Here is a 288,358-nt window from a genome sequence, read left to right on the forward strand (position 1 = left end):
GTATCTTACCTTCCTCCAGAGGCTGCTTTGAAGCCAGGGCCTCGCCTGTGTTCCATCCGGGACTTGCTCCAGGGCCTGAGAGGCCTAGCTGTTCCTGTGGCGTCGTGCCTGTGTTTGGACTTCCTGCTTCCAGCCATGCCCGTTTCTCTAGGGGCTGGCCCGCAGCTCTCTTCCCCAGTTATAGGGCCAGCAAGGGGCAGTCCTGTCTAACTCCTCCCAGGGAGTTGCCTACAACCTCCAGTATATAAGGACTTGCTTGTTAGTTCCTGTTTGCCTTTGGATTGGGTTACACAGTTGTCTGTGGCCTCTCCCGATCCAGGTCCTCCGTGGTCTGCCGTGTCTAGATGGTACCTTGTCTTGATGTCTGTTTCTGACCGTGCCTAGATGTCTGTTCCTGTTCCTGCCAGCCGTAAGGACTTCGGATGTCAGTATCCCAGCATCGGAGTTCCTGTTCGCCTGGAGTTTTCCTGCACCCTCCTTTCCTCAGCGTGGTCCGCGACGAGCCTTCCTGGGCTGTGTAGGGCGCGTCTGGGACGGGGTGGTCTGTGACCAGTCTAGCTGTGCTGGCTGAGTAGGGCGCCCTGTTGGACAGTGCCATGTTTCCGTCCAGCCTTGTCTACAATGTCTTGCTTCAGCCCTTGTCCTGATGTCTTCGTGTCTCTGCCTTGACCTATGTCCTCGTCTGATTCCTGAGCCTTCTGTCCTGTTGGGCCCTGGAGTGGCCAACAGGAAGGATTCGTCCCACAGGCTCTTGAGCTTCTGCCAGCCGAAGGGGCTTCGTATGTTAGTATCCCAGCATCGGAGTTCCTGCTCGCCTGGATCTTTCCTATGTCTCGCTTCAGCCCTTGCCCTGATGTCTCCAACGTCTTGCTTTAGCCTGTCTTGGATGTCTGCTTCAGCCCCCGACTGATGTCTTCTGTAAAGGACTCTGTCTGCCCTCGCCTCTGTCTGGCCTGCTGCCCATTGCCGTTCCCAGCGGCAGGTCCGAAAGGGCCGGGAACAGTAGGAGGACCGTTCATTAGTCGACTTCCCCGTGTTGGCTACCATGGGCATGCAGGTCCGGCTGAGGGTCGGACTCCCTGCTTCTGTTCCTGCCTGCCTGGCTCACCATGCCTGCTCAGCTCACCTCCCACGGTGTGGCTTGGGGCTCCTCCTTGAGTCCTGCCGTGGCCCAAGGGCTCACCACCCGCTTACGACGACCGCGCCCGCGTGCGCTCGTAACACTTCAAGTCTGGCCAAACTATGGCCGGCTTAAATTTATCAGGGATTTTGCCCTTGAATAGAAAGCCAACTTAGTGAAAATGTCTAAAAAATCATCTTTAAGGGAATATAAAATAGAAAAGGGACACGTGTGTAAAGAACATACTAAATTATTAAACTTACATATCAGTGATTCCTTTTTGCTCACTCTAATCAGTTCAAAACAATCTCATCATTCTTCAAGGGGGGGGGGGCAATATCCTCCATCTTCTCCCCCAAAACAATGCTATTAGGAGCTGAACTCAACATCATGGTTATTTTGCCAACTACCATAAAAACCTTTTTGGAACTAAATTCTTCAAATTCCCAGGAGCTAACTTTTAGATCAGAGGGAACATCTGATGAGCCATTTACTAACTTATCATCAGTGAAAAGAAAAACCTCATGTGGACTATTGAGCAAATTCCGTAAATGACTTGAAATCAAATTCTATTATAGTGACTTAATAAAGAGCTTTATATTCAGAATGGGATCCATCTTCCTGGGACTTAGTTAAATCAGGAACAGCAGAGAGTTTGTTTCCTAAGCCTAAGTTCATTACTCAACCAAGGAACTTTGGTTTTGGACTAGGTGCATGGCTTCCATGACATAGGGGCTATCCTCTGGCCAATAGTGCAAAGATTCTGAGTCAGGTAATCTAGTAAAGTATTAGCTGATTCACAATTCAAAGCTAGTCCCACTTGGCTTTCAAAATTAGATGGTCAATCCTACCACAAGAAAGATGAATTGCAGGAGGATCTTGCATGAATGGAAGGTTGGGCTTCCAAATGGCAAATTAATTTTAATGTGGACAAGTGCAAAGTGATGCATATAGAGAAAAATAACCCTTGCTGTAGTTACACAATGTTAGGTTCTATCCTAGGAGTTACCACCCAGGGAAGAGATCTAGGTGTCATAGTGGATAATACATTGAAATTGTTGGCCCAGTGTGCTGTGGCAATCAAAAAAGCAAACAGAATGCTAGAAATTATTAAGAAAGGAATAGAAAATAAAACGGAGGATGTTATAAAGCCTATGTATCACTCCATGATGAGACCGCACTTTGAATACTATGTGCAGTTCTAGTCACCGCATCTCTGTAGCCCAAAATTTGATTTTGCACTGGAGGAAGTGCAGAGAAGGGCAACCAAAATGATAAGGGGCATGGAACGGCTGCCCTATGAGGAAAGGCTAAAGAAGTTAGGGCTGTTCAGTTTGGAGAAGAAAAGACTGAGGGGGGGATATGATAGAGGTCTACAAAATCATGAAAAGGCTTGAGCAAGTTAATGTAAATTGGTTATTTACTCTCTCTCAGATAGAAGGACTAGGGGGCACTCCATGAAGTCAGCAAGTAGCTCATTTAAAATAAATCAAAGAAAATTATTTTTCACTTAGCACAGAGTTACGCTCTGGAATTCATTGCCAGAGGATGTGGTTATGGCAGTAAGTGTAACTGGGTTTAAAAAAGGTTTGGATAAGTTCCTAGAGGAAAAATCCATAAACTGCTATTAATCAATAAGGAATAATAGCTTGAGATCTATTTAATGTTTGGGTTCTTACCAGGTACTTGTGACTTGGGTTGCCACTGTTGGAAACAGGATGCTGGGTTTGATAGACCCTTGGTCTGACCCAGTATAGCATATCTTATGTCCTTATGTTCTTATCTGGTTAACTTAACTGGATGTTTGACTATCGCTACTTATCTGTCTAAGTTAACAGGATAAGTAGCTCCTCCCCAAAACTCCTATTTCCTGCTCACCACTTAGCCGGTTAAGTACTTATCTGGCTAAGTGGCGCTGAATTTCAGCCTCATATTCTCATTTTCCATTGCTCATGTTTTCACTATATGAATTGAATTTTGAAAAGGCTTTGACCATTGATCCAAAATAAGAGGACACATTTGACAGTACAGCCTTAAACTGAACACCTGCAAGGTTTGGTTTCAACCCTTGGCCCTGAAGGAGTGGGGCGGCACAGAGAGCTATTTTGACTTGGTAAAAATGTGAAAGCAGTAGCACTGTTAGCGTTCCCAGGTATGGTGAGCGGAGTTACACCCAGCCAGGAAGCTGTTTACCTAGCTGTTTTTAAATTCTAGCCAGCAGGGCCTCCTCTGCTGGCACAAAGTCTCTCTGGTATGAAGTGTGGGTCTGAGGAAAGCCTCGCTGGAGCACCCTGAACTGTACTGGATCTCTATCTGTTGGTTCCCCGGTAAGGGAAAGCACCTTTTTCGGATTATCTTGCTTTCTTTCTTCTGCTGCAGTTTGCAAGTCAGAGAACATATATTATTGTTGGATTTTTTGTTTCCTTATTCAACATCACTGAAAAGAATGGCTGCTGCCTTGCAATTAATTTAGACCCTGACAGCGCCTTACAGTGCTTGCTCATTTGTTGTTTTAAGTATTCCTATTGGTCCTAAATTAAATCAGCTGCTTTCAATTGCAATAAACAGAATTAGACCATGTATCTGTCTGACATATAGAAATATACTAGATGCAGTGTCTTAATGTAAGACAAAACAGATTGTTCTCTTCTTACTTTTTAATCTTCTAAACCCCTCCCCCCAAAAAGCCTACTTATCCTTGTAAACTTAATATAGGTTATATCTATTTTTATTTTTATATTTCACATCATAGATTTCCAGGTCAGCATCCCACCCCATTGTGCATAATTTTAATTACAGAAAGTAAGGCTACAATGTTCCTCAGACAGATCTGTGCATTTTAACAACTGTGCTAATGTGGGAAACAACTTAAGCAGAATAAATGTGCTCTCTAATTAGTGGTATGTCGACATTTGTCATGCTTGCTTTCCATATAAATAAACCCATGCCAATGACTTTGTTCCAAAGAGACTTTTTTAAATCTCTGTAGCCCAAAATTTGATTTGCCAAAAGATTGTTTGTCAGCACCACAATTATCATAATAAGTTTAAGAAACAATTTTAGTTTTACATTGATCATTTTCTTGCATCTGTCTAGCTCTAGGCTGGGCCTGCAGTCCAGATATTGTCTGTGTGATTAAGAACTGCCCAGTCATTGCTACAGCTCAGACAAAGCCTTTCATTTGACTGAGGCTGACAGGAGGTTACTGGACAGAGCAGTTTCACCTGAGGGTGGCCTGGGTCATAGGTCACTTGTAATAGTGTCTTCATGCATCTCCAGACCTGTAAATGAGACCAGAGCCTGCTACGCTCCACTCCACTTCCTTTGTCTTAGACGGATGCTCTAATCAAACAAATTACCTAGCCCGCGATCGCAGTCACTGATCCAGATATGCTTGTGCAGACAGTTGTCTGGAATGTTCCAAATCCTGTCAACCATACAGAGCTGTTTAAAAGAAAAGCTAATGTGCTCAAGCAAAAGCAATAAAGGTGTGTATTTATTAGGTCAAACCAACCTCAAAGAATTCCCCAGAGACAGTGCACAGTGCATTTGACACATAGTCAAGTGTATTCAAGTCTGAATGGCATATAAATGATTTAAATGTTTGTATGTACAAACTTACATAGAGAGACAGAGAGAGAGAGAGAGAGACAGAGAGACAGAGAGAGAGAGAGAGGGAGAGAGTAATCATGACTTTGTGATTCTAAATAATGAAGTCAATATACTAGGCTGCACTGAAATTGTGCAGAAGTTGAAATCTTGCATGTGTAACTTCCCTCTCTCATGCAAATGAACCAGTAGAAATGTTACACTTATTCTTTTCTTGTCGATAATTTTGCAGGTGAAGTTGTCTTTTTGTGAGCACTGGCCTGTGCATATATTTTAGCATTGTGAACATAGTTAATGAGCTGCTTTGCATGATTTTGTATCACAGAGGCTCACTAACTTTGAACTTGCATGAGATTTCACAAAAGTAAACTTACATGTATAAGTTTACTATATGCGAGAGGGCCATTTTGTTAATATTTTTGTAAATAGGACCTATTCACAAATGAATAAAACTCAAAACAATGGCATTTCTGCATATTTCAGGGCATTTACATGTATTTATGCTCATAGTCCCCAATCTGCAAATATAGTTATATCTTAGAACATCAACCTGTTGTGTTTGAGGCATTGTGGACCCTTGGTCACAATGGAGATGACTCTGCCCACGAGGAGGAACCACTGTGATAGGCTGACACAGTTAGCAGCCACAGAATGGATAGAGTCTTTATTGTACTGCTGTAAATAGATGGTAAAGCAGGAAGGTAAGGCACTGATCCACGAGGTGCCAATATGCTCAACAGACTCAGAAGTATAGTCTCACCCAGATGTTCACGATAGGCAGGAGCCCGCAGTGCGGGTAACGCCGCGGCTGGTGGGTGGAGTTGGAGCGCCGGTTCATAGAGGTTCTCACAGAGTGAAGGCGTCTTCGTCATGGTAGAATGGTGGGACCGAAGGTCCCTGGTGCAGGATGTAAAGAAGATAGGCCCTCGAGAAGCGAGTACCCAATGGTCCAATATCCTGGAAATGAATAAGAGAAAAGACCCCCGAGGAGCAGTTGTCTAGGTTAGTGAGGACCCCGAAGGGAAGTCTGAAGCGAGAGACCCCCGAGGAGCGGGTGTCTAGAGCTTCTGCTGGAGCGAGGCCCTTTGCGAAAGAAGCGTCTAAGCTGGCAGCTTAGAGCAGGCAGAGTTGCGAAGCAAAGTCTTTGCTAACTCGATTTGGTAGCAGAAGCAGAGGCTAGATATACCTGGAGATACTGAGGTCATGCGGTGGGGCCGCCCCCGTGGTTCCCGCCATGAGCGTCAGAGATGTGCGCGCTCGCGCCCTAGGAGGCCACGGGAGTGAGCATGGCGAATGGGGACCCCCATGCTGGTCTGAGAACACTGAGGCCCACGGCACCCGGCACCGGAGACAGCCATCTTGCCCAGAGAGAGAGAAAGGGGAGAAAAAGAGGTAAAGAAGAGTGGTCGCAGCCATCTGAGACCGACGGATGCAACACAACCTCAATGAGAGAGATAAAGAAATAATTATTTCCCATTTTTTAAATGTTTTATACTTACTTATTTATACTTACTGATCCTGTTTGAGAGGAAGGGTTGTCATAACTCAAGAGTAACAAAATCCCCTCAGGAGTAAAAGGCAGCAAGAATAAAATTTATAAATTATGCATACGGGGCTAACCAATAAAACGTATGGAAAAGTTTAGATTGCAAGATGCTAAAAATGTAACATGCAAACTAAAACACCATTTAACAAGCAATACAATAATATTTGTCATCTGTGTGGAATAAAATGCTCCCCCCCCCCCCCCATTATCATTTTATTTATTTATTTGTTTGTTTGTTTGTTTGATTTGGGGTGGGAAGGGGAGACATTTTTTCATTTTTTGGCTGTTTTTCGGGGGCTCCTTCCCCACAAATCTTGTTTCAAGAAAAATTTGTTTCTTTAGTTTAAAACAGAATAAACATTGAAAAAAAACCAATAAATGAAAAAAAAAAAGAAATGGAACCTCCCAGGGCCTCCTGTGCCTCCCACCTAGCCATCCAACCTAGAAAATTGCCAGGGTCAGAATCCTCCCCGGCCCCCATTTACATAGTCTGGGGGATGGGAGGGGGCAGGACCACAGGTGAGGCTTAGGCTCTGATCCAAGCCAGAGCCATGCATGGAGCCTAAATCGAGGTTGCAGTGATCTACCATGGCCTAGGCCTATACAAGGTCAAGGCTTATGCTGGACCTAGTCATCAGGACCAGTTGGGAGGCCGGGTCACAATGCCTGGGCCTAGGCTAGGGTTTGGACTAAGCCTAATGCCATGGCCTGGCCCGGAGGATGAGTCCGAACACAAGACAAGGCCTGATGCCAGGACCTGGACTGGAGGTTGGATCCTGACGCTAAATCCTCAGCCTAGGCCAGGGCCCTGACACCATGGAGTATACCAAAGCCTGGCCTGGAGAATGGGTCCCAATGCCTGTGCCTTGGTCTTGGCCCAGGCCTGATGCTATGGCCCAGCCCAGAGGCCAAATCCCAATGCCTGGGCCTCAGCCTGGACCCAGGCCTGATGCTGGTACCTGATCTGGAGGCCAGGTTCTGACAGCTGCTGCACAGCTGAGACCTTGACAAGTGGCGGTCAAGAAACAGCCAGTATCTTCTACCTAGCTAACCACCTCCCCATTGGGTTGAGCCCTTGGGTTCTGACAGTCGGCAGGACTTATAAAATAGGTTGAATTCTGGTCCAAGGTTGAGGCTGGCTGAGAACAAGGTATGGACAGGTCTATACCAGGATTGAGGCAGGCTGAAAGTAAGGTGGGGTCAAGTCTAATCTGGGATTGAGGCAGGCTGAGGGAAAAACATGGTCAAATTCAACAATCCGGAGTCATAGCGACAAGGAGACAAAGCTGGGGCTGAGACAAGATAGAACTGACAAAGGAGCAAAAACAAGACAAAACAAGGATTCGAAAAAGAAGACCAGGAATGGAGAAGAGCAAGAGGGAGAAAAGGAAATAAGCAGGAACACAAGAATATACAGGAACATTCATGAACTCAGGAACAAGCAGGAACACTGGGCAACTAGCACTGCAGAGATCCTGGAGACCTGTTGTGAACACATTGTGTAGTAGTTCTGAGCCTCCCTATATACTAGAGAGGAAGTGATATCCTCAGGAGTTTTCTTCTGGCCCATAGCTTTTCCAAGAAATTAAGTAGTGAAGCTTTCCTCATAGTCTTTTGGCATCCAGAATTTCTTGGACTTCATATTCTGTCGGATTCCTAAGAAATTTCCATGGGAGTTGGTGATTATCTGTTTCTCCACCTGAGGACCATGCGTTTTGAAAGAGAAACATGGAAAGAGTTGTGAATATGCAAGGTAGAAGGTAGTTTTAGCTGATATGTGATAGGATCAATCTGTTGCATCCGTCGGTCTCAGATGGCTTTGACCTCTGTGCCTCACCTTTCTTCTTCCTATCTCCTCAAGCCTTGGGAAGATGGCTGCTGCCGCATCTTCATGCCGCTCTCTCCAGTGTCCCCAGATCAGCAATGGCGACGGTGTTCGCCATGATTTTCCTGAGGGCCTCCTAGGGTGCACGCGCACATGCCACCCACGTCTTTATCCACGTCATGGCGGGAACCTCGGGGGCATCCCCTCCGAGTGAGTCATCACATCCTGGTATTTAGCCTTCCCTTCGTTTGCTAACAAACTGAGTTAGCAAGGATTGGATTGCCTCCGGTCTAAGCTGCTCTGCCGCTTCCCAGCTGCCGCAGGGAGCTCTCTTTGCCCTTCGGGGTATTTCTCCAGTAATCTGGGTACCCACTCCTCGGGGGCCCTTCTGCTCTATTTGAGGTACCTATCTTGGGATACCGGGTACTCCTGCTCTTCCTAATCTGGTGCCTGCCACTGAACTACTTCTGCCTGCCAGGATCTTCAACAGTACAGTTTTCTGCTTCAGTGAGTAATAACCCTTTCAGTCTATCTCATCTTCAGCTTCAGCGCTTGGTGTCCACACCCGGGACCTGTTCCTGCTACACTGCACTGCCTATCATCTACTCGAGTATGAGACTGGTTTCTAGGGATGTGAATCGTGTGCCCGATCATTTTAACGATCGGGTTCGGCTGGGGGGGAAATCTGATCGTTACGAGATGTGACTTGGAATCGGTTCCGATTCCAATTCACATCACTAATTTTTTTTAGTGAGGCCCGCGCCGATAAAAAAACCTCACCCCGACCCTTTAAAATTACCCCCATAGCCTCCCCCACTCTCCCGACCCCCCCAAAAAACATTTTACACATACCTGGTGGTCCAGGGGGGCCGCGGGCAGCGATCTCCCGTTCCCACGCTATCAGCTGTGCTAAAAAAAATGGCTCCGATGGCCCTTTGCCCTTACCATGTGACAGGGCAAATGTAGCGCCAGTGCCATTTTGAATATTGGCAATACGGCCCGCGTGCAGGAGTTCGCTCTCGGACCCCCGCTGGACCCCCGGGGACTTTTGGCCAGCTTGGGGGGTCCTCCTGACCCCCACAAGACTTGCCAAAAGTCCAGCGGGGGTCCGGGAGCGACCTCCTGCACTCCGGCCGTATTGCCAGTACTCAAAATGACGCCGGCGCTACCTTTGCCCTCACAATGTCACAGGGGCCGACCCCCCCCCCACTGGACCCCAGGTAATTTAAAACATTTTGGGGGGGTTCGGGAGGGTGGGGGATTTGTTTTAAAGGGTCGGGGTGGGTTTTAGGGTTGTTTTGGTGTGCCGGTTTTCCCGCCCTCCCCCTCCCCAGTTTTACGATTTTTTTGACGATAAATCGGGGGAATTGTTATTGTATCACGGCTCTAATGATTTTTGATGATTTAAAATATATCTGACGATTGTTTTAAATCGTCAAATAACAATTCACATCCCTATTGCTGAAGGCAAGGAGGGTAAGGGAACAAAATGTGCCATTTTGGAAAAATGGTCCACCACAACCCAAATTGTCATACACCCATCAGACACTGGAAGGTCATTGACAAAGTCAGTGGCTATATGGGTCTAAGATTTGTCTGGAATAGGTAGAGGCTTAAGAAGCCCTAAGGTCACTGATGGGAAGTTTTGTTGTGGGTGTAGTTAGAACACAACTCTACATATGTTCAGATGTCTTGAGCCATGAGAGGCCACCAATATTGTTGGGAGATCAATCACAGAGTTTTCTTGATTCCTTGGTGCCCTCCCAGTTTGGAGTCATGACTCCATTTGAGTACTCTTTCTCGCAGGTGTGACAGATCTACTGTTTTACCAAGAGGAACAGTGAATGAGGAAGCTGTAATGAGTTTGGCTGATCTAGGCTATATTGAAGTTCAATAGAATCATCTGAAGGGTCAAATGAACCTGATATATCATAGTATTTTCCTCCACTGGCTGGAAAACTAGGTTGAAGTCAAATCTATTAAAAAATAGCAACTATCTTGTTTGCTGAGAATGTAACCTCTTGGCATGTTGCAGATAGAGGAGGTTATTGTGGTGATCATGAATGGATGTTTGGCTCCTTCTAAAAAGTGTTGCCATTCCTCAAGTGCAAGATTGATAGTGAGAAGCTCATGATCCCTGATGATATAGTTCTTTTTGGCTGGTGACAATTTCTTGGAAAAAAATGAACAGGGCCAAAGTTTGCCATCAGATGTTGCCTGGGACAGAACTGCTGTTGCTCCCATCAAGGAAGCATTTACTTCCACATGAAAAGGTTGTTCGAAATCAGAGTGTCAGAGAACAGACGCTGCCTTGAAGGATTCTTTGAGTTGTTCAAACCCCTGGATGGCTTAAGCAGGCCAATCTTTGGGAGTGGCTCCTTTACCTATGAGTGCCCTCCGCGGGGCGGTCAAGGAAGAATAGTTAGGGATGAATTGATGGTAATAATTTGCAAGGCTCAGAAAAATTTGTAAGGCCTTTAGTCCCATTGGATGAGGCCAATCCCAAATGGTAGATAGTTTGGCTAGGTCCATCTTTAATCCCTGTGCCAAAATAATGAAGCCAAGAAAAGGAAATTCAGATTGCTCAAAAGAACATTTTTCCAACTTTTCATATAACGTGTTTTCCCAGAGGCATTGAAGGACCATTTTTATTTGTATTCAGTATTGTGTGAGGTTCGGTGAAGACATCATCCAGATAAACTAAAACCAAGTTTGTAAGAGATCTCTGAAAATATCATTTACAAAAGTCTGGAACACTGTGTGAGTGTTAGAGAATCCGAAAGGCATCATCAAATATTCATAGGGGCTGATTTTAAAAGCCCTATGCGCGTACATCCAGAGGATTTACGTGTGAAGGGGGGGTTACGTGCGCTGGGCCTATTTTATAAAGGCCTGCAATGCATGTAAAGCCCCAGGACGTGTCTAAGTCCGGGGCTTTACGAAAGGGGCGGTCTGGGGGTGGGGCAGGACAGGGCCAGAGGCCTCCAGCACAGTGGCCATTTGCCACTGTGTCAGAGGATCGTGTGCCGGCAGGCTGCCGGCACGCACAACCTGCTCCTGCCTCCAGGCAGGCGCAAAAGGTAAAATAATTTGGGGGGGTTAGGTTAGGGTTAGGGGGCGGAAAGGCTAGGGGAAGGGATGGGAAGGTCAGGCTAGGGGATAGGGAACGGGAGAAGCCCGCAGGAAGTAGCGCACGCCGGGTGCACAATTGTGCACCCCCTTGCGGGCGCTGACCCACTATTTTATAACATGAGCACACCTGCACACACATGTTATAAAATTGGGTGTATATGTGTGCGCGCCAGGTAGCGCACGCACATGTATGCCTGCACGTATGTATGAAACTTTACCCCATAGTGTTCATCCCTGTTATTAAATGCAGTTTTCCACTTGTCCCCTTGCCAAATTCTAATTAGATTTTGGTAAGGGAACAAGGTACAACTTGGAAAAAATTTTGGCTCCCTAGAGATGATAAAATAGCTCAGAAAAGAGTGGTAAAGGATATTTGTTTTGATAGTGATGGAGTTCAGGCCACGGTGGTCTATACAGGGTGTCAGAGAACTGTTCTTTTCCCCACAAAAAATAATCCTGCTCTTTCAGGAGAAGAAGGACAAATGAATGCACATTATACATTTTCTTTGATGTATTCTGACATCGCCTGAGTCTCAGACACCAACAACAGGTAGATCCTTCCCCACTGTGATGTTTTCCTAGGCAGAAGGTTGATGGGTTGGTCATATTTTCTATGCGAGGGAAGTCTCTTGCTAAACATAACTTGGAAGGTGATATTGGCCTGAGAGAGCCTGGGAACAGTTTTCATATTTGATTCACCACTGGTTGCAATTCAAGTGTACTGAATCAGTGCTTAAAACAGTATGGATTCCATGACTAGATGTCTCCAGTACACTAGTTCACCTCAAATAGTGTTGCTGGAGCCAGGGTAGACACAAGACCAAAGGGTGAACAGTGTTCTGGTGGATGTGAAAAATCAATTGCTCAAAATGTAAGAATCCCACCCTGAGAGAGATGGGACAGGTGATAACGGTGATGGTCCCTGGCAGAGGCTCTTCATAGATGGAAGAGATAAGGTGTGGTCATAATAGCCTTTCCACAGGAATGGTGTGATTCTAAATCAAGCTGACCTCAATAATGTTTTATGCTGCACCTGAATCGAGCAAAGCTTCTGTGAGGACCAAACCCGAATCAGTTTGAAGATAGACTGGTAATACATTCTGGAGAGGGGAGATTTTTCAGAAGAACCTAGAGTTGCCTCCCCAATCAACCTTAGGTATTGACATTTCCCAGCCTGATGGGGCAAATTTGGACCTGATATTCTGAAGCCACACAATACAAACAGAGGTTTTGTGAATGACAACAGCATCTTTCTTCCTCTGTGAGATGTGAGTGAGCCATCTGTATGGCTTCCTCCAGAAGTTGAGGATGCTGGTTTCTTGGCTGGATGCCAGTTCCTTGGATGGAATCGAGGGACTAGGTATGGTGCAGGTCAGGAGGTCCCACATTCTCAAGCCTTTTCCTAAAAGTGTATGTCTATCTCAGTACAAAGGAAGATTAGCATATCCAGATCAAAGCAGGCTGAACCTCCCTATATACTAGGGAGGAAGTGATGTCATTGGGGCATGCTCCAAACAGAAGGGTCTATAAGAAGGTTCAGGAACAGCAGGAAGTTCAGCCATGTTCCTGAGATGCTGCATGATGCTGGAGATACTTCAGACTAGGGGTGAGGGGCTTAACCAACATACATACATTTGAGACAGTGTATATGAAGATCTGACTCACACATATTCATCAGGAATTACAGTACCTGAAAACCCAACCTGCTTGCAACCCTTAGGACTGCAATTGAGTATAGCCTTATTGCATCTGATATGAATAGGATTGATCCAATGTCTTGGTCAGATCATTTAAAGCAGAGATGTTAACAGAAACATATTTCAGTTTGGTTTATTATGTTTGTTTGCTTGCCATTTTTAATTTCTTTTATTTGTTTTGGTTCCTAAGTTCATTCTCTTATTTTGTTACATTATTTCCTTTGTTTGCATTAAAATCAATGAGGGAAACAATGAGTTTCCGATCCAAGTTTAATTAAATTTGCAGTCAGGTATCAGCAACAGAGGGAACAGCACTCTAAAGCACCAAGCGTAGGGAAGAGTGGCACAAATAGTGGCATAAACCAGTCATGACAACATGAGAGGGGAAAAACAGAGTGAGCCATGTTTTGAACAGCCCAAGTGGCACAGCATCACAAACAGTGGCGAGAACACTCCAAGGCAGAGAGGCAAAATGATACCTGCAGTGGTATGAATATCCCAAGGCACCATGAATAGGCAGAACATCACCAGCAGTGGACTTGAACATCCCATGTTACCATGAGAAGGGCAAAGCAGCCCAGAGGCATGAATTACTCAAGGTTCTAAGTGAGGGATAAAGCAGAGACAGTGGCAGGAGCAACCTCTGGCACCATGAAAGGGGAAAAGCAGAATGAAAAATGTCATGAACAGTCAAAGGCATCTTGAAAGAGGCAAAGCAGCATCAACAGTTGCAGAAACACCCCAATGCATCTGAAAGGGGTAAAGCAGCAGCAACAGTGGCAAGAGTACCCCCAAGGAAATGTAAGAGGGAGCGGGTCAAAGCAGCACCAACATTGGCATGAATACCTTAAGGCACCATGGGAGGGACAAAGCCGCAATGCCAGCATTTTTCCCAAAACATCTAGGGATAGATATTCAAACGCTACCTAGCTGGATAAGTAGGTCTTATCCAGCTAAGTGGCAGCTGCTGAATACCTGATTAGGTTTCAGCAGCCACCATTTAGCTGGATAAGGATTTATCTGGTTAAGATAGCCAGAAATCTTGGGGGCAGGCAATGGGTGGATCAAGGCAGGGACAACTTATCCGGTTATCATAACTGGATAAGTGCCTATATTCATGCCTTATCTGATTAAGTTAAGCAAATATAACTTATCCGGTTAACTAGCACTTATCCGGTTATATTCAGCAGCATAGCCATGCTACTAAATATCCATTTGAAGTTAACCAGGTAATTAATATCCAGATAACCAGATACCTTTGAATATTGGGCCCTTAAAATCTATAATAATATATGTTTAGAGTTGTTTTGGTAGAAATGTGACTTGACATTAAAAGTCATAGGCTGCTATCTTCAACCTTTCACTTTGTCGTGTTTAGCACACTTGATTGGTTATTTGGGCTTCGCAGAGGACTGTATTTCAATTGCAGACCAGCATTAAAAGATATGTAAATAATGTATGATATAATAATATTTACTGGAAGTTTATTGAATGTTTGAAATAAATATTTTGCAATGATGGCCATTTGATTTTTGAACCTATCAACAGACCTTACAGAAAGCAACACAGAGAGGTGTGGGAGTTGTCTTAGATAATAGTTTCTTTCTCACTTCTCAAAACTGAGACAAGATACAGTTAGAGTTTATGCGCTGAAGCTCTCTGGACAGAGTTCCAGTAATGCACTAAATCTCCCAGACTGTGCCCATATTAATGCTATTGATATTGACTAGGTAGCTCCCACTCTGCAGGAGTCATGTGGATGATATCAGATTGCTCTGGACAAGAGTCCTGTCAAGGAAACTGTATTTATAATAAGTACCACATCTAAAAGAACTATGAAGTCTGTATATGAATGATCTACAATATTCTGAAATTGAATGATCCCAATAAGTAAAACAGACATTATGTATCACCACATATTACATTAATTCATATCCAATAAAGTTTATGAATCCCTTTATTTGGGCATTCTTACCTATATATTTACAGTATACCATTGATTATGTGAAAGCTTCAAAATGTGTAGGTAGATAAATATGTATAGCAAGCAAGAGTCAATGCTGATATTAGGTTCTCTTTTCAAAAGACTTGCCTGTGTGTACAGAATGAAACTCTGAAAAAATGTTTTACATAGAAATAATTTCCAGAGAAAAAAAAAAGTCTTACAATGGATTAAGAAGTCTCCAAATAAGAAGCATCAAGTACTGATGAGTTATTAGTATTGTCTTCATTTAAAAACAATGTATTCAGATCATTTAAGGAAAGATGGTCAAGGCTTTCTTTTTTAAACTGGCCTTTTGTTAGTTTTTCCTATCATCAGCAGAAGCTTACTGTAATTGTCCTAAACCCAGAAATGCTTTCTCCCCTGTTCAGGTCTATGTACATGTCTTATTTGTCTAAATTTTATGTATGTTGATTTGTACACTCCTAGGGCTTTGTATAGGTAGCATATAAGTAAATAAAGAAATAGATTATCCCTTTTCCAATGATTCATGTATGCATTTGCATATTTTGAAGTGAAATTGCTTGTCTTGACAAAAACCTTTGTATTGCATCCTTGGCAGTAATGTAGAGGTTGGCGGCAGGAGTTGGAGGGTTGGAATCAGCTTGGGGCAGTGTATTCAGGAAGGGGTGGGAGGAAAGGGCACTGGAGTTTTATGAATGAGCCATGGGAGACTGGCTTGCCTCCTTGGGCATTTTGGCCACCACTATTTGTAACCATTTCAGGGGGGAGAGAACTGGGCTGTTCTGATTGCACACTTAGGTGGGGCACACAGACCCACTAGCCCAAACTTTACTTTATATCTGTCAGCCTTCTCAGAATATAGCCACATAAGCCTAAAGTTATGTGATTACGTTTATCTGGATAACTTTAAACCTAACTGAAGATTGTCAGACATGGCTAGTAAAGTTATCCGGCTAAAGTTAGACAAATAACTATTTGCAGATATTCAGTAATATGTTTAGCGCACTGAATATCCCAGATAGTTTATCTGGCTAATTTTAACTGGAGAAGTTTTCTAGGTTTCTGAAAACTGACCTTGTGAAGTTAAGAAAAGAGGATAGGTCATAGTTTTTTAGACAGGCTTGAATAGTTAATGTATGCAGGGCCAGATCTTGGGGTAAGCAAGCTGGGTGATCAAAGATGGGCCTGGTTTCCATGGCAGACCCCCATCCCGCGATGGCCAAAGAGGGGCCTGGGGAGGAGATGCCATCATGTGGAGGTGAGGGCGCTTTTTACCTAGGGCACCATTTGCCCAAAATCCTGGCTCTGATGGTTCATTTACTTCCAATAATGAAGAATTTCACTATGCTCTAAGAAAATTTTAATTATTTCAATTTATATATTCTTGGGTTGTTTCCTATTTTTTATTGCTTGTTTTGTAGATTTTATATAGTTTTATTTTATGTAGTTTCATTTTCTTATATATATAATAATATTATCATTGTCTAATATTTTGAGTTTATTGTAGCTTTATGATTTATAAAATGTAAGCAATTTTGATTTTTGGTGGGAAGATGGAATATAAAAAGAAATAAATTAAACTAAATTAACTGAATGAACTGAATTTTTTTAAGCGCACATCCCTACCTTTCAATGAAGTATCTGCTACATTCCAATCTAGTTTGGATTTCTTTCTTCTTTTCTCACAATGGGATGGTACTTCTTCACTGAAATGTCATCATGCAAGATCTTTTCTTAAGTGGCATATTTCTTTCCTTCTCCAACAATGGAGTATACCAGTTAGTGTTTGTGAATGTTCCTGCCTACTCTTTAAAACATGCAGGCTTTTATCTCCAGATGTTTGTAGCTGTAACCTTTTCTCAGACCCAGGTATCTTTCATGGTCTCTCATGCTGTTCATTATCCATAATCAAACATAAGGCTAAGGAAGCTGCCCTTGGTCATTTATTTATTTATTTATTTATTTATTTATATTTGAAGATCATTTCGATACCACAGTATTACAGAAGGTCAATGTGGTTTACAAACCAATTGGTGCATACATGAAAATTTAAAAACAACAATACTCACAAAACAAAAATTGTCATAACCATACTCTCAGGGCCGGATTTTAATAGCTACGCGCGGCATAGATTTGTGCGTGCAACCCGGCGCACACAAATCTAAGGCCAATTTTATAACATGCGAGCGCCCCTCAGTGTACTAAGTGGTTCATTAAACTCGTTTACAATTTTTGGGGTCATCTTGAAAGACTATTTTCCCAAAAATACCTTTGAAACAGCCAAGTTTTCAGTAATTTTTTTAAACATGCTGATGGTTTCCTTAGTTCTTATTTTCTGTGGCATATTATTCCACAGTATTGGACCACCAACAGAAAACGTTCAATCCCTAAAATCACCAGGGCCTGGATTCATCATTCTTTGCAGAATGATGAATCCTGTGAAAACGGGGGGAGGGGGCGAAGGGAGAGGTGGACCTGCGAAAGCCTGCAGCCTTCGCACCACAGTGGTGTGCCTGCTGCCGGCTTTCACACGGAATAGCACTACAGTGAATGGTGGCGCTATTCGGTGCACTATTGCCACTGCTGACTCTGCCCCCTCCCTGCCCTGACTCCTGCCCTCCCCCTAATTTGCATGATATTGCATGTGAAAAGGCCCTTTTCGCATGTGATATGGCCTTATCGCATGCGTTAGGGCCCTAATGCACACGATAAAGCTTTAGAAAATAACTCCCCAAGTGTGTGTAATGAAATCACTATTTGATGGGAGGAGCAATCAGATAGGTTTTAAAGATGGTGCCGGCCATCCAGTGCTCCTACCATGTGACTGGGGCCGGCCAATGGCACGGATACCCTGTCACATGGTAAGGGCAAAGGGCCATCAGCGCCATTTTTATTAGCACAGCCGATGGCCCGAGAGCAGGAGATTGCTCCCCGTGCCCCCACTGGACCACCAGGTAATTTTTAAACGTTTTTGGGGGGGTCGGGAGGGTGGGGGAAGCTAAGGGGTCAGTTTTAAAGGGTCAGAGTGGGTTTTTTGTTTATCGGATCGGGCGCAGCCGATAAACAAAAAAACAATTGGGCCAGACGATAAAAATTATAAGATTTGAATCGGAACTGGAACCGAACCAATTCCAGTTCCGATTCACATCTCTATGGCATAATGATCCAGGACCCCAACAATGATCATCTCATTGTCCTCCAGGCTGAACTTCAATGCCCTCAGATGAATGCACCCTGCTGCCTGGCTGCCTGAACGGGGTGCCACTTCTGCTTCAAGAGAGGATCCTTCCTTTCTCTCTCACTCCCACTCACACTCCTCTTTCCCCTCACTTCCTCCTCCCTCCTGCAACTGCCCTACCAAATCCTCTCCCTTCTGCCCTCTGTCTATCCCTAGCCTGTTGTCTTCCTCCCACTGGACTTGTCTGCCTATCTCTTTCCCCCTCCTGCCTCCTCCTATCCCTTCGCCCCTCCTTATCTCTACTCTTGTCTCTATACCTACTCCTACTCCTATCCCTCCTCCTTCCCCTAGCACTCCTGCCTTCCTCCTCCCTCCTCTTCCTCTCATCCATACTCCCCTCTTCTACTCATGCCTCTCCACTCTCCCCTGCCTCTCACGTTCCATCCTCTCCACTCCTCAACACCACTATGCATTCACTATGCATTCACAAAAAAGCGGGGGAGTAGCTTGCTTGTTGCCAAACCAAATAAGCCTGATACTTCACTTTCAATGCATATCCAGCGTAGCTCTCTGCTTCAACGGCAGGGGGGAATGAAGATAAGATGATTTACATTCAGACAACAACCAACAAGGACTGAATTGCATAGTCTGAGTAAACAAATAAGTGTGGGTGTAGCTTGCTTGTTATGGCAGTTACTACCTCAAATCAATTAGGCCTGATACTTCACTTGGAATACATATCCAGCACAGCTCACTGCTTCAACGGCTCGGGGGAATGAAGAAAAGAGGATTTATATTCAGACAACAACCAACAAGACTGAATTGCACAGGCTGGGTAAACAAATAAGCATGGGAGTAGTTTGTTTATTGCGGCGGTTACTACCCTTAACCAATTAAGCTTGATACTTCACTTTGATGCAGCTCCAGCACTGCTCTCTACATCAATGGTGGGGGTGGAAAGTAACTAGAACCAAAAAGTTATTAATAAGGGCCAAGAGTAACAGATAAGTATGAGAAAAAATAAGTGTGAAAGCTTGCTGGGCAGACTGGATGGGCCATTTGGTCTTCTTCTGCCATCAGTTCTATGTTTTTATGTTTCTATGCCTCACCACTCCTCCTCTCCACTCCTCCTCTGCCTCACCAGCATATCTCACCACTGTTCCTCACTACTGCTCCTCCACTTCACCACCACGCCTCACCCATCCTCCTTTGCCTCACTACTCCTCCTCTACCTCACCACCATGCCTCACCCAAACACAAAGACAAACTGATAAACTTGACAAACAAACAAAAACTTCCACACACAGATAAAGACAAGAGATAGGGGTGGATTTTAAAAGGTTAGCGCATGTAATATACGTGCGTAACCCTTTTAAAATCCTCCTGCGCACGCCGAGCCTATTTTGCATAGGCTCGGTGACGCGCGCAAGCCCCGGGATGCACGTATGTCCCTGGGCTTGAAAAAATGGGTGGGGAGTGGGCAGGCGGGGCGGGGCCAGAGCTTCCAGGCACAGCGGCCATTTTTCGCTGTGCCTGGGATCGCAGGTTGGCCGGCGCCGGAGCGCATAACCTACACCTGCCCGGAGGCAGGCGCAACTTAAAAATTAAAGGTAAGGGGGGTTTTTAGGTAGGGCTGGGGGCGGGTTAGGTAGGGGAAGGGAGAGGAAGGGAGGGGAAGGTTGGGGGGGGGGGGGTGGAAGGAAAGTTCCCTCCGAGGCCGTTCCAATTTCAGAGTAGCCTCGGAGGGAATGGAGGAAGGCTGCGTGGCTCGGCGCTCGCAAGTTGCACAATTGTGCACTCCCTTGCGCGTGCCGACCCTGGATTTTATAACATGCGCATGGCTGCACGCGCATGTTATAAAATCGGGCATAGATTTGTGCGCTCCGGGTTGCATGCACAAATCTACGCCTGTGCGTAGTTTTTAAAATCTGGCTCATAATGTTTAAGGTAAACAGATAAGAACAGAAGCAGGACAACTTACTCAGAAATCGCTATCCACTAAATCCATTAAACTCCAACCAAGAACTCACCTACTTTCCTCTCCTGTCTCCAATTGACTGACACACCCTCAAAGACGCAGTTGCAGGAAGCCGGTAAATATAAACCAGAAAAATAAGCACCGTGCACAAATCAACGTGCACCGTGTAAAATGACACATGATGTGTTGACACAATGCGCGACGCGATAATTTCCCTTGTGAAGCGTTACATAGGAAATTATCTTAACCACACCCATTTTTTTAGTGCTGGTGCTTTTTCCACTATATAGCAATTTAATTTGATAAATGTAGGCCTAAATTGGAAAATATGACTAGAAGATTAAATTTTAGATTTATAAATTTACCTAAAGTCCTAGTGGTGCCAGTTATTGATATATTTAAGAGGCATCTGCTTGAAATACTTAAAGTGCCAGCTCTATCAATTCCTCCTGTTGTCAGGATATATTATCTTCTCCCTTTTAAGATGCAAGTGGCTGAAGTTCCTCAAGATGAACAGCCTCAGATATTGCAGGACAGTTTTGACTTATCTATTTTGGAAACTTCAGTTAAGACTTAAGCAAAATCCTCAACTCTAATTGTAACACTGGCTTTGTATCCTAGCAGAGACTTACTTTTCAAGTTATTTTATAAACACCCTGAAGATTTATTTCTTCAGATGAAAGTTTGCATTTTCCCTGATGTAGTCAGGATGATTCACAAGAAGAGAAGGCAATTTTCTGTTAATAAGACCCAGGATGATTCAATTGGGTGCGCTATTCTTTTTGAAATTCCCATGAAAATGCTTAGTTAAATATAATAATTGTTCTTATATTCTTTGAACCATCTCAGTTAACATTTTTCATAAGTGATAAACCATCACAACAATTATAAACGTTGGCTTAGATAAGAGTTTCTCCTTAGAATTTTTCCATTGGCATCTATTTGTAATTATATATTGCTCCTGAAGGCTTTTTTACTTCTTCTTTTTTTTTTTTTTTTACTACTTTTGAATTGTGGATTTGATCTCCCTTCTTGTGGACTTAAAGCTAGTGTTACAATTTTGTGTTTAATCATTTGAGAAAGATATATTGTGATTTTAATTTTTCCTATTTTAACTCTTAATGTTACATCTCAAGATTTCCTGGACTTTGTATTTGAAAATAGATAAGTACAATTAAAAAAAAACAAAAAACCAATCTAGGAGCCAGGCCACAGCCTCTACCCTTCTTCCCTCTTTAGTTGTCTCCTATAAGGTCACCCCATATTTTTCCACTGGGACCTGAGGACAAATTTCTGCTTGAGGAGATAGAAGGCCTGGATGCTGTAGCATATCTTGGTACAGACACTCTGCACCATTTGCAGCCTAGGTGGCTGGCTCTGTAGAAGGAGAACTTGCTCTCATAAATATGCGGGTGCACCTCTGTAGCAGCTGTGCTAAAATAAGGCTGGCATCTGGGCTGACCTCAGGGGGCTGGTTGCTGAGGATGGCTGCCTGGCTACCATTCAGGAGCAATTAATAGCTGCTCTTGAGCTGTTAGCCCTATGGCTATTATCCTAGCACCTTGTCCCCTAAGCCTACCAGGTTTCTGGGACCATCTTCTTTTATACCACTTTTAGTTTTTAGTTTTTCCATCCCTCTCCAGTTTTAGTTTTAGTTTTTCCATCCCCCTCTCCAGTTTTAAAACATAGTTATAGTTATTTGTTTAATTTTAATTTTAAAAATGTTTTATATTTTCAAATCATTTGGGTGTGTTGGCTTTCCTTTGAATGCATTCTGCCATGTAACCCCTCAGTTAACCCAGGGTCATGGGCAACATGACCTATATCCATTCCCCTATGGTGCAGCTGATCTGCTATGCTTCAAATGGTGTTAAGCAGGCACAGCCAGAAGCAAAGAAACAGAAAACAATCTTCCCTGAATGGGCCACCTCACTGTATCCCACTCCCAGCAGAGTCTGCAAAAGGTATTAATGCTATAGCATGTTAACAACTTTACGAAGGACAAAAACATACAACACAATGTTCATAAGCATCTCAAAAGTCCCATAATCCTCATAGAATTTTAGGCTATTGCTGCTGGATAATTTTTTTAGCAATACCTTATCTGCTCCTCACACAAATCTCAGTTGGACCATTACTCTTGGATGGTAAAACCACACTCACTTGTACAACCTGATGCATGGATCTGGGGTAAATACTAGGGATGTGCAGAGTCAAAAAATGTGTTTTGGTTCATTCATTCATTTTGTTTGTCACAGTCATTCATTTGGTTCAGTTCAAATGAAAAAAAAAATGTTTATTTGTTTTATTTAGTCATATGTTTCCCATTAAAGAGCGGACTGGGAAGGAACTTCCCAACACCCTACCCTAACCTCTCTTCCCCTTCCCCTATCCTGCCCTCCCACTATCCCTATCCTAACTACCCCTAATTTTTGTTTTTTACATTTTGCTCCTGCTAAGGAGCAGGAACAAGTTGCGCGCGGAGGCACTCTGCCGGCGTGCGATCCCCAGCACAGCAGCAAATGGCCGCTGTACTGGGCACCTCTAGTCCTGCCCCACCCCACCACCCGGACCACCCCGCCCTGCCCAGAAAACGCCCCTGGCCTGCTCCTTTTAGGAAGGCCCACACTTATGCACGTACTGGCTTTTACGCGCGTGGCTAGGTGTTTTTGAAAATAGGCTCGGAGCGCGCTAGGCCCAACCACGCGCATAAAGACCAGATTTTACGCATGTGACCTTCTGAAAATCCACCCTTATATGTAACATATATATAAGCTGACACAATCCAAAACAACGGACCGGAGATATTAGAGACGAGTAGTACTCCTTCGGTATGGAGAATATCGGGCCAATGTTTTTGACTACAGTAAAAGGATATTTTCCCTGAAGAAGGCTTGAAGAGCTGAAACATAGTCCATATTGGCATTGAACAACTAGGAATTGAATAACCAGGAATTGAACAATTAAATCGGCATTGAACAACTGAATCTGCTAAGTATCTCTCTTTTTATCGAGTGATTTACTAAAGAGCTGCATGAGAGCTATATATGGAGTATAAGTAAAATAAATGGGTGCCACAAAAGAATAAAGAGGATATTTTTAAAAAGTTTTTTGGATATACAATAAATATTTTTGAAAAATTAAAAATTAAAAATTAAAATGTGTATAAGGAGACAATAAATGATTGAAAAAACAGTGCTTAAGGGCTGATACTGCCTGCAGCCCTTTGTGGGCAAGAGACAGCAGATTATATGCAAGCACAGTCATTATGATATTGTCTTCCTTATATTAAATAAATAGTAGGAGATTTTTTGGAATATTTTTGTATGAATTGGGTTTAATAAGATTTGTCCCTCTCATATGATAGTGTTTTGCTGACATATAAATAAGCTATATATTTTCACAATATCTTTTTATTATATTTTCTATTAAACATACAAAAATGTTTTTTTTAATTCCTACACAAAAATGTTTTTGCAAATTATTAATCATATACAGTGCACCCTAGAATCAGTAATTCTAAAACATGACAAAGATCCCATTGCCTATTGAACACATGCAAAAACATATTCAAAGGTATTTTAAATCATGTACAATGCATGACAAAATCCTTAATTATAAAACATAACATAAACCCTTCATCATACCACTATTACTCACAACACTCATTCCTTACTTTCATCCATACCAACACCACATTCATACCTCATCATAAATTACCCCTAAAACTCAATATTTATCCAGATCTCAATATTTATCCAGATCATCAAATGTAATTCATTTTTACCATGCTCCCAAATGCCAAATATACTCCCAAACTCTATTATACGGCAATATTATCACAATTATCAAATATCATCCGTTGTTATACTCCCAAATGTTCAACATGGGAGTACAAAAAAACATTTTTGTATGTGTTTAATAGAAAATATAATAAAAAGATATTGTGAAAATATGTAGTTTATATATATTACATATATTTGTATTATTTCCTCTGATGCATTAACTATCATAGTTTTGATAAGTTCAGAGGAGTTGCACTTATATTGTATTTACCTAAAAAGCAAGAGTGGCCAGATCACTCCAAGGCTGCAAAAGTGGGGCAAAGGGCACCAACAATAGGCTGCATGAGAGGAATAAAGTGGCATGGAGACCCCAAAACATAATTAGAGGTGCAACACAGCTACCCAGAATAGCAAAAAACACCCCAAGGCTCCAAATGAGGGGTAAAAGGCAACAAACAAATTGGTAGAAAGCCCTAGGCAGAGAAAAGCCAGAAGAAATTCCTGGAGGAAGTCTGAAGTAATTTCCATATGGCATCATTAGGTGATAGAGCTGGCTGTTTGGACTGGGAGTTGATCTTCAGTAGAGGTTAAGATGCTACTGACTAGCGGGGACAAGATGTCTGCATTTCTGTAGATGTGGAACTGCTGGGCTCTCCATTTCTTCATTTCTTCTTCCCTTTACTGCTCAAATGGCACCAAAGAGAAAAGGGAAAATCAGAGTTTTTCCTGTGGAGCCCTCCTTATTACCTGTCCAGCAGTCCAATGCTTTTTTTGTGTCTACAGCGAACCCTGGAAGCCTTGGTGGTGCTGTTCCCATTAAAGCAGCCAGCGAGGGAGTGCTGGTGCTTCTAGGGGGTGAGGTTTCCCTCAGCCCACGAGAACAGGTCCTTTCACCAGCTGTGTGATGCGCTCTCTCTGATAATGTTGCAGAGACACTGGCAGACAAACTGGCGCTAATGGCCGAGCTGGTGGGAGCCAAGGATATTTCCATGGTGTTCATTACATCTTTGCAGGCTTCTGAGGGGTTAGCATTGTTATGGTTAATGGTGTTTGGATGGATCCTTGAACACTGTGGCAGCTGACCACGCCCACGGGGGGGGCAGTCCTGTGAGGGACCACAGTGTCAGGCTAGATTCCGGACAGGCAAACAGATTTGAATCTTTTATTAGACAGTTTAAGTGACCACCAGAAGTGGCAGTAGTGAGTACTGGTTGTAGAGCCTGGCTGGGCGCATCTCACACAGAACGCTGGAACAGTGGATCATCTGTAAGGCAGTGCTGTAGTGGAAAGAGACTGAGAGTTATGAGCACACAATAAGATAAACATTCAGAGTCCCAATGTAGAGACAGGAGAAGCTCTGAGATAGGGAGAGCAGGCCCTTGAGGAGCGAGTACCTGATCCCTTAGAGCAGAGAGACTCGATAGCATTGTACTCACTTAGCAGTAACAGAGATTCCACTAGATGAGAGGTCTGGCACCGGAGCAGAGAGCAGGTCCTCGAGGAGCGAGTACCTGATTCCAGTGAAGCAGTACTATGGAGAGAGATGGTTTCTGTACTCACTGATGGTAACTGTAAGTTAGTTCTTCCAAGTAGAAGGGTAGAAGTTGCAGGCAGCGACTCAGGGAACATGGGTCCTCGAGGAGCAAGTACCGGTTTCCTGATAGCACCTGAAAGAAGCAGAAAGGTCCCCAAGGAGCGGGTACCCCATTAGAGACCCCGAAGGGTAGTAAGAGTTCCAGATAGCACTGGAGTGCAGAGTAGCTTAGGAACGGAGAGTGAATCCCGTCCGTACGAATTCCATTGCTAACTCAACGAGCTAGCAAATACTGTAGGCAGATATACCCGGAAGTCGTGATGTCAGAACAGGGGGATGCCCCTGAGGTTCGCACCAACGTAGAGTTAAAGATGAGGGCGGCATGCGCGTGCACACCCTAGAGGTACCTTGAAGGAGAATGGCGAGAGACAGCACCAAAGCCGGTCTGGAGATGCCGGAGAGAACGGCAAGCAGATGCCGTGGTGGCCATCAGTCCAAGGTGAGTGGGAGGAGCCGAGAGTAGAGAGAGGTAGGTGGGGCGAAGCCATCGAAGACCGACGGATGCAACAAGCATTGGCTGGAACCACTCTTCCTTCTTTCCTCCCTGAAGGCACAGCATCAGTAGGAGTTCAGTTTAACTCTTCTTTACTGCGGTTACTTCCTTGCCAGTTCCAATGCTGTAGGAACCCTTTCGAATGCCTCCTAAGCCAGCTGTCACAACTCTAGAATCTTTTTGGGAACTTATGGAGAATTTTGCAAATATTTTGTCCCTTTCTGTACTTAAAGTGGACTCTGTTGTTATCAAATTAGATCCTATGGTTGCTCAACATGACAATTATATTCAAGATCACTCCAGACAACTTGTTGCTCAAGATATCATTAAATTTCAAGAGGTCCAGTCTATGAACATTCATGACACTGGAGCTATTTCTCACAAACTTGATTTGCTGGAGAATTTTTCTTGTCAGCTTAATCTCAGGATTTTGAATTTTCCTAAGATTTTAGGTGAACTTCCAATGGTTACTCTAAAAAAACATTTTCTTAAGTTTTGGGTATTCCTCCTGAAGAATGCCCTTCTCTAACCAAGATAACTTTTTTGCCATCTCCTCAAGTTTCTGCTGCTAATCAATTTCCTACATCAAATCTCACAGAATTCTTAGAAACATCTAGTCTGGCAATAATAAATAGGGCCATCCTATTAGTATCAATTGTTGCTGACTCTGATTTGTCCAAAAGAATGCCCTAGTATTTTCAGAATTTAAATTCTCCTTTTCATGGTCAAAATCTGTGAATTTTTCCTGACATCTCTAGATTCACCCAGCAAAGAAGAAGGGGTTTTCTAGCTCTCAGGAAAGATGCACTTGCTTTCAGGGCTTCTTTTGTTTTATATTACCCCTGTAAATGTTTTGTAAAGTTGCACCTGAGTAGCTACAATCCTTTCTTAATGCTAGGAGAGTCGTTACTTCTTCTCCAGTTCTGACTGATTCCTGATGTTATACTGAAACCAGTGTTATAATATGGAGCTCCTTACTTGCTATAGGCCTTTCTTAATTGTTCTTTTCCTTTTTTCTCTCTCTGTATACTCTTCCCCTTTGAGCAAATTTCTGTTTCTTTACTATTGGGGATAATAACTACATTGGGAAAAGTTTCCTACATATATTATTGGTTTCAATTGTATTTATAAGTGGATATGACTATTTTCTTTTTTTTCTTGTTTCTGATAATCTCATTGTGTCAAAATAAAGTGTTGCTTTGATTTTTTAATTCAAAATTGCATAAATAAAAAGTTAAAAAAAAGATGTTACTGACTCAAAGCACCAGATACTCTTTAGCACTAGCTGTTTAATATCCTGTGATTTGAGGAATCCAGGACATGATTCTTCTTCTGAATCAGATTTTGTAAATAATGCTTTCATTACCTCAGAAGCAGTTATCAAAGAGGAGCATGGTCCTGGTTCTGGGTGATATATATCTGCAGCCCTTGCCTTTTGCTATGGCATAATTCATTAAAGGCATTTGCTATGGCATAATTCATACCAGATAAGACCAATAATTGAAAGAACTATAATGGAATGGAGTTTGAATAAAATGTCCAAGAGGACATTAAACCATTAAAGATAACTGGGTGGGTAAGGCCTGGGTAAAGCATAAGATGGGCAGAATAAGACCAAGAGTTGGCAAGTACCACAGGGGAAGGAAATTTGGAAAGCAACAAGAAGACAGCCAAAGCAGAGGAGGAAATACACTAAGGTACCAAGACTGGCTTGGAGAATCAGTGTCAACAGTGATGCTGGGATTAAAAATTTAAATGGTAGGAAAAGATCAATGAAGCAGGAAAAGTAGCTGAAAACCCCATAAGGTGTACCTTGTGTTAGGCTCTGCTCCTCCAGAGGGGAGGAGTTTAGCAATCTGATATGCTCCGTAGGCGGAACTAGCAATCTTGATATGATTTAGACTGCAGAGTTGGCAATCTGTACCAGCGGAGTGCTAGAGAGAGTACTCAGCTGGAACGGAATGTAAATAGGTGAATCCTTGGGCCGATGGCAGATGACAATGCCCCCAGGAGGATATCCTGAGAGGGACCACCGGCTAGGCTTGGGAATGGAGACAGACACAGATAGTTCTTTTATTAGATAGGTTAGTAGAACCACCAGAGGTGGCAGCAGTGAGCTGATATGCCCGGCAGGGCTGAAGTCTTTCAGATACTGGAACTGTGATCCCAGGGTTGCTGAGCTATAAAGAGACTAAAGATAGTGAATAGACAGGGTTTTCTGTATACATAGCCAGTACTTAGATGATAACTCACACAAGGTCTTGAGAAAATTCAGTAGCTGGAAAGGGTTAGGCCCTCGAGGAGTGAGTACCTGGTTCCAGGGAAAGCTCTGAGAGAGCAATGGTAACTCACAATTGTCTGTATCTGTAATAGCTTCCAGGCAGTAGAGAATCTACAGTGTGTTCAGGAACATAGGCCCTCGAGGAGCGAGTATCGGTTCCTATATGCCATCTGAAATAGTAACTCTCAAATGTCTATACCTCCGATAGCTTCAAGACAGTAGAGAATCTTCAGAGTGTTTAGTAACATGGGCCCTCAAGGAGCGAGTACCAGTTCCTATCTGTAATCTGAAATAGTAACTCACAATGTCTGTATCTGCGATTGCTTCCAGGCAATAGAGAATCTTCAGAGGGTCTAGGAACATGGACCCTCGAGGAGCGAGTTCCGGTTCCTATCTGCAATCAGAAATAAAAAATATAATTGGTATTTCTTATTTTATTTCAAACAAATGCACACACTACAAACCACGTAGAAGACTGGGAGTGGTATTCAACAAAAATGTGTACTGCAATTTAAAGAAAAAAATACATGCAAGGATGGCAAAAATCATTTTCAAGAAAAAAAATAATAATGACATTCAGTATTACTTTCTCCTTATCCATCAATGCTCTTTCTTGAAGTTTCCAAAAACGTAAACATTGCTCAAAAATGAGGTAGGAAATTGAAGGCCAAAATAATTCCTCCCCTGGAAAAAATAGGAAAAGCAAACACTTCTGACAACAAAAACCTCTTCACTCCAGATACTACTACTCCTCAATTAACTGGTAAACAGACAGGCAATCTGAATCCTACACCTTCCAAAAAGAGGGTTTCCTTCTAGGTTGGGTAGGTCATGGTCAAAGAAACCCACTCTCTGTAAATCCAAAACATTTTTTCTCTTCTCTCTGCAGAGGGAAACCCCTTCTGGTCCATGAAGGCAAAAAATATTATTTCTCCTTGATATTCCCCTTTTATAGGCCAAGGGGACAAGGGGCCAACCAGCAAACAAAACTCCAAGCTTTCACAACTCAAAACTATAACCACATTTTTTTCCCTGGTATACCACTGACCAATAGAGATGTGAATCGTGTGATTGATCATCTTAACGATCGATTTCGGCTGGGAGGGGGAGGGAATCGGATCGTCGCCGTTTGGGTTTTTTAAATATCGTGAAAATCGTGAAAATCATGAAAATCGAAAACTGGCACACTAAAACATCCCTAAAACCCACCCCGACCCTTTAAAATAAATCCCCCACCCTCCTGAACCCCCCCAAAAATGCCTTAAATTACCTGGGGTCCAGTGGGGGGGAGGGCGGGAAAACCGGCACACTAAAAAAACCCTAAAACCCACCCCGACCCTTTAAAATAAATCCCCCACCCTCCCGAACCCCCCCAAAATGCCTTAAATTACCTGGGGTCCAGAGGAAGGGTCCCGCTGTGATCTTCCACTCTCGGACCTCCGGTGCTTGTAGAAATGGCGCCGGTGCTACCTTTGGATTTTCCGTACGGAAAAACGATTCGCGGCAGGAGATCGCTCCCGGACCCCCGCTGGACCCCCAGGGACTTTTGGCCAGCTTGGGGGGGCCTCCTGACCCCCACAAGACTTGCCAAAAGTCCAGCGGGGGTCTGGAACGACCTCCTGCAGTCGAATCGTGTTGTCTACGGCCGGCGCCATTTTGCGCAAAATGGCGCCGCAAAATGGCGCAAAAATTGTCTACGGCCGGCGCCATTTTGCGCAAAATGGCGCCGGCCATAGACAACACGATTCGAATGCAGGAGGTTGTTCCGGACCCCCGCTGGACTTTTGGCAAGTCTTGTGGGGGTCAGGAGGCCCCCCCAAGCTGGCCAAAAGTCCCTGGGGGTCCAGCGGGGGTCCGGGAGCGGTCTCCTGCCGTGAATCGTTTTTCCGTACGGAAAAACCAAAGGTAGCACCGGTGCCATTTCTACAAGCACCGGAGGTCCGAGAGTGGAAGATCACAGGGGGACCCTTCCTCTGGACCCCAGGTAATTTAAGGCATTTTGGGGGGGTTCGGGAGGGTGGGGGATTTATTTTAAAGGGTCGGGGTGGGTTTTAGGGTTTTTTTAGTGTGCCGGTTTTTTCGCCCTCCCCCTTCCCCTGATTTACAATTTTTTGACGATAAATCGGGGGAATTGTTATTGTATCGCGGCTCTAACGATTTTTGACGATTTAAAATATATCGGACGATATTTTAAATCGTCAAAAAACGATTCACATCCCTACTGACCAAAGTACTACATGTTTACCAACTTGCCACATGGAAGTTCCCTATTTTCTTTATGCTATATAAATGTGATGCTTATAGTTGTGCTACCTAGTGCTATGAGCAGTAAGTATATGTGAGTCATGCTTGATAATTTAGCTGAGCAGTATTAAAAGTGTATGTGTCTTCTGATTCCTACAGATCTGAGAATACATATTTCACTGTTACACAGCACTGTTCCTTGAAAGACCTTGGCCTATCCACAAAACAATCCAGCTGACCTAACTTGGCCTAATCAGGCCTGAGCTATTGCTTCTGGGAAGTATTACACAGTCAATAAGCTCTGATCTTAAAATGATATCAATATAGACTGACTGTCTTCAGTTTAATGACCCATTTGCTGGGCATTCTTAAACTTCAAAGAACCATTTGGTTACAACTAGGTGCTAAAAGGTGTCCTGAGAGTAACAAAGTAATATCTGCTCCTGTTTCAACAGAGAATGAGAAAAAACATGCAACTGCTGACATACTGTACTTTACAGACTTTTTCCCATTTAGGAAAATTCTGTTTATTGAGCAAAAGGCTTTACAAAGTTAACAAATACAATTCTTCAATTTTAAACATTACTAACATAATACAAAGTGAAATTTCTAGCAAATGTTATGGATCTTCCTCAAAACGAACATCTCAGATCACTCTCAGCCCTTATTTATCCACTTTATTCCCCTTTTTGTTTCTTCCCACTCTAACCCCCGCCCCCCCCCCCCCAGATGATCTTCATATACTCAGTGTATTTACAATCATACTGTGGAGTCTAGTAGAAAGTAATTTTAGGTATGGAGCCCACATTTGTAGAAACATTTTATGTTTTCTTATAGTACTTTTAAGCACAGTTAATTTTTCCATAAATAATAGTCTTGGCTGATTGATGAAACAGTGAAACCATTTTGGGAAACTCACACTACATAAGAACATAAGACATGCCATACTGGATCCATCAAGCCCAGCATCCTGTTTCTGGCAGTAGCCAATCCAAGTCACAAGTACCTGGCAAGTACCCTAACATTCAATATATCTCAAGCTACTATTCCTTATTGATTAATAACAGTTTATGGATTTTTCTTCTAGGAACTTATCCAAACCTTTTTTAAACCCAGTTACACTCACTGCCATAACCACATCCTCTGGCAATAAATTCCAGAGCTTAACTATGCACTGAGTGAAAAATAATTTTCTTTGACTTGTTTTAAATGGGCTACTTGCTAGCTTCATGGAATGCCCCCTAGTCCTTCTATTATCTGAGAGAGTAAATAACCTATTTACATTAACCTGTTCAAGTCCTTTCATGATTTTGTAGACCTCTATCATATCCCCCCTCAGTCGTCTCTTCTCCAAACTGAACTGCCCTAACTTCTTTAGCCTTTCGTCATAGGGAGCTGTTGCATGCTCCTCTGCACTGGACCATCTCACATTCTTTCAGACTCTCACATACACATACACAAATATACTCATACACATGTCCTCCTCTTCTTCTGCTGATGTACTTTTCATTCACTCACATATGCACAGCATCTCCAAAGATCTGTATACTTTGTACCAGACTCATTTTGCCTTTGTGGGTATCTTATTCTTATACTACATCCACTAACTCTGTAAAGTGAAACCAGACAAACTGAATTCTTTTGAGCCTCCTGCTTCATACCTGAGCCAATGATAGATGTGTGAAGACCTCCAGTGGATCCAGACCTAGAAGTCAGCACTCAAATTACTACAACAAGGCAGAAAGTTAGTGCTCTATTATGTGTTTGAGAGATGAGAGTTCTCTAATTGGAAAATGGTTTGCATGCATGAATAAAGTATGTGGCATTAAATGTGAGTTGTGCATTGTGAGTTATGACTAAAGATGTAAATTTAAAATAATATACAGTTAGATCAGTATAATAGTGATAAGGATGAGAATAGTGCAAAGTGTTTTTTTTTTACCCTAAGGAGAGCAGTATAATCTCCAGCAGGAAAGGCAAAACTAGCTTTTTAAATGTGTTTTTTCCATGGGAAATTTTAGTCAGTGTTTAAAAATATTGGAAGGTTGTTAAAAAAAATGTAAGGTGTTTCATGATACTGACTTTCCTACTTTTCTTCAAGCACAAAAATTGTTGAATGTGCCAAAATTGCTCCAATTAGGACTATGGCAGCAGAATTTCAGCCTGGCCTTACATTAGCCTCAAGCAGGTGTAAATATATCTGGATTCCCAGAGCTGAATAAAAGTTGTGAATGTATTTAAATGAATTAATGTTTGTGGGCAGAGTGGAGGATATAAATGGATTATCTGCTTTCTCTTGCACACACTGAATATCTTTTTTCCATCCATGATAAATGTTTAATATTTTGCCAAATATCCTCCATGTTTCAGTTTTCATAACAGTTGATATTTGGGGACTTCACTCTATTTGCTCTCCCAAGAACAAACATTTTTTTCTGAATTGAACCTGATATGAATACATGCAATACTTCTAAAAGAGTTAAAATGCACAAAATTCTCTTTCTTTACAAAAAAAGAAAACTATAGCCCCACAGAACTAGTATTTATTCAAATAACCATGTACAAAATTGCAGAGGAAGCAGACTACTTCAGATTTGCCTCAATGTTTTTCAGATGTTTTTGAATGCAAGAACAAAACACAAAGATGACACAAACAGTAAATGTAAAAAATAAAAACATCTGCAGCTGATTTAATTGGATAAACAAATTGTAGGTTACTCATAACAGAAATAATTAAGTGGGAACATCTACATCCATATTCAGATGAGAAAAGCAAAGTGGTCTTTTTATATGCAATGAATATGCTTATATTTGATAATAAGCATAAAATCAAAGTAGGAAACCACTAATTAAAATTATATATTTCTTTCATGATTTCAATTTCTTTTTTTAACCACAGATATGATATGTTTATTGCTTCGGGCAAGACCTTAATATTTTTGAGTAAACAGGGCATGTAAAATGTGCTTACTGTATTTTTGCTACAAAACCTTGTATTTCCTTGCAATTAACATTCATGATTGCAAGAACTGTAGCAGAACCTTCGTGCATTTGCTTTCAAAGACTACAGAGAGCCTGGATGAAATTTATTGTCAGGTCCCAAATAAACTGAGTTTAATAGTCTTAGCTACTCCCTAGTGAATGTTCACATCAAAAGAGTGTCAGATAATTTGGCACAGCTGGGCACAACTGACAGTCTCTGTCAGGTAACATGAAAACAGCCAAAGATCGGGATTAAGGAGCATTGACAGAGATGTGGGAGCAAACGTAACCATTGTCTGTCCCCCCTATGTTTGACTTTGCAGTTAGACCTTCACAATCATGAGCGATCAGGCAACCACCACTACCTTAAAAAAAAGAATCCCCATAAAAGGGGGGGATCCAGTGTGCTAGCAAAGACAGAGTCAAATTGTTTCTGCACTTGTGCTGGGAGAAATTCAAAAACATCAAGGGATTTATCTGTGAGGCCATTAGATCTCCCTTAAATACCAAATGGCAAGAGGATTTCAGGAGAATCATCTTCAACATCATCTTTTATTTAAAATTGCTTTTCCATTTTGGTTGTGCCCAAGGCAAGTTTACAACATAATATTAAATTACCTGACAACTGAAAACATGAATATAAAGCAAATGGTATGTCACACAGCGGCAATGAATACAACTTTATTTAGCAATAATATTAAAGCATCATGGAAAAATGATAAAATGTCCTAATCACTTGCATTATTTGTTTTAATTACATCTATCCCCTACTCTGAGGAAGGGGTTGTTTCTATCTCTCTGTTCTGATGAAAGAATTTATTCCTTTGGCCCAAACTCTTTTCTTATCATATGCAAGCTAGTTTATCAAGTTTTAGCCTCTCACAGCTTCAGAAAAACTTCCTATAAGACAAATGGTCCTTAGAAAAATATATATTATATATATTTTAGGGGCCTAGTTTGATAATAGGGGCCAAGAAAAGAAAATATCCTTTTCCCTGGTGCAAGATGATCTATTAACCATTGAAGGAGGGAGTTTTAAAAACAAATCTTCAGTAGAACGAAGATGATGTGTAAATCTGTAATGAGTTACTCAGCCATTCAGGCAATTTGGGGTTGCTATATTCAAAATAAAATAAAAATGATAAAACCTTACAAGTGAATTTTAAAAGCCCGATGCAAACCACAACCGGGAGATATGCACACAAGTCAGCCGGAACAGGCCGAGCAGGTTTTAAAAGCCGCCCATGTACGCACATATTTCCCACTGCGTGCACAAATGAATAGTTCCAAAAATGGGGTGGGGTGTGGCTGTGATCTAGGAGGGGCATTTGAGTTCCTGGATTTCAACTTCAAATTAGCGAGTAAATATTTATGCACACAGGCGCATACCAGGGTCCCCTTCTCCATAACTTTACTCCCTCTATGGATAACGTGAAAGTCCTAAAATAAAAATAAATAGACAGATCAGGAGGGGTTTAAGGGTTGGAGCTAATGGCAAGAAGGGAGGCAATTAAACTAGGGGGGATTGGAAGTCCTAACCCTTAGCTGGGTGACCTGGGAACGAACTGGGAAAACTGTCAATAATGTTGGGGTGTGTGTCTATTAAAATTAATTATTTATTTATTTAATAATTTTTATATACTGACTTTTCATGCAAGCATATCAAATCAGTTTACAGTAGTTAGCAATTAATCATTTCAAATTATTTGCATTTCCAAAGAAGAAAGGAAGTAAATATATTGTTTCATAATATAAATTATTAACATAGTAAACTAAATAGTAGGCTAAATAATCAAAATTTAAACACTTAGGGGGTCATTTACCAGACGGATCGCACGCGAAAAGTCCCTTATCATGTGCGATACCAAGATGGGGGCGGAGTCGGCCCCGGAAGAGGAGGAGTTGGGGCGTCACCGGGGCCGACTCCGCGAAGACGCAGCGGACGACAAAAAGGTAAGGGCCTTTTCACGACCTATTTCGCGCCCAATAACTACACTTTCTATGGTGGTGCTATTGGGTGCGAAACCGGCAGCGATCGCACCGCGGCGGTGCGATTGCTGCCGGCTAGCGCAGGACCGCCCCCCGTTTTGGTCCCCCGCCCTCATTACCTAAAGTATCTCAGGCCTGCGATACTTTAGAAAATGAGGCCCTTAGAGAGGTAGTATAGTTAGGGTAGAGATAGTATAATAAAAATAAAAATATAAATTACCTTGGTATAAAATCAGGAGAGTGAGATAATTATGCTAACAGCTCTTGGTAGGCTTGTTTAAAAAGCCAGGTTTTAATCCCCTTTTTAAATAATTTGATGTCAACGTCTAGTCGTAATTCCTGCGGAATAGAGTTCCATAGAAGGGGTCCAGCAATAGAGATAGTTCTTTCTCTAACATTATTTAGGTGGGCAATTTTGGGGGAAGGAATTGGCAGCATCCCTGTTCCGGTTGATCTGGTGATTCTTGAGGGGGTGTGGAAGTGAAATGAAGAGGTTAGCCATTCAATGTTTTCATTGTATAGGGTTTTGTAAATTAGTGATAAGATTTTATGCTGGGCCCTGTATTTGACCGGCAGCCAGTGAAGTTCTTTTAATATTAGGGTGATATGTTCGGATCTTCTAGTACCTGTCAAGAGTCTAGCTGCAGAGTTGTCCTACAGAAAGAAACGTAATAGTAACAGGGCATAAATTATGTTTGCAAAGGCATCATCCTCCAAAATGTTCATTTTGAAACAGCCTGGATTTGCAACTCAAGTATCAGGAAAAGATCTAAGATTACCCCAAGATTGTTTTTAGTTTTACCTTTTGCTTGAAAGAGACTGCTATCCCATCCATGTGTCTATTGTCAGTCTAGTTTCCTCAAGGTTTTCATCTGCACCCCCTCCTCCCCCCCCCCCCCCCCCCCCCCCCCCCCCCCCCCCCCCCCCCCCCCCCCCCCCCCATAAAAGTCTTTATCTTAGATGGGCTATGTTTTAACTAATGGGCCTTCATCCAAAAAGCTATGTATTTCAAACAGTAATTAAGTTGCTGGATTGCTTCCTCAGAGTCCAAGATTTAGATTTGCACAGGGCTGGATATCATCCACAAATAAGTAATATTTAATTCCATGTGTTAAGATTATATCACCCAAGGATCTCAGATTTATATTAAACAACACCAACCCGCGTGGGACACCATATTTCAATTCTCAACTGGTTTATTCTACATCACCTAATATTACTGTCTGTGTGTGGCCCATTACAATTGATTAGATAAAGGTAATTAATTAAAATTACATTATCTAAGGTATCAACAGCTGCTGTGAGATCCAAGAATATCAAGATAGCAGGATGCCTCTTTTCTAAAAATGAAACGGATATAGTCTGTCAAAGCTAAGACAGTAACTTTAAAATGAGCATGTGGGTGCCCCTAGACGCACATATGGCATGCGAGCAGGTCCAGTTGCTGGCAAAGAAGAACCAATGCAGTTAGGCCGCAGTCACCTCACTTCAAAAGAGAATAAACATGCAAGAGACTGGGACTATGCATGTATTGTTGTCAAGCTGGCCATGCTTGACAACATGGCCAGCTTGACAACATGGACAGCTTGACATATAGGGCATGTGCAAACATGCCCTATATGACCGGGAAACTGGCAGACCTAAGTCCTGTGGGACGACCCTTCTTAGGTCTAACTGCACCTTCTCCTCCACTCTCTCTTCCTGTATCTTTGATCTGCGGACCTCTTGAATACCACTCTTGCCCTAGTGGACTCTGGGGCAGGAGGAAATTTCATTTTGAAGCATCTAGTGGAACACTTGCGGATTCCCACTACTACCATAAAGTCTCCACTACTTCTATCTTCTATTCATGGGGAGCCCTTACTGGGTGAAGTAATCCTGCTCACCGATCCAGTGAGCTTACGAACTGGTGTTCTTCATACAGAGACTATTTCCTTCTTTGTGCTAAAGAAGGCCATGCACCCTTTAGTACTGGGGCTACCATGGCTGCAGATGCATATGCCTCAATTCAACTGGGCCACTCTGGAACTGTCATGATGGGGTCCAGATTGCCATGGTAAATGCTAGGGATGTGCAGAGCAAAATTTTATGTTCATATTTTTTATGTCCGAAAGGGGGTCCCACTTGCGGCCAATATGGACATAAAAAAAATCCAATGAGTTGGGTATATGTACATATGTGCAAAAAAAAAATTAAACCCCCTCACCCTCCTTAATCCCCCCCCCAGACTTACCACAACTCCCTGGTGATCGAGCGAGGAGTGAGGACGTCATTTCTGCAATCCTTGGCGAGAAGCATGTGACGTCGGTGGCACGTCGAGTGACGCGGCGTCACGTGATTCCCGGCTCGTTCGCGCCGGACGGCTCGTTCGGCCCAAAAAGAACTTTTGGCCAGCTTGGGGGGGCCTCCTGACCCCCTCAAGCTGGCCAAAAGTTCTTTTTGGGCCGAACGAGCCGTCCGGCGCGAACTTGCCGGGAATCACGTGACGTCGGCGTCACGTGATTCCCGGCTTGTTCGCGCCGAACGAGCCGTCCGGCGCGAACTTGCCGGGAATCACGTGACGTCGCGTCTGAGTGACGCGGCGCCACGTGATTCCCGGCTCGTTCGCGCCGGACGGCTCGTTCGGCCCAAAAAGAACTTTTGGCCAGCTTGGGGGGGTCAGGAGGCCCCCCCAAGCTGGCCAAAAGTTCTTTTTGGGCCGAACGAGCCGTCCGGCGCGAACGAGCCGGGAATCACGTGACGCCGGCGTCACTCGACGTGCCGCCGACATCACATGCTTCTCGCCAAGGATTGCAGAAATGGCGTCCTCACTCCTCGCTCCATCACCAGGGAGTTGTGGTAAGTCGGGGGGGGGGGGATTAAGGAGGGTGAGGGGGTTTATATTTTTATTTTGGCTCAACAATCGCGATTTCCCACATATCGAACATATCTATGTTCGATATGTGGGAAATCCGATCGTTTATGTCGAATCAATTTTTTAAGTAAAAAAAAAATATGAGTTGCGTTTTACTAATGCGGTCAATCCGAATGCACACCCCTAGTAAATGCCTGATGGAGGTCTCTCCAATACCCTGCATGCCAACTACACCGTTGATGCCTGGGTTGCCGCCTCAATATGCATCTTTCTAAGATGTATTTTCCAAAGAAGCTGCAGACATTTTACCTCCACACAGATCTTATGACTGCACCATCAATTTGAAGCCTGATACTGAGCCACCCAAAAGAAGGGTTTACCCTCTCTCTGTAGTGGAAAATAAAGCTATGTCAGATTACATTCAGAATAATCTTCAGAAAGGCTTCATACGACCCTCCAAGTCTCCTCCACTAAGTCCATGCATTGATTACAGAGGTCTAAACGAGATCACCGTGAAAGACCACTATCCCTTACCACTCATCTCGTATCTATTCAATAGACTACAGGAAGCCTAGGTATTCTCCAAGTTTGATCTCAAGGGAGCCTATAATCTAGTTCACATTCGCTCTGGCAATGAATGGAAGACAACTTTTAATACCCGGGATGGACACTTTGAATACCTAGTGATGCCCTTTGGCTTGCACAATGCCCCGGCTGTCTTCCATTCAGCGCTTAAACCATAGACAGGCTAGATGGTCCCTGTTCTTTAACAGATTTGACTGTTATGAAATATTGCCCTGGTGATAAAAATGTCAGAGCAGATGCATTATCTCGCTCTTTTCTCTCAGAGGATGTACCTGATGATCCCCAACACATCATCCACCCGAAGAGAGTTATTCTCACAGCTACATATCTGGTACCCCCGGGCAAGACCATTGTACCCTGCAATCTAAGAAAGAAATTGTTAACATGGGCTCATGATTTGAAACTGGCTGGACACCCTGGTCAACGGAGAAAATTTGCTAAGCTACAGAAGTACTATTGGTGGCCCTCCATGAAGGAAGACACTCTTGTGTATGTAGCTTCTTGTGCCATTTGTGCCAGACAGAAACCACCGCCCGAACATCCTTGGGGCCTACTTCATCCCTTGCCAGTACCAGATGAGCCCTGGACTCACATCACTACAGACTTTGTGGTAGACTTACAACTCTTGGGAGGCAACAATACCATCTGGATTACAGTGGATCATTTCTTGAAGATGGCTCACTTCGCGGCTGTCCCTGGCTTGCCATCAGCCATGGAGCTTGCAAGACTTTTCATCACCCACATCTTTCACCTACACGGCATGCCAAAGCACATTGTCTCTGACAGAGGAGCGCAGTTTACAGCAAAGTTCTGGAAGGCTTTGTGCAAGAAGTTTGACATCTCTCTCGACTTTACCTCTACATACCATCCTCAGTCGAGTGGCCAAATGAAAAGAATGAATAGAACACTCAAGCAGTTCCTATGAGCCTACGTTGGCTCACGTCAGAATGACTGAGCTGAACTGTTGCCCTGGGCTGAATTCGCCATCAACTCTCATCCAGCAACATCAACTGGATCAACACCATTTGAAGTGGTCTACAGATCACTGCCTTTACTACTTCCACTTTCAGTGTCATCCCAGCAGCTCAATCTACTGCCAAAGATATCCATCTACTATGGACTAAGACTAAAGAGATGCTACAGAAAGCAGGACAAAGAGCAAAGAAAAGCTATGATTCTCACCACTGCAAGGTTCCTGAATTTCAGCCTGGTGATAAAGTCTGGCTGTCAATGAAACACTTAAGACTCAAGCTACCATCAGCTCATTTTGCTCCTCGCTTTGTTGGACATTTTCCCATCCTCCAACATCTAGGTACTCTTACGTACAGTCTAAAACTTCCACCAGCAATGAAGATTCATAGGGGTAGATTTTAAAAGAAGCGCGATCAGCCTACTTTTGCTTGCGCATCAGACTCAAGCAAAAGTACGCTGGATTTTAGTAGATACGCGCGGAGCCGCGCGTATCCACTAAAATCCTGGATCGGCGCGCGCAAGGCTATCGATTTTGTATAGCCTGCGCGCGCCGAGCCGCGCTGCCTCCCCCCGTTCCCTCCAAGGCCGCTCCGAAATCGGAGCGGCCTTGGAGGGAACTTTCCTTTGCCCTCCCCTCACCTTCCCCTCCCTTCCCCTACCTAACCCACCCCCCCGGCCCTGTCTACACCCCCCCCCTTACCTTTGTCGGGGGATTTACGCCTCCCGGAGGGAGACGTAAATCCCCGCGCGCCAGCGGGCCTGCTGCGCGCCGGGCCGCGACCTGGGGGCGGGTACGGAGGGCGCGGCCATGCCCCCGGGCCGTAGCCACGCCCCGTACCCGCCCCCAAAACGCTGCCGACACGCCCCCGGAACGCCGCGACGACCGGGCCCGCCCCCCCGACACGCCCCCCTCCGAGAACCCCGGGACTTACGCGAGTCCCGGGGCTCTGCGCGCGCCGGGAGGCCTATGTAAAATAGGCTTCCCGGCGCGCAGGGCCCTGCTCGCCTAAATCCGCCCGGTTTTGGGCGGATTTAGGCGAGCAGGGCTCTGAAAATCTACCCCATAATGCGTTCCATGTCTCGCTATTGAAACTGCTCATTCTCAGTACGTTTTCCTCTAAGACACCGGAACCAACACCTATTGAAGCAGAAGAAGACATCGAGTACAAAGGAGAGGCCATTCTTGATGTGAGAAAGAGAGGCAGAGTTTGGGAGTACCTAAGAACATAAGAACATAAGAACATAAGAAAATGCCATACTGAGTCAGACCAAGGGTCCATCAAACCCAGGATCCTGTTTCCAACAGTGGCCAATCCAGGCCATAAGAACCTGGCAAGTACCCAAAAACTAAGTCTATTCCATGTTACCATGTTACCTGAAGAAAACTCTTGGGAACATTTGGCAAATATCATAGATAAAGAGATGCTTCAGCAATACCACATAACGCATTCTCAGAAACCAAGACCAGGTAGGTCTGGAGGGGACCCTTTGAAGGGGGTACTGTTGCATCCATCAGTCTCAGACGGCTTCGACCTTTGTGCCTCACCTATCTCTCTGCTCTCTCCGCTAGCCTTGGGAAGATGGCTACCGCCGCGTCTGCAAGCCACGCTCTCTGGCATCCCCGGAATGGCTATGGCAAAGCATCATGCCATTTTTCTCCTAAGATCCTCCTAGGGTACGCGCGTGCATGCCACCCATGTCTTTATCCATGTCATGGAGGGAACCTTGGGGGCGTCCACCTCGAGTGACGTCATGCCATCTGGGTATTTAGCCTGTGCTTGTTTGCTAGCTCATTGAGTTAGCAAAGATTGGATTTGTCCAGTCTAAGCTACTCTGCCGCTTCCATGCTGCCGCTGGCTCTCTCTGCCCTTCCAGGTATTCTCTAACCTGGGTACCCGCTCCTCGGGGGCTCTTTGCTTTCTTTCAGGTGCCTTACTGGGATCAGGTACTCGCTCCTTGAGGGCCTGCTCTCCCTGCCTCGGTGCCTGTAACCATCTACTTCTGCCTATTGTAATCGCTACCACACAGCTACCATCTAGTGAGTAATCTATCAGTCTGTCTCATCTACAGCTCTGCTGCACTGGGAACCTGCAACCAGACTTCCCTAACCATCTCTGTGAGAAGGGCCTCCTCTGCCGAGGATCCCTGGACTGCTTTCTCTGGATTGCCTCACTACTGCCACTTCTGGTGGAACTCATCGGCTGTTCAATAAAAGATAATCTCTGTGTTTGTGCATCCTGAGTCTAGCCTGGTACTGTGGCTCCCCTCAGGGCTCCTCCCTGTGGGCGTGGTCACCTCAACAGTACCCCGAGAATCCACTCAAACACCTCTAACCATAATACTCATTAGTCCAACAGTTTTCCCAGTCTATCTTGAGATCATCCAGACCCCTCTGGTTCTTCAGCTTGCCCTCCCCCGAGATGACCCAGACCCCTCACCTAGTCATTTTAGGCCTAAACAGAGATTTATGCAGACTTACACCTCATCAAGAGCAGAATTATTAGAAAGGGAATGGTAAATAAAACAGAAAATGTCATAATGCCTCTGTATCGCTCCATGGTGAGACCACACCTTGAATACTGTGTACAATTCTGGTCGCTGCATCTCAAAAAAGATATAGATCCGATGGAGATGGTACAGAGAAGGGCGACCAAAATGATAAGGGGAATGGAACAGCTCCCCTATGAGGAAAGGCTAAAGAGGTTAGGAATTTTCAGCTTGGAGGGGGGATATGATAGATGTATTTAAAATCATGAGAGGTCTAGAATGGGTAGATGTGAATTGGTTATTTACTCTTTCAGATAATAGAAAGACTAGGGGGCACTCCATGAAGTTAGCATGTGGCACATTTAAAACTAATTGGAGAAAGTTCGTTTTCACTCAACACACAATTAAACTCTGGAATTTGTTGCCAGAGGATGTGGTGAGTGCAGTTAGTATAGCTGTGTTTAAAAAAGGATTGGATAAGTTCTTGGAGGAGAAGTCCATTACCTGCTTTAATATGTTGACTTAGAAAATAGCCACTGCTATTACTAGCAACAGTAACATGGAATAGACTTAGTTTTTGGGTACTTGCCAGGTTCTTATGGCCTGGATTGGCCACTGTTGGAAACAGGATGCTGGGCTTGATGGACCCTTGGTCTGACCCAGTATGGCATGCTGTTATATTTTTATGTTAGAAGTACACATGTACTGCTACAACCTGCCGTGCACTGCAACTGTTGGATTTAAAATATGGATTTATGAAATTGGACTAAAATTACAGGGATTGTCAGTCAATAAGGAGGGCTTTTACAATTGGATTTTCTGCCTTCCCAAAATATATACTAAACACCCAATGTTCACTCGGTAACTATTTATTCATTGGCTTACTGGAGACCATTTACCGCTTAACCATACAGCAACTCTAGATATTAAAGAAATCACTACTGTGCTTAATAAAATGATTAAGGATGATGGGTGATCGTTTCATATATTTCAAGACACCATCCAGGTGTCAATTTATGGTGTAATCATTAACAACCAACCACCTTCCAAATTTTACTACTAACTTTGTTATATATTGTTATACTAAACATTGGGTGTTTAGTATATAGTACTCACTTGGGAGGATCTTTTGTGATATTACTTCCCAAAATATATAGCAGCAGTAGATCTAGTACTCTAACTTAATTTTTGCCTAATCAGAGATACCTTTTACTCTTCCCATGATAGGAGAGATCTTTCATAATGAAGATATTGTGCAACTATGTGTGACAACAAACAGTACCACAATGAAAAAGATACGAAAAACAAGAGAGACTCATGATGTTACAGTGGGTCTCATTTTAATTGTATACTTCCAACATTAGCTCCTATTTATAGCCATGTTGTGTAATTGGAGAAATGCACAATAAAATAATGATTAGTTCATGATTTGTTCATTATGTATTAATCCTATCGTGCAGTTGAATCTCATCATGAGCAATCAAATGGGCCAATGTTAGAAATATAAATCCAGCTTGAGATAGCTGAATAAAACAAGGTTTTGCTCCCTCCTTCCATTATCTGTCTCAAGTATCTTAATGACCCCACAGCAAGTCGAGTTTTTTAGAATATTAACAATGAATATGCATAAGCTTTAGTGACATGCAATGGAGAGCAAATATATGCAAATTTATTTCATGCATATTGATTGCTGATATCATAAAAATCAGACTGACTAGTGGGTGAATAGGACAGATTTGGGAAGACCTGGTCTGCCTTGCATTTTCGATGAAAGCAAAGCAATACAGATATATTGTTAGTTATTACTAGATTTTAACTGCTTACACTGAAACATTTTCAGTTGGTAACTAAAATATTTGTGAAGCAAGAAACTAATATTTTGAAAACATGGAAACTTCTTCCACTAATGGTGCTAGATTTTTTAAATTAATATTGTTAAAACTTGGTTAAAGGTTATTTACCATATTGAGAGCAAAATCTTCAGCATCTGCTATGGAGGATTCTTTAACAGTAACTTTGTTTGCTCTTTTTCTGATCTCTTTTACCATCCTTTGCTCCATTCTTCCGGCATTAGAGTGATATGAACAGGTTCAATGCAGCTTCTAAAAGGGACTTTATGAGCTTCTTCAGCTTTTCAGCAGTTAGCTGTAAAGTGGGTGTATAAAATACATCATGACTCCATCTTGTCATAACTCATTAGCCAGATCAGCAAGAATCTGAACCCTGCTGGGAAGAATCAGATTTTGGAAAATCAGGTTAAGATTCAGTTTAAGCCTAACTGAGACAGCAGCTACTACAATTTTAATAACACAAATCACAAAGCATAGGCCTCACTATTTTACCTCTTCTTCTCATCTTGTATGTCCCTTTCCTGTGCAGCATTCATTGGCGTACATTTTCAAAAGACACCTAGAATGAAAAGTATGTGTGCACTTGAAAGCCCACAGAGAACAAGGTGATTTTCAAACACAAGCTACTCCCGTACTTCGAAGTGCTTAATGCACTAAAGTGTGCTAACCTTATCACAAGTATCAACATGTAAATGCTATTGCAAGTAGTTAATGCATGTAAGGAGCCCAAAATGTCAATGCACTCCATAATTCACCATTGATACATGTGGGCTTACAGATATAGTTCAGTATGCATGTATACTAGTAATAAAATTACACACATATATTGAACATTGGGAGAGAGAGAGAACCTCTTTAGCACTCAGTATGATACTTTATATATGGACCATTGTAAGGGGGCACTTTCATTCTGGGTGAGTGTTTGGGAGGTGGGTAGGGGTTAGGGGTGTGATTTATAGACACATACCCATTGTAAAATTGACAACAGTAAAGAATTGTACACCTTATAAGCAATGAAAAGGAGTTGATTTGTACAATGCACTTAGCAGAGACTGCAGTGTACAAATCAACTCCTCTTTTTAGAATTTTCATCACTTATAAGGTCAAAATTCTTTACTGATGTCAATTTTACAATGGATACCTCTGAATGTGTAACACCAGCCCCTAACCCCAATCTACCTCCCAAACACTCACCCCGAATGAAAATGCCCCATTACAATGGTCCATATATAGAGTATCAGACTCAACCCTGTAAAGAGGTTCTCTCTCTCTCTCTCTCTTCACCAGACTCCTGTACTTAACAGAGAGCTGTAGCAAACTTCCATGCATACAAATGTGCACATGAAGAGCATTTTATAACCTACACACATAGGGCCAGATTTTAGTACCTACGTGTGGGTGTAGATTTGTGTGTGCAACCCGGCGCGCACAAATATATGCCTGATTTTATAACATGCACGTGCATGTTATAAAATCCGGGGTCAGCGCGGACAAGAGGGTGCACACTTGTGCACCTTGCGAGCGCCGAGCCCTAGGGGAGCCCCGATGGCTTTCCCTGTTCCCTCCGAGGCCGCTCCGAAACCGAAGCGGCCTCAGAGGGAACTTTCCTTCTGCCCTTCCCACCTTCCCCTCCCTTCCCCTCCCTTCCCCTCCCTTCCCCTACCTAATCCGCACCCCAGTCCTACTTAATCCCCCCTGACCTTTATTTTTCAAGTTGCGCCCTCCTCTGGGCAGGCGTAGGTTGCGCACACCAGTCGAGTACCGGCGTGTGATCCCCCGGCCTAGAGGCCCTATGGAGGCCTCTGGCCATGCCCCCTCCCCACCCCGGACTGCCCACGCCCTGCCCCTTTTTTCAAGCCCTGGGACATATGCGCGTCCCGGAGCTTGGGCACGTCTCCAGGCCTATGCAAAATAGGCTCAACGCGTGTAGGGCTCTTAAAATCTGCCCCATAGGTTAAAAAATAGCACATATTTTTGTGTGCGGCAAGATATGCGTATGTAAGGGTGCACACGCGTCCCTTTTAAAATCTACCTTTTTATATGTATAATAATTACAACATAGGCATGCAATAACCCTGAGTTATTCATGAAGGCATGTATTTTATAAAGAATGCACAAATTCTGCTTCTGAAAATATTTACTTGTGTGCATACTTCCAATCACCATTTCACTGACTCTTCCCCCAGTTAACCCAGGCCTTCCCCAGTTCACCCAGTTTCCCCCAAATTCTTCCAAATCTCACCCCAGAACACATTTAAACCACCCTTTTTTCCTCCCTGTTAACATTTAAATGTGGCACTGCAAGTATGTGCGTACTTCTGATGTTTCCAAAATAGCATATATGCATGTACATTCTGCTTACACGTAAATATATATATATATATATATATATATATGCTGATTTTCAACACATAAATCACTGTTTAACTCTTCAAAAATTAGCCCCTAAAAATTCTTTCACTTGTGAGTGCCAAGAAAATGTATGCACACAAAATACTTCAAAGATGCATTAATATAAAAAAAAATTAACTACACCTCCTAGGGTATATGTGCAAAAGTGTCTGCAGTAATGTATGCCTCATTTGCATCTCATTATCATCATCCATTAATACACATGATAAACACTGTGATTACCAACATTAGCCCACTTTAGTACATCAGCCTCTGAGTTTAAAAATTGGATTGTTATTCAAGTAAATATTTGCATGTACATTTAAGAGAAGTAAAAAGGGGATGTAAAGGTTAGGTGTATTAGCATGTCATCTATGCGCACACCTTTGTATATGTAAAGTACACACGTACATCTAATACACACCCAGAAATGCTGTAAAACATCTTTTTTCATGTGGCCATGATTGTGGGAATTCTGAAAGAACATGCATAGTTGAGACAGCTGGAAATCCACTCTATTTTTACTAGCGTAGCAGGTGATAAAGTCTTTGAAAATGTACCGTATAATGTTCATCATTACTAATATCTAGGAAACAAGTAATGATCTGAGCAGGGGTATCCTAATGGAAGTATATGTACCCTATACACGGAGCCTGATTCCCCAATCTTAAATTTTCACAGAATGGGAAAAAAAAAAAAAACTTAGCAAATCAGGCCCATAGACAGATCTCAGAATCTATAATCGTAGCATAAACCATCGAGGGAAACACTTGGCCATCTAATTACTTTCCAAGCATACCAGGAAGCAAGATGTGTTTGCAATAGGTGCCTAGTTGACATGATTGCATTGTGATGTCCTGGCATACATTTTCACTGTGTTGGATTGCTGTTGTTTGACATGCATTCTTGTACTTTATTATTTAGATATAAAAAATATTGAGCAAGATTCTGCTCTCTTAATTTTCTGCTTTATTTTTCACAGTAAACTTATATATATTTATATTTTTTTTACTACTTTACTCCAACAGGGACAAGAAGAGATAGATACTCAGACCAAGCATCAGTTTTTTTACATATGACTAAAGAACAAATGTGCCAGCATTACAGATTTGACCACAAGCTATTTTGAAGCACTATGAGGATTTAAGACAGGATTTGGAGCCCAGACTCAGGAGTTATGCTGTACTTGTTGCTGCAAAAGTAACAACTGCTTTTTGATCACGTTATTTTTAGACTACCATAGGTGACACAGTGGGCATTAGTCAGTCTGTCATGCGCAAGTGTCCCAACCAATGTGATCATGCAGTTCTCAGAAGACTTAAGGCCTGGGTCATATGAGGCTTTTGTCTCGTTCCATGTCTATGGAAAAGATCTTGATGAATTTGACTCTTAATTAATCAGGTGCCACTTTGCTGCTTTGCTGCAAAGTCTGGGAGTGCTTTCTACCCACCGAGTTTTCTCCAGATTTCAAAGGGATAGCGTGTGCATTCTTTTGCTTTGAAAAGTGACCCAGTTACAAATTTCCTGCGGACCATTGCACCTGCTTTTTGTGCAGATAATGTCCACCTCCTGGGGGTAGGACAAGTACTCTTACAACCTCCCAGGTCCCCCCTCCCTACTGTGTCAATCACAGAGGCACAGTAGGGTTTTTGTTTAGGATGACACTGATGGAAATACTGGAAATCCTGATGCCCTTCCCCAGAGGTCTACACAAGGGGAGTGCTCTACCACAACTTGCACAATCCCACCCTTCTACAAGATTCCTTGAAAATTTGGGAAAACCTGACCTGTCAGCGTTAGGAGGAGAAGCTAGAATGGAAAAAATATGTTATTCTACTCCTGATAGGTTGGAAGTTCAGTAGTGTACCTGTCTCAAGAACTAGACAGTCGGTAGTAATTAACATTATTTACTTCTGTTGAAAGTATGACTCGCTGGTACAAGAAAACCATTCTAAAAAAGGTAACAAGTATTTTGAATGATATTGTGATAGGGGAGATGAAAATGGATCTTCTAGAGAAATTATATAGACAGTAAATTACCTGATTGTGATATGATGGCTGGCGAGCTGAAGGGGGCATTTCTTGCAGGCAGTCATTTGTTTTTTTTTAGACTAGAAGAAAGAAATGCTTGCTGTTCCTCCTGGTTGTGTAGGGTAGACTAGGGAGAGGAGGGAGGAACTGCAAGCAGCTGCTGCTGGGCCACGGGATTGTTTTCATTGACTCCGTGCTCCTGGCCAGGCTTCTGGACAGGTTGTCAGCTGGGGAGGGGGTGGAGCAGGTGAGAAATCACTGCTGCTGCTGCCACTGCTTTCCCAATTACAGCAGTAGCAGCAGGACAAATGCGCGTCCTCGGTTTTAATATAAAATAAGTGGCCAGAGCTCCAGGAGCCCTGGGAAAGGCCCCAGAGCTGACAAGGGATGTAAGCTTGGACCGGCAGTGACACAAAGTATGACATCACATCCGGGATTGCAGTGCTTCTGTAACTAAAATAAAAAGTTACAAAAAATGAAATATAAAGGTTTTAAATAAGAATAAACTCATGATTTCTCATTGGGAGCATCCTGATTTAAACCACAGCCGTCCTGACAATAAAAGTATAAAAAAAACCCTGCAAAAGCACATGAAAAGACACATAACTGAGCCCGGAGCACATCAGAGGGGTCCCCAGAAGATGTACTCTGACCACAAAGTTAAATTTTGTGAGTAAAACACAGAAAAATAGTGATATACTCATAGTCCAATTAAAGTGCCAAAAAGTATTAAAATAATTGAAACAGAATGTAGGGGACATCTGATTAAGATTCAAGGATCACTATTTGAATTTTAAATTCATTTAAAAGTCATCAGAAAAATGAAAAGAGTAATCTATAGGAAAGTATGAATTTTCAGACCAAGGGTCCATCAAGCCCAGCATCCTGTTTCCAACAGTGGCCAATCCAGGCCATAAGAACCTGGCAAGTACCCAAAAACTAAGTCAATCCCATGGACTTCTCCTCCAAGAACGTATCCAATCCTTTTTTAAACACAGCTACACTAACTGCACTAACCACATCCTCTTTTTCACCTGATTCCTTTTACTCTGCTTACCTTCCCTCCCTCCGAGAGACTAAATTGGGTTGGTTTCCGGCCTCTTATATTACAAGCCCAATAGGAGAGAGGGATTTCTGGGAGCACCCTTGCAAGGAACAGGGAGAGTCTCATTGTTCATTGATATCTTACCATCCGTCTTAAACAGTGGGAGGGGTTCCCTTTGAGGGCGGTTTACAATACCTTTTTCTTTTATCTTAACATTTTTACAGTTGCTAAAAACTAATTTCTCTTTGTTTCTACAGGTTCATTTAATGCTCCTGAACAAACATCTATCATTCATGTTAGTACTCTGGTTTTACTTTCCCCTTTATTACCTTTAGTTACCACAGTTTAAAGTAATAAATAGTAACTTTCTTTCTTTCTTTTACAGGTACGCAGACATTGAAGGCCAACGTTAAATGAATATTTGTTCCCCAAACCAATGTTCTCTATGACATATGCATTTCTATCCATGAATACAATTCTTTTACTGAAATCCCTTATGTTTATGTTTTTCAGGTATATAAACTTTTGGTTTTCGGCTTGCCAGAACTTTATTGTAATAATTATTTTAAATGGCTCAAGTTCTGAGCATAATTTCTGATTTGTGACAGTGTGGGGGTGAGTGATCTTGGTGAGCTGGAAAAGCTGTAGTAGGCAGTCTCCGGTTTCCCCACAGGCTGCTCAGGAAGATTGAGTGTGGGTCCCACATTGCGGCACTCTAGCTGGTGCCTGCTTCATTTACTTTAAACAAATCAATACAAAAATACTATCTGTTCTTCTGTGCCCTGTATCTGCCAGCTAAAGTCAATGTATTCCTTACCTAGACTGGATACCTTATTGGAACTGAGGAGAGCTAGCTATAGAAAAATAAATCATAAATCAATGTGCTTCCCTGGCTAACACCTTGAGCTGAAAGAAGCAAAGGAACACAGCGGTCACATATATTGTACTCTGGAAACAGAGATTCCCTTTCATGCTTAGAGTTTCTGACACCCAGTGCTATATTCAGCCCACACAAGTTTTCAATATGTTTCCTTTATTATTCCTTTTGGGTCTCCTTTCTAACACTAACATCATTCAGCCATACATAGGCAGCGGAATGGAGTGGGCCACACGGGGCTAAGGTCCTACCAACCTTTTGCCCTACATGGTATCAGCAACTAGGGTACTTGAGGGGACAGGGGTAGACATTAGTTTATTTGCCCCCTCCCAAGCAAAAAAGTGTTCCACTACCCCTGCACTTATATACCAAAGTTCAGGCTCTTTTCCCCAAAACTAATGTCCTTCTCTTCATTTATTTTGTTAATTTTATTTTATACACATGCACATGGTTCAGAGAAATTTAATAAAACTCTCTGCCCTCTTCCCTTTTCTGTTTCCTTCTCACAAAAATTCACAATTGCTGATCCTCAGCAATGCTCTCAGCAGTCACTCTTTCTCTGCTCCATTTTCTTTCTGCTTTCTGTTTCTCCTCCAAGAGCTCGTTTCCACTGGCTTTTCCCTTATCCGTGTGGACCTTTTCTTTTTGCTCCGCACAAGATGGTATCACTACTAAATCTGGGAGTAACAGGAAATAGATTTACTTCATGGAATCTACTGGGTATTTGCCACCTGGATTGACCATGGTTGGAGACAGGATGCTGGGTTTAATGGACTTTAGTCTGACCCTGCATGGCATTTCTTATTTTCTTATGTCCCAGCTGAAATCCCCAGAGGGGAACCAAACTGCTTGCTGCTATTTTCTGCCAGACCATTTTAGCAGGTGCACCACTCTCTGTTAGTAGCCACATTCAGTGTGCAAGCTCTGAATACAGCCATGGATGGCTGCCAAGGAATATAATTTCTCCTATAGGGAATGTTGTTGCTCACGATTACAGCTAAAGGAATAAAAACATGTTTTCCTCTAGATACACAAGATTTTTCATTAAAATTAACATGTATAGATTTGAAGTGTATGCACATTATTTTCAAATTCCACTCAAATCTTGCCCCATATGTAGCTAAAAGTTATGTATGTTGTAGAACTTTTAGTCAGAATCAAAATGTAGGCAGTTAGTTTACTGGTATTTGGACCAAGTCATGGATGGAAGTCTTGCTTTCACCTAGAACAAAAATGCATTGCATACTTGGCAACTCATTGCATGATATTTTTCAAATTTCATTCTACCTGTAAGGAACCCTTGGTTTCCTTACCAGAAGCCGTGAACCAATCATAATGTAGAAATACAGAGATATTAGTGAGTAGAGGTTGGGGTGAACTTCCTCATGTAGGAGAAATAGAAGATGTGTACTTAAGCCTTTATAAACCTCTGCCACCATATTAATGAGTGGATTCTTGGTTCAATTTTTCCTCACTTTCCCGTCTTTTTTTGTTTGTTTTCTGGGAAAAGAACTGAGGGCCTTAGTAACAAAAACCTGGGTAATGAAATGGAAACAGAGTGCTTAAACCTATTTTCTGGTCCAGAGCTTTGGAGACTATGTTGGAGAAGGATGGGTTTTTTCCACCTTTTCTTTCTCTCATTTGGATTCCCCATTTCATTAAAAGTTTTTTTGTCTGTGTCTTTATAGACTGAGAACTGCAGGACCTAGAGACTCAGATTTTGTTATTTAGAGGAAGAGATGTTTTTCACCTGGAAAGGACCTGAGAAGAAGTTGTGTCATCACAGAGTAATGAATTCATATCCACTGCCTGAGAGCAGGAGTTATTAAGGTACCATTTAAGAGTATTTTCATTATTGACCCAGTGTGTTTCACTTGGGAGGAGAGTGCCAGCTTGCCAGATTGAGATCTCAGAGAACACAAAAGACTTCAGAAGAGGTATGAAAATTGAGATTTTTCATTCTGTTAAGTAATTGGGACTAAAATTCTGACCATTACACAATGGGAAAGGTGAAGGAGCTAAATCATTAAGGAATTGCTCATTACAAATTCTAGAGTGCTCTTTTCTTTGTGAAGGGCAATGCGCCCTGGAATGGGTTCACCCCGAGATAGGGGCCCGAGCCTTTCAAAGCATCGCGGTACTAGTGAGCTCTTGCTGGTCCTTGAAAATCCAGGGGAGAGGGTATAAATCTCATGCCAGGCCGTACCCATATCTGCAGCAGGTCTCCAAAGTGAACAACCTCTAAAGACTTTTACTGGAAGAATAAGGTCACAAATGTTTAATTTTTCCACAATGTAAATCAAATGGATTTAACATTAAAGAGATGTAAAGATTTTTTCATCCATCTTATCAACTATCAGTAAAGTTGGAAACCATTTTGCTTCCAATGTGATTATTGCTGCTATAGACTGTTGGAGATTATCAGTGCTGTTTAGAAGGAATTTATGGGGCAGTTTAACTGTTGAACATCACAAAAGGGCCTTAAAGTTAAGCTTCTCCCCACAGGGAGCCCTAGATTCTCAGTTTTATCTAGATAACTTTGAGAGCTTTATAAATTGGGTCTAAAACAGTCATTCTTGCTGGTACTGCTAGATCTATCTTCAGCGTTCGACACGGTAAATCACTCACAACTCCTAAACCAACTATCAAACATAGGAATTAAAGGCACAGCTCTCAATTGGTTTAAATCATTCCTATCAAATAGGTTTTACAAGGTCAGAATAAACAACAAAGAATCTGACCCCATCCTATCAGATCAAGGCGTACCACAAGGCTCATCGCTCTCTCCCACCCTGTTTAACATTTACCTCCTCCCCCTCTGCCATCTGTTATCACAACTCAAGCTCACGCATTACCTCTATGCAGACGACATCCAGATCCTCATCCCCATCACAGAATCAATTCAAAAAGCCTTCGCCTACTGGGATAATTGTCTCCAACCAATTAAACAACTACTCTCCAGCCTGAACCTGATTCTAAACTCAAGCAAAACAGAGCTGCTACTGATTTCACACAACCCGAACACCCACCCAATTAGCCTCGCACAACCCACACCTTTAAACATGGAGCTCTCTGCAGACGTAAGGAATCTAGGAGCATGGCTCGACAACCAACTAAACCTAAAAAAATTCATAAACACAACCACCAGGGATTGCTTCTTTAAACTACAGGTCCTAAAGAAACTAAAGCCACTCCTTCACTTCAATGACTTTCGCCTCGTTCTCCAATCCATTATTTTTTCGAAACTTGATTACTGCAACTCAATCTTACTTGGACTCCCCGCCAACAGCATCAAACCTCTACAGATGGTACAAAACACCGCAGCCAGAATCCTAACTAACACTAATAGAAGAGACCATATTACCCCCATCTTGAGCAACCTCCACTGGCTACCCATCAAGCAGAGAATCCTATATAAAACCTTAACTATTATTCATAAAGCAATTCATAACATCGCACCTGTATCTCTACAAACTCAACTACGTCTACACTCACCCTCCAGACCCATCAGAAGCGCCTACAAAGGCACATTAGTCGCAGCTCCAACCAAATCAACTCTAAGAAAAAGAGCACTCTCAACTGCTGGACCACACCAATGGAATGCGCTCCCACCAGTCCTACGACTCGAACCTAGTCTACCAGAGTTCAAAAAACGGTTAAAAACCTGGCTCTTCAGTCAAGCCTTTCAATTCCCAGAGGGTAAATAGGCACCTCAGCATGACTCTCAGTTCCAACCACTGCAGGTTGACATTAACACCTTGCACTTAATTACATATATGTACTTGCTTATTCGTTAAGTTTATTCAACAGTCATTATTTACATACTATATAACAGTACATTTGCAGATTATCTTCACTACTAAAGTTCCTTGTAAAAAGTTGTACACACACATTCTATTCCAAAACACTAATAATGTTAATTGCCATTTGCTAAATGTTATTTTTACCTTCAATGTTCCTTGTAATAATGTTTAATGGTTGATTGTTATTGTTCAATGTTTAATGTTCTATGTACAAAACCCCGGTCTAACCTCCCAGACCAGGGCAACCTTTTCGTTACTTGTAAACCGGAATGATTTGTATTGCATACAGGAATTCCGGTATATAAAAATTAAAAATAAATAAATAAATAAATAAATAAACTTATATTATGTGACTTTGGGTCTATTATCTGGGTTTTCCCCACCCAGAGACTACATGCCAATAGTTACCAAGTTCCAATTACAAAAGCAGCAAAGAAGGGCTGGCTCCATGGTTAAGTGGCAGTGTGGACACTAGGGGTAGGAAGGGGCGAACATTTTGTTTCATTTTTTGTTTGATTTTTTTGTGAGACTTTTTTCCCATTAATTTCAGTTTGTGTAATGTTTTCTTCAATTCTTTAGTCTAAAAAATATGAAATCAATATTGAAACCCCTCCAAAACATGTAAAGAAAAGAAAAGATACAGGGCCTCCCAGGTTTCCCATGCAGTCTACCCATCCCTCCCACCTGGAAAATGTAGGGATCCTTCCTGGCCCCCATTTACCCAGTCCATGGGATCCTCAGACAAGGCCTAGCCTCTGGCCCAAGACAGGGCCTTCTGTGGAGTTTAGGTCGAGGTTGCTGCAACCTACTGTGGCCTAAGCCTACTCAAGGCCTAGGCTTCAGGGCCAGCTGGTCCCAAACCCTTGGCATTGCATAGGGCTAGGATGCAGTAGGTCACCGCAACCACAGCCTAGGATATTTTCTTGTAGGCCTGGACCCAATGCCAGGGCATTGGCCTGGACCCAGGCTTGATGCCAGAACCTGACCCAAAGGACAGGTTCTGATGCCAGGGCCTCAGCCTGGCCCGGAGGCTGGGTACCAACAGCTGGACCTTAGTCTAGGCCAGGGCCCGATCCAAGCCCAACACCTCAGTCACCTTGGAGGACAGGTCCTGCTGCCTGGACTTCAGCATGGACCCAGGCCTGACACCAGGGCTTAGCACAAAGGCTGGGTCCTGATACCTTGGCCTGGACCTAAGCCAGGGCCCGGACACATACTCAGTGCAGCAGCCCGGCCTGAAGGCTGGGTCCTGATGCCAGGCCTTAGCCCAGGGTTAGGCCCAGCCCACATCCCAGGCCTTGGAACTCCTCATTGGTGTCTTCTTTCTTCAGCTCTTCATCAATCAACTGATGCTATCCGCTGGGGTCATTGTGCTAGAGTTAATTAACTGAGGTGCATATTCCCCAGCAGAGGGCACCATTTTGACATATGGCAGCTAATGAAACTGGACACTAATTAGCTCTGGCACAACAACCGCAGTGGATGGCATCAAATGGCAAAGTAAAGCCGAAGAAAGACGGCACTAATGAGGAGTTCTGAGGCCTGGGCTCTGGGCCTGTGCCTGATCCTGGGATGAGGCCCAAGCACCAGGACCCAGCCTCTGGGCCAAGCCCCTACATTGGTCCTGAGTCTGGGCCCTGGCCTAAGCCGAGGCACAGGCGTCACGACCTCACTTCCTGGCCAAACCCCAGTATTGGGCATGGGACTGCACCAAGGACCCGGCACCAGATCCCAGCCTCTGGCCTGGAAAGTAACATTTGGTCTGGGCCCAGAACCTGGCCTAGGCTGAAGCCCAGGTGTTGGGACTTGGCCTCTGGGCCAGGACGCAGTGAAGAGCATGGGTTTGGGCCCTGCCTAGGCATCAGGACCTGTCCTCCGAGCGATGGCCCCGGGGAAAGGAATGGGCCAAAATGTGGTGTTGAATTTGGTAAGTATGAGGGTGGAGTCTTCAGGAAATTTCCTGGACCTGGGCCTTTGCTCAGGTCTCAGCCTAGGCCTTAGCATCTAGGCTGAAACCCCATCATTGCACTTGGGGGTAGGGCGCAGCCCCTTTGTTGAGTCATGGCCTATGCCTAAGCTAGGCCCAGGCTTCAGCTTAGGCCTAGGACGAGGCACCTCAGTTGCACTCCTATGTAGGTCGGGACCCCTGCTTTGCATCTCAGCCTACTCCCTGGCTTTGGGCCTAGACATAGGCTCAATCAGCAACTTTTGATTTTAAATAGGTTCTCAAAATGAAAAGGGATTCCAACGAAACTTTGTTGAAAATAGCTTGTTCCATCTTCAAAATGATCAAAAATGAAATAGGAAATTGTGTCTCTCTTTCCTATTTCATTTCTCCTGAATGCCCATGATGACGAGCTTGGTTTGATTTGAAGGCCAGGACTCAGCTCCCTGTGCTGGTTGGAACTGGGGATGAGCCTGAAGAAATATTTATAGCCCCTTGGGTGAGGAAATACCAGTCATCATGTAGCAGCAGCATCCAATAGCCAGATTTAGGGCCCTCAATTGCAAACTTCCAGGAGCCCGGTGCATAGCCCCTGGTTAAGGATCGCAGCTGCAATGATTGGTTTAAATAAGATGAGAGGGAATATAAAACAGTGGCAAACCCTTGAGCAGCTGTGAATGAAAGATCATGACACCACTGCTGAATAGAGGCCCATTCTAACTGAGCCGAAACCCAAAGATGCAGGAGGAAACTGCCAAACAAAATAAAATAAAAGCAGTAAATAATACGCCTAAGCTCATTTTTTCTCTTTATAGCTTTAAAGTTTCCTTCCTACCTCTAATCTAACTTTTCTTTAAAAGCCTGAAATTCTTTCATGTTTTCTATGTGGACTTAAGAATGCTTCCTCTTTTAATTCAATAGTTTCCAAAAATCTTGATTTTTCAAACTCTTAGGCTTTCTTAGCCTTCTGCTCTGTCTGATCTGATTCCTAACCAAACTGATTTCTTTCCAGTTATTGAGAGAATTTTTATTTGGCCAATTATTCCTGAACATTTATTGCTTTAGATAACTTCAAAATGTAGTTACCACTCTGTGTAGTAATTATAAAATATAAATCAATTAGCAAAATTATTAAGTTCTGTGTAGCCAATATGAGACATTTGAACACAATAACTGCTTGAGGTTTTTGAAGGTAAATTCTTTGAAGAAGCATTATATTACATTACATTTGGTTGCAAGTCAACATTTTGCCATTCTAATTTATTTCAATAGATTTAAATACTTGCTAAAATGAATTAGCAAATGGTTAGTCCATGGCTTGAATGTGTGTGCTAGGTTTTACTTTAAAAGTCTCATTATAAGGCCAATGTATTAATCCATCCAGTGATGCACAGGAATGTCCCAGTAAGCAGGATATTTTCTTGCAATGCCTGACCATTTGCATAATATGGGTTTGTACATTTCAATGGGTTTTTATGCTATGAAGTCCATGAAATCATGGACTTTTTCACAAAAAAACTAACTATACATTTTTGCACAAATTTTTTATCTATGAAAGCATAGATAATGAGCTGCTTTGCATTATTCTGTAGCTTATTGCCTATGTTCAACAGCTTTTGTGTTGCTCTTTGGAAAAGCTTAATAATACACCAAAAAAAAATCTCTTAGTGCAGAGTTTTGCAAATGGAATAGCACGTTATTTAGTGTTTTTTTCATGTGCTAATGCTTTTATGAAGCATCAGCCTCTGTGAAACAGTAGGTAAGCCTACTGGATCAGGGTATTACCCCTTTTCTCAGGGCACTCCCTATAGAAGGCAAAGGGCCACCTTCAGATATTGCAAAGTAGGGGAAAACAGCTGCAACTTCAGATCCATATTCTCCCGTGCAGTCAGTGAAAACTACTAGACCACTCATACAATCTCCCAATAAAAAGTCCACACAATCAGTGTTGTTCAAGAACTAAAATAACTTTTACTGAGTATTCAAGTAAAAAGTTATCAGAATTACAAAAATATAGAAAATACAGTAGTGACAAGCAACAAACCAAAAATCACAAAACACAGTTCCTTAAGCCATTTTTAAGTACTGCTGTCAGAATTTTGAGACTTTCAGTTGTTTCCCAATGATGCCCTCCCTTCTAGAAAAGCAAAGGGATACTGAAATCTTCTTTTCTAGTTCTCTGGCTGTAAATATCTGGCTGGTGCATCAGATTCCTGGATAAGTCTCCTACACATGATGGACCAATGATTGCAACTCGATTTTTTCTGGAACCCATTCCAACCAATGGAGAGAGAACCTACTCCAACCAATTAAGAGAGATTTCAGTCCCTGAAGAGAAGAAAGGCAAACTGCCTTGGAGAGCCACAGATGTTTCTGCCCCTCACTTGCTCCTTTGGATGCCATCTTCCTCCTGTGATTCATGGAGTTACCTATATAGATTTTGGACAAATGACCCATCCTGAAAGGAATGGACACTATCGTGGAACTTCCCAATACTGGGAAATTCCACATTTCATCTTACAGTGAAGCCTAGTTGACTTTACAAGCCAAAACAAAACAAACATGTTTCACCAGCAGAGTTCTCATTGAACTATCTAGTTCCAAAATTAGCTGTTGACAGCCAGTTCAGTAGATGTTATTGTGAACTGAAGACAGGTGTTGCACAAATAAACTTTCCAAAATAAAATGTAAAGCATTGGATTGGAAACGATGATATTTGTGATAAAAATTTTAAAAAACCACCATAGTGCTCAAGTGATTTCAGCAGTGGACCCCTATCAGTTTTTTGTTTCTTTCAGTGCTGATATGACATTATCAGAAGAAACAAGAAGTAGATATATGCACTTTTCTCTGGCATATCTATAATTAATAGTCACTGGAAATTCATAGAACTTTGTGACTGATGCATGCTAGCATTTGTAAAATTGCAAGTTGCAATGGATTATAGAAGTACTATTTTCATCCAGTTTCACAAGAGTTAAATTGGCTGCTAATCTTGATGTTTTTGGGGGTTTTTCAAACATTTTTTATTGTGGAGGAACTGTCATGATACAATAAACCAACTTATCACAGTACAGATTTCACAGTCTTTTTGAATTTATAATACTTTTATCTAAGCAAATTCCCCTCTCTCCCCAACCCCCACCCAAAATCCCTGCAGCGCATTGTGCATGAAGAGTCTTTCAAGTAAAGCAGCTGAATTCACTCATTCCAGTCCAGTATTCCCCATGGTTTCGCCTTCCATTTTCCAGAGCCAGTAGTGATTATGTGAAAAAGAAAAGAAAGGAAAGAAAGCATATAAGTTCTTAATCAGTGCCCAATGGGGCTATCCTGCGGGCAAAATCCGGCATGTGTTCATAAAAGGGAGTCCATACATCCTTGAACAACCATTTTTTCTTGGGAGAGAAGTGACGATACAAGGAGCCATATTCCAAGTGATAAAGTTCCATCAGCAAAGATTTCCACATATCCCCAGTCGGTGGGGATGTCTCTATCCAGTGGGTCAAAATACATTTTTGGCTATCAAACATGCTTTAAAGAAGAACCCCAAATTGTCATGATTTAAGTTACTTTCCCCTATATTATTGTTCAAAATACAGTACGAGCATGACCAACAAATTTCCATACCAAATATAATCGATAGTTGAGAGTGTATATCCTCCCAAAAATATTGAATGACCTTGCACTCCCATAAGCAGTGGATAAGAGTTGCCAATAGGGATGTGCAGAGCAAATGTTTATGTTCATAAGTCCATAAGTCGAAAGGGGGGGTCAATTTCGGTCAATATGGACATATGGAGAATTCCATAAGTTGAGTCTATGTCCATACGTGCAAATAAAAATTTAAACCCCTCACCCTCCTTAATCCCCCCCCAAGACTTACCAAAACTCCCTGGAGGTCCAGCGGGGAGTCAGGACGCCATTTCTGAACTCCTTTGCGAGGAGCACGTGATGTCGGCGTCACGTCGGAGTGACGCGGCGTCACGTGATTCCCTGCGCGTTCGCTCCGGGACCCTCGTTGCACCCAAAAGGAACTTTTGGCAGCTTGGGGGCCAGCTTGGGGGGGCCAGCTTGGGGGCCCCCCCAAGCTGGCCAAAAGTTCCTTTTGGGTGCAACGAGGGTCCCGGAGCGAACGCGCGGGGAATCATGTGACGCCGCGTCACTCCGACGTGACGCCGACGTCACGTGCTCCTCGCAAAGGAGTTCAGAAATGGCGTCCTGACTCCCTGCTGGACTACCAGGGAGTTTTGGTAAGTCTTGGGGGGGGGATTAAGGAGGGTGAGGGGTTTAAATTTTTATTTAGGATCAACAATTGCGATTTCCAACGTATTCAACATAGCTATGTTGAATAAGTTGGAAATCCGATCGTTTTCGCCTCATCACTTTTTTAAGTTAAAAAACAAAAATAAGTTGCATTTTACATTTAAGTTCAAAACGAATGCACACCCCTAGTTGCCGATGTGCCGCCACATTTAAGACACAAGTCTAAGGTTATAATATACATTTGGTAGGCTCTAGTCAGGGAAACTATAATTCTGTGAAATATTATTTGTTGAAGTTCCCTAAGGCTCACATTATTCATTAGTTTTGGTATGGCAATATAACAGTTTTTGAGCATAGGGCTAGTAATCTCTTCTTGACAATCCATAAAGTTAGAAAATACAGAATAAGGGATTACCGACATATAAAATTTATATAAATATGATAGTGTACCAAGACGTGTCTCAAAACTTGTGAACTGCCCTTTACATATGGAGTTAACAATCACTCCATCAACTGCTTTCAATACATTTTGACAGGTGTCTCTCAAATATCTGTACAATAAAAATTGTTGAGGATAAAAACCCAGTAGTGCTTGGCATTGGGTAAAGGTTTACAACTTCCCTGTAGCTGGGTCTATTAAATCTTTCAATTTCCAATTGTAGGTCACCTTAAACCCATGGGGGCAGATTTTAAAAAAGTATGCCGGATTTTAATAGATCCATCCCCAGAACGCCCCCGATGACACACCGGCCGTGACACGCCCCCCGACATGCTCCACCCCCCCCCCTCAGGAAATCCCCGGGACTTACGCGCATCCCAGGGCTTTGCACGCGCCAGCAGCCTATGCAACATAGGCTTGGTGTGCGCAGGGGGAGCTTGGGGCAGGTTTTTGGGGGGGTACGCTCGTATCTTACACGCGTACCTCTTTGAAAATCTGCCCCATGGTGTTTAGGTAGAATTGCTAAAGATTCTTTCGAGGGTCCTCACAGAGGGAAATGTGGAGAGAGTTGCATGGGCAATTGTAGCAGCTTACGAGTCACATTCCAAATCCGTCTTGTAACTTTAATTAAAGTATATTGCATATGTTTATGCTGTAGGTATCGTGAGGAAACATGTAAAACAAGACTTGGATCTAGGGGATCACAAATATCAGCCACCAAAGTCCTATCCATATATTCCGAGGTGTTGTTGCACCAATCCCCCAGAAACCTAAGATTTGCCGCCCAAGAATAGAGTCGGAAATCTGGTAGGCCATATCCTCCTTGGGATTTAGGTGTGCAGAGAGTAGCATAAGAAAGTCGAGCTTTCTTACCCTTCCATAAAAACTCCCTGATTATTTTTTGTAGTCTCAGATGGTCGTTTGCCCACAAGAAACAAGGCACCATGAGGAAAAAATATATAAGTTTCGAGGTAATCACCATTTTCACAACCACAATCCGGCCTTGTAGTGACAACGGAAGTGTTTGCCAACCACGTAATTTCTGTTTTATTTTCTCTATGATAGGGGCTATGTTCAAAAAGTACCAGTGTCTAGGATGTTTATGGATACAGATTCCTAGATATTTAATCGAATCAGTTGCCCACTTTACAGGGAAATCTGGCCAGTCAATTTGTAGTGTACCCATCAAACCCAAAGCCTCAGTTTTATCCAAATTTAGCTTGAAGCCAGAAACCTGTTGATATTGTAAAAAAATTTGTATAGGTCCTGGGAGTGAACACCGAGCCTTGGTAAGTAACAGGAGAATGTCTTCAGCGAATAGAAGAGTTTTATATTGTTGAGTTCCCACTGAGATACCAGTCACCACTGAGTCTCCCCGCAGTCTATGGACCAAAGGTTCTACTGTAAGTATAAACAGTAAAGGAGATAGAGGACAGCCTTGCCTGGCTCCTTTAGTCAATGTGAATTCCTCAGACAGTATACCATTGACCATAATTATGGTTGTCGGATTAGAATATAAAAGAGTAATATATTCAGATATTTTCCCATCAAAATCCATCCTTCATAAAACTCTTAGGAAGGGCCATGCCACTCTATCAAACGCTTTTTCCGCATTGCAGGTAACCAATAGCGATTGAGGGAGTTTATCTATGTAACAAGTTTCCAGGGCTGTTAAAACCTTATGAATATTAATCGTGGATCTTCTGCCATGCACAAAACCTACCTGGTCTGCTGATACCAGGTATGACATTATGGGTTTAAATCTATTGGCAAGGATTTTAGCATATATTTTTATATCTAAGTTTAATAAAGAAATTGGTCTATATGAAGAAGGTTGCATGGAATCTCGCCCTGTTTAGGTAAATCCACAATAGTGGCTGCTCACATGGTAGGTGGCAGAGGCCCTTCCCCAGAGATCTGTTGAAAGAGCAAAGACATAAGCGGAGCAATTTCCGATCTGAGGGATTTATAAAAGGTGGCAGTTAGGCCATCTGGTCCCCGGGTTTTATTGTCAGCAAGGGATTAGATTGCACTCATAATTTCCTCCACTCAGATCCCTTAATTGAGGGTCTCTTTCATTTCCTGGGAAAGTTCTCATAGTGGGAGACCTTCTAAAAAAATTATTCATCGCCCTGTCGTTGATTGATTCCTCTGAGTATAAGTGATGATAGTATTGCAAACAAATGTGGCCAATATCCTTGGAATCAGTTCAAATCTGCCCCTGTTGGGTTTTCAAATTAGGAATTAATTTAGAGGGTAGCTAGGAGTTTGCCAGCCTTGTTCCCATAATGAAAAAAATTAAATTGACAATGTCTTAAGAGTCGGGAAGTTCTGTTATGTAAGAGGGTATTTAAAGCCATCTGAGCTAGTTTATATTGAGCTTTATCAGTGGCCTTACCCTTTAGGGGTTTTTTGCATTTTAATACTGTCATACATTTTTCTAGGGCAACAATATCTGCATCTAATTTCTTTTTCTTATAACTCACATAACTAATAATATCTCCTCTCAGTACAGTTTTTGCTGTTTCCCATAATAGAGTAGGCTGATCCATATGTTGCGAATTAAACATCATAAACTCTTGCCATTTTTTGTGCAGGAATGGGGGGAATTCTGGATCAATAACCAAATGGCCAGGCAATCTCCACTGGCTACGCTCCGGTGCTTTCCCATTAGTAAACTCTCCTTGTACCGAGCAGTGATCGAAAACCATTAAATTTTGTATGGAGGTCGTGCGAAATTTAGAAAAAATAGATTCCAAGACCAGTATGTAGGGTGTAGGGATGTGAATCGGTTTTTGACGATTTAAAACAATCGTCAGATATATTTTAAATCGTCAAAAATTGTTAGAGCCGCGATACAATAACAATTCCCCCGATTTATCGTCAAAAAATCGTAAATCGTGGGAGGGGGGAGGGCGGGAAAACCGGCACACCAAAACAACCCAAAACCCACCCCGATCCTTTAAAACAAATCCCCCACCCTACCGAACCCCCCTAAAATGTTTTAAATTACCTGGGGTCCAGTGGGGGGGTCCCGGCGTGATCTCCCGCGATCTCCCGCTCTCGGGCCACGGCTGCGTTAATAGAAATGGCGCCGGTGGCCCTTTGCCCTTACCATATGACAAATGGCGCCGGCGCTACCTTTGCCCTCACTATGTCATACGACCTGTATACTATACTTCTACTCGACTCTGTATCCAATCTCTTGCTGCAGGTCTCATGTGACTTTTCTGTTGTGCTTTTTTTTTTTTTTTTGTTCTTGTTTATACTGCTAAATGAGACTTGTTAGCAATATGTTTACATTACAATGTTAATTTTGATCTAGTTACCCTTTTCCAAGTTCCATAACATTGTTTTATGTAATGCCTCCAGGCAAAAATTTATGTTCTGTTTCAATGTAAACCGATGTGATCTGTATTCCATACAGGAACACCGGTATAAAAAAAATCTATAAATAAATAAATAAATAAATGACATAGTGAGGGCAAAAGTAGCGCCGGCGCCATTTTGAATATTGGCAATACGGCGCGAGTGCAGGAGGTCGTTCCCGGACCCCCGCTGGACTTTTGGCAAGTCTTGTGGGGTCAGGAGGCCCCCCAAGCTGGCCAAAAGTCCCTGGGGGTCCAGCGGGGGTCCGGGAGCAATCTCCTGCACTCGTGACGTCGGGTGACAGGAACCAAAATGGCGCCGGCGCTACCTTTGCCCTGTCATATGGTAAGGGCAAAGGGCCACCGGCGCCATTTCTATTAACCAGCCGTGGCCCGAGAGCGGGAGATCGCGGGAGATCGCACCAAAGGTTCAAGTGTCGACATAAAAAAATTGGACCTTTGTTACGACTAATCTAATGGCCTGCCCTGGGGGGTTGTCTGTCTAAAATTGGATCCACCATGAAGTATAAATCTCCCCCCCCCCCCAAATAATTGGGTAATCTCCCAATTGCGTGAGTTGGGATACAGTTTGTACAAAAAATGAATGATCATAGGAGTTTGGGGCATCTACAGAGGCTAAAATGACCAGAGAGCCCATCAAGTTTCTGAGGACCAGAATGTAACGGCCATGGGCATCAAATACCGTCTTATGTGCCTGAAAGGCTGTGTTTTTGTGAATTAGTATCGCAACACCATGACTCTTGGAGGACCCTTCCACTTGAAATATTTGAGAAACCCATTTTATTTTTAACTTAAGGGATTCCCACTCCAGGTGATGGGTTTCTTGTAAAAAAATCACCTTAGCATGTAGTTTGTTTAATCTAGCCAGCACTTTCTCCTGCTTCACCGGAGTACCCAGTCCTGCAATGTTCCACGTCACTATTGCAAGAGCCATTATGGAAGACACTTATTTTCTATATTGCAGTATGTAGACACTACTCGATTGGTATTGTTATCCCGCCAGACAACATACGGGGACCATTGAAAAAATCTGTAAATCTCCAGACCTAGAACATACAATGAGTTACTGCTTCTGCCATGCACTTTAAAGATTCGCTTTAGTATACGTACAGGGTTTCCCTCCCTTCCCCCTTCTCCACCCCCCAGCCCTGATCCCCATATAAGCTGCACTGGCCAGCTAAAAAAACGTATGCATCTATATACAGTGCGCTCGGAGTCTGCCCCCCCCCCCCCCCCCTCGTGCCCCCCAAAACAGTAACATCCCTGGTATAGGGACATGGATCACTGCGGTGTTAGATATGCTCACTCACCACCTCACCTCTGCAGAATGGTATACCATGTAGCCCCCATAGGAACAAAGTGGAGTATTACGAGAAAGAAACCAATAGACCAATCTGTCAAGTTAAAGGAAGTCTGTCATTGAACATTCAAACATAACTCCCAAAGGTGAAATCTCATGTTGGTCGTAGATCCTTCGTTCCAAGGAATCTCATCCGAACAGTAAATGAAAAATACCCTTCTCAGCTGGATTCTCCCTGCTCAGTCTGCTCCATATTCGCCACAAATTCTCTTGCTGCACTAGCTTCCTCAAAGAGATGCGCTGTGCCTCGGTAGTTAAGTCGTAGTTTAGCCAGGTACATTAAAGCGAAGTGAATCCCCTTTGCCATGAGATCTGAACATACTGCTGCAAACTCCCTGCGATGAAGCAAGTCTCGGGTGGAAAAATCTTGAAATATTAAGATTTTTTTGTTTTCAAACAGTATTTCTTGGTGCTTCCGGTAATATTGTAGGACGAGGATTTTGTGCGCATAATTCACAAAATGGGCTATCACTACTCTTGGCCTCTGGGTTGAAGCACCCTCACTTTTCCTGCCCATGCAGTATGCCCTTTCAAGTAGGCCCATACTAGGCCCCGCCAGTGTTGGTATGTTGGCCGCCAGCCAGGTTTCCATGGGGTGGAGTAGCTCTTGTTAGGCGATGGACTTCGAGAAGCCTACAAATCGAAGGTTGTTGCATCTACTTCGATTTTTTAAGTAATCTATTTTATCTTCATGGATTGCCACAGTCTTCTCCAGGGCAGCCATCCTCTGTTCTAATGACCTGATGTCATCTTCTATCAGGACCACTCATCCTTCTGCATACTCAAGCCTGTTATCGAGCTCCCCCAGGGCCAATCGCACCTCCGCTATCTGTTCGGATATTTGGTGCAGCCGCATGTCTAGGGCACTCACCACAGCCTGCAAAATCTTTTCTTCCAAAGATTCCTCTGGTGAGGGTGGTATTGTATTGAGTGCGGTGGCCATTTTGGATTCTGTGCCCCTAGCCTTGTCGCTGTCTTTGCTCATGAGTCTGGAGGCCATATAGCTCATACTGCCACACCAAACCGAGCAGATAGTGTCCTCTCGCTGTTGAGTGCAATCCCAGGTCTGGGCGAGATCGGGGGAAGATTAAAAGTGGTTGTGCGAGGCAGGTGGTGAGTAGAGGTCAATAAGCGTGCTGCTTATCAAACCCACCACATCACGTGATCTCCTAATCTTGAGGTTTTAAAATGGCATGCTTCTTTGGAAGAGGAATTGTGAAACAGAACACAATTAAAGAATAGTAAAAAAAATAAATAGTATTACCTCTAGGAATATGCATTCACTTGAAACCAATGGGTAAAATGCAACAAATGACCCAATTATTGTTTCATTTGTGGCCCACCAAAACAAATGGAGGGTGCCCATGAATAAAAATGAAAATGTTTGTTTCATTTATTTATGTTTCTCATTCAATATACTATGCCCATGTAAAACTGCTGCAGAGAGACTACCTGAATCTCACTCTCCCCGTCCTTTTCCATGCTTCCCATCAGACCTCATGATGACCTCATTGCTTCCAGTTTTCCCCTCATCCCTTTTTTTCCCCAGCCTTCCCCATGCTTTCCTATCATTGTGCTATCTGCTGTCACTGACTTCAGAGCCACTTCCACAGCTTTTGGAAACAATGCAATCAGCGGGGTGGGCTGGCAGAAGATCCACTGGGAGTCTTCCATAGGAAAGGGCAAAAAGAGTGTTACGACTATGGCTGTTATTCAGCTGCCTCACCACCAGAGGTCCCCCATGAGCATGCTCTCCTGGCTGGCCCAGTCCACCCTCCTTGTCTACTCTATACTCCAGACTTCCTTTATAACCCTGCCTAGCAGATTCCTCGGTGCTTCGGCATCGAGCTCGTTTGGGTTCCCTGCTCTAGCCTCTCCACTGCCTTGTTCTGCTGCCTACGGGCTTCTGCCTTGCCCTGCTGTCTACAGGCTTCTGCCTTGCTCTGCTGCCTACGGGCTTCTGCCTTACCCTGTTGTCTTCTGGCCTCTGCCTTACCCTGTTGCCTTCGGGTCTCTGTCTTGCTCTGTGGCCTTCAGGCTCCTGCCTTGCTGCCTTTGGGCTTGTGTGTTTTATGTTCAGTGTTAGTATTGTTTGGGTTAGTCTGTCTAGTCTTTGTCAGTCTTGTTTCCCCGGGTTCCATTAGTCTTGTCACTCTTACCTATATTCAGTATCACTCTTACCCGCACGCTATCCTGTGCCCATCCTTACCAGCACCCAGTTCCAGTATTCTGATCACCTTTACCTGCATTCACTTTCACACATACCTCCATGCTCCTCCTGTGTACAAAGCTCACCCTTACCTTCACGCACCTTGTATTAGACTCCCTCCAGCCAGCTCCCACCACCACAGGCATCCTCTGCATAACCCTCAGTTTCACAAAGCTCCAGACGATATCCACACATTCCTGCCTGCACCAGCCAGTATCAGAGACACTATTGCAAACTCCTGTTTCTCTCCTCCCTGAGTCACTCCTTCAGGTGGTGTTCACTACACCTGACCAGTGCCCATTCGTAACAAAGAGTGAGGGAATGACAACTCCAAAACCTGCTAGCACATGAGGGTTTTTTTTTCCAAAAAGTGGATAGGGTAACCTGGCTCTCCCATTTGTATAAGTGTGTGTGTGTGTGTGTGGGGGGGGTGGGGGGCATAGTTTCCTGACCTCTCTGTTCCAGCACCACTGAACCTCATGAGAACTCGCAATCATTGAAAATTCGGAAAGACCTAGATGAAAAACCGGTCGCTAATGAAAGATGAAAATGAACTCGTGGGATATAAAATTAAGAAGGGTGAAGGGAAAAATGAAAGAAGAGAAAAAGAGATGAGAAAAGGAAGGAAAAGAAAAGAATTTTTGAGAAGAGATAGGTAAATGAAGAGTAAATATAGGAGCTTGAAAGGAAAGAGCTAAATAAAACAAGGAAAGGAAAGAGCTAAATAAAACAAGAAAAAACAAGGGCTACTATTTCTCTTTATTTTTTTTTCCTTCCCAGTCCTCTTCTCATCTTTCATCTTTCAAATTTCATGTTTCTTTTTTTTCTTGGCCTTGCCATTCAGAAGTAATGCCCTTCCCTGTAGCTCTTGCTGAAGTATAGCACTACATGTCCATACCTTTGTCTCTAATGAAATGTCAGCAGGCATGCTTGCTATGTCAGAATGTGTCAGAGAAATTGTACCAATGTAGTTTATAGTTAGCAAGTTATTTGTATCTAGGGCCAGAAACATTACAATGTGAATATCCTATTGACAACTAGTTAGATGTTAGCCACTGAAAGTTGAATGGCCTATATATTAGCTAAAAGTGTCACATTAACATTTCAAGGTTGGACAATGTACAAATGGTGTTACTGGAATAGGACAGGCTGACAAATAGTTTGTTGGAGTAAGCTAACAAGTAGTTTATTTCTGGGGAAGTGACATTCAATTTGAATACCCTATTTGAAGTAAACTGGATGTTAGCCAATGGAAGCTGGATGACCTAACACTAAGAGTGTCAAGTTAACATTTCCAAATTGTACTGTGTACAAATGATATTCCTGGAATGGGATGAAAATAGATGAACATGTCCTACACTAATTCAGATCCTGAAGTGATATCCAGATGACTATTAAAGATGAAAGAATTCACATTTCAAGCAGAATGGAAACAAAACACATTTTGGACATTGTGCCATCTCTCATGAATTAAGAACTAACTGATAATGGCATTTATTTTAATTACCACAGGAGGAAAGAGAACTGGGAGGGGTGCCCAGGAGGGAGCTTTTTATTCTGGGGGAGGGGGCGGGGGTCACATATTCTTTAAAGAGGGAGACTTTGAGGGGAAGAAATGCTTACTGCTAACCAACCCATTCACTTCATTTAGAAGGGGGATTTACTGGCTGCTAGCATGGACATTATAATTTTTAGTGTTAATGGACAGGTTAGTACTAAAGCCATACTGAGGGAAAGTGTTGCATGCCTTTGGTAAAAAGTATTGCACAAGTGCATTAAGTCCCATTTTAACATACACAGAAAAATTTAGCAAACAGCTTTTACTGTATTGGCCACCTAGAAAAGGCTAAACATCACTGTTTTGCTGCAGATTAAAGTACATTTTTAGTTATTTTTTATCTTCTTTCATTGACTTCTAATCTTATTACTCAGCTTCTCTATGTTCTCTGCTTCTAATTATTTCTTTCTTTCTGTACTCATTTGTTCTCTAACTCACTGAGACCCATAGTCCTATGCCTATTCATTCCTTCATCACCTTCTTGGCCCGTCTGCTATTTTATGATATTTTGTATGCTTTTCTCTTCTTTGCCTCATTTCTCTATGACTGTCTTCCTTTTATGTCTCATCATCTTTTTGCCTCTACTTTATGTGTCTATGTCACATCTGAATCCCTAAGAAAATATAAATCTCTCCTAACAAAATACCATGTACTAACCAAAAAAACAAGAGAAGATTACTATGCTAAACAGATTCATAGGGTAATATTTAATTCTAAATTGCTCTTTGATGTTGTAAAACACTTAATTAAGGACCCGTCATCTTCTATCTCGAGAAACTATAACTTCTCAAGGCCACCTGCAATGAATATGCCACATCATTTTTAAACAAAATCAATAAGTTGAAAACTCAGTTCTCTCACACAAAAGTGCCAGAAGATCCACATCACCAGGTTAATTGGTCCACATTCAACAGAGTGAACAATCTCAAAATAGATCAAATCATTGCTAAAATGAATCCTGCTATTCAACCACGTGACTCAGTTCCTTGAAACAAGTACGCAGAGTTATCACTCCGGACAATTACATCCTTAATTAATCATTCTCTCTCAGAAGGAATCATTCCACATGGGTTAAAACAACAATAAATAAAGCCAATTCAAAAAAATAAAACTGGTAAATTGGGACAACTATAGTCCATATCCAACCTGTCATACCTCTCAAAAGTACTTGAAAAAGCAGTGTTATCCCAACTTATAGATCATCTGGAAGACTAAGATATTCCTTCCCAAATCAATTTGGATTTAGAAAAAATTGGTCAAATAAAAACATTACTCCTCTCAATAACGGACTCTGTTTTATGAGGGTTGATGCTGATGATTCTTATTTTCTAGTGCTAATTGACCTAATAGCTGCCTTTGAAGCTGTGAACCATATCCTGCTGTGCCAACAGCTGAGCAACATTGGGATTGACGGCTGTGTTCTCAGATGGTTCTCCTCCTTTCTATCTAATAGAATATTCTAAGTCAAATTGGGCAACCACATTTCTGATACTTTCCATATTGATAAGGTGCCTTCAAGGCTCCACCCTCTCAGCAACACTTTTCAATATCTATATGATCCCACTGTATAAATTAGTGGTGGAATTAGGAATTACTTTCTTCTTATATGCTGATGACATACAATTTTACATTCCATTCTCTAAATCATTTGAAAATACAGTATTGACACTTTCAACATATATGAAAGCAATACAACAGGAACTAACACAACTTAAACTAACATTAAACTCCAAAATGATAGGGGTGTGCAATCGGTCCCTACGTATTGGCAATCCACAACGGATGTGGCCATATTCATTGTATTCATGGGGAAGCGAAATGTATCGTGATTCTCCACGAATATACAAATCGCTGAATATTTGGCCACCTAAGAAGCCAATTAAACAAACACCCCCCACCCTCCTGACCCCCCCAAGACTACCAAAACTCCCTGGTGGTCCAGCGGGGGGTCCGGGAGCCATCTCCTGCACTCACACCCTGGGCTGCCGGGTTTCAAAATGGCACCAATAGCCTTTGACCTACCATGTCACAGGGGCTACCAGTGCCATTGGTCAGCCCCTGTCACATGGATGGCCGGCGCTATCTTGTGCTCCTACCATGTGACAGGGGCTGACCAATGGCACCGGTTAGGGGCCGACGGTCTACCCTGTGACATAGTGTGGGCAAAGGCTATCGGCGCCATTTTGAATAATGGCAGGCGATGGCCCGAGTGCAGGAGGTCGCTCCCGGACCCCCGCTGGAGTTTTGGCAAGTCTTGTGGGGGGTCAGCAGGGTCCCCCAAGACTTGCCAAAAGTCCCTGGTGGTCCAGCGTGGTTCGGGAGCGATCTCCTGCACTCGGGCCGTCAGCTACCAGTAATCAAAATGGCACCAATACCTTTGCCCTTATTATGTCACAGGGGGCTACCGGTGTCGTTGGTCAGCCCCTGTCAATTGGTAGGAGCACAAGATGGCACCGATAGCCATGTGACAGGGGCTGACCAATGGCAACTGGTAGCCCCTGTGACATAGTAGGTCAAAGGTTATCGGCGCCATTTTGAAACCGGCAGCCAAGGGTTGTGAGTGCAGGGGATGGCTCCTGGACCCCCCGCTGGACCACCAGGGAGTTTTTGGTAAGTCTTGGGGAGTCAGGAGGGTGAGGGGTTGTAGTTAATTTAATTTTAGCGGGGAAACGAATAGAAATCGACGTATTAACGTATCGGGGTGCCATACGGCCAAATGCAACGTATCTGTCCCCTGACGAATCCGAATCCCGAATGCAACGTATGGCGTCCCTCTGCACATCCCTACAAAATGGCTGAAATCATTTGGTTAAGTAAAAACTCTTCAATAGTAAAACCACCAGCTCTAGACCTGGGCAATTTCCAAATTACTCCATCAAATCAAGTACGGGTTCTAGGTATCCAGCTTGATGAAAACCTTACGATGAAAAACCACATAAATAAATTAGTTACTACAGGTTACACCAAGTTGCGCATGTTACCCAGATTGAAACCTTTATTAAGATTTGAGGAGGTTCGTACTGTCTTGCAAACCCTAATTTTCTCAAACCTAGAGTAGTGTAACTCATTCTCGGTCTTCCAACATGTCTATTAAAACCATTGCAATTATTACAAAATGCCTCAGCAAGACTTTTGTTAGGACCTAGAAAATTTGATCACATTATACCCTCGCTGATCTCTCTGCACTGGCTGCCAGTGCAAGCTCGAAAACATTTTAAAGTATGAATGCTAATATTCAAAATCAAGAATTCCAGTAACATTGGTATAATAAGTGTGACAATACAACCATACACACTTTAGCTAAATAAAGGACTATTGACTATTCCCACAATACGGAGCACACACCTGACGCAAGTAAGAGATGTTGTGTTTTGCATAGCGGGTCCAAAGCTATGGAACTCCCTACCTGAGATGCTACAGTTAATACCAGACAGAAAGAGGTTTAAATGTGAGCTAAAAATATGGCTATTAAAAAATGCATATAAACTAACTTAAACATGTGAATGTAAAAAGAAACTATAACAAGAAGGCCAAAAGATACTAACTGAAGCACAAAGAGAATGAAAGAATCAATACACCATAATAACTAAAATATGAAATCTGTTATACAATTTTATTTTATTTTATTCTATTTGAAAATTTTTTTACCCCCTTGAACATGTCTTAAACCTTGAGTCAAATGTATCGGAACAATTCAATTGATAGATGTCAATGCCTATTTTATGAAAACTACCTTCGTTATCCATTATTACATGTTGATTATAACTATTGTTACTTTTGTAAACCGTTGGTGATCTTTACATGGAACAACGGTATATAAAATGACAATTTCCCTTTTGTGTTTATCAATTGTCCTGATTCATCAATGATTTTTTTCATTCTATGTCTATGGTAAAGCTTGATAAATCAGGTTAAACAAGGTCACTAGAAGATGTGGTATAAGCAGGCCTGGTATGACAGGGTGAGCAGACCGTGCATTTGCATGGGAGACATACCCATGGGGGTGGGGAAAGCAGGAGAGGCTGTGGGCTGCCGGCAGAGATCAACCCACTGGTGGCTGAAAATATGGAAGAGGCTGCGATATTCCTTAATCTGCAGGGGGGCAGGAAAGTAGAAGCTGTGCGCACTTGTGGGAAAATTTGTGTTCAAGCATGCACAGCTTCCGCTCCCCCCCCCCCCCCGACTCAGGAAGGCATATGAGCCGTAATGGATCTTATCCCACCATGGTGTGGTCAGGAGGAGGCCCACAAGGCCATGATGGAAACTCATCCCACCACGGCGCAAAGTCAGGAGGAGGCCGAGTGTGTGTGTGTGTGAGTCTATATGTGTGTGTGTGTAAGAACTTGTGTGTGTTTGTTCACGTGCTATGTGAGAGCCTGCATGTGTGTATGTCTGCGTAAGAGCCTGTATGTGTCTATGTGAAAGCTTGTGAAAACCTGTATGTGTCTATGTGAAAGCTGTGTGAAAACCTGTATGTGTGTCTGTGTGACAGCCTGTGTGTGTGTGTGAGTGAGAAAGCCTGTGTGTCTGTGAGAGACTGCTTATGTGTGTGTATGTGTGAGAGTCTGTATGCATGTGTGTGTATGTGAGAGCCTGTTTACGTGTATGTCTGATGAGAACCTGTGTACTTGTGTGTATGTTTGTGTCTGTGTATGTGTCTGTGTGAGAGTTTGTATGCTTGTGTGTGTGTGTGTGTGTGTGTGTGTGTGTATATGCCTGTGGGAGCCTATATGTGACACATAGGCTCCCACAGGCACACACACACACACAAACAATGTGTCCAGGAGGGAGAGAGACCCTGTGTATGTGTGAGAGAGGGAGTGTATGTGAGAATATAAGGACATATATGAGAAAGGGTGTATGTGAGAGAATGAATGTGTAATTGTATGTGTATATGTGTGTATACTTGTGTGCAAGAGAGAGAGAAGATAAAGTTTGTGTGGCTTTACCTCCCCCAATCCACAATAATCTCAGGGTGAATGGAAATCAAAAGATCCCAGGTATGGAGAACAGAAGAATTTTTAATCCTAAATATGTTTTTAATTATTGGGTGTAATTTTATGTTTTCTGTTTTTAATATTTTATGATTTAGGAAGTATTAGAGCATTTTTTAATTACTGGATTTTTTATTCATCAAATGTTTTGAAATATTTGATTAGTGTTTGGGAAATTTTTGATATTCTAATATTCATTAACTTGTTTGAAATATTCATTCTTTTTATAAATATGATTTTACTATTATGATTGATTTTTATATTTCCTTGATTTTATTATTTAATATTTTATAAAGAATGCTAATGTTTCTGTTTTTCCATTGTTATTCTGCATATAGGGGCTGGTTTGTTGTGGGTTCCAGTTCAATTCTTCTCATCATGTTTCTATTTATACTTTCTGGTCTCTTCATTCTGTGTTTGGTTAGGGTCTGTCTGTATTCTGCATATGTGACCGAGATGAGGTATTTTGCTGGCATGAAATTTCTGAGTAGGATCTTAGCAGCTTTGCTTGTTCTAGTTTCCTAATCGGAGGTGTATTGGCGTTCTAAGGCCGGGTGTACTATGTGCAGTGTTGCCTTTTCATAGATAAGGTTGTTACTGCTTGAGTGCTGGCAGTTCAGGCTGTTTTAGTATGGGAGGATTACTGTAATGGTAATGGTAATTGTATTTATTCATGGCTTTCTGAGGGCCAAGCTTATACCTGACAAAAAGTCTAATTCCATAGGAGTTCCAAGTTTCTTGTTTGCAGAGGTTTCTGGTTGGCAGCACAGCAATACATGTAAATATTATATGCATTTTGTAACTGATATTTTTGCCTCAGAAGATTGTACATTTGAATGTTCTTTTTCATGTAAAATCTGTTACACATGTTTAATTTAATTGTGTGTGTCTGCAAAGAGTGTGAGATGTGGGACGTGTGTGCAAGGCTGAAAGGTTTGCCTAGAATACCTAATACCCTCCCCTTGACCATGGGTTCTGGGGAGGGGAGGGGGCAGGTGTCAGTTTTGAAAAATATAGATTGCTGGAGAGAGCTGGACTTTTTTTTTTAACAGGCCTGGGTCAGAGAATGAATAAATCCGTGGGGGGGGGGGGGGGGGGGGGAGAACAGTAATTGTTTGCACAGGGCAGCAAAAAAGCTAGCACCAGCCCTGGGAATAAGAACTGAAAACCAGGCATCAGCTGTTATTGAAGGCATTCCAGGATAAGAAACAGTAGAGTGCCATTTCCTCATAAACAACACTGCAATGGCATGAGCAGCAATATCAGTGGTATCATCAACATTAGTGACTGCCTAAAGTCTGTAGAGTGTTGTGAAGATGGCATAGTTGATTATTTTTCTTATATAATCATATGTTTTTCAACATTTTGGCTGCAGCAACTGTGATAGTCACTGACAATTGTGCTAGTCAGCAATGCTATTAAATATTCTCTCTGAATAGGCACTAGTTGATGGATAACTTTAAGTAGTGTACATTCACCTTGTATGACCTGGCCAGATGGTACTCTTCTTCTGTCAATACACCCAGGATCTTTTTCTTCCAGCATTCTTTTGCCCAACTGTCTTTGACCAGGGTCAAAAATGCCTTGCTGTCACATGATTCCCACCAGATATTAAACATTATATGGAGAGGAATATGTTGCAACTACTACAGAAGGCAGAGTAATCAACAGAATCCAGATGAACTCAATAGCATTATCTACAGAGGATGAACTTTATTCAAGTGCCATAGTAGGCTGGTGCTGGTGATGTTACAGCTACTAATTGTGGCAGTGGCACTGGCACAGACATTTCCTTCAGGAAAATTGATTGCTTTTTATTATTTTAAAAGCTATAATCATCTATGAGGAAATCATTTTATTCATGCATACAGTGGTTGGTAAATGCCAGTGCATTCAAAGTGTGAATTTCTGATATCAATCCTAGCCACAAAATGGCATATTACTCAAGAGTATCTTAATTCAGAAAAAATAAATCTTCAAAAACCAGATAAAACTGTTTCTTGCTCTTGTATCACTGTTACTGGTGGTTTTAACCCTATCTCATCAACTGAATTGCTGTTGTTTATGGTATCTTAGCAGCTGGATGAGTTGTGCCATCACAGTCAACATCATTATCGTTATTCCCACTGTCAAAAAGTATTATAGTTACAAAAAGAAAGGACCTGATTTCTAAATCTCAAGGGGTTCCCCTAACTATAACCTTTCTTTAATTGCCCCAGCTGTACCTACAGCAATATTATTTTGCTGTTCTTCATGCTCAGTAGGCTTTGTCAACTACTGCTTAGCCCTAGGAATGTTAGATTTATGCTGACTGACCCCATACTTCTCTGCAGATTGACTAGATGACTGAAGGGATCTACTTTCTGAAGGAAGAAAATGGTTAGTATCTTGACTTCTGTGATTCTAGAAACTCTTTTGTTTCCAGTTTACCAGTAAGGGATCTGGAAACCAAAGAGCTGGCCTGCCTACTATAATTTGGTGAGGAACAGGAAGATTGATATTAACTATTCTAGTTAGTGTAAAATATGCCAACCCAGTGTTACACATCAAAGGAGAAAGGAGAATATGTAGAGTATATCCAAAACTTAATCCAAGGAACCAGAGGAGAGGATACTATTCTGCAGTGCTGCAGATTAGATCCATTGTACTTCAGGTACCAAGGAATATCCTAAAAGTAGAGGAATCTGTAGAGCCTGCCAATTAGGAAATCCTGCCAAAGAAAGCAGGGGATCCTGAGAGTGTGTGATATCTGGTGAGCAGGCAGATAACATATTCATAGAAGTAAAAGTATATCCATAATTAGTACTGCTGGGGCCAGAAACACTTCCCATCCACTCAGCAACAGAAGGTAGTTGAGAGATATCCCTTGCCTTTTAACTTCTCATCTGCCCTCAACCCCTGCCTCAGGAACTGTAACCCAAGGATTCAGATAGGGGACCCCACAAGAAGGTGCAGGAATGGAAGTGCTTTAGTGCTATGGAGGATCAGCAGTTTTTTGTGCCTTCACTGTCCAAATAGTGTAAGCAGAGAAAAGATACTGGGCCATCTTTCAAACAGTACCAAGCGAGGGTTCCGGACCCCCGCTGAACGACCTCCTGCAGTCGATCTCCTGCCGGCGCCATTTTCCGTACAGAAAACGATTCGCGGCAGGAAATCGCTCCCGGACCCCCGCTGGACCCCCAGGAACTTTTGGCCAGCTTGGGGGGGCCTCCTGACCCTCACAAGACTTGCCAAAAGTCCAGCGGGGGTACGGAACAACCTCCTGCATCGAATCGTTTTGGTCTATGGCTGCCGCCATTTTGCGGTGGCCATTTTGCAAAATGGCGCCGGCTGAAGACTACACGATTTAGTGTGCCGGTTTTCCTGCTCTCCCCCTTCCCTCGATTTAGCTATGGACTGCCGCTATGGAGGTAATTTAAGGCTACGGACCCCCAGGTAATTTAAGGCATTTGGGGGGGGGGTTCGGGAGGGTGGGGGATTTAATTTAAAGGGTCGGGGTGGGTTTTAGGGGGTTTTAGTGTGCCGTGTTTTAGTGTGCCGCTGGACCCCCAGGTAATTTAAGGCATTTGGGGGGGGTTCGGGAGTGTGGGGATTTAATTTAAAGGGTCGGGGGTGGGTTTTAGGGTGTTTTAGTGTGCCGGTTTTCCTGCCCTCCCCCTTCCCCCGATTTACGATTTTTTGACGATAAATCGGGGGAATTGGTATTGTATCATGGCCCTAACGATTTTTGACGATTTAAAATATATCGGACGATATTTTAAATCGTCAAAAAACGATTCACATCCCTAGTGGCTATTCTCTAGCAGGTATGGACTTCTCCTCCAAGAACTTATCCAATCCTTTTTTAAACACAGCTATACTAACTGCACTAACCACATCCTCTGGCAACAAATTCCAGAGTTTAATTGTGCGTTGAATAAAAAAAACTTTCTCCGATTTAGATAGATAACTGAAAAATTATCCATCTAAATGGCTTAGCAGTCATATTAAATGGTTTATCTGGCAATAATTTAGTTGGATACGTCAGGGGCATTCCTGGTGTGGGAGGCCAGCTAACTCTGGCTGTGCCATAGGGTTAGTCTAAAGTTAGCTGGATATACCTAACCGGCTAACTTTAACATATATTCAGAGAACTGCCGTGCCACTGAATATCCCAGTTAAGTTAGCTGTATAGGTGTATCCGGTAAATTAATTAGCCATTCAGTGGCTGAATATGGGCCCCATTATGTCTAGAGATATATATATATATATATATATATATATATATATATATATATATATAATATACACTATTGTGATGAAGCACAACCAGGTCTGAGGCAGGAAAACCTGGGTTGGAGTAAGGACGGGAGAACCAAGACCCGTGTTAGGCAGCAGAGGGTGCCTGAGGGTCAGAAAAGAACTACAACTCCCAGGTTTATGGAGGCACAGCTCGACCAATGGGCAAGAGAAGAGGCTGAGCAAGCAGCTGGGCTGACCTCCAGTGATTCCGTCATACCCGAACCAATGGTGATAGAGGAGGAAGGCGTGCCTGAATGGTTCAGGTGGCCTGAGAAGCTGAGCTCTTCAGAGAAAGAGGAGGAGATGGACATCGATTCCTTAACGGAGGAGCCCTCAGAATCCAGCTGGAAACAGAGTGAGTGACATTGCTGGGAAAGGGGGAACTTAATGTGTTTTGGGGAATGTTTTTACTTTAGTTAAGCTACATTATGCTTTTCTGTTTATTGGATTTGGAAGGCCGCGACCTGCTGCACAACCAAGGGGAGTTGGGGAGGGTTGTGCAAGTCCCAGACAGGGCGGTTTGTTGGTTGAAGAAGCCAGACGGTGTATTCCTGTGCAAGAGGAAGTTTTGTGGCCCGCCTGTGGTTATTAGTGGGAACTGTACAAAAGTAAATGACTGATAGGTTTTGACTACAAACTGTTTTCTTGTGTTTGTACATTGGGGGAACTTGACAGGACTGGTTGCCAGGCTGTTCCCTAGTATGAGGGCAGGACCCACAGAGGCCGAGAGGCCCATGGCGAGACCTGGCGGGGCCAAGGAGCTGCGGCAATCAGCAACAGAGAAACATGAAAAAAAGGAGAGACCAGAGGACGATGCAGCACTGGAATACCCTCCTGTGAGTGACGTCAGAGGTTACACGCAACAATATATATATATATAGGGAGAATTTTGTTCTATTAGTGTTGGTTTATAGGGAATATTCCATCGCATATCTGGGTTTTGTTTAAGTAATTTAAGAAGCCTGATGCCATTGTCATAGTCCTCCAGCACTTTCAGGATTGCAATTAGCAGGGGAGGGGGTTTAGGGAGCATCAGTACAATAGACTGCAACAAGAGGCACTGTTTACTCACAAACACTTCTGAACATAAACTGCTGGAAATACAAGTAACTTTATAAACTTTGTGCTGAATCTGTACTTGATAAACATGTGCTTGTTGGAGTAAATTTTCAAAATGCCAACTTATGGGAAAATGTCTTTAGGTACTTTTTCACCTGCAAAATTTGCATCAAATTTCAAAGAGAAATTATGAATGTGCTTGACAGGGGGCAAGAGAAGAGCGGTAGGAACTAAGAAAGAGGGGGAGGAGTTTTGGAACCATGGTGATGGGTAGTGGAACTGGGGAGGAAAAGGATTGTTGGAAAACTAGGGAGAAGGTGATAAGAGGTATGATGAGGCAGGGGAAATTAAATTGGGGTAAATGGAAGAGGGGCATCATCAGTGCCATTAACGTGTGAGGCACATGGGGCACCAGGTCAGAAGGTTCCCAACTGGTCTTCTGTGGCAGAGCACTGGGGAGTGCTGGGAAATTTGTGGGCTGTGGCAGAGAGAAGAGGGGGGTTTAGTCACAGCCACCACTCTACAGCAGCAAAGCTTGCATCAACTTCTACTCCCCTCCTCTGCCCTGGTGTGATTCTCTCCCATTGGCAGCAGGAATTGGTACTTCTTACCTGCTGCTGCAGTCTCCTCCTCTGCTGGCTTCCCTCTGGCAGGTTTTATGAGACTATGGGGCCTTGCACAGTTCTGACTTCACAGGGAAGCCGGTAGAGGTGCAGCAGCAGTCAAGAAGTGCCAATTCCTACCCAATTCCTCCTGCCATTTGGAGATGACCTTGTACCTTAAATGAAGATGAAAAGGGGAGGTGGGGGGAGGAAGGAAAGGTGGTTATGTCATGGGGATAAGGGGTGATATGGAGATATTTGAAACAATCATATCTGGCCTAGTACAATAAGAAACCTGTGGGTAGCATTTTCCACCGAATTAAAATCAAGGAGGAGGGGGAGAGAGAGAAACTACATGGGGGATAAAGAACACAGGAGGATGAAGGAAGCATCCCAGAAGGAATGGAAAGGATGTGTCAGAAGAAAAAGATGAGAAGTGAGGGAAAGTGAAAAAGAAGGAATGGTAAGAAAAACAGGAAGGATAGGAAATAGAAAAAGGGGCAAAAATCAGGAAAAGGAGTAGAAAGATATGTAGAGAGAAGGAAAAGAAAGTATTCAAATATCCACTGAAGAAACGATACAAAAAAGGAAAAGATAGAAAAGAAAAAGGAGGACATCAGGAAGGAATCAAAAAAAGGAATGAAGATAAAACCAGAGAATGAGAAAAAGAGAGAGAGAGAAAGACCAAGCTAGAGACACCAAAGGTTGGAAATGTTTTTATTGTCTGATAGAAAATATGAATAACTAATTAGTGTAGCATATCCTGGGACCCAGTTCAAAGTCTCAAAACCTGGACATATATTTCACATAGAATTTACATGTTGACAGCAACTGGATTTTGGGTTTTTTGGTGCATAATTAATTCAAATCTACACAGAACATACCTGCCAGCCCAATAGTAAGATAAGTTAGTGTATTTTAAGGTATGAGGTAATTCTATAAATAGAGAGAAAGAGAGAGAATTACCTCATATCTTAAAAGTACCCTAACTCCTACCTCCTCCCCCCCCAAGCCCCGGCAGATGATCCAGATTTGCCCAGCAATAATCTGGTAACCTTATGCTTGGCAGCCCTGTAAGTTCAGACCCACATACAACCAGTGCCATTATGTATTTCATTCATTCTTCACATTATGATCCCTATGTATAGTCTACAGTGTTGCCAGCAGGGTCATTCACAAGTCATTGGTGGAGCTGGTAGAAGGTAGGCCTGCAACATCCCATCACAGGGCAGGAGTGGGGCGCTTGGCCTTCAGGTAGCCTGGAGTGTTAGGAGAGTGCATGGAGACTTGCGCTTAGGAGGTGGGACCTCCTTCAGAATGGGATCTTGCCTTCTTTTCAGGGATGTTTTTTGAATGTTTACACTTTATGGGAATCAACAGGGGTGGTGGTGTTCAGGGAAGAGCTTCCACCTCTGGGAGAGGAGGGAAGGGGGGCTATTCTCTGTGTCGGGCTGGACTGGAATGTTCCCCGGGGATAACCAGTCTGTTCACTTTGGGACAGTTACTGCTGTACTGCTCTTTTTTTTTTTTTTTTTTTTATTATTGTTCTTGCTATCATTGTTATAGTTCTAGCCATATGTATGTTGTCCAGTGAAGAAGTGGCTTCGTGCCACTAACAGCTGCACAGTGAAAGGTTTGGAATGTTGATAGCTCATATTAGAGAAAGCTGGAAAGAAACCTTTTATATAGACAAACGTTGCAAAGTGCTAGTCTGCTTAAAATACCACTGTTGCTGAAACAGCTAAAATAAATAGCTTGCTAAAAGAATAGAAATAATCTTAGTCACTCTGCCAGTTTAGAAAGGCTAAATCTTTAGCAATTATAAAGAAAGGAGTTGGTAATAGGATTAAATCTGTCTAAACCAAAATATGCCTTCTAGTTATTAATTTTACCAGTTTAAGAATTCTTCCCACTTGCACATTCCCAAAATTACGACAAACCATAAGTAAAACAATAGTTCTTTTAAGTCTATTTGAATTTATTATATGAAAGCAACCCAATGCGCTAAATAGCTTTGAGCTGTTACATTTTATTTGCATTCCTCCAGGACTAATATCTATCTGTTCAGTCTGCATGATACATTCTTTAAATGGTGTGGAATCAAGCAGGCATGATGTTTTGGATGTTTCACATATGTCTCTGTCTGGAAAGTTCCTCAGAGCTTTTTTTTCAGGCTTTTGGAGCATAGCTGGTACAAGCTGAAGTTCCATATGTGGCCGCTTTGATTTACAATTGCTATCTAAAGAGGAAACTGCAAAAAGAAGATGGAATCTTTTACAGCGTGTTGATCATAAGTGCTTTTCCCATTTAATCTATGGGTGCATGGAGTATACACGCTTTTCACCAGGAAACCATGAATATTGTTGAATTATGATGTATTGGAATTAAAGCTCATTGTTGAGTACGTTTTAAGAAAGTTTTCATTTTGCTCTTGCTTAAGCATGTGTATGTAATCTGGAGTCTGGAAAGATTTTTACTTCAAAGGAAGCAAATATTTTTTTAGATTTTAGATTAAAAATAAATCAAATTTATCTTAACTGAGGGCAAATTGGCCCATCTTAAAATTGCCCTCCTCTGCTTGGTTAAGAGAACTTAAGGGCTTCCATAGCATGTGTACTTATGGCCAGATTTTTAAAAAATGCAATCCAGGGGGGGAGATGTTTGGTGAGAAGAGTAAAATAGCACATGTGCATGGAAAATCCAAAAGCATGTGCATCATTGTAACACCCTCCTCTTCCCACACCAACAGCAGGTGCAAAGTACATGGGTGCTTATAGCATGCATACTTTATGCTAGCTAATTTTATGTTTAAACTGGTTACTGAAATAAAATTAAAAAAAATACTTGACATTCATTGGTTTCTTATGCATATCAAGCATCAAATATGCCAACAGTTCACAATGTTCCAAAGAAATATTTTCATTTTACCCCCTCTCCCTCCCCTGGCACCTCTTATGTCTAAACCTTTAATTCAAAAAATTAATAACAACCAATCGCCTGGGACATATTGAGTTCTTATATATACCAAACAGAAAGCAGACAAAATTATTGGCTCAGACTAGCGATTTGTACTGAAACCCTATCCAAACTTCCCCGCCCCCCCCATATTCCATAACAAATTGTAAATCCCATAACCTCCACCATTAGGACCTTACAGAATTTACGGCCACACCCCCTCCTGCCCCACCCTCCCTCTCAAGGAGTCCCCAATCAGGTAACAATCCCACATTTAGAAAAGAACAGTGGGCAAGCAACAAAACAAAGATAATTAAAAGTTTAAAAACAGAACAGGCAGGCTAATATTGTAGATACCTTTCCGAAATGGCCAGAAAAGCCCTCCATTGCAGGAAATCCTTACGGCTAGCCATTTGCTATTTCCATGGTATGATGTACAAAATTACACAGGGGCCAGTAGGAAGGTTGCGAGGCCTCCCACCAAGCTGATTGAATTTTTTTTCCCTGTAGGAAAGCTTTCCTAACAAACATCTTCCTTCCTGCATCTCCAGCTTTCAAAATAAAAACATCATCAAAGAAAACTGGTGATTTTGTGCCAAAGATTTTTGAGTAATGAACACGACCAAAAAGCATGCTTAAATGAAGCCAGAGTATGGCATATTTGAAAGAGACATCAGAGCTAGCTAATTTAGTTTACAAGCTCTAATCAGTGTGATATGTACTCTACATAGGAATTTGAAATGCATTTCCCTTAGGTACATATTGCCAGTGAAACTTCTTAGTCTCTTAATGCAACCAAGGAGCTTTGCCAAAGTGAGCGGTATCATTAACTTATTATGCTAGGGATTACTAGGTTAGTGAACAAATCACTCAAAATCATCTTTTGAAATGCCTATAACTCATAAGAACATAAAAACATAAGACTTTCATACTAGTCAGACTTCATTAGTCAGACTTTCAATACTAGTCAGACCAAATGTTCATAAGCACATTATCCTTTTTCCAACAATGGCCAATTCAGATCACAACTAACTCGCAAGATCCCAAGAGGTAGAAAGATTCTATCCTACTTATCCCAGGGATAACCAATAAGTATAAAGCTATATAAAGTGGAATTTAAGGAGAATTAGAACTTGTACACAATGTTATAGAGGAAGGAGGAATAGCCTAGTAGTTAGAGCAGTGGACTACAAACCAGTAGACCAAGATTTAATTCCCACTGTTGCTCCTTGTGACCTTGGGCAAGTCACTTTTCCCTCCATTGCCTTTGGTACAAACTTAGATTATAAGCCCTCTGGGGATAGGAAAATACCAACAGTACCTAAATGTAAACCAATGTGATATCTCAGATTGAATGTTGGTATATAAAAATAAATAAATATTGACCTAGAAAACAATTGAATGAATATGACCAGGAATCCCTTTACTGATGCATTGTTGACCTAAAATATGAATTTTAACCCAAATTGTGAAAATAGAACAAGGATATTAATATTGATTTGTAAACCATTGTGATCTTCTTTTGGAACGACGGTATAAAAACACCTTAAAAAATAAATAAATAAGTAGTGGATTTTAGAGATGTGTTTTCCCATGGATCATTTTCCAGCAAAATGAAGCAGAATCCCGAAACCGAAACCAGAAAAACAAATTTAAAAAAAATCCAAATCGGAAAAGAAACCACCCCAACCCTTCAAATTTACTGTATTACAACCCCCCTCCACCATCCCAATCCCTCCCCAAGACTTAATAAAAGCCCTTTTGGTCCAGCGGGGTCCCGCGAGTGATCTCTCCCGCCGGGCCATCGGGCTGTTGGGCCTGTACCAATCAAAATGGCGCTGATGGCCCTTTGCCCTTACGATGTCACAGGGGCTACCGGTGCCATTGGTCGGCCCCTGTCACATGGTAGGAGCAATGGACGGCTGGTGCCATCTTGTGCTCCTGCCATGTGACAGGGGCTGACCAATGGCACCGGTAGCCCCTGTGACATAGTAAGGGCAAAGGCTATTGGCGCCATTTTGAATACTGGCAGGCAATGGCGCGAGTACAGGAAATCGCTCCAAGACTCCCGCTGGACCACCAGGGACTTTTGGCAAGTCTTGGGGGGGCCTTGATTGCCCATGCCAGAAATGATATTTAAAGTGACGATTCAGAGGAACAGAAACAAATCTGAGTGAACCTGGAAGATATACTAGGGCAAATTGACAAACTGAAGAGTAGCAAATCACCTGGTCCAGATGATTTGGGCCCCCCCCAAAAAAAAAAAATAAAATTGATGAACTTATAGATAGGTATAGTTTAATGGGACAAAGCCAACATGGATTGCCATGAATGATCAGGAAATGGCAACAACAAATGAGGTGATCAAATGAGGTGATTCAAAGTTGTTAAATCACAAGTGGATTGTGAGAAATTGCAAGAGGACATTGCAAAACTGAGAGATTGGACAGACAAATGGCAAATGAAATTTAATGTGGACAAGTGCAAAGTGATGCACTTAGGGAGAGTAAACCAAATTGTAGCTATACAAATTAAGGTTCCACATTTGGAGTTACCACTCAGGAAAAGGATCTAGGTGTCATCGTTGAAAATATATAGAACTCTTCTCAGTGTGCGGCAGCCAGCCAAGAAAGTAAATAGAATGCTAGGGATTATTAGGAAAGGAATGGAGAATAATACAGAATCATAATTCCTCTGTATCTTTCCATGGTGCGACCTCATCTTGAGTATTGTTGTGTGTGCTGATCACCACATCTCAAAAAGATGTAGCAGAATTAGAAAAAGTAGAGAGAAGGTCAACCAAAATAATAAAGGAAATAGAATGTTTCCACTATAAGGAAAAGCTGAAGCTTGGAGAAGAGATGGCTGAGGGGAGATATGATAGAGGTCTATAAAATAATGAGTGGAATGCAATGAGTAAATGTTAATCAGTTGTTTACTCTTTTGAAAAGTACAAAGGATAAGGGACAAACAATGAAGTTACTGGGTAATACAATTAAAACTAATAAGAAAAAATATTTTTTACTCAAGACATAACTAAGCTCTGGAATTTGTTGCCAGGGGATGTGGTGAAAGCTGTTAGTGTATCTGCATTCAAAAAAGGTTTGGACAAGTTCCTGGAGGGAAAGTCCATAAACAATTATTAAGGTGGCATTGGTGAAATCCACTAGAGATGTGCATTCGTTTATCACGAATTAGGCCTTGGAGGGAACTTTCCTTCTGCATCCCACCCCCCCACCTTCCCCTCCCTTCCCCTACCTAACCAGCCCTATCTAACCCCCCCCCCCCCCCCAACCTTTGTTTAATAAGTTGTGCCTGCCTCCGGACAGGCGTAGGTTGCGCGCGCCAGCCGAGTGCCGGTGCGCGATCCCCCGGCACGGCTGCTGTGCCAGAGGCCTCGGTCCCGCCCCACCTCTTTCACAATGCCCCGGGACATACGTGCGTCCCGGGGCTTGCGCGCATCACCGGGCCTATGAAAAATAGGCTCGGCCCACGCAGGAGCGGTTACGCGTGTAACCCTTTGGAAATCTGGCCCTTAGTGTGTTCTGTTCCTTCCAATTATTATGTCAAATTTAATAATATTGTGATCACTATTGCCAAGTGGCTCCAACACTGTTACCTCTCGCACCAAATCCTGTGTTCCACTAAGGACTAGGTCTAAAATAATTTCCCCTCTTGTTGGTTCTTGTACTAGCTGCTACATGAAGCAGTCATTTATTTCGTCTAGGAACTTTACCTCTTTCGAACGTCCTGATGTAACATTCACCCAGTCAATACTGGTGTAATTGAAAAAAATGTATTATTACTGTGCTGCTGATTTTGTTAGCTTCCCTAATTTCTTGTAGCATTTCATTGTCTGTTAGTTCATGCTGGCCACCCCCACTACTATTTTGTTCCCCTTTTCAATTGGAATTTCTATCCATAAAGATTCAATATTGCATTTTTTTTCTTGCAGAACTTTTATCCTGTTTGACTCAATACTTTCTTTAACATATAGTGCTACCCCTTCATCAAGTTGATCCATCCTATCATTTAGATATAATTTGTGCCCTGGTATTACAGTGTCCCATTGGTTATCCTCTTTCTAGGTCTCTGAGATGCCAATTACTATATATCTACCTCTTCATCCAGTGCTATACACTCTTAAATCTCCCATCTTATTTTTTAGACTTCTAGCATTTGTATACAGACATTTCAATGTATGCTTTTTGTTTGTATTAACAACTTGCTCATCATTTGACAGGGGTAATTTGGAATCTTTCTGTACTTTGCTTAAAGACACTTAGTTCACTTTGGCATTTATTGCAGCATCTCTACTGGGATGCACTATTTTCCCTGTTCTCTAACGGTCCAATTCTAAAAGGGCCACACGTGTAAAAAATGGGGGTTATGTGCATTGCCGGGCCTTGCATGTGCTGCATGCATTTTAGAACAGGCCCAGCCACGCATGTAACCCCATTACATGCTAAAGTGCCGGACCCTGCAAAAGGGGCAGGCCAGGGGTATGACCTGGGTGGGGCCAGGGTGCGCCAGGACAACGCCATTAGCCTCTGTCCCAGGGAAGCGTGAGCCAACAGCCAGCCAATGCATAGAGATTACTTCTGCTCCTGGGGGAGCAGTAAGTATTAAAAAAAAAAATTAGGGATAGGTAGGGTTAGATTAGGGGTCGGGGAGGAGAGGGGAAGAGGTGGGAAGGGTAAGGTTAGGGATAAAAAATTTCCCCCCCAGTCTGCTTCTTAATTGGAGTGGGCCGGGAGGGAACTGGAGGAGGCCCGATTGCGTCTCAGCACGTAATTTTCTAATATCTCCCTCCTTCGTGCAGTGCAGGCCACCTGGCCGCACATGCATGTGTGGACATGAAAATCCAACACGCATGTGCACAAGGGACCCATGTTTTATAACATGTGCGTGCTAACGCGCGTATGTTATAAAATTGGTGCGTCTATGTGCGTGTGCCTGGAACCACAAGCATGCTCCTTTTATAATCGACCCCTTAGTATCCTTCAAAGATGCATCATTCCAAACCATGTGCTTCTAAGCGACTGTAGGCTTTCCCCCAGCATCTAGTTTAAAAGCTGTGCTACCTCTTTTTTAAAGGTTAATACCAGCAGCCTGCTTCCATTCTGGTTAAGGTGGAGCCCATCCTTTTGGGCCCATAAATTCTAACTCTCATGTCACTACAAGAAAAAAATCCTCATTTTTCTATCCATCATGGACTCAATTATAAATAAACAAAAAATCCTTACTATCTAAGTTATAATGGACTTTCAACTGTTGAAATGACATAATCTCTTAAAGTCCCCAATAACATGCCTGATCTGATTAATCCCCAATTTGGCCTAATAATTAGAGATGTGAATCGTGTCCTCGATCGTCTTAACGATCGATTTCGGCTGGGAGGGGGAGGGAATCGTATCGTCGCCGTTTGGGTGTTTAGAGTATCGTTAAAATCTTTAAAATTGTGAACCGGCACACTAAAACCCCCTAAAACCCACCCCCGACCCTTTAAATTAAATCCCCCACCCTCCCCAAATGCCTTAAATTACCTGGGGGTCCAGCGGCACACTAAAACCCCCTAAAACCCACCCCCGGCACACTAAAACCCACCCCGACCCTTTAAATTAAATCCCCCACCCCAAATGCCTTAAATTACCTGGGGGTCCGTAGCGGCGGTCCGTAGCTTAAATTACCCCCGGGTCCGTAGCTAAATCGGGGAAGGGGGAGAGCAGGAAATCCGGCACACTAAATCGTGGTGTCTTCAGCCAGCGCCATTTTGCAAAATGGCCGCCGCAAAATGGCGGCGGCCATAGACCAATACGATTCGAAGCAGGAGGTCGTTCCGGACCCCCGCTGGACTTTTGGCAAGTCTTGTGGGGGTCAGGAGGCCCCCCCAAGCTGGCCAAAAGTTCCTGGGGGTCCAGCGGGGGCCCTGGAGCGATCTCCTGCCGCGAATCGTTTCCGTACGGAAAATGGCGCCGGCAGGAGATCGACTGCAGGAGGTCGTTCAGCGGGGGTCGGAACCCTCGCTGAATGACCTCCTGCAGTCGATCTCCTGCCGGCGCCATTTTCCGTACGGAAACGATTTGCAAAATGGCGCCAGCTGAAGACACCACGATTTAGTGTGCCGGATTTCCTGCTCTCCCCCTTCCCCCGATTTAGCTACGGACCCGGGGGTAATTTAAGCTATGGACCGCCGCTACGGACCCTCAGGTAATTTAAGGCATTTGGGGTGGGGGATTTAATTTAAAGGGTCGGGTGGGTTTTAGGGGGTTTTAGTGTGCCGCTGGACCCCCAGGTAATTTAAGGCATTTGGGGGGGGGTTCGGGAGGGTGGGGGAATTAATTTAAAGGGTCGGGGGGGTGGGTTTTAGGGGGTTTTAGTGTGCCGGTTTTCCTGCCCTCCCCCTTCCCCCGATTTACGATTTTTTGACGATAAATCGGGGGAATTGGTATTGTATCGTGGCCCTAACGATTTTTGACGATTTAAAATATATCGGACGATATTTTATATCGTCAAAAAACGATTCACATCCCTACTAATAATAAACATTTTTAACCTGATCCCCCACAATATGTTCCACATTGCTTTGTATAGGTAAAAAAGGGGAAATATGGAAAGAACCTTTGTGGACAGACATAATATGCTTCCGTGCCTAACATAAGGGAACTACTAGCCAGTGTATGAATAGTCATTGGTACTTAATTCCCTTTAGCATACAGTAAGCAGCATAATAAACATGAAGTTGATATTGCTGATTCCACTACCAAATTCACTTCAGTAGACAAATGAAATAACCAATCTCATGGTATTAAACAGTTTCAGGTCTGGTAAAGTCATATCTACATGTTCCCAGCTCAATTTCAGTTATCTTAGCTTTTTTCTGGGTTTAAAATCTTTCCATAAAAACTTCAAAAGAAGAACTTGCGGTAAATAAGATAGCAGCAGCAGGCAGCTAAGAGGTAGAGCTCCACTGAGTTGAAGTTTACCTTATATTTTATTTTTATGGGCCATAAGACGAAAGGCAGGTGGACAGCTGTCCCCATGGCTCCACATACTTTGACTCCTATTGGCCCAATTGAGGCTCATGTGCTTTGGGGTGGTGAACTGTTGATGAATGGGCCACTGGAGAATTTTAGAAGGGAAAGTTTGCTTCCTTCTTCTCCTAGCTTGATGACATCTTTAAGTCTGGCTATGTGAATGCTTCCTGCAGACCCAGCAACAGACAGACTCCTCTCTTTGTAGCCTTCAGAGTCACTTTTAGATGATGTTTCAGCAACTTTCTATGGTGCAGGAAATGCTCAGGGCAGCAGAACCTCTGTGACTTCAAGCATGCCTGCCTATTTTGTTCCTCGTGGGGACTCAGTGTTACAGCAGGAGGAAGATCAAGGAGGTACTGTTTCATCTGCTTTGGCTACAAATTCTTTGCCTTCTGAAATTTTTACTTTTACTATGATGAGACCGCCATCTTGGAAACCATCTGAGAAGCCATTGAGGGGCTTGGAAAAATGATTTCTTCCCAAGTAGGCACTTTACAATCTTATACCAACTCCAAATTGTATTATTGGAAATTTCTAAGATGAGATTTGAGCAATGTTCTCTCAACCTAGCTTGATGTTACCCAGGTAGAGAGTCCATCAAGCTAGGTTGAGAGAACCTTGCCCAAATCTCATCTTGGAGTGAGTTTCCTCACTCCGAAGGCCATCAAATCTTCACAAGAGACCACTGTTCTGTTTGTAGGTGTCATGTACAATGTCAAAGTGGCCCCTAACCCCCTACACGCTTACCTAATCCCCACCTCGAGTTACTAGGTGGGCCTACCATAGGGATACAAATACCTACCTATGGGCCATGACATTATGGCCGGCCAGCCTCTCTCTCTCTCTACCTAAAATAGGCCTTATGGGAGACATCACAAAGGGCAATGAAACCTTACCATACAGTCACAGCAGCTATCACACAGCCTAACATAATTCAAAGAGGTGTAGTTAAAATCAGCACTACAGCTGTGCAATAGCTCTTTGCAGACAGGCTAACCCAGCCCACTCTCCACCCCTAACTCCTCCTATTTTCTGAATTTGCATCGCACTATATGATATGGTGCGATCGCATGCGTTAAACACATTTTCGCATGCGGTAACGGGGCTTTTCGCATGTGATAAACCCTTAACGCATGCAAAAACGCCTTATCACATTTTGATAAATGACCCCCTTTGTTTCTAATCTCAGAAATGTGGAAGCCATAGATTTTCTTCTACTAATTGTGTAAGCAATAATATCACTCCTCATAACAACTTTTGCTTTTTCCCATAATGATATAGGATTATCAAGATTCATATGGTTATCCTTCAAGAAGGTATCCCACTTCCTTTGAAAATACCTGAGTCCCTAACAGGTTAAATTGGAAATCTCCAATTCCTCAGAATAGGCAGCCCTATAACTAAACAAGTAAAATCTAAACCATTGTATGATCAGAGCCTGCCAATGTGCCAATAACTACGTCAGTTACTCGAGAAAAACTTCCTCTTGTAATCTATCGGAGAGAGTGTAGAATGAGCCTGGACATATAGGTGAAGACATATATATGAAGGCACTCTTCAAACATCTGCCATATGAAGCACATAATTCAGAAAGGGAATCCCTCGTATTGCATTGAATTTCTCATTGGAAGGGTAATCTAAATTATGCATACATTTGATGTCACCCCCCAGTATTAATCTATCATTGTCATAATGTAACAACTTCTTCAGTAATAATGAAAAAGGATCATAATTATTTGGTGCATAGAGATTGCACAGCTTTATGGGATGACCAAATAATTTAGCTTCCAATATTAAAAGCATCCTCTGGAGTTCTTGATAGTATGTAATACCTCTAATGGCATCAATTTATATACTAAAATGGCTATACCAGCTTTCTTAGAAGATGCAGAAGTGAACCTGTCATGATCCCAGCTACTAGGCAGCCTCCTCACCAACAGAGGTCACCACACAGCCATGCTTGCTCCTACACTAACCACCCACTTGTTGATCCCATGACTCAGTAAGGTCAGACCTATTTAGCCCAGCCTTTCTCTGCACTCAGGGCCTCTTCATCAAGTCACCTTGGCCTCTTGTATTGGTCCATCTGGTTTTCCTTGTTACTGTGTGGCCATTCTGGTATTCTTGTTTCTGCCTTGCTTAGTGGCCTTCCTAGCCATCCAGCCCTGTTCTGTGGCTTCCTTGGCCTTCCAGCCCTTTCTTATGGGCTTCAGGCCTTCTAGGCTCACCTAACCCTGCCTTTCACCTACTTTGGCCTTTTGTCTATCTAGTTTTGGCTTAGAATATTGTTGTAGCTTAGTTCCTTGTTTTATGTCTTTGTGCTGCTTGATCAGTTCATGTCTAATCCTAGTCTTGTCCTATCCTGTCCTAGTCTCATCGTGTCCAGTCATAGTCTTGTTCTGTCCTTGTTGTCCCAGTCCTTGTCTCTAGTTATCATCCTGTCTTCAATACTAGGCCTTGTTTAGAAACATAGCCCTGTCTTCAGTTTTAGGCCTTGCACCCACTTCCAGCCCTTGTCTCCAGCCCTGCCTGCCTCCAAGACCCACTGTATGTCAAGCTCCAGGCCTTGTCTCTAGTTTCAGCTCTTGTCTCCAGCCCCACCTTTCATCAGTATCAGCTATATTTCCAGCTCCAGGCTGTGTCTCTAGTACCAGCTGTATTTCCAGTTCCATGCCCACTCTCCTGTTCCAGCTATGTCCTTCCCACCACCAGAACCCAAGGTCTCAACCTATGGAGGAGGTGGCTGGTCAAGGCAGAAGATCCAGTCTGGCTTTGTCCCAGAGTCTGGTCCTGATTCTGTTGGGGAAAATCCCAGACCCAGCCTGCCCACCTGTGACAGAACCATACATTTACAGCCTATTAGAGCTTCAATTTCTTATGCTCATAATCACTAATGTGTGTCTTCTGAAAAAAGACAATTTTAACTTTTTGTCTATTTAGAGAAGTAAAAATATTTTGCCGCTTCATGGCTGAATTTATGCCCCCACATATATTATGTTATTTTTATTGCTAAGCTAGGCATGCCACTGAAGTAAAGCCATCACTAAATAATATAAATGTGTATGCACCTCAATACTAGTGAAAACACCCCCGGCCTAGGTTTCCATGTTGATCCTGTCTCCTATATGTGGCCTCAGATCTCCCAATTAAATGAAATTGGGATCTCACCTCTCTAAAGCCTTTCTCATCCAACCCTTACCCCTGCTTATCTACCCTCTAGCCAAATCTTCCATCCCCCACCCACTATATGGTATAACCACATTCCCTTTTCCTCAACCAAGAAAGAAGCCACTAAAGATGTATTTGGATGCTTCCTGTGTTCCCCCTAATCCTATCCCCCTTCTTAAATTCCCTGTCCTACCTTTCCTCCCTATTCAAACCCTAAAACCCATGTCCCCAGAAAACAAAACAAAATGGGATTTTAGTAAAAAGAAAGTTGCAGAAAACTTGATTAAAAAGAGCATTCCAGTCATTTATTCAAAGCAGTCAAGCAAGACCCACTCCAGTGAGTCTTGTCATTACTCCACATCAGTAAGGACCACCGCAATATCCAGTGCCAGCTGAAACCCAAAACTGGAAAAAAAAAATCTTTCCAAGCGTTTACATTCAGGGAACAATGTTCGAATTAGAATGCTTGTCATCTAAGAAGCCACTTACCAAACTGAAGTATGCTCCAGTCAAGTTTCAAAGATCAAATAAGTGCCTGAAATGTGATTATAAGACAAATAAATAAATAATACTTGCTTAAAATCTTAGGCTCAGTATACTTAAATGATAATCTCTGATAGCAGTATAAGTACTTTTCCCCATAAAGCCTGGAGCCTCAATATCCAAATAGAGAGAAAAAAGAAACTATAATGTGAGAAAGGGCCTGTCCATCCACATCAGAAATGAAGCAATCCCAAATGAAGGACAGCTTTAATAAAAGCAGCTTTAGCTGAGGGCTCAAAGGTACTCACTGTACCAACTTAATCCATGCTCTGGGAAGCCCCCACAGCTTCTCTAAAAACACATACACGAAACGCTGAGCCTCCAAAAGTGACATGAACCATTTAGCTGCTACACATACCACTAAAGAGAGCTCTGCCGGATAGAGTAGTCTAAAACGTATCTTCATGATATACAGACTACTTCGCGGAGTAGTCCTGGAAGACCAGGATAGGTTTATTCTCATATCTCAATTCCTTACCTCCCTGAATGTCCTTCTGAATCATCACCTTTTAATGGGTGAAGATCAGTTTGCAGGCAATCACTGCCTGTGGCCTCTCTGATGACTCCCTCCTAGGGCTCAAGCTCAGCTTTGCACACGCTCGCTCGATGCGGAATCGGTCTTCTGCATCCTTCAGGCCCAGGTTATTTGGGATTCATGTCTCCAAATAGCTCTGGAGCTCCTTTTCTGCTAAGGGCTCAGGAAATTTAATGAATTGGAGGTTATTCTTCCTTACACTGGCTAATTTTAAAAGCAAAACTATTTGAGAAGTATTTTTTAATGTGCTACACAGTAAAAAGAATTAAAAGTAGCCATACATTTTGCATCTGCATGTTTTATTTGAAAATTCTTCCTACTGGGTTTATTATTGAAAGAAGAGCCAACATCAGCACTATAAGCACACAGTTCATGGCTGTCATGTTGACTGGAACAATATAATTCAAATTTTAAAAAATCATGCTAGCAACTGGGATGAATAAACATATATTTGCATCTATCTACCTATGCAGAGGTTATGAATGATTTAAAGCTAAAGTCATTTTGGGAGCATTAATTTACTTTTCAATGTTTTCTTTTCTAATTATGTAAGTAATTGGGGATCTCAAATTAGTTTTACGGTACATTAAAACCAAGTCACACACACCTCAAGATTTTAGGTTAAAATAAGCAAATCTTTATTTTGTTCTGTGTTTGTTGTTGAAGACAAAGCCAAGTTCAGACAGCACAAGTTTATGTGCAATTAAACTTTGTTCTGACCTTGTAGCAGAAGCTTTATGTAATTCAAGAATCATGCTGCTTTCTTTATTACCTTATTTATTGAGTAGGTAGAGTCTTTCAGTGTGTTGAGTTTTTATCCCTGAGATTTATTGACTATGTGGAAGATCTAAGAAAGTAATAGGTATATTGAGGGTAATTTGCAAAGATGAAAAGTCTGTGGGTACTTTTTATTCACAGACTTTCCACAAATTTTCAAAACGAAAGTATTCACATATGTTCACTTTCAAAAATTTTAAAAAGCATCCTCACGACCGCTCCTGCATACGGTTACACCTGCTCCTGGCATAGCATAACTTGTGCATGTGCATTTGCATGCATACTTTTTAAACTCAAAAGGGTGTGCACAAATCCAAACTCTGCCCCAACTCGCCTGGAATGCCTCTTTTTGCGTGCCCAAAGACATGAGAAACTGAGTTACACACATACTTTTTACATGCAGAGACTTGCATATTTTCAAATGAGCCATTTCCGTGCATAAAGCCACATTTTATGCATATAAATGCCTTTGAAAATGCTGCCCATTAATTGAATTAAACAGGAAAAAGCTTATAAATTAACTGCATAAAATTAAGGACATGAATTTTTAAGCAGTAAAATCTTAATTAGTATGTCGCAATAATCAAAGTGATTTATGTGTGTAAATTTGTGTTTGCCCACATTAAATCTTGTGCTTATTACTGTTCACACTCTGCCTCACAACACACACACACCACACACACACACCTATGGGTAAAAGTACACAGACATTCACAGTGTATATACTTTTACCCATCAGAAGAAATGGTCAGAGACAGGTTGGAGCAATGAGATTGTACTGAAAACTCACCACATGTAATTTCCAGCATGAACTGTGTGGCTCCTTCATGCAGTCAAAAAATACATTTGTACTTTGTACCTATGTTGTGCACACCTGCCAAATTTTGAAAGGAAAACTCCCCAGGGAGTTTCCTTTTGAAAATGGGCTTGCAGACCTATGGCTATTGTCATTATTGCCCTCTAAGATTGTGCTATAGAATGTATTGCTGTGGATTACAAACCTGAGAATGAGCTCCGATCACTCATTCATAGTCTCTTCATATATAAATAGATGTAAATATATGTTTGTTTATCCTAGCTGCTAAAGTCTAATTCATCCTTTTGGCAAGAAACTGTCAATATATTTTTTGAGGCTGTGACGAATATCTCTGAATACCTGCTTTATGATAATTATTCAGACTTTAGAGATGTACATCTTCCAGAGTCCAAAAATAATTTGAATTATTTATCTCTTGTGTGAATAAAGCTCAAATACTACCAGCTGGATTAGTAAATTCTGTGTTTCCCTACCAGAAGAGTCCGCTCACTGATACTGAAAATAACTGAGCTAGGAATAGGTTGTTGCTTGTGTTGAGTTATCTGATTGAAAACAATCTCTGCCCAGGTATGACCAAGATTAAATATATATCTGCATAACCTACATGGTCATTTATCATTTCACAATAGGGCCTTAATGCGCGAGATAATACCCTAATGCAAGAGATAAATAACGCAACGCAAATTCAACATTAAGTATTCCAATGGGAAGAGTTAGCACACGGGTGGGGAGAGAGAGAGAGATTTGTGATGTACAAATCTAGTCCTCTAGTTATGCTTTCATCCATTATAATGAATACAAATCTTTAGTGATGTCAATTTTATTATGAATACCTCATAATGTTTCTGTAAAACCACCCCCCACCTTCTGAAACCCAGCCCAATTCAAAGTGGCCCTCTACAGTGGTACAAAGAGTGTCAGACTAACTCTACACAGAGGTTCTTTCTCTCTCTCTTTCTTTCTCTCCTCTGGGATGTATTAATAAGTAAGCAATAGTGCAGGTGTACTTGCCAGGTTCTTGTAGCCTGGTTTGGCCTCTGTTGGAAACGGGATGCTGGGCTTGATGGACCCTTGGTCTGACCCAGCATGGCAATTTCTTATGATCTTATGTTATAAATAGTGGGAGCAAGGTAATTAGCCTAACCATTCCCCCCCCCCCCCTTTTTTTTTTTTATTGTGGGCACTATTTCTACTATATTTATAGCATTTTGATAAATCTAGGAGCTAGTTTGCAAAAATCTGAGACAATCATAACTTTACTTTTATTTATATTTTTTTAACTAATCATTGACAAGGGTGACTATTGCAAAAAATCTAAAGTAAATTGAAAAAGCCTTGAAACTGCCATTATATAGAACACCACCTGTCAATTTGAAACCACTGGATGAAAAGAAATTGCAGACAAAATAAAGGTCACCAAAGTATGAAAATGTATCAAATGTATATTTGTTGTGGAGATCCTGAAAGCCCATTTGATTGTGGGGTCACTAGGATAGGTTTGGGAAGATCTGTTCTGTAGGTTCTTCATCTATGAAGGTACAAACGAATATCCATGTTGCGCCATTTATTGCTCACCTTTTTTCTTCCTGACTCAGTTCATTTTGGAAAGATGGCTGCCTCCGCTTCTCCTCAATGTACACACCGGCGTCCCTGGTCCGGCATGGGCAATTGCGTTCGCCATATTTCTCCAGGAGTCACCTAGGGCACATGCGCGCGTGCAGCCCCGTCCTTTACGTGCATCATAGCGGGAACTGCGGGGGCGTCCCCACCACATGACATCACTAGCTCTTGTATTTAATCCCCACTCACGATTCCTTTTACGAGTTAGCAAGGAATCCTCCATGCTGATCTCTCCATGTTACCAGATGCTACCCCTCTGTGTACTTTCGCTCCAGAATGACTTAGGTACCCGCTCCATAGGGGCCTTGCCTTGCTCCTCCTTACTCTCCGGGGTTACCTCCTACCAACTAGGACACCTAAGGTACCCGATCTCGGGGACCTTGCCGTGCTCCTATCTTCCCTTCAGGGTTGCTACTCCTTACCAGGATGTCTATGGTACTTGCTCCTCGGGGGCATTGCTCGTCCGGGACCTCCACTCCTCAGGGGTTCCCTTCTACTACAGCTACCAGCATCAGAGTGAGTACTGCCGCTCCAGTTCTGTCTTTGCATTGTCTCATCTCTCTCTTCATAGATCCTTGGCCTACCCCGCACCTCGGAACACTACCAGATCTATTGGCTTCTCCATCTAAGCTTGGATTCTCGGCCAACCCCGCTTCGCGGACCACTACCGGACCCATCCCTCTTGGGACCTGGTGAGACGGTGGAACTGCCATTTCTACCCTGCAACCTACAGATGGAACATTGCCATCTGGTTCCTCATCTCCTGGCTGGAATCATCACCCTTTCCTCGGGTCACCATCTATGCTGCAGTACAATAAAGCTAATTCTCTGTGTCCATCTCTGCCTTGAGCTAGCCTATTGCTGCAAGTCCCCACAGGGCCCTGCCCTGTGGGAGGTGTCATCTCTTACAGTGACCAAGAGCCCATGCTTCAATGTCCAAATACAACAGTCCATATTTAGGTCCATGCTTTCCACCTAGGATGCATGGCTGTCTGAAGCATGGGTTCCTGTGGGTGTTGATGGTGTGAACTTGGTGAAAGTGATGGAAAAGGGGGTTATAGCCTCAAAGTCCTGACAGAGAATGAGAGTGAGGTCTGTGACAGCTGTTGTAAATCAGTACACGGCTTTACGAAGACTGGAGCTTCTACCAAAGCTCCAGTCTGAATGTTTGCCGCCATAGTTATTTCTCAAAAGTCTTTTCACACTGTATTGTCCTTCCTCTGTTGTCTCAACAGTACTAGGTGCTCATAAAGCAGGAAAGCTTCAATCCCACCCACATGTCAATGAAGTTTAATGTAGATGGCTGGTGAAGAATGCTTTAGATGACAGCAAGCCTGCTGTTGACTGGCTCTCAGTGCTCTCAGCCTTCTCCTGTCAGTTTCAGCATCTGCAGCAGTGGTCTTAGGCTTGGGGTCTCAGCCTCTTCCTCTGATTCTCCAGGGCTCCTGGCTTCATCCTCCTCTATTGTCAGGCCCAGCCAGGTTTGAAGTGGTGAACCTGAAGACTTTGAGTTGGGGTACTTAACCTGCATGTGCAAGAGAAAGCTTCCATTGGTTCAATAAGGGAACCATACACAATTGGCTAGAGTATTTAAATTTAGTCTTCTCCAGCTTCCTTGCTGATTCCTGTTCCTGTGATTTGCCGTTTTGAACTCCTGTCTAGAATTGCTTGTCTAGACTCTAGCCTAAAATCATGGCTCCCTGAATTCCTGCCTTGACCATGCTCCCCTGGACTCCAGCTTGGACCCATATGCACCCTGCCACTACAACCCAGCCAGCTTCCTATGACAGCTCACACCTCAGCACCATGACCTCTATTTTATTTATTTTGATTTGATATCTCACTTTTCTCTAAAGACATTAAAGTGAGTTACAAATACAATATAAAATATGGAACAAAAAATCCCTGAAAACCCATCCATACAACAAAAAGTCCAAAAACAACCATACATTATTGGCCCATGTCCTAGCTTCTAAAAGCTTGTTTCTAACAGCCATGCTTTTAATTTCCTGTGCAATTATAAATAATTGTTTTCCAGCCGAAGCTCAAGAGGAACACTATTTCAGAGATGGAAAGGGTAACAGATAAATGCTTTCATCCCGATAATTGTCGAATGAACAATGAAATCCTTTTTTTCCGCATAAGGATGAAGTTGGTGAGCTAGCAGAAATAGAAGATGACATTTACCGGTCTTTGGAGACCTGTATCCTAAACAGCATCCTGATGTCCCCAGGAAAAATTAACTACACCTTCAAGAAATGCAATAAAATAATATGGCTGAATTTTTTTCTAAGTCAGCCACATTATTTTATTTGCATTGAATTGCTTATGTATTAGCTGCTTTGTATGCATTAGGCAATTAATTCTTGCAAAGCAGCTAATTTCCACAGGAAGTGGAATTTTGTTTAGAAAACTCATGCAGCTTAGTAAATCTAAGTTGTATCTGAGACAATGGAGGGTAACATGACTTGCTTAATATCAACAAGGAGCAGCAGTGGGATTTGAACACTGCCTTGCAGCCTGCTGCTCTAATCACTAAGCTACTCTGCTACTCTTTTAGGACTGTACTAGATTCACCATTTAAAAAGAGATGTTAAGGTCCTCCTGGCAAGGAAGAACATATAAAAGACGTAGTGCTTACTCGTTTAAGATTTTCTTCTCTGGTTTGACATCCCATAACCTTTTCTTTGCAGTGAGTTCTAACTGCCACCTCAGGCTCCTTCTGAAAGGACTTGGCAACCCTGCTTAGCCCTATCTGGGATATAGCAGAAATCCTGCCAGATGGAAATGGCAGTCACCCATGACACCAGATCTGAGAGTCAGTGTGCACATGCACTGGGTTCTGGAAGAAGCCCTAATCTGCGGCCTGTGACTAAGGATAGTCACTGCAATGGCTAGGCTAGATGATGGGGTATGGGGAAGGAGGAAGGGGCAAAGTGTTACAAAAATGGGGAAAATCCCCTGGGTAGCTCATGATTCCATAGCTTGGTAAGGTCAAGTTCTGATTGAGTTGGAAGCTCAAGAGAGCAAGAAGAAACTTCAAGGTCAAAAAAAGAATAATATTATAAACAAACTTTAATCAGAAATATATCAGAAAATGTATGTATTTTATGATATAGAAAAAATCAGGCATAACATCATGATGCTATTCTAAAATGAAACCATTATCATAATCACAGCAGCTACTATAGGGGGTCATTTCAAAGGAACTTCTGTACTTGTGAGAGGTCTTGAACGAGTAGATGTGACTCGGTTATTTACAGTTTCGAATAATAGAAGGACTAGGGGGCATTCCCTGAGTTAGCAAGTAGCACATTTAAGACTAATTGGAGAAAAATTCTTTTTCACTCAACGCACAATAAAGTTCTGGAATTTGTTGCCAGAGGATGTGGTTAGTGTAGTTAGTGTAGCTGGGTTCAAAAAGGTTTGGATAAGTTCTTGGAGGAGAAGTCCATTAACGGCAATTAATCAAGTTTACTTAGGGGTAGATTTTCAAACCGCGCAATTTGGCCTACTTTTGCTGGCGCATCAGGCGCAAGCAAAAGTACGCTGGATTTTAGTAGATACACGCGGAGCCGCGCGTATCCGCTAAAATCCGGGATCGGCACGCGCAAGGCTATGGATTCTGTATAGCCGGCGCGCGCCGAGCCGCGCAGCCTACCTCCGTTCCCTCCGAGGCCGCTCCGAAATCGGAGCGGCCTCGGAGGGAACTTTCTTTTGCCCTCCCCTCACCTTCCCCTCCCTTCCCCTACCTAACCCACCTGCCCGGCCCTGTCTAAACCCCATCCTTACCTTTGTCGGGGGATTTACGCCTCCCAGAGGGAGGGACGCGACCTGGGGGCGGGTACGGAGGGTGCGGCCATGCCCCCGGACCGCCCCGGGCCGTAACCACGCCCCCGGACCCGCCCCCAAAACGCTGCCGACACGCCCCCTAAACGCCGCGACGACCGGGCCCACCCCCCGACACGCCCCCGACACGCCCCCCCTCGGAGAACCCCGGGACTTACGCGAGTCCCAGGATCTGCGCGCGCCGGTGAGCCTATGTAAAATAGGCTCACCGGCGCGCAGGGCCCCTGCTCGCCTAAATCCGCCCGGATTTGGGCGGATTTAGGCGAGCAGGGCTCTTAAAATCCGCCCCTTAGGGAATAGCCACTGCTATTAATTACATCAGTAGCATGGGATCTCTTAGTGTTTGGGTAATTGCCAGGTTCTTGTGGCCTGGTTTTGGCCTCTGTTGGAAACAGGATGCTGGGCTTGATGGACCCTTGGTCTGACCCAGCATGGCAATTTCTTATGTTCTTACATGTAGAAGTAGCCATTTACAAATGTACCCTCCTGGGTAAATTCATGTATGTATGTCATCTTCTCATATAAGTCTATCTGGACTGAACAGAGGCAGAGCTAAGGATGAAGCTGAGTAGAGTTTGGACTTACATGCATACTTTATAAAATTTGACCCTGGTACATAAATTGACAGAAAAATATTCTTCACATCATACAGGAGGAATAACTTGTGTGGAATAGATTTTATGGGATAATTTTCAAAGTGGTCCACTTTGAAAGCAGATGTAACTTGGGGACACATTTGCAGCATAGGTTTTGCAGGATGTTAAAAAATTATACTCACAGAATCTAATTGATAGAAAAGGATCACAAGGCCCATCCATCCTGCCTACTATATTATTATTATAATTATTATTATTATTATTATTATTAATCATTTATGTAGCACTACAGAAATCATGCAGTGCTGTATGGACATAAAAAAGAGAATAAGTGTGTGCACACTATGGAGTAGATTTTAAAATAAAAAGGGAACAATAAGGGAAAGGCCCGGCGTTGCGTGTAAAGCCCTGGGACACATCTAAGTCCCGGGGCTTCAGGAAAGGGGAGGGGGCGGAGTTGCATGATCGGGTGCCGGTGTGCGCAACCTGTGCCTGCCCCTAGGCAGGTGCATCAGCTAAAATAATTTTTTTTGGGTGGGGGGATTAGGACAGGGATAGGGGGCGGGTTGGATAGGCGAAGGGGAAGGAAGTTTAGAGTAGGGGGTTGGGAAGTTCCCTTCCAGGCCGTTCCAATTTTGGAGCGGCCTGGGAGGGAACTGGGGAAAGCTGCGGGTGTTGGCACGCACAGAGTGAACAATTGTGCATTCTCTTGCGTGCGCCGAGCCCTGATTTTATAACATGCGCATGTTATAAAATTGGGCGTCCATGTGCGCTCGCCAGGTAGCGCACGCACATGGACGCCCGCACACAACTTTATAAAATCTATCCCTATTTATTTTCATTTTAGTTGACTTAAGGAGGGGGGGTTGATATTTTTCTTTTTTTTATGCATGTAGTGGTAGACTTTAAAAGCCTTGTACATGCAAAAACAGCCACATACACAAATTTTAAATAGCTGGAAAGGTGCATGTACAGAAAAAGTAGACTCTGTATAGGGTCAGTCTAACTCTCCATAGGTAGTTACCACTATAGAGGGGCACTTTGAATCGGGGTGGGTTTTTGGGAGGTGGCTTGGGCTTAGAGTGGGTGGTGTTACAGACACATTCAGAGGTATCCATTGTAAAATTGACATCATAAAATAATTTTAGACCTTAGGAGTTGATTTGTACAATGCAGCTAGCAGAGATTGCAGTGCACAAATCAACTTCTCTTGCTAGAATTTTCATTGCTTATAAGGTCTAACATTCTTTAATGATGTCAGTTTTACAATGGATACCTCTGAATGTGTCTGTAACACCTCCCCCTAACCCCAACCCACCTCCCAAAAACCCACCGCGAATCAAAGTGCCCCCTTACAATGGTTCATATATTCAATGTCAAGGTGAACCTTATAGTCTCTCTTTCTCCCTCTCTCATATGCATGTAAAGCTATAGACATGTACTATAATGAAATTGCATTTATGGGTGCATATGCAGCCCTTTTAAAATCTACCCAAAGTGCATGTTATTTGTATTTTACGCACAGAGACGGTAATTTTAAAATGAGCACGCGGGTGCCCATACACATACCCATTCACCCCTCCCTCCTTGCTAAAATACAAAAAAAATGGTTCTACTATCACCTTTCTTCAATCCCTATTCATCCTTGTTCCTTAAAAATAAAAAATTGCTCCATTTACTGCCTTCCCCATTCCCCTCCCTCCACTTTACAAAAGAACATTTGTATGGGCCTAGGGTACCTCATTTCCTCCCTCTTCCCTCCCACAAACCAAAGAAAATTTGTAGTTGACCAGGTCCAGACCTCGCCCTCCCATCCCTCACCTAAAACTAAAACAAATGTGGCATCAAATCTCCATTCCACCATGCTCCCAAAATATTTCTGAAGCTAAATAGGATGAGGACAGGGTCTTACCTCCTCTTTTATTTATTTATTTATTTAGTGGGTTTTTTTACCGGCATTCACGATAGCCATCACATCATGCCGGTTTACATTAAACAAGGGGTGAATAAAATGAGAGAATACAATAAAACTTTGACAAGTGCGAAGCTAGAAATGCTGCAGTTACAAGAAAACAGGGATGTACACAACTCTTGCCTTGGTTGAATGCAATGTGGCAGTAGTTTAGTATTCATTTATTCACTGCACTCTCAGGGCCGTATTTTAAATCACCTTCGCGCACCGGGCCAATTTTCAAAGTCCCGACCACGCGCGTAAACCCCGGGGTAAGTCCCGGGGTTTGTGAAGGGGGTGGGGCTAGAGGCGCCCAGCACAGTGGCCATTTGCTGCTGTGCTGGGGGATCGTGTGCCGGCACCCTGCCGGCACACGCAACTTGCGTCTGCTCAAAGCAGGCACAAAAGGTAGGTTAAAGATTTGGAGGGGGTTAGGATAGAGATAGGGGAAGGGAGGTCAAGCTAGGGCAGTGATGGCAAACGCCAGTGCTTGAGTGCAAGAAACAGGCCAGGATTTCAGGATATCCACAATGAGTATGCATGAGAAAGATTTGCATGCACTGCCTCCATTGTATGCAAATCTATATCATGCATATTCATTGTGGATATCCTGAAAACCTGGCCTGTTTGTGGCACTCGAGGACTGGAGTTCACCATCACTGAGCTTGGGGGTTGGGAAGTTCCCTCTAGTCCGCTCCTTAATTGGAGTGGACTAGAAGGCAACTGGGGAAAGGCGCCGGGTAGCCTTTTAAAATCTACCCCACAGTGAATAGACCAAGCTCCATTCATTCACAACAGCAGCCCAGCGATGTCAGCAGTGGCAAAAAATGAGAAAATAAGAAATGGAAAGATAAAAAACAAATGGAAGTAATTCAATGAAAAATGAATAAATTAATATACCAAAGTGCTAAAGCATCACTTACAACATAGATGATTTAATAAAGATATAAAATGGAATAATATTAATAAATAAATAATGAAAAATAACGTTTCCCTTTGAAAATTACTCTGGCATACGCAATAAGGTTGATTTTTTAAAACCGCACAGGCATCCATGTGCGCGAGGTTCCCGGCGCACGCACATGGACGCGTCAAGTTTATAACATGCACGCAGCGACGCACGCATGTTATAAAATATGCCCGTGTGCACATGCGCGCCTGATTCATGTTAAGGAGCAGACACCCCTACTTAGCCTTCTTACTTTTTCCCCTCTTCTCTCCAACCTCTACCCTTACCTACCTAGCTATTTTCTTTTTGTTTTTAAACTTATCTGCTCCTTTGGAGCAGAAGTAATTTACGCGTGCCGGTCGGCTGCTGGCGGGCGCTTCCCCGGGACAGGGCCTAATGGCCGCTGTCCCAGCCGGCTGCCACCGCTCCCCACCCAGACCATGTCCCCATCCCGCCCCTTTCAGACAGGCTGGCACTTCTATGTGTACCGGGATATATGAGCGTGTCCAGGCCATTTAAAAAATGCACTCGGCATGTGCAGGGCCCAGCCACTCACGTATCCTCCAGTTTTAGCTCGTGCAGTGCTTTGAAAATTTATCCTAAAGAGGGTAAAAAGTACCTGCATAATTTGCACTTGCATCAAAATAAGCACAAAGTCCTCATCAGAAAGTATGCACTAAGATTCAAAAATGTAATATCCATGCAAAGTTTTCCACCCAAAATCATCTCCACCCACTTTTATGGGTGAGTAAAAGTATGTACATACTAGGAGAGGACATAATCAAAACATTATTTTGCAGAAGTAAACATGCATATACCCATGTAAAATTCTTTACATGGGTATATGCATGTTTACTTGCCCTCTTGAGCTGTATTCCAGTAATTTTGCCCTCTTGAGCTGTATTCCAGTAATTTTAAAGTAATATGCATTTGCAGATGAATAATATCTACTTTATCACTTTCATTCCTTTGTGCCCACTGCTGATTATTTGAATGTATAGCATACTGGTCAGTAATACTATTGTAGTGGGATCCTGGTTCACTGGGGTGGCTGAATCCAGGCTGCTACGTATTCCCCAGGGCCTATGTTTTGCTCTCCAGGGAAAATTACACAGCCACTGGGTTACTGGGTTCCTCTAGTGGGGAGGAGGTCTACACCTCTGTGACTCCTGGTGAGACACACACTCAATCCATTGCTCAAACAAATGGGTCAGTGGATACTCACAGCGGCTGATCTGCTTCAAGGAGCAATGCACTCTTAGAAAAACAGTTGGAGACCAGTTTTGGTGTTCAAATGAAAAAAATCTCTGCTTCATCTTAAACAAGATGATCCAAGATAGTATTGCAAAAATGATAAATAGCAAAATAAAAATCATAACTGGAAAGGTAGAGTTTTCTTTGTCCATGGTGCATCTCTTCATTATTCTCCTTCCTTCAACTGATCCATTCTTCACTATCCATTCCCCGTAGAGCTTAGAATGACTGTCTTCTTTAACAATCATGAAACTGAATGTAATTTTCCAAAAACAATCATAAAGCTGAGTAACTTTCCAAAACCTCTATCCACAATTACAAATCTCTAGGTATTCTCTTTTGCTGTTAACTGGGCGCAAAGAGGGAAGAACCCCAAGAACACAGGCCTTCCAGAGAGAAGAGTTTGCACTTTTTTTCAGGCCACTGGATAGCAATAATCATACTCTTCTCAAAATGTTTCTCCTCTCACTACTCCTACTACTCTTTACTTCTCTAACTCCCAGGTCTATCCACCAGACCCTGTTCAGACCTCTAGGCTACACTCCACAACGGAAAGACACAGACGGCCCCATCGCACATGCTCAGGGGAAAATGTACATCCTTAAGACACATCCCACAAAAAGGTGGGGGTAAAGGCTAATGGAGGTCTCCAAGCAGGCAAAATCCCTAAGATGCAGGAAAACAGGGCAGAAATAGTAGCAGGGGGCTACACTATAATGAGGTACAATATCGTTTCACTAGTACTTAAGTACCATTTATGTGCATAGCTGCGAATTTAACAACAAAAACCTGTTGTAAAATAGAAGAGCACATTTTGTTTAGGGCATTCAAAGATTTACCCCTGCTAAAGCTGGGTTTTAGCTGGGTGGATCTTACCATTCCTACCAGCTCCAGTGGAGGTGCTTTGTGTGATATAATAGGAACGGGGTTAAGATGGAGGCAATTTTTGGTGATGGGTAATGGGAGGATGTATCAAATTGGGAGAATTGTTCTAGTTTAACTTTTGGTGCTAGAAGGAAGGCCAGGAGTTAGATCATGGCTGCGGGATCTATCTTTGTTAAATATCAGGTGTCAAGAGGAAGGGCTAGAGGAACTGGAGGTTTTTATATCAGGTGCCAGGAGGGAGAGAGGGGGGATGATCACCAGGGGAACTGTATTTTTTTTTATATTTATTTATTTATTTATTCATTTATTTATTTAAAAGATTTTGTATACTGTCGTTCGTAGTTACATCACAACGGTTCACAATATAATATCTAAAACATAATTTCAAACATCATAAAGTAAAATACAATCATAATAAATACTCTAAAAACTAATAAAATAACTAAAACCTACAGTCATATAATATCAGGTTCCTGTACACAAGTACACTTGCTTTTAAGCATATGTATTCATTTGAAATGAAATGAAAAATTTTAATAGAAAATAAAATCCAATGTGATTTTGTTCTTTTCATTTAAAAAAAAAATTCACTGCCAAGAAAAAATAAATTTCTTGGGCTCCCCCTCCAATCCTCCATCCTCCCCAAACCCTCTTAACAAATGTTTCTTTATTTACAGAGTGAGAGTTGTCCTGGTTATTCCCGCCCAGCCAGAGAGGTATACTGAGCTAATTGTTTATTTATTCCATATAAAATGGTGCCAGCCAGGCCCTGACCCAGGCCAGCAATATTATGCTTAGAAGAAATTAACAATGGCACCAGCCTTAGTCTGCTGGCACCATTTCCAAGCAGATCACTGGCAGAGCAGGAGCTACCAGGGATTGTTATTGTCCACTGAAGAAAGAAAAATACAGTGAAAGAGTTCTAGGGAGTGAGAGGGATCAGACGGGAGACCTGGAAGAGTTTGGTTTTTTCCTCTAAAAGAACCCAACATTTCTTTTATTTTGTTTTTCCTAATATTTTTCCTTCATGTACAGATTTTCATTTGTTGTTTCACTGGGTTTATTTTTTTTTTTTCATTTTAATGCAATAAACAAATAAAGCAAACAAAAAATTAAACAAAAATAATGTCTGTGTACACTCTTACCTGCTTTTATATTTGTGGCACAGCCCGAGCACTCTTAGGCTTGCCAGAGGATAGAGCAGTAGAGCAGTATAGAGTCTGGCTTTCTCCACAAAAATACTTTATTGTTCAGAACAAAACAGAAAAGAAAACCTGCTCACCTTCATTAGGGATGGCAACAAAAGATTACAATTCTCAGTTAAGCAGTTCTAACAAACTCCTGCTTCTGTCTTCTCTGGCCTGGGGCCTCACTGTTCCATCTGGGCCCTGGCATCTTATCCTTCTCCCCAGGGGAAAGGCAACCAGGATTTTCTTGTGGCTGTCTTGAGCAGAATCAGGTTAAATGCTTGGTCCTGGACTTTTAGGGAGAGTCTAAAAGGTCATTCCTTTACAGTGTGCAGAAAATTTGGGGGAAAATTTAAGCTCATTTTAAAAATCTAAATGTATGCACATTGGTCGCAATCCCTTCCTAGTTCCTTCTCTGGGAAAATCTCTGCTCAATACAAGTAAACGTTTTTATAAACTGGACATTCATGCATAAATTTATCTGCATATATTATATAAAGGACATTTCCTTGGATAAACATAGCTTTACCCTCAAAAATGTCTTTGAAAATTACTCTCCCTTTGCATAGGCCCTTTTTATATATGCATTTTGTTGATATTGAGTGTTGACTGTCAATTGGAATGGAGAGTCATATTACCTGTCACAATATAGCTGTCTACTAACTATTGATAAAGAGAAACATTCCTCTAGCATCTCATCAAGTATGTTTGTAAAGATCTATATTTGAATAATTCAAAATGCATAGTGGAAACTGAATTCACAGTGAAAAAAATAATATTGAACCTGAATTCCAGGAAACTGTATTACATCTAATTTCATTTTTGACATGCTGTGTATTGATTGATAGCAGAATACATGGGGTCATATTGATGTATTTCTAGCCATGTATCTATTTCGGATGACTGTGAAGCATCGTAGCTAGCATATAAAACTATAAACCTTGAGAACATTGTTTAATTCCCCTGTACACCATTCACTTCTTGGCCTTAAGTAAGACATGTAACTTTTTTCTACACCCACTTGGATTGCTCCCACTACTACTTATCATTTCTATAACACTACTAGACAATGACATATGCAGATAGCAAGCCCTTTTGGGAAGAAATACTGAAACCATGCCTGTTACTTTGAAAGCCCTTGAGGAGGACACATTCAAAAGCCAGCTTACTACCAATTCAGCAAGGTACAAACTTGTCTTAAAACTGATCATAAGAACATAATAACATAAGAAATTGCCATGCTGGGTCAGACCAATGTTCCATCAAGCCCAGCATCCTGTTTCCAACAGAGGCCAAACCAGGCCACAAGAACCTGGCAATTATCTAAACACTAAGAAGATCCCATGCTACTGATGCAATTAATAGCAGTGGCTATTCCCTAAGTAAACTTGATTAATAGCCGTTAATGGACTTCTCCTCCAAGAACTTATCTAAACCTTTTTTGAACCCAGCTACACTAACTGCACTAATCACATCCTCTGGCAACAAATTCCAGAGCTTTATTGTGCGTTAAGTGAAAAAGAATTTTCTCCGCTTAGTCTTAAATGTGCTACTTGCTAACTTCATGCAATGCCCCCTTCTATTATTCGAAAGTGTAAATAACCGATTCACATCTACTCGTTCAAGACCTCTCATGTTCTTAAAGACCTCTATCATATCCCCCCTCAGCCATCTCTTCTCCAGGCTGAACAGCTCTAAGCTCTTCAGCCTTTCCTCATAGGGGAGCTCTTCCATCCCCTTTATCATTTTGGTTGCCCTTCTTTGTACCTTCTCCATCACAACTATATCTTTTTTGAGATGTGGTGACCAGAATTGTACACAGAATTCAAGGTGCGGTCTCACCATGGAGCGATATAGAGGCATTATGACATTTTCCATTTTATTAACCATTCCCTTCCTAATAATTCCTAACATTCTGTTTGCTTTTTTGACTGCTGCAGCACACTGAGCTGACAATTTTAAAGTATTAACCACTATGATGCCTAGATCTTTTTCCTGGGTGGTAGCTCCTAATATGGAACCTAACATTGTGTAACTACAGCAAGGATTATTTTTCCCTATGTGCAACACCTTGCACTTGTCCACATTAAATTCCATCTGCCATTTGGATGCCCAATCTTCCAGTCTTGCAAGGTCCTCCTGTAATGTATCACAATTTGCTTGTGATTTAACTACTCTGAATAGTTTTGTATCATCCGCAAATTTGATAACCTCACTTGTCGTATTCCTTTCCAGATCATTTATATATATATATATATATATATATAGAAAAGTACCAGTCTAAGTACAGATCCCTGAGGCACGCCACTGTTTACCCTTTTCCACTGAGAAAATTGACCTTTTAATCCTACTCTCTGTTTCCTGTCGTTTAACCAGTTTGTAATCCACGAAAGGACATTGCCTCCTATCCCATGACTTTTTAGTTTTCTTAGAAGCCTCTCATGAGGGACTTTGTCAAACGCCTTCTGAAAATCCAAATACACTGCATCTACCAGTTCATCTTTATCACATGTTATTAACCCCTTCAAAAAAATGAAGCAGATTTGTTAGGCAAGGGTAAATCCATGTTGACTGTGTTCCATTAAACCATGTCTTTCTATATGATCTACGATTTTGATCTTGAGAATAGTTTCCACTATTTTTCCCAGCACTGAAATCAGGCTCACTGGTCTATAGTTACCCAGATTGCCCCTGGAACCTTTTTTAAATATTGGGGTTACATTGGCCACCCTCCAGTCTTCAGGTACAATGGATGATTTTAATGATAGGTTACAAATTTTAACTAATAGATCAGAAATTTCATTTTTTAGTTCCTTCAGTACCCTAGGATGCATACCATCTGGGTCAGACCAAGGGTCCATCAAGCCCAGTATCCTGTTTCCAACAGTGACCAAACCAGGCTACAAGAATCTGGCAAGTACCCAAACACTAAGAAGATCCCATGCTACTGATGCCAGTATAAGAGAGGCCATTCCCTAAGTCAACTTGATTAATAGCAGTTAATGGACTTCTCCTCCAAGAACTTATCCAAATCTTTTTTAAACCCAGCTACACTAACTGCACTAACCACATCCTCTGGCAACAAATTTCAGAGCTTAATTGTACGTTGAGTGAAAGAATTTTCTCCAATTAGTTTTAAATGTGCTACTTGCTAACTTCATCGTCTTTAACCTGGCTACAAAAATACTTTAGTTGCATTAGGAGGAGACATTTCTAGGAGCCTGTATTGGTTATAGGAGAAAAATAATGAGGTCTATATTCAAAGGGGTTTGTCCAGCTAAGATCAAGACCTAGCTGGACAAATCCTGAGTTACGAATTTCCCATATCATCGAACAGGTATACTTTAGTTGGTTAAGTCATTTCCAGGTAAAACCTAGCCAACTAAAAAAGAGGCAGGATAAGGAACATAGCCAAAGTGTTTCTAACATTGATAATCAACGCTAGCCAGACAAAGTTACTCATCTAACTCTGGTCAGAAAACTCTCAGACTTAAGGTTAGCCAGGTAAGTTTAAAAAAACCATGCAGTCCAACAATGGCCTTATCCAGCCCACCCCCAAAATAATAAAAAATAAGTCCTAGGTTGTAGAGGCTGAATCCTCCAGACCTGCTAAAAAGTTGTAAAACAAAATCCGTATGTACTGGGCTGTAGCAACACGATCCTCCCCGTCCTCCAAGTGAGTTTTTTTTAAAACATATGTAACAACCCTGCCCTCCGCAAAGTTTAAAAAATCATGTCAAGCCCAGCACCCTGTTCCTACTTTCCCCTTCTTAAAACAATAGGACACCACCCCCAGTCTCCTGAACCTCTGGAGATTACAACCCAGTTCTTAGGACACACCTAGTTATTCTGGTTTTCAGGATATCCATAATAAATATATATGAGATAGATTTGCATACATGAAAATCTATATAACACATATTCATTATGGATTTACATACATGCAAATCTATCTTGTGCATATTTATTATGGAGATCCTGAAAAACTAAATGGCTAGGTGTGTCCCAAGAACTGGGTTGAAAAACCCTACTTTAGAGGTTTAAGGGGCTGTGGGAAGTATTCCCTTGTTTTAAGAAGTTCCTTTGCTATATCTACCCTACATATTCCATTTGTGTAATTATGTGTGGAAGGGGTGCATCTGAGGGACTCGACAGTTCAGAGGGACCCGACAGTCCAGATTCAGCTTCAGATGATTTTAATTTAGCTCTGAGGGGTTGCTTTGTGTGGCTCCTTTTCCATTATGTTTGTAGGTGAGTGAGGGGAAGAGGTAATGGTAACATCTAGGAGTCTCTGATATCTCACAGTTGGGAGCTTTAATAAAAAAAACAAAACCTTCACATACTCCTTTTCCTTACATGTCTTGTAGAAAACAAGGGCCCAAGGGGAAACTCTATGCAGATAGGCTGACCTCCATTGGCATGTGAGGCTTCTAGAGATATAAGTTTATGCATGGTGATGAAGGGATGTCCAGCTGGAAGCTGAGCGCCTTATGGAGGATAGCTGGCCCCTATGGGGGAAGAGAGCAGGTGCAAGCAGAGAGAAGGCGAGGATTGAACCTATAATTACATCAGACACCTTTTGATCTCCAGGTTGGCCTTCATCACTGTGAAGTAAGACAGACATTGTGCCCTATAACATTCACTGGCGTAACCAGCTTTTGGGAGACAAAGGTGAATGATTAGAATTTGGTGCAAACAGTTTCTGTTGAAAGGAGCTACCACCTGCACATTTAAATGACACTTCTTATCTGCTAGAAGGTTTACTGTTAGTAAATGGACCACTAAATGTTATTTCCTTGTCTCCTTGTTGTGTGATGATAGTAGTGGTGAAGAGAAAACAAGATATTTACTAGGGATGTGCATTTGTTTGGGACGAAATAGGAAATATAGACGATATTTCCTATTTTGTCGCAGTTTGGGGGGTCCCTGAAACGATAGGAAAACCCACAAAATTTTGTATGGTTTTTCTTATTGTTTTCGGTGGGGGGGAGAAAGGGTACATTAAAAAAAAAAATCAAACCACCCCAACCCTTCAGATTTAATTAAGTATAATCCCCCAACCTCCCGATCCCCCCAAAACTTGCCTAAAGTCCCTGGTGGCCCAGCGGGGGTCCCGGGAGCGATCTCCCCCTCTTGGGACCTCGGCTGCCACTAATCAAAATGGCACCAATGGCCCTTTGCCCTTACCATGTGACAGGGGCTATCGGTGCCATTGGCTAGCCCCTGTCACATGGTAGGAGCAATGGATGGCCCGTGCCATTTTTTAAGATGGTGCCAGCCGTCCATTGCTCCTACCATGTGACAGGGGCCAGCCAATGGCACCAATAGCCCCTGTCACATAGTAAGGGCAATGGGCCACCGGTGCCATTTTGTTTACTGGCAGCCAATGGCCCGAGAGCAGGAGATCACTCCCGGGACCCCCACTGGACCACCAGGGACTTTAGGCAAGTTTTCTGGGGGGATCGGGAGGGTGGGGGATTGTAATTAATTACATCTGAAGGGTATGGTGGTGGTGGTGGTTGTGGCTGTGGCCACCTGCAGCCAGCACAGTTGCTGCTCCAAAAGGAGGAGCCAGGTGCTTTCCTCCTCATCTTTCTCTTCTGAACTTGTGGATTCTGTGAGTGTGGCAAGTCATCAGCCTGTGTGCGCAAAGGTGTGATGTACACTACAGTATCATCATACAAACTGTTAGAGTTCATATCATTTATGGGAGATGTGAAAGCAATGGGAAGTGATTCTATCTATGGAACATGCATCTGCTATAGTGGGCTGCAAAGGTATACCTTGGTTCCTTGAGATTCATTGGCTTCTGTACAGCATGATACCTACCTAGGGATAAGGGCTCTGAGTTAGCCCCAGCGGCTGGGTGGTATGTGTAGGAGTGTACTTTGGATTCCAAGCTATCAGTGGCCACTAGGCAAAGAGTCATTACTGGAAATATAGCATAGACATTCCCTTATAAGGGTATCTGGAGTAGGTTCTAACACCCTACTTACTTTTATAGTTGGATTGCGAGAACATTAAAAGTTGTTCTTCATGATACGGCAGATCACAACCCAGGAATTGTGCTATGCCAGCTTACTGATGGACACCTATGAGTTTTAGAGGAAAATGTTTATATGCATAACGCATTCTTCCAAATATTGGCAGAGACTGGGGCAAGGCAATTGTGGGGCTGTGATAGAAGCACGAAATAGACAATGTTGACATCTCCCTGAAGGGCATTTAGAGAGCTTACCTCCAGCTGCCTCCTGCCTGGCATACATCTATTCCAGACAAAGAAGTGTACCAAGAATGTCCAAAGAATATTTCCTTTGCTACGAACCTCTAAAATGTATCCCTATTGTAGGCTGGATTGACCATCATAATAGGTGTCATTGTATAGCAAATTTATACGCTTTAATACTCCACCTTATATTTAATCATAGGTCACAATATTTTTCATTTTCTTTTCCTTTTCTTAAGTGATTCACCTCTATTGTGCACATTCCATCTTCTATTCGTTCAATTAAAATTCATTCTAATTTAGAATTAGAATAAATTAGAATGAATTTTAATTGAAGGAATCAAAGATGGAATGTGCACAATAGAGGTGAATCACTTAAGAAAAGGAAAATAAAAATAAAAATATTGTGACCTATGATTAAATATAAGGTGGGGTATTAAAGCGTATGAATTTGCTATACAATGACACCTATTATGATGGTCAATCCAGCCTACAATAGGGATACATTTTAGAGGTTCGTAGCAAATGAAATATTCTTTGGACATTCTTGGTACACTTTTTTGTCTGTGATTGATTGTTTACCAATCGTCCAAATAAAAAAGATTAGAAGTAGAAGGACTGTGGTATTATCACTGATACATCTATTCCAACCACTCCTCCTCCTTGTGGTTGCAGATCCTGTGCCTTCTTCTGAGGTCCTCATTTTTTACAGAAGAGAATAAGAATATAAATGCTCTTAGGTCAATGTTGTTGGTTCTCTTACTTCCTCTATGGTATGTTTCCATTTTTTATAGGTAACCCTTGATCCATTATTACAATGACTCTTCCATGTCCCTTTGCAGATCAATACATGCTGTTCAGCTTTTGGCCAAGGCCCACCCACCCCACCATTCCTCTGCTCCTCCTACACTCCACCCCATTCCCTCATCCCTACACTGCCACCCACCTCTCTATTTCTCATGAGGTACTTACCACATGGGGGTAGGAGGCTTCATGGTCAAATTCCTGCTGGAGGGTTAGCCAGGTCTCTTTTGTGGTTCTTGCATCTCTCTGAACTCCCCAGATGGGGATCAGCCACTCCTTTTCCCTCACTAACAGAGAGGCCAGACTGGCCAAGTCCCGGGTAGTGAATTTGAATTGTCTTGCCTGGGGAGGGGGGCGGCATTTTGGAATGTGCCCACTATAGCAAAACCAGAAGTGCGTACTCACATATGAAAATGCATGTGCATACTAAACTTCCTGAGTATGCATGTATTTTAAGGGTGTAGATATGCATATTTTAGAACCTGTGCAAATAGATCCATACAGATCCAAAAATACTATATCAAATCTGAACTAATCAATATTATAAACATACATATGGGGCCGTGCAGAGATGTTTGAAAGTTATCCTCTATGGACATAAATGCAAACCTCTCCCTAGCCCCCACCTCCAGGAAAGCCTACCTCTACTACAGGTAAAGGTACATGTACTTTTACCAACATGTAGGGTAGAAAATTGTCTTTAAGTCCATTTCAATAGGTAAAATAAAAATACTGTTTTACGCATTGAAATTGTTTGAAAATTACCTCTTAAAGTCTTCAAGGGACTCATTCCTACTTATTTAAGCAAATGTATTGCTTGGCATAGGCCAACTTGAGCATTAAGATTGATGAATATCTCTGAGCTTTCCACCTCCCTAGAAGAAAGACTGATGGCGATGGGACCAATCGGTTGGTTTTCTCTTGTTGGCTCCAAACTGTGGAATTCTTTGACAAAGAAACATGTTTCATAGAAACATGATTACATCAACTTTCTCTTAATTAATGAGTTGTTAATTTTATGAACATTATATTTATTTGATGTTTAACGAATGCGCATAGAATTTTTATATTGCATTTATGTTTTTTTTAATTTAAGAAAATGGAGAACTTGGTCTTATTAGGTCTCTATTTATTAGTTTTATAAATTCCTTGTGTATTTTATATCAGTTGTACATAGGTTATCTTATAGGCATCTTGGACAGTATTACACTGATATAATTTTCAATGAGAATTATCTGAATGGAACTTATGATTTCATTTATTTTGATTTATGACATTTAATTTGATTGAATGATTGATATTTGTTATGTTCTTTATGGTGGCAGGGCATTCATATGCATACAGGTTTATAAATATGAAATAGTAAATCATTATAGCATAAACTCAGTTTATGTGGAAGTATTCCCAACAGTGGCTGCTCGTTTACAAACGAAAATCGTGACATTCGTTCTTCTTTTCACATCTTCCGTCACAAGTAACTCAATACTTCCATACATTCTTAGTTCTCTTTTAATAGGCTACAAAACTTGATAGTTCAAATCAAAGCATGCTTATTTTTTGGTGTAAAATCTTATTTCTAGAGAATGTTGAAACAGCTTCTGCATTACTGATATCAATTTCATTTCTATAGATCGCTGTTGCAAGGATTACTTTTGAGGACTGATGACTGGTGCTTTACCTTCTGCCAGTAAAATTGAAATGTATCACTGTAAATCTCAACTTGTTTGTATTATAAGGAAATTGAGCATGACAGAGAAAGTGATAAACTAAGCATTTTATATTAGCTATTTGCTCTTTACTATATTTTTCCTCTTTCTGTTATATTCCTTCTCAAATGGAAAAGCAAAACTAAAAAGGCAAATAGACAGGAAGCTTGAATGACAGCATTACTGTATGTTGGCTGTCATATTTTTATGATGAGGAATACATTTTATCTAGCTTGACAAGCTCAGGTCATATTTATATTAATAATATTTGAATGGATTTGGTAATGTGACAGCTTTCTATCCTATCCCCTACAAAAGTACATGTGCTGAAAATGCAAGGTACACACACACACACACTAAATACTTTTTCAGGTGAATTTTCAAAGGAGTTATACATATAAGAACATAAGAAGTTGCCATACTGGGTCAAACCAAGGATCCATCAAGCCCAGCACAGTGGCCAATTCAGATTACAAGTACCTGGCAAGTACCAAAATATTAAATAGATCCCATGCTACTAATGCCAGTATTAATAACAGTGGCTATTCCCTTTAGGGGTCAATTTTCAAAACTGCGCGCATGTATCCATGTGTGCACAGTTCCTGGTGCGCACACATGGATGTGCCGATTTTATAACATGTGCATGCCAACGTGTGCATGTTATAAAATCTGATGTCCGCACTCACATGCACGCTGGATTTTAACATCCACACATGCGTGTGTGGGCTGACCGTAACTCGCGTGCTCAAGGGGGGATTTGAAAATGCGTGGACTGGGAGGGAAATTTCCTACTTCCCTGCATAACCTTCCTTCCCTTTCCCCTCTCCACCCCGACCCCTACCTAGCTACCTTTTTCCACTGAGAAAACTGACCATTTAATCCTAATTCCTGTTTCCTGCGTCTTAAACAGTTTGCAATCCATGAAAGAACATTGCCTCCTATCCCATGGCTTTTAATTTTCTTAGAAGTCTCTCATGAGGGACTTTGTCAAACGCCTTCTGAAAATCCAAATACACCAAATCTAGCTGTTTCCTTCATCCAAATGTTTATTAACCCCTTAAAAAAAATGAAGTAGATTTGTGTGGCAAGACTTCCCTTGGGTAGAAGATATGGTGCTGGTATCTTCTAACATGACTTTGGGGGCTCTATCAATATTAGCAAAATGCATTTACTTGATTTTGCTGAGTAGTAAAAATGGATTTAGAGGAGACATTTTGGAGCAAGTCATGGTGGGTTTCAATGTCCGCATCCCTCACTCACATGTTGTATTGTATTCTTCACATGGCAGTCTGAACACTAGAAAAAAAATTAAATGATTTTTTTCCGGATGTTCTCCCATATGTTATATTTCTTTAATAATATAAGGACATTTTGATTGCTCATAGAGAAGGGTTGGTCAGATACATGTGTCCTCCACAGACTGGGCAGGCAGATTTCCCTCCCTGGCATCAATGGGGTGAGTGTACCAGGGGTGGCTAAGGCACATTTGATGCCAGTCCTTCTATCTTTGCAGACTCCCCTGGTTGGATGTCATATGAGCGTATGGGTTGGACATCCTTGATGTGTGTGACACAGCCTTCAGAATGATGCCATCACCCGCCTGATCCACTTCCTTTACACTTTCTTCTTTTTCTCTCCTCTATCTCTTTGGCAGCTATCTGAGTCACATAACTTTGGCCTTAATTTCCCTCTCCTGAAAATTTTATTTCTTCTCTCACTTCTTCTTCTGATAAAATTGTGGAAGGGCCAGGAGCAGGACCACATAAAACAAACACAAATAGGATTAGAAGTGAGGTAAATCTCAGTTGATTTTCAGAAAAATGTATTCCTGAGGAGCTAATTAACAAAGTTGATAAAGTGATGGGGCTGGATGGAATACATCCAAGTGTATTAAGGGGAACTTAGAGAAGCTCTAGCAGTTCCACTGTCTAACCTTATCAATTATGCTTTAGAGTAGGGAGTAATTCCAGAGGTCTGGAGATGGGTGGATGTGGTTACTATTCACAAAAGTGGAAAGTAAGGAGGGCGCTGGAAAGTAAAAGCCAGTTAGTCTGACCTCTGTTGTGAGCAAATTAATGGAATCACTGCTAAAACAGAAGATAATGCAGTTTCTGGAATCTAATGGATTGCAAGATCTGAAGCAGCATGGCTTTACCACAGGTAGGTCTTGTCAGACAAATCTGATCAATTTCTTTGATTAGATGACCAGAGAGTTGGATCAGAGGAGAGAGCTAGATGTAGTGTACTTGGATTTCAGTACAGCCTTTGATATTGCTCATCATAGATGACTTCTAAATAAACTGAGCAACCTTGGCATGGGCCCTAAATTGACTGTCCAGACTAGAAACTAGTGAGTGGTAGGTGATATAGGACAGTAGTAAATGAGTTCAAGAAGGGAGCATTACTTGTGGTGTGCCTCAGGGATTGGTCCTTGGACCTATTCTTTTCATCATTTTTGTGAGCAATGTTGTGGAAGGATTGGGAGGAAAGCTTTGACTTTTTGCTGATGATTCCAACTCTGCAACGGGGTAGACAGCCAAGAAGAAGTGGATACTATGAGAAGGAATATAGTGAAGCTTGGGGAATAGTCTAGGTTCTGGCAGCTAAGATTTAATGCTAAAAAATGCAGAGTAATACATTTAAGCAACAAAACCCCAAGGACGAATGTGAAATTCTTTTAAGCATGTAAAATGACCGGGATCTGGGGAGTGATCATATCTGATGATCTTAAGATGGCCAAACAGGTGGATAAAACAATGCGAAAGAAAGAGCAGAAAAAGGGAGGTGTATAGGTCCCTGTTGAGAGATTCAGAACCAATGTCAGGAAGTATTTCTTCACGGAGAGGGTGGTGGATGCCTGGAATGCCCTTCCGGAGGAAGTGGTGAAGACCAGAACTGTGAAGGACTTCAAAGGGGAGTGGGATAAACACTGTGGATCCATAAAATCAAGAGGCCGTCAATAAAGAGTGGGTGGCTAGCCAGAATGACGGCTACTGCCTGGAGACAATACCCTTATTCAATAAACATACACATGGTTACTGTGACTCCAACATCGCTCTAAGCTACAACAGCAAGAGGAAATGTGGAAAAAAGGATTTGCACTCACAAAGTGGGGAGTAGCTGGCTTGTTACGGCGGTTACTACCCCAAACCAAATAAGCCTGATACTTCACTTTCAATGCATATCCAGCATAGCTCTCTGCTTCAACGGCAGGGGAGAAGAAAAACTGATACTTCACGCATATCCAGCATAGCTCCCTGCTTCAACGGCAGGGGAGAAGAAAACCTGATACTTCACGCATATCCAGCATAGCTCTCTGCTTCAACGGCAGGGGAGAAGAAAAACTGATACTTCACGCATATCCAGCATAGCTCTCTGCTTCAACGGCAGGGGAGAAGAAAAACTGATACTTCACGCATATCCAGCATAGCTCTCTGCTTCAACAGCAGGGGAGAAGAAAAAAGGATTCGCACTCACAAAGCGGGGAGTAGCTGGCTTGTTACGGCGGTTACTACCCCAAACCAAATAAGCCTGATACTTCACTTTCAATGCATATCCTGCTTCAACGGCAGGGGAGAAGAAAAACTGATACTTCACGCATATCCAGCATAGCTCTCTGCTTCAACGGCAGGGGAGAAGAAAAACTGATACTACAAGCATATCCAGCATAGCTCCCTGCTTCAACAGCAGGGGAGAAGAAAAACAACCAATAAGGGCTGAACAACACAGTCTGGGTAAAACAAATAAGCATGGGTGTAGCTTGCTTATTGCGGCGGTTACTTCCCCTACTACCCATAACTAATCAAGCTTGATATTTCACTTGGTTGCAGCTCCATCACTGCTCTCTACATTAATGGTGGGGGTGGAAGGGAAATAGAACCAAAGAGCTAAGAGAAACAGATAAGTATGAGAAAAAAATGTGAAGCTTGCTGGGCAGACTGGATGGGCCGTTTGGTCTTCTTCTGCCGTCATTTCTATGTTTCTATGTTTCTATGTTACTGTGTACAGTTCTGGAGACTGCACCTTCAAAAGGATATAAACTGGTTAGAATTGGTCCAGAGGGTGGCTACTAAAATGGTACTAAAATGACTGTGGACTTCATTATAAAGTATATAGGCACAGATGATTTACATAGAAACATAGAAATGATGGCAGAAGAAGACCAAATGGCCCATCCACTCTGCCCAGCAAGCTTTCATACTTATTTTTCTCGTACTTATCTGTTACTCTTGGCCCTTATTAGTAACTTTTTGGTTCTAATTACCTTCCACCCCCACCACTGATGTAGAGAGCAGTGCTGGAAATGCATCAAAGTGAAGTATCAAGCTTAATTGGTTAGAAGGTAGTAACCGCCGCAATAAGCAAGCTTATTTGTTTATCCAGACTGTGCAATTCAGTCCTTGTTGGTTATTGTCTGAATATAAATCATCTTTTCTTCATTCCCCTGCCATTGAAGCAGTGAGCTGCGCTGATATGTATTCCAAGTGAAATATCAAGCTTAATTGATTCAGGGTAGTAACCGCCGCAACAAGCAAGCTACACCCACGCTTATTTGTTTACCCAGACTATGCAATTCAGTCCTTGTTGGTTGTTGTCTGAATGTAAATCCTCTTATCTTCATCCCCCCTGCCGTTGAAGCAGAGAGCTAAGCTGGATATGGATTGAAAGTGAAGTATCAGGCTTATTTGGTTTGGGGTAGTAACCGCCGAAACAAGCAAGCTACTCCCCCGCTTATTTGTGAATGCAAATCCTTTTTCCCACATTTCCTCTTACCATTGAAGCATAGAGCAATGTTGGAGTCACATTAACCATGTGTATGTTTATTAAATAAGGGTATTAATCACCAGGTAGTAGCTGTCATTCCCGCAAGCCACCTCCATGTCTCTTCTCTTCATTCACATCCTCTAGACTTTATGGATCCACAGTGTTTATCCTACGCCCCTTTGAAATCCTTCACAGTTTTGGTCTTCACCATTTTCCCCGGAAGGGCATCCAGGCATCCACCACCCTCTCCATGAAGAAATACTTCCTGACATTGGTTCTGAGTCTTCCTCCCTGGAGTTTTAAATCGTGACCCATGGTTCTGCTGATTTTTTTTCAACGGAAAAGGTTTGTTGTTGACTTTGGATCATTAAAACCTTTCAAGTATCTGAAAGTCTGTATCATATCACCTCTGCTCCTCCTCTCCTCCAGGGTGTACATATTTAGATTCTTCAATCTCTCCTCATAAGTCATTCGATGAAGACCATCCACCTTTTTGGTTGCCCTTCTCTGGATCGCCTCCATCCTATCTCTGTCTCTTCAGAGATACGGTCTCCAGAACTGAGCACAGGACTCCAGGTGAGGCCTCACCAAAGACCTGTTCAAGGGGATAATCACTTCCCTTTTCTTATTCGATATTCCTCTCTCTATGCAGCCCAGCATTCTTCTGGCTTTAGCTATCGCCTTCTCACATTGTTTCGCTGACTTCAGATCATTAGACACTATCACCCCATGATATTAAGACAGAGGGTGCACAGAAAAGCAGTTTTTACTAGGGATGTGAATCGTGTGCCCGATCGTTTTAACGATCGGGTTCGGCTGGGGGGGGGAAATCTGATCGTTACGAGATGTGAATTGGAATCGGTTCCAATTCCAATTCACATCACAAATTATTTTAAGTGAGGCCCGCGCCGATAAAAAAAAACCCCACCCAGACCCTTTAAAATTACCCCCTTAGCCTCCCCCAGTCTCCCGACCTCCCCTCCCCCAAAACTTTTTACACATACCTGGTGGTCCAGGTGGGCCACGAGCAGCGATCTCCCGTTCCTACGCTATCAGCTGTGCTAAAATAAATGGCGCCGATGGCCCTTTGCCCTTACCATGTGACAGGGCAAAGGTAGCGCCGGCGCCATTTTGAATATTGGCAATACGGCCTACGTGCAGGAGATCGCTCCCGGACCCCTGCTGAACCCCCAGGGACTTTTGGCCAGCTTGGGGGGGCCTCCTGACCCCCACAAGACTTGCCAAAAGTCCAGCGGGGGTCCGGGAGCGACCTCCTGCACTCCGGCCGTATTGCCAGTACTCAAAATGGCGCCATTTTGAATACTGACAATACGGCCGGAGTTTTGGGGGGGTGTCGGGAGAGTGGGGGAAGCTAAGGGGGTAATTTTAAAGGGTCGGGTGGGTTGTTTTTTTATCGGGCCATCGGCGCCATTTATATTAGTGGCAGCCAAAATGTCGCCGATGGCCCGAGAGCGGGAGATCACACTGGGACAGCCCCCACTGGACCACCAGGTAATTTAAAACATTTTGGGGGGATTCGGGAGGGTGGGGGATTTGTTTTAAAGGATCGGGGTGGGTTTTAGGGTTGTTTTGGTGTGCCGGTTTTCCCGCCCTCCCCCAATTTATGATTTTTCACGATAAATCGGGGGAATTTCTATTGTATCCTGACTCTAATGATTTTTGACGATTTAAAATATATCTGACGATTTTTTTAAATCGTCAAGAAAAAAGATTCACATCCCTAGTTTTTACTGCTTTTCTGTGCACTTTCCCGGTGCCTGAAGAAATTAGCGCCTACCTTTGGCTAGGCACTAATTTCTGAAAGTAAAATGTGTGGCTTGGCTGCACATTTTACTTACTGAATCATGCGGGCATACCTAATAGGGTTATCAACATGCATTTGCATGTTGAGGGCGCTATCAGGTTTGGCGGGTTGGACACGCATTTTCCCTTACCCCTTATTCAGTAAGGGGCGGAAAACGCGCGTCCAATGACAGGTTAACAGTGCGCTCCGTTGGCGCGCACTGTACTGTATCGGCCTGTATGTGACTTATTTAGCTGACTTTTGTTATCCACTTTGCCCTTTTTCATTGCATTTGTATTTGTATTTGGGGGGTGACATTCTAATCTCCTACTGTCACCCCTGTCATCTAGTTTAAATGCCTTATGACATAAGATTTACAAATCTAAATATACTCTAGATGAAAAGTGAGATATGGTAGAGATATTTAAATATCTCCAAGATTCCCATGCACAGGAAGTGACCCTCTTTCAAAAGAAAGAAAGTTCCAGAATGAAGGATCATTGGATGAAGATGAAAGGGAGTAGACAGGAATAATCTAAGGAAATATTTCTTTACAGAGAAATAGTGGATGCATGGAACAGCCTCCCTGTGGAGGTAGTGGAGACAAGAATAGTATCTGAATTCAAGAAAGCATGGGATAGACACAGAGGACCTCTAAGGAAATTGTAGGAATTGTAAAGCTGATTAGATAGATCATATGGTCTTTTTCTGCTATCACATTTCTATGCTTCTGTGTTTCTATGGAATCCAGATGCTCTCCCACTTCTGCCCTCAGCACTGACAACATGTGCCAGGCTTGCTTTTATACAGGTTTGCAGCAAGGAAGATGAGCCATGAAGAAAAAAGAACTATGCATACCCATTTTATCTCATATGTGCCTTATTTCTATATCATTTGCACATTGCTTAGCAATGCTTAGCAGATATATATATAGCATAGAGAGCTTCTACCTTTGTGGTTAGTGTGCATCTTAATAACATACAGTACAGGCTATACTGAAGCTGATTTATAGCAGATGCACTAAAATATTTAGTGCATTACACGTTAAGTGATATTTTTATATGCACGTTAAAATGTGTTTTTATAAGTTTTAGTGCATGTAGCATATGATAGTCATATCCTCCCAAGTAAGGTAATGTTATTTTCACTAAATGGAAATTATATAAAAAGGTTCTTGGGTATTTGGAGGAGCAAAATGGCTAACACCTGGTGCATACACACTGCAAGATCTCTGAGAGCTGCAGCAGATTTTTCCCTTATCAGATGAATTCAGCAATATGGCGAAGCGAAAAGGGAAGGGTAGAGTAGGGTGAATCCAGCCAAGACCTCTGCAACTGCAGCTGGGCCCATGAATGCTTTCGTACATTGTGTGGCGGTGTTTGGTCCTTCTGAGAGTGAATCTGGGGAGCAGCTGCAAGAATCAAAGGGTTGCAGTTCCAAAGGCATGGAAGTGATTTGGAGTTTCAGCGGAAGATTCCCCCCCCACACACACACATACCCCTTTCCAATTCCCCAGCTCCCGTGTGAGTTGCCTGGTATGTATTCAGGAGTAATGCCACAGGATGATATCACTCCTGGCAGCACAGGAGATTGTAGAATTGTTTGGGAACAGGAGCCACAGCTGAAGAACTGAGGCAGGAAAGAGAAGTAGTGGCTTGGGTGAGACACCTCCAGTGCCGGGAATTTTGAGCAGTGCCCTGCTGGCCAAGATAGGAGCAAGTGATGCTAGAAGGACAAAGGTGACTGTAATTTCAGAGCAGGCTGAATTAAGATCATGTTAATGCCTTCACCTATGCTTGACCTTTGCTTAAGCCGTGCCGCAACAAGAAATGTGGGTGGTTGTTACATGGATTAAATCTTCTATAACTCTGAATAAATCAATTATGGTCTTTCTTCAATCAAACGTGTTGATAAATTAAGGAGTCAATATATTGAATTTAAAGACTGTAAATCATGCTTGCAGAATTGAGAGGCAAAGATCTCTTCTCTGCAAGTGGTGTACGTGGCTTTAGCAAAGACAACCTGGTTCTACAAAGTGGAAAAGCTTGAAAATGTTGCCAGGAAATGTAATCGACAATTCAGTAATTTCCCTAAGTCTTCACTGGGTTCCCATTGATGTGCTTAAAACATATTCCACCAAGGTCCTTAAATATCCTGATGAATATATACTACCATTTTCAAAGATATATTACCTGCCTGATCATAATGAGAACTCAAATGCAGTTGAGTGAGTTTAGATATTTTTGCAATATTGGAACAATGACGAAAGGAGACTGTACTTACAGGCACATTAGTAGCTTTATTTCTGTTGGAAACTGATAGAGACTGGGCACTGAAAGCTTTATTTTGTAATAAGTACTCACTTTTCTATAACTAAAAGGTCTGGGGTTTTCCAGACCTTTACAAAGTTACTCAATCTAAATGGAAAGCTTTTACTTCAGCTTAGGAGCTGAAGTAAATTGTAAAACTAAAGGAAAAAAAAGCAAAAAGGTAGGGTTTAGGGGGTGGGGAGGAGAGGGGAAGAGGGAGAGGGTTTAATGATGGAGGGACGGAACAGGGGAAGGCCCGATTTTGTCGCCGTGCGTACTTTTACAAAATTAGACCCCCCTCTGCGCGTGCTGCCTGCACGTGCACACGCAGATTATGAAATCCAGCGTGCATGTGTGAGTGGCACACAGATTTTATAACTTGCGTGCCAGCGCACACATGTTATAAAATGAGCACGTCCATATGTGCATACCGGGAAGCACGCGCACATGGACGAGCATGCGTACCTTTTAAAATCTACCCCTTAGAGTACTCTAAGGGGTATAGAGCATGGAATGATGAGATAGACATATTTGGCATCTCAGAGAACTGGTGGAAGGAGGATAACCAATGGGACAGTGCTATATCAGAGTACAAATTATATTGCAATGATAGGGAGAATCAACTTTGTGGTGGTGTGGTGCTTTATTTCTTAGAGGGCATAGAGTCCACAGGATAAAGTCTATGCAAGAGACTAAATGCACAGAATCTATATGTGTAGAAATCCCTTATATGTTGGGTAAGAGTATAGTGATAGGAATATACTACCGTCCACCTGGCCAAAATGTGAAACGGATGATAAAATGCCAAGAGAAATCAGGGAAGCTAACCAATTTAACAGTGCAGTAGTAAAAATGGGAGATTTCAATTACCAAACACACAAATTCTCTTAATGGAAAATCCCACGATTGAAATGAACTGTATAGAAACACGTGGTATTTAAAAATTTAAACAATCACAACGCTATGAAACTTTATCATGTATGTTTAAGGACCATCATACCACCCACAGTGCTCACAAGTCAAACTTGCCTCTCATGCACTTTCACAGGGTCACATTTAATCAATTGGTCCAGATGGAAGGCATCAAAATTCAATTTTGTGTACTTTTTTTGAGTTTTTTACTATATATATTAAAAAGGCGACTTCCCTTGTTTCTGGTTATCGGGGTTGCTTATCCCGTAGCTGTCGGGGTAACTTGTCCGACGCGCGCGTTTCGCCACACAAGCTGCTTCAGAGACATCCGTATTCAAACTCTCCTGATCCAGCACATCCCCTTATCTTTAGCGGGGATATAAGCAAAAGAATTTCATACAAGGTGCCGAAGGTCCATCAATTTTTCTAAAGTGCTTTTTTACTTGAATCAGTTATTTGCTTCTTTCAGATAATAGAAGGATTAGGGGGCATTCCATGAATTTAGCAACTAACACATTTAAAACAAATCAGGGAAAATTCTTTTTCACTCAATGAACAATTAAGTTCTGGAATTTGTTGCCAGGGGATATGGTTAGGGCAGTTGGTGTAGCTGGGTTTAAAAAAGGTTTGGATAAGTTTTTGGAGAAGTCCATAAACTGCTATTAATCAAGTTGACTTACGCCTGAAGTTTCGATGGCCTGCCCTTATTAAAACCAGAGGTTACGCATGTGCCTGGGCCATGCTCGCGCCGAGCACAATTTAGAAAGGGCCCGTCCACATGCGTAACCCCTGATACGCGTAGAAGTGTCGGGCCAGCGAAAAGGGGCAGCCCGGGGGGCAAGATCTGGGAGTGAAGGGATGGGGCGAGGGTTGACCGGGCTAGCAGCCATTAGGCCCTATCCCAGGGAAGCATGCAACAAAGAAGTGGATGCCACAGAAAAGTCTTTTTCAATTCTTTAATATATTTATTTCCCGGTTAAGAAACATCTTAGATCATTAAGTGCTTGTTACTTAAGATTCATTTTATTTTAGCTTAGCATTGGTATTTTTTAGAGTAGTGGTCCCATTTGTAATCAATTTTATGGGTACTGTCTCCAACTTGTTTATTAGAGGACAGTTTAAGTATACAGAGATTAAGAAGAATTTCTTAATAAGAATTTTTATTTTGTTCTCTATGTTTAATTGTTAAACCCCATGTGGTTTTAATTAAAGACGCTCTTAAATAATTACATTTTGGTGGCTTAGGAGAGCAATTTAAGAGCTTTGTCCTTAAGACCCTACTCATTATGTTTTTTGATAATTGTTCTCTATGATTTTTTATTTGTATCTTTGTATCTATATATCAATTTTATTTATTATTATTTAAGCTTCCATTCTATAAGAACCGGCAAACTAAAACATCCCTAAAACCCACCCCGACCCTTTAAAATAAATCCCCCACCCTCCCGAACCCCCTCAAAATGTCTTAAATTACCTGGGGTCCAGTGGGGGGGTCCCGTTGTGATCTTCCACTCTCGGGCGTCGGGCGCGTTGATAGAAAATGTTCCCCGACGTCACGAGCATAGGAGATCGCTCCTGGACCCCCGCTGGACCCCCAGGGACTTTTGGCCAGCTTGGGGGGGCCTCCTGACCCCCACAAGACTTGCCAAAAGTCCAGCGGGGGTCCGGGAACGACCTCCTGCACTCGAATCGTGTTGCCGTACAGCCGGCGCCATTTTGCTGTACGGCAATATGGCCATATGGCCAGCGCCATTTTGCAAAGCAAAGCCCGAGAGTGGAAGATCACAGCGGGACCCCCCCACTGGACCCCAGGTAATTTAAGACATTTTGGGGGGGCTCGGGAGGGTGGGGGATTTATTTTAAATGGTCAGGGTGGGTTTTAGGGATGTTTTAGTGTGCCGGTTTTCCCGCCCTCCCCCGATTTACAATTTACACCATATTTATAAAAACAAAACCGCGACGATCCGATTCCCTCCCCCCCCAGCCGAAATCGATCGTTAAGATGATCGATCACACGATACACATCTCTAGTTTTCAGATTCTTTTTTCTATGTAAGGATGTTATCGGTTAGGTAGAGGAATGCAAAAATGTGCACAGAAAAAAATTTTGGTTCAGTTCATTAGTTTCAGTTGACTGCCATTATTCATTTCTTTCTTCCTTTTCAGGTCCCAAGTTCATTTGTTTAATTCATTCTGTCTTTTCATTCAATTTCATTAAAGTCAATGGGAGAAGTAATGCATCCTATAGTGGACACTAACATCCAACTTGCAGCAGCAGAGGGAAGAGCACTCTAAGACAACAAGTGTATGGAAAAGTGGCACCAACAGTGGCATGAATAGCTGAAGGCACTGTAAATGGGCCAAAGCAGAACAAACATTGTCATGAACAGTCCAAGGCACTGTAAGCGGGCCGAAGCAGAGCAGTGTCATGAACAGTCCAAGGCACTGTAAGCGGGCCGAAGCAGAGCAAGCAGTGTCATGAACAGTCCAAGGCACTGTAAGCGGGCCGAAGCAGAGCAAACAGTGTCATGAACAGTCCAAGGCTCTGTGAGACAGGCAAAGTATCACAAACAGTGGTGAGTACACTCCAATGCACCATGAGAGGGGCAAAGTGGTAGCAGGAGTGGCATGAACATGCCACAACACCACAGGAGTGGCAAAGCAGCACCAAAATGGGCAGGAAATATGCCAAGGCACTGAGATAGCATCAAAGCACCACATACTGTGGAACAAAGATCCCAAGGCACCAAAGAAGGGGCAAAGGACACCAACAACAGTGATATGAAGATCCCAAGGCATCACGAGAGGGGTAAAACAGTATAAACAGTGGCATGAATACCTGCAGCATTGAGGGCTAAAACATCAACTAGAGCGGTATCAACATCCCCAGGAACAGAGTGCAGAGTGGGGCAGCAAGAGGAGAGCATCAACACAGCCAGACGCAGAGCCATGAAAGAGGCAGGGCAGGTGCAGCTGGCCAGGCAGTAACAGTGGCCCAACATAGCAAGTCACTGAACGAGAAGAGAAGGAGAGTATGAGCAGCTGGCCAGGCTGATGGCAGCAGTGACAGCAGCAGTTAGGGTCCAAGATGCTGAGGCATTCAGAGACAGGCAGGGAGGAGAAGCAGTTTGTTTGTTTTTTTCTTTTTAATGTTTTTATTTGGGGGGCCAAACACTTCTGTATAGCTAGGCAGGGCAGGAGAAATAGAACAAGCAACAGCAATGGCCAAAAAGAGCAAGGCACCTAAGCAGAAGACAGGCCGGGTATGAGTAACAGGCTGGTCAACAGCCAGCAGCAAGGCTCCAAGATTCCAGTTCATCCAGAAGGGGCAGGGGAAGACAATGAGTTTCTCCTTTTTTTTTAATACTATTCTTTTTTATGTAAAAATACCCCAGTAAAACCAGAGGGAAGCAAGGCAGAAGGATAAGCCAGGCAATGGCAGCAAGATTTGCAGTTGGCAACAACACAGCAAGGTGCTGAACCAGATGAAAGGCAGGGCATGTAGAGCAGGCTGGGCAGAATCAGCAAGAGGACCAAAAATTAGCATTGATTCCGAGTATCTGTGCAGCCCTCTTGCCATTCGCATGGAAATTCAGGAAAACTCAGCAGAGGAAGGCCAACTTTTCCACAAATTCTAGCTCCAGCTGTGAGCATTGTAGTCTTACACAGACATGATTCAGTGCTACTTAGCCATCTAAGGGGGTCATTTATCAAATTGCTTTATGGTGTTTTGAATGTGAAAATGTCATAACGCATGGTGCAATGCTAATTTGGAAAAGGGGGAGGAGTTTGAGGCAGGATTTCTGGCCAAATGGGCTGGCTTTGCAAATGGATATCATATTTTTAACACAGGAAATAGCTACACCTTTTTTATTTACGTTAAGCTGTGTGATATTACACTTTGTGATTATGTGAGAGAGAGAGTGAGAGAGAGAACCTAGCTATAAGGTCCTTATAGTACTAGTACTTAGGTATTTATACCTCTATATGAGACCCACCTAGTAACTCGAAGTGAGGTTTAAGTAGTAGTGTTTTGTACAATGTTCTCTCAACCTAGCTTGATGTTTCCCAGGTAGAGAGTCCATCAAGCTAGGTTGAGAGAACATTGTACAAATCTCATCTTTGTGTGAGTTTCCTCACTCTGAAAGTCATCAAATCTTCACAAGAGTTTACTATTCTGTTTGTAAGTCTCGCTCTGAGTGTCAAAGGGGTCTCTAACCCTACATTACTACTTAAACCTCACCTTGAGTTACTAGGTGGGCCTCATATAGAGGTATAAATACCTAAGTACTATAAGGGCCTTACAGCTAGTCTCTCTCTCTCTTTCTCTCTCTCTCTCATGAAAAAGTTATTTACCTGTGCTAAGATAGTACACTTTGTGATAAATAGGCTATTACTATAAAACACACCCTTTTTCCTATCACATACAATATTTACTGCATCTAAGCCTAAGTAAGGACTTATCTGGCTAATTGGCAGCGGCTGAATATCTGTTTGTGTTTAGTGGCTGCCACTTATCTGGATAAGTAAGTACCTGGATAATTTGTGTTTGGGAAATGAGCATTTCAGGGAGGAGCTACTCATCCTCTTAAATTTGCTGGATAAGTGGCGATATTTAAACTTATCCAGTTAAGTTAACCACATACGTTAGATCTGTTCAACAGCTGGTCTCAAGGAGTCTTCAGCAACATAGCTGCTGAAAATCCCTTGTAAGTTAGCCAGATAAGTCTTATCACCCTCGGGCTGGCTACCCCAGTAGATCACATATTTGGAGGTCCCTGTTCCTCCATTCTAGATTGGAGGGCAAAATCCCACCAAATTTCTCACTTTATAGATCCCGCTAAACAGTTATCACCCAATCATAAAATCCCAAAGCTTTAAAGGAATATACACACCATTTTCCCAAAGAACATTATCAGACTTCACTACAATGCTCACACATCTAAAATGCCATCCAGAGGTCTTTTAACAGTTCTGCACTATAAAGCAACCAAACATTTCCCAAACCATCTTGCGCACTGCAATCCCAAAAAGGAGATAAATACTGGGGGGGGGGAAGGTAGTCACCCATTACAAACACACTGTATGAAACAGACAATCTCTCTGTAAATATCTTTCTTGCAGCACTGGAACAGTGTCAGCTGTAGTAGTAGTAGTCTTACCATGATGATAAACACTATAATCATCTCACAGAGATTACAGACTTTCTCCTGCTACTAGGTTTCACCTCAAACCACAGTTAGGCACAGTGTCAGTGAGTGACTCTAATGCCACATTTTGCTTTTTTTTTTTATAAATTATATATTTCTAATTTTCTTTCTTTCATTCTAAGCAGAGAAATGACTGAAAAAAATGGTCACTGCTCAAAATGTTCCTATGTAACCTTTGTAACCTTCGCCTAGAATCTTGTCATAAAAGATTCAAACAGAACCTAAAGACCTGGCTCTTTAAACAGGCATTCACCTAAGCCCCCCGCACTTTAATGTACACTTTGACCTCACTTTAATGTACACTTTGTAAATAGCTTGTTACAATACCTGTTGTGTTACCTGTTAGAATTTCTTTGTTACTTTTATTATTAACCTTCACCCTATTCCTTGTTCTTTGTAAAGCTTGTTGCTATTTTTAAGTTATCTGTGAACCGAGATGATGTTCCCAACGTATCCCGGTATACAAAAACACCCAAATAAATAAATAAATAAATAAATAAATAAATAGTTAAACTTGCACCTAACAAAAATGAAGTCATGACATGCAGCTGCCAGCTGGGACAGGCTGGTTGAAAACTTACTGAAACATTATTGGTCCGGCTTGCTCCTTGTCCCATCCCCAACTGTTTCTGCTCTGTCTGGCTTGAAGTACAAAAATGCTTTGATTTGTTTCCTTCATAGTCTTTAATGAAAACAACCAAATGAGTCATTAATGATTCTGATGTTTTCAGAGACTGTACCCATTCAGTTTGGTTGCCCCAAACCATAGCAAAAATTGACTCATTTGTCACATTTTTCCATTTGGATCAAAACAAATCTACATGCCAATGTAGCCTTTTCTTATTGCTAGTGATGTTCAGGTAGTCCACCAATTTAATATGGATTTTGCTCTTTGATATGCAGCTCTTCATGTTTTGAGGTCTTGAATTAGAATGGAGCAATTTAGTTTTCTTACTTTGCATTTTAAAATGTATTATTTTCTTGAACTTATGAATCTGATATTTCTTGTCAATAAGGTATTTCTTGACTGAATTATGGAAAATCTATATATAAATTTTAATAATATTAAGAATTCAATAAAACCATATAAAAAAAAGATGGTAACTTTACAATTGAGTACATGGGTTCCCATACACTGTAATTTTAAATTGTGCATGCATTTGCATATTTATGATTTAAAATTCCCTACTGCGCATATGTGTGTTCCTACTTTTAAGCAGTTACTTGAGCAAACATTCTTTGTGTATCTTCCTTAGGACTTTGCGGCTTTAACACATTCAGGTAAGCGTATTTTAAAACATGCTCTTGTGAAGGACATTCCAAGTTTTATCAATTAGTCCACCAGTTTGCCCAGTCTGTCTTGCAGTCATCCAGACCCTTCTGGCTTTTCAACCTGTGCTCGTCCCAGTTGACCCAGACCCCTCACCGAGTCATTTTAGGCCTAAACAGAGATTTATGCAGATTTACACCTCATCAATCGCACAAGTAAACATGTGCAGCTAACAGCCTGTCATGTGCTGCTGCCACCAGATTTAAAATACGGATTTACGTGTTTAAATTTTGGCCCCATCCTGGAACACCCTGGACACGTCCCAACTCTCCCACCCCCCTCTTCTTTTTACTCAAGCATGTGTATGTATGCACATAATTTGAGGATTTTAAAATATGTGCTGCTCACACATGACCCATATACTCACGTGTACAGGACTTTTAACATGTGCAATGCTTTTTAAAATTCACCCCAAAAAGTTTAGCTACTACAGTCACTTTATTTTAGCTGCTATACTAGTGTAGCTGCTTTATTATGCCATCAGCCATTCTTACAGTTTACTTTGGTGAAGCTGATCAATATTGAATAGATATGCAAACAGAAAATATGCAATATTGAGTAAATACGTAAACAGACTTTTCTTAGTTTCCCCTCTTCATGTCTTGATAAAGATACATAATGTGTTTGTTGGTTTTGGGAGTCATACAAAAATTGCTAACTTCAAAGTATGTTCTTGGCTATAGTCCTAGATTTCCCACCAGGCCAATTGGCACTGCAATGAAAAGGATCTCTCCTATATTCTGGTGGCACTTTCTCATAAGCAATTTCTCAGCCTGATCAACAGCTTCTAATCAGAGCAACTCCCTTGAAGGATCATGGTCTAATGGCATTTAGGTCATTCTAAAATAACATTCTTGTTGGCCCCCTATAAATGGGTAGGTTCAACAGTAAGTTGAGTGGTGCTTATAAGAAACTACTACTGAGAGAGAGGAGAAGGTGCCTCTTTCACTGTGAGATATGTTTGGAGGAAGAACACCCCTACCACTTTCAGGCTTCATCTGCATTCACCCTTGCATTTTTGGAAGGGGATCCCCCTCCCCCATGCCTCAGGGGGAGGGGAATCCCCTGCCAGACAGTTTCCAGGGCTGTGTTTCCAAAATAGTACAGTGGAATTTTCTAGTATAAGCTCCAGAAGTTTGTTATTCTCTTGTTGCGATGGAGAAGGTATAGAGAAGGGCAACCAAAATGATAAATGGGTAGGTTCAACAGTAAGTTGAGTGGTGCTTATAAGAAACTACTACTGAGTTAGAGGAGAAGGTGCCTCATTCACTATGAGATATGTTTGGAGGAAGAACACCCCTACAACTTTCAGGCTTCATCTGCATCCACCCTTTCATTTTTGGAAGGGGATCCCCCTCCCCCATGCCTCAGGGGGAAGGGAATCCCCTGCCAGACATTTTCCAGTGCTGTCTTTCCAAAATAGTACAGTGGAATTTTCTAGTATAAGCTCCAGAAGTTTGTTATTCTCTTGTTGTGATGGAGAAGGGCAACCAAAATGATAAAGGGGATGGAACAGCTCCCCTATGAGGAAAGGTTGATGAGGTTAGGGCTGTTCAGCATGGAGAAGAGACGGCTGCGGGGGGATATTATATAGAGGTCTTTAAAATCATGAGAGGTCTTGTACGAGTAAATGTGAATTGATTATTTACACTTTCAGATAATAGAAGGACTAGGGGGCATTCCATGAAGTTAGCAAGTAGCCCATTTAAGACTAATCAGAGAAAATTCTTTTTCACTCAACATACAATTAAGCTCTGGAATATTTTGTCAGAGGATGTGGTTAGTGCAGTTAGTTTAGGTGGGTTTAAAAAAGGTTTGGATAAGTTCTTGGAGGAGAAGTCCATTAACTGCTATTAATCAAGTTGACTTAGGGAATGGCCTCTGCTATTACTGGCATCAGTAGCATGGGATCTTCTTAGTGTTTGGGTAATTGCCAGGTTCTTGTGGCTTTGTTTGGCCTCTGTTGGAAACAGGATGCTGGGCTTGATGGACCCTTGGTCTGACCCAGCATGGCAATTTCTTATGTTCTTATCTATTAGCAAGGTTGTGGACTGGCTTCTGAAGAGCTTGTACAAGACTCTTATTTTAATTCCTTTCACTTCTTCTTCATACTTTTCTCCTTTTCCTCATCTTCATTCTCTTCTTTTGCACCTTATCTTCCTTTATTTGATGAGATATCTATGGCATGTCCATTTGGTTTGTTTTTATTTCTGTAATCTCTTATAACCTTCTCTTGGGGTTCAAATCTTATCTACTTCTCCATACAGTGCTGCCAAACAACCCCCATGTGCCAGACTTACTTTTATAGGAAGGGAGTGGAGCCACAAAGAAATGTGAACTGAGCATGGCTGGCTATGGGAACAGAGCTAGGCAGGGAAAAAAAAGGGTTGTTTAGCACTAATTTTTAGCACCAGGTACCTAATTTAGCTGTCTATATCTAGTCAAATGGATAGCAGGTCTAAGTTTCGAAGCCTACAGTAAGTTTTAAATCCCTACATGTACCCAATGTTTGATTAAAACTAGGCTCCTAACTTAAATTCCTAATTTAGGTCCCTAAATTCAAGAGCCAGTTGTTTGTTTTTTTTATCTCAGCCTTTAAGAGGTCTATATTCAAAGGATTTGTCTTCGTAACTTTTGAAGTTACCCAGACAAAAAATTAAATTTCTAAATTTCTCACAGCTCCCTGGCTAAATTTTCTCTGAGTAACTCATTACCTGCACAACATTTATCCAGATTTTAAAAAGGGAGCAGAAGGGGCATTTTGTAGAATGGGAGAAACGTTAGCTGATGAATGTTGATATTCAGTGCTTTGTGACTAAAGTTAGAGTCTGGTTGGAAAAAGTAGCTGCCCTAAAGATATCCAATTAACTTTAGCAAGATGTTCCTTGGAATACCTGTTTAAAGTTACCCATGTAAAGTCACATAGGTAACTTTCTCACTCACATTGGCTCACTGAATATCAATCTTTTGGATTTCATCTGAAAACTTAGGCTCCTAATTTATAGGATCATTTATCAAATCGTGTTATGGCATTTTTGCATGTGTTAACGTGTTTTTGCATGCAAAACAATGCCTTAATGTGTGTGAAAACACCTTAATGCATGCAATAAGCACCATAATGCATGGTGCGATGCAAATTTTTAAAAGGGGAGGAGTCCAGGGTGGATTTCCAAAAAAAGTGGGCACAATATTGCATGGTTTTAAAGCCAGAAATAACTACACCTTTTTCAATTGTGTTAAGCTGTGTGATGTTGTGTGTTATGCCCATAATATAATTTTTGATTTTTTCATGAATTCTGTTGTGGGTATTTTGGGATGGGAGTGAAGTAGGGAGGGAGAGAGAACGAGCCTCTGTGATGGTATCATAGTAAGCAGCTATTTATGCTACTATAGGAGGCCCACCTAGTAAGTCAAGGTGAGGTTTAGGTAGTAGTGTAGTGGGACCAATTTTACATGCAGAGTGAGACATTCGAGCAAAACAGTACACTCTTGTGAAGATTTGATGTCATTCAGAGTGAGGAAACTCATAAAAAGATGAGATTTGTACAATGTTCTGTCAACCTAGCTAGATGTTACCCAGGTAGAGAGTCCATCAAGCTAGGTTGAGAGAACATTGTACAAATCTCATCACATCAAATCTTCACAAGAGTGCACTGTTTTGTTCGTACATCTCACTCTGCATGTCAAAGGGGCCCCTAACCCTACACTACTACTTAAACCTCACCTCGAGTTACTTGGTGGGCCTCATATAGAGGTATAAATACCTAATTACTAGCACTTATAGCTAGGTTCTTTCTCTCTCTCTATCTCTTGTTAAGACCCTAACACAATTTTATATTAGGTGCCTCTTACTAAAAATCAGTATTAAGTACCCACTTTTTTGCTCACTCCCATAGACACCTACTTTTAAGCTTTTAATTGAGGAGCTTACTAAAACTAGGAATCTAAATTTAAGCACTCAGCTCTAGTGAAATTGCAAAAAGGCCAACTTAAGAGACCAGCTTCCAAAATTAGGCACCTGAACCCCTTGAAAATTCTCTTGAAATAAGAAAACAGACATATACCAATAAATCAAAATGCCTTTCTGCTCAGTTTTGTAGTGGGGGGGGGGGGAGTGTTTCATTATTTTATGGAGAATTTCCATCAGTATTGTAATTATATTCTTCTGTAATATCTTAAAGTTTGAATAAATGTATTGATGGCTGCTTTTAAAAAAAAGATGCCTAGAGATACATGGTATGCCATGAACTTCCCAAGGTTGCTTAAAAATGTTTCTGCCAATATCAATAAATCCTTCACCATTCATAATGGGTTGCCTTAATTAAAGAATCAAAATCATATATTCAAAGGCTGCTGGAAGTTATTTTTACAGTCAATCATGCTTTAACTACAAGTTTCATCTAAATATTTATTTCACTATATACACATGGGCACCTAAAGAAGAATAAAGTTCAGGAAGTTTCCAAAATGCATTTCTATTAGAAGAATGAAGCATAAGAACATAAGAACCTAATAAATTGCCATGCTGGGTCAGACCAAGGTTCCATCAAACCCAGCAACCTGTTACCAACAGAGGCCAAAAAAGGCCACAAGAACCTGGAAATTACCCAAACACTAAAAAGATTCCATGCTACTGATGCAATTAATAGCAGTGGCTATTCCCTAAGCAAACATGATTAATAGCAGTTAATGGACTTCTCCTCCGAGAAATTATCCAAACCTTTTTTGAACCCAGCTACACTACATTAACTGCACTAACCACATCCTCTGGCAACAAATTTCAGAGCTTTATTGTGCATTGAGTAAAAAAGAATGTTCTCCAATTAGTCTTAAATGTGCTACTTGCTAACTTCATGGAATGCCTCTTAGTCCTACTATTATTCAAAAGTGTAAATAACCGATTCACATCTACTCGTTCAAGACCTCTCATGATCTTAAAGACCTCTATCATATCCCCCCTCAGCCATCTCTTCTCCAAGCTGAACAGCCCTAACCACTCCAGTCTTTCCTCATGGGGGAGCTGTTCCATCCCCTTTATCATTTTGGTTACCCTTCTCTGTACCTTCTCCATTGCAACTATATCTTTTTTGAGATGCAGTGACCAGAATTGTACACAGAATTCAAGGTGCAGTCTCACCATGGAGCGATATAGAGGCATTATGACATTTTCCATTTTATTAACCATTCCCTTCCTAATAATTCCTAACATTCTGTTTGCTTTTATGACTGCTGCAGCACACTGAGCCGACGATTTTAAAGTATTATCCACTATGATGCCTAGATCTTTTTCCAGGGTGGTAGCTCCTAATATGGAATCTAACATCATGTAACTGCAGCAAGGGTTATTTTTCCCTATATGCAACAACTTGCACTTGTCTACATTAAATTTCATCTGCCATTTGGATGCCCAATCTTCCAGTCTTGCAAGGTCCTCCAGTAATGTATCACAATCTGTTTGTGATTTAACTACTCTGAATAATTTTGTATCATCCGCAAATTTGATAACCTCACTCGTCATATTCCTTTCCAGATCATTTATATATATATTGAAAAGCACCGGTCCAAGTACAGATCCCTGAGGCACTCCACTGTTTACCCTTTCCAACTGAGAAAATTGACCATTGAATCCTATTCTCCATTTCCTGTCTTTTAACCAGTTTGTAATCCACGAAAGGACATTGCCTCCTATCCCATGACTTTTTAGTTTTCTTAGAAGCCTCTCATGAGGGACTTTGTCAAACGCCTTCTGAAAATCCAAATACACTACATCTACCGGTTCACCTTTATCCACATGTTTATTAACCCCTTCAAAAAAATGAAGCAGATTTGTTAGGCAAGACTTCCCTTGGGTAAATCCATGTTGACTGTGTTCCACTAAACCATGTCTTTCTATATGCTCTATGATTTTGATCTTGAGAATAGTTTCCACTATTTTCCCCGGCACTGACGTCAGGCTCACTGGTCTATAGTTACCCAGATCTACCCTGGATCCTTTTTTTAAATATTGGGGTTAATCTTCTGTATGCTTTGTGTATATATATATTTTTTTTTTCTTAACCAGAATACTACCAGAACAGAACACCAAAAGTTTTTGTTTCTTGTTTACATCCTCTTAATCTGCCACTTGAAAAAATAATAAAATGGTGTCATTTATTTTGGAGACCTCGGCCCATAGTGGAAGGAAAAATGAGATGGAGGGTTCTGCTCTGGTATACTGACTTAAGTGGCAGATCTATTGATGGCCCTAGCATTGAGCTTTCAATGACACATTTCAGTGTATGACAGTGGCCAGGCTTCCTCATCTCAAGGCTATCATTTTGTGTTGTATTGACATAGGTTCCAGCATGACTCAAATTATATACTGTAGATTCAAAATCATTAAAAGTAGATAATAGTTGGGTTAGCTAATATGTACTATGAGATGAATAGCAACTTTTACTAGTCAGGCATTTACAATGATTAAACTGTTGCTCAGCTGAGATTTTGAAAGATTTTTTGTTGTTGAGGTTTTTAGCATATCTGCAATGTGCATTATCCCTAATGTCTTTGCTTTCACACTGCTGAGTTTACAAGAATAATTATTTATGCCACACTTTGATTATCTTGGGAAGTAAACTAGATTTTTCAGACACTAATTAAGACTAAGCTTGCATATAAAATTATACCTTAAAAATCAGGTACAGAATTAGTAAATGCAAAGTGCAAAACAACCCCATTTCATACAAGAGGAGAATTTGTGTTAAAGAGAAAAATGTACAACTAATCCATCCCCTGAAGTAATGTAATCCTGAGTTTATATCATATGGTTTATGGGAATTTATTGGAATATACAACAGGGTTCATGTAGTGTGTCACAAGGTGAAGCCTGTTCGCTGGTGATTTACAAGCAGCATGTGCCTGCGCAACTGTAATTTATAGAACACAGATGGTCAGGGATTGCCCCTGCTGACTTGTAGCTGAATAAGAAACTGAGCCCCGTGTGTCATCTGCTGCGGGTACCTATGCTCCACTTCCCCAAATTATGCACTGACATAGATTTCTAGTCTAATCAGGAAGGTTCCGGAGCTCTCTTCTTCGGAAATAATTGTCTATTTCAGCAGGATATAATTTTTTTTTTAATTGTTAATGCATATCATTTAAAATACTGAAAGAGAAATGTTTATGTTGACAATATGTTTTTTTTTAAGTTTGTTATGTTGATGTCTATTTTGTTGCCTGAGTGCATTGATAAAGGCAAATGTCAAACCACTTTTATTTTTGTCCTTCTAAAACAAATATCTCTGAACTTTTGAAAACATTTAAGTATGCATTACTGTAATTCTGAAATGCACTCCTGTCATATTATAAGAAATCGTGCTCTTTTAGACTTTCAGATACAATCACTTCAACACCATTTTGTAAGACTCAGAGTATCTGGCACCTTAAGCAATGGTATCCTAATGCACTCTAATCTCTCATTTTAAAATGCTAGTTAATCAGCTTTTTAATTCTCAAATTAAGTTTTGACTATAAACTTCCAGATCAGTTTTCAGTACATCTGTTTAAACTCCCTGGCACGCTAAACTCTTTAGGTTGTTGCTTAAAGGTCTCTAGATTCAGAAAAAAGGAATCACTTGAAGTTCATATTTTATAGCTGCAGCCCTTGCTTTTACTCATATGGTCATATTTCATATTGCAAGGAAATAACTTTTACTATTAGATAACTGCTGTACACATATTAAAAGAGTCTGGATCCCTTGCGCTGGCAATCTAACAGTTAACAAAAATTTCACCAAGGTTACTTAACTTTTCTGCTCAGTAAGAGCTTTGACTGTACGTCTTGAAAGTTAAAAATAAAAAAAAATAAAATCCTAGGCTGTTTTCTTATCAAGTTAAAAAATGAAAAAAGGGAACCAGAAGGAGAGCTGTAATGGAAAGAAAATTGACAGCCTCTCAAAACTCAGGTGGCACTTTCCCTTTCCAGTTAATTACGGTTTTAATTACACGGCTTCTTGTGACTCCTTGATACCTAATAAACCAGACTCTGTGGGGTGGCAAAGTTGAGTTTTGCTTGAACTGCAGGTGTAAGACTCAGCATGAAACATAAATCAGCTTCTTAAACATGTTCCCAGGGTGTGTTCAAGCTTTCCCTTCCTGTTTGCTTGTAAAAATCACATATTTTCACCATTGTTGGTATAGAAATGATTGAAACAGGGAATAAAAGCTCTGGATCTTTGGTTCAGTGGTCCCAGTAAAGAATCTTTTTCCATAGGCACTTGCAGTACAACACAATGTTCCTTTTCTAAGGTAGGATTTTATATAGCTTGAGCATATATTAAAAGACAAAAGTATGTCTTATAAAATGACCATTTTCAACTGAGGATGAAGTGCACTGTTAACCCGCCACTGGACGCGCGTTTTCCCTTACCCCTTATTCAGTAAGGAGCCGAAAACACGCGTCCAATCCGCCGAACCTAATAGTGCCCGCAACATGCAAATGCATGTTGATGGCTCTATTAGGCATTCCCGTGCGATACAGAAAGTAAAATGTGCAGCCAAGCTGCATGTTTTATTTATTTATTATTTTTATATACCGACATTCATCTCAATTGAGACATCACACCGGTTTACATTCAGGTACTGTAGGTATTTCTCTATCCCCAGAGGGCTTACAATCTAAGTTTTTGTACCTGAGGCAATGTAGGGTAAAGTGACTTGCCCAAGGTCACAAGGAGCGACAGTGGGACTTGAACCTTGGTCTCCTCGTTCGTAGTCCACTGCTCTAACCACTAGGCTATTCCTCCTCAAAGGTAGGCGCTAATTTCTTTGGGCACCGGCGATATTAAGTTGGAGGTCCCGAAACTTCCAAAAGTAAAAAAATAAATAAAATAAAAATTTGAAGTCGGCCGGCAGCTGTCAGGTCGAAAACCAGACGGTGTCCGGTTTCCGAGCCCATGGATGTCAGCAGGCTCGAGAACCAACACCGGCAAAATTGAGCATCGGCTATCAAACCCGCTGACAGCCGCCACTCCGGTCCAAAAGGAGGCGATAAGGACACGCTACTGTCCCTAGCACCTCCTTTTGCCCATTTTTACTGCCGGGCCTCATTTAAATAAAGATTCGCGAGCACAGGAGAGTGGCCTGTGCGCGTGCCGGGAGAGTGGGCGTTCGCCCGCTCTCCCGCAGACTTTACTGAATCAGCCCGAAAGATAGTAATAAACATATATGGAGTCTATAGCACTAGCATTTTTGAGCCAAGGTAACGCTCTTCTTTAATCAGTGAAGAACCTTAAAAAGTTTAGAGGTCCATATTGAGGTTATTTGTCCAGCTAAGTTAGGGATTTAGCCAGTCAAACCATAGTTTTTGAATTTACTGCCATGGTAAATGGCTTCAACTTAACCAGTTTTTAGCTGGATAAAACGTAACAGGAAAAAGCAGGGATGCTCTAGGAGTGTTTGGGGGTAGGCCCCAACTAACCCCAAACAGTCATCAAAAAAAGTTAAGTTATCAAAAAGAGGTGCGTTTATGAATTTGTAAGTTACTGCACCATACCACAGCATGCACTGCAAGAAAACCCTATTTTTTGAGAGAGAGAGAAAGAGAGAGACAGAGACTATCTACAAGGCCCTCCTAGTATTTAAGTATTTATATCTCTATAGGAGGGCCACCTGATAGTTCAAGGTGAAGGTGTTAGTGGTGGTTTATGCTTTTCCTGTTCTGTTTCCTTTTGCTGTCCTTTACGCTCTCCCTTGATCTGTATGTATCCTTTTCTATTTTGTACTATACTGTACAGTGCTGATGTAGTTTTTATTGTCTCTCTCCTGTGAAGCCTAAGGTCAATTATGTGGTGGGTGCACACACTTAGCTTGCACTGTTTATTAAGACTTGCTAGCGTTATTAGAGTTCACCACTGGCATTTGCAAGATGGAGCTCTTGCCATGAGAGTCTGTCTTCCTCCTACTCCCTAACTTTTAACAACCCAAAAAGAGAATCTTTTCTGGTGCTAAATGCATACCCTGAGTGTTGTCTGGATGGCTTTTTGTACTTTTGTTTTAGCTAGTGAGAATAAAAGAATAATTGATACACCATAGGCTATGTTTTAGAAGAGACAGTAGTCTGTGTTAGGTAAGATCGTCACAATTACTCTGCAACTCATGCATTTCTCGACTCAGGATAAAGTATTTTATTGTTGACTTTGGTATATTTTTACTATGAATGTAGTTCTGATGGCTAAATGTGAGACAATAAATATGCCACAGTCTCTGCTTATCAATGGAGTAGGGTTTCCTATAAAATCTCCTGAGAATTTTTCTAGCTGGGCTATTTCAAACTACATAAAGATGCTGTATTGCCAGTATCAGAAAGTGATACAACACTATAACTCCTTTCTGGAAGTGTTCAGCTTGATTTTCCTATTGCTGAATTCTACTCTCATTCCACCTTTTTTAGGATGCATAATTTATCTCCTCATTGGTCACATTGGGCTTCTTCACCCACTCTCTTGTATTACAGGATCTATATATTTGAGTAATTTATCTCCTCAGCAGGAGGGTCACTCCTCTAACCTGGAATACAAAATTGCTGGCAAGTCTGAGAACTTTTGTCTCAGAATTCAGGAATTATTCACTTATTTCACTTCATCCAGCATTCATTCAAACAACTATCTATTTAAGCTACAATCACTATACCACAAGAAAGCTAGTATTAAATTAACCCTGACTAAACCAAGTCCTACCAATATTCTAGATTTCCTTTATTTAAAACATCTCACACTCATATAAGAACATAAGAACATGCCATACTGGGTCAGACCAAGGGTCCATCAAGTTTAGCATCCTGTTTCCAACAGTGGCCAATCCAGGCCATAGGAACCTGGCAAGTACCCAAAAACTAAGTCTATCCCATGCTACTGTTGCTAATAATAGCAGTGGCTATTTTCTAAGTCAACTTCCATAGCCAGTAGTCACACTATAGCTTTTGCTACTCCTTGTGGTCCAGTTTTAACTACAGTCCTCTGTTTGATTTCCAACACAGCTCTCATGTATTCTAAAACTGTCACAGGTTCTTCAGCATTCAAGAAAGCCTTGGGCCTGTGATGATGTGTACACAGAATGTTACATTCCTGACCAAGACAGTGCATAGGAAATCCTAGACCAGCTCTTTTTCCCTTTTATTACTGTTATGCTAAATACTGGAAATGTTTGAAGTACTTAGGGATTTTCCAACATGTGTTTTTTTGCTGTCCCTGTCATAGGCTGCTTACTCTGAGCTCCCAGTTCCATGGAAATTGCTTTGGAATGTTACAGTCTTTTCACTTGTGCTGGGCTGACAGACTCTATCTCTTAACAGTTTGTCAAGGTAAAACCTGGACTGGATCACAGAAAAGCCACTGGACTGGTGTTACATGCACATAAAACTTAAATTTCAGCTTTGAAAAAACTCTTGCAATATGTTTCACAGGTCAAAAGAAATGAAGTTCAACACCACCCTGTATTAACAAACATGCCCATTTAAGCCATAAAACCTTATGCTAGTACTAATACCCAAATTAGAAATTTTGCAAAATCTACAGTCAAAATAAGAATTGAATAAGGGTTCCCACTCTCTCCTTATATCCCTTACCCCCCAATATCACTTAGAATTCACATTTTTTAGATTTTTATCCCCCAAATCATCTTGACTAAATCCGGGGCTGTTTTTGTTTCTAAAAGTGGACTTTTGGGACATGGCAGGGGCAACCCTGATGTCCCTGAGGTCTGCCCCACCTGCACCTTATCTTTATTTTATCTATTTATTTTTGATACTTTTATACTCTCTCCTGGGCTGAGACCACTGATGCCTGCTAATTGTCAGCAGGATTGTGGTCTGCTCCTAGTTATTGTGTAGGGGACTTTCCCAGGGTCCCTGACACCATCCTACAGCCCCTCCTGCACATTTGCAGTGGCGCTTATTAATTTTATTCACCGCCGTGGCTAAGATATCAGTAGGCGTGACAGCAGCAACTTCACAAACTCAACTGTCCACTCTGCCCCTCCCTCCTGCATCCTCGCTGATTTTCTCATGTATGGCGGGAGCCTCTTCTTGCTCCTGCAGCTCTCACTAGGGGTCCTCCTGCTCCCAGGCCTTAATCCTGCAGCCTGATGTTGTGAACAAGTTTCCTGCAGCTTTTCTCCTCCCATAGTTTATTTATTTATTTATTTGTCTTTTTTTTATACCGTCGTTAAGTAGCTTCTGTCACAACGGTTTACAATAGGCACATAAAAATAAGGATGCTGAAACATTAATTTACACAGGTGCCATATTGGTCCGGTACATAGTTTTTTAAAATAAAATAATTGGAATGTGATACAATACTGTTCGGAGTTTTTTCGGAATTAAAAGCAATGCTAACTTTATAAGTGTCACTTTATCTTATAGTGATGGATGATAAGACAAAGTAATATAAAAATAAAATACAGCTACACACATATTGATTGTGATGGTGTGTGTTTGATTTTCATTTTCATTTGTTCCTACCTCACAGTTCGCCGGCTTCACTACTCCACATATTCTCTTTGATAAGCTTGCTTAAATAGCCAGGTTTTTAAGCTTTTTCGAAAGGATTTGCTGTCACTTTGTAATCTTAACTCTAAAGGCATGGTGTTCCACAGTATGGGTCCTGACAGAGATAGAGCTCTCTCTCTTTCTTGAGTGAGTCTTGCTGTTTTTATTGATGGAATTGTAAGGAGTGCTTTGTTAGCTGATCTTAGATTTCTGTTTGGTACGTGAACGTGGAGGGCTGTGTTAAGCCAATCTGCTTTTATGTTATGTATTAATTTATGTATGGTGCAAAGTGATTTGTATTGAATTCTTTGTTCAACTGGTAACCAGTGTCACTCGGCTAGGGTTTCAGTGATGTGGTCTTTTTTACTTTTTCCGGTCAAAATTCTTGCAGCGGTGTTTTGTAGAATTTGTAGTGGTCTGAGTGATGTGTATGGTAGACCTACTAGTAAGGCATTACAGTAGTCGGTGCTTGCAAAAATCAATGGGGTGGATTTTAAAAGCCCTGCTCACGTAAATCCGCCCGGATTTACACGAGCAGGGCCTTGCGCGCCGGTGCGCCTATGTTCCATAGGCCTACCGGCGCACGCAGAGCCCCAGGACTCGCGTAAGTCCCGGGGTTTTTCGAGGGGGGCGTGTCGGGGGGCGTGTCGGATCGGCACGGCGTTTTGGGGGTGGGATGCGGCGTTTCGGGGGCGGGCCCGGGGGCGTGGTTTCGGCCCAGGGCGGTCTGGGGCATGGCTGCGCCCTCCGGAACCGCCCCCAGGTCGCGTCTCGGCGCGCTAGCGGCCCGCTGGCACGCGGGGATTTACTTCTCCCTCCGGGAGGCGTAAATCCCCCGACAAAGGAAGGGGGGGGCTAGATAGGGCCGGGGGTGGGTTAGATAGAGGAAGGGAGGGGAAGGGGAGGGGAGGGCGAAAGCGAGTTCCCTCCGAGGCCGCTCCGATTTCGGAGCGGCCTTGGAGGGAACGGCGGCAGGCTGCGTGGCTCGGCGCGTGCCGGCTACACGACATCGGCAGCCTTGCGCGTGCCGATCCTGGATTTTAGCTGATACGCGCGGCTACGCGCGTATCTACTAAAATCAAGCGTACTTTGTTTGCGCCTGGTGCGCCAACAAAAGTACGCGAAGGCGCACTTTCTTAAAATCTACCCCAATGCTTGTAGCACTGAATGAAAGTTGGTAATTGTTAGCAGTGGTTTGAGTCTTCTGAGAACCATGAGTTTGGTGTATCCCTCTCTCACTTTTAAGGATATATGTTGTTTTAGGCTTAATTCTGAGTCGATTATAACTCCTAGGTTCCGTACCTTCTCTGCTAGTTCTATTTTTTGGTTGTTTTTGAGTGTGATTGTGTTTTGAATGATCTCATTCTTTTTGCGTTCTAAGTGTAGGAATTCCGTTTTTTCAATATTGATTACTAGCTCCATTTGGTTTAGTAGTTGTTTTATGATATCAAGGTACATATTAGCTAAGTTTAATGTTTTTTCAATAGTTTCATCTATGGGTAGTATTAGCTGAATGTCGTCAGCGTATATATGTGTTATGCCTAGACCGGCTAGTAGGTAGCACAATGGTAATAGGTATATGTTAAAGAGGGTAGCAGATAGAGCTGACCGCTGTGGAACCCTTGTTTGTAGGTGTATTTTCTCTGACATTACGTCTTTGATTTGAACTTGGAAATATCTGTTGCTTAGATATGATCCAAACCATTTGATAGTTATGTTACTTAAACCTATTTCCTTTAGTCTATTTAAAAGGATGTCATGATTTACAGTATCAAAGGCTGCTGAGAGGTCCAGCATCACAAAGATATAATGTTTGCCATTGTCGAATCCTCTCATTATGTTGTCTGTTAGTGCTAGCAGGAGTGTTTCTGTGCTATAGTGTTTTCTAAAGCCATGTTGTGATGGATACAAGATGTTATTATTATCTAAGTGTTCCGCTAGTTGCTTTTGTATAGTTTTTTCAATTAGTTTTGCGATTAGGGGTAGGTTTGATACTGGTCTGTAATTGCTCAGGTTAAGTGGGTCGCTGTTTTTCTTCTTTAGAATTGGTTTTACAATTGCCCCTTTTAGACTATCTGGCATGATTCCTTCCTCTAATGATAGGTTCACTATCTTTGTTAATGTTGGTGATACTGTGTTGGCTACTTTTTTTATTTCAGTGGTTGCTCTATGAGTCATAGAGTAGTTGCTCTATGACTCAGGCCCAGCTCCTTACCTCATGGCCTCTTTCACCCTCTTTCCTTTTTCTGCAGCTTAATGGTGAGCCCCCTTCTTAGGCCATCATCCCTCCTTGGCCACTCAGCAACACTAGCCACTGACCCACTCTGAACCCCCACCGCAGGCCTCCTTGAAAGGGTCTCATTCCAAACTCCAGCCCAAGCCCCTGGGACTCAGGTAGTATTGTTTTAAGTTAAGTTTGCATCCCCTATTTACACAAGCCATTCATATATCAATACAAAATTCCAGATATCATGAAAAACAAAACATATCAGCATCAAAGGCTTGCTTAAACAGCCAAACTTTTAAGTTCTTTTTAAATGTCATCACACAAGGCTCATTCTACAGTACATCTGGAAGAAAGTTCCACAGTTGTGGTCCAACCGTGGAAAAGTCCATTCACATGTCTCAGCCAGTCTGACCTGGTGAAAAGAAGATGCATCCAGGAAATTTCATCCCTGAGACCTCAGCACTGTTGGGGAGTTATAGATTGTAAAAGGCCAAAAAAGCTGAGAGGTGTAAATTTTCAAAGATGGACAGCTGGCGCCATCTTTAAAAATGGCACGGGTCATCCATTGCTCCTACCATGTGACAGGGACCGGCCAATGGCACCGATAGCCCCTGTCACATGATAAGGGCAATTGGCGCCATTTTGTTTACTGGCAGCCGATGGCCCAAGAGCGGGAGATCATACCCGGGACCCTTGCTGGACCACCATGTACTTTAGGAAAGTTTTGGGGGGTCAGGAGGGTGGGGGATTCTAAAGAATTCGATTTAAAGGGTCGCGTTGGGTTTTTTGTTTTTCGGCTCGGGCGAGCCAATAAAAAAAACAAAACATATGGACCGCGGGAAACAGAATTTCCTGATGGTCCACGAAACCGAAACCGGAACCGATTCCGGCACCAATTCACATCCCTAAAAAACATAGTAGATGATGGCAGATAAAAACCAACAAAAAGGATACAATCAAAATTAGCTAAATAACTAACATTCACATAGTAACTCATAGAACGTAAACAATATCAGGGGAATGCATACAGTCTTGAAAACCATATATTCCAAAATATTTATTTCTCAAAATAAATACAGCTCTTTTTACAAAAATATATAAAATATTATTAATATAATCAATAAACCATCTAAATCCTTAAATTATTAATGATCATCTTCACCAACCTCCCTATATTACACATAAACCCCGCTAAAAAAATTAATCCTAAAAACCTCCTTACAATCATAAACATCCTAAAATACAAAAATGGTCATAAACACCTCCCCATCCCAAAATCCAGAAAACCTTTGTGGCACGCAGTACACATTCCGTCTAAACGGGGAAGACTACCACCACTTCCCCAGCCACCTAGGTCTTTTGACCTTGCCTCCTGGGGTCCCTGGCCCTATTTTTTATATTGTACAAATAATTAAGTTCTTAGAAATCTCCCTCCCCTCTTATATTTAAATTCATTTTGAGCCTGATATTCAAAACAGTACTTAGCCCTACTTATCTGGCTAAGTTGCACTGCTGAATATTCAGTTATGGTTAGTAAGTGCCACTTAGCTGGATAAGTCACTTATCTAGCTAAGGGCCTCATTTTCTAAAGTATCTCAGGCCTGCGATACTTTAGAAAATCGCGCTAATGGGGGGCAGGGGTTGAAATGGGGGGGCGGTCCTGCGCTAGCCAGCAGCGATCGCACCTCCGCGGTGCGATCGCTGCCGGTTTCGCACCCAATAGCGCCACCGTGAAAGGTGGCGCTATTGGGCGCGAAATAGGACGCGAAAAGACTCCTTACCTTTTCACCATCTGCGCCTTCTTTGCAGAGTCGGCCCCGGTGACGCCCCGACTCCTCCTCTTCCAGGGCCGACTCCGCCCCCATATCGCTAGCGCACGCTTGCGCTGATAACACAAGACTGCACTGCTAGCACAAGTGTGCGCTAGCGTTGGAAAATGAGGCCCTAAGTATTTATCCAGATATGTCAGGGGCAGGGAATGGACGTAATGAGGAGGAGTTGAGTTAGCCAGATTAATTATCCGGCTAATTCAGATATTCAGAGTTAACCAGATTGCTTATCCCATTAACTCTGGTCAGCCTACCAGACTCTCCTAAAGTTGGCCAGATAAACTTATCTGGCTAACTTTAGGACAAAGTGAGATGGATACATTTATCCGGCTAACTTTAAGATAGTTGTGTATATTATTTAGTGGCGTGGCATATCCCAGCTAAGTTAGCCAGATAAGTATATCTGCTTTTCTTGCTGAGTCACACAGCAGCTGAAAATGAACCTCTTTATAGGTAGTTTTAAAGTTTTAAATTTTGATAATATATTTTCATTGATGTGTGTGTCAATTTTTTGCTAGATGCACATGCAAGTCCTTGTACACCCCCAGGCAGTCCCCCACACATTGCCATGCATATTCATATCCATGCAGGTCTGTACATTATTTTCATTCCTCCACTCTGGTAACCTTACAGCTGCTTGTGGGTACCTTTTGTTTAAGAGGGTGTACAGTGTATGTCTGCTTCCTATGAATGAGCTTCCTATATTGGACACAACATAGCAGAGAGGTTTGTCAATATTGATTTCTTAGCTCTAGGCTTCCCAAACAATGGCTCTGAAAGTGTATTGGAGTCACTAAATTTTCACTGGTGGTTGGGGGGAACCAGAGCCTCAGGTGTCAGAAGGCTTAACACAACAGCAACATTAGGGAAAGGGGTGGGCAGCATCAGGATTTACATGCATACTTTCAATTTTCAAAAGTAGGTGTGCAAATTCACATGCACAAAGTTACACCTAGTGTCAAGTGGGTGTAACTTTATGTTTGTAAGCCACTGGGGGTTCTGTGTACACCTGCAAATTTTAAAAGTGGATTTATTTTCAAAGCGGATTTAAGTGATTTTGTAATCTACCTAGCATGCCTGGTCTAGTATACACTGGTATATACTTTAAAAAAAAATAAATGTACATAAATCTGCTTTGAAAATTTGAGTTAAACTCTGAGGGTAAAAAGTACCTGCAGACTTTAGCCTACAAGGACTGATGAAAATTACCCTCCCAATTTTTACCTACTAATGAAAACATTTTCAATTTGATGACTTTTTTGTTTCCTTAGAAATCTCTTTTGAAAGACTTTATCAAATGCTTTCTAATTCATTCTTTATCCACATCCAGAAATCTAAAATCCATCTTTCCTTTTCCCTCTTAAGCCATGTATCCAAATGACCTGTAATTTTGTTCTTAACAATAGTTTCCACTATTTATCCCCAAACTGATGTTAGGCTTATCAGTTGTTAGGGTGAAACCTAGACAGGGATTTGAACCAGTCAGTACCAGGGTTCAAGACAGGAATTCTAACTCTCAAATTATTTTTATTTAGTTATTTATTTATTTTACTTGTATACCATCATTCTGTTACACAATCACGGTGGTTTATGGGGAGGAGTAGTATAGTGATTAGAGCAGCAGGCACTGAACCAGGAGACCAGTATTCAAGTCCCACTGTCGCTCCTTGTGACCTTGGGCAAGTCACTTTACCCTCCATTGCCTCAGGTATAAATTTAGATTGTAAGCCCTCTAGGGATAGGAAAATACCTACAGTACCTGAATGTAATCCACTTTGAAGTACTGTGAAAAGTGGAATATAAAATTCTAAATAAATAAATAAAAATAAAAATACAAAAACATTCAGTAACAAATTAAAAATAAATTTATGAAAGCGAATACAGAATCATAACATTTCACTTGTTTTTCTAACTCTCTATGGGCCTCATTTTCCATGCCGTTCGCACACAATAAGGGACCTTTCGCATGCGAAAAGTCCCTTATCGTGTGCGATACCAGGATGGGGATGGAGTCGGGGCGGAGTCAGCCTCGGAAGAGGAGGAGTCGGGGCGTCACCGGGGCCAACTCTGCGCCAACGCCGTGGACAGCGAAAAGGTAAGTGCCTTTTCGTGGCAGCTTTCGCTCCCAATAGCTTCACCTCCTATGGTGGTGCTATTGGGTGCGAAACCGCAGCGATCCCCCCGTTTCGGCCCCCCGCCCCTCATCTTCTAAAGTATCGCAGGCCTGCGAAGTTAAGGAATACTTGTATTCCTTAACTTTGGTCCTGCTATAGAGATAGCCCTATCTCTCACCTCACTAAGGGGCCGATGCAATAAAATTTGCGGAAAGCCTACCTAACATGATGGGAAGGGATGTCCATTTGTTTATTTCATTTTTGTTTTAGTGCATACTAACTCGATTTAGTGCTCAGTAAAATGAAACAAAAAAAAAATACTAAAAATAAAATGAAACAAAACAAAAGCAAAACTGAATATTTTCTGGTTGCACATCCCTACTGATGGGTGCAATAGATTGCATGCATGTAGCTCTTATGCTAACTCATGAAAGAAAAGGAGTCCATAGGAAAAGGAAATCCTTTCATTTCCTTAATGTGCAAGCAGTGTGTGATCTATGCCTGAGAATACTGAATGTGGTGGCCAGATGGAATATATGTTTTGTTTTTGTTTTTTTTTTTAATGCCATACTGGGTCAGACCAAGGGTCCATCAAGCCCAGCATCCTGTTTCCAACAGTGGCCAATCCAGGCCATAAGAACCTGGCAAGTACCCAAAAACTAAGTCTATTCCATGTAACCATTGCTAATGGCAGTGGCTATTCTCTAAGTGAACTTAATAGCAGGTAATGGACTTCTCCTCCAAGAACTTATCCAATCCTTTTTTAACACAGCTATACTAACTGCACGAACCACATTCTCCGGCAACAAATTCCAGAGTTTAATTGTGCGTTGAGTAAAAAAGAACTTTCTCCGATTAGTTTTAAATGTGCCCCATGCTAACTTCATGGAGTGTCCCCTAGTCTTTCTACTATCCGAAAGAGTAAATAACCAATTCACATCTACCCATTCTAGACCTCTCATGATTTTAAACACCTCTATCATATCCCCCCTCAGTCGTCTCTTCTCCAAGCTGAAATGTCCTAACCTCTTTAGTCTTTCCTCATAGGGGAGTTGTTCCATTCCCCTTATCATTTTGGTAGCCCTTCTCTGTACCTTCTCCATCGCAATTATATCTTTTTTGAGATGCGGCGACCAGAATTAAAGTGCATATAGCCCCAGTGCTACAGGAGTTGGAGTGGCTTCCACTTCCCTGACATTCACCTTTTGATGTAGGTACCCTCCAGTAACATGCTCCATTATTGAGTTGAGATCAGCAGAAGAATCTTTCCTACAGACTCCTCAACTATAAGATTTAAAACTAAGGAAGGCAGAAACCCAAGCATTATCATGCACTGAAGGGATCCATTTTCTGCTGCTCTCTGGCCAGCAGTTAGCTGGATAAACTTTTCTGGCTAACAAAGAATATTCTGTGGTACACCTGTGCCTCTGAATATACCTGGTATCTTAAAGTTAGCCAGATAAGTTTATATGGCTAACTTTTAGGGGTATGCATTTGTTTGCAACGTATTGGCCATCTTGTGCTCCTACTATGTGACAGGGGCTGACCAATGGCACCGGTAGCCCCTGTGACATAGTAAGGGCAAAGGCTATTGGCGCCATTTTGAATACTGGCAGCCGACGGCGTGAGTGTAGGAGATGGCTCCCGGACCCCCCGCTGGACCACCAGGGAATTTTGGTAAGTCTTGGGGGGTCAGGAGGGTGAGGGGTTGTAGTTAATTACATTTTAGCCAGGAAACGAATAAAAATGAACGCATGAACGTATAGGGGGCCCCCCTTGCCGAATGCAACGTATCTGCCCCCCGACGGATATGAATTCTGAAAGCAATGTATGTGATCCCTCTGCACATCCCTACTAACTTTAGAACTGCTATTCATCAGTCCTAAATTGATCCATGACTGAGAACCCACCTCCTTAATGTGCACCAATCCACCTGTCTCCGGCACCTGATTTAATTCTAAATGGGGTAACAAAAATTTAAATAAATACCTATCCAATTGTTGCTGGGGCTACTAGAGTCTTGGGAGCTCCCAGCAGCCAGAAAAAGCCCAGAATTGCCACGATGAGTTTTTTAAAAATAGACAAATACTGCTCAGTGCGGCTGGTGCCACTTTTGCAGCAGCAGTGCTAGGAATGCTGCCACTGCCAGCTTACAGTGTCAGAGCTGTAATCAAAACCCCAACATAATTACAGTGCAGGCCAAGGGGTCCTCACAGACTTGGGGCAGTGATGTCAGTGAGAGGCTGCCTACACAATGCCTGTAAGAAAATTAAAGTTTAAAAATGAATAAAACTTAAACTAATGATCTTAAAAATGTAAAAAGGTGACATTTCAAAAGGGAAGCATGTAGAGAGGCTCCCATCTTAGTGTCAGCCCCTAGGAAGTACCTGACGAAACCAGCACAAATAAGTTTAATAAACTTTTACCTATTAATAAAAATTAACATTTTGCAAGTGTTGGTATGATTTAGGGATACTTGTGACCTGACCACATCTGGAGTTTGGTGTCAGAAGTGAATATTAATTCAATTATCACACCCATTTTCCCAGGGGGTTCCTGTGATTGAAAAGTGATTAAAACCTGTCAGAAATTGGGGTTTGGTAGTGATGGTCACCAGGTGAGATCATATAAATATGGATGTAATGCTTGGTTTGGGGCAAAATATTTTATGTTAAAAATATAATTAACTGTAAAAATGTTAAAATAGCTATGATCATGAAAAGCCACAGGACTACTATATCATTTATTTAGAAGCTAACCTGAAAATTTGGTGTGATTTTGAACTGTGCAAGTAGAGTTTTTTATTGGTTTCATTTTCCCATTCATTTTAATGGGCAATCTAAAAAGTGGTAAAAACAAGTTCCATGTAGCTCTCACAGGAAAAAAAAAAAAGAAAATTCATTGCCATCCCATAGACAATGCCATGGTAATACCATGGTAATGCTAGCCCATCTCAGAGTCTATGCCAAGCAGCTGGGTGATCAGGTCTGCATAGCAACACCAAGTTGAGGCAAAGCACAGAAAGATTTGAGAAGTTGCCTTAAAAGAATGTTTTGAATATACTAAAATTTCTTTTGAAAGCTGTGTTCCTTAGTCAAGGAGTTTTTTAATGGTTTCTTGGGGGATAAGAAAGTTTTTTGTTAAGTAGATTCTTGAAAGTATTTCAGAGGACTAAGGATCTCTTTTGAGGATTTGTTTTTTCAGAAAGCACATGGGGATTGAGACAGAGAGAGTCAGAAACCAAACCTAGACCCAATGCCATAATCCAACCCAGAGGCTGGGTCCTGATGCTGAGGTCTATGACCAGACCCAGGCCCAACACCATGACCTGTCCCAGACCTAATGCCATAACCCAAACTGGAGGCTGAGTCTCAACAGTGAGACCTTGACCCAGACCCAGGCTCGATGGCACAACCTGACCCAAGGCTGGGTCCCAATGATGGGCCTTGGCCTGAACCTAGGCCCATCACCAAGACCAACCCGGAGGACAAGTCCTGATACCTGGACCTTGGCCTAAGCTGGAGCCCCAACCCAGGCTTGATGCCGCAACTTGATAGGGGGCTAGGTCCCGACGTCAAGACCTAGAACCAGACCCAGGCCTAATGCCAGGGCCTCATCCAGGAGGCTGAATCCCAACACTTGGGTCTCAGCCCAGGGTCAGGCCCAGGCCTTGGAGCCTGGGCCTGGGAGCTCCTCTTCTCAGTCCTCTTCTTTCTTTGTCCATATGATAGTTTTTGCTAGGGTCATGGCAGAGTTAATTAACTCCAGTGGATGGCTCCATTTTGATATATAGCATTGTATGGCCTCCCAGTCGGGTTGCAGCTTCAGGACCCAGCTTCTGGGTTGGGTCACAGCATCGTACCTTGTTCCAGGCCAAGGCCCAAGGTTCGGGACCTGGTCTCTGGGATAAGTTGCAGAGTCAGGCCTGGGTCTGGCTCGATGCCTCAACATCAGGATCTGGCCTTCAGGTTGGTGTTATGATATTGAGGTAATTGGTGGCTTCTTAGAGGCAACAGTGATAGTGACTCTACGGGGAGGAGCCCCATAGGGAACTGTAGCACCAGGCTAGACTCCGATGCACAAACACAGAGAATATATCTTTATTATGCAGCTTGTATGGTTCACCAGAAGTGGCAGTAGAGAGTGGATCAGATAGAAACAGTCTGTGATCCTCAGCGGAGGAGACCCATCCCACAATTGTGGTATAAGGCCCTGATGCAGATATCCAGTGAGGCGCTGTAGGAGAGACAGGCTGGCAGATGTTATTACACACTCCCTTGTAGCTGAGTAGATAGAGTTCCCAATAAGCAGTAGAGAGAGAATAGGTAGCCACAGTCTGTGATCCTCGGCAGAGGAGTCCCGTTCCACAATGGTGGTATAGGGCCCGATACAGATAGACAACGAGGAGCTGTAGATGGACAGACTGGGAGAAGTAGTACTCACTCTCTGTAGCTGATAGGTAGTGTTCCAGCAGGTAGAAGAACTGGTAGCAGGCACCAGGATAGACACACAGACCCTCAAGGAGCAATTACCTGGATTCAGTATAGGCACCTGGAAATAAGCAAAGGGCCCCCAAGGAGCAGATACCCAAGTTAGTAGAACCCCAGAGGGTGAAGATAACTTCCAGCAGCAGCAGAAGCAGCAGAGCAGCTTCAGACCGGAACAAATCCAATCAATTGCTAACTCAGCGAGAGTCAGCAAATGGGTAACCTTTTGTAGTCAGAAGCAGTGATGTCACTCGAGGGGGACACCCCCGAGGTTCGCACCAACACTGCTATAAAACATGAGGCGTGCATGTGCGCGTGCCCTAGGAGGCCTCAGGTCAACATGGCGGGATGCCATGCCAAAGTCTCTCCAGGGACGCCAGAGGGTGTAGCAAGGAGACGCTACATAGTATGGACAAAGGCTATCGGCACCATTTTGATTACTGGCAGTGATGGCGAGATCACTCTGGGACCCCCGCTGGACCCCCAGGGACTTTTGGCAAGTCTTGGGGGGTCAGGAGGCCCCCCAAGCTTGCCAAAAGTCCCTGGGGGTCCAGCAGGGGTCCCAGAGCGATCTCTTGCCCTCAGGCCATCGGCTGCCAGTAATCAAAATGGCGCCGATAGACTTTGCCCATAATAAAATGTGCCCCTCCCCTCGTACTAACCTGAAAAACAAATTTTTCTCGTAGTTCGGGGTAAATCTGTTTTGGGGGCGGGGCCCCCAAATCATGACAAATTAGGCAATTTCATAGAAATTGCCTAATTCGTCAAAAACGAAGCACATCTCTACTTGTGAAAAGGTTTAGAATAATAATACATATTTTAGCCAAAGCACATTTTCATTTTAATACATTTATATATTTGAAGGAAAATGTAAAATATTAATTTTTCCTTTCCCTAATCACCTGAACCAAGGGGTTTTTATTGGGATCCTTGAAGTTATACGAGCTATCCCAGATAGAACAAGTACTTTTCTATTTCCTGACATTGGTGAAGTTGTAATATTCTATCCAGTATTCCTGTCAGTGACAGTCAGAGAGTAGTGCTGAGCTGGGAAAGGTGACAGAGAAGAACTGTACTGCTGAGCTCTCTTACCCAGGCTCTTTGAGAGTAAAAAATACACCAGAAACAATTAGCAAACATTAACTGAGAGTGAATAGGTATGAATGTAAATCAATATTAATGGGTTTTTTTATTTATAAAAGTTTACAGTACATTTCAAGAAATTTTTAAACTTGAATTAGAAAGCAGACATTATAAAATATAACAATCATTATAAATTGAAAAATACATTAAATATCATTCTGCATATTTAGTCCTCAACTAGGAGGGGGAGATATACACAACTAGAGGAAAAATATACCATAATAATTAGGAAATCAAATGGATCTGCTTACGGGTAGCCTAATTATTGATCATGGCTTAGCTATAGACATTATGCACTCACTCCATAGCTGGCATGGGTAATATAGTAGTAATTGAAGATTTATCTTTCAAGAAATCTACCAACTGTTCTCGGGCAAAAAATATATAAGTATTATTGCAATATTTGATCACACAGTTGCATGGGTATTTCAATAAAAATAATGAACCCAACACTTGATTTCAACTGCAAAAATTGCCTTCTCCTGAGTTGTGTAGGCCTTGCCAGATCAGGGAAAGCTGCCACTTTCAAGCCCAAAAAGGTCTCAGTCCGGCTACGAAGAACTTTACAAAATAACCACTCTCTATCTGAATCTAACAGAAAAGACGCGATCAGCGTAGCAGATCTAATTTGGTCTTTCTGTATAGACTCTAAAATATTAGTAATATCAAGTTCAGGTTCGGATGTAACTGGCACAAGGATCTGAAAACCCTTATTAAGATCAGGATTCTTCTTATAAGGTGGTATATAATATACCCCTGACAGGGGAGGAAAAGCTTGTTCTGGTATCTTCAATACTTGGGATAAATATGTTGCCCACATGTCACGAGGGGTAACCAGCGGATCCTTCGGAAAGATAAGAAACCTGAAATTTTTTCCTCTGATTTGATTTTCTAACTGCTCCATTTGGTTTAATAATAGTTGGTTTTCTTTAATCATTTTGTGTCGGATTTTAAAAGCCAAGGAGTGGTGGGGGGGCAGAAGGAAAATTCCCTCCGAGGCCACTCCAATTTCGGAGCGGCCTCAGAGTGAACGGAGGAAGGCTGCACGGCTCAGCGCGCGCAAGGTGCACAAGTGTGCACCCCCTTGCGCGCCGAGCCCGGATTTTATAACATGTGCTCGGCTTCGCGTGTATGTTATAAAATCGGGCATAGATTCGTGCATGCCAGGTTCAGCGCTGGGTTGAGCGCACAAATCTACGCCCATGCATAGCTGTTGTTGTATTCTCTAGACTATGGATTAAATAATCTCTTATTTAATTTAGTATATTAAAAGTGGTCTTTAAGACTATTTCACTTAATGAAAATTATATCTCATCTCTCAGTATATAATTTCCCTGAAAGTACATAAGAATATTGTCTATGTCAGATATAAGTATCTGAGCTGTGCTATTTGGATAGAGAAATAAGTGTTTGAATGAAAGGGTGATGTTTGCTTGCTCTCTGATTTGATCTATATGCTCAATCCCACTCACAATCATTTCCTTCATGAACTTAGTTAAGGAGAACATAATTATTGTTTATTTTTTAAATTAGTAAGACTAGAAGTAACTGAAGATGAAAAAGACCACATAAAGAGCACCATATTAGTATGCAGAAGCTTGATGGTCTTAAGAAGACAGTTTGAAAAGAAGTTGGCCGCAGAGGCAAAAACTCACAATAAAAACTTTTAAAATATATCCGAAACAGAAAGCCTGTGAAGGAATCAATTGGACCGTTAGATGATTGAGGGGTTAAAGGGGCACTTAGAAAAGATAAGGCCATCGCGGAAAGATTAAATGATTTCTTTGCTTTGATGTTTACTGAAGAGGATGTTGGGGAGGTACCCGTAATGGAGAAGGTTTTCATGGATAATGATTCAGATGGACTGAACCAAATCACGGTGAACCTAGAAGATGTGGTAGGCCTGATTGATAAACTGAAGAGTAGTAAATCACCTGGACCAGATGATATACACCCCAGAGTTCTGAAGGAACTAAAAAATGAAATTTCAGACCTATTAGTAAAAATTTGTAACTTATCATTAAAATCATCCATTGTACCTGAAGACTGGAGGATAGCAAATGTAACCCCAATATTTAAAAAGGGCTCCAGGGGCGATCCGGGAAACTACAGACCAGTTAGCCTGACTTCAGTGCCAGGAAAAATAGTGGAAAGTGTTCTAAACATTAAAATCACAGAACATATAGAAAGACATGGTTTAATGGAACAAAGTCAGCATGGCTTTACCCAGGGCAAGTCTTGCCTCACAAATCTGCTTCACTTTTTTGAAGGAGTTAATAAACATGTGGATAAAGGTGAACTGGTAGATATAGTATACTTGGATTTTCAGAAGGCGTTTGACAAAGTTTCTCATGAGAGGCTTCTAAGAAAAGTAAAAAGTCATGGGATAGGTGGCCATGTCCTTTTGTGGATTGCAAACTGGCTAAAAGACAGGAAACAGAGAGTAGGATTAAATGGGCTATTTTCTCAGTGGAAGGGAGTGGACAGTGGAGTGCCTCAGGGATCTGTATTGGGACCCTTACTTTTCAATATATTTATAAATGATCTGGAAAGAAATACGACGAGTGAGATAATCAAATTTGCAGATGACACAAAATTGTTCAGAGTAGTTAAATCAAAAGCAGATTGTGATAAATTGCAGGAAGACCTTGTGAGACTGGAAAATTGGGCATCCAAATGGCAGATGAAATTTAATGTGGATAAGTGCAAGGTGATGCATATAGGGAAAAATAACCCATGCTATAGTTACACAATGTTGGGTTCCATATTAGGTGCTACAAACCTAGAAAGAGATCTAGGTTTCATAGTGGATAACACATTGAAATCATCAGTACAGTTTGCTGCGGCAGTCAAAAAAGCAAACAGAATGTTGGGAATTATTAGAAAGGGAATGGTGAATAAAACGGAAAATGTCATAATGCCTCTGTATCGCTCCATGGTGAGACCGCACTTGAATACTGTGTACAATTCTGGTCACCGCATCTCAAAAAAGATATAATTGCGATGGAGAAGGTACAGAGAAGGGCTACCAAAATGATAAGGAGAATGGAACAACTCCCCTATGAGGAAAGACTAAAGAGGTTAGGACTTTTCAGCTTGGAGAAGAGACGACTGAGGGGGGATATGATAGAGGTGTTTAAAATCATGAGAGGTCTAGAACGGGTAGATGTGAATCAGTTATTTACTCTTTCGGATAGTAGAAAGACTAGGGTGCACTCCATGAAGTTAGCATGGGGCACATTTAAAACTAATCGGAGAAAGTTCTTTTTTACTCAACGCACAATTAAACTCTGGAATTTGTTGCCAGAGGATGTGGTTAGTGCAGTTAGTATAGCTGTGTTTAAAAAAGGTGGGTGGTAGCTCCTAATATGGAACCTAACATCATGTAACCACTGCATTGGTTATTTTTCCTTATATGCAACACCTTGCACTTGTCCACATTAAATTTCATCTGCCATTTGGATGCCTAATCTTCCAGTCTCACAAGGTCCTCTTGCAATTTATCACAATCTTCTTGTGATTTAATTACTCTGAATAATTTACTCATCTGCAAATTTGATTACCTCACTCATCATATTCCTTTCCAGATCATTTATAAATATATTGAAAAGCACCAGTCCAAGTACAAATCCCTGAGGCACTCCACTGCCACCCTTTTCCACTGAGAAAATTGAACATTTAATCCTACTCTCTGCTTCCTGTCTTTTAATCTATTAGTAATCCACAAAAGGACATCGCCTCCTATCCCATGACCTTTTAGTTTTCTTAGAAGCCTCTCATCAGGGACTTTGTCAAATGCCTTCTGAAAATCCAAATACACTACATCTATTGGTTCACCTTTATTCACATGTTTATTAAACCCTTCAAAAAATGAAGCAGATTTGTAAAACAAGACTTCCCTTGGGTAAATCCATGTTGACTGTGTTCCATTAAATCATGTCTTGCTATATACTCTGTGATTTTGATCTTTAGAATAGTTTCCACTATTTTTCCCAGCACTGAAGTCAGGCTCACTGGCCTATAGTTTCCCAGATTGCCCCTGGAGCCCTTTTTAAATATTGGGGTTACGTTGGTCACCCTCCCATATTCAGGCACAATGGATGATTTTAATGATAGGTTACAAATTTTAAGTAATAAATCTGAAATTTCATTTTTTAGTTCCTTCAGAACCCTAGGATGCATATCATTTGGTCCAGGTGATTTGGGACAGGGAAATCATTTATACAAATACTTTTGATTTTCCAAAGGTATGCACGTAAATGTTTGAATGGATATTTACAGTGCTCTCCAGCAGACATAAATGTGTGCACATATGCTGCACTAAGGTACTCATGGTCCTGCTACTTTTCAAAGCAGACTTACATGCAAAATTTTGCTTTGAAAATTAGGGATGAAGTCCATGTGTACTTTCAGTCTTCTACCAGGCTGTTATAAAATTGGTCTCTTAGTGAACAACACATTACATATTGTGAATGCTAAATTGATTCACTATGTATAATAAGCGGGCAACCACTGTGCTGGAGTGCCTGTAACAAGGTGTCTGTATACCCAGCCCAGGGCAACTGGAACTTGGCTGTAAGTTATAAGCTATTCCTATTCTTTTGTTTTGCAGCTTGCACTTAGGGTAATCACTTTGATGATCTTTAATATTTCAATATTCTAATGTCTTTGCTGAACCCTTCTTTGAATATCTTTTTCCTATGACACTATTTACTAGATTTTACCTAATGACTGTTTCACTCTCTTTCACAAAGATTTCTTACTAGTGTAGTCTGTGATACTTATTATGAGATTGTTCTCCTTGAAACAAAAACATACCTTACACATGAGGAGCTCTGCTATAGGGATCTGCAACATTCTATTACTATATCTTTCGGCATATTAATTGCTCATTGTTCTTTTCTTTTTATTTTGGCCTTTTCACTATAAACTCTATCTGTGACTTATAAGCTAGTTGGTTTCTATTTAGGATTCCAAAAGGGAAGATATAATTTTCCTTAGTTCTGTTTTTTATTTGTATTACATTCTTTCTCTTCCCTGTGTAAAATCTTACACTGATGGTTTATCAATTCTGCAAAGTAGTTCACATAATATGTTAAAGACTTTCTCACAGAGTTAGCTTTCATTTATTGTTATGATTATCCCCAATATATTTAGACTTACCATCATATAAGAAGAGTATGAGCCCTATTTCCCCTAGAAGTATCTGAAGACGAAGCAGTCTTACTAGCCATTATCTACCTTAAAAATTAATACTTGCCATACACAGCTGTATTAACTCTTGGACAGATGACTGCTACAAGTGAATTAGGACTGGCCAAATAGTGAGAGCTTTCATTGCTACAGGTTGTTGTCCTAATACTGGATAGCACCATTAATACCCTACAGAATTAGTATGATGTTTCAGACTTTTGCTATGCCTTTGCCTATCATGCATATGCCTTTGTATTTGATCTTCCATCACTACAGCATATGACTAGAATATGTCTTATGCTTTGCAACACTTTTACATCATGTATGCATAACACAGTATGAGTTCTTCTATTGATTCTTGTTTCTTCTATTCTATTTGGCCTATGGCTTTTATTTCCCCTTCAAGGGAAGGAGATTCTGCCATATTTCAAAACCATAATGGTGCCAGCCACATGACTTGATGGTCAGGGCTGACATTTCCACAGCATGCTATGATGCACTAAATGAACTGGCAATGATGCAGATGGTTGGGTGCCCTGGAATTGGCTCTTTTTCCTGTGCATCTGGTGATGTAGAGTGATACATTTTGCTGGTCCCATTTCCTATCTCTTGGTAAGTGCTTACTGGTTCTCATTTTCCCTGTTACCATACCAAAAAAAAACCCTTCAATTCCAGCCTCCATTTTTGTGTTCAGAATCCATTAAAAATATTAATAATAAAATGTTTTTTCCTGGTAGAATTTATGGTCCAGAGCTAAATGCAAAAAAATAAATGTATAAAATCGTTTGAGGGGCAATTGGTGACAGACCAAGACTTCTTGCTCTACCGTAGGCTCTTTGGTGGCTCTCACTATATTACATTTCAATGGTTTGCCCCATTGATCAAACTCCTTGTCTGTGGCTCATCATGCAACAGCACAATTTATGGCTAGACCATTAGTAGGACTGGACCTGACAACATAAGATAGTGATGGCAGGAATGCCACAGTCAGCCTGCCTACCAGCTGGTGCTATGGACTTGCAGTAGGCCAGAAGCCATTCCAATGAGGCCGAGGTACAGCATCTGTGCAATCATTAGAGCCAGTTGTGACTTGCAGCAGGGTGGGAAGGAGACAGAGCCTGGAGTCTGGGTCCATGTTGGCACCAGCACCCACCCTATTGAGAATGGAGGCCTAGAGCTGTAGAGCTAGTGGATGAGAAGGAAGGTTTGTTGCCCAGGGAACAGGCATCAAAACAAGGTGCCAAATATCAGCAGCACCAATATACTGCCCAAGAAGCACTGGAAACTGACATGACCCTTGAGGTAATGGGCCATGGCCTCAACTGAAGCTATGAATGCACTCTCACTGAGGCAATCTCAGAAATCATAACTAAAGTGATAGATCACACAGACCAGAACTCCAAATCCTTAGAGGGTGTTATGGACAAGGTTTACAGCCCAAATGAGACAAACATTAGGAGAAAGGTTCCTTCTCACTAAGAATGGCAGCAGTGGAACATTTCTCACCATACCTAACTAGATGACAGATACGCACACTCTTGGACAACTTACTATTTCTCTATCAGAAGATCCCTGTCATGCGGACAAGGTCCCAGCAGGCATTCCTGTTGCCACTCCTCTCAGAGATCCCTTCCTCACAGGTACTTTAAAGCGATTCCCCACAAAGGTATTCCTCACAAAAGTATACACTCTGCAATTGTTCTTCACATCGGTAGCCTAATATGAATACTCTCCATGCAGGTACTCCCCACAAAAATACTCACTCCAGAGATGCTTCCTGAAATGCCACTCTTTAGATAGGTAACAATCACAATGAAGGCACTATTTATATTTTCTCATATAATAATATAGTACATGCACCAAAGGAGAAAATAATCATTTAAACAATCCTATCAAAATTTTTTCATGAAAATATATCAATATGTCTTTGAAACTAGTATATAAATTCCTACCTATACAAATTAAAACATTTTGATAGGATTGTTTAAATGATTATTTTCTCCTTTGGTGCCTGTACTCTTTAGATAGGAGCAGACTAAGACAGGACAGGATAAGACAAGGACAACACAACATGAAACATAAAGGCCCGAAGGCAGCATTACAGGAAAACCCCAAGGGACAAGACAAGGTAAGGACTTGGTAGACCACAAGGCAGTAGGGATGTGCAGAGCAAAATTTTATGTTCATATTTTTTATGTCCGAAAGGGGGTCCCACTTGCGGCCAATATGGACATAAAAAAAATCCAATGAGTTGGGTATATGTACATATGTGCAAAAAAAAAAATTAAACCCCCTCACCCTCCTTAATCCCCCCCCCCAGACTTACCACAACTCCCTGGTGATCGAGCGAGGAGTGAGGACGTCATTTCTGCAATCCTTGGCGAGAAGCTTGTGACGTCGGTGGCACGTCGAGTGACGCGGCGTCACGTGATTCCCGGCTCGTTCGCGCCGGACGGCTCGTTCGGCCCAAAAAGAACTTTTGGCCAGCTTGGGGGGGCCTCCTGACCCCCTCAAGCTGGCCAAAAGTTCTTTTTGGGCCGAACGAGCCGTCCGGCGCGAACTTGCCGGGAATCACGTGACGTCGGCGTCACGTGATTCCCGGCTTGTTCGCGCCGAACGAGCCGTCCGGCGCGAACTTGCCGAGAATCACGTGATGTCGCGTCTGAGTGACGCGGCGCCACGTGATTCCCGGCTCGTTCGCGCCGGACGGCTCGTTCGGCCCAAAAAGAACTTTTGGCCAGCTTGGGGGGGTCAGGAGGCCCCCCCAAGCTGGCCAAATGTTCTTTTTGGGCCGAACGAGCCGTCCGGCGCGAACGAGCCGGGAATCACGTGACGCCGGCGTCACTCGACGTGCCGCCGATGTCACATGCTTCTCGCCAAGGATTGCAGAAATGGCGTCCTCACTCCTCGCTCCATCACCAGGGAGTTGTGGTAAGTCGGGGGGGGGGGATTAAGGAGGGTGAGGGGGTTTATATTTTTATTTTGGCTCAACAATCGCGATTTCCCACATATCGAACATATCTATGTTCGATATGTGGGAAATCCGATCGTTTATGTCGAATCAATTTTTTAAGTAAAAAAAAAATATGAGTTGCGTTTTACTAATGCGGTCAATCCGAATGCACACCCCTACAAGGCAGAGACAAGAGCAAGAAGGCCCTTAGGCCACAAGGCAAGACAAGAGCGAGAAGGCTCAGAGGCCACAAGGCAAAACAAGAAAAGGACTGAGGAGGCTGCAAGGCAAGAATGATTAGGGCAAAGAGCCGATGGAGATTCAATGCAGAAGCATTGAAGCAAAGGACAGTCAGAGTTGTGTAGGGCTGGAGTCTGAGTATGATGCAGGCAGGAAGGAGGACCTTGCCAGCCTTGTAAAGCATTTGGAAGAGCAGGTATTGTATCAGAAATTGATTTATGTGCATCATGGTTGAGACAAATCCCTATAAACATGGGATTGATACCTTTGCCCCCCTTGCACTCCCATATGGATAGTTTGGAAGATTCTGGATTCTCTTTAGCAACTTTGAAATTGGACTTAGCTGTAACTAGGGAGCAGCTAAAGGTAAGATTCACCAAGCTGATTAGGGGTCCTGCCCCTACTCAGGAAGGTGATAGTTGGCTTCTGCTTCCTATTGCGGCTCTGGTTCAGGTAGAGCATAAAGCACACCACATCCAGAGTGGCACAGAATGACAGGGTGAAGCTAGAGCATGGTTGGACAGTCTGGTAAGGCTGGAGCAAGGCTTGGAGATGCTGGGGCCGAGTACAGGTAATACTGAAACCAAGGCTTAGACTGGAACATCATGCTGTTAAGACTAGAACTCAGGAACAGTGTTCAGGCAAGACTAGAACTCAGGCTTGGACTAGAACTCAGGAACAGTGTACAGGTAAGACTGGGACAACTTAGACAGGAGCAGATTAAGAAAGGACAGGACAATTCAAGGACAACACAGAAAAGACAGAATATGAAACATAAAGGCCCAAAGGCAGCATTGAAGGAAAGCCCTGAGAGGCAAGGCAAGGTAAGGCCTAGATAGGCTACAAGGCAGAGACAAGAGCAAGAAGGCTCTTAGGCCACAAGGCAAAACAAGGCCTGAGGAGGCTGCAAAGAAAGAATGGCTAGGGCAAGCAGCCAATGGAGACTTGATGCAGAAGCAATGGACAGACAGTGTTATGGAGGGCTTGTGTCTGGGAATGGTGGAAACAGGAAGAAGAGGGCCTGGATTGGATAAGTTCTTGGAGGAGAAGTCCATTACCTGCTATTAAGTTCACCTGGGGTAGATTTTTAAAAAAAGCGTGTTTGCTTACTTTTGTTTGCGCACCAGGCCAGCCTGAAGATATCCTTTCTGGGGTTCCCTGGTGGAGGGGAAGCTGCACAGCAGCCATAACCATATCAAGCATATCGTTCTCACAGCACATCCCTCTGGAGTCAGAGAAAATAATAATGTGAATAAAATGGAATATCAAATTCATTCACCAAGACCTGAAAGAATATAAAGACTTTTTTTTTCCAAATTTCCCCAAGATAATGTAAACCCCTTGTTGTGTTACCATTCATGGGAGGACCCGCGAGCAGTCTCACTCACCTGGCAGTCACTGCCACTGACCCTGATGCCTTTTTGTTCCTGTATGGCCCTAGGACACTGCCATTGCCCATTGCCATCTGTGCTTTGCTGCTGCTTCTCGCAGCAAGAAATTTGCCGCTGGTCATCCAGGCAGCTAGTAGCCACCTCCAATTCTAGTAGGGCCTTGGGCCACCCCTGCTCTAGTCATCACCACCACCGTTCCTGTTCCTGTCTCTCTAGGCATGCATGTGCATGGTCCTGCTGCAGTTAAAGCCCCTTGGCAGGAAAACCCACAGCACCCTCTGTCGATGTCATACTTCAGCTGCCCTTTAAGGACTCCTCAGCTGTTCTAGTATCTTGGTCTTCGCCTTGTTCCATTGCCTGGTGTCTTCAGCCTTGCACAGCATTCCAGTGTTTTCAGCTTGTGTCAGCATCTTGCTAGCGTCTTGTGCCTTGAGTCTTTCTCAGTGCTCCAATATCATCAGCTTTCAGGCCAGTGTCCTACTCCAAGTCTTCAGAGTCCTTTTCCTGAGTTCCTAGTTCTGTTCCATAGTTTTCTGAGTTCCAGCGTTCTGGTTCTGGGTTCTGAAGTTCCTGTGCCTTCTCTTCTAAAGCTTTCATCCTGCCTTGGTCTGGTTGGTCCTTGTTTTAGGCATTCTTCTGATTCATTGTCTCACCTGGACTCCTTGTCTTTAGTCTTCACCTGGTTCCTCATCTTGCTTGGACTCTGTGACTTCAGTCTTCGGCTTTAGCCTAGCTCATGCCCGAATGTGCTCACCCATCAATGATGTAGACCACAGCCAGCCCTGGGGTTGTGTTGGTTATGTCATGGCACAGGAGCTCATGCATACTTGCAGTCTGAAAGGGCTTTTGCAATGGCTGGAGGGCTACCTCCTGCATACCACCCTTTGGGTTATGTTCCTGACAGTCCTTTGGGCATGGTTCCTAACAGTTTATGAAGGCCATGAGCTCAGTGAACGTGTCCCCGTGATGGGCCTTCTATATTTTTACTCTTGCTCTTTCCTGAGTTTTTTGCCTATGACCTGCAGGAGGTGCCTGCACCCAGATTTTTGTTCAAGTTCTTCAGCCTTAGTTCTAGCCTTCAATGTGCTTCCTACCACATCTTTGCCCAAGCCTGCTGCCATATCTTCATCCAAGCCTTCAGCCTTGTTTTCATCCTTCAGCCTAGTACGGTTCCTCGCTTCAGTTCCTGAAACCAAGAAGCTTTGGATCCTCAAGCCCCTGTTGGCAAGGGATTACCTTCATTCCTCCAAAGCCAAAGAGAATAAAGGCTGAAGGGAGGGGCTTTGAGGATGGGGTACTGTTGCATTATCATTCATGGGAGGGCCTGCGAGTGGTCTCACTCACCCGGCAGTCGACGCCGGTGACCCCAATGCTGCTTTTGCTCCTGTGTGGCCCGGGGGTGCCACCATCACTGGTTTCCACCTGGGCTTTGCTGCCACTTCCCTATGGCAGGAGATTTGCCACCATCATCTGGATGGCTGATCATCACCTCTGATTCCAGCTTGGCCTTGGGACACTGCCATTTTAGTCATTGCTGCCGCCATTCCCATTCCTGTCTCTCTAGGCACTCGTGCATGCACTCCTGTTGCAGTTAAAGGGCCTGATGTAGGAAAACCCTTCATGATCTCAGTTGACCTAATCCTTCAGCTGCCTATAAGGGCTCCCCAGCCTATTCCAGTGTCTTGGTCTTTGACTTGTTCCAGCACCTGTTGTCTTCAGCTTGTGACAGTGCCTTGCCAGCGTCTGGTGTCTTCAGTCCGTCTCAGTGCTCCGGTGTCTTTAGCCTTCAAGCCAGTATCATGCTCCAAGTCTTCAGAGTCCTGCTCCTGAGTTCCTAGTCCTGTTCCATAGTCTTCTGAGTTCCCAAGTTCTGGTTATGTGATCCAAAGTTCCCATGCCTTCTCTTCTAGATTCTTGGTCCTGCCTTGATATGGTTGGTCCTTGTTCTCAGCATTATTCTGGCTCTTTGATTTTGCTTGGACTCCTTGTCTTCAGTCTTCACCTGGTTCCTTGTCTTGCTTGGACTCCATGTCTTCAATCTTCAGCTTCAGCCTAGCTCATGCTTGAAAGTGTTCACCCACCAACAGTGTGGACCATGCCAGCCCCGGGGTTGTGTCAGTCACATCTTGGCACAGGGGCTCATGCATACCTTTAGTCCAAAAGGGCTTTTTGAGTGGCTAGAGGGCTACTTTCTGGACATCACCCTTTGGGCTGTGTTCCTGACAGTACTTTGGGTGTGGTTCCTAACACCCCTATCATGAAATTCATTTCTGAAGCATTTCCATTACATTGATATATTTAGATTATTGGAAGAGTTGAAAGGATCACAATTTTGAGCTCAATGTTATCAAGCCACATCAAAGGGACATAATTAACTGGGTCTGTTCCTTCACTCATTTGGTCTCTAAAGAAAGCTACACTGAACTCACATTGATGCAGCCCCTTACTCCAACTCCATTCTGAGGGCATACAAGGAGTACAAATGATTTGTCTGGTTTAATTATGATGAGGCTTTCTGTGAAAGAATGATGGGTAAAGCTGCCCTGTGATGGGAAATGCATGACATCTGTGTTTGGTTAACAAAGATGATGAACAAAGACCATAATGCCAAAGATACCATCTACCCCTTTCAGACCACTATCAGCTCCAGCAGCATGGTTCAAGGGAGTTCCACACCTAGTGAGGTCTGCTGGTAGATCAACAGGGGAATATGTTTAGCATACAAACATGTATGCTGCAGATATTCATCTATTTACTCTGTATCAAAATGCCTCAAGAAAAGTCACCAAAGAGGGAGAAATTGAAATACCACTTGAATAGAAATACCACTTGCTCTAAACCCAATTTGATGGCAGATTGTGGGGAAATGGTTCTGCTGATACCTAGACAGAGAAGCCACAACCTCAGTCATGCTCAGATTCTGTGAAAGCTTATGTATTCCCTACAAAGACCCAATATGACCAATAGCAGTGGTTAATGATTTTCTGAACACTGATTGGCAGGGTTTAACAGAAACAAATATACAAATAAGCTATGGAAATCAAGCTGGGGTGAGTGTTGGGTCCCTTTCTTGCACGCTTCTTGTCAGATTTTATTCTCACTAACAGTTGTCCCAAAGAAATAACTAGTGAAATACTAGAGATGTGAATTGTGTGCCAGATCATCTTAACGATCAGATTTGGCTGGGGGAGGGGGGGAATCTGATCGTTAAGATATGTGAATTGGAATCGTTTCCGATTCCAATTCACATCGCTAGGGAGGCCCGCGCCGCTAAAAAAAAACAAAACCACCCGACCCTTTAAATCGACCCCCCCAAAACCTTTTAAGATTACCTGGTGGTCCAGGGGGGCCTCGGGGAGAGATCCAGGGGGGGCCTCGGGGAGAGGAGAGATCCAGGGGGGCCTCGGGGAGAGATTTCGTGGCATCAGCTGTTCTAAAAAAAAAAAAAATGGCGCCGATGCCCCTTTGCCCTTACCATGTGACAGGGTATCCGTGCCATTGGCCGGCCCCTGTCACATGGTAGGAGCACTGGATGGCCGGCGCCATCTTTAAAGATGGTGCCGGCCAGGGGCTGATGAGTAAAGTGGCTGGCGCCATCTTTAAAGATGGCGCCGGCCATCCAGTGCTCCTACCATGTGACAGGGGCCGGCCAATGGCACGGATACCCTGTCACATGGTAAGGGCAAAGGGGCATCTGCGCCATTTTTTTTTTTTTTTAGAACAGCTGATGCCGCAAATCTCTCCCCGAAACTCCCCCTGGATCTCTCCTCTCCCCGAGGCCCCCCCTGGATCTCTCCCCAAGGCCCCCCTGGACCACCAGGTAATTTTAAAAGGTTTTGGGGGGGTCGGGAGGGGGGGTCGATTTAAAGGGTCGGGCCTCCCTAACGATGTGAATTGGATCGGGAGGGTCAGGAGGGTGGGGGGTCGATTTAAAGGGTCGGGTGGGTTGTTTTTTTATCGGGCCATCGGCGCCATTTTAATTAGTGGCAGCCAAAATGGTGCCGATGGCCTGAGAGCGGGAGATCGCGCCGGGAGCCCCCCCCCCCCCCCACTGGACCACCAGGTAACCTAACATTTTGGGGGGGTTCGGGAGGGTGGGGGAGGGTAAGGAATTGGTTTTAAAGGGTCAGGGTGGGTTTAGGGGTTGTTTTGGTGTGCCGGTTTTCCCGCCCTCCCCCAAATAATTCCTGTGCCTTATTTAATGATACAATACAAATGCCCCTGATGATAAATCGGGGGCATTTGTATTGTATCATGCACTCTAACGATTTTGGACGATTTTAAAATTATCTGACGATAATTTTAATCGTTCAAAAATGATTCACATCCCTATGAAATACAGACTTATTCATAATGGGGTAGATTTTCAAAGGGTTACGTGCGTAACTTACGCATGTAACCCCGAAAACCTGCCCCTGCGCGTGCAAGCCCTGGGACGTGCGTATGTCCCGGGGCTTTGAAAAATGGGCGGGAAGGGGGCGGGGTTGTGGGTGTGGCGTCGGTCTGGGAATGGTCCAGGGGCAGGACCGAGGCCTCTGGCACAGCGGCTGTGCCGGGGGATGGCACGCCGGCAGCCGGCCGGTGTACGCAAGATATGCCTGACAGAGGCAGGCGTAAAAAGTTAAACATGATAGGGGGGGATTTAGGTAGGGCTGGGGGTGGGTTAAATAGGGGAAGGGCGGGGAAGGTGGGAGGGAGCGGAAGAAAAGTTCCCTCCAAGGCCGCTCTGATTTTGATTTCAGAGCGGCCTTGGAGGGAATGGGGAAAGCCATCGGGCCTCCCCTAGGGCTCAGCGTGCGCATGTTATAAAATCGGGTGTACATTTGTGTACACCGGGTAGCACGCACAAATGTACCCATGCGCACTTCTCTTAAAATCTACCCCAATAAATCTTTCCCTGAAGGAAAGTACAATAAGCATCCTTCAACAGTGTACTAGCTCTGCTTAATATTATCCTCATGAATAAGGCAGACATCAAATCAACCTTTCAGTTACTTCAAGTTCACAGTGGATTCAGTCTGTCAGGTAGTATTGAATGAGGAAATCATTAATAAGGACTGCCCTTATAAGTGACTCTCTCTCTCCAGGACCCTATATCATATAAGTGTAATAAATAATTGCTCCTAGGAGTTAATGTATTAGTATGAGAGTAATAAGCTTTATAAGGACAGAGCTGAATAATCATACAAAAGAATATTCCATAAAAGAATATACTTATTTATTATATATGAGCAAATTGATCAAGTCTTTTCTAAACTGGGTACAGAAAAAAGAAGAAATGGTTAGCTTACCTATCCAAGTTCAAGCTGGTCTCAGATTGCTAACCCTGTCACAGCAGAGGTAAGGATAGCAGCCTTGAGCTCACAAGTCTTACAAATGTATACTTTTTACTTGTTTATAAACTTATAGGCTCAAAGACTCACAAACATTGATATGTTACATTCTTACATCGCAGGTTTCTAACAACTTACAAAGAATTTCATATTGGGTTGTTGTCTGGGATGCTTGCCAGGTTTTCTAGTTGAAGACATATAATCTCAGGGGAAATTCACAGTTGTTCTCATTGGCAGTTTTTGTCAAAAACTGTATTATTTCTTTGTGATTAATTTGTGTACATCTAGAAGTCAAGCACAATCCCATATCAGAGGTTTCTGTCTACATTCCTCTGTTCATATAACTAGTTATTAAGCTTATACCAGGGTTATTAGGCAGTATTGTTTTTTTGTTAAAAGGTAATTGATTTCCTTACATTAACACTTGAAGTACATGTGACAACAGTTCTTCTTATGTGGTTTCCATTTTGAAGAGGCCGTCTACTACAAGAAGTGCATGACAATAGAATGCTTATATTGTGTGCTTACTTTGAGATGTTCAGTACATTTGTGCATAGGGTTATAGAAAAGAAAGTTCATTATCCACTTTCTGAACAACTTCCTTTCTCTTGACAGAGATAGGACTTCAAAATGTGAATGACTGTTCTGCATCTTTCAAGACTTGCGACTGCAATTGTCTGATGACAAATTGGCTGATGACAAATCTCACAGTCCTATAACAACTATCACCTTTCTGGGTATAGAACTGGACTCTGTTAATGATTTCTAGACTGCCACTAGAGAAGTTGGTGAGGCTGTTTGCCTTGGTCTACAATTCAGTACAAGCTAGTAAGGTCAATCTTAAACACATGTGCTCTCTAATCAGGAGCTTGGCCTTTGCTGTCTGCTTTTCTGCTGTCATTACTATGTTATTATGTTATTATGCTATGAGAAAGGTATTCTTACATTGCCTGACAAGGTCTCTTCTGTGACTATTAAGTGTCAAAGGAGGATTAAGCTGTTTGTGTTAAGTAGGTGGACACTTGGACCAAGGGGGAGTAGACACTACCTGTGGGGAGGAGCCCCACAGGTCCCCACCATTGGTAGGTGAGGCTGGAGGCAGGTAGAGACCCCTCTGGACCCTCATCAATACCAGCCCACGTTCCCCTTGGGTTTAACCCTCAGGTGCTGGGGCCAACTGGACTTACGTGAGGTGTCTGTGATGATGGAGGCAGGCAACATATCTCGTGGTCAGATTCCAGGCCAGGGGTTGAGGCAGGTGGCATGTCATGTGGTCAGTTTCCAGGCAAGGGGTCAAGGCCGGAGGCATATCTCGTGGTCAGTGTCCGGCCCATGGTCAAGCCAAGGAGATCCAAAGAAGCAAGGAGGAAGGCAAGGAATTCAGGAAGGCAGGAACTCAGGAACAAACAACTCACCTGTTGCCAAGGTGAAGGCTGGAAGCAGGGTCCAGCCTTAAATAGCCCAGAAGGCCTGATTTTATCAGGGAGAGCCAACAGCGATTTCCTGCTGCGGGCCCTTTAAATGCCGATGGGAGGCACGCACGCATGCCTAGAGGAAGTCCCATGCAAGACGAGGTCAGCGGCATCCCTGCCGCGTGGAGAGCAGGAAAGACATGGACTGGTGGCTCAGAACCGCAAGGAGGGCCGAGACGAAGGTTTGCATCGGCAGTGGCTCCCTGATACTGCCAGGGAGCCTGGTCCTGGTCCTGCTATGGTGGGAGTAAGTGAGGCTGGTTGCGGGGCTCTGCGGCCAGCAAGCTCAACAGTTTGGAAAGTCATTCTTGCCAATTTCTTTGGCATCATGGCATGGTTACTACCCCCTGTGACTAACTGCAACCCTGAGTTATGCTCTAATACATTCGGTTGCATATCATAATATACTTCCAGGGTGCATGGTGTGCAATAAAATGGTTACTCAAGTGGGTGGAATGGGGTCATGCAGAGCATATTCTTTTTATGGATATTCCCCATTGTAGTCATTTGAGGGATAAATGAGTAGATTTCTGGTGTGACAACTCTGCTATGGTCAATATCATTGACTGCCAAGAGTCCCCTTGTCACTGATCATTTGCACAATTTTATTTTCTGCTTCCTGCTCAATATCTTAGTGCAAGCAAAACATGTACCAGACTCCCACAGTGAGATTGCCAATTCTACCTCTTGCTGTAAGTAGTCCTTATTCAGACGACTGGCACCCCAGACAGCTGCAGGCAGGTAGCCATTCCCAGTACATCTATGGTTATTTGGAACAAGGCAGTATTTCAACTGATCTGTCATTCTGTCTCTTTGTCAACCTGGAGTGCTTATATCAGAGATTACAGCTGAATTACAGCATTCTTTCTTGACAATGGCTAGAGGGATGGCTCAATAGAGGTACGGAATTCTACTGCCTATTCACCAATAGAACAATTGCCTGATGAATATGAAGGATCTCTGTGGCAGTGGACGTGACACGCCCAGGTTGATCAAAGATCTGATGGAATTGCTGAATAAAATTGTTCAAATTCCTGAGAAGTAAATCATCTTGTTCCCACAAGGGAGAGGCCCAAGTGAGAGATGGACCTTCTAACAGGGAGAGTATATATGGGATCTTGACATGTTTAGAGAAAATTTGAGCCAGCTGTAATTCAGATTGCTTCTTGCACATATTAAAGAATCCTCTGCATGCTTTAGGATCACCCCAATAACTTGGAGGTGGTGGTAGTTTAATCAAGGACTCACCAGTCCCAATAGATGCCAGTGCAAGGTTCCCCAGAACTGGAACTGAGACTAAAGGTGGATGTTGGACTTGTATTTTATCTAAATGCTTTGACAAGGTCCGTAATGAGTCTTTTACTTCATTGAGTTGCTATTGGGCCTGTTGCATGAACTGGTGCAAGAGACCAATCAATTCAGCTTTTTTACTCCTGCATCTGGGAGATCAAGGCAAACTATAAGGATTCAGCAAACTATAAGGAACTGCATATGCATGAGCCTCTCTTTCTGTGATGCAGCCTTGTATGTAGAGTCCTGAGACCCATGCCAGTAGCAGGTGAGCAAGTCATGGCACAGGCCAGACTAATACTGAGTCAAAAAGTCTATACAAAGACCAGGCTGTGGCTGAAGCCAGACAAGGACAAGACTGACAGCTTGAAACAAGGGTGAGGTTGAAGCAGAGCTGCAGCAGAGTCACAGACAAAGACTGAAGGCTGGAATCAGGCTGAAGAGCTTGAGCAAGACAGAGGACTAGACCCATGACAACAAAGAGAGAGAGAGAGAGACTAGCCATAGTGTGCTCATACTAGGTAGGTATTTATACCTCTATATGAGGCCTACCTAGTCACTCGAGGTGAGGTTTAGGTATTAGTGTAGGGGTTAGGGGGCCACTTTGACATTCAAAGTGAGACGTACAAACAGAACAGTGCTCTCTTGTGAAGATCTGATGACCTTCGGAGTGAGGAAACTCACACAAAGATGAGATTTGTGCAATGTTCTCTCAACCTAGCTTGATGGACTCTCTACCTGGGTAACATCAAGTCGCAGAGGGCTCAGAAGAGGAGAAGGCCCGGTAGCAGGGCTGCCACCACGGATCCCTCATTGCGGGCGGCCCGAGAAGATCAGGACCACTGCAGAGCCCATCCTACGGCGACCCATGAAGAGGAGGCCCAGAGGCAAGAGAGACGCTAAGGGCCTGTAGAGTGTGTGTGTGTGTGTGTGTGTGTGTGTGTGTATGAGATGAGTTGAGAGATTGTGTGTGTGAGAGAGTGAATTGAGAGACTGTGTGTGGGAGTGAGGACCTGAATGTTTGCAGAGACAGCATGTGAGAGCCTCTGTGTATATATGAGAGAGAGACAGCATGAGACAGTGAGAGCCTTTGCTCGAGCAAGACAGCATGTGGGAGTGAGAGAGAGCCTATGTGTGTGTGGGAGTCAGACAGCATGTGCAAGAGAGAGACTGTGTGTATGAATGATTGTATGAGAGAGAGCATGTGAGAGTGAGAGCCTGTGTGTGTGTGAGAGAGAGAGAGAAAGCATGTGAGAATGAGAACCTGACTGTGTGTTTGAGGGAGGAAGATAGATGGAAAGAAAAGAAATAGAAAAAAAGACAATATAAAAGGAATTGGCAAAAAAAATAAGAAAGGGAAGGTGGAACAAAAAAGCCTGTGACCAACCGATTAGAAAACTAAGATCAGACAGCAAAGGTAAAAAAAAATAAATTACTTTTTACTGATTGGCACATGTAATCTTTGGTAATGTGCAAGAGTAGCACTTTCTCTATGCGGATCTCACAATGTATGAGATCAGCATGGAGGAAGTGGAAAGCTATGGGACCTGCACAGAGAAGGCAGCAGAATGGGCTTCAGTGCCAGTAGCAGCAATCAGCGCCTCCCCAATAGCCATGCGGCAGCATGACAATGGCAGCTGAGGAATGAGAGAGACTCCGAGGTTGCTGGCAAAAGAAAGAGAGGGGGTCTGCCTTTAGTGTGTGCATGTGTATGAATGGGAGTCTGCCTGGGGGTGTATATGTGTGAATGCATGAGTGCCTGCCTGAGGGTGTGTCTGTGTATGAGAATGAATGGGTTTGTATGTGTGAGAATAGTAGCCTGCCTGTGTGTGGTGTATGTGTGTCTGAGAATGAATTGGTGCCTGCCTGGGGGTCTGTGTGTGTGAGAATGAATGTGTACATGCCTGGGGGATGGTGAGGGAGTGGTGTGAAAATGAATGGGAGCCTGCCTGGGGGGTCAGTGTGTGTGTGTGTGTGTGTGTGTGTGTGAGAGAGAGAGAGAATGACTGGGAGCTTGCCTGGGTGTGTGTGTTTGTGTGAGAATGATTGGGAGCTTGCCTGGGTGTGTGTGTTTATGTGTATGTGAGAGAGCCAGTGAAAGTGAGAGCATGAGTGTGTATGAGAAAATCCATGGGAGTAAGAGTTTGTGGGAGGGGGGAGGTGTGTGGAGGGGGAGAGAGTGTCTTAGAGCCTGAGAGTGTGTCAGTGTCTGTGAGAGCGAGAGGTTATGTTGGGTATAAGAGCATGAATGTGTATGTATGTATGTGACAGTATATGTGTGAGAGAGAATGGACATGTGAGTATGTGTGAGAGAGAGAGGATAATCTCCTAATCCTTGACAATATCAAGGTGACTGGAAATCAAGAGCTCCCACGTATGGACAGCAGGGGCTTTTTAAAATCCTTATTCGTTTTAATTATTGGATGTTATTTGATATATATTTGCTGTTTTGAAATATTTTATTGGTGTTTGGGAAATTGTAAAAAATGTATATGATTTTAATAGAAATTCTATTTATCAGTAGTTTTAAAATATTCTTTTATTAGTATGGTTTAACTATTATAACTGATGCTTTATGTTTCTTGATTTTATTTGTTTTATGAGGAATGGTGGTTCTGTTTTTCCATTGTTAATACACAGAGTCTGGTTAATACACAGAGTCTGGTTTCCATTGTTAATACACAGAGTCTGGTTTCCATTTCAATTTTTGTCTAATTTGTGCTCCTTTATTTTGTATTCTGTATTTGGTGAGGGTCTGTCTCTGCTCTGTGTGTGTGACCGTGATGAGAGATTCTGCTTGCATATAGTGTCTATATAGGGATCTATAGCAATCAGGTTTGTTTTGTTTCCTCAGTAGGTGGTGTATTGGTATTCTAGGACCCAGTGTAATATTTACCCTTGCATTTTCACAGGTAGGGTTATTGTTGTTTGAGTCCTTGGGGTTATTTCTGTTATGTTACGATGGGATTGCAGTATAGATTTTGAGTGTCTTTATTGCGAGGTTTTGTATTAGTTCACAACGTGCCTGGCAGTGGAAGGTGTTTGTGCTTCTGTTATTGTGAAGTGACACCAGAATTTGAAAATATCTTTTAGTATGATGAGCTGTAAGGGAAACATCCAAGCTCCATTGTTTGGGGGAATTTCAGTGGATGCACAGAGTTACAGAACTGGAGGTGCAGGATTTATATTGACATTCTCATTTTGTCCCTTCTTATATATTTCAGACTTCACTCTCATAGCCATATAGAATTAGTTGAATGAGGCTATCAAATAATTTTATAGTGTGAAACTGGCCAGCTTTTTAAAATTACGCAGAAGACCCGTTGAACTTATTTTTATAACCAATTTTAAAGCAGGATCCATGCTATAGAGGTGGGTGTGGTGAAGAAATGTCATTTTGGCTCCCCCCCTAAAAACATTCTTCTGTCTAGAGACGCCACTGATTGTCTGTGACCTTAAGCATTAGTACAAGAAGGATTAAGGGGGGATGCTGGAGAGGCACACAAATGCATTATCCCCCGGGCGCCGGAGACCCTTGGTGCGCCACTGGGTGCGAGCCATATGGGGCCGCAAGCGGAGGCAAAGAGGAGTGGAGATTTGGCGGGGCCGCGAGCAGTGCCCAACCTGCTCATGACCCAGAAAACCACACAGTCGGCGGGCGAGATGGAGAATGAGGTAGGAGTTGGGGCTGAGACCAGGGGGGGGGTATGACCGGGGGGGGGTGTGCAATGGAGAAGGCTCTCCTAGGGCGCCAAATCTCCTTGCACCAGCCCTGGGACCACATGCCGCTGTCCCCCCTACCTCCTGTGCTGCCCCCCCCCCCCAAATTTAATTAAATCTAACCCCCCACATCCTTCTGAAAGCCCCTGGTGGTCCAGCAGGGGGCCCAGGGCTACCGGTGCCATTGGCCATTTCCTGTCACATGGTAGGGGCTAAAGGCTGCCGGCGCCATTATGGTTAGTGGCAGCCAATGACCCAGGAATGGCAGATCACTCTCAGGTCCCCCTCTGGACCACCAGGGGCTTTCATGACTCTTGCAGGGGTCGGGAGCGTACCACAATGGGGGGAGGAGGCGGGGATGCAGAATTTCGAAGGGGCACTTTTTGCCACTTCAAAATTCTGCCGCCTGAAGCAGCCGTCTCACCCTGCCTCATTATAGAAACACCCCTGTGAGAGGAGTTAAAGTTTTTGCACTCTCTTCCAATCCACAACAATCTCAGGAAGACTAGAAATCTAAAGTTCCTTTGTATGGAAAGCGAGAGATTTTTTTTTTATCCTTGTTAGTTTTAATTATTAGATGTGATGTGTCTGTTATTTTGAAACATTTTATTAGTATTTGATAATTCTATTCACCATCTGTTTTGATATGTATAATTTTTTTGTATGGTTTTACTATTCTGATTGATTTCTATTTCTTGATTATATTGTTTTGAGGAATAGTGATGTTCTGCTTTTCCATTATTGCATGCATACAAGATCTGGCTTGTTGTGGTTTCCAGTTCAGTTTTTGTCTGCATATGTGTATGTGTATGTGTAAGTGTGTGTGTGCATGAGAGAGAGGAAGCATGTTTGTGTTGTGAGAAAGACACAGAGTAAGCATGTGTATGTGTACATGCTTCCTCTGTCTCTCTTTCTCACACACACAACACACATGCTTTTTCTATCTCTTTTCTCGCACACACACACGCTCCCTCCGTGTCTCACCAAGCATGTTTGTGTGTGTGAAAGAGAGGGTGCATATTGTGTGTGTGCATACGTGCCCCCAGTCTACGACAATCTTAAGATAACAGATATGGAGAGCGGGAGATTTTTTAAATCCTTATTTTAATTATTGGGTGTTATTTGATGTGTCTACTGTTTGAAATATTTTATCAATGTTTAGGAAATTTTAAAATTATATATGGGAGGGGGTGCCAAAGGAAGTATCTGCCCTGGGTGCCAAATACTTTAGTTATGCTTCTGTTACCATTAAATATAGTAAACCTCCCATAACAAAACAACTCTAACTGCTTTCACTCAAATAGTAATAACTTTATCTATGAAAAGGCAACAATGCACATATTATATCAGGTCCTAAAAAACCAATTAAACCTCCTATTAGGAAAACAGAACAAATCAGATTGCTATAGATCCCTACACAGAAACTACATACCAGAAAATATCTCACCTCAGTCACACATGCAGAACACAGACAGACCATGATCAAATGCAGAATAAAGAGACCAAAAAAAAATAGAAACATGCAGAGAAAAGATGAACTGCAACCCACAACAAGCCAGCCTCTATATGCAAAGCAACAATGGAAAACTACAAACAGTACCATTCATCATAAAACATTCAACAATAATGGCCTCTCCTCTTCTTTGTCTTCTGGCAGGTTATGCTTCACTGGTGGTGCAGCAGTCTCTCCTCTTTTTCATCTGCCACTGTGTTGGGTTCTGCCAGTGGCCATGCAGCCTCTCCTGCTCCAGCCACCCCCTGGGTGTGCAGCCCCATGCAAATGCTTGGTATACTCACCCAGTCATGCTGGGTCTGAGAGCAGGCTTTTTGTGCTTCCTCCACCACCCTTCTGGAAAGGGTTAATAGGGTCATACATATCATAATGAGTCTGATAATATGTTACATATGTTGCGCGTCCCGGCCGCGTTGGTGCCGCGACTGGGCCTGCTCACCTCACGCTTCCCTCCACAAGCTCCGGACACTCTTCCCTCGCCTCGGCTGCCAGCTCTCGGTGTCCTCTGCGCCTCCCTCGCTCACCACCATCCTCGCAGGTATCAAAGCGGAGCTCCCGTTGGGGCTCCGTGTCCTCAGCCCCGCCCCTAGACCATTCATGGCCCACGTTCCGCCCTTTAAAGGGCCCAGGGCGGGAACCTCGGCCCGGACGCCACCCGATGACATCACCTAGGCTCTGCATTTAAGGCAAGGCTCTGCCCCCAAAACCTCGCCTTGGCAAATGGGTTGTCTCTTAGAAGAAGCTAATTGCCGTCCTGTGTTCCTGCATTCTCTTCCTTGCCTATTCCAGTGCTCCTGTGTTCCTGTGTTCCTGCATTCCTGGTTCTTCCAGTGCTCATTCATTCCTGTGTACCTGTGGTCCTTCCTGTAGGGGTGTGCATTCGTTTTGAACTTAAATGGAAAACGCAACTTATTTTTTTTTTTAACTTAAAAAAATGATGAGGCGTAAACGATCGGATTTCCAACTTATTCAACATAGCTATGTTGAATACGTTGGAAATTGCGATTGTTGATCTAAATAAAAATTTAAACCCCTCACCCTCCTTAATCCCCCCCCCAAGACTTACCAAAACTCCCCAAGCTGGCCAAAAGTTCCGTGAGGGTCCGGGAGCGGACGCGTGGGGAATCACGTGACGTTCGCGTCACTCCGACGTGACGCCGACGTCACGTGGTCCATCGCGGTTCCGCTCCCGGACCCCTCGTTGGACCCAAACGGCACTTTTGGCCAGCTTGGGGGGGCCTCCTGACCCCCCCAAGCTGGCCAAAAGTGCTTTTGGCCAGCTTGGGGGGGTCAGGAGGCCCCTCACCCGCCTTAATCCCACCCCTCACCCGCCTTAATCCCGCCCCCCCCAAGACTTACCAAAACTCCCTGGTGGTCCAGCGGGGTCAGGACGCCATTCCTGAACTCCTTTGCAAGGAGCACGTGACGTCGGCGTCACGTCGGAGTGACGCGGCGTCACGTGATTCCCCTCGGGTTCGCTCCCGGACCCCTTGTTGGGCTCAAAAGGAACTTTTGGCCAGCTTGGGGGGGGCCTCCTGACCTCCTGACCTCCTGACCCTCCTGACTTTTGGCCAGCTTGGGGGGGTCAGGAGGCCCCCCCCAAGCTGGCCAAAAGTTCCTTTTGAGCCCAACAAGGGGTCCGGGAGCGAACCCGAGGGGAATCACGTGACGCCGCGTCACTCCGACGTGACGCCGACGTCACGTGCTCCTTGCAAAGGAGTTCAGGAATGGCGTCCTGACCCCGCTGGACCACCAGGGAGTTTTGGTAAGTCTTGGGGGGGGGGCGGGATTACGGCGGGTGAGGGGTTTAAATTTTTATTTACACATATGGACATAGACTCAACTTATGGAATTCTCCATATGTCCATATTGACCGCAAATGGGACCCCCTTTCGACTTATGGACTTATGAACTTAAACTTTTGGTCTGCACATCCCTACCTTCCTGTGCTCCAGCATCTGTTCCTGTTCCTGTCCTGCTACCAAAGTTGTACTGATCTCACGGTACTGACCTCAGCTAGCCTGACCATGTCTGGACTGATTCCCAGTATTGACCCCTGCTTGCCTCTGACCACGATTGGACCGCTGCCTGGAACTGACCTCTGCTTTGCCTCTGACCACAATTGGACCACTGCCTGGAACTGACCACTGCTTGCCTCTGTCCATGATTGGACCGCTGCCTGGAACTGACCGACCCTTGCTTTGGCTGACTACCCTCGGATGAATACCCTGACTTTGACTCTTATGCTCTATAAGGACACTCTCTTCACTGCCCTGTTGACCACCAGGCCGGCCTGTTCAGATGCTACCTGTGGCCTTCTTCTAACTAGTACTATAGGCGCTGCCTATCTTGACCAGAGGGCCTCCAGTTCCTGTCTTACTCCATTGGTCTCTGGTTCTCTCCGTTCTGGTCTAGTCCAGTTGATCTCCACAAGCCACACACCCTTGCTCGTGGTGGGCAGACCTCTCTGCTTCCTCTCCGGGAGACCCTCAGAGGCCTACCTAAGCCCAGGCAGTCTGGGAATCCAAGGGCTCAACCCAAAGAGCCCCCAGACTGTTATTGGTGAAGCTCCAGCTAACCTCATTCTCCTTGTGTGCTCCACCTCCTGGCAGCAGGCACCCCCTGGAAACCCTCAGAGGGCCGTACCAATCCTGCACCAGGTCAAGGGTCCACCTCCAGCACAACAACATAATTCCAAGCAAGGACCAATCTAACCAGTAAAGGTGTGATAGTCTAGATAGCTTCAATTCATTGTGCCTCCCCCTGCCCCCATTTATTTCTTGTGGGAAAAGTGCCAATCCCTCCTGTGAAGCTTATCTCCCCCCCAAAAAAAAAAAAAAAGAAAAATCACTCACAAAATTGAAAAGTGGAAAAGTCTGAGGTTCCCACAAGGACTTACCTTCCCATGCAGAACAGATCCATCCATTTCAAGGTTAAAGGACACACAAACACAAAAATTGCATGCATTTCTTTTGGTAAAAGTGACAACTGTGCCCCACCTCTTTACACCTCCCCTCCCAAAATCACTCACTAACTTTGAAAAGTCAAAAGGTCTGATGCTCCCACAAGGATCTACCTCCACACAAAGTGTAAGGGAAGCAAGTCCAGCCTTTATATACACACACAAACACAAAATGCAACACACATGGACATTCAGTACCATCTGATAAGCCTCTGTTCATAATGAACTGAGGATAAAAACTCAGGGTTTATTGACTACAAGATTGTTCATCCTGGAGTCCTATGGTCATCTTTCCTGGTAGCTCCCTAGGTAAGATTTTGAATGTTTTTATAAGTGTCTTTTTGTCTTGACTCTGTGATAGACATCAATCTGTTCTTGCCAGCATCTAGTTGATTTTACTTTGGTTCTTTTTGTTCAAACATATCTCTATTTAAACTTGCTATGCTTTGAAATACAATGTTTTCTGTAGCCATCCCTAGTTTGTGGAATAACTTGACTGATGAGATCAGGGTACAATCGCTTACTTCATTTTAGAAAATTGTTAAAAATACTTTTGGTCTCTATGGCATATACTAGTTAGCATCTTCCTCTTGCTGTGATCTCTCCCTTTTGGATTTCTGTGATGTTCTTCTATGAATTTTCTGTTGTATTTGTTTTATATTGCCGATATTGTTTTGTTTTGCTGTGTTTTAAATGTGTATGTTTTGATGTAATCCACTGAGAATTGTAGATTAGTGGGATATGTTTATTAAATAAATAAATATAAAAGTTGTTTTGTTTTTTTTTTACAGATATGCAGGATCTCTAAACTGTGAATAATTTTATTTGTCAAAGTTACTTAATATCATTTCACTGTAATTATTTCTAACTTCCAATTTTAGGTGAATCAAACTCATTGATATTGTCCCTGTAAACCTGACATCTTATTGGGAAGTACTGTAAACTGTAGGCAGGATATATTATACATAAGAACAAGATTTTAACCAAAATTTCAAACAGCAATATTTGGTACATATGCATGCATGACATTGTAGAAACAACTGTAATCAAAAACTCTTGGGGATGAAAATTTTAAATCTGGCTCAGAATAACACATATTATTACAAATAGTAGTTGAGGGATTGACAGAAGCATTCCAGACTCTTTAGTATAAAAACCTGGTCAGGGCAGGTTAGCGTCAGCTGCACTGAGCCGTAAAGACACTGAAATGCTGGAATCAGCTGTTTTTACTCAGTGTCGATCTCCACAATGAAGTACTAAAGTTTGGGGTGAATGCCTCTGTTATTCCCTCAACCTTTACTTGCTGTGAAGATGGTGGAGTCAACCATCTAAAGAGGCACTGGCAGACCAGCATGAAGTATCGGAAGCAGAGAAAGAAGGCTGCAGGATGCTGATTGCTTCCTTCTTGTGTTTTTTTTTTTCTCCAGTGCCTTGGTGTGGTTCTTTGTTTTTTATCTCCATTACACTGAATATAAAAAAGAACTTAATTTTTCCCCATCATCCAAGAGTTCTTATTCCAGCAAGGATGCTACCTCCAGAATTTACTAAATAATATCATTGCCCATTAGGTTGAAATTACTTGACCTATAGCATCAGCCAGGATTGGTGCTATCCATTTTAACCCCTAAAAAAATCCATTTTACCAGGGGCACTGCTAGTGTTCACTAGCCCTTAAAGATACATTTCATTTCAAACTTCAAATGACATGATCATCTCATTCCTTCAGATTTTGTAAGAGAGATGAATACCTTTCCAAATTCATTTGTTTTCTAGGAAACTAGTGTGTTGACCACCATGCCAAGGTGTTTATGTATCAGGTTTGTTCATTTTAGAAAAAAAAATAAGAAAGGTAAAAGGAAAATGAAATCATTATCTTCTAGTGAAATCCACTTTATTGTGAAGAAAATACAGTCAGTCTTCAATGACATGAGCAAGACAACCACCAGCATTCTTGATACTGAGATCTTTTAATTCTAATATCCATCAATACCACAGACATTTGATTTACATTTGTTTTATGTCACCCTGGGAGGAGGGGGAGTAGTGCAAATAATTATTCTTTTTTTTTTTTTGGCATGTTTTTTTTTTTTCCTGGTCTGTCAACTGATTGCAGATTTCACTTGGATTTCTACTGGAGCAGGGAAAAGCTCCTCGGTGTAATGGGTTCTATCATTGTCACATCTGTAGTATGTTACACCTCACCTGAACTAAAGTGAAAAAGGAAAGCTCTCTACCAGCAGGTTCTATTCACCCAAGATAAGAAGAAAAGAGGGAAGGGAGATGAATGATGGAAACAGAAAGAGGTCAGTAATACAAGACTAAAAAAGCCTTTGCTTCTTCTTTTTTTTTTCCGCTATAGTGCTTTGTACATTGGCAATATTTCTGTTCGACTAGCTTTGCTTAAATCCAGTCAGCCAGACCATAGTGTGAAAGGGCGGGAGGACAGTAAGATGTGTCCTTGGTGATTCGGAAAACTCTAATTCTAACCCTTTTTCCTCATTGTTTCTTCATTCAATATGAGCTTAATCTCAAATTTATTTCACAGTGTCTTCTAGGAAGAGTGAGGGGAAGCTTATACTGGATCCAAAGATTGCCTTGAGGTTCTGCTTTTCATTCAGAAGCCCCAAGAAAAAGATTTGGCTGTTCCTAGGATCACCCGAGGCAGTGCAGGCTGAAAGGTATGTAGTCTTCCATATATCACTTTGCTAATATTAGTGCTCTTCCATTTACTATAGCAATATTTCTTGGAAATTGGTGATGTGAGTAATAACAATTTTATTTATTCCAAGACCTTGGAACTGAAAAGCTACAACAGTGGCAATTTCTGTTAAAAACTACTGAAGCACAGAAACATAAGGTTAAAAAAAAAAACAACAAAAAAAATGTGTTCAAGATGCAAATCTATAGATCAGTAACTGAAATACTTTTTTCTTTGGTTAGCAGTCTCCGATAAAAATATGGTAAGGTGATTTGTGACTAAACTGTAAACTTATTCCTAATTTTGGGGGTCATTTATTGGGATGTAAATACATATTAGGAGGTAACAAGAACATTTCTTTCCCAAGAAGGTTGCTCAGGAAGGTTCCTTGGAATTTTGGTTTTTGTTTCTAGGAAAGCGCCTGATGCATTACAGACTCTGTTTGTTCTCTCTTTTTTTTTTTTTTTTTCACATTGCTAATCTGAATATATAAGCTTGCCCTTTGCTCAGATTTATGGGTTGGGGCAGTGCCGTGTGTATTTACAGTCTCGTGACCTGAAGACCTAGAGCAGAACAAGGCAAGGAGGAAACCAGGGCCCATTCCATAAACAGAGACAGATATGAGGGGGAGGCAGGGTGCATTGGCTAGCAGTTAACATTTTAACTATTCAAGCACATAAAAGAATTAACGATTATATTAGGACAAAGGTAAAAATAGGAAACACAGTAGAGGCAGTTTTGAATAAACTGTATCTGCTCTTATTATGTAAGTGTGTTTATATTCTTTCTGATATTTCAGATGTTTAAGGTTAAACTAGATAGATAGATAGATAGTTAGATAGATATAGATATAGTACATGCACTGATTGTAAAATGTGTTCCAGAGGCAGAGAACTAAATGAATGACGTGAGAATTCAAATGCAAGATATGGGAAGGGAGAAAGACACTTTGGTGTTTTCTTGATGGCAAATGCAGCAGGCAGTTGAGTATAAAAAGCACAGGAATATCAGAAAGCAAGTCAGGATTGGAACTATTGGATTAAGGTTAAATATAATATCCAATTTGGTGAAAGTAAATATTCATTAGCACACTTCTTTTACTTGGTTTATAGTTAGTGATTCAGATCACCCTGAGACGTAAAGTATAGTTTGAATGAATATTGCAGCATGGCACATGCATTTAAAACATGAAACTGATACAATTCTCCACCCCCCCACCCCCCCAACACACACACACAAAAAAAACAAAAAACAAGGAAAAGATGGAGAATTGCTACCATGCACTGACAGATAAGCATGAAAGGCATAACACTTCAGTATGCCCACAAATGAAAGGAGCTAGAACTGAATTACTGTTTAAAAAAAAAGCAATAATTTTATGAATATGTTTTAGTATATATATTTTTATTGCAAAATATACAGAACGTGGTCCACTGAGGAAATTTAACTTGCTCATCACTAGAAAACAATATAACCTATGCCTGTAAGTAAGCACAGAGCAGAGACAGATGAGTCAAAAGGTGTCATGACATCCACACAGATACAGAGATAGGCAGAGTAACCCATTCTAATTTCCTTTTGTGAAGCTAACTTGTTTTTATTTTCTACAAGTGCCGGAACTCCAGTTCCTAGAAATGAACGCACTTCAGGAAACGGATACCCTGACACGAAGATCAGCTCTGAGAATTGTCTGGAGCTGTGACATAATCGCTGAAAAAATAAAAAATACTTTCCTTTCTCGCTTCCGCTAAGCTCCATTTGGCAATCAAAAATCATTTTCTATTCCGACATGATGCACTCCATAGCAACAGTAGGTTCTGCATCCGAACCGATCCAGCAAAGGCCTAGCTTAGTCTGCCAGAAAAAGACGCCGCACAGAGCATTGAGAGACCAATGGCTCTATTTTATGAGCCATAAAAGTTTTATTCATCCTGACACTGAAACAGGTTTAGGCAGTGGGCTGACACTCCTTAAATAAATAAGAAGAATTAATACTCGAAACAATGAAACAGGTTGATAGCGCTGAGAGTGAGCCTATTATTTCCCTGTTATTGTTTGATATTGACATTGATAGGAGTTGTGTGTTGTTGTTTTTTTTTTTTTCTCTGTTCAGTTTCTTCTAGGAGCCTGGCTGATCCACTTCTGATTCAGCCCTTGTTTATTCGAAGCTGAAAAAAAAAAAAAAAAGGTTCAAGACCTGGTTGTACCAATGCTCCCACCGACAGCTAAGGAACCAGTTTGGCGTCTGGTTTGTCTGTTGTTTTACTGCTGACCTTCAAATCAACTTTAACCCCTGACCCCTGAAGGCATCTATCATGACAAGAGGCTGTTTAACACAAATGGAGCCCATTTATAGGGAGAAGAGAGTCAGAAGATTTCCTTTTTATGAAGAATTTGTTTTTTTCACCCCTCTTTTCTCAGTCACCACAGGTGAAATCCCTCCTAGCAGCTGGCTTATGAAATAATGTGAGGGGAGGCCTTAATGAGCTGAAAGCACCCTCAGCTGGAGACAAATGTATGCAAATGAGATGCACAAACAAAGGAGCCTGGACAGAGAAATATCTGCAATTCCAGCAAAATGCTGCCTGCAGCTAGAAGATGAACAGCTTTGATAAAATGGTAACAAAAAGCACCTTTTTATCCTCAAGCTTGTTTTACATTGCAATAGTCCATTGTCATTGTGAGCCATCTGAGCATGCAGAGGTTCACTGGCACTAGCGCAGAAACCTGTTTCAGCATTTGATTTGGGGCATTCATGAAATTTCATCAATGTGGGTTTTCTGTACTGTTGCAGGTTGTTTTATTATTTGTATTACTTTGCTTCATGCTTTCGGTAAGTTACCTGTTGGAGCCATGTTCCATACATGACATAGTGTGTATAACATTTTATTAACTCCCTCCCCCTGCCCCCAACCCCAAACTACATGATTTAAAAATTCTAGGGACAGAAAAGCCATGCTGAGAAGTGCCCAGAGTTGAGTTTAAGAGAGAAGAATGGGCAATGAGCACTTCTAAAGCGAACGGCTAGTTTTTTCAAAAGCAAACAAGTGTGCTAATGCTGGAATTCAGACCCACAATAAAGCATGCTCTTCTTAATATGCCTTCTTCAACTTTTGAGAACTCCCTCTGTCATGCAGTAGTTTTGAGTTTGTAAACTACCCAAACAAAATCACTGAACTTTGTTTTCAGTATAGACATAAACCAGCACTTGAAAGTTTTCAAGATTAATGCAGTATTTGCAAAATATTGATCACTGGGATGCCAAAAAAAAAAAAAAGGAGGAAAAAGCTCACGGTGCTACTAAACCATACCAGAATTACATTCTTGCCCTAAGATACATGAAGCCTATCCCAGCGACCTTCAGCTAAGCTTCAAAACTTAAAAAAGACATTGCTTTATGTCAAATGCTGCCTCCAGCAAAAACTTGGAGAACATAAAATAAAATAAAGGAGAAGGAGAAAAAATATAGTGGAGTTTTTTTCTTACAAAATGATTCTGTAAATATTTCAGAAACTGTACAGTGAAACCTTTTAGGGTTGCAAGGTATAAAAATTATAAAAGCCCTGATCGGTGAAATTTCTGGCTCACAATTTTTTCCCTAAATTCTAGCATCTGCATAGCAGAAGAAACATTTTTATTTTATTTTAGTTTTTATTTATTTGCTTTTGTATACCGACATTCATTGGGGTACATCACATCGGTTTACATGTTAGCGTGGAGAAGTAATAGGACGAGCGTGTCTTACTATTTTACATCCGGTTAGATCACGGACCAGGTACACCGGGCAGGATATCTCGCAAAAAGGTTTAATCTTCCTAACCCGAAGCTGATTTGGAAATCTGGAAATGCACCTAGGAGTCAGGGCATACGGTTTGGGGATGCACCAGTGAGGGGGATGACAGTCAGAATGAGGAAACGTCACATGCCGCCGGGTCTGCTTAAACTCGGGAAGGGGGGGGAGGCGAAACGTGACGTACAGAAATCAAAGAGTTAACTGCAGCTTGCTTATATTTTCTGGATTTCTCCTCTAGCCCGGTTACAGAGCAGCATAATTATGTTCAACTGCTGTTGTTTGGAAAGGGCAAACAGCATCTTAGGCACAGAACAACGAAATTACAGCTGAGATTTAGGTTGGCAAAAGCCGTCTTCTGCAGGCTTTTATGATTCATTATTTCCCATTAAATACAGTATTAGAAGTGTACACCAGATAGCTCATGGTTGCTGCTCTCAGAACACATTATCTATATTACGCAGGTCTGGGGAGCAGAATGGGAAAACTTTGGGGGAATAAGCAATATGTGTTTGCTGATAGAAGTACCATATGGCTCATCTTTCTCAATTGCTTTCATTGCGACTCTGATGCTGAAGAAATTAAAGTTTTATTTGATGTGGCACAGCTTAATGAACTGTCTTCTGTTAGGAAAATTGAATATGTTTCCTGTTATTTGAGCAGAGAGCCCTCCTGCTTTCGGCTGAGGAGGGATGCATTATGTATTGTTTATTTAGCATTTAAAAAAAAAAAAAAAAAACAAGCCACATATTGAAAGTAGAATTGATTATGCCTGCATTGAAGTCTATGATCAGGTTTTAAGGTTTCTTTTCTTTTAATTTATTTCATTCGGGAAGGGTCATTTTGCAGTTCTGATCTACTGCCGAAGTTTAACAGGATGCATATTTCAGCCCTGGATAATTTCTTGTCTTGTGGAGTCTGTGTTCCCAGCAAGTGCTTTCTGGGCACATGAAATCGGTGGCCACTTTCTTTCCTGAGCCTTGTATTCACCTTTGAAAGCTTCCAAGGGCTTTGGAGGACCAGCTTATTGAAAGAAGCCGGTACCTTTTAATTGGATTAAGCCAAACTGTTTAAAAGTAGCATCGGCTACATCTGTGAGGAAGGGGGCAACTAGGCTTAGGAAAGAGAAACCTAAATATTTTTCCTTTCTAATGTTATTTGAAGTGGACATCAGCTTGATTATGTAAACCAGGTACAAGAGAAAAAAAAAAAAACAAACCAAACCCAGGATGAATAATGAGAGTCGCTAAATGAAAAAAAAAAACTGGCTGAAGTAAATTACGCCAGATAAAAGAATTTGCTGAGAGAGTTTAAATAAATACTGCACTGCCAAGGCTTAATGTGACAAGTGAGTCTGAGGGAACATTTTGTGTCACTTTTTAACCCAGAGATTGAGGCAGAGGTAACGTAGTTAGGCCTCACCAGTTCCAGAGACTATAGAGATACAATCTCAAACCTTAACTTCATTTCAGACTTTCAGAGCCCTCTTCAGTGCAGGTTTTGCCACAGGCACAAAGCAGTAGTCAGTCCTGTTTGAACAGATATTTGAGTGTATTGTATTGTATCTGTATATTTTTATAGTTTCTTTTTATTTTGCTACTTCTAATTTAAGCTAAAAACAATACAGAGGATATCTGGAGCTGATGAGATTTTGTATGTCCACCTTTCCTAGTGATTGGCATTATTTTTCTAATTACTGTGAGACTCGGGGGCCCTTGCTGGTTCAGGAACACTGCAAGCAGCATGGATAAAAAAAAAATCACAGCATGCACAACTGTATTTCTGGAAACATACACAGCTCCGACTGAATTTCTAGTTTCTCTTATATGGCTGACGACATTTGGAAGATTTCAGAATCCATTGCAGTCTGCTTCTAAAACAAACTCTGTTTAGCAAGATTTAATATTGCTGGGAAAAGCAAGACTTCTTACAGCCCACAAGCAAAATAAAGCTTAGAAATATATATATATATATATATATATATATATATATATATATATATATATATATATATGACATTTTAGCTCCTGAAAATATGTCCAGTGCAAAGCACTGCTGGAAAGGCTGACAAACTGGCTGACTGGAAATATTTTCCTGTTCCCAGCCTAAAGTATTGTTATATTGAAAAGCAAGGAAGGCTAGCTTATGATTACAGCCAAGGAGCACCCCCCCCCCACACACACACACACACACACACACACACACACACACATCCCCCCCCCCCCCACACACACACACAATCTTCTTTTTGTATTTTTTTTTGTGACATTTTGTTTACATTTTGTTTTAGGCAGTTGCATTTTTATTGCGCGGCGATCAGCACATATTTCTGAAACTCTGCACCATCATGACAAGGTTGGGGGGGGGGCCTGGCCTCCTTTAAGAAACACCATTATGCATTGTTATCAGCATGGTGTAATTTGACTGTTGACAAAGTATCTGTGGCAGTGAGAATGAGAGCAGTTACAAGTGTGGCGGATTGTAATCAAGAAGATGCTTAGCTGTGCAACGCTGCATCTTGAGCAGATTTGAATCAACATTGCCTTTAGGGGACACACACATACAAAAAAAAAAAAAAAAAAAAGTCCATTAATTTTTACTGGGAAAATTAGAGTGGCACTTGATGAAGTGAAATTTGACATGTGTTAATTGCTCTGCAGCTCTCCTAATTAGAGATTTTCAAATTCTTTTACTGCTGTCAGACTGATGGCACATTGTCTTACTGGACAAATACTCAAATTGCAAATTGAGTTTATCAAGAAGTTTTACTTAGGGCTGTGCAAGTGATTTCCTGTGATACCCTCCTAGCAGGAAACGATCTCCTTCCCCGGTTCTGTCTTTAAAAATGATTATTTTTAACAGAGCTAATCGGTTCTGAGCTTGAGCCTGCATGGACTGAAGTATTTATTTTGTCTTGTGGAAAGAAAGCAGGGGATGGGGAGGAATTATATTTAATGCGTCGCACATTGGGGGGGGGGGGGGGGAAACCATAATTGTGTTCATTATGAAAAAGGATATTTAAGAGTGCAGAAAAAGGTGTTATTCATGTTCCATAAGTCATTATTTATCATATTTGGTAAACAGACTAGACGAGTCAATAAACCGTCCAGGTGAAAAATATCAAACAGTTAGCTGACATGCAGCCACTCTCTCATTTCGGAAAGTAATTATAATTCCATGTGAACACAAATATTTTCCTGAATCTGAAACAATAATAATTGTCCCTTCCTTCCACCGGTCTAGCCCTTGAACCCATCTTAATTCATTAACATATTGAATTTTTTTCAATTTTCCATTTTCTTGCAATAACAATATTAATGCTGGGGCCAAAGCTTGATTGGAGCTAAATTACTTGTTACCTGCTGGCATTTATTTATATGGCATTGAATTATAAAGCTTTGGTATTGTCATGCCTTGGGCGAATTGTTTATGACACCAGTAATAGGAGTAATTGTTATTGTTGAAATTACCTGTCAGCTACCCATAGCAGTGGCCCTTGTCCCACTGACAAATAGTGACAGGGGAGAGGGATCCTCCACGCGTCCTCCTGATGACTTCTCCTCTGATAATAAGGAGTGCAGGGCCTCTGATAATTTGCCTGTCACTGCTGAGTGCGGCTCAGAGAGAGTTGGCCAAATTGTTGTCATTCACTTTGACAAAGACAGCTGAATGCTCAGTGCAGGAGGAGGATTATCAAAATAAATGAAATCACTTACACAATTTTTTTGTGTTTGAATCCCCCTAAATTGCTTGGCTTTGTATGAGTTGTAAACCTGGAATATTTGTATTATCGATACTACAATCTGTAGTGTCTGGGAGGGAAACACCCCCCACCCCACACCCCCCATACACACACATACATATTTAAAGAACTTTTCTTATTGTTTTGCTTGTAAACTATAAAAATAAAATGTCGAAATTAGAAAGTAGGTGACTTAGTTGATATTGGCAATATTAAAAAAGAAAAAAAAACCCAAGAGCTGAAAAATAACCTTAGAGTAAATTAAATTTGCCAAAAACTCCAGATTCTCATATTAATCTGGTCTGTGTACTGTAATTTAATATGAACACTAGTCAGAGAGCACATAAGAGAAATGTTAAGAAATTCAGTGTAATGTCTGACAATATAAATTAGCAAGAGCTGCAGCCTGCATACTGTAACTTTGATCACTCAACTGAAGACTTTCTTACCTTCAAGTTACCTGATTACATCATATTTTATTGCTTGCCAATAAATTGTCATGTACATTAGGATGAAACCACAAATAGTTAAGAGAGAAAAGACATTTTAGCAGGAGATAACTGAATGACCTCTAGAGTTCAAATAAACTGAAAATGTCACCCTGTTTCCCAAACACTGAGTTCTGTTTGATGCGATGTAGGAAAGATGGGGCTTTTTCTTCCGAAACGGCTTTCTCTCTTTATATGTATGGATGATGCCAATGCTGCTCACGGATGCATTCCTTGGCTCTGTTCATCCCTTAGATTAAGAAGTGGATAGGTAAAATAAGTCAAACTGAAATGTGCAGGTTGAAATGTAGGCTGTAGGAGAATAACTTACAACTCTTCATTGATTTGATGCATAATTCTTTTGAAATCTTTCTCTGAGCAAACAATGTTTTAAATTCAGACAATCAAATTTGGCAAAATTTGAATCATTATATGCTGATTTGACAACCTGTGAATTATTTTGAAATTCATTCCATAGAATAGAAGACAAGATGCCACTTCAATTGTGGTTCAAAATACACACTAGAAACTGTGAGTTGGGGGGATTAAAACTATTATAAAAAGAGGTGTTCTTTCAGAATAAAAAGTTGCAAATCTGCCCAGATATGAAATCTCTTTCATGTGCTATTTTTTTCCAGAATGTTGCATGCCTTGCTTTGTCTATGGATAGATACGTTAGTGATCCCAGGAGAGAAAATAAACAATACCTTGTTAAAGGAAAGTATTTAAAATGTGTAACATATTTTCATGCATTCCAGTATCCTGATATTTTATGTTCCTATCCCTAAATCCTAAATTAAGCCTCAGAGGAGTGGCTGTGTCTTTTGCTGCTCTTTTCATCTGAAATCAAAATACCTTTTAAACAGATTGTTATCCTCTGGTAGGAAAGTGCACTAGAACATATAATTATAATCGTGCCTTCCGCATTATTCCCCCATAGTTCTAATTTCAGCCTCAGCAGAAGGATAATGCATCTTTAAATTCTGGCTTCATTTCACATGTAAACTTTTAACAAACAGTAATTGCTCGTGTAGCTGAATTACTAAGGTGACTGACAGCAAACCTTTTTTTTTCATGTAACATTTTGAAAATACCCATCAGTGTCAAGCACAACTGCACAAATCTCAGTTGCTACTCTAAATAAGGCTGAGCAATGTTAAGGAAAATGTCAGAAAAAATCTCAGTGGATTAGAGTAACAATTCTGAACGGTGTCAGTTTGGATGGCAAGACTTAATGTTCTGCATAATTTGAGGGAAGGGCAAATATTATTCATAAAATGCAGTGTATATATAGATAGATGTAGGCTCGAGTTTTATTTTGCAATAATGCAGATCATATCTGCTAATATGCAGCACTGGCAGTGGGCAGGCTTCAGTGAAAGTCTTTGAGGATGATGCATTTTGTGGTTAATACATTGATATCAAGTAAATGCAACCACGCTACTAACAGAGCAAAAAGGGAACCAATTGCTAGTTTTATATGACAACTCAGCTTGAAATTAAAAAAGCAATTATCAGTTTCTGCCTTTTATATTTCTGAAGCTTGCAGTCTATATACTGTCTTTGTCTGGATTTCTGAAAAGGTAGCATGAGGTGTACTAAACCAGAGCACAGGGATCTGTAAGGGCAAATAGCAATTAATATAAGACCTTCCTGTACACTACTATGTACAAAACAACAAATAATATTTTCTGAAAGTATATTTTTGGTAACTAAACAAATATATGCCTTTATATATAACTTTATATTATGTCATATATATATATATATATATATATATATATATGTGTGTGTGTGTGTATGTGTGCATGTGTTAATAATTATATATTATAACTTTATATCTATAGTTGGATAGATATTATATTTAAATAATATATACATATCATACAAAGAAGTGCATTCATATAGTTCTGTATAGATATATAGAATATGTGCATATAGCTATATATTTATGCATACATACATACACATATCAGATACATAATGAATTGCTACATTTTGTTTTTCTATTTTAAAACAGAAAAAAATATTAACATGGACATCATTTGCATTTGCTCACAGGAAGGGAATAATTATTGTGATTTGTTTTAGTTTTATTGCACTTTTATAAGTATACTGTGGGACTAATCATTTCATTGAAATCTTTCAGGCATCTGGCTGAAATATTATCATTAGCACACTTGGGCCTGATTTTACTAAGATATTTTCCCATGGACACAGAACAGGGGGAAAATAATGCCTCTATAATCAGGATCAAAGCCTGCACATGCTACCCAAAATATCACAAAATGTAAAATGCAAACAATAAAAATAGCTAAATGCTATTCAAACATAAAAAGGATTTTTTTTTCAGAAGGGTAAAAAATGAAATCTAGACAAATTTGGCTTTTAACCAGTAAAGATGTTTTGCCTATTTCTGTCTATCCTTTATCACATTAATTTTTTATTTAAATTACACCATTAACTGGATATGAATTTATCAAGAATACATATATTGATTTATAAAACACTACCATTAATTATAGTAGCTGGATGTAACTGATATTACAAAGCCATTTAAAGGTTTTTAATATAGCTTGGACATACATAGCTAGGTAGATATTATGGACAAGGTTACAATTAAACTGGCTACCAGCAGTTAATGAAATCCTTGATTTATATTCATTTTAAAGATTGATTATATTGTTGCTTTCCAGAACTATTTATATTTTGCCATTTGTCAAAGTTTATCGCAGTAAAGAAGCTAAATAAAAACAAATTCTGTCTATCTTCCAGGCAGTTACTTTTCCATATTATAAATGCTGGCAGATATTATTAATTAGATATGTTCTGATGACACATCTTTCTTACTGAAGGGCCATTTGCATTAGTTTATTCTGTATATATAACTGTATGGGGGGGTGGGGTGTTTAAAAAAAAATAGCAAACCAGGCCCTGTGTCCACAGTAAAAAAAAACCAAAAAAAACCCAGAACCAGATAAAGAAGAAGAAAGTCTGTTTTACGATAGTCTATCAGCCGTATAGTTTTACTTTTCTTAGGCTGTGGACAATGTCTTTTACCTTAAATCAGGCAAATCAGGCAGCATCTAAAAATGGACCTGAAAAGGGAAAGCAAAACAAGGAGAATACAAACAAATGCCAGCGATACTACTGGATGGTGTTTAAAAAATTAATCAGTTAAATTAATCCATCAAGAGATAAATTTACTTCTTTTCACATTACAGATTGATAGCTGGGTCTCAGTGACTCTTTATTTATATCACTTATCCCCACTTGGCAATATATGTTACTGATTTATTATAGTATTTTTGCTGTTAGCCACGCAAGACTTAAGGCTAGCAGAGCAGCCTGGTTTTATCTGAGGAGTTTAACAACAACAGCGGGGGTAGCCTTTATGGGAAGCCAGGAGGGGTTATAAAGCTACAACGCTCACCATTAACCATTTGGATTCTGAAATATTCCTTTTGCTAATGTGTGGTCAAGTCTGCTGTAAAATCTTTGCATAAGAAATAGGCAACTCTTTACTGGAAAATATTTCTAACTCTATAAGTTATCAATATGTGGTATTTAATTGGTTCTCAGCATAAAGAGGAAAATCACCCTCTCGGACATTAAAGAATGAACAGACCTTATTAGTAAAGTAATACTGACCTCAATTTTGTCTGGAATCAAAGATGGAAAGGAAATTGTGCTTCAATGGTAAATCTCTGTAGGAGAGAGCCGAATATCCCCCAAGCTTGTCTCAATATCTTTCTTTGGACACACAAAAAGAAAGTGCTGAGCGATGGCCAAATATCTCCTTTACATGGCTCAGAAATGTTGCAGAGTTCAGTAAACCTTGCAGAATTAGCTGTAACCCATAGTACAAAAACATACATCCATCACCCATGTAAGCATTCAAGTTTCTCTGATTTTTGCTTATGTAATGAAGCCCAGAAGCTTGTTGACCATTAAAAAAAATGCATCACATAGCACTTAAGAGCGACAGCCTACTTTGCCTCTAAGGATAGCCATGCCAGCAATTAAGAAATCTTGCTTGAATTAATATTCAGCTTATTTATTCTGCAGCGAAAGGGAATTACAGTCATTTTATACTGACTTTTTATCATATACAGCAGACACATAAAGGGGTTGAACTAGCACAAGCTGTCTTTTTGTGTCTGTTACCATGTGTCCAATATATGCCAGTGGAGTTGTGGTTAGAATTTTCAAAGGCCACCAATTAGACATTTTTTGACTAGATGCATTTTTCATTTCTTCTTCTACTGTACCATTGTTAGTTCATGTTTTAATTTTGGCAATGCAAGGCCTATTAAATCCCCTTATTTCCTAAAAAAAAAAAGAAGCCACTCTTCAACAGCTGGCAAATATCATAGCTATCTCTATTCAGGAAAATTCTTAAGTCATGGAACAGAACAAATATCTGAACATATTTACCCAACTGTGACTTTTTTTAAATTATACTGTACCAAAGATATTTGGGCCGGCTCAGGAGATATTCATTTCTGACCCATAGAGATTTACTCCCATGTATAATTTTTGTCCATCTCCAGCTTTCACAGGAGATAGCCCAGTAAGAAATACTAAAAGCAAGTTCAGAAGATAAATGACATTATTCATTAGCTATACAATCAGGCCACATAATAGTCTATTCTTTTATCATAGCAGGACAGGTCAGCCTTACTGACCTTGCATGAAGTTTGATCTGACCAATTCTTTAGTAATCTCGTTACTTTTATCTTCAGAATACAGCTAAATTTCCTCTTTGCTTTAAAGAAATCACTGCAATGTGCAAAAGGTTTATAAATGGTTAACATTATTCAAATTAACAGTCTGAAGAAAAGCAGCCTCCATTGCTTAGGCAGGTGCCATTAAAGTCATGATTGATACTGAGAACCATGGTTTGGTTGGACTCTTACAAACACACATCTCTGTCACTATACTTCAATATATCTAAACGTTCTTTCAGCAGCATGTTATGATTAAACTAGAATTCTCTTAATTTTTTTTCTTTTCCCTTTTTCTGTTTTGTCCATCACCTTGGTTTCATTCCCCTGGTTTTGACCTGTACTTTTTTTTTTTTCTGGAACAGACGCAGGCAGGTTGAGAGGTAATAAGAACCAGATGGACAGAGCGCAGAAATTGTCCAAATGGGTATGAGAATGTGGGGAGCTGTCAGGCATGGAGAGAGGCTGGAATTTTTCAGCAGTAAAATGGGATTTATCACCATTCTAGCACAGTCATTGCCGACAACCGTTTACCTTGACAGAAACTCCATTCCAATAGGCCACTCCAATGCCGTTATTTTTTTTTCCTCCAAAAAGAGTGATGATTGGTATTTGTTCTAAGGCTCAAATGGCCTGTACTAAAGGTGAAGCATTAGGCCAAAGTCCTATATTCCCTACTGAGGCAAATGAACCTGCTAAAATAAGTTCTTTCCACAATAGCTGTGTAATTGAAACCAGAAAGTGGGAGAATTTGATAAATTGCTTGACCCTGAAGGAATGCAAAGGTCATAAATCCTCGCATTTTTTTTGCTCTTTTTTGTTTGTTTGTGTGTGTGTGTGTGTGTGTATTGATTATATAAAGTTTTTTCTTTCAGATATTCAATCAGACTGGTACTTATCCACAGTCCTTAAAGAAGGAAAAGTAAATCAGCAAGTCAAAAGCAAACCAAACTTCTGCTATCCTATGACAAACCCAAGAGAAAACTGTTAATGGATGCTATTTGTGATATCATATTCTTGTAGTATTCTAAATAAATATGTATGATTAGGGGCTTTTATGTTCAAAGTAGTTATATTATAATTATATATAACTTTAAGAACTTAGAGAGTCCAATTTTCTGTCCCTGGTATACAATTTATGCATATAAGTGGACATGTGGAATTTTATGGAGGCATTCTATAAATTGTGAGGTGGATCCCACACAGTTTACAAAATACCATATTTTTCTGCCTTGAAAGTACGTGAGTATGTTGTAGTAAATGCATATATTTCTGATGCCAAAAACATTTATGTTACTATTTTATAAATGTACATGTATATGTTTTAGGCATGTAAAAAATATGCAATATGTTCACCTCAAGAGACAGGTATTTTCTTAAGTATGTATCATTTAGATCCATGTGAGCCCTCCTGGCACACCCATACATACATACACACAAACACACACAGGAACACATGCATGCACACAAACGCACACGCACACACACACACACACACACATTTAGGGGAGGATTGCACAGTAGGGATGGAGGTTGAGATGACATATGAGGAGGGAAAGAGAAGGGGTGAGACAATGTTTGTGAGGATACAAGGTGGTAGACATGGGATCTGTGGGGACAGTAACTCATAACACAAGTCAAAGGAGGGTGGGAGGGTGGAAGAAGGAGAAAAAAAAAAGAGGATTTAGGGGCAAGCCATTCTGAGATAGAAAAGGCAAGGCAGCAGCTCAAGGACCTTTTTGGGCTAGAAAACCCTGTAATGGACCTCTTCCCAGAAGGGACCTAGAGGTGAAAAGAGATCTAGCCCAGTCACAACATAATGGAGGGGTGGCCAGCTTCAGAAGCACACTGTAAGCATGTATATTATGTATTTGGAAGGTGTGAGAGAAAAGGTATTCATTCTGAATTGCAATAAACATCACAACTTCAGCTTAAGAGGAAGAGGTAGAATGGCAGGGTGATTCTCAACTTCTATGGAAGTGAACTGGACTTTGCCACCCACAAAATCTGTGTTCCCTGGACCTTTACAGATTCGGGGACTAGCATGGCAATTATGGATAAGCTTAATGTTGTAGCTACAGAAGAGCAAGGCATAGCAGCCACGCTCTTAAAAACTGAAGAGGCAGGACGGCTTTAGTGCTTGAAATGCATGCATGTCACTGAAAGAATAATGCAAAATAGGCAAATATGGTTAACAGCTCTGGTCAACCCCGATTCATTAAAGGCAAAAACATTATTCTGGTTTGTTATTTTGATATGATATTTTGTCATGCTTTGGACATATATTACCACATAAAATGTCTGTTTGCAATTTGTTTTTATACTTGTGTCTTTATTCATGGTATGGCATGAATGAGATGGATGGATTTTGGAAGTTAAACTCCAAATATTCATGGTCATCAAAATACGTACTTGGGGTGTACTTGGACTCACCAGTTTGCAGCTACCTCCAGCAGTTCATCCAGTCCTTCTACAGTTCACGTAGACCCCTTAGCACTTCACCCTGAACCCCGACCATTTCACCCAGGCCTCCCACCCAAAAACTGCAGACAAAAGACAAGTCCGATTTGAATTGCATGAGTCCATTAGCAGGTGTAAAAATGTTTGGTAATGTAAGATGTATACCTGATAAAATAGCAAATTGTGTGCATATTTCTGACCCCCAGCCTGGAATGACCCAAAACTGCCCTTTTTCCCCCACTAATATGTATGCGCAATACTGCCAGTATGCAAGTACTTTCTAATTCCATGTGTATATACTATTTTTACATGCAAAACCCCTTTGAAAATTCATACCGTAAATTATGCCAAACCCTGAGAAGCATTCTGCAACTTAGCTATTGATGAGCTCAATGATGAACTCTGCAACAAAAACTGTGTGACCTCTAGGATGGCCTCCCTACAGCTTTCCATGCTTTTGCCTCTTTATGTTGTTTCCTATATTGTCAATTTCATTTGTTTCACATATGACTAATATCTCTCTGACCTCTCTATGTAATCACATTGCTGGTATAATAACAGAAGAATCATTTAGGGCCAGCCTCATGGCTTAGTGTCAATGCAGAATGTCCCTAATTCAAACCCCACATCACGTCTTTCACACCCCAAGATGACTGAGGTCGGGGCTGGGGCTGCTGTGTAGGCAGTGTTCACAGCCTCTAGGGAGGGGATAGAGTCCTGGTCAGCGTAAAGAGGGAAACCAGGTAACCAAATTTAGAGCCCAGGGTTCAGGGCCCTAAAAGGATCTCTGATGCACTGTTCCCAGCCTAAGGGCCATTGCTGCAATAACCAAACTGAGAGCAGTTGAAGGATCTATGAGAATAGGGGGGGGGGGGGGGGGGGGGAGAAATCCCTTGACTGTTGTGAATGAATGCTCATGTTGCCAGAGTCCCAGAACTATTTCCAATTAAGCTGGTAGAAAAGGGAGAAAGGAATAACTACCAGGCAAAAACATCAAATGATATTCCTTGCCTCTTCGAAATGTGGAATGTCAAACAATGCATCTTGTTTATGTTTGATTTCTACCATTATTTTAGATACTCTGTACCTGGAATTTCCTACCTCAATATATAATTAATTAACTTAAATGCATCAGCATATTTTGAATTATTTGATAAAATTTATTGGACCACATTATTCAGTATTAAATGAAGGAATATTATGGTATAATCAAAATATGTTCTCTGTAACACAAAAGAAATGCAATATAAATTAGTTTGTGTTCCAAATCTTTTCACTGTGTCAGTATTTTACTGAGGTCAATATTCAGCTCCACTTAGGGGGTCATTTTCCAAAGGTATCTCACGTGAAAAGTCCCTTTTCGCGTGCAATACCTAGATTGGGGCGGTTCTGGGCAGTGTCCGTACCGGAAGGGGAGGAGTGGGGGCTCCACCAGGGAGGACGCCGCGAAGACATCCCTGACGGCGAAAAGGTAAGGAGCCTTATCGCCATCAGTAACGCGGCCAATAGCACCACCTTTCACAGTGGCGCTATTGGTTTGCGAAAGCCTGCAGCGATAGCACCGCGGTGGTGCGATCGCTGCCGGCTTACGCAGGCCCGCCCCCCACTTCACCCCCCCGCCCCCTGTTACTGCCGGATTTTCTAATTTCTGTGAACTTAAAAAATCCAGGCCTTAGTTGGATAAATGGTGGTGGTTGAATATCTGGCTGGATTTAGTGGCCATTTTTCCAGATAAGTACTTAGCCAGATAAATCTTATTCAGCTAACTTACTTAAATGTTGATCTTTAAATATCTACCTCTAAGTTTATAAAATACTTGTATAAATCTTTGCAAGCCTATTTAAGCATGCATTTGGTGACTTTGAAAATGGGGCTAAATATGAGCAGTGTGCATACTTTTACCCATTTTGGGGGAGTGGCAATTTTTATGCAAGTAAACATGCATTTACCCATGCAAAATTCTTCAATTATTGACCCCACAATGTTCTAGTGCAGAGAGCCTAAAAGATATCTCCCCCAGAGTAATGATTTAACCTTTCAAAAAAGGGGAGACAGAGTTAGTAATAGTGAGGGTGTTCCCTTGCCCATGAGAAAGCTTGCTGGCTAGCTCCTAGTTTATATAAATTCTCACCACCATCTTAAGGCATCGAATTTCTAGGGGCATCATGTATCTTGTTGTTCCCTGTTTGTCTTTATTTAGGGAAAAGCCTCTTGGATCCATAAAATGGGGATCTGGGCAAGTTTTCTGCTCTGATTTCAGAAGGGTTTCATTTGTGAGAGGAGGACATTTTGCACCCTTCCTGCCTCTGGTTTAGTTTCTCTTTTTCTTTAGAGGACTTTCTTTTTGTTTTACTGAGTGCCCGGGACCTAGGGACACAGATTTTTGAATATTAAGAAGGTATCTTTTACAGGATGCAGCAGGAAAAAAATAAATTTAAAGCAGATCTTAAAACATGGTTGTTCCATGTGGCCTATAGCGAAGATGAGAAACAGATACGTATTTAATTGTACATCCACAGGTGGCTTTATTTTAACCGTTAAATAATGCTGGAAGTATATATTTTATGCTTTTAGTATTTTATTGGTTTCATATTTATGGCTTCAGATGCTTTTTTCTTAATAACTTATTTCTTTTGTAACTTCTTTTAAAATTTTACCTGTTTTATTATTATAATTGATTGTAATTTCTTTTATTGTATATTTAATGTAATGTTAACCGCTGTGAAGGCTATGCTGAGACAACGGTATATAAACGACAATAAACCTTAAACAGAGAAAGAGCCATAGGATCATCAGTATCCTTTAGAGGGATAAATCTTCATTCATCCTCAGGGAGAAGGAGTCAAAGGTGGGAGGAAGAGGTGGTTCATGTTACCCCCATGTAGTACACTATCATCTCAAGAAGATTAAAGAAAGAGAGGATCAGAATTGGTACCTATCAGGTACCACATAAAGGAAGAAGGAGAAGACAGAAGAATTTCAGGAGAGTTATGAGAACTTGGACTTTTGCCATGAGGCACATCTAAATTGGCATAATGCTACAATCACCATCTACTGGGAGGCAAATTATAATTTGCCCCAGTGATTTGAAGGAGAACTTTCAAAATGATTAGTTGGAATGAGTTTGAATATCAGAATAACCTTGTTGAGAACAGAAGGTCACAAATGTATTTAAGATCTGATGATGTAGCAGTGACTTTGGAAATAACAGCAGCTGTAAAGAATTGTTCATTAATTTTAAAATGCACCAGTAAAAGTTTAGTTGAAAACCACAACATCTCCCAGTGTGCTTATTACTGCTGTTTACCTCTATGAGATCTTTAGTGTTGATTTCCAGTTACTTTAATGCATGAGTGAAAATTGAACAATGCACGGGGCCCAGAAGAAGTCCCCTCGCTTTGGGAATTCTGGACCACCATATTGCAATTAATATCAGACTGTGTTTGAGGTGTGGTTCCTGGGGCCCTATTGGATATTGTTAGCCCAAGGATTATACTAATAAAACTCCAAACCATATCTTTCAAATTGATTGCAATGAAAAAAATCCAGCACATCTTAGGGTGATCCCAGCATTACCGTATTTCAGCTCATCCAAAGAGTCTGAAAGGTCCTAGTGTAATATCTCTTCACTGGGTCACAGACACTCATATTCGGCACCACTTGATCAGAATTCTCATTTGATTGTGTTTTTATTTGCCATGATTTGTTTTGATTTTTATCTTTATGAGTATACTAAAACTAACCATTTTACATTTGAAGAGCAATTATAAGTCAACAGCTTCAATACGTGATAAGTGTTGGTATAATAATCCATTTACAAGCACTGACCCTAGTTCAGATCTTTGCTGCAGGCATACCTCTCACATATAGAGATGAATGCCAGAAAAAATAAATATATGTTCCAATATGATTACATAAATATATCTTGTTTGCTGTATAAATCACTGTTTATTTCATATGGGTGATAAGATCCCATGGGAAAAGTCTGTACTGAGCCTTCTGTTGTAGATCTCTGAAAGGCAGTGGTATCATTGTTGAAATAATCCAATGGTGGCTCATGTAGATATAGAGGCTAGGTCATACCACCAAAAATGAATGAAGAGACCAGAGATGCAAAACGTAACAGAGAATGATAACAGAGGGAGAAGAAAAAGTTCAAGAAGGAACAGGGGAAATGAAAGATGAAAGCCGGAGAGGTGTACCATGTGTTGGTAGGGAAGACAAGGGAAATTGTGCTTGTCACACCACCTACTTTTTGACCCATCAGCTGCCCTTTGGGTAATCCATGTAATGTTATGGTTTTGGTATTTCTGAATCAAGGCATAATCCCTGAGTTGTTTCAATAAATGCATTTTTGATGATATAATCATGTTCAACCAGTTTGTACAGTCTCTGTGCAAGTACGCAAATAGCATTTGTAACCCCTGGGCTGGTTTATCCTGGATAGTGCATCCAGAAGCCATATCTTGATGGTAAACTTCCCTGGGTCCAATATGTTATTAACCAGGATTCCCTAAATGCGAGGAAAGTTAATTTTCAAGGCTCTTAGCATTGCAAACACTTATGCCCCAGTTCAAAGTTTTTATATACAGCAGTGATGATAACAGCACTGATGAGCATTAAAGCCACAATGTAGTAAAAAGCACCCTAGAAGCTGACTTGGTTTTCAACATAACTTTTACTGAAATGTTTTGAAATGATGAAAAATTGAAAATAGTCTTTACAGCTAATTAATTCATTTAAAGATGGTACACGAGAAGCTTCGCAATAAATTTGAGACTTCTCAACATCTCATTTAAAGTTTAAGATGGTAAAGCCAATTGATTCAGCAAAGGCAGCAGCACAGGAAGGAGGAACCAAAAGGGCTGGAGGTAGGGCGCACCAGCAAGATATCTCCCCAAGTGGCTGCCTCCACCCCTTGGGATGGTCCCGGGCTTCAAACGGCCCAATGAGCCATCCATGTCATCCTGACCCACCCCTGGCTTCGTGTCACTGCTGCCAGGACCTCCCCTGTTCCCTGCTTGCCCTTACCTCCACGGGCTTTGTGGCCTCTACTGCTCATGCCCATGCTGGCGGGGCGGGCGACATCGGCAAGTCAGCGGCATCATCGTGTGGCAGCGACACTGCTCATCCTAGAGATGACACCGCGACAGGGCCAGGTAAGGCCAAATCCCTGCTCTTTTCTGGTGTTCCAGGCATGGTGCCGGGTTATCGGCGGTGTTCGCATACAGACCCAGCACCGCACCATTATTTTGATGTTTCACTGGTATAAGGCAAGTTTTAGTGCTTCTCTCTCAATGTAGGTGAAATTTTAAAGATGAACTCCAATTTTAGATGTCTATTCATATATAACTCTTTTATCTCTTACCTCTCCATGTTGTCTTCTCACACTCCTTATTCTCCTCACAATACCTGAATGGTTTCTGTTATTTTCCTCTTCTCACTTCAGGTTTCAGAGCTATACTACTGTTACGCCTCTTCTCCCAAATCTTCATGGGCCCTGTTGGAGTCCATCTCAGCTCACTTCTCCCATTTCTCTTTCTTCTCTGGATGGCTGTACGTCATCCCTCTCCACAGATCCCAATAATCTCAGCTTCCTATTTGGTAAAAGGAACCTTGTCCAAATGTTCTTAGAACGAAAAAATAGTAACTGAGTCCCTAGTTAATGGGTACTCAACTTACAAAAATCAGCATAAAAATATAAAAGGGATAGGGAGGCATTGAAACTTAATCAACAGAAAGTTCAGGGGACAACCATGTAAAAAAAAATAAAATAAATAAAAACAGAAAATCTAACCAGCAAAATGGTGAGCTGGCTTTATACACCAAAGGAGCCTACCATATACTCTCTCCTACCAGGGTGAGCCCAACTATTCACACTAGTATTATGTTTCTCTTAACACAAATGGAATATTCTGTAAGGTTCCTGGTAGAGATCTAAAAGGATCTCTAGGCATTGAAAAATAGTTCCTCACAGAGATTATATTATTGCTTGGAAATGTTGTCGGTTCTAGAAAAAGCAGTGTTTGTTTTTTTGGTGGCACACATTAGAACCGTGTACCAGAACCTTTTAAAGTGTAATTTTGTAACAGCCCACATAGTGGTAATTTCTGTGTGTACATTGTACACACATAAATTGCTTATGTGCCCCAACTCTGATTCCTGAAACAATTCTTCTCAGCATAGTATTCAGGGGGTGGAGTAACGGCCTACAACACTCCAAGAAAAGATTTGGGCAACATTCTCTCAACCTAGCTTGATGGATACAACAAGCTAGGTTGAGAGAATGTTGCCCAAATCTCTTCTTGGAGTGAGTGTCCTCACTCCGACGGCCAGCAAATCTTCACTAGAGACCACTGTTCTTTCCGTAGGTCTCATGTTGAATGTGAAAGTGGCCCCCAACCCCCTATGCTCATACCTAATCCCCACCTCGAGTTACTAGGTGGCCCTCCCATAGGGATACAAATACCTGTCTAGGGCATAGGCACTATAGGAAGGTGTGCTCTCTCTCTCTCTCTCTCTCTCTCTCTCTCTCTCTCTCTCTCTCTCTCTCTCTCTCTCTCTCTCTCTCTCTCTCTCTCTCTCTCCTCTCTCTCTCTCTCATGGCCCTGAGTGACATGCATTCTTTTATGAACACTGGCCTCTAACTTATTTTCAAAATGCTACTTTCATGCATAAAGTAGGTTTTATAACAAGGCCCCTATCACAGTCCACCATTGCCACTGTCATTGCTGGCCCTCTTCTCCCATCCCACATTAACCTTGATTCCCTCCCTAGGCCACCCTGATGAGTTCACTGACTATGAAGCTCCAGAGTGACTGGTCCTGGAACTAGCAGCAGTGGTGGTACTTTGTAAGTGATTATGGCATGGCCTGCAGTCTGAGACAGTACACGTATGCTTACAAATACAGACTCCACAATGGCCACTCACAGCTTCTGTGTGGGTCAGGAGGGAGAACTTGAAAATGCTCACTGACTCAGTTCATGGCCATGCTGAACTCACTCACAAAGTACTATAACTGCTTCTGTCCTCATGTGTGTGTGGGGGGAGGAGGGGGGGGGGTTGGTCTGCAGAGATAATGTAGATATGCATGGGGAGCTTAGGGGTCAGTGAGGTGCTAGGGTCAGAGGGAAGAAGAAATTAGTGTGTGATGGTTGTGGGGAGGGGAGATAGGAGGAGGTGAAGGGCTTGGGATAGGCAGAGGAGGGAGACTTCTGGTCCCTTTGTTCCCCAAGATAAAAGCACTGAGTAAAAGTGAATAATTTATACCAATATATGTTGTCATCCTGTTTAAAAAAGTAAATGAAAGCAAATCTTTCAAGGTTGCATATATTACCTTAGTGCCTCTTTTGTGTCCTTGAGAAATTCTGTCAATGTATATACAGTGTTGGAAAATGAGGCCTCTGCAGTATTTTGAGAAAGTCCCAAGCCACATAAAGAACCACATTTTTCTGGAGGAAATCAGCCAACAGCAGCTAGGACGTATTTGACTCAATTGCATGGGGATTTACTTTTTTATAATAATTTTACACACCTTCACAATATCTAAAATTGTGGCCACAGTTATAGTAGTATTTTCAGCCTATGTTTTTGTGTGTGTGTGTGTTTTGTTCAGTGCAAAACACATTCTACAAGACACGAATGAATCACAAATAAAAGGAATAAGAAATATGGGGACAATGAAAGTAACTGATAAACAGATTAGTCTGCTGTAATACAGATCAACATTTCAACTCTCTTTCTCAGATAGTAAACGTTTGTCGTTCACTGTGTGACAAACTAGGTACTAGCTAAGGAAGATGGAAGCTGAAATTTTGTGGATTTATATTATCTGCTTCCATCCTCTAAGATAGGTATTCACATTCTCTACTGACTCAGTCGCCACCCAGATAAAATCCAAACAAACATATAAAGTGGAATCACAGCTTTATTAACAAAATATAGAAGCAAAAATAAAGGAAAGGAATGACAAAATCCCATACATATCAAGTTGCAGTTCACTTCCCTTTCCTGCCCACAGATCAGCCAAACAATGCATGGCATAAAACACTTATCTGAACATGGCAACTAGCTAAACCATGTCCATCCTAGGGCTACTAGTCCAGTAAAAATCTGCTGCCGAACTCAGGCACCTGACTAGTCAGTGACGATCTAGCCATGATGAGGTAACTATACTCACTTGAATCAGGAACCCTGTCACCCGTGGTGTCACTAGGTTCAAGGTATAAAAATCATTGTTGGAGTCTCTAAAGATCCATTAATTAATGGTGGTGTTATTCAGAGAGTTGGAGTACCTCTAAATTCAGCTGAAATTGATATGCTTTTAAGCAAATATCTGGGGTCTTGAAATGGTTATACCCCACGCTAGTTGAGATAATATCCCCAAACACTGCAAACAATACTTCCCAAAATGCAACCCATCAAGAAACAAAATCAAAGGCAGGAGGAGGGACAGTTATAATGTCAGCTAATCAGTGAGCCCCATTGCACTTGCTCATATCACCTTCATCACAGTCACCTCTACACCTGTCTGAACCCTACAAAGCCCTTCTTGCTTATTACAGCCCTACTAACCTGACAAATAAAATCTAAATAATAATGCCAGGCAGAATAAAAATGGGTCCTGGTCAAGGAAGAGCTCAATCATATTAGAATTGCTCCTACTGAACCAGGGGCTCCCAGTATCACCCAAGTATCTTTGGGTAGATAACTCCCTTACCTATTATGCTAAGGGCTGGATTTTAATACCTACGCATGGGCGTACATTTGTGCACGCAACCCGGCACACAAATGTACCCCCAATTTTATAACATGCATGCACCGCCGCACGTATGTTATAAAATCCGGGATCGGCGTGCGCAAGGGGGTGCACAATAGTGCATCTTGAGCGCGCCGAGCCCTTGGAGAGACCAGCTGGCTTTCCCCGTTCCCTCCAAGGCCGCTGTGCTTGGAGGATCCAGCCCCGACCCCTCCCCACCCCACCCATGCTCCACCCCTTTTTTCAAGCCCCGGGACTTACACGCGTCCCGGGGCTTTATGTGCACCACCGGGCCTTTTGGAAATAGGCCCGGCGCGCGTAGGGCTTTTAATATCTGCCCCTAAGCATTTGTACTATCTCTATATTGACTTTACTTTCTTTTCTATGGCAATCACTATGCACACTATCAGTGCTTTATAAAAGTGCAATAAAAAAAACTAATAAATATTAATAAACTAGTTTACTATTTACTCTTCCACTGTGTGCATCATAGAGAATACTAGTAGTCATGAAGGTATGTGTACATGGAATGATTTTTTTGAATCTTGAGTTAAATTTGACTGGCAAAACCAGAAGGACATTAAACAAAGTCTTCACTAATGAGTAAAAATAAATCTTTACTGCATGTTTATCATTATTTCACTTTCAGAATACAAATTTCTATTCAGTTCAGTGAAGTGTGGACTCAGGCCTGAAAATTCTTCTCATAGAGAATTACAGTATGTTGCTAAAATACATCCCTACTGCCTTCCACCTGTGTAGCATCAATAAGATTGGATAAGTCAGTTTTGACCCATTTTAGATCACCAAGTCAGAGATATCTTCGCCTGCCCTTTTTGTGAAAATCCAGTTTTCCTTGGACATCACCGAACTCTGATCTCAAACACACTGAAGAATTTCTTCAGAGTTTAATTTTTTTGATAAAATTTGTTGAGGTTCATGAAAAGTTCTGTAAACTCTGGATTAGATTGTGTCAGGCGTGCTGTTTTAAGATTCAAATCAGAAGAGGTTCTTCTATATTCTCTTGTGATCTGTGATTTGTTCTGTTTTACCTGGTCCTAGGAGAACCCACTTTATATAATGGTTTGAAATTTACAGCAGGGTTAAACAGATCAACATAATGATAGTCATTCATTTAAAAAAATTCTTGAACCACAGAAATGTCCAAATACCTGTATATCCTTGCACCTCACACCAATTTTTCTCATGCTGCAACAATGTTCATGCTGAATTGGGGGCAGGAGTAATTTTGAATTGAAATGCTGCCATGACCATGCAGTTCCCATTCATTTATAAAGAAGTTATTTTGGAACTTTAAAAATTAACACTTTGAAAAAATAGGAAAGCAAGCTGGAACAAATGTTCTTCTCTAATTCTAGTCAAATTTATTCCCCAAAACATTTTCACAATTGTTGCTTATTTTTAAATTCTACACTAATTTCCATGCAAAAAGCTGTCTTTCCCTTATGAAAAACTATTTTGGCAACTCCTAATATATACAGTAGAACAGTCATACCACTTCTCTTATCCCTGATATTTACTGCTTCTTAATTCTGTCTGAATAGTGTTCTTGCACATTAAGTCAGTGTCTTGGGAAATGGACCTAGAGGTTTCACCTACTGTAATCATCTGAACCTGCTTCAGCTACAGAATCATCATTTAAATACTATAGTAGGGGCAAAGGTCACTGCAGCCTCAAGAGGGGCAAGAACTGATTCTGCCCACATTGGGCTTCATCCTGCATTTTATTGCTTCTTACTACTGTTTGAATATTGTTCTTTCTTTTAAGAACATAAAAACATAAGAATTGTCATGCTGAGTCAGACCAAGGTCCATCAATCCCAGTATTCTCTCTCTGGCAGTGGCCTATCCAGGTCACAAGTACCTGGCAGATCCCATAAAGTTGATCTAATTCCTGTTACTCACTCCCAGGGATAGCAATAACTTTCTTTAGTCTACTTGGCTAATAATGTGTTATGGACTTTTCCTTCACAAATTTATCTAAACCTCTTTTAAACCCCACTGTGCTAGTCACTTTTGATCATGTCTGCTGGCAACAGATTCCACAGCTTAATAGTGCGTTGAGTGAAAAAGTCCTTTCTGCTATTAGTTTTCAATCTGCGGGTTGTTAGTTTCATGGAGTGCCCCCTTGTTTTAGAATTATTTGATAGGGTAAATAACAATTCTGTATTTACCATTCCACTCTACTTCTGATTTTATAAACTTCTATTATGTCCCCTCTCGACCATCTCTTTTCCAAGCTGAAAAGCCCTAGCCTGCATAGCCTATCATAGGAATAATGTTCCATCTCCTTTCTCCTTTATCATATTTGTCACCCTCCTCTGCACCTTTTCTAGTTCTGCTGTGTCTTTGTTGAGATGGGGCAACCAGAACTGCACACAATACTCAAGGTGCGTTCACACCATGGCTTGATACAGAGGCAATATGATATTTTCTGTTTTATCCTCCATTCCTTTTCGGATCATTTATAACATTCCATTCACTTTTTTGACTGCCATTATGCACTGAGCCAATTTCAAAACATTGTCCACAAGGACTCCAAGGTCCTTTTCTTGTGTAATGACTCCCAATATAGAATCAAGCATCATGTGCCTATAATTGGGATTATTTTTCCATACGTGTATCACTATGAACTTTTCCACATGAAGTTTTATCTGCCATTTGGTTGTCCAGTCTCCTAGTCCAAGGTCTGATGTTTCCTGTTACCAAAATGGCTGTTTTTAAGGGCAAAGGCCAAATTAAGTAATTTAAAAGAAAAATTTCACTTCAGACCACAACTTCCCTTTTTGTTATTTTATTGTGAAAGATATCAAAAGAGAAACAGTGGCAATCTCTAAAGCTGTTCTGAATCTCCAAGCACTTACAATCAGTTATGTAAATCATACATTTCATTGAATACATATCAAAACCAATCAGCATGTTGCAAATTCCTTATGTATTTCCTTACATCATATTCTAATGTTCAGTTGCTATGCCCCTAACCAATCATGGGTTAAGTCTACCATTCTCAACCCAATCATCTATTTATTTCCCAATTTACATCATAATGCTATAGCACAGCCCACTACCAACCACCTTAGACCATGTATCAGTTATCAACCATCTTAGGCCTCAAGGTCATGTATCCCTTAAGCTCTATTTTGTACCAGAAGGTATCATGTGATGTTTTTCTTCATCTCAACTTAAAAGCATTGTTTTTTTATCCCTCAAAATCAGACAGGATTCCCCTTTTATACCCACGGAGGGCCAATCTATGGACGTCTCAATTGGAGATCCACAGCCCTATGGACGTCTCAATTGGAGATCCAGGGCTCGATCTTCTTTTTCCTTCCCATATTCACACTGGTTCCAAAATCTTCACACTGGCTCCAAAATCTTCATAGGGACGCGCACTCAAGAGCTATAGACAATTGTCACCAGTTTCATCAAATATATAGCTCATGGCTTTTTTCATTAGCATCAGCATTTTATAGCATTTCATCTTATTGAACTGAACTTAGGACCTCATTCCTTCTATTACATGCAAAACTTAATAATTGTCACAGAACTACACTAAGGGCTAGATTTAAAAAAAAAAAAAAAATACGTGCACGCAAACTTTCCTACCCCCTACCCCAGGGGTGGGCAAGTCCGGTCCTCGAGGGCTGCAAACCAGTCGGGTTTTCAGGATACCCCTAATGAATATGCATGAAATAGATTTGCATACAACTGAGGCAGTGTGTATGCAGGTCTTTCTCATGCATATTCATTAAGGATATCCTGAAAACCCGACTGGTTTGCAGCCCTCGAGGACCGGAATTGCCCACCCCTGCCCTACCCTAACCTCCCTTCCCTTTCCTCTCCTCCCCACCCTCTAAAACCCTTTTCTTATTTTTTTTACCTTTTGTTTTGCAAGTTACTTCAGGGCCCTACCTGCAGGCAAGTGAGGCTCCAGGACAGCAAGGAGCTCCGCCCCCTGGCCCGCCCCTTTTTGAGGTCCCGGCACTTACACGTGTCCTGGGATTTACGCGCATGGCTGGGCCTGTTTGAAAATTGGCCCGGTGCGCGTACGACCCTGCCACGTGCATAAACCCTGGGATTTAGGCGCACCGGGATTTTAAAATCTGGCCGTAATTGTGACCCTTTCCATGAAAACCATAGTAACTACAACCCTTTTTATGAAAAATTATTTCCTGATGCTGATCTTATGTTTTTCTATTTATTTATTTATTTGTTTGTTTGTTTGTTTGTTTGTTTATGTGACATGGTTTAAGTTCCGCGCACATCCAAATTTATTCTAGGCGGATTCCAAAAAATCACAAACATAAATATAGGATAAAACAAGCAGCACATACAGTACAAATTAAGTAAAATCACATTCTTGGAGCTTCATATCAATGGCCCCTAGTTCTACAACTACCTTTCCATTTAAAAGGTTTACTTCTTGTGCAGTATTCCTTCCAAGTATTTACATCTCTATCATATTTCCCCATCTCTCTTCTCCTGTAGGGTTTACATATTTAGGTCCTCACACCATATTGGTAACCTTTCTCTACACTAACTCTGTCCTTTCTATGATATGGCCTACAGTAGGTAACACAGTAAGTTGAAATTTAAAAGAGATATGGGCTCATAAAATAGCAGATGCGTGTGCAATTAGTGCTTATTTGCACTACTGCTATTTTACATACCTTGCAGATGCACACGTAAGTACTGGTGCATGAATAATTTTGCTCGTGCAAAAAGGGGCAGATTTGGGGTGGGGCAAGGGCATTCTGGGGCAAGGCAAACATTTATGCGTATATATCCCAATTTTATAGCCTGCAAATGCAGCATGCATAGAGCTGTTACCTATGCATACTTCTGCTCTTTATCAGGTGTAAGCCAGAATAAAACTCTTTATAGTCAAAAACTGACTGGGTGAGGGGTCTGGGCAAACTGGGAGGAGTCCAGGCTGAAGAATTAGAGGCGTATGGATGACCTAGAGATAGGTTCGGCAAATTGGTGGGCTAATTGGTAAAACTGGGAATTTCCTTCACGCGCATGTAATAAAATGTGCTTACTTGCCCGTGTAATAGCAGAAAGTCCTAAGCAAAATCCGTGAATAACGTTTCCACGTGTAACTGCTTAAAATTAGGAGCATACATACAAACTCTAGGTGTATTTTATATAATATGCACGCCACTTGCTCGGACAATACAAAATTCTAGCACATGTGTGCTCACGTCCACAAACATGCGTATGTGGGTATGTGCAGGCTTGTTTTAAAGTTATCATCCGTATATTTAGGTGAAGCTTTATTAATGACGTGTACAGTGGTATTATGACCTCCTTATTTCTTCTAGTTATTTTTTTCCCCTGTGCACCTTAGCATCCCTTTTTCTCTGGCCATTATTGCCCCAAGATCTTTCTATATGATTGTATAACTTATGTGGACAGCCAGTGTGAATGTGTGAAATGAAATTAAAAACCCTAGCTCGGGGGTCTTGCAGACCCGAATGAAAGCACCCTCCACCCTCTACCCAATAGCCCTAGTGAACTGAACATCCCTATCCTTCCCAAATGCCTCTAAAGGGTTGTTGTTTTTTTTGTTAACTCTGTTTATTGGGTTTTGGTTTTTCAATTGTAACCATAAACATACAACAGCATGATATAAGGTAACAGACATTACAGAATGAAAAAGGGAGAACATTACATCGAAGATCTGCAATGCACAACATCAGGTATCACATTTCTTTCAGCCCCTAGGGGCCAACAGCGAAAAAAAAAAAAATACGGGAAAACGTGGTCTGATGCCAGCCTACCCCTCCCTCTGCCTGTTCTCCACTTACACAACTTATGTGTTCAAATAGACCCTTCCGGCTTTCCTCCTACTCACCCCTAACCCCCAAACACAAACCCAACACCAACCATCCTTCTTCCTGGTCCCTTTAATTGTGTCATTCATCAGCCCTGATTGCAATATGCGGGGATCTCAATCTGGACCCAGTGCCTTCTGAATTGCTATGGGAACAATGCTGGAAGCTTTGAATATAGCCAGTTAAGGCAAAAGGTATCTGATCCCACAAGGCTGGATAACTTTAGGCCTACTCTCTGGCACATCTTAAATTAGCCAACTCAACCTCACCCCAGATAATGACTTATCTGGCTAACTTTTAGTCAGATGAGTAAAAGGGGATATTAAAATCTTGCCATTTAAAAAAAAACACAAAAACTTGCCATTTAGATGGATAACTTGTGAGTTATCCAACTAAACAACTTTGAATATTAACCTCCCTCTTTTTACATTTATTATTGAATACCTGTGTTCAAAAACAACCACTTTCTTTACTCTTCTTTTTTTCTCCAACAGACCTCATTTAGAGGAAGAATCTCCTGCAAATACATATTAAGAGAGTAATATTTTTAAGATATTTCAGTGGACAAAAGGAATTTTAACTGCATAAATTGATTTTCTGAAAAATGCCCACCATTTAAGTGATAAAATTAGGGACATACGTTTACCCACATTGTAGTAGAGTTGTTCCTGGGGACAAGTAAGGTCAGGGGACAAAACTATGCACATGTAGGTGAATTTTATAAGCCTAGCACATGCCAACACCTGGAGATACGTGAGTATGTCTGGCCGGTGTGCACCGAGCAGATTTTAATGGGCGCCCATGTGCATGCACATATCTCAGTATGCACAAAAGTAAGAAAGCCCAAAAAGGGGTGGGCTTGTGGTCTGGGCACCACAAGGGCCTGACATGGGCCTTCCAGGACTTTAACAGGAAATGTGCGCATATGTATTTAAGCGCACAAGCACGCACTGGGGGGTTCCCGGCCACTTAACTTTATTACTGCTGTGGATGGTGTATAAGTAATATAACAAAAACAAATTAGGCTAGTCAGTGGGGTTTTAAGGGGGAAAGTTAGTGGGGCTAACAGGGGGAAAGGGAGGCTAATAACCTAGGGGAGTTTGGAAGTCCTATTCCTTAACTGGGCGAACTGGGAACTAACTGGGAAAACTAGTAATGGTGTCGGCGCATATCCCTCATAAAATTCCCCCAATTACAGGGTAGAGGTGTCATTTGTTTGCATGCACATACGTGCCTATGTTATAAAATGGCCACATCCTTTGCCATATGCATGTACATTTGCGCCCACGTGCCAGTATCAAAGTTACCATCACAGAGGATAACTTATGAACAACTCCACATGGCCCCATATACACATGTGTATGGGCATGCAGAGATCTATTATTGTATTTTATAACCTGCTCATATGTGGTTCGTGCAGATTCTAAAATATGCCTATGCCCAACCCCCATCCTATGTGGATATGTTTCATTATGCACAAATATCAGCAATGCATGGAAAGTGCATTGCTACCTATTTTATAAACACTATGGGGTAGTTTTTTAAAGGTGCGCGCGCGCGTCTATGTGCACACACTTCCCAGCGCAAACACACATGGACGTGCCGATTTTATAACATGCGTGCGCCAGTGCACAAATGTTATAAAATCCGGGGGGGCCACCGTATTTTATAATCTGCACGTGCATTTGCAGGTGGCGCATGCAAGGAGGGGAGACTTCTGCAATTTTCATGCGGCGACGCATCCTGGCCTTCCCCAGTTCCCTCCCAGTTAGCTCCAGTTAAGGGGCGGACTGGGAAGGAACTTCTTTACCCTCCTACCTAACCTTCCTTCCCCTTCCCCTTCCCCTCTCCTCCCCACCCCCAAACCCTTTCTCCTACCTTTTTTTTTATTATTTTGTTGCTTACTGCTCCAATGGAGCAGAAGCAACTTGTGCAAGCCGGCAGTCCCTTCTCCGGCACAGCAGTAAATGGCCGCTGTACCGGCTGCCTCCAACCCCGCCCCTCCCCGCCCCCCAGATCACCCCTCCCCATCCCCGGACCGCCCCTTTCCTTCAGCCCGGCACTTCTGCGCCTCTGAAAATGCACACGGAGCGCGCAAGGCCCAGCCACATGTATAGTCCCCATTTTTTATGTGAGTGGTCAATTAAAAATGTACCCATATGCGCATATATCTTATGCATGAAAAATTATAACTTGTTTGTATAAAACCCAGATTTATATGCAAAAATCAGAATAATTTAAATTATGCACTCATAGTTGAAATCTCCAGTTTGCTGATGTTGTGCTCGGTGGTGGACCCTTGTCCTGAGGCAGTGGAGAACTGCCTCCTGGTAGGGACCAGGAAGCAACTCCCCCCAGGGGGCGGACCACTGGAGGAGACAGAGGCTGTGAAGAGCTTCACCACTGGAAGCCCAAGGTCCCCCAGGGAGGAGCCTGTAGGGACCCGGGCCTTGGACTTGGACTTAGGTGGGCCTCGCTGGGTCTCCTGGGAGATAGAAAGTCCGGCATGCCCACAGGTAGAAGCGAAGTGCAGTCAGGTTCGAGACTGGGGGTCAGATGTAACAAGGAGGACCAGAAGAGTGTAGGCAATGACAAGGCTAGGAACAGAGCCAGAATCTAGAGACGTGGTCAAGCAGGCAGAGGTCAAAGTCCGGGAGACGGTCCGAGGAGTAGTCAGCAAAGCAGAGGTCAGATACCGGAGGTCAAATGAGGTCACAGGAAGGCCGAGGTCAGAAGCAGGCAGCAGGCAGGCAGGTCGAGGAACAGACTGGGGTCAGAAGGCAGGCAGCAGATGAGCAGGTCAAGGAGTGGACTGGAGTCAGAAGACAGCAAGCAGACGAGCAGGTCGAGGGACGAACTGGAGTCAGAAGGCAGGCAGCAGGCAGGCAGGCAGGTCAAGGGACAAGCCTAGGTCAGTACCAGTGAATCAGTCTGGAGGTACTACCTGGGGAGAAGAACAGACGATCAGGAACAGAAGGACACTGGAATACTAGGAAGCAGGTAAAAGGCAGGAACAGAATTGGAACAGAAGGATCCTGGAACGAGACTTGGAACAAGACTGGAGCAAGAAACAAACACAGTGACAATCTAGCATACAAGCCGACCCAAATGCCAAGGCAAGGAAGTGTAGGCAATGACTTCTTTATAACAGGGGATCAATGAAGGCGCGCTGCGGAGCTAGGACCTGCCCTTGGCCCTACAAGAGGCCGGGCGGTCCGTGCACGCACGTGTAGGGGTGAGGCCAATACAGCCAAGAACGCCGAGCTCCGGCGTGAGGCCTGGTGCGCAGTGGAAGGCTCGGCGACCGCCGCCGCAGGACGCCAGGGCCTGGAGGTACTTGCAGCTGCCGCTAGGGAGGACGACCTAGAACCTGTCGTGGAACCATGAAGGTGAGCAGGCCCGTGCGCGGGCCAGGCATGGATGGGACACGTAACAGCGGATACATCCACTAGTTTACCCAGTCCATCTCCTGTTCATTGAGACCCTCAATGTACCTCACCTTAAACTATCACCAATTCACACAGATCTCCCACACAGCAACAGCAGAGAACAGATGAGTCTGATATCAAATGCTCTAGTTAATTAGCAGGTACAAAATTACACGAATAAATTGTCTAATGTATTTGGATACATCTCTTGTAAAATCGGAATTTACGTACATACCTCTTGGCCCCGCCTTGCCTTAGACTACCCTTTTTTGCACAGGTAAATGTGTGCAAGAAACAAAAATGCACGTGTACTTTTGATGTTTATAAAATAGCATATGCATGAATACAAGCTACTTAGGCCCATATATGCTAATTTTATGTGCATAACTCCTTTGAAAATTAACTCAAAAGTTTTGGATTATTAAGACCATATGTGTAGTTTTGGTTAGTAAAATGTAAAGTGTCCACAGACAAAGCTAGATGAAATCTTTGTGGGGGCTCTCCCTGTGTCATTTTTCAAAATAAAAGCATGTGCATATTTTATCATCGCAGGTAAAAAGTACCTGCAGTTACAGCAACATGGGAAGTCTGAAAATTGCCACCTAAAGGGTAAATAATCAAATTACTCATGGCCTAGACTTACTCCCTGGGTACATTTTAACACAGATTTTGCTGAAATAATCAAAGTAAAAACTTAGAGGATATATAACATCTGTGCACACACCCATATACAAGTATATTTGGACATACGTAGATCTACCCCATTATTTTATAACCACCTGTATCATGTACGCATGGATTATAAAATACTCATAATTCTTTCCTGCAGCATTCATGAATATTTAAAAAACACACACGAATAGATATTCAAGTTAGATGGATAAGATCCAGTTTATTCAGCTAAGTGGTGAATTGCTTTTCAAAATTGCACTGGATGTCCTTTTCCCCTACCATGTGACAGGGGCTGCTCAATGACACCGGTAGCCCCTGTCACATGGTAAGTGCAAAGGGCAGCCGGCACCATTTTGACTAATGGCAGCCGCCGGCCTGCGAGTGGGAGGTCTCTCCCAGGCCCCCTACTAGACCACACAGATTTTGGGTGAGTCATGGGCGGGGGGGGGGGGGGTTTCAGGATTGTAGGAAGGGGGCTTTATATTTAAATAAATTCGAAGGATTGGGGTGGAGTTTTTTAAATGAACTTTTTAACCAAAAAAAAAACCCAATGATCCGGGGGTGGACTTGAAATGGCCCACCGCCCAATATTAAAACTCACCCGTGCCAAAAAACGTTGGGGGGTACCATTCCTATTATTTATACTTGTTTGTTTTGAGTTTCATTAAAAATGTACCCCTTATGGTAAAGACAAGGTGATAATTTAGTCATGGTGTTGATGTCAGATCTTTGGATGTTGTACAAGGTGCACAGCTCAATGCTTTCCTCTCCTCTGAGTCTCCTGCAAAAAGAATTAGGGTCCACAACTCACCTAATTTTGTTTCCTAGGTTGCAGAGGGGAAGGAAGAAAAAATTAACGGCCGAATTTTAAATCCCCTGCACGCATAAAAAATGGAGGTTATGCGCGTGGATGGGCCTTGCATGTGTTGCATTCATTTTCAAAGGGGCCTGGCCACACCCGTAACCCCCGTTACGTGCCGAAGTTCTGGATCCAGAGAAAGGAGTGGTCTGGCCCCAAACAGACAAGAACATAATTTAGGATCAGCTAGCCAGACTCTTCTGGAGGTCTCTACTATAGGCCAAGTTCATCACAAAGAAACTCTAGAAAGAACTTTATATGTGGTTGGTCCATAATTGTGGAATTTACCTGAAGAGGTCCAGAAAATCAGATGTTATATGACCTTCAGAAAGAATGTGAAAGCTTTCTATTTTAATCAAGCTTTCAGAATTGATACATGATGGAATATTTTACTTCTCTGCATATTTCTAATTGTTAGAGATGCCATTATTGGGGTAGATTTTAAAAGGGTGCGCACGGGCGTACATGTGTGCGTGCTACCCAGCGCACTCACATGTACACCCAATTTTATAACTTGCACGTGCAGGTGCACACAAGTTATAAAATCAGGGGTCAGCGAGCGCAAGGGGGTGCACAATTGTGCACCTTGCGCACGCCGAGCCGCGCTGCCTTCCCCCATTCCTTCCCAGGCTGCTCCGAAATTGGAGCAGCCTGTGAGGGAACTTCCTTTCCCCCTAGCCTGACCTTCCCACCCCTTCCCCTAACCTTTCCCTCCCCAGCCCTATTCTATCCCCCCTGACCTTTGTCTTATCGTTTGCGCCAACCTTGCGGCACCCAATTTTTCAACACTGCGGCAATGGCTGCTGTGTTGGAGGCCTCTGGCCCTGTCCCCAGCCCCAGACCACACCTTTTTGCAAGCCCTTGGACACGCATCCCGGGGCTTTATGCGCATCGCCGGGCCTTTTTAAAATAGGCCCGGCACGCGTAACCCCCCCCCCCCCAACACGCGTAAATCCTCTGGATTTACGAGCGTAGGGCTTTTGAAATCTGGCCCATTGTCTTTCATGTTTTTGGTTGTCAAGTTTGTGTTTTAATTACTGGTTAATTTTTTAGTTACTTATTTTTCTTTATGGAGATATTGATTATGAATGTTTCTTCTTGTTCTTCTTGTTACCTGCCAAGAACTATGGATTGTGCGGGCTATAAATGTTGTAAGTAAATAAAATATATTTTTATAATTTTTTTTAAACCACTGTTTATACACATAAGTTATTTTTTATTTTTATTTTATTTATTAAAATTTATTAATCGCCTAACACTTAAAAAGGCCTAGGCGATATACAAAAATACATACATATTAAAACAAAAACATACAGTGAAAACAAAAATGTTAGTTTCACAGAAACCAAAACAATAATACCAGATATTATTGGTGCATATAATATTAAAACAACTCTGCAATTCTACCATTAAAATCACAATGTTAGTACATCATTTTTACAGTGAAAACAGAATGATGATATTCATACTGTTTATTTACCATTAAATGCTAGATGAAGCAGATGTTCCTTCAAAGCTGTTTTGAATTTTTTAATCTTACCACAAATATCTGTACAACCACAGTTTTTTACCCAAATGATTAATCACCTCAAGTGAGAAGAAAAATATTTTTTCTCTTCAAATACCAGACCTCATAAAACGGCAAAAATTAGTGATGCTAATTTAGCATGTATTGAGTATGCCAATGTTTATAATCACAGGTCTTTGATAGATGAATTTTTTCTTTTTGTTTTCTTTACTTTCGTGAGAACAATGTTCATGTGAATTAATAAAATAGTCTCTTTAGATAAACGTAACTATTTCTGTGCTCTTCTTTTCATTTCATTTTATCATTTTTAACCAGCATTTAGTACTTAGCACTTAGCTTAGTTTTTGTGGTGAAGAAACGCCATATTTCTTCGTGAGAGGCTAGCATGAGAAAAGCCCGACACTGGATCCGTGTTTCGGCTCGTGCCTTCGTCGGGGGCCGAAATAGCTGTTAATAAAAATATATAATCAATGACAACATTGTAACAAAAATCTTCAAATACTTATCACATTTAGTGAGACTTCAGCACACGAACATGATAATGGAGCGGCTGGAGGTGGCGGCGTCTGCCGGTGTTCCGTTTCTTCTACCTGAAGTCAGGGAAACGCGCCCTTTTTTTTAACAGATGAATAGCGAATCATCTGATGCCACGTCATCAATGATGTCACTAAACTTGTATGGACATTTAAACCGTCTGTCAAAATTATATTACTTCCGCCACAGGTGAAAGAAAAAGCGTCCTTTCTTAATCAGTATGACTAATCCTCAAATACCATGTGAATAAAATTTATTAAATTAGACCAAAGAGAACCATTCAACCGAAAGATTGAGACCTAGTGGCTGTATGGTATTTAATTTAAAGATCCATTGTTGCTCTCTGATATTCAATAATTTTTGTGGATCACCACCCCTCCCTGATAATTTAATTGTATCTATCACCCTCCATCTGAGATCCACGAATTGGTGTTGTTTTAAAAGACAATGTGCTGCAATCGGAGCTTGTAATTTGCCAGTTTGTAAACAACTTTTGTGTTCAATGAGTCTAGTGCGTATTGAACGTTTTGTCCTGCCCACGTAAAATAGATCACATGGGCATTTGATGATGTAAATCACGTGCGAGGACTGACAATTTGTGTGGGTTCTTGCCGACCATATTCTTCCCTGAGAGTCCATCCAATCAGGACCTGTCAAAGCAGTAGCGCAGACTGTACACTTCTGACATGGCCAATGACCACTTGGTAAATCAGATGTATCGATACTTGCAGGCATATACAATGAGTGAGTTAGAATCTCCCTTAAATTTCGTCCACGACTGTATGAAATTATCGGTAATTCAGAAAAAATGTTATAAGTTTGCAAAACATGCCAGTATTGCCGTATGATGGAAGCTACAGCAGTGGACTTGGATGAATGGCGTATAGTGCATACCAAAGGCAGATCACCAGGATCAGATGATTCTTCTAATAAGAGCCATTGACGATGTGCGTTGGACGCACGTTTCCAAGCTTTTCTTACAATACCTGATGGATATTCACGCTGTAATAGATGGATAGCCAATTGTTGGGCTTGCAAAGAAAATTCTGATTTATCTGTGCATAATCGTCGTAAACGAAGGAATTGTCCAATGGGCAAATTTCTTTTAAGGCTGTAGGGATGCCAACTAGAAAAATGTAGCAGAGTGTTACAGTCCGATGGTTTTCTGTACAATGACGTAATTAAATGATCACCTTGTTTAGTGATCAAAATATCCAAAAAATTGATGGAAGTATGATGATAATGTATAGTGAAAAAGATATTCGAATCAATGGAATTCAACCAATCTAGAAAAACATGTAGATGTTGTACACTGCTGTGCCACAGGAAGAAGATGTCATCAATATATCGGACCCAATGTGAAATATGGACAAATTGATTAGAAGGGTATACATGCATAGACTCAAAATCAGCCATAAACAAATTAGCCAAACTTGGCGCCATAGTAGTGCCCATGGCAGTTCCATGAATTTGTTGATAGAAGCATTGATTAAACATGAAATAATTTTCTTTAAGCGCTATCTCTGCCAATTTCAACAAAAAAGTAGTTGGAATGTGATGAGGTCTTATTCTAGAATCCAAATTCTGTTCCAAAATGATGAGGGATTGTTGCTGAGGGATACTGGTGTACAAAGCACGTATATCAAGGGTGACCAACAAAACATCTGTAGTAAATTGTATCGAAGCTAAAATATTTAGCATCGATTTGGTGTCTTTTACATATGATGCAATCTGTGGAACCAACGGTTGTAGGAATTTATCAACAAACACCGAAAGCGGTTCAAGCAAAGAACCAACTGTGCTGACTATAGGTCTTCCAGGAGGATCCACATTATCTTTGTGGATTTTGGGAAGCATATATATAGTAGGAGTACTATAAGTGGTGTTAACTAAAAAGAATTTTTCTTTAGAAGTTAAAAAGCCAGTTGTAAAGGCATCTTCAATTAATTCTTCAATCTTCAAAAGAAGAGAAGGTCCCGGATCTTCTGATAATGGTAAGTAGTTGTTACGATCTGAGATATGAGACATGACTTTTTCTAAGTAATATGTGCTATCCATGACTATAACTGCTCCTCCCTTGTCAGCTTGTTTTATCGTTACAGATGTCATGTTCTTTAATTCAGTGAGTGCAAGGTGTTGTTCTTTCGATAAATTATATCGAGGAAAATCACGTGTTCGTTCAGCTATCTCTAACTCTTGTAAAACCAGATCCATAAATGTTTTAATGTTTTGATCAAATTATTTTTTTGGACTCATCCTCCGACGATTGATATCTCTGTGGTGGCACGCAAATCATCCTGGATTCCACCTGGGCCACCAGACCCCCACATTAAAACATTTATGGATCTGGTTTTACAAGAGTTAGAGATAGCTGAACGAACACGTGATTTTCCTCGATATAATTTATCGAAAGAACAACACCTTGCACTCACTGAATTAAAGAACATGACATCTGTAACGATAAAACAAGCTGACAAGGGAGGAGCAGTTATAGTCATGGATAGCACATATTACTTAGAAAAAGTCATGTCTCATATCTCAGATCGTAACAACTACTTACCATTATCAGAAGATCCGGGACTTCTCTTCTTTTGAAGATTGAAGAATTAATTGAAGATGCCTTTACAACTGGCTTTTTAACTTCTAAAGAAAAATTCTTTTTAGTTAACACCACTTATAGTACTCCTACTATATATATGCTTCCCAAAATCCACAAAGATAATGTGGATCCTCCTGGAAGACCTATAGTCAGCACAGTTGGTTCTTTGCTTGAACCGCTTTCGGTGTTTGTTGATAAATTCCTACAACCGTTGGTTCCACAGATTGCATCATATGTAAAAGACACCAAATCGATGCTAAATATTTTAGCTTCGATACAATTTACTACAGATGTTTTGTTGGTCACCCTTGATATACGTGCTTTGTACACCAGTATCCCTCAGCAACAATCCCTCATCATTTTGGAACAGAATTTGGATTCTAGAATAAGACCTCATCACATTCCAACTACTTTTTTGTTGAAATTGGCAGAGATAGCGCTTAAAGAAAATTATTTCATGTTTAATCAATGCTTCTATCAACAAATTCATGGAACTGCCATGGGCACTACTATGGCGCCAAGTTTGGCTAATTTGTTTATGGCTGATTTTGAGTCTATGCATGTATACCCTTCTAATCAATTTGTCCATATTTCACATTGGGTCCGATATATTGATGACATCTTCTTCCTGTGGCACAGCAGTGTACAACATCTACATGTTTTTCTAGATTGGTTGAATTCCATTGATTCGAATATCTTTTTCACTATACATTATCATCATACTTCCATCAATTTTTTGGATATTTTGATCACTAAACAAGGTGATCATTTAATTACGTCATTGTACAGAAAACCATCGGACTGTAACACTCTGCTACATTTTTCTAGTTGGCATCCCTACAGCCTTAAAAGAAATTTGCCCATTGGACAATTCCTTCGTTTACGACGATTATGCACAGATAAATCAGAATTTTCTTTGCAAGCCCAACAATTGGCTATCCATCTATTACAGCGTGAATATCCATCAGGTATTGTAAGAAAAGCTTGGAAACGTGCGTCCAACGCACATCGTCAATGGCTCTTATTAGAAGAATCATCTGATCCTGGTGATCTGCCTTTGGTATGCACTATACGCCATTCATCCAAGTCCACTGCTGTAGCTTCCATCATACGGCAATACTGGCATGTTTTGCAAACTTATAACATTTTTTCTGAATTACCGATAATTTCATACAGTCGTGGACGAAATTTAAGGGAGATTCTAACTCACTCATTGTATATGCCTGCAAGTATCGATACATCTGATTTACCAAGTGGTCATTGGCCATGTCAGAAGTGTACAGTCTGCGCTACTGCTTTGACAGGTCCTGATTGGATGGACTCTCAGGGAAGAATATGGTCGGCAAGAACCCACACAAATTGTCAGTCCTCGCACGTGATTTACATCATCAAATGCCCATGTGATCTATTTTACGTGGGCAGGACAAAACGTTCAATACGCACTAGACTCATTGAACACAAAAGTTGTTTACAAACTGGCAAATTACAAGCTCCGATTGCAGCACATTGTCTTTTAAAACAACACCAATTCGTGGATCTCAGATGGAGGGTGATAGATACAATTAAATTATCAGGGAGGGGTGGTGATCCACAAAAATTATTGAATATCAGAGAGCAACAATGGATCTTTAAATTAAATACCATACAGCCACTAGGTCTCAATCTTTCGGTTGAATGGTTCTCTTTGGTCTAATTTAATAAATTTTATTCACATGGTATTTGAGGATTAGTCATACTGATTAAGAAAGGACGCTTTTTCTTTCACCTGTGGCGGAAGTAATATAATTTTGACAGACGGTTTAAATGTCCATACAAGTTTAGTGACATCATTGATGACGTGGCATCAGATGATTCGCTATTCATCTGTTAAAAAAAAGGGCGCGTTTCCCTGACTTCAGGTAGAAGAAACGGAACACCGGCAGACGCCGCCACCTCCAGCCGCTCCATTATCATGTTCGTGTGCTGAAGTCTCACTAAATGTGATAAGTATTTGAAGATTTTTGTTACAATGTTGTCATTGATTATATATTTTTATTAACAGCTATTTCGGCCCCCGACGAAGGCACGAGCCGAAACACGGATCCAGTGTCGGGCTTTTCTCATGCTAGCCTCTCACGAAGAAATATGGCGTTTCTTCACCACAAAAACTAAGCTAAGTGCTAAGTACTAAATGCTGGTTAAAAATGATAAAATGAAATGAAAAGAAGAGCACAGAAATAGTTACGTTTATCTAAAGAGACTATTTTATTAATTCACATGAACATTGTTCTCACGAAAGTAAAGAAAACAAAAAGAAAAAATTCATCTATCAAAGACCTGTGATTATAAACATTGGCATACTCAATACATGCTAAATTAGCATCACTAATTTTTGCCGTTTTATGAGGTCTGGTATTTGAAGAGAAAAAATATTTTTCTTCTCACTTGAGGTGATTAATCATTTGGGTAAAAAACTGTGGTTGTACAGATATTTGTGGTAAGATCGATATTTGACTGTCTCCACACCACATTAATTTTTGAAGAGAGTCTTCTGGTTACATTTGAATTTTTTAATGTCATCAAGAGATTTCAGGTCAACTGGAAAAAGATTCCATACGGTGGGTGCTACTATAGAAAAAGATGTTTCCCTGGTACAAAGTAGTCGATACACTTTGACAATCAATTAGGGATTGTGCATAGAAAGGTATCTGTAATAGGAAGAGGCATTCTGGGAGGGTAGATAGGGAGCTGGAGCATGGAAAGTGTTTATCCACATACTTTTAAATTTCCAAGGTATGCATGTAAATATGCATGCAGAAAGTTACGCCTGCTCAGGAACAGGAGTAACTTTCTGCGTGTATGTGTACATGCATACCGGATCAACCAGTACATTTTCAAAATGGACTTATGTGCTTAAGTCCGCTTTAAAATTCAGTCTAAAGTTATACACTCAGGGGTACATTTTTAAAAAAAGCGTGAGCTCGTACTTTTGTTCACATACCAGGTGCAAACAAAAGTATGCCGGATTTCAATAGATATGCGTGTAGCCGCGCGTATCTTTTAAAATCTGGGGTCGGCGCGCGCAGGGGGGGTGCGCATTTGTGCACCTTGCGTGCGCCGAGTCCTGCGCGCGCTGCCCATTCCTTCCACGTCCCCCCATCTTCCCCTCCCTTCCCCTATCTAACCCACCCCCCCAGCCCTATCTAACCCCCCCACCTTTATTGTAAAAGTTAGCCTGCCCGAAGCAGGCGTAACTCGCGCGCACCGGTGGCCCACTGGCATGCCATCACCCCAACCCGAGGGCTGGTCTGGAGGCCTCGGCCATGCTCCCCGGAACGCCCCCGGGCCGGCACCACGCCCCCCAGGAACCCCCCCCCCCCCCCCCGGAACGCCCCAAACGTCGCACCATCCCCCGACAAGCCCCCCCAACACATCTCCCGACATGCCCCCCTAGCAAAGCCCCGGGACTTATGCGTGTCCCGGGGCTTGTGTGCGCGCCACCGAGCTTATGCAAAATAGGCTCGGCGCGCGCAGGGGTTTGTTTGTTTTTTTAAGGGTTATGCGCGTAAACCTTTTAAAATCTGCCCCTCAGACTTTAGTTCTATGCAGGCTATTAGTAAATTGCTCTCTAATTGACTATTGCAACATGTTTTGACCACAGCTAGATAACAAAGATGCACATTTCCTTCAAAACAGTCACAAAAATTACTTCTGCATTAGCTGCAGTATTATCACTGGTACGAAATACTTTGCAACTCATTGCAGGCTTTCCCAGCAAAGATAAAACACTTATACAGACACCCCAAATTCTATTTTTGCTCCAGCAAAAAGTTCTCTCTCTTTTCTTGTTTCTTTGATCTTGTCAGTAAAGACTCATTATTTTCTGAAGTGTGTCTACTGCCTTTCTAAAGTCTCTCTGAAGTCAGAATGAATCCATCATCATAATGTAACAATTCTGAGGCTAAATTGCTGCACTCGCTAATGTTTTAAAATTATACAGTTAAAGGGGCACTGTCAGTGCCAATAAATATGTTAGCTGAAAATCTGAAGCTGCTGTTTTTGAATTGTGTCAATGACTTTAAACCACCTGCACAAAGGGTATAATGTAGGTAAAAGTGGAATGAATAAAAGGCAGCTTTTGAATGGCTAGTATACTTGAAATACCACCAAAGCTACTATTAACAAGTCCTTTTAAGAAGAAAGAGCATATACATCTTTTCTACCCAAATTATTGTATCATTGATTTAAAGCATACACAAAACTAAAGTGTAAATTAAAGACTCAATTCTACCAGCTTTGTTAATTCATAATATCTGTCTTGAATGTTGATTGGGTGAAGTGGCTTTCATCATTCCTTCTCATTCATTCTCTATGGCAGGGGTAAGCAACTCCAGTCCTCGAGTGCCATAAGCAGATCTGGATTTCAGGATATCCACTGGGAATGTGCATTCATTTTTAAATGAATGGGAAACCAAATTGAATAGGTCATTTTTGTTTCAGTTCAATTGACCTAAAACAAATACATAATCCCTTAAAAATCCCCAAAAGTTTTTGGGTCTATTCATTTCAGAAAACAGTGTGCACTGTTTACAAAGAGTGCACACTATTTGCAATATAGTGAATAAAAACAAAAAATGAAGACAAGTCAACAAATCAACTAAAAATGGTCTAAAAATGAATAAAATGAACCAAACAAAATAAAATGTCTCTGCACATTCCTAATATTTACAATTAAGTTGTATGAGATATATTTCCATACAATAGATGCAGTACAAGTAAATATACTTCATGCATATTCATGGTGGATATCCTGAAAACTAGACCTGTCTGTGGCATTCAAGGTCTAGAGTAGCCTACCCCTGCCATATAGTCTGTCTATGCTAGGAGACATGCTGTATGAATTTAATATTCATGTCTATTTTCATAGATACTGGAAAATAATATTATAACAAGCCATGTAAATTAAGTATTGCCAATGCACATAAGTTATGTCAATTTTCAAAGCAAATTTATGAACATTGGGGCAGATTTTAAAAGGCTTGCGCGCGTAAATCTGGCTGGATTTATGTGCACAGGGGGGTTACGCGCGCCAAGCCTATTTTGCATAGGCTTGGCCACACGCGCAAGCCCCGGGACGTGCGTATGTCCCAGGGCTTTGAAAAAGGGGCAGGAAGGGGGCGGGGCATGGGCGGAGCGCCGGTCCGGGGGCAGTCCGGGGGCGAGACCGAGGTCTCCGGTACGGCAGCCGTGCCGGGGGAACGCAAGCCGGCAGCCGGCCAGCGCACACAAGTTACTTCTGCCAGAGGCAACTCATCTGCACAAAGTTACACCTGCTCTTTGTGGAGAATAACTTGTGTGGTTTAATGTATATGCATATTTTTTTAAAAATAAGTATATGAGTTCGTTCCAGTTCCGCCCCAGGAATGCCTATGGGCCGGATTTTAAGAGGTACGCGCAGGCGTACATTTGTGTGCACAACCTGGTGCGCAGAAATGTATGCCCAATTTTATAACATGCACGTGCAGCTGCACGCATGTTATAAAATCCGGGGTTGGCACAGCCTAGGAGGGAGCGGCCTAGGAGGGAACTTTCCTTCTGCCCCCCCACCTTCCCCTCCCTTCCTCTACCTAACCCACCCTCACCTTTGTTTTACAAGTTGCGCCTTCTTCTGGGCAGGCGTAGCAGCCTCACGAAGGCCTCTGGCCATGCCCCCACCCCGCCCCAGACCACCCATTCCCCGCCCCTTTTTTCAAGCCCTGGGACATACGCGCATCCCGGGGCTTGCTCGCATCGCCAGGCCTATGCAAAATAGGTTCGGCGCGCATAATCCCCCTGTGCGCGTAAATCCAGCTAGATTTACGTGCGTATGGCATTTAAAATCTGCCCCTATTTTTGTATACATGAAAGAATGCATGAAATCTGGCTGCACACATAATTTTATGTGCACAACCTCTGCACAATTTTATAACAAGGCCTTTATGCACATAAACTGTGTTTCAAGCATGTTTTTGGATGTGACTCTTAACATGGTCAATTTTTTTTAAATGGGCGCAGCAAACCATTATGTGTACATTGACGTGCACCTTAGCAGAATAAAGCACACAATTTCTAAATTCAAACAATTGCATGTAATGGCAAAATTGAGCATTTAGAGGTAGATTTAAAAACTCTGGAGTGTGCATCAATTTGGGGATGCACGCACACGGGCAGTAACTTTTAAACAAGTCGGCAGGCTCACGTGCTCACAGTCATTGGCCCGTACCCAGGGGCATGGCCATTTTATAACATTTATTTATTTATTTATTTATTTATTTATTTTGCATTTTTATATACCGACATTCTTGTATCAGATACAAATCATACCCGTTTACATTAAAAACAGAGTATGCAGGAAAATAGGTTTCCTAAGTCAAATACATTGAACATATTTAATAAACAAAGGATTACTAAACACTATGAAAAAGGTTAATTAACAAAGGAAAATTTAAGGGAATTAAAATAAGCGTAGCACAAAGGATTGCACGAAGGGGTGCACAAAGGGGAGTGCCCCTTTGGCGCACCCCTTCGGCGCGTGACACCTGGTGGAATGTGGCCGTTTACCGGTTCACCGCTGAGCGTGATGATGTCAGGGGGGTGGGTCTCTTCATCCCTGAGTTCACAGCATTCTCAGTTTCAGCGCAAAGTGTTTTTTCAATTTTTTTGGTCTTTTTGGTCTCTTTTTCTCTCAGCGATTGCCCCTAAAGGTGCCCGGTACTGGTGGGCTGCCCCTCCGCACCACTGCCTGGTGGAATGTGGCTGTTTACCGGCTCGCCACTGAGCGTGATGACGTCAGGGGGAATGGGTGGGTCTCTTCATTCCTGAGTTCACAGCAATCTCAGTTTCAGCGCGAAGTGTTTTTTCAATTTTTTTGGTCTATATACATGCATATATTATAAAAGAGCCTGACCGCGCACACGTGTGCACGCAATTTTAAGTGGATGCGTGCCTATACATGCAAATGCTGCATTTACCACATAAGTGGCGAGATTTTAAAAGACGCGCGTGCCGACGCCATTACCAGTTTTCCAAGTTCATTCCCAGTTTGCCTAAGAAAGGAATAGGACTTCCAAACCCCCCTAGTTTAATTCCCTCCTTTTCCCCCTGTTAGTCCAACCCTTAAATCCCCAACAATCAGCCTATTTCTCTTTATTTTATTACTTACACGATATCCATAGCAGAAGTAAAGTGACGTGGCAGGGGACCCCTGGCACGAGCCAGTGAATGTAAGCAGTTACATGAAAATTTCTAATTGAAATCCAGGAATGCCCCTGTCCCACCCATTTTTTGGATCTTTTCATTTGTGCGCATAGAGGAAGATATGGGTGTACACAGGCAGATTTTCAAATCTGCTCACTGCTCATGCACTGACTCAGCTTGTGTGCCAGGCTTTTAAAATTCACCTTAAAGTCGGGCTTGCGTGCACCAACCAAAGTTGAAAAGCTGCCCAGGTGACCACATATCTTCCATTGATGCACATCTCACTTGATTTCAAAAAGGGATATGGTGTGGGTATGGTCTGGGTGGGGCGGCGCGGGGTCATTTCTAGGCGTGACCAAGAGATGTGCATGTGAATCCATACATATCCTGGTGCACACTCAGGTCCTCTACTGCATAACTTCACTTCTGCTATGGAAGAGGTGTAGGTTAAAACATTTTAACAACTAACCATTCCTGAGGGGTTTAAAGGGTCTGGAATAACTTGGGGGAGTATAGGCTATTAAAATGGGGAGGTTTGCAAAAGCTAGCTTTACCCTGGGGGAGCTGGGGAATGAACTGCTGAAACTGGTTATGGCGTGGACTGGCACCCATTTTAAAATTTCCTAACTTACAAGGCAGAAACCCAAGATATGTGGCTGGGTGCTTATAAGCCAAAACTTAGGTGCCCATGTGCTTGCACTCAGGCCATTTTATAACATGTGCGCCTATGTCCACACAAGTTATTAAATCTCTGTGTCCCTGGGCACATGTTGAAACACTTGTCAATGCATGCCCGCGTGCAGCTTTGAAAGTTACCAGCCCCGAAAACATAAATATGCACATAGCCAGGATAAATGAACAACTTGGTCAGAGTGCTCAGCATTTGATTTGCTTCCTTTTGAAAACAAAGTATAAGAAAATGCTAAGCATATCAGACCTTATGCCTGTAATATAAGCATCTGACAAGGGCCAATATACTAAAGTGTATTAAATCCTGTTTACGCTGCGTTAGCTTTAATGCATATGAAGCTAGATTTTAAAAGAAGCGCCGATTTTATAACATGCACGCATTGCCGTGCACATATTATAAATTCTGATGCCCGTGCGCACGTGGGCGCCCAAGTTTGTGTTGGCATGCGTGTGCGTGTGACTGCCCCCTCGCGTGTGCTGGGGTGGAATTTTTTAAAGCACGCGCGGAGACGCAATCGGAACTTTCCTATCCCCCTACCTAACCTTCCTTCCTTTTCCCCTCTCCTCCCCTCTCCTCCCCTTCCCCTAACCATTGGGGTAGATTTTCAAATAGCGCGAATTGGCCTACTTTTGCTGGCGCATCAGGCGCCGCGCGTATCTGCTAAAAACCTGGATCGGCGAGCGCAAGGCTATTGATTTTGTATAGCCAGCGCGCGCCGAGCCGCGCAGCCTACCCCCGTTCCCTCCGAGGCCGCTCCGAAATCGGAGCGGCCTCGGAGGGAACTTCCTTTTGCCCTCCCCTCACCTTCCCCTCCCTTCCCCTACCTAACCCACCCGCCCGGCCCTGTCTAAGCCCCCCCTTACCTTTGTCGGGGGATTTACGCCTCCCTCTGGGAGGCGTAAATCCCCGCGCGCCAGCGGGCCTCTTGTGTGCCGGGACGTGACCTGGGGGCGGGTACAGAGGGCGCGGCCACGCCCCGGACTGCCCCGGGCCGTAGCCACGCCCCCGTACCCGCCCCCAAAACGCTGCCGACACGCCCCCTAAACGCCACGACGACCGGGCCCACCCCCGACACGCCCCCCTCGGAGAACCCCGGGACTTACGCGAGTCCTGGGGCTCTGCGCGCGCCGGTAGGCCTATGTAAAATAGGCTCACCGGCGCGCAGGGCCCTGCTCGCCTAAATCCGCCCGGATTTGGGCGGATTTAGGCGAGCAGGGCTCTGAAAATCCGCCCCATTGTTAGGGGAAGGGGAGGAGAGGGGAGGAGTATTGTTACCATAGAGTATTGTTACTCTATGGTAACAATACTTTTATTACCGGCCTTTCTTCTTTCCAGCTTGTAGTAAGCTTCCAAGTTCTCTCCCCCTGTTGATTTTTAACTTTGTCTTATTCCTACCTATTGTTATCTTTCGTTTACTTGAATTTGTTTACTCTAGTTTTTCCCTTTGTTAAACAGTAAACCGATCCGATATGGTTATTTACTATGAAGGTCGGTATAAAAAACTGTTAAATAAATAAAAATAAATAATCCACCCTCTAACTAACCTATTTTTTTTTTTGTTTTAAAACATATTCGCTCTGCTGAGCTACAGCCGGCCGGCGCGTGCTTCCCCGGGACAGGGCCTAATGGCCTCTGTCCCAGCTGGCCCCCACCCTGCCCAGACCCCGACCCCAGCTCACTCCTTTTGCTTCCAGCTGGTCTTTGGCATGTACAAGGAGATCTGCACATGGCCGGGGCCCTTTAAATATTCCCATAGCGCGCGCTCTGCCTGGTCGGGCGCTTATCTCTTTGTTTTTACATGCGCCGGTGTTTGAAAATTTAGCCGTTATGCATTAGTCTGTATTAATGTTAACACAGCATTAACACAAACTAAAGTGATAAAAAAATATTAATGTGGTGCATCATAGGCAAATGCATGCAAAACAGCTCATTAATATTAAAATAGATTTAGCACAAATAGCACTAAACAGCACAATTTGGGTTAACCACCCAGTAATGCAAGAACTTAATTACATCTCAAGGAGGAAAAGGTAAGTTTTTGCATTAATATCTGTGGGCTAACAGAAAGTGTGACGTGGGCAGCATTCAAACCTGCAACTCACCTGCCACTTTGCAAGTGAGACAAATAGGCCCCATAGACCAACCCAATCCTATACCATCTGAGAGAGACAGTAGCGGTGACTGGCATGACCCCTCACCCTTTCCCCTTCTCCCCATTCTCAATCAATGTATCCCTAGGCTGTAGACTAGAAACCCTTTGTCTCCCTTTCTCTCTCCCATCGGAGGACCCACTAACCTGCCCCATCCAAAGAAATCCATTAAGAAATGGGGTCAGAAGAGAGTAGTCCCCCCCTGCTTTCTGCCCCTACTGGTTCTGCCACTCAGAATTGCACCGGGGACTCATACTTCATGTAGCAGATTGGGGGTTTTCCCAGGGAGCTGCTGCCTCACTCTGGATTAGGTGGATGGGTTGTGGGAGGTGATCGCAGTTCACATTGGGCCTTACGTTAGCCCTCAGAGACCAACACTGATAAATTACTAGCAGCGGTAAAGGATCAATGTTATCTCCCTCAAAACATCAGATTTAATGCCCTTTTGTGCAACTCACTGTTTTCTAGGACATGCACTATCCAATTTCTCTCAAACAGGCCAAGCCGTTTGTCCTCTGGTCCTTTCTCATGTGCATGTAAGTGTCTGCTGGAAATGTTCATTGAACTGATTTCAAGGATGGAAAAAAAAAAAACCTACTCAAGAAGGTAGCCACAAACAAGAAGGAGGCGTGTCACTAGAGCTCTGCTAGTGGTACTTTTGAAAAGCACCAATTTAGTAACATGACACTATAATAGCTTTTCAACATTTAAAATTACACTTGTCACTGCAGACTCTTTAAGGCCTTCATGGTGGTAAAAGGAAAATTGCTTTTTAATCCCAAATTGAGCAGATGTAGCAAACTGAATATTTTAGAACCCATCAAAAATCATTCACTTTGATAAGTGCTCGGAATTAAATTTAGATCATGAACAACTCACTGGTGTATAGATCTTTTGTTGTAGTGAAACGGTGTAAAGGTAGTCACTTCAATGTGATGTTACTGGTATTATTTAATAAATTTGTCTATTTCTTTGTTTCTGGTGGCAAGAAGGAAATATAATAGAACACTCAAGAACAAGCAGCTTTAGTTAGCATAAATCATTTGAAATTTCTGGTGCAGAATACTCATGCCTCAAACTCCTAGAGTATATACCCTGTTTCAAAATAATGCCGATCTACTTGGAAACATGCATGTATAACAGTACAGATAGCTAAAGTTACTGTAATTCTTAGGCATGGCATTTTTAAAATGTACTCTTCATAAGTTTTCAGTTATTTGGTGATGTTACACAAAAAAAAAAAAAAATCTAAAGAAATACAGATTATATACTTCACGATTTTGTGGTGTGCAAAATATTATGAACAGAAGTAAAAGTCAGTAGAGCAGGAGCAAAAATTCCCCAAACTGGCTTGTATGTTTTGCTTACCAGCTGAAGAAAAGCGCCACAGGTCATGTATACAGCTTGGAATGATTGCAGAATAGAAGCCTCAGTGATGAGGGACTGCTGAAGGGGTAAATTAGCTCCCGATAAAATGAGGGTTCCTCTCTCAGGATCATAAACTCCCGGGATGCCTGCAACAGGGAACCATGTCCAACCACGGACCAGCCTACTGACTCTAAGCCCTTTTAATTTAACTGAACCAACCCTGCAGCCCATACATCCTCTAGCTCTTTAACTTCCCGTGAGCCAGAGATGATATTAAATTCACAAGCTAGCTGCCGCCCATCACGCAGCTAGAAGTCGCCTAGTCCCCTTTAATTGAACCTGTTAGTGGTTCGTAATGCATTCTCTTTTCTTTCCTTTGTAACTTGCCTGCTAGTTTGTGTTAGTTCCACACCCATTACCCATTAGCTTACTCCAGTTTTTCCCTTAATTATTGCATTCACCAAAAGTATATTTAAAGTTATATCATGTATAGCCCTATGTTTTTGGATTATACTATATTATAATTTACTTGTATTACATGTTCCTTGTATTCGCCCCAGGGCGACAGTTCAGTTCATATGTAAACCGGTGCGATATGTATCCTATACAGGAACATCGGTATAGAAAAGTTAAAAATAAATAAATAAATAAACCAAAGGATTCTTTGCATATGGTGATACTTTTTATTGGATCAACATTGCCATAATACAGGTGACGTAATGGGCTTTTTGAGACCACAAACGCCACATTGACAGATGTCGGAACGGGATGTATGAGGTCTCAAAAGCTCATGTACGAAACCTTTCAGTGATTGTTACGTTGATGAAACCAGAGGATCACAACCTGCAAAGGAGCTTTCTGCAGGCTTCCAACCGATTCGTCTCTTAGACCTCTGCCCTGCTGTGCAGCAGGAAGAGTTCCCTTTTGAGTGGGGCAGGAAGCGGGAAGTTACTCGGGTGGTTAACCAAGGCAACTTTAGCTGGGGTACTCAGCAGCAGGACTTAGCTGGTAAATTTAGGACCCGCTTTTCCGCCTGGGTAAGTTTAATTGGGTAGGGCTCAACATCGGTGCTGTGCCGGCTAATCTGGTCTACCCCCGGAAAGCCCCCCTTCCTCCCTCTTTCTGATTACAAGGAAAAAGAGACCTGGGTAAAATGCAGCTGATGGGGGGGGGGGGGGGGTGGTGGTGCAGATATTCAATTAAAGGTTTGTGTCCCAGTAACTGAAAAGGTACCCAGATGACCCCCCTTTGAAGAAAGGCCTCAAAGTGTTCACAACTCATCTTTAGGCACAGCTGTTTGTATTAGTGCGGGGGGGGGGGGCAGTTTTCCTTTGGTAATAACTCTGTAACCCCCTAGAGGGCATTGCCCAGTCCCTGCCTCAAAGACTTCCCACACAGCTCACTTTTCAATTGGAGGTTTTAAAATCGTGGGTCTTTTAATAAAATACAATTTCAGATTCCTGTTATGTTTTGGTGCTCCTGTTGTTCTCTTTGCTTTTTAACCTCTCTTTTCATGTTTATAGTTTTTTCTTCAGCAGATGCGCTTTTCGTACACTTTGCACTCGCATCGTTTCTTTGAACTCTTTGGCTCTCCAGTTGATTTGTGCTCTAATTTCTGTCACACCACATCCCCTCCACACAAACCTACACATTTCTACACCTACCCATCCACCCACCCACAGGCACCCGCACCCACACACTCCTACACCCACAAACATGCAAGCTCTCCACCTTCCCGCCCACTGCAAAACCCCCATACCACACCCACCCCATTTTACAGCTCTGTGTTGGAAAGAATGCTCAAAGCTCTGCTGCCGCCGCTGCTGCTGCTGCTGCATTTTCTACCTGTCCTTCTTTTTTACTTCTACCTATTTTTCTAAATTGCCGATCTTCTTTTACAGTGCATTTCTGTCTTCTCATGCATTTCATGTAACTTTTTATTTTTCTGTTCATTTGTATGTTTTTCTTCATTATTGCTTACCCTTTTTAAACTTCATATTTACCTCATAATTTGCTTCTCTTTCTTGTCTGAGATTTGCCATGGCTTTTTTTTTTTTTTTTGCATGCTTCACTTCTACAGGAAATGTTAATGCCTTTGTCTCTCTTTTCTCATTTTTTAACTGTTCTCCTTACATTTATGGCTCTCTTCTGTTACTCTTACAGAGCCCTTTCAGTCTTTGCTCCCCATTGCAACATTTATTTTCTGCTTTAGTTTGCACACATCATTTCTATGCTGTTCACTATGGGGCAGATTTTCAAAGGCTACACGCGTAACCTGAGAAAATCTGCCCCTGCGCGCGCCGAGTCTATTTTGCATAGGCTCAGCGGCGTTCGAAAGCCCCAGGACGCGCGTATGTCCCCGGGCTTGCAAAAAGGGGTGGTCCGGGGCATGGCCAGGGTGTGGCCGGGGCATGATGGTGGTCCGGGGGCAGGTTAGAGTGCTCAGGCACAGGGGCCTGTGCTGGGGTATGGTGCGCTGGCAACTGGCCAGCGCGCACAGGTTACGCCTGCCTCGGGCAGGCATAACTTTTCCTGCAAAGGTAGGGGGGGATTTAGTTAGGGATGGGGGTGGGTTAGATAGGGGAAGGGAGGGGAAGGTGGGGGGCGCCGGAAAAAAAGTTCCCTCCAAGGCCGCTCTGATTTTGGAGTGGCCTTGGAGGGAATGGGGAAAGCCATCAGGGCTCCCCTCGGGCTCAACGCATGCAAGGTGCACATGTGTGCGCTCCCTTGCGCGCACCAACACTGGATTTTATAACATGCGCGTGGTAGCGTGCGCATGTTATAAAATCGGGCGTAGATTTGTTTGCGCCGGGTTGCGCGAACAAATCAACGCCCGTGCATAAGATTTAAAATCTGGCCCTATGTTTTTGGATTGTGCTGATGGGAAATATTCTATTATTCATTCTTGCACATCTTACTAAGGCCTGGATTCATCATTCTTTGCAGAATGATGATTGCACCACAGCGGTGCGATTTCAGTGGCTGCGCTGTGCCGGCTGCCGGCTTTCACACTGAATAGCGCCACCGTGAAAGGTGGTGCCATTGGGCGCACTACTAGTGACGATAATGTTAGTAACATTATCGCCGGCAGCGAAGCCACCACCGACTTTCCCCCCTCCTCGCCCCTCCCTGCCTCTGACTCTGCCCCAATCTAATATGTATGCTATTGCACGTGAAAAGGGCCTTTTCACATGCGATAGAGGCTTATCGCGTGCGATATGGCCGTATCACGTACGATAAGCCCTTAGAAAACCACCCCCTAAATTTGCTACCTGCTTTGCTTTCAGTACCTTAGTGATACTTTCAGTTGATCTGGCCTCATCTTATTTGGTAAACCTCCCTTGAGATCATAGATGGGTTCAAGGCACACCAAATCAATGGACCAGTATTTCTGCTTTCCTGTTCATACAAAGAATTGGGCCACACCTTAAAATTTAATCTTAAACCATAATGAATCCCCCTATAGGTCGCCAATAGATTATCATTACACTGCACTTGCCTATTACCTCTCATTAGGTGGGGGGGAAGAACACATTTGACACTATTTTTTAACCAAAGATATACTATTTTTCCCATGTTAACTTGTTTCCTGTCTCTCTCAAATCTACTAGGAAGGAGCTTTCACATGTATAAGCGTATGATATTGTTTTGATCTAATAGACTTCTAGAACATTATTATCCACTGTTTCAACTCATCATGCCTTTGTCCCACCATCTCAGTCAGTTTACTATTAAAAATTAATAAATCAAATCAACTAGTAAACTTCATTGAACTGCACCTTTTCCATTTATTAAAAGGAGCATTATATAATTTCTTTCAAAAATCCTCTCATTCCCAGTATTTGAAGACATTTTATGCATACTAGGTTAAAAAATCAATTGTTCCCATGCAGCATAGTTCAAGATTGCCTACTTCTTAGCAAATAGTCCTGGTTTCTCATTCCTTGCTCATTGTAAGGGGATCCATGTAATCATGTATAGCCACCAGAAAGGAGTCACTCCAGACATATCTGCCTAGATACTATATTCCGAAGAAGCTGCAAGCATCTTAGTAAACCTTGTGGCAATCCCTGGTACAAAGAATTACAATAGTCCTGTTTAGTAATTATTAAAGCATGGATCATAATGACTAGTTCTTTCCCAGGCAAATATGGCCGTTACTGTATAATTTACTTTAAACAAATAAATGCAGACTTTACTGCTGAAATCTGCATTTCCATGGTAAATTTCCAATAGGATCCCCAAATTCCTTATCACATTCTTAGGATGCAACTAAACTCCGTCAATAGCAAGATGGCTAGATCAGTCTCTTCTCCATAGGTTAATCTATAGCAACTCTAATGTACTAAGATTTAGCTTTAATAAATCATCTATAACCAAGTAGCTACTTTGGCAATACAAGTGCCCAGTTGAGCTACTGCAAAAGGCTAATTTTCTGCCATACAATTGTATATCATCCTCATACACAAGACACTGAGCCTCATACTCCTCAAAAACCTTCACTAATGATGCCATGTATAAATAAAACAGTACGAAGATAGTGTTGAGCCGTGCTGCACCCCATAAGCCAAATTATGACAATCAGACATAGAACCAACCCAATGGGGTAGATTTTCAAAAACAGCGAATAGGCGTACTTTTGTTGGCGCTCCAGGCGCCAACAAAAGTACGCTGGATTTCAGTAGATACGCGCGTAGCCGCTGAAATCCGGGATCGGCACGCGCAAGGCTATCGATTTCGTATAGCCGGCGCGCGCCGAGCCGTGCAGCCTACCCCCGTTCCCTCCGAGGCAGCTCCGAAATCGGAGCTGCCTCGGAGGGAACTTTCTTTTGCCCTCCCCTCACCCTCCCCCCCCTTCCACCTACCTAACCCACCCGCCCGGCCCTGTCTAAACCCCCCCCCCCCCTTACCTTTGTTGGGGGATTTACGCCTCCCGGAGGGAGAAGTAAATCCCCGCGCGCCAGCGGGCTGCTAGCGCGCCGGGATGCGATCTGGGGCGGGTCCGGAGAGCGCGGCCACGCCCCCGGGCCGCCCCTGTCTGCCTGCACCTACACATTATTGACCAGAGAAAGCACAGCCTAGTCAGATTGTTGTGAATGAAGTATAGATGAATGAAGTATAGATGAATATCCAAAAAGCCCTTAAGTTGCTAATAAACCACTTTTTCCATAATATTTTTTTTAAAAGGAAGGTTGGACATGGGTCAATAATTATTTAACATTCCTGGGTCCAACCCACCCTTCTTCATAACTGACTGAATAATAGCTTTTTTTCAACATTAAAGGGAAATATCCCTCTCATAAACTTGCATTCACAATTTTAGTTAACTAAAATTAAATCTTTTCACCTGCTTCCCTCAGCACCCACAACAAAATGGGATATAAGCAACAGGTTGTCACAATTACAGATTATAAAATTTTCCTCTGTTCCACTCTCAAAACTCTATTAAATTATGTCAGTTCAACCAGTTGATCATCTATTTTGCCCTTTTAAATATTCCTGCTCTATATGATAATCCCTAATGTGTATAAGAGACAAAAGAGTCCTGCAGTTGTTACTGAACCAATCTATCATCCTTCACCTCTAAACAAGTGTGAATCAACTCTACTTTCTTTAAAAAAAAAAATAGACAAAATAATACATTTTTTGTTTGTATTTACATTCTGCTTTTCAGTTGACAGGGATAAATTGGAATCTTTTAGCTCAGTGAGTTTTTAATTATAGGCACTTGGACTACTTTTCTTATTATTGGAGCCTCTCTGTTGGGATGCCCTAATTCTAATGCATCATTAGTATCCTTTGAAGATACCTCCCTCTGAACCATGTGCTGCTGAGCGACTGTCGGCTTTCCCCTTTGTTCTAATTTAAAAACTGCTCTCTCTCCTTTTTAAAGGTTAGCTCCATCAGCCAGGTTCCACCCGTTAAGGTGGAGCCCATCCCTTCAGAAAAGGCTCCCCCTTCCCCAAAACATTCCCCAGTTCCTTACAAAACTGAATCCCTCTTCTCTGCATCATCGTCTCATCCACGCATTGAGAATCCAGAGCTCTACCGGCCTCTGGGGACCTGCGCGTGGAATAGGGATCATTTCAGAGAATGCTACCCTGGAGGTTCTGGATTTCAGCTTTCTACCTAAGAGCCTAAATTTGGCTTCCAGAACCTCCTCCCACATTTTCTTATGTTGTTGGTGTCCACGTGTACCATGACAGCTGGCTCCTCCCCAGCACAATCTAAAATCCTATCTGGGTGACGCGTGAGGACTGCCACCTTCGCACCAGGTAGGCATGTTACCAGGTGATCGAGATGCCCACCAGCCACCCAGCTGTCTATATTCCTATTAATCGAATCACCAACTATGACGGCCAACTTAATCCTTCCCTCCTTGGCAGAAGCCCTGGGAGACACATCCTCGGTATGAGAGGACGATGCACCACCTGGAGATCAGGTCCTTGCTACAGGATCATTTCCTGCTGCGCCAGGTTGATACTCTCCAATCATGAGACCTTCTTCCTCCAAGGCAGTACCAGGGATGCCAGACTGAAGTTGGGACTCGGCTACCCTGTCCCTGAATGTCTCAACTATACACCTCTCTGTCTGCCTCAGTGCCTCCAGGTCTGCCACTCTAACCTCCAGAGACTGGATTTGTTCTCTGAGAGACAGGAGCTCTTTGCACCGGGCATACACATTCAACCTCTCACTGATGGGAAAAAAAATCATACATGTGACACTTGATGCAAAAGACTGGGAGTTCCCCCACTTGCTGCTGGACTGCTGCCTTCATCTTAAATTTGTTCCTAGTTAAGTTTTAGGTTGCTCTGGGTGTAGGAATGCATACGGTCCTTTAAATGTATTAATGTGTTCACTATATATCTGGTAGTGACCTACATGGGAATGATCAAACTCTTGATAAGGTGTGGGAAATTTCTGAGTTTAAGTTAAAAGGCTGATTTATTTATTTATTTATTTATTTATTTATTTTTAAGTGTGAAAGTAACTCCTGCCTATAAATTAAAGAATGAGTTAAGGGTTGGTGGGAGAGGGGTGGGAGGTTTGGGAAATAAAACACACAAACTTCTGTTTGTTGCCTGACTTTCTAACTACTTATTTAAAATAAAACACACAATTACACTAAATAATATACCCAATAATTTACTTTTCCCCAATAATTTTAAGTTTTAAAAAATTATCCAAGCATTGATTCTTTCCAGCTACCAGCAAGGTTATTCTCTCCTCTCACTGCTCCTGCTGTTAGGTCATAACCACTTCTCCATGCAGATTACTCAATATATTCATGGAAGTCTGATGCAGTCATATCATTATAATTAGGGTTATAATTGCCACTCTGGGCAGGTTACCCCTTGGTTTGTGGTGCCTCTAGGCCATGCTTCCACCTTCCCTTCAATTTTCACAAGTAAGTTTATCCTTTAACATTTTGAAGTCCGTTACCATTTTAGCTTCTACCACCCATTCCAGGAGCTCATTCCAGTTATCTAAACACCTGTTCCTTGAAAAAAATATTTTCAGACATTATTCCTGAATCTACCCCCTGGGAGCTTCATATCAGTATCACAATTCTAAACCTTCCTTTCCAAAATTCTCTAGTCCTGGTGGCTTGATTTTAGTTTCAATACAAAAAATTGCCCCAAAACTGAAAGGAAATTAGCTATGTCAAAAACGTTCAAGTTTTACCCGGCGCACGCACATGTTACACCCGATTTTATTAACATGCGCACCGCAGGCGTGAGCATGTTATAAAATCCCGGGTCGGTGCATGCAAGGGGGTGCACAATTGTAAACCTTGCATGCGCCGAGCCACGGCTGCCTTCCCCCATTCCCTCCCCCCCTAGCCTGACCTTCCCACCCCTTCCCCTAACCTTTTCCTCCCTAGCCCTACTCGTAACCCCCTATATTTATTTTACCTTTTGCACCTTCCTCTAGACAGGTTGCACGTGCCACCTGGAGCCTGACCCTGCCCCTGCCCTCCACCCCCAGACTGCCTGGACCACCCACACCACGCCCTGCCCCTTTAGTAAAGCCCCGGGACTTACACGTGTCCCGGGGCTTTACACGCGTCGCTGGGCCTTTTGAAATAGGCCTGGCCACACATAACCTTTTTAAAATCCAGCCCATATTGTTTAGTTCTCTTGAAAAAAAAGGATCAATCAATGATTTCAATACAGTAAGATTTGGCTGCCTGGTTAATCCCTGTGCTGCTTCCCACAATGGACTGGAAGCTACAATAACTGAGAAGGTTAAGGATGTGGTGATTTTTTATTCTATAGACACAGGGCCAGATTAAAATAACATGCACTCATAGGCAGTGTGAGAGGGTGGTATCCTCCCCTTCTTTCCTGCAGAGGGCAGTGTGGTGTAAAGTGGGGACAATCCTTCCTGCCAAAATCCACTTCCCCTCTCCTCCACCTCCATTGCAGCACCTGCAAAAAAAAAGAAAGAGTAGTACAGGGTCTTCAACACCCCTTGCATGCTGACAGATCCTATGATGCCCCACCTCTTGCATAATTTTCCATGTTAATAGGAAGCTGGAGTGGGAGGAGAAGGGGTAGTGCACCATAGGATTTGTTAGCATGCAAGGGCTAATGAAGGCCATGTGCTTTATTTTTCATCATCTTTGGCACACTAGAAGTGAGAAATGGTACCACAGCTGCAGGCATGGATTTAGGGATGTTTTGGCGTCTATAAGAATTTGGTGCCAGAGGCAGTTGCCTACATTGCCTATGCATAAATCTGGGCCTCACAGACAATGTGTAACTTATCTGCATTGGACTAGTAAATTCCCCTTTAATTCAGGAGAGAGATGCAAAATTTTTTCTCAAATCTATATCTAATGACCATTTGCTTATCAGACAAATCCATAAACCTTAGTCTGGGCTTATGTAACAATTCTGGGGGTATCTCTTCCCATTCAAATTTATTTATTTAAAAAAAAAATTAGACCATCTCTCAGCCTTCAAATGTTCGCCCAGGGCAGTTTGCAACATAAAATCAATTCAATCCAAACCACTAGCTATCAAACCCAAGAAGAAAAAAATTGTGCTTGCACTTATCATGTTAAAATAGCTGGCACAAATATCCATTATACAGATGAGATGATGTACGTATATGCTGTATTCTATGTTCTGAAAATGTGAGATCTGTACATGCTTTTGAAGGTGTAGCAGATCCCCCCATTTTGATGCTTTATCCATCACTAGGGATGCCATGGGTCGGGATTCAAGTCTGGACGGGGAGGAAGACTTCTCTTCTAGGTACCCTAGCACTGTTGATAACAATCTTAGTGACCACTTCACACTTACATCAAATATTTCCAGAAGGTGCCAGATAGTGAAAAATAATAGCAGGGAAGCCAACATTAGCAAAACAGGGAGAACCAGGAATCGCAAAGGATCCATCCATCACCTATTAAGTCCACATGGGGAACACTAAATGAAAACACCGAGGTCGTAGTTGGTGTTCAAATAAGAGATAGTCTTTGCTGTAACTTAAAAAAGAGGATCCAAGTCAAGATTACAAAAATAAGCATCAATCCAATGATCAACAAAAAACAAATGGTTTCTCTGTCCATCCTTATTCTGCTCACTTCCCTTCCTGCTCTTGCATCTCCCATTCTGATTGAAAATAGCCTCACCAGTATGAGTGGGATATCTAGAGTGTAGTTCCAGTTCTGGCATAACTGGATTGGAAAAAATATATCCAAGAAAATTATCCAAACTGAGTTCAAAAGTCAAACTCTTCAACTGTTTATTCATAAAAATACAATTCTCTGAGTTATTGGCTCAAAAGTCTACATCCTCTTCTTCACCCAATCTGTTAACTGGTTGAGTGGATCAAAAGATCTTTGTCCCATCTCTTTGGGATACCGGGGTATGCCCTTCTCTCAAGGGACTGGTCACTCAAAATCCAAAAAAGTTTTCTCAAATGTCTTCCTCAAAACCACATTGCCAAATGCTTGAATTGCCTTCTGTGAGATCCAGGGGAGTCTCAAGCTCTTCAACCACCCTGCTTTGAGATCTTCAGGAAATGTCTTGCTTTTCAAACCTCTTATTGAAACCCTGGAGAAGTTTCTGCTCCTCACTCTTCCTTACACCAACCCTGCTCCTAACCCACTGAAGAAGTGGGAATGCCCCACTATACTATATACCCCCCAAAACCCTATCCTCCAAATAGGTGGGGTCATAACAATGAGAGGAATCAAAAATTGTCAAGCCCCTCTACTGCCCCTAAATAGAAAAATCACATAAGGATAATGCTAGTGTCTGGCATAGCTCTGTCACATAAACGTGCCTTTAAAATGCTCCTTTTGCATGCATACAGACTTAACTATCAAATGGAAGTATGTGGACTTTTTGCAAAGTTTGAAAAACTGTAATAGTGGAGTGCCTCAAGGTTAGTCTTTGGGCTGGGTCTGTCCCACAGTTTGGTGAGTAATATTGTAGAGATATTTGAAAGAAAAGTTTGCCTTTCCAAATGGCACAAAGATCTGCAACACAGTGGACATCCCTGAAGAAGTACACAGAATGAGGAGTGGTTAATTATTTGGCAGTTAAGACTCATTGCAAATGTATAGTTCAAGCATTTGGGGACTGAAAATCTGAGGGGAACAGTACAAAATGGGATGTGGGAAACTGATGTGAACAGACCAGTAGAGAGATCTTGGGGTGATAACACCTGATGGATACATGGTAGCAAAACAGTGTGATAAAGTGGTGGCAAGAACCAGAGGGATGATAGGGTTCATAGGGAGAGGTAGAACCAGCAGAGAAAAAGAGATGATAATGCTACTGAGCAGGTCATTGGTGAGGTCTTACCTAGAATAATATGTTCAGTTCTAGAGGCCATCTCTCAGAAAGGATCTAGATGTAAAATTAGGATCTAGATGTAAAAATTAGCAATAAGCTGTAAAGCTTGTTGCTAATTTTTGTTTATTGTAAACCAAGGTGATGTTATTAACGTGCCGCTGTATATAAAAAAAATCACTAAATAAATAAATAAATAAATAAAATGTTGCAAATAAAATGGTTTGGGATCTGTATCAAAAGCAAGATGAGATGAGACTGAAGGGCCTTAATATGTTACCCTAGAACAGAAGAGATACAGGGGGTCTATGACAGAGACATTTACATATCTGAAATATATTAATGCAGAAGAAGCAAAGTTTATTCAGTGGAAAAAAGAAATTGTATAACTCAGGGGTAATGATATGAAGCTCCTAGAGGGTAGCCTTAGGAATAAATCAGAAAATACTTTTTCATGGAAACGGGATGGTTGCTTAGAATGCCCTTCTAGAGATAAACTGTAAAGATAAAAATGGTAATGGAATTCAAAAACATATGGGATATGCACAGAGTATCCCTGGTGGCAAGATGATAGAAATGTGGCCCTGAGTAATATGCACAGAACATCAGGTGTAGCCCACATCTGCCTTATGCTTTCAAGAAGACAATGGTGGGATGAGGGGTTCTGAGAAGGTGATTGGGTAACCTATTTTCTAGAAGGCATTTAGGCAATCTGCATAAATTGGGGGTTACAATCCTAAACAGCAGTTATATAATTGCATTCGGCTTCTAAAACTCTGGGGGACCTGCATGGATGGACCATGCTACCTCTCTTAGCAAAGGCTTGACAGTAGCATATATGGAGCGGCAGTTGCTACTACCCAAGAAAACTTGCTGGGCAGACTAAATAGACCATTTTGTTCTTTATGTGTTGTCCTTCACTATGTTACTATGTTAAATTGAAACTTTGATGAATATGGAGAGCCCACTTGCAGAGCCTACTTGCAGAGATGGTGGAAGCCATCACTGTAACAGATTTTGGGCAAGCTTGGGGAGCTATGGAGGGGGAGGTAAAGGGTGGGAGGTCATTTACAAAAAGGGAGTTATTGTTGGGTTGCATGTGGGAACTCATCTGTGCATCTACCCAAGTGCACCTCTATGAGGCAGACAGGGAGGCCATATTAGTCTTATCTGTTCTCATTCACTATGTTACTACTGAATAATAGCTGGATTACATGAAACTAAATGCTGTAATTCCTATTTTACCCATGTACAACTGACTGAACCTTTGAAACTGCCTGCCCCCTCAGGTTCTCTATGGTGTTTTTCTTATTCAGCAACATCACCTGAGACTAGTGAGAGGGTTTCATTATTTTGTTAAATGCCTAACTTATGTTAATGCATGGAGAATACATCAAGTCTTCTAATCTATTAATGTGCCTTTGTTCAGGATGATAAAGCTAGAGTACATTATGAAAGTGAAACCTGACTTTTGATGATCAAGCATACAGCAATTAAAAGGTTAATCCTCATTTTATATGCTAATAAGATATTATTATCTCAATTTTATATCCAGTTTAGCTATTTTATTCTCTCTTGTTGTGAAGGTATTTTTGATTAGTGAAATAGAAAACCCCTACATTCACTGTAAATGCTATTTTAATTGGGCTCAAGTGCATTGTGTATAATTAGTCCACTTTAATATATCATCTCTAATTATGTTATGAACAATGAGTTGATACACCCATTTTGTGATTGGAAAGGAGGTTACTAGCTCTTTTGTAAGGTTCTTCAGGAGGCTGAATAGGGGCAAATTGGGCTATAATGAGCATATAATTAAGCATTTTGGGCCAATTCTGCTCTGAGCTGAAAATGCATTATGTTACCTCATTATTCAAGATATGCAAATTCACTCAAGTGGCACTAATCCTCAGGTGGAGAACTATATTTGGTATGCTCAGATCATGATATCAGTGCAAAGTAAGAGCAAGAAGCCAAAAATGTCTGCCCACACTTTGATCATTACACCACCTCATTTCCATGCTTTCTGAAAACTTGTTTGGTTCAGCTCCATGGGATTCTATAAGAAAACACAGCTTATTACAATCAGAAAACAAACCACTAATGCCTTAATTTTCAATGGGGTTTTCATGCATAAAAATAGCATATATGTGTGTAACATGTACATATGTATATGTTATTTTATAAATGTTGAGAGTACATGCATAGTTTCAGTTTCACATGTGCATTAAACCAGGAAAAATGTTCTAGGGCCAATCCAGGGCAAGGTTTCTGAAGTTCATACAGTAATTGCTATTTTGTAAGGGGGATATGTGTCTTTGTTACCAAACTTAATAATACACTTTTACACCTACTAATTTGACTTGCACAAATTCAATTAGACTTGTCTGTTGCTTGCAGGATTTTGGACGGGAGATTTGAATGAACTGGTGGAGGTTCAGGGTAAAGTGGAATGGAACATTAATCCGTGTTCACTCTTTTCAAAACGTACAAAGACAAGGGGACACACAATCAAGTAGATTTGCAAATTCCTACATCGGGCCCAGCCAGGAGATATGCATGTGTCTCGGAAGTGCGTGGGCCATGCGGATTTTAAAAGGCCCGTAGCCACGTACGTATCTCCCAATATGCTCATTACAAGCTAAAGGGACAGGGGCGTGGGCAGGGCTGGTTGGAGTGTGGGTGGGCCAGGACTGCATCATGAAGTCAGTGTCACGATAAGTACACGCCAGAACCCCAGAAATGCGTAACTTGCTTCTGCTATGGACTCATGTAAGTACTGAAATAAAATAATTAGGGTAGTCAGTGGGATTTTAGGGGTCGGAGCTAGTAGGGTAAAAGGGAGGCAAGTTAGGAAGGGGTTTGTAGTCCGATCCTTTACTGGGGTAAACTAGAAGGGAAACAGGGAAATAGGCCCTAATGGCGTTGCTGAGTGTACCATCTAAAATTCTCCCCACTTACGCGCACGATACAGCATTCGTGCGCATATGCCACACATCGATTATAAAATCATGCGCACATTAAATGCACAGGTAGCCGATTTTATAACATGCGTGCATAATGCGTGTATGCTATAAAATCAACGCACCCAAGTGCATGCGCCGGCAATGCGCGCACATGTGCACACGCACGCGGGTATTAAAATTCACCTCTATGAAGTTACTAGGTAATACAGTTAAACCTGAATTATTTCAACATTTTTTTTTAACTGTATGCAAACCTTCAGGTCATATTACTATGATACACTTAATCCCCCTAATAAAACGCCTTATTGTTACCGAACACTATTGGCACCACCTATGTAATGTACGACCCATATTTTTACTGGTGCCCTATTGTAAACCACTGTGATGGTGAATAACTTAATGACGGTATATAAAAAACTCTTAAATAAATAAATAAAAGAAAATAAAAAAGAAAACATTTTTTTACTCAGTGCACAATATGGATGTGAATCGTTTATCTGACGATTGAAAATATCATCCGATATTTCAATATCATCAGATATCGGGGGTCCCCAATAGCGATAGGAAACCCCACGATTAATTTAGTGGGTTTTTTATCGTTATGGGGGGGGGCGGGAAGAAAGGACACAACCTAAAAACACAACCTGACCCTTTAAAATGAGTTTGTTAGTATCCCCCCACCCTCCGGACCCACCCCCAAAAAAATTTTTTTAATACCTGGTGGTCCATCGGGGGTCCCGGGAGCATTCTCCCATGCTCGGGCTGTCAGCTGCCACTAATCAAAATGGCGCCAATGGCCCTTTGCTCTTACCATGTGACAGGGGCTTTCGGTGCCATTGGTCGGCCCCTGTCACATGGTAGGTGCACTGGATGGCCCGCGCCATTTTTAAAGAATGGGAACAGACTTGGGAAACTGGTAATTGGCTTGGGTATCAAATAAAATCCTCCCACATACATAGTAGAGCTGGCATTTTCATGCACAAGCACATGTCCAAACAAAATTGCACACCCATGTACATGCATATGGCCAATTTTATATCAGATACACACATATACATGTATATGCTATAAAATGGCCATGTCCATTCACGCAAGCCACCATACTCGCATACATGAATGCCCGCATGGCTGTTTAAAAGTTACCATCTGTACAATCTGCTTGTAATCATAAATAATTACGAGCACATTTCAAGTAACCTTCCCAAAATTCCCATATGCTGCCTATGATCCACCAACAAATCACCCATTTTTTAACTTTTTGATTTATGTGTGTACTAGGAGATACATGTGCACTCGGGTGATTCTTAAAATCCATGCAGCATGCACCGGCTCGAGACACATGCCTATATCCTGGCTTTAGCATGTGTAGGGCTTTTAAAATTCACCTTTTAGGTTGTATGGTAGGTTTTTTATTTTTTTGCAATATTTTTGTGATTATTATTATGTTATGTTATAAATTTTCAATGTTTTTATGAATGTATTGTTTTTAGATTATGTATGACTATCTGTACATCGCTTAGTGCTTTTGCTTAGGGGATTCACAAATCCCAATAAAGATATAGAATAATTTATATGATTTTTCCCAACACTGAAGTCAAGCTTACCTACATTTCCCACATCATACCTGGACCCTTTTTAAAGATTGGTGTCACTTTGTCCACTCTTCAGTCTTCAAGCACAATAGACAATTTTAATGGTAGGTTGCAGATTACTAGTATAGATCTGTAGTTTCATTTTTTAGTTCTTTTAGAACTCTGGGGTGTAAACCATCTGGTCCAGGTAATTTGCTACTCTAGTTTGTCAATCTATCTATTTCTATTATATCATCCAGGTTCATTGTGATTTGTTTCAACTCTTCCAAATCATCACCATTAAATACCATTTCTAGCACAAGTATTTCCCCATCATCCTCTTCAGTAAGCACTGAAGAAAATAATTTATTTAGTCTTTTCACTATGGCCTTGTCTTCCCTAAGTATCCTTTTAACCCCCTCAATCATCTAACAGTCCAACTAACTCCCTCACAGGCTTCTTGCCTTGGATATAGTTTTACAAAGTTTTATTATGAATTTTTGTCTCTATGGCCAGTTTCTTTTCAAATTCTCTTTTAACATACCTTATCAATGTTTTATACCTAACTTGCCAATGCTTATGCTTATTCCTATTTTCTTCAGTTGGATCCATTTCCAATTTTTAAAAGAAAACATAGGCCAGGATTCATCAAACTATTCCATGTAATAAAAAGAGGGGTGTGTTTTATGGTAATAGCTTTTTATTGCAAAGTGCACTATCTTAGTGCTTCGCATAGGTATTACTGAAGAGTGACTGCAGAGGGACTGCAGAGTGACTGCAGAGGGACTGACTTCCACCTAAATCAATCCATTATACTGCCCACCTTTTTCCCAAGGAATCAAAAAAGAGGAGTAGTCGAAAGTCCTTTGAAAATCTGTTTATTAATTGCCTAACTCTAGGCCTGAGTTTCACCCATCAAGGGGCTGCTTCAGGGGCTATAAAATAAATAAATAATCGAAATTAAGAATTTAAATTTTAAAAAAATTGAAAAAATTGAAAATATAAAATTAAAAAACAGACACAAAATTGACTTAACATAAGCAATTGAGCATACAGAAAAATAGTAATCATATAAAATAATTAATAAAAATAAATATCTATTCAAATTACAAAAAAGAAGGGTACAGACATGTTCTGGAAGACAATGAAGGAGAAAAAAAATAAAAAGGAATTACAGCAAGATCAAAGCACATATAAAATTAATTATATTAACTAAAACAACAAAATATGCTTTACAAACGCTCGAACCTAATAAAAAATGCATTAATGTGTCACTGTTATGAAAAACAAAAAACAAAAAATGAAATTCCATAGGATCGTACCTTATTCAAAACTAGACTGGCATATTCATGCATGTGCTCTATCCACGGAAGTTCATAGACAGTCTTCAATGTTAAAAAATTCGGGCGGATTTTAAATGCCCTGCACGCGTAAATCCGCCCGAATTTACGCGAGCAGGGCCCTCGCGCGCTGGCGTGCCTATTTTGCATAGGCCTCCAGCGCGCGCAGAGCCCCGGGACGCGCGTAAGTCCCGGGGTTTTTTTAAGGGGGCGTGTCGGGGGCGAGTCGGGGGGGCGGGGGACGAATGACACGGCGTTTGGGGGCGGGACCGGGGGCATGGCGCCGGCCCGGGGGCGTGGTCGAGGCCTCCGGACCAGCCCCCGGGTTGGATGACGGCATGCCAGCAGTCCGCTGGCGCGCGTAGATTTACGTCTGCTTCTAGCAGGCGTAAATCGAGGGACAAAGGTAAGGGGGGGTTTTAGATAGGGCCGGGGGGGTGGGTTAGGTAGGGAAAGGGAGGGGAAGGTGAGGGAAGGGCGAAAGAAAGTTCCCTCCGAGGCAACTCCGATTTCGGAGCGGCCTCAGAGGGAACGGAGGCAGGCTGCGCGGCTCGGCGCGCACAGGCTGCCCAAAATCGGCAGCCTTGCGCGCGCCGATCCAGGATTTTATAAGATACGCGCGGCTATGCTCGTATCTTATAAAATCCAGCGTACTTTTGTTTGTGCCTGCTGCGCGAACAAAAGTACGCAATCGCGCTCTTTTTTAAAATCTACCCCATTATTATTAGCATAAAATGTAATAATGATGATAGTAAAAAATTAAATATAATGAGAAATAATGAAAATATTATGAAACGTGATTACCTCACAAAAACACGATTAAAGAACCTTCATGTTCACATTATCAAAGTGACTGCACAAGTGGTGTGCGTTTGTACAGCATCAAAAATTCTCGATTTCAATTGGAGCGGCTCCAAACTCCGACAGGAAGAGATGTGCATACAAGTTACAGCCGGTGTTCTAAATAAAATCAAATGACCCCATAAAAAAGATATGAATATGAAATCCAATTCTGTTTAAAATCTACTAAAAACTACTTCTAGCCATATAAGCGTTACTGTATTATTTGAGTAACTTGTGCACAAAGATTGATATGCTCTCTGGACATGCGCTGTCTATCTAACCATTTGAAAGGACCTCACTTGTGCAAATTATAATAAAAATTGTACGTTTAATCCACAATATCAAAAAATTGTACTAATCAAAAAGCTTAAAACTGAACCTTTTTCGAAAGGATAAATTAACAATGCTGTCAATCTTGCGGCCGTGCCGAAAAATAGATATAAATAAACAGTGCACTGCAGGCGCTGATATTGAAATTCTGAACAAAATTGTCTAAAGTTAATAAACTTTCCAATGTTTGCTGAACTGTAGTACTATTTATAAATACTCTCCATACATTCAAAGTACACAAAGGGGCGGATTTTAAATGCCCTGCGCGCGTAAATCCAGCCGGATTTACGCGCGCAGAGCCCTCGCGCGCCTATTTTGCATAGGCCGCCGGCGCGCGCAGAGCCCCGGGTCGCGTGTGAGTCCCATTGCTTCGTAAAGGGGCGTGTCGGGGCCGTGTCGGGGGGCGTTGCGGAATGATGCGGCATTTCGGGGGCGTGATGCGGCATTTCGGGGGCGGGGGTGTGGTGCCGGCCCAGGGGCATGGTCAAGGCCTCCGGACCAGCCCCTGGGTCGGGTGATGGCACTGCCAGCAGTTTGCTGGCGCGCGCAGATTTACGTCTGCTTTCAGCAGGCGTAAATCTGCCAACAAAGGTAAGGGGGGGGTTTAGATAGGGCCGGGGGGGGGTGGGTTAGGTAGGGGAAGGGAGGGAAAGGTGGGGGGAGGCCACGGAGGGAACAGGCAGCGCGTGCTGGGCTCGGCGCGTGCAGGTTGCACAAATGTGCACCCCCTTGCGTGTGTCGACCCCGAGTTTATAAGATACGCGCGAACAAAGTATGCGCACGCGTATGTTTTTAAGATCTACCCCCAAAGTGTATCCAACCAATACAATGAAAAAAGCGATTGATTGGGGCAATGTCTTTTAATCATATATATGACGCCAAAATGAGGTGAATATAAAATCCGATTCTGTTTAAAGCCTACTGAAAACTACTTCTAGCCATGTTAGCGTTACTGTGTTACTTGAGTAGCTTGTGCACAAAGATCGATATGCTCTCTGAACATGCGCTGTCTATCTAACCATTTAAAAAGACCCTCACTTGTGCAAATTACGATAAGAATTGTAAGTTTAAGCCACAGTGTTAAAAAATTGTACTAATCAAAAAGCTTAGAGCTAAACCTTTTCAAAACGATAAATTAGCAACTCTGATTTATCTTACTGCCGTGCCAGAAAATAAATATAAACTAATCAGTGCACTGCTGGCGCTGATATTAAAATTCTGAACAAAATTGTCTCTAAGTTAATAAACTTACCAATGTTTGCCGAAACCATAGTACTATTTGTAAATACTCTCCATACGTTCAAAGTACACAAAGGGGTAGATTTTAAAACCCCTGCACACGTAAATCCTCCCGGATTTACACATGCAGGGCACTCACGCGCCGACGCACCTATTTGCATAGGCCGCCGGCGCGCGCAAAGCCCGGGACGCGTGTAAGTCCCGGGGCTTCCTAAAAGGGGCAGGAGGGGGGCATGTCAGAGGCGTGTCCGGGCGTGCCCGGGGCAGCGGCGGTCCGGGGCGGGGTCCGGGGGCGTGGCGATGGTTCGGGGGCAGGCCGGAGCGCGGTCCTGAATCCCCCGGCACTGCGGCCTGTTGCCGGGGGATGCCGGGGCAGCACGCGCAAGTTACGCCTGCTTCAACCAGGCGTAACTTGCCCAACAAAGGTAGGAGGGGGATTTAGGTTGGGGCTGGGGGGTGGGGTAGATAGGGGAAGGGAGGGGAAGGTGGGGGGACTCGGAGGCAATGGAGGGAATGGAGGGAATGGAGGGAATGGAGGCAGGCTGCGTGGCTCGGCGCGCGCAGGCTGCTGATTTTTGCGCAGCCTTGCGCGCGCCGACCCCGCGCGTATCTTATAAATCTGGTGTACTTTTGTACGCGCCGTGGCATGAACAAAAGTACATGCACGCATATTTTTTGAAGATCTACCTCAGCATGTATCCAACCAATGAAAAAAATTATTGATTGAGGCAATGTCTTTTAAACTTATATTTGGCACCAAAATGAGGTGTCATTTAACTGTGAGTAGGTGGGGTAAAGATACGGTGGGGTCAATAATAGATATAAAAAAAACCAGAATAATAATCGAAAAATGGAATTAAAGAGTCACAAAACCGCAGGTAAAGGCAAATGGAAATTCAGAATTTCTTATTTTATATAAAAAGGGTCAATCAACTAACAATGGGTGGAGCCTAACTTCCGTGTTTATCAAACAGACGTGTCAATCAACTCCCAGTAGGTGGAGCAACCCTACGTATTGTACAACTTATCATTATATACATTAAAAAAGTGGATAAAAAATAAAAATTAATAGGATAGTAAAAAATTGTATCCGTGAAAAATCCTAATAAACATATGGCAATTTCTAATCTCTCATTATCTTTAACTTTTTTTTAAAAAAGGAAAAATAAAAATGAAAAAATAAAATGTGTATTCTGTAATGACCTCCATGGTGAGAAGAATTTAAAAACATGAGCAATAATGGATACTTAAAATTATATCATAAAAAACAGAAAAATCAATCTCTAAATTTAAACCATATGGTGCTATGGTTTTAAAATCATAAATAAATTTCTGTTTTTGCTGTAATAAAATTTTATCTAAGTCACCTCCTCTCCAATGCATTGAAGGTTGCAAACAGAATGCAAAATTTATAGTCATTTACCAACGTGCATTAAGGCATTTTCACATGCGAAAAAACCCTGTATCCCTATGGGAGTCCCACCTAGTAACTCGAGGTGAGGCTTAAGTATTAGTGTAGGGGATTAGGGGCCACTTTCACATTCAACATGAGACGTACGAACAGAACAGTGGTCTCTTGTGATGATTTGATGACCTACGAGTGAAGAAACTCACTCCAAGATGAGATTTGGGCAAGGTTCTCTCCACCTAGCTTGATGGACTCTCTACCTGGGTAACAACAAGCTAGGTGGAGAGAACATTGCACAAATCTCATCTTTGGTGAGTTTCTCATGCCTAAATTTGTGATTTTCTTGAATGGAGTAGTCAACCAGGGGTTTGGATTCAATTCTTCTGTTCTATGATTCTTTTCCTGAATTCCCTGTCTTTCCAATATACATCTTGTTGCAAGGACATATAGCGACATAATGACCCCTTTGCTCCTACAATTCGTAAATTGTCTTAAAAAATATTTTTTGTTGATACCTGGGATGTCAAGACTATTTGTTTTCATACTAACATTGCACACAGAACATTTATTGCAAGGTCTATGCCCTGGGTGGGGTCTGATGCCTACTGCTGATTTCTGTGGTAAAGCAGAGGGTGAAACATAATCTTAATATTTTTAGACCTTTTGTTAGCTATTAATAATTTTTTATCCTTAAATCCATCTAATAATTGTATCATAGGCCAATGGCGTTTCAAAATTTTGATTATGTTATGTGACATATATGTATATGTCAATGGGCAAGTGATCTTTTCAGTCTGTTTCTTAGCCTTGGTTGAAGAAGGTCATGTCTTTTTGTTTAAATGCTCTGTTAAGTCCAATCATAACATGTTTCTCTGGGTATTCTCTATCAAGAAACCTCTGCTTCATCTCCACAGCTCTAAGTTTAAATGTTTCATCATCCACACAGAGTTTTCTAAGTCGTAAAAATTGAGAGTAAGGTAAGTTGTTTAATAGTGGTCTGTTGTGCCAGCTGTTTACAGTGTAAAAACTTATTGGAGTCCGTGGGTTTTCTGTAATGTCCTGTATGAAATCTATCCTCCCTCAGAGAAATTTGGATATCTAAAAAAGAAATAGAACTTTTGTGAAATTGCATTGTGAATTTAAGATTAGAATCTCGTGTATTTAGCCAGTTGTAAAAATCTACAACAAAATCATCCTGGTTGCCATTCCATAGTAAAAAAAAATGTTGTCTATGTATCTTTTCCCATATAGTAATATTTTCAGACTATTATGCACTGTTAAAAAAGTTTCTTCAAATTGGCCACGTATAAATTTGCTACAGAAGGGGCCATTGCAGAGCCCATTGCAATCCTTTTATTGAAGAAATTTGTTTTACTAAATTTGAAATAATTTTTTTTTTAGAGCTATCTCTGCGAGGTTCTATAATCAATTGATTGGGAATGAGTCTGTATGAGTTATGGTTCAAAAGTTGTTCAGTCACAATTTGTACAGCTGATAATTGTGGGATATTGGTATATAAAGATTTGATATCCATAGTTACCATTAGTATATCCCCTTTGATTTGTTGGAGATTTTCCAAAATTGTAATGAAATCGGACAAATCTCTAATATACGACGGAATGGAAGGGACTTGTTTTTTAAGAAATACATCTACAAAAGTGGACAATGGTTCAAGCAAGGAACCAATTGCTGAGATGATTGGCCTACTTGGTGGTTCACTTAAGGACTTGTGGATCTTTGGTAGAATATATATTGTGGGAAGAACCGGATTGTTCACAGTCAGAAATTCAAATTCTTTGTTTGTGATGAAGTTACCTTCTTTAGCTGTTTTTAATAATGTGTCAATCTGGTTTTTAATTCTTTTTGTAGGATCACTAAGTAATTTTTGGTAAAATGATTGATTGGATAATTGTCTCTGTATTTCTGCTATATATTTCGGGCGGTCCATAATGACTATGGACCCTCCCTTGTCTGCTGCTTTAATCACAATATTAACATCATTTCTCAATTCTGTAATGGCATTCATTTCATTTTTAGTCAAATTACGATAGTGTTTGTTAGAATCTTTTTGTTCTTCCTTTGCCAAATCATTCAATACCAGAGTCTCTTTAAGTATGTATGATTGGGTGGACAACACCAGGAGGTACCCATCTGCTTGGACGTTTTACAATTGAAGTGTCAGTGTTCATTTGTCCTGTGCTTGAAAAAAAATTCTAATATCTTAAGTTTTCTAGTGAACTTAAATAAATCTACGTGGGTCTTAAAGGCATTGTATGTTGCTGTTGGTACAAATGATAAATCTTTATTAAGTACTTTTCTCTCATCTAGACTCAGTGTACGTGAGGAAATGTTTACTATCTTATTGTTTGTTTCTACTGTCGATGGTTCCGAAATGGATTGTGGAACTGGTTGTATGATTGGTTGTATGACTGATGTTGGAAACCTCTCCCTCTCCCTCTCCATCCTCCTCTTCCTCTGAAAAAAAGGGATTCCCATTTTTTGTTTTGAGGTATATCTTGTCTGTACCCTTCTTTATTTGTAATTTGAATAGATATTTATTTTTATTAATTATTTTATATGATTACTATTTTTCTGTATGCTCAATTGCTTATGTTAAGTCAATTTTGTGTCTGTTTTTTAATTTTATATTTTTAATTTTTTGAAAATTTTTTTTAATTTAAATTCTTTATTTTGATTCTTTATTTATTTTATAGCCCCTGAAGCAGCCCCTTGATGGGTGAAACTCAGGCCTAGAGTCGGGCAATTAATAAACAGATTTTCAAAGGACTTTCGGCTACTCCTTGTTTTTGATTCCTCACAGCTTTTCTAGACCGTCTTCCTCTTTGTTTTTTGGGTCCGCACCTTTTTCCCAAGACCACACTCTCATCCAGGTGAGAGGGTTCTGCATTTCTTGGACTATAAGCGTGTGCTTGCTTTTTATTTAGACCGCACCACAGGCAGTCCACCCGACTTTTTGTCTCCTTAAGAATAGACTTGGGTTGCGGTGGGCAAGCAGACCCTGTCTAACTGGTTGGCGGACTGTATTGCTTTCTGCTACCAGCAAGCAGGCCTTCTGCTCGAGGGATGAGTAAAGGCGCACTCTGTAGGGGCCATGTCAGCGTCAGTAGCACATTTTCGATCAGTGCCTATAGCTGACATCTGCAGGGCTGGGATGTGGAACTCCCTCCACACCATTGCAGCCCATTACTATCTGGACCAGAATGGTTGACAAGACAGCGTCTTTTGTTTCCAGTGTAGGAACCCAACGCTTCCTACCTAGGGCCCAGTGTGAGTTTCAGTCTGCCCCATTGTTGCCAACAGCACTCCAGTTGTTGTACCTGTTGCACATGGTTAGATGCTAGTTGGCCTAGTTTATTTCTGGAGCAGCCTGTAGCTTGCTATTCACCCATCTGTGCGGACTACCATCCTGCTTGTCCTGGGAGAAAGCAGAGTTGCTTACCTGTAACAAGTGTTCTCCCAGGTCAGCAGGATGTTAGTGCTCACAAAATTCAACCGCCACCCACAGAGTTGGGTTCGTTTTCGTTTTCTTATTTTATTTTTCGCTCGTACTTTGCTATAAAATGAGACTGAGGGGGGGACCCTGTGTGGCCACAGGGTTGGTGGCGTGCTGGGCATGCTCAGTGTGCCAATCGGGGTTCTAGAGGCTTTGACGGGGGTGTTCCGTGATAGAGCTCCATCTGGTGATGTCACCCATCTGTGGGGACTAATATTCTGCTGTTCTGGGAGAACACCTGTTACAGGTAAGCAACTCTGCTTTCTGTTTAGAACTTGGATGAAACATAGGCAGAAAACCAAAAAATAAAAATAAATAAAAGGACCAGCTAAACATGCAGGTATGCCTAAGTTTTCTTCTTCTCCACCACCTGCCTCTCAAAGACACTCTGGATCCCTCCCCTACTTTCATACTGATCTCCTCTGGCTTATTTCTCTCAACATGGAGTCTCCAGTGAGACAGAGCTGCTCTGGAGATTGTTACCTCTTAAGGCTATCAGGCTCATTTGAGGCTCAGGGCAGCCATCTGACTCAGCCAACTTAAGGCTTATGCTTTCCCCCTTCCCCACCTCCTGTCTCTCTGAGATATTCTGGCCTCCACCCCCACTGTAACATTGATCCCCTCATGTTTGCCTCTCTCAACATGAAGTCTCAGATGAGACTCTTTCAGGGCATTCTAGGGATTCAGTCATCTTAAGGCTGTCACCCTGGTCTGAGACTGATGGCAGCCCCTGGGGCTGCTGACACAGTTCTACGGTCCTAGGAGTTTCTCCATAGTGTGCTAGATACGAACTGGAGTCATTGCTGCTTCCCATAGGTTTTTTTTAGGTGATTATTTTTATCTTTTATTTAAATTTATTAAAGATCCTCCACCCTTCCCTTCCACTAAGAGGAAGCCTTAATACTGTGAATCTCCTTTCTCCTTTTCAGAGCTTTTGTTTTTTTTTTTTAAATGCTGATTGAACTGCAGTAGTTGGCACCCCTCTGGTGGGTAGTGGAACGGCACTCCCCTAGTTTGTGTTCCCTTGAATTAATATATGGTTTATCCCTTCAGAGGCATGCAGTGCTGCCCCCAGGATCTCCCAAGGTCCTGCCTTCTTAATGCTAGCCATAATTGGGTACTCTTTCCAAATTTGGTTTTCTCTATATATTCTAAAAACATTAGGGGCTCTAGGTGTTCATCGTGATGCGTGTGCACATGCATGTGCATGGTGACATTTGCCCGAAGACACTGGGGGCAAGGCCAGCACTGTGGACATTAAGAGAAGTGCTGGAGCAGCATAGCTGCACTGTGGTGCCAAAGAGAGAGGGAAAAAAAAGTGGCAGCAGGGCTGGTGTAGTTCCCTGGGCCCCATCAGCATCAGAAAAACGGCCAAAGTGTAAAAGAGACGGTGGGCAGAGGGTATCAGAAATGGCCTTGGAAAGGCTGGTGGGGGGTTTCCTGTATCCCATCAGCCGAAAGAAGCAGCCTGAGGTGAAGGAGGGTGAAAGATTTTAGGACTTTTCAGCTTGGAGAAGAGACGGCTGAGGGGGGATATGGTAGAGGTGATTAAAATCATGAGAGGTCTAGAACGGGTAAATGTGTGTCGGTTATTTACTCTTTTGGATAATAGAAGGACTAGGGGGAACTCCATGAAGTTAGCATGTGGCACATTTAAAACTAATCAGGTACATTTAAAACCTCAGGTACAAAAACTTAGATTGTAAGCCCTCTGGGGATAGAGAAATACCTACAGTACCTGAATGTAAACCGGTGTGATATCTCGATTGAGATCGAATGTCGGTATATTAAAAAAAAAAATAATAATAATAATAATAATAATAATAATCGGAGAAAGTTCTTTTTCACTCAATGCACAATTAAACTCTGGAATTTGTTGCCAGTGGATGTGGTTAGGGCAGTTAGTGTAGCTGTGTTTAAAAAAGGATTGGATAAGTTCTTGGAGGAGAAGTCCAATACCTGCTATTAATTAAGTTGACTTAGAAAATAGCCACCGCTATTACTAGCAACAGTAACATGGAACAGACTTAGTATTTAGTGCAATAACTTTTTTGTGGTAAGTGTCACAATTGTTGTAATTCCTACCTACAGCCACTGGGAGAGGGAGAGGGGCTGAATAACATAGTCTGGGTAAAACAAATAAGCATGGGTGTAGCTTGCTTATTGCGGCGTTTACTACCCCTACTACCCCTAACTAATCAAGCTTGATATTTCACTCGGATGCAGCTCCATCACTGCTCTCTGCATTAATGGTGGGGGTGGAAGGGAAAAAGAACCAAAGAGCTAAGAGAAACAGATAAGTATGAGAAAAAAATGTGTGAAGCTTGCTGGGCAGACTGGATGGGCCGTTGGTCTTCTTCTGCCGTCATTTCTATGTGAGAGAAAGAGAAAGAGAAAGAGAAAGAGAAAAAGAGAGAGAGAGACTAGCTATAAGGCCCTTATAGTAGTTAGGTATTTATACTTCTATAGGAGGCCCACCTAGTTACTCGAGGTGAGGTTTAATTATTAGTGTAGGGGTTAGGGTCCACTTTGACATTCAGAGTGAGACGAACGAATAGAACAGTACACATTTGTGAAGATTTGATGTCCTTCGGAGTGAGGAAACTCACCCAAAGATGAGATTTTTACAATGTTTTCTGTACCTAGCTTGATGGTCTCTCTAACTGGGTAACAATCTGCCCCAAACTCCACCCCTTTTCTAAATTAGCATCGCACCATGCATTATCGTGTTTTTCGCATGCGAAAAGCCCATAACGTGGCTTGGAAAATAACCCACATAGATTGTAAGCCTCCTGGGGATAGGAAAATTCCTACAGTACCTGAATGTAATCTGCTTTGAAGTGTTGAAGAGCAGAATATATATCAGATAAATAAATAAGTTTTTTTTGGCTAAAATAGCCTATTCCATCTTACCTTATAACCATGCTGGTAGTTGTTTGACCTTCTTTCTATCTTTTATTTATTTATCTAATTTTTATATTCTGCTTTTTGGCATTTCAAAGCAGATTACATTCAGGTGCTATAGTTATTTCTCTGTCCCAAGTAGGCTCACAGTCTAACTCTTAGATTCCTCAAAATGCTATACTTTTTGCATGGATAGTGCCCATGACAACAAAAAGAGGCATGGCTATGATATTTTTAGAATTACCGCACCACACAATATCTTAGCACTTCGCATAGGTGGTTTATCGCGGCCTTGGAGGGAAAGGAGGCAGGTTGCTCGGCTTGGCGTGCGCAGTTTGCATAATTGTGCACCCCCCTGCACGAGCCGACACTGGATTTTATAACATGCGCGCGGCAGCACGCGCCTGTTATAAAATCCATCGTAGATTTGTTTGCGCCGGGTTGCGCGAAGAAATTTACGCCTGCACACATGTTATAAAATCTGGCCCCAAGTGTAGTCCTGCTCCTTAGCCTAGGTTGAGGCCCAAACATCGGAATCCAGCCTTTGGACTGGGCCATAACTATAGGCCTGGGCCTGGGCCTGAGTCTGGGTTTAGGTCAAGGCCCAGCTCTTGGGACCCTGCCTCCAGAATGGGCCCTGGTGTAAGACCTGGGCCCAAACCTTGGACTAGGCTGAAGTCCAGGCATCAGGATCTGGCCTTTAGGCTGGGCCCCAGCATCATGCCTTGGCCTAGGCTCAGGCATCATGACGTATCCTCCTGACCGGGCCCTGATATTGGGCCTTCACAGACCAAAGCCGAGGTCCTAGCATTCATCCTATGCCCCAGCATCGGAAGCCTTACCTTTGTGTAGGACCTAGGCCGAGGTCTCAGTGACCCACTACAGGCTAGACCTACACAAGGCTGAGGGTTCAGTTTGGGCCTAGGAATTGTCAGCAGATCCCCTTCACCCCGCACTGGGTAAGTGAGAGCCAGGGAGGATCTTGGCCAAAGCAGTTTTCTGGGTGGGAGGGATGGGTGTTGGGGATGGGATGCCCTGTTTCTTTTTTCTTAATTTGTTTTTGAGGGGTTTCTTTTTTTATGTTTATTTCATTTTGTAAATTTAAGTCAACAAAATAAACATTAAACAAAATGAAATTCGTGAAAAAAACACCTCAATAATGAAATTAAAAAGCAAAACTAATTTTTTTTTCTCCACAACCTTAATATGTATTTATCCATTTACTCCTTAAAGCAAATATATGCCATGCAGATCAAAAAGGACTAGAGATATGCAAAGCCCGGACCTTTTGGTTCAGGGTTCGTTTTTGGCCCACCGCAGGAAATATCATATTTTCCGTGGTTCAGGCCTTTGTAATTTGGGGGGACTCGAATTTAGGGTTAGTGTGCATTAATGGGAGGTACTGTGCGCTAATGTTAAAATGTTAGTGTGGACTAACATCCGTTAGTGCACACTAACCCAAAACCAAATTTTTCCCAAAATTTCGGGAAAAATTTGTTCGGGTTTCAGGGTCCCTGAACCAGGACGAATTGAAATTGCCTAATTCACCCTGGATGATAGCACATCCCTAAAAAGGACACTCTAGTCCCAGGGCTGCTTTTACCTATAGGCAAGAGGGACAGGTGCTCCAGGCCCAGATGATTATATTAGCCAGTGCCCCCTAATCTCAAACAGAAGATAACAGCCCTTTATTTCCTGCTCCAGCACCTTCCCTCCCAGAAATCATGCAGAAAAGAGAAGAGGAAAGCCTAGAATACTCAGAGCATAATACACAGAAAGAAGTCACTCTGCTCCCTAATCCAGCTATTCCTTTTTTCTTGTTTCTCCCCTCCTCTTGTCTACAGGGAATATGAGGGACGGGTGAAGTTAATGCGGATAGCAAGAGCAAAGAAATTGAGTTTTTGTCTGCATTTTCTAATTTGTGACCACTTATTCTGTATTTGGTGCGTGTCTTTAATCTGCATGTGTAACCAAGCTGAGGTATTCTGCTGGTGAGTAGATTCTTGTATAGGTCTCTGAAGCAATCCAGCTTGTTGTATATTCCCAATAGGAGGTGGTGTTTAAGGCCTGGTAAGGGCTTTTTATATAAGGTTGTTGCTGTTTGAGTTCTGGGAATTAGTGCTGTTTTGTACAGCCGGTATGCTATATAGGTTTTGAGTTACATTTTTGTAAGATTTTGTGTTACTTCACAAAGTGTCTGGAGGGATTTTCTCACTGTTACTAAGGTTACAAAATTTGATTATTTTTTTTGTATGGTGAGTAGTAAAGAGAAGCATCCTTGTTCAGCCCAGCCAATCTTTTCAATGATCACTGTCAACCCCTGCAGTATGGATTTCTTTTAATTTAGAAATATATGTCTTTCTAGAAATTTGTTTTTTTGCAGTCTACCCCCAAAAATCACATATGATGCATTCGTTATACATGTGACACACTATGGCCCTGAAAGCTAGTTGGTTGGGGGCAGCAAAAGCTGAAGGTTCACCAAGGGCAGTGATTCCTTCAGCCATTCTGGTTTTCAGGATATCAGAATTGTAAATGCATAAGACAGATGATCATGCACTGCTTCCACTGCATGCAAATTTGTCTCATGCACATTCAAATGTTAATATCCTGAAAACCTGATTGATTGACAGTTACCCGGGACAGGTTTAGGAACCACTGAACTCGTGTGCCTAATACTCTTGTACCAGTCCTGCCCGCCACACAAGATCCTAACACCACACCTGTGCCAGCCTGCACAGCCTGGACAGAGGACGACACCTAGCGCCATATTTAGATGGGCCTATGTACTCCAGAAGACAAGTAGAGGAATGCTTGCATTGGCCCAGAAAGAGGACAAGGAGGAAGTAGCATACAGTTACTCTCCCATCAGCTGGTGCAGAGGGGGAGAGCTGCAGAAGTGGGTCAGCAGCATCCGATTAACAAGGGGAGAGGGAGGGAAGAATGTGCTAGGGTCTGGGAGATGAAGGAGAATGGTAAACAATTTTGAAAAAAATAAAAGGAGGCCCATCCACAAAAGTTTGCCCAGGGCCCCATAAGTGGTTAAAGTTTCATTGCATAGTCTTAGAGAAAGAAAATGTTACCAGTTGACATTTTTTTAAAGCCAGAACCCATAATAGTTGAAAAGGTAAAGGGCAAAAGGAAATGATTTCTGTTTTAGACAGTGGCATAAATTTTCTTCCTATTATTACCATAGCTTTTAGTTTAACAAGTTTTATTACCTTTATATTAAGTACATATGTTTTAGAAGACATTATGTCCCTTGAGTAACCCTGACTTTGCTCTACTAAATTGCATTTATGTGAATGACTATTGTGTTTCTGATTTCAGGTTACCTTTCTTTTCATCCTTACAATGCATATATGCATATAGTAAGCCTTCTTGGAGGACAAGAATTGTGTAGCTGAGTAAACTACATGAAATCTTTTGCAATACTTTATCATGGAAATATTGTGGTTTTCCTTGCAAGAAATCTGTTGTGGCAATTCATTTAAATGTGTTATTTAAAATGAGTTAACACGGGGAATAATTTCTTTGGAATGAAATACATATATATATATATATATATATATATGTATATAATTTTATGCAAAACACCTCTTTTGTAGATTGCACAAGTGGTTGTTATGTGTGCTTGAAAGAACTGACTGTGGCATTGTTTTCACTGACATTTACTTTTCTTATTTAAGTCTGTAGTCTGAAGGGTCAGTGATGTGCAGTATAATTAATTGTAGTGCGCTCCTGATGGACAAAAAGAAATAAAGAAAGAATATTGTTGTAGGTTAGGTTGACTGTAAGTGAGAGTTCTATCAAGTATAACCATCTTCTTATTGCCCAATAGCTATTGCTAAGAGGTAATATAGAGAAAGGTGAACAAAAATTACTTTCTATACCAAAATATGGTTATCAGCTTAAAATCCTGGATTAGTGAGTCAAGCTACTTCATCATGCCCACTGAGTTCTCTTCCATCAAAAAAAACCTGAAAGCACGAGAACAATATTAATATTTAAGCAAAAAAAATCTGGATAGAAGAGAAGTATTCCTTTCACTATGAATCAGGGTTAATCTTAGCTTTTTAAACCAAAAATGTACTGTATTCCCATGGAACTGAAATATTTTGCCATAGTATCTTGCCAAAAAATCATTACATCTGCAGAGTGCAAGGGGCATATATTTTTCTTTGTATGTTTGCTATAAGAAACATGAGAACAAATTATACACTTGAACCATGGTAATTTTCCCAAACAATTTTTTTTATAACAGTGTACATTTGTTTTTCAAATCTCTTAAATAGGTAACTTTTAAACAGGTGTGCGGGTGCACAAGTGCACGCGTTCATTGACCCATGCCCAGGGATGGAGCCATTTTATAAAATATGCGCGTATGTTATAAAATAGCCTGACTGTACGCACATGTGCATGCAGTTTTAAGTGGATGCGTGCCTCTGCACTCAAATACTGCTTTTACTGCATAAGTGGGGGGATTTTAATAGACATGCAAGCAGATGCCATTACCCGTTTTCCCAGTTCATTCCCAGTTCACCCAGGTAAGGGATAGGACTTCCAAACCCCCCTAGTTTATTAGCCTCCCTTCTCCCCTGTTAGCCTTGACCTTTAAAATCCTGCTGACCTACCTAGTACGTTTTGTTTTACAACTTATTCGTCATCCATAGCAGAAGTAAACTTACATGGCAAGGGACCCCGGGGCAAGCCAGTGCGCATAGGTATTTATGAGCACATCTCTTGACCAGCTCCCAACACGCCTACACCCCACCCCTTTTTTTTTTTTTTTTAAACTTTTCATTTGTGCGCATAGCAGCATGCATGCGCTTACCCAGGCGGCTTTTCAAAATATGCTTGGCGTGTACTGGCCCAACATATTCATGCATCCTCTAATTGGTGCCTGGGGCTCTTAAAATTCACCTTTTCGGAAACAAACGGAATGGTGTGTTTTGTTTCTTCTGTTATGAATACATTTGCATCAACAACCTTGTTGCTGGTTGTGTACAAGCACCTCAAAGAGCTGCATCCAAAATCAACATTTATGTCAGTATGCAATCAAAAGTCATGCGCAGGCCTTGCTCTGCTGTCTGCTCAGCCAGTTCTTTATTTCTGCTGTCGCAGGAAACTATTCTACCACAGCACAGGAAACATGTCGGCTTTCTTTAGCAGGGCATGCTTTAGAAATGATAGAATGCTCCTGACGTAAAGTAACAAAGGTTATTTGGTAAATACTTCAGCACTCTATATTTATTTCTTTAATAGGAACAATAACACAGACTTGTTTCAGTCTATAAAGCTTCAGATCAGTGCCTGGCAGTTGTGAAATATGGTGTGTAAGCCAGAGCCGTGCTAGTCTGGATACGACATTGGCATTAAGCTCCACAACAACAAGGAACAACAGTTTTAGCTAGTCAGAGAGAACGCTTGGTCACCTCCCAAGGGACAAATTGATGTCAAGTTCTGCTGTCTGTCAGGATTAAGTGCCTGTTTGCTTTTTCACTAACATGTGGTTTGAGAACAAAGCAACTCAAATCTCCTCAATTCCTAACAAAGCATCTCAAATTGCTGAGTAAAATTCCTTAATCCCCCGTCTTAATCTGAAAACACCAGCATCACGCAGTAACACTGAGGTCTTATAATGTCCCCCGCAAACTAGGATTAACATATATGTTTTGGTTTTGTCTACCTTTTCCTTCACAACATATTATCTGAAATAATTTCCAGGTGTTTTGTTCCCACACCAGATTTGACTGAATAATTTTTCTTCCTTATCTACTGAATTTTAAACAAAAATCAGGTAGAAAGCATGAGAGAAGGATACACGTGTACTCTTTTGTAGGACCTTGAAAACAGGAGCCCCTAAGATTGTGTTTTCATAGGCCGTCATTAATCACTGATTTTCCTATTAGTGACAAGGCCAAAAGAACATCAGTGTGAGCTGGCACAGCATATCTAACACTATATTAAACAACCAGTATGTAGAAGATTTGTCTCATCCATATTACTAAGTCAAAGTGTTGCTACCTCTTTAAAAATGTCCTTGTATGTAATTTGTTTCAAAGCGCCCTTGTGTAGCACACTATATAAATTGCTTAATTAATTAAGGCTACAAAACAGAAAAATAAACAGAAATCTGACATTATTTGCATGTCCATTTTGCATCCAGATCTTCATTCATCCAACATAAATCTGCTCTTGGGCAACATTTTCTTGTTAAAAGATATTACCAATGTGGGAGCACTGATTAAATTATGGAAACAGACAGATGGTTGCATGCATCATAGCTCAATACATATTGGTACAGATGACCACTCACCCATTCATTAGGAGCACCAGTATGGTTCTACTGATGAGCAGACAATCATATATATCCCAAAACTCATTGAGCCACCAAAATTGCAATTCCGTGTCCTCCAGGCTGGATTTGAACATGCAATCTGTAAATAAAGCATACCCTTCCCTATATATTCTGATGGTCAATACCGCCATTTCTATAAGAGAGGGTTTCTGATTCCTGAGTGCCACAACAACTTGAAACTTTGTTGTCAGTAATATTATTTTCATCTCTGTGACTTAGGGGGAAATTCTCAAACTATCTGCCTGATTCACTAAATCTTTTCTCCCATGCTCTGTCTATGGGAAAACACCTTGATGAATCAGGCCCTAAATTAGGTGGCAAGAAGGTACTCATGTAACAACAGTTTTCAAAGCAAACTTATGAGTATAAGTTCACGTTGAAAAATGTGCCACCAAATTTACCCACATACAAGTATAGCTGCTATTATGTGTGTGGAGAAGTTGAGAGGAATCTAGGCATATAACTTTGAGAACTCTGTTGCCAGAATCACCTTTTTTCAGGCTAGATAAACTTGCAAGTGAGCAGGGCAAACGTACATACGTTTACATGCATATCGGGCAGACAGTTTTCTAAAAGTGGGTAAAGTATTGCTTTACCTGCAAAAATGGCCCTTTAGAAAACTGCGCTACAAATATGTGCATCAAATTACAAGCGTACCCACCATGCACAGCGGAGAGGTATTCCGCAGGGGGAGAAGACTTGATGCGGCTGGGACTTACATACATGCATTTTTAATTTTAAAAAGTGTAAGGTGAATTATAAAAAAACGTTGTGTGCCTAAAAATGAAAACAGGGCATATTCACACAACTGCTATTTTATAAACCGCAAACATATACGTGCAAGTAATGGTGCATGGAAAAATGGGTGCGTTTAAGAAAGGGGCGAGCCAGGGGCTGCCAAGGGACGTTCCTATGTGGGGCCAGCATTTACGTGTGTAAGATGCAATTTTAAAAACCTGCAAGGGGAGACATGTTACCTGTGCATATTTACACCTGATAATTATCAAGTGTAAGTCAGAATAGAATTCTTTATAGGCAAATACTGATTGCACAAGGGGGTCTGGGTAAACTGTGGGGATTGCAAGCTGAAGAACCAGGGGGTTCTTGATGACTGGGCCAAACTGGTGGACTAATTGGTTTACCTGGTAATTTCCTTCGCACGCGCATGTTATAAAATTAGGTAATTTACATGCATAAAAGCCAAGTGCTAAGAAAAATATGCAAGTAATATTTCCTCATGTAAAGGATTAAAATTAGGAGCACACATGTCCATCATTTATCCAGATAAGTCTTAAAAAGTGCTACATAGCTGGATAAGTAAGATAGCAAGATAAGTTTTGAAATGCAAGTTATCTATCTGTGTTTCTTACCTGCCTATGAAGCACTTTTCTATTACTTATCTGACAATCTTATTTAGCTGGAGCAGTCTTAAACAGCTCTACTTATCGGGATAAGCCACTATAGCGCTAACTGGCCAGATATTTGTCACCATTTAGCTCGATAAGTCAAAACGTATGAGGCTATGTTTAAAATACATGCCGCTTATTTTTTGATAGGAGAATATGTTGTTGGGTAGCCATGTATATTTTATATCGTGTGCACACATTTGAACACACGATATAAAATATGTAGGCCTGCGAGTGCATTCGTAGGCGCGCTCGTGCATGTTTTAAAATTACCCTCCCTAAGTGTAAATTCTCTCAATAAGCCTACGTGCGCCAAACAGCAGGTCAAATTGTGTGCACATAGGGGTATTTTTGAAAAGGATTTACATGCTTAAAACTGGGTTTTACACATATAAATGCACTTTACGCATGTAAGTGGGCTTTTGAAAATTGCTATAAAATATGCCATTGAATTGTTAATAGGTTTACCTGTTTTAAGTGCACGTAAAGGTGAGTTTTAAAGGCCCATCATGTGCATGAATTATTAGGGCTCACGAATAAGTCGGGCTTGCACGAGCCGAGTGGATTTTAAAAGCCGCCCAGATATGTGCGTATCTCCTGCAGCATGCACATCTCCAAAGATTTCAAAAAGGGGTGGGGAGTGGGCGTGGTGTCTGGGCAGGACATTGGCATTTCATGGTGTGAACCAGAGATGTACACATAAATATTTATGCGATCAGGCACACACCAAGGTCCCTTGCCGCGTAACTTTACTTCTGCTATGGATGACATTGTAAGTAAAAAATAAAGAAACCTAGACAGATCTGTGGGGTTTTAAGGGTTAGGGATAACTGGGTGGAGTGAAGGCTGTTAAAGTAAGGAGGTTTAGAGGACCTTTCTCTTATCTGGACAAACTGGAGATGGACTGGTGAAACTCAATGGCATCAGCACAAGCCCCTTTTAAAATCCTCTGATTTATTTATTTATTTAACAGTTTTTTATACCGACCTTCATAGTAATAACCATATCGGATCGGTTTACATTTAACAAGGGTATAACTGGAGTAACAATTCAAGTAAACGAGAGCTAAACAATAGGTAGGAATAAGTCAAAGTTACAATCAACAGGGAAAGAGAACTTGGAAGCTTGCTAGAAGCGGGATTTGCATGCACAGGCACGCCCCCAGGCTATTTTATAACATGTGCATATACGCACATGTATGTTATAAAATGGCTGCATCCCTGGGCGCAGGCTGACGTATGCGTGCAAATGTGCGCTCGCACTCCGGTTTGAAAGTTACCATCCCTATGCAGGTAAATAAGTTTTGAAAATTGCTCTGATAGCATGTTACATGCATAATGTCTTTGAGAATTCACCTGTGAGGGGATACATTTCAAAGTGGACTTATACCCACTTTTAATATTCGTGTAATTTAATTTCTATGTATATTTGCCGGCTAACTTATCCACAATATTACAAAATTACCCTATTGAGGCAACACCCTGTAATGCGCACAGTTCTGTACTATGAACAATAACTTACTTTAGATAGCACTTTCCATCGAAATGGGATCACAATACATATTACAAGTGCTAGATTTCCAACTTCTAAATTTTGCATAATGTGCAAGAGAGAGACCATATAGTTCATTTCAAGAGGGAAAGACAGGGCCCACCCTGGTTTTCACCACATTGCATGCTTTTCCCTAAGAAAATGAGACTATATCTTCAACAATGTAACCATAACACAGAAACACAGGCTGCTGAAAATGATCCTCCCTGCTATTCAGGTTATTTCATTATGCCAGTTACGTTTGACTCTAGTTCTGATGTATAGGCATGAGAGATGGTGCACTGTCTCGGCTGGGTGATATCTGCTGTTTCACTGAATGGCATTTACCTTCAGTCCTGATAATTAAATTGATATACCCAGTGCTAATGAAAACCACAAAGCCCTTCTTCGCTTTCCCCCATTTAATACTTATTGCTAATTCAGTCTTATCATCCTGATGGTGTACTGAAAAAAAAAGTTAACACTACAAGTGCATTTAGCAATGCCAATTTACTATCAGCCCCAGGAATTTATATTTCTCTATTAAATCCAGACTTATTAGAAAGTTTTATTTAAACCAAAGTCAAAAATTGCTACCACTTACATTGATAACAGTCCTTGTCCTTTAGCATAGTTCTCAGTTATTTTATGTAAGCAATTAACCAGCAAAGACAACTTTTAAATCATGAAACCATAAGGATTAAAAGATTTATTGCTCAAATTACATGAGACAAATGCAATAAGCATCAACTAAGGAAACTGGAAATCTTTATATGATATTTTGTTATTAAATTGCTCTCCTGAATTATTTAGTTTTTATACGCAACAGTAAGATTGTTCTGTCTCATGTCAGAACTTCAGAGTAACCAAGCAAAGACAAATGGCTTAGTCCTTGGTTCAAAGAAATAATGGGTTACTAGCATAATTAATTCTGTGTTTAATTACTGTAGAATGAAACAATTCAACAATATCCAATCAATCCTGAGAATGACAGAGCAGAAGGTCAGCAATTGCTGAGTGAATTGTTTTGAAACAGGAATTTTTATCACGTTCTCTTTTATGGACGTAGAAGAAATTGAATAAAATTGATCAAGCAAACATTAATTAATTGTATAAATATAAACTTTTGTCAGGCTAAATCATGCACACTCCATATGTTCCCCTAAAACTGTGGATAGGCCCCATTTCGTGACCTGAACCTACTTTCTAGTTCTATGTTCAAGAGTAAACTGTTTCAAAGATAAATTGTTTACTTCCCAATAATTCTTAAAATAAGTTTATATGCCAACAACTGACAGCACTGTGTGATGATATCAATAGGGATCTGAATTTCAAGCCTTAAATTTTCTGGTTTCTACTGATGAAGTTATAAAACAATCCAGAGTTAAAAATAAAATACAGACTGATCATGCATTTTTTAAATCTCTATAAGACACTTTGACTCTATACATCAGGTTTTGAAACGTACATTTCTAAAAGCCATTCAGTTTCTATACATATATAGATAGATATAGATTATAGATATGTATCTGTGTATTTGATTTCATATGCAGCTTTGCGCCTACATTTATTTAAGATCAAAAGAAAATATTTTCTTCTGTCTTTAAAGGATATTTTTAGTTGTTGCTAGGTAGATATTCTGCTTGAATGCACTGCTGGCAGTTAGGAATGAAATGGCCTATTTTGCATGCTGAAGGAATCCTGTATCTCTCCTGGATGATGTGGACATTTTTTTTTCCCCAGATCTTAGCTTTAGTTAAGACTCCAAGATGACAGGACTTGTTGGTGCCACCTAGAACAGAAAATTATATCCACCAAAATGTATCCAAATTATATCCACCAAAATTTATCCAAATATAGTGACCTATATACATGAATTAAAGACATGCTATTTTTAACCCACACAAAAAGCACATTTACTGTACATGCCAAAAACTGTGATTTATTAAAACCCCCACCACAAGGCAAAGCATGTGGAGCCTGATATTCAAAGCTACTTAGCAGAATAAGTAGTGACTTATTCAGTTAAGTTGTGGCCACTGAACATCCAACTACGTTCAGCAGTCGCAACTTAGCCAAATAAGCCACTTATCCGGCTGAGTAGGGACAGGCAATAGGCATAACAGTGCGGCATTACTTATCCAGCTAATTTAAGGCCAGATTCATTAAGGCTTTTCTCCTATTTTGTGTCTATGGGAAAAACCCTTAGAGGTAGATTTTAAAAAAATATGCGCGTGCATACTTTTGTTCGCGCCAGTGGCGCGAACAAAAGTACACCAGATTTTATAAGATACACGCGTAGCCGCACGTATCTTATAAAATCCGGGGTCGGCGCGAGCAAGGCTGCGCAAAATCAGCAGCCTGCGCGCGCTGAGCCGCGCAGCCTGCCTCCGTTCCCTCTGAGGCCGCTCCGAAATCGAAGTGGCCTTGGAGGGAACTTTCCTTCCGCATCCCCCCACCTTCCCCTCCCTTCCCCTATCTACCCCACCTCCCAGCCCTACCTAAATCTCCCCCCTTACCTTTGTTGGGCAAGTTACGCCTGCTTGAAGCAGGCGTAACTTGCGTGCACCGCCCCGGCATCCCCCGGCACAAGCCGCAGTGCCGGGGGACTCGGGACCACCCTCCCGGCCCGCCCCCGAACTGTTGCCACGCCCCCGGACCCGCCCCAGACTGCCCCCTGCTCCGGACACGCCCCCGGACATGCCCCCGGACACGTCCCCTCCCGCCCCTTTTACGAAGCCCCGGGACTTATGCGCGTCCAGGGACTTTGCGCGCGCAGGGGTTTTAAAATCTACCCCTTAATGAATCAGTTACTTAGCGAGATAAGTGCCGATATTTGGACTTATAAATTAAGTTAACTAGATAAGTTAGATTTTCAAAGGGCAGGTCTAACTTGTTGGATATAACTTATCCATCTAAGTAATGCCGAACACAGGGATATTCAGCAGCATAAATGTGCTGTTGAATATTCCATGTAAGTAAGCTGGATACATCTTAGCCAATTAACTTAAACAAATGATCAGTTTTGAATATTGACCTCGTACTATTTAGTGCTAATGTGAATAAGATACAATTTACTGCATTTGCATATGATAACCAATGAAATACCCTCATTAATCTTTGCCATGTAATTTACATAGCTCATGGTGCCAAGAACTTTATTTAACATGTATTTGAGGAGGCGGCATATATGCGTGCATATGGCTGCATGTAGTTTTACCATAGTATTTTATAACCCATGCATATCGCATACTCATGTATTATAAAGTATGTGTATCATACCATGCAACATAGGTGAATTTTCAAAGGAGTTACACATATAAATGTAATGTACTATAGTAGCAACTTTCAAAAGTCAATTATACATGTAAAGTGCACCTAAAACCTAAATTCTATGGACAATTCAATGGCATTTATTATAGCAATTCACAAAAGCCCACTTATATAGGTAAAGTGCATTTACATGTATAAAACCCAGTTTTAAGTGTGTAAATGCTTTTGAAAACAAATCAGGCCCTATGCTTATATGGATGCTTACATGCAAATACATTCAGTGCATTGAAACTGAGATTTCAGTGCATTGAATGCATGTACTTTACCTACCTATTTTAAGTATATATGCGGGTAATATTTTATGCGCAAAAATAAAGTGGGATTTACTCTTGCAAATCAGGATTTACACACGTGGGCTGGGATATTTTAAAACATGCGTGAGTAAGTGAAATTACAAATTTTAGCAATTACTCCACCAGTTCACCCAGTCCTTCTCGTGGTCATCAAAACTCTCCTGGCACTTCAGCCAGATCTCCCATACAGCCAATGGTATACAATAAACTTGTTTAATCTCACACAAGATAATTAGCAGATGTAAAATTACTCAAGTAAGTTGACAAATGCACATGCATGTCTTTACGTATGGCAACTTTGGGGAATTTTCAAAGGACTTAAGCATGTAAATGTAACATACTATTGTACCAATTTCTCACACCATTTACTCACGTTAAGTGCACTTAACGCAGATAAAACCTTTTGACAATTCAATGGCATATACCATAGCAATTATCAAAAGCTCACTTACACAGGTAAAGTGCATTTACACATATCAAATCCAGTTTTACTCATGTAAATGCTTTTGAAAACCAGGACCTATGTGCGTAAATGTTGGCCCCCACCCTGAAAGTCCCCTAGACTGCCCACTTTCTATGCATGTACATGTGTGCGTGGAAGCAAAAATACACATGTATGTTTGAAGTTTATAAACTAGCATGTATGCGAGTAAATGCTACATTTATTTGCTAATTTTTACGAGCATAAATCTTTGAGAATTCACCCCTGAGTATTTGAAATTTAGTGCTTGGTCCAAGTTTGTAAGAACTGCTAGTAAACAATCCTGTACTGCAGGGTCAGTGAGCTGGCATGGGGATGATAGTGTCCTGGGCTTCCATGCCACACACCATGAACCCCCCCCCCCCCCCAATCTATGTAAAACATTCATTTGATCCAGCAATCCCTTTGCATCCCCTCAAATCCCTCCCAAAGCTACAACCAATGTCATTTTAGAGTTGATACTGTTGTGAGGCATGTGGAAGAGGATTGAAGGTAATCAGAGGACCAGGGTGGCTTTACATGTTGGAGGGATACTAGAATGGGATAGAAGAGGACTTGAGGAGCAGAAGTATTTTTCTATATCAGGCAGAGGGGTTCCCCTATGCTAACCAGCCCTTTCTAATGAGCAGTTAGAATAGGGTAATATCTGTGAATTACAGCGTGTGACTACTCCAGGGTCCATGCTCCTTTTATTGCAGTCTTTTGTGCATGTATACGCCCTGCATAATCATCATTTTAGCACCTAGTGCTAAATCTAGATGTAACACACATGGCAAAAATGTGCTCCAAAACCGGGAGGCTGATTTGGTTAAACCTTTTAGTACATATATCTCAAAATGAGTAGTACTAATGTGAATAAGATAATACACATTGGCTGCTCCAAACCTCTGCCAGACCATTCAAAACAGCAGACTGATCAAACTCTTGCAGCAATGTCTTTAATTTCCTACAGCCTCTGTTCCTTAATTCCATGCTCCTGAGACACCATGATATTTCAGACATATATGGTCAGCATTAAATGTAGGCTGGCATAAACCCGATAATTACAACCAAGCACCCTACAATGAAGTCTCCTGTCTCTGCTAACCTTATGCCACAGGCTTGCTGAACCTTTTAAAGGACTTTCCCCACCTAGAGTAATACCAGGCTCGTGCTGAAGGCATGAAAGCCCGCCGCATAATGCCGAGGCCCAGCAAAGCCCCCCATGCTGTGTTGCCAATTCCATCCGGTGGCATATGGGGTGCATGCGTCTCCCAACACTGGCTGTGACATCAGCGGACCACGTTGCCATGCCTCCTCTGACCCGAGGAGACCCCCCCTCAACGGAGCTCATTCCTTCTGCCAGCGCCAGGCTGAGAATGACCGCGCTACATAACTTAAGTAGCTTGCAAAAAAGTCTCAGAGGAAGGCGAATTTAAATAAGTGGTGTTGGAAGTGCTCCTGGCATCTTGGGAAGCAATGCCTAGCCCATACACGCTGTATACAGCAGCAACAATGCCTTAGCCCCATACGATGCATACAACAGCAGGAAGGTTAGAGTAGGGTAGGAATTGGCGGGGGGGGGTGGCTGTTCCCGGCTTCCTGGGAATACACATATGGCACATGTGTGTGCCAGTGGCCCGTGCAGAGGAAGTGCGGCTCTCTGAGTCACAAGGGCCATGAGTTGCAGAGTCTGAAGAACCGTTCCCAAAGTAATCATATACCTGCATAATCAGCCACGCTGTGTGCATAATCTGCCATTCAGAGGCACGCCATACACGCTATACATGCGGCCTGCGCTAATCATAAGCAGCACAGAGACATGCAATGGCAGAGTCCGGCCCTACCACACAGCGTACAAGTGCAAGGAGTACAAGCTCAGGGCAAGTCACAAGCGGCAGGGCATGCGGAAGCAAGTAGGAGACCACAGAAGGACGTGACGCCGCAGGGGCAGGAGGACAGGGAGAACCTGACAGAAATAATCTGTATAGCGGAACCAGCTGCCTCGGACACACCGCGACCCACTGAGGCACCTGGGCTTCATGAGCTCCTTTCACAGCAGCCTAACCCATTTTCAACACCTCAACCTCTTCACACACTTGCCCTTTCAACTGACCTCTAGCAGCGCCATGGCTTCAGGAGGAGGCCAGGAACCCCCAGTCGTTCCACATGGCATGATCCCTGGCTGGTGTCCAATATGGCCAGCAATGGGGGTGGGCTTCCCTGCCTTCCCTAGCATTCAGAATTGGGCACTTGCCAACCCATTCATGGCCATGCCAAGCAGCTATCACTGGATATGAGGAAACACAGGATACCCAACATGGTGCCTGGATTTATATGATGCCCAAGCAGGTATCAGGGGTTATGCCACAACAACCCAGCCTTGGGGTGGCTGGAACATTCAGAAGTAAACCCGTGCGGAATCTCAGGCGGTGGCTGCATCTCACAGGCCAGAAGCAGTAAAGAGAGAAGATACTATACCAGAAGCTCATGCGCCAGTATCCCAGGATGCATCGCCTATGACAATGTCGATCGAGGGAAACCTTGAGAGGACATCACAAGAAATAAGGCAAGATGTTGAGAAGACCACAGAGGTACCGGCTACAGATCCGAGAGTCAGTGCAGGAGATTCTGGTAAGGGAGAGCTGCCGGGGACTTCAGGGGTGAATCAAGGTATAGAGAAGGGTGAAAAAATCAGGAGATCAGTCAAGGGGAAGAAGAAATCTAAAGCCAAAGCCAAAAACAGATCTGACTCCAGCTCTACTAATTCCTCAGATTCATCTAGTTCAGACTCATCATCTGAAGACAACCAAGACAATGCGGACCCCCTGCATTGACGACCTTGTCACAGCTATGGGAGAGCATCCCAAAAGAATTAAGGAAGAAAATCAAGAAGCGAACATACATAGATATCTTCAGAATGATGGAGGGTCGGAGGAGCGCTAATGACAAGAAGGGTGACAAAAAGAGTGATGAGGGCTTTCCTGCAGATAATGAGTGTGGTAGGACATGATGATCCATCGCAGTATGGTTCCATGCTCAGTAGGGATGTGAATCGTGTCCTCGATCGTCTTAACGATCGATTTCGGCTGGGAGGGGGAGGGAATCGTATTGTTGCCGTTTGGGGGGGTAAAATATCGTGAAAAATCGTGAAAAATCGTGAAAAATCTAAAAATCTAAAAATCGCAAAACCGGCACATTAAAACCCCCTAAAACCCACCCCCGACCCTTTAAATTAAATCCCCCACCCTCCCGAACCCCCCCAAATGAGTTAAATAACCTGCGGGTCCAGCGGCGGTCCGGAACGGCAGCGGTCCGGAACGGGCTCCTGCTCCTGAATCTTGTTGTCTTCAGCCGGCGCCATTTTCCAAAATGGCGCCGAAAAATGGCGGCGGCCATAGACGAACACGATTGGACGGCAGGAGGTCCTTCCGGACCCCCGCTGGACTTTTGGCAAGTCTCGTGGGGGTCAGGAGGCCCCCCACAAGCTGGCCAAAAGTTCCTGGAGGTCCAGCGGGGGTCAGGGAGCGATTTCCCGCCGCGAATCGTTTTCGTACGGAAAATGGCGCCGGCAGGAGATCGACTGCAGGAGGTCGTTCAGCGAGGGTTCCGGCGCCTCGCTGAACGACCTCCTGCAGTCGATCTCCTGCCGGCGCCATTTTCCGTACGAAAACGATTCGCGGCGGGAAATCGCTCCCTGACCCCCGCTGGACCTCCAGGAACTTTTGGCCAGCTTGTGGGGGGCCTCCTGACCCCCACGAGACTTGCCAAAAGTCCAGCGGGGGTCCGGAAGGACCTCCTGCCGTCCAATCGTGTTCGTCTATGGCCGCCGCCATTTTTCGGCGCCATTTTGGAAAATGGCGCCGGCTGAAGACAACAAGATTCAGGAGCAGGAGCCCGTTCCGGACCGCTGCCGTTCCGGACCGCCGCTGGACCCGCAGGTTATTTAACTCATTTGGGGGGGGTTTGGGAGGGTGGGGGATTTAATTTAAAGGGTCGGGGGTGGGTTTTAGGGGGTTTTAGTGTGCCGGCTCACGATTCTAACGATTTATAACGATAAATTGTTAGAATCTCTATTGTATTGTGTTCCATAACGGTTTAAGACGATATTAAAATTATCGGACGATAATTTTAATCGTCCTAAAACGATTCACATCCCTAATGCTCAGCTATGCTGATACAATACCGGAAGCATATAGAGAATATGAAGGATAGGCATGGCTTAATTTGATGAGCGCTTCAGGAACAAGATGGAAGAGAATCACTTCATGTCTTGGGGCACACAGGATGTTGGCTTGTGCTCAGGCATATGAAGAACAAAGCTCCCAATGCAGGAAATAGTGCTCGCTCATCATCGCACTCCGGGCAGTACATCGCAAGGGCAGGACAGATGAGCATTAGCACTTACAATACAGGAACATGTTGGAGATATAACAAATCCTCTTGTGCATTTCAGGACTGTAAATTCAAGCATCTTTGCTTTATATGCATGACTCCCCACCTGGCAGTGAAGTGCTCGAAGAAGACTACTACATAGCTCTGAACGCGCTTTGTATATTGACCTCATGTAAATATCTGAATTGATCAATAAATAAATTAAAAAATAAATAAATGCAGAGATCACGTGATGTGGTTTGTGAGATAAGATGTAGGTTATCTTGTTTTGAGACCTATCTCTCCATCCAAAATCATCCTAGCCACTTTACTCAGACAGATTTCAGCTATTACCTTTTGCATTCTATTTTATGAACAAATTAATTTAAAAAAAGGGCAGAATTAAGTCATCTAAAATGCAGAAAAAAGGAAAAAAGAGGGACAGGTCTAAAACATCAGAGAACAAGATGGTGGACAATGAAGCAGAAATATCATCTTCTTTACATAATGAAACGGTGGTTTTAGAGGTGGTGGAGGCTGTGTCAAAAATTTTAGATGAGAAAATTGAAAGCTTTAGGGCAAACTAGATGTGATTAATACAAAATTTGAGAAGTTTTAGAAGGAAATTGCTAAGCAGAGGATCTTAGGTCTTGAAGATGGCACACTCGGTTGAAAACTGTTTATATCCTTGATGGATGAGCAATGGAGTTTATTGAATGAATGTCAAAAATAAATTTGAAATAGTTTTTCATTATAAATCTACCTACGCTTTGGACCTTATTTATTATTTTACATCTCCTTTGGTGTTTGATTATAACATTCTTGCCATACATCCAGCACAGTGTTTGTCTCTTTCTTTTTTTTCTTCTTATTTATATTTTGTTGCGTTGGGTTTTTTTAATTATGTTATCTTTATGCAATTTTCAAATATTCAAACAAGATTACATTCTTGATGAAAAATACAGAGAAAGAAAAGAAATACATAAATTATTCTCAAGAAAAATCCAAACAGTAAATACATCATCATTTCTCAGTATTCTAGTCCTCTATATGTGTGAGGGGCGGAATACACAACCTAAAGAAATATACTCTAATAACACAAGAAATAAAGGCCTTCATCGCAGCATTTCAAAACCTATTTTAAGAGGACCCAGGTACGTCATCTCTAGGTTCTGAGGAGCCTATAGGGGTTTTCCCTGCCAGAAACTGAGACAGCTGTGGGGGGTCATAAAATATATATGAATTACCATTATGCTTAACTATGCAGGGAAACTTTAAGAAAAATGACACCCCCCCCCCCAAGCTGAATTACCTGCGGTCTCATTAGGAGAAGGGTCTTTCTCCTCTTCTGGGTTTCTCGTGCTACATCCGGGAAAACTCTAACATTACAACCTAAAAACTGATCATTTCTATGTTTAAGACAACATTTTAGTAACCAATCTCTATCTGGTTCTAACATTAAGTTCACAATCAAAGTAGATGGTGTCGCAAGCTCAGTATCGGAAGTCTCTAAAAAAGTAGAAATATTCATAGGCAATTCAGCAGTGGGAATCAAAGTTGTTAATCCTCCATTTTGTTCCATAGACCTTTAAAGATTTGGAAGATAAAAAATCTTCGAGATAGGTGGCATTTCTGTATCTCCAATATGCAGTACTTCCTGGAGATACCTTTTAAAGATATCTCTCGGGGAAATTAATGGAATCCGTGGAAAATTAATAAATATTGTTTTTACTTTTAATTACATTTTCCATCTGTTCTAATTTCTTTTATAATGACATTTTGAGTTAGTTGAATATTCTTGATTTGATCCCTGTTGGTCATGATCTGCTGCTCCATATCCAGCTGCGCATTAACCACAACTTTAACTTTGTCATCCAGTTCTTTTTCAGAGTCACTTAAAGATTTTATTTGTGACATGATAGAGACTTTCAAATCCACTAATGTCTCCCATATAGTTTCTAGTGTAAATACAGCTGGTCTTACTGCAGCTGGCATCGATTTTTCAGGGATACCTCCTACGGCTCCTTCAGTCTCCCCCTGCAGTGCACCTTTTCCTTCCCCGGTCTGCCTCATTGATATTCCTGGGCTCAAGGTCGCAGTCTCTCCTTTGTTGTGCCCTGCTGAGCTCCGTCTATAAACTCCTCGGTCTAACGACTAGGGATGTGAATCGTGTCCTCGATCGTCTTAACGATCGATTTCGGCTGGGAGGGGGAGGGAATCGTATTGTTGCCGTTTGGGGGGGTAAAATATCGTGAAAAATCGTTAAAAATCGTTAAAAATCGAAAAATCGAAAAACCGGCACATTAAAACCCCCTAAAACCCACCCCCGACCCTTTAAATTAAATCCCCCACCCTCCCGAACCCCATCCCTCGCCGGAACATCGTTAAAAATCGAAAAACCGAAAATCGAAAAACCGGCACACTAAAACCCCCTAAAACCCACCCCCGACCCTTTAAATTAAATCCCCCACCCTCCCGAACCCCCCCCCAAATAACTTAAATAACCTGCGGGTCCAGCGGCGGTCCGGAACGGGCTCCTGCTCCTCAATCTTGTCGTCTTCAGCCGGCGCCATTTTCCAAAATGGCGCCGAAAAATGGCGGCGGCCATAGACGAAAAAGATTGGACGGCAGGAGGTCCTTCCGGACCCCCGCTGGACTTTTGGCAAGTCTCGTGGGGGTCAGGAGGCCCCCCACAAGCTGGCCAAAAGTTCCTGGAGGTCCAGCGGGGGTCAGGGAGCGATTTCCCGCCGCGAATCGTTTTCGTACGGAAAATGGCGCCGGCAGGAGATCGACTGCAGGAGGTCGTTCAGCGAGGCGCCAGAACCCTCGCTGAACGACCTCCTGCAGTCGATCTCCTGCCGGCGCCATTTTCCGTACGGAAAATGGCGCCGGCCATACGCGTATGGCCGGCGCCATTTTCCGTACGAAAACGATTCGCGGCGGGAAATCGCTCCCTGACCCCCGCTGGACCTCCAGGAACTTTTGGCCAGCTTGTGGGGGGCCTCCTGACCCCCACGAGACTTGCCAAAAGTCCAGCGGGGGTCCGGAAGGACCTCCTGCCGTCCAATCTTTTTCGTCTATGGCCGCCGCCATTTTTCGGCGCCATTTTGAAAAATTGCGCCGGCTGAAGACGACAAGATTCAGGAGCAGGAGCCCGTTCCGGACCACTGCCATTCCGGACCACCGCTGGACCCGCAGGTTATTTAAGTTATTTGGGGGGGGGTTCGGGAGGGTGGGGGATTTAATTTAAAGGGTCGGGGGTGGGTTTTAGGGGGTTTTAGTGTGCCGGCTCACGATTCTAACGATTTATAACGATAAATCGTTAGAATCTGTATTGTATTGTGTTCCATAACGGTTTAAGACGATATTAAAATTATCGGACGATAATTTTAATCGTCCTAAAACGATTCACATCCCTACTAACGACTGTTCTCCCGACTCCGGAGAGCTCCACATTGGGGTCGGATTCCCGGGGGGGGGGGTTCCTTGATCAGAGCTCAAAGGTGAAATCGAGCCTGGGAGTGAGGGTAGCTCTACTTCCCCTCCCCCCCTCTCCAGCGGCTGAGCTCCTGCATTGAGGTCTTTTCGCACCACGTGTGCATCCATAGGACCGGCGACAGAAGCGTTCAGAGGGCTGCAGGGTAAGGCTCACCTCTTGGTTTGCACTTCCGTCCCATAGCTGAGGAAACTGCTGCAGGAAAAAACTTTTAAATTTTCCTCCAAGGAGCTCAAACGCAACACTCTGCTACAAGTCGGCCATCTTGGTTCCTCCCCCTTTTTGTTGCATTTTACATTTTAGCAGCATTACTCATGCTTCAAACAACAGAACAAAGGTCTCAAGTATTTAACACATACCGTGGTAATTAAACACAGAAAAAATTGTTTACCATTTGTCCTTATGTACAAAAGAAAATCAGGAGATCCAAGATTCAATAGAGTGCTTATAAGGAAATACATACCATAATCAAAACATAGAGGAGAGTTAGATACTCATACATTTTAATATTGCTTAAGTCTAACTAACATCCTCAGGAGGTTGTAGGGAATCCAAAAAAGCAATTAAATGGGATGTTCAAAGAAAACATAGTGTACATTATTAACATTTATATCACACTTGCACAGAAAGCAAACTATAATTTCTGTATCCAATTGTTTCGCTCGAGGACATTGAGCCAGAATTTTCTTCCTTCTTAATTGTGTCGCCCTGGAAATATCTGGGTAAATCCAGATATTTTGGCCTAAATACAATAATTCACAGCTACGCAGGAACATTCTAAGAATTGAATCACGATCCGAGGCAAAAACAAAATTTACTAACAAAGTTCCACGGCTCTCTACTTGATTATCCCCCAAAAACTCCAATATTTCAGTCAAATTCAGTGTTAAAACTTGAGGTTGAGGAAAGGTTTTCTCACTTTTCTCAGGTTTCACAAAGTAAATCCTAGAAATAGGTGGTAATGCTTCTGATGGCAGATGTAGTACTTCTTGCATATAAACTTTAAACTGATCTCTAGAAGAGATCATTTTAAATTTAGGAAAGTTTAACACTCAAATTCAAGTAACGTACATAATTTTCCAGATTTTCCATTCTTTTAGATGAAGATAATTCACCTTGAATTAGACCATTCTGTATTTGTGCATTTGGGCAACTTTTGAATCAAGAAGTCCATTACCTGCTATTAATTAAGTTGACTTAGAAAATAGCCGCTGCTATTACTAGCAACAGTAGCATGGAACAGACTTAGTTTTTGGGCACTTGCCAGGTTCTTATGGTTTGGATTGGCCACTGTTGGAAACAGGATGCTGGGCTTAATGGACCCTTGGTCTGACCCAGTATGGCATTTTCTTATGTTCTTATGAATGTGTTGTAATACTAGATTCCAAGGACTGAACATGGCCCTGAGTCTCTTTCAAAACACCCGAAAGTGCAGTTATAGATTGCTCCAAAGAGGTTAAGGTACACCAAACTGTGTCGAGAGTTATCACCTGAGATTTCACCGGCAGTATATGAACATTTGAACCGTCCCCAGAGGAAATGTTTTTACTCACAGTCAGCACAGATTCCACAACATGACTCCCAACAGGAGTAGAGGTTAGAATAGAATGACTCAATTTCCCTTCCTCCAAACCCGTTGTTTTCGAAGGATCTTTCAACAGGTAAACTAGTATAGATTCTTCCCTTTCACCATGCTCAACATTCGCAGCCATTTCACCCTCAGGGGCAGCTGCTCCCAAAAACGCCATCCATTCTAGCAGGTTGTCCGGACCGGCTGCATCGGAGCATGCAGGGGGTAAAGGGTAGCAGGTACTCCAGGGCTTAAGGATATTTCATCCTGTAATGTCAGTTTGCACTCCTTACTGGCATTCTCAGCGGACATCTTATCTGGAGAGAAAGTTTCTAATGCGGTACAAAAGCCCTCGATGTGCATCTAAACCAGGGTAAGCTGTGGAGAAACCGAGGCTGCTTCTCTTACTCCCTCTTTCCTCTTGATGTGCGGCATCTTTGTCAGGAAAATTCAATAATGCCGACGGCAAACTGGAGCTCTCAACACCACGTCCTCCACTAAAGATGCCATTTTGGATCTACCGTCTCTTTCTTAATATATTCCATTCTGCTGCTGACCTGTTGCATCCTTCGGTCTTAGACGGCTTCGCCCCATATGCCTCACCTTATTCTCGGCTCCTCCCGCTTACCTTGGGAAAATGGCTACTGCCGCATCTGCAAGCCGCCCTCTCCGGCATCCCTGGAACGGCTATGGCATTGCCTCCCACCATGTTCCTCCCAAGGGCCTACTAGGGTGCACACGCTATCCACATCTTTAGTCTGACTATGGCGTGAACCTCGGGGGCCTCCCCCTCAAGTGACGTCACAACATCCAGGTATTTAGCTTGCCCACATTTGCTAGCTAATCAAGTTAGCAAAGACTGGAAAGGACTGGATTCGGATTGGACTCCTCAGGTCTACGCTGCTCTGCCGCTTCTGTGCAGCACTGGAAGCTCTTTCTCTGCCCTTCAGGGTAACTACTAACCTGTGTTCCCGCTCCTCGGGGGCCCTTCATCTTCTTTCAGGTACCTTACTGGGTTCAGGTACTCGCTCCTTGAGGGCCTGCTCTCCCTG

General features: G+C 42.2%; 2 long non-coding RNA genes across 2 annotated transcripts; one reads left to right on the plus strand and one right to left on the minus strand.

Annotated features, from left to right (window-relative positions):
• The first annotated feature begins 186,098 nt into the window (after nucleotides 1–186,098).
• LOC115087011 lies at nucleotides 186,099–202,068 on the plus strand. The gene is made up of 4 exons (XR_003855392.1): nucleotides 186,099–186,294; nucleotides 186,537–186,669; nucleotides 189,111–189,308; nucleotides 200,312–202,068. It is a non-coding gene; the product is annotated as an uncharacterized LOC115087011 (long non-coding RNA).
• On the minus strand, nucleotides 188,780–198,744 carry LOC115087010. The gene is made up of 3 exons (XR_003855391.1): nucleotides 198,361–198,744; nucleotides 194,822–194,959; nucleotides 188,780–188,857 (listed from the first exon to the last, which is right to left on the minus strand). It is a non-coding gene; the product is annotated as an uncharacterized LOC115087010 (long non-coding RNA).
• Nucleotides 202,069–288,358: the final 86,290 nt, after the last annotated feature.

Source organism: Rhinatrema bivittatum, chromosome 3 (genome assembly GCF_901001135.1).
Source record: "Rhinatrema bivittatum chromosome 3, aRhiBiv1.1, whole genome shotgun sequence".
NCBI classification, from domain to species: Eukaryota; Metazoa; Chordata; class Amphibia; order Gymnophiona; family Rhinatrematidae; genus Rhinatrema; species Rhinatrema bivittatum.